The sequence below is a fragment of the Xiphophorus maculatus genome, chromosome 13 (assembly GCF_002775205.1).
Source record: "Xiphophorus maculatus strain JP 163 A chromosome 13, X_maculatus-5.0-male, whole genome shotgun sequence".
NCBI lineage: Eukaryota > Metazoa > Chordata > Actinopteri > Cyprinodontiformes > Poeciliidae > Xiphophorus > Xiphophorus maculatus.
The window spans coordinates 22,897,330-23,113,292 of NC_036455.1; the positions used below are offsets into that span (position 1 = coordinate 22,897,330).

Consider the following 215,963-nt stretch of genomic DNA (forward strand, 5'->3'; position numbering starts at 1 on the left):
CTCATGCATGCACAGCACAAGCCAAAAGTGCTTCCCTTTTTGCACAGAAGAGCCCAGCAGTTTCCCATTTTCACGAGAGACAAATTAAATAGTCAGAATTGTTTGCTTTGTTGTGGTTTCAAACTAAGAGCAGCAATTAGGATGAAAATTGTAAGGCTGCTACGTGAGCGTTGGTTGAACCGTGATACAAACGAAGCTTGATTTTCTCTGTGTTCTTTAAAGCAGCAGCGCAGCCCTTTCACTCCAGTCTGGACTCTGGCCAGGGGACTCTGGACTCCTGAGGTTTCAAAATGGAGACGCCTGCAAACAAAACCCCCTTTTATTGGCCGTCCATCACACCTTCCACCCTCTCCGTGAATCCGATAGCCACACCGGGAAGCTTTCTGTAAGAGAGCAGCAGGATGCAGCTTTAATCCTGACTCTTTTTTTTTTTTTTTTTTTTTTGATTTTGTTAAAAAGGTCAGAAAACCGGATAGACATGCGTTAACATTTGCACTCGTTTCCACCGATGACAGAAATTGAAGGCCTTGATTTTGGATTTTACAACATGACATTATAGGAAATCCCCACCACACACACACACACACACACACACAAACACACACACACAGCTTTTCCTAGTTAGCCTGGAATGAACAGTATGTGTGGCACATGAAATGTCTATGGCTCATTTATCCTTCATCAGTCAAGAGGAGAAAGACAAACAGCTACAAAGGGCGTCATATCCATGCAGAAAAGCACCAGTGGAACAGGTTGCACGAGCAGCAGCTGACAGGAAGGCATGTGTCTCTCACACCCTGGCTGATCTTTTTCCTTTTCTTTCTTCTTTTTTTAAAGACTTTTGGAGAAGTGGATCACAGATTTTTTTTTTAGTTTTTGACAACATAAACAAGTCTGACCTGATTTCTTTCTGTCTTAATATCTTAAGACTATCAAACTCTAGTGAATAAATATGCTGAAAAAGTGACTCTTTTCTTAAAGAGATTAAAATAAACCGAAACAAAGAGGTGATACATAAATTCATTCATGGTAAGTACTCTTAATTTTCAGCCCAGCACCTATCTAATCATGCAATCACGCTCTTATTGTTTCTCGCTTATTTCTGCTACGTTGCAATAGATTAAAGGGGGATGTGGTAGTGGAAGAAGAGGAAGAGACAGACTAAACGATGAGACAGCAGTCCAGCTGCGGTCTCCACAAACAGCTCAGCAACAGGTCCAGAGATCTGTCAGACTAAATCACTGTTACGATCCCAATTTGTCTGAGTCACGGGGAGAAAAGTCGCGGGGAGAAAACTTTGACTGTTCGTTGCGTTTGCGATCATCGTCGCTGCAGATCTACAAAATCATCAGCCGAAGTGATGCGGAAGCGAAACGTTTCATCTAGAGTTTGCAAAATCCTTCAGGGCTATTTCCAATTATACTTAACTTCTTCCCTTACGCGTTTCCACTATAAAAACTTTATAACTTAGCGAAAGAAAAAAAGAAGAAAAAGTTTAACGACGTTAAGAGAGAAACCTGTAGCAAACTTAATAAAATGAAGGTGACAGTTGGGGGGGGGGGGGAGTGGTTTCTGTTCAAAGAAGACGGGCTCAGCTTACCTTCTCGGTTAGGTTACATTTCTCAGAGTGTCCCGAAGTCGCTAAGGTCGTTTTTCTGTCCGCCCGCCTGCGGTCGTCTTCCAGTTAAACCGCTGGCGTGCAGATGTCAGCATACCCACATCCTCTCCTCCGAACTGGGCTCTCTTGCTCTCCCTGACCTGCCTGTGGCGAAAGGCTCGCGAAGTCCACACAGGTTCCGATGTGACCTTTCAAAATAAAAGCCTAATTGTATTGACATTGACCCTGACCAGTAATTGATTTTTTTTACCATAAATATTAAGTAGTAAGATTACGGGGGTATTTATTATAATAATAATAATAATAATAATAATAATAATTATTATTATTATTATTATTATTATTATTATTATTATTATTATTATTATTATTATTATTATTATTATTGTTGTTGTTGTTGTTGTTGTTGTTGTTGTTTCAAAACTTTTTCATGTATATGTATTGGACATTTTCCTGTACAATTTAAGCGAGAAACACAACTTGCTAGGAGAAACAAAACATGTAATAACCTGGTGTGCACAAACTCATAAAGCAACTTCTACACATCCATATACATTCAATATGTACATGGATATAAATACACAAATATAACTTTACATGCTGATGTACACATGTTGCACACCTACATATGATGTAATCATATACAAGCAATAAAATGATTAAAAGTGGAATGGGTACTTTAAAAATAGGAAATATTTATAGGTTTATATTTATAATTTCAGATTCATCATGTTTACTGTAACTGATGTACTTGTGAACTGAAGGACACCGAAACCTCAAAGTCAATCCAAAGATGTTACAAAACATCTCTGATTATTTAGGAGAAGGAGAAAAGAAAGATAAAGTTAATTGAACATCTGAGAAAAAATTCTTTAGACTGTATCTTTTCCCAAAAGTAATCACTTAGACTACAGTAAGATAACTTTGTACAATGTTCCTTGGAGGACATTCAATGAAAGGTACATGACAGTTTTGATCAAACTCACATTCATTCTTTTGTAAGAAAGGAATGCTCCCAAGCAGGATTTACCAAGGGCTTTTTTAATTGTAGCCAATATTTCTGGCCTATCATTTATTATTTGAGTCTGCATCAATTTGTTGAATAATGTCTTACTTTTTAACAACTGTTTGTGTTTTTTTCCACTTTTCTGTGTTCTTGTTGTAACTGAGCTACTGATATTTGTTGTTTTAAGTCTCATAATTCAGACCATGTTGATAACATTTGCATTTAATTTGTTTAATGTGAGTGCATTGTATTGATCATCACCATGGTCAACCTTTATTTCTTGAGTTGTAATCCAGCCTGTACATGGTTTAGATCTGATAATTTTCTGTGCCTCTTCCTGTAAACATTTCAGAAATTTAAAAAAAAGGAAATCTCATAATACATTAACTAAAGTCATGAATGAAGTATTGCTATTTTTAAGCATTTTATAATTTTCCCCTCCTGCCATTTGTAAATGTTGTCTTTCCAAAAAAGCATTAAAGTAACATCTTTGTACCTCGCTTCCTGTGGTGCCAGCTTTAGTTAAGTTAACTTGACTGGAGGGGAACTACAGCCTCGTAGCTGTTGCCTTTGCTTTTAATTACAACTTCAAAGATCTTTCTGTATTTATTCAATCATTGAATTTATTTATTTTTATTGAGCTACAGAATTTTAAGCTCATTCCGATGGGATGGAGATAAACAAACAAAAAATTCCCTCTACATGCTCCAACCAGTTTAAACAGAACAAAAGTATCTATTTTTCAAAAACACACTGGAATGTCAACTGAATAAAAAAAATTGTTTAGCCAGTTTTGCAGTTATGTGGTTGTCAATTGTTTTCTATATTAACGGAGACCATCCAAGGCCATGATTACAATTAGTGCTGCATAATGCACTGCTGGTAGAAACAGGAGGGATGTGTACCTACGCATGTTTTATTCAGGCCAAAGACTACATCTCTATCTGCACACTCAGTAAGTTAGAATGTCATCAAAAAGTCTAAATATTTCACATGTGAAAATAAGTGAAAATAAGACTTAGGATTCATTATGTACAGGAAAATACATGGTTTTTCCACATGGATTTTATACATTCTCCCTGTGCATGTGTGGGTTCCCATAGTCCAAAAACATGCATGTTAGATTAATTGGTCTCTCTAAATTAGAATATGATTGAGTTCATTTTTGCATGGTTGTTTTGTCTCAATTTTTCCATGTGATGGGTTAAATTTAAGTGTCAGCTTCAGAGTTAAAGTATACAGTCGGATTCAGTAACTTTATTCAATTTCAAGCTACCTAACTCAGACTCATTTTTTCAAATTCTCCCTTGATATTTGCAGTATTACCGGCTTGTTATGTGCTTGGGGATTTTTTTGTTTGTTCGTTGTTTGTTCATTTGTTTGTTTTCTTGGTTCACTGTAAATGTAATAACACACATTACCGTGCACAGTCATCCCCTATATGTTTGCCGTTGTAGGCTGAGTTTGTTTTCCCATACTCCCTAGCTCCTGCTCAGACCGGACCGTGCTTGCAGATAGCGTGCCATGTGTCAGTGCAGGCTGTTGTTAGGCAAACACCTGTGTTGCTTGGTACCCTGCCAATATCTTGTATTCTTTCAACTCTTTCCTGCTCCTTTTTTTCTTCCCAAATTGAAACCAGTTTTAATTATTCTCTGTGAGATCATGTTGTCAGATCCACATGACGGGGAACTGCAGACGGACTTACTCTGGGTAGTTTAAATATATGCATATATAAAAATTGTTCACTGCCAGCACCGGTCATTTTTGAGTGTTTTGTAGACATTTCAAACATTTTGACTAGATCATAGCGTGAATAAGCTTCTTGTTGTGTTTTATTGTGCAAGTTAAGATCAAGCCTTTTATAACAAATCCAGAGATCTCAAGTTGAGCTGATCTGAAAAACAGCAACAGTCTGTGTTTGATCTCGTGCCATCATTGCTTAGGGGCCAGATGGAACAGTTCAAGCAAAGAGCGCCATCTAGTGAATATATAGCCTGTCCGATTGTTACTGCATATGAGTAATAGATTATCACATTAATGGAACTACGTCAAGTTGATTAGAGAAGTCGATAAATGGCAGCCTTAAGCATGCTGGTGGTTATATTTCCCCTGTGGACAATCAGAAAACTGATCTGCCAGACAGACACCAGTCATTGCCCTGAATCACTGCTCATCTACCCATCTGAAAATGGAATTATAATCTAAAACAGATAAGGCATATTTTCTGTTGCAGATGTCCAATTTATTTAACCGAGTGATTTAACTTGCTGAGATTAGACGCTGACATTCATCCTGGGTTTATTGAGTGCAGACTTGTGCTGAGTAATGGTGAAACAAGCGATGTGTGGATGAACTTAAGCTGTCCTCTGTGCCTCATGTTCATTTACTCTCTGCATGCAATAAATCAGTGAGAAAGGAGGAGGGGGTCACATTGATGGGACAGGCTCATTTTAATGTAATAGAGATGGATCTCTGGCTCTCACTCTTTTAGCTTATAAACTAGCCACAGTGCTGAATGACCCCACCGCTGGCGACGCTTATAGGTCTCTTTATGACCTTGGTGATGAGATGAGTAATTGTCATTATACAGGCCGGTCACTTATTCACATTTTTCGTGAAGTAGGTGGAGGAAATATCCATCATTATTACACTAAATTGCTACAGGACAGCTTAAGATATTGCAGCGTAAGTAGTGTGTTTAGCTTCTGTCTGTATTAATGAGAGGTTTAGGCTGAGGCACTCAGAGGAGGAGAGGAGGAGTGGAAAGTTAAAGGCAAGCAAGGAAATTGGATAACAAAACCTCAAGGCCAGAAGGGCATCATAGATAAGATGTACTGTTAAGAAGATGAATCTGTTCTCCTCAGATCCGGGTGTTGAGATGACCCTTTTATCTTTTGAGGGGTGTTGTGCAAACCTTTTTCAGATGAAGGTCTGCTTGTGCTCCTATTTCACTGTTTCGCTCCAGCTTCCCTTGTTTGGTATCTGATGAGGTGTTTTGGTCAGGTCAGCACTTGTTACATTAAAACCTTCGGCGTCTTATGCCAGGACTTATGTTAGGACTTTATTATTAATAGGCCAACCCAAGGTAGTGCATTATGGTGAAGTGGAAGGAAAATGACTCGTGGATTTCAATAATTTATTCACAAATAAACACAGCCACTTTTTGTCCGATACCCCTAAATAAAATTCAATAGAACCAAATACTACTCCTGTCTGTAACATAAGTTCAGTCAGATCCAGCTGTTCTTTGAACTTTCCGTCGGTTCGTCAGAGAATAATGGTGACTGATCAACATCATTAGGAGCAAGACACAGGACAGACAGGCCAAGGGTGAGGTTATTAAAATGCTTAAAGCAATTATGGCAATATCCCCAAGTCTTAAACATCTCACAGTTTGCTGGCAATGCATCGCCTTATTATTGGAAAGCATATGGCACCACTGCAAATCTACAGAGACATGACTGACCACCTAAGCTGACAGGTCAGGCAAGGCAGGGACTGTGGCAGCTCTGGAGAAACTGCACAGATTCCCAATTCAGGTGGAAATAATGTGTCTGTGTGTCCCGGAAATCTTGCCCTCACAGAAACGTGTCGAGAAGAAAGTTGCTATTGACAGAAAGCAATAAAAAAATCTTGTTTGCGGCTTACCAAAGCACACAGCTTGCACACAGCAAACACGTTGAAGGAGGTAATCTGGTTTAGCATAAACAATCTGAGATCCATTCACATCCAATTGATAACTACTTCAATAAAAGCTTTCTACATTTTGTATTCAATGATCTAAAACATTGTCATCTTCACTACACAGACAATGCAAACTTTGGAAAACAACAAAAACAAGCTTGTTACACTATGTTAGTGGAGAAAAACATTTCTTTTTGATCAGATGATATATCTATTGGATCAGAGAGTTGGTTGTCTGAAGTGGGAGCTATCGCTTTTGAATTCAGCTTGACGAAAATGTTTGGATAAGATTTGGGACTTTCAGTTTACACTGACCAGGCATGTATTCATCTTTTTGTTGCACTTTTCTATTTTGAATAATCAAAACAGGGCCCACTTGTTTATTCAGCTGTAGTAGAACCAGAAGAAACCCAGCGTTGGAGAGCAAGGAAGGAAGGAGGGAGGGTTGCAGGCAGATGAGCAGAGCAGGCGAGGGAGGGAGAGTTTGTCGGCGTGCCAATCAGCCCACTCAGCAGTCAGTCCTCGCCAGCCAGGGGTCCCAGCGGGAGCGTCTCAAAGGCAAACACACACCACAACCACCCCCTCAGTTTTCCCCAATCTCTCTCAGCCAGCGCCAGACTTCTCAGGTCTGTCCCTCTGTCACCTAGGCAACCCATCTCATTCAGGCCACTGTGCGTTGAACTTGTTTGTTTCACTTCTGCTTCACAGTCCGAGTCGATAGGGTGTCGGAAAGGAGACGGAGAGGGGAGGGAATAGGGGCAGAGAGGGGCGAGAGAAAAAACAGAAGCAGAAAAAAGCAGGAGACTGTGTGACATGCAAACTTAAAAAGCTGAGACAAAGTTCTGAGTGTCGGGAAGAATGCCTTGTCTATTTCTTTTAGAACAGGATAGTTGGTGCATCCCTGTTTTTCATTTGTAGACAAACAGTATTTGCAATTACAGTGCCCTGACAAAGTATCAATGCCCCTTAGGCCCCTTCCACATTTTGACACAAAATTTCCTTCGGATTCTTCATGATGCATCAACGCAAATAATTTTGAAAAGGATGTAAATTAATGCATCCTTTTCCATGTTTTTTTTTTTACTTATGGAAATTAGTGCCCTAATATCCATAAATTACATATAGTGCAAAAAATAATTTTCATAAGTCACGAGAGGAGCCTCAGTTTGAGCATTATTTGGTTTCAGTTGTGCCACAGCGGTATCTATACAGAAGAGGTAAACAACCCTTAGGCATTATGGTCAGATGAGACCAACATTAAACTTTCTGGCCTACATATAAAACTTTTTGTTAGGAAACTACCCGCACCTCAACTTTGACACACCATCCTCGTGGAAAAATTTTGTGGTGGCAGTATAATGATGTGGGGGTGCTACCAATGTAATTTAACTGATCTTGTGCTATTGGGAAAAGAAGAATGCCAAAAAATATTTCTTCCATGTAGCTGTAGATATGCAAAGCTGGCGGAGACATAACCAAGAAGATATGCAGCAAAAGAACAAACACAAATGCACACTACCATTTTTTAAATCACCCCTTCCATCTCAAAATTATCACTTTGAGTATATCTGTATAACTCTGTAGATAAAATCCAAATAAAGTGTTTTGAAATGTGCAGTTATTATAAAAAGCCCTGTATGCAATACAAAAGAGCATTAAATAATATTGAAATGAAGCTATTAAAGTGAGTTTTAATGTTAGTACTTGCTCCTTTCTCCCCTCAGTAACTCATGCTTCAGGTGATTCATCACTTTTTGTTCCAAGTATTTATACCAGCAAAAATGTGGCCATTAAATGTTGTCATATTTTTACATCTCAAGAAATTATTTTGTTTTACACAGTAGGATCCCCAAGTAAAGCAGAAAAGAGATTTTGTGTTGCTTTTGTTTGTTTTCCTTACAGAAATACAACTCCCTGCAGCTCAGCTGTGAGCACAGACACAGATGCACCTGTGGGTCAACGCAAACATCAGATATAATCAGTCCAGTTGTGTGAAACACATCCAGGCAGCATCGGGACCCATTCTCAGGGCCCCCGTTGAGCACCAGGCCCCGTTGTTTCCCTCTGTTTGTTCCTGATAACACTGCTGGAATTGTTCCTCAGCTGCATTTCCCATTAATCAAAAGCTCCCGGACAATAGAAACGTTCACCGCCAGGGTGAACGGGGATGCTTTCATGGCTGCTGCTCTTTAGAAACACCGAGCTTCATCCCAAACAAAAAATTTACACCAACGGTTGCTGACGCCCTGAAACTTTCATTACAGTGCATTGCAAAGGTATTCGCACACTTTGCAATGCATTTAGTCACATTTTAGTCATAAAATTTGATTAATTTTATAGGAACTATATGTGATTTGACAACACAAGGCTTTAAAGGGGGCGGGGGAGAACTTAACCAGTAAAAACATTAGGTATGACATGCATTTGTATTTAACCTCCTTTACTGTGTTTAAGATTTTTATTTATTGCAGATTTTTTTCAAAGACTGTCAAAAACTTTCTTACTTGTACTAAACAGCTGCCTCAGCTTTAATTGATGTCATATTATATAGTCCATTATCTATACAGTACAGTAATAAAAAGTCACATTTACCTTCATAAATAAGCACAAATATCGCAAATATTTCCATATTAGTACCACAAACATTTTGATTTTTATTACAAAATAATCAAAAAAATGACTCACAAAATTCTAGAGGGATTAAAAAGATGTTCAATAATATTATTTAAATTTAAGAATTCATTGATATTTCAACAGTTTGTGAACAGGTTTTATCAATACATTCTGGCACAACCGGCCCTTTAAGAGCATTCCTGTCTTGATTTGGCCTAAAACAAAAATGACTTTGACACCTCTGCTTTAGGACAACAACCTTAAAAATACAACCAAAGGTAAAATCAAGTGGTGTGGATGAAGAACAATTTTTATAGAAACTATTGATGTAGAGGAGGCAGAATAAATATGCATAGCAAACAATTTTGAATTACACTTGTAAAACAAATGTTAAAAACTATGTATGATTTTATTCCACTTTACAAAATGCTTTGTTTTGTTTTAGGCTCTAAGATGAAATGCTAATGAAATTTATTAAGGTTGTGGTTTCGATGTCAGAAAATGTGAAAAAATTGAAGGAATGAGACTATTTTTGTGGGGCACTGTATTTGCTTTACTTTCAGTCAGATGATGCCAAATTACGTTTTACAAGCAATAATCAAACAAAATGTCTTTTTAATGTCTTAGTCTTTAGAGTAAATTAGAGGGAAGGTCACATTAAATTCACATTTCATTTTATGCTGCCATCTTTACGAGCCTAAAAGAAGGTTGGATGTTCTTTTGTTCACACAGAAATGATCCCGTTATTCTCTATATTAACCCATCGGGACAACCGCTTTTAAAACTAAATTCTCTCACAACTGCTCTTCTGCCATTTTTGAGCGAATGTAATGAGCTGTCGAGATTCTCATTGTTTGCTCAGCGACGGCAGTGATGGGGGGGTTTTTTCTCGGTGAATGTACTTTGCGGCGCTCTCTACGACCCTGTGAGGATCACTGTAGGTGAAAGAACGCTTGATTCATGTCTGCCCTGAAGGGGACCTCCTTACCCTTTTAAAAGTTTGTGGGAATTCAGAGCGGATGAATAAACCATAATGAGAGAGCGCCGGTGGGAGCCGGGAGCTGAAAGTGAACACCTGTCACTGTCAGCATTCTGCGGCTCCCTGCCACCAGCTGGCTGATCAAAGAAGGTCACCTTGTCTGTGGGACCCGAGGAGAGGGATTGGCAGCTGATAACTCAGCAATGGACTATACTCCCTCTGAGGACAAAGAGAGGGACACTTATCATAAACTGACCTCTATCTGCCGTCAGCTGGAGATTCGTTTTTCATCTTCTGTAGATGAAATCACTCTTCCTGTCCTCTGCTTCTCCTCCAATGGCCTGTTTACTCTCTGTGTTTTTCACATCTGTCTCCTCAGCATCTTCCTTGCCTACACTAACATTTTTAAATCTTTTCTACAGCTTTTTCTTTTTTTTTTGTCTGTTGATACAACAGATTTACATCTGTAATTCTTTTGGGACTTTATTTGTTTTTTCTTAGTCTCTGTTTCCACTGTGCCTTACTGTGCACAAAACAACCACACGAAACACCCAACAATATCTAACCTTATCCCCAATGAAAGGGAAAATGTCTCTTATTACACACAAAAAGAAAACGTGATATACCTCCCACAATGGTTTAAAAAAAACACCTTTTAGAGAATTTAGCAGCAAAACATACCGTTAAACCAAATCCAATTATTTTTTTCTAATTTTCTAAGCCAGAACTAGACATTAAAACACATATCAGAAGTTATTAAGAAATAGAAAATAAAGATTAAAATAAAAAGAGAATAACAGAAGATTGGGTGTAAAATAGTAGAATTGACACAAAATCTGGTATTGTTTTGTTAGCTTGTTCAGTGGAAGTTTTCTTGTTTTTGTTGTTTTGTATGAACCAGTTAGGCTGTTTTAACTCTATGCTTAGAGTTTTACTGGAGTTCACCTTAAATGTGATTTGAGGGGGGTGGAAATGGAGATTATATTCCTCTCTATAGCAAAAAAGAATAAGAAGCTTTCTTTGTGTTCGGATAGCTTTCTCTGGAGAGTTAAGAAAATGTAAGCGAAACCTTTTGCCCTAAATCAGTTCAGTCTGCAAACTGAAGCTCAAGCGTATTTGTTCTCTGTTGCAACAAGACATCACCTTAGATGTGGAAAGGTTTTTAATCAGTTCATCAAATCCAAGAGGAGAGTTGAGTCAGATTTATCTGATGTATCAAATGCTGATGAAATACAAGATTTAAATAAAACCCCAAATTTTAACATTTAGCCCATCGAGGCTGATATTCATTCCTACCAGTGCTTTACTCTGGCACCTTACAATAGCTTTCAGATAAATCACTGAATATCTGGCTGTATCTGTGCCACAGAGAAGGGTATTTGCTGTGAAAAAACAGTGATCGAAATCTCTCCAACAAGTAAACCTTTCAAGGGCAGCCTCCACACACATACATACATAGTGAAGCAAAAACTGCTGTGGGATAATTACATAATGAAACAGTTTATCTCTGTGAACAGGTAATGAAACTCAAATATCATTGACAGTAGTTGACTATCCTTGGATTTTAAAAAGCTCCAGGTCGCCATTAGTTAGAAAGGTAACGTTTTATTTTTTTGGATTGCTTCCTTTTATTTATTGTCTCTGTGTTACAGGTTTGTCGTGTGCAAAACATCCTAAGTCCCAAGTCTGCCTCAAAGACAGATTTTCTTTCCAACAGAGAGGAATGAACTGTCTGAAATGCCTCTTTTGAAATATTTATGACTTGTATGAAGTCACAGAGAAACACAAACACATTTGAATAAAATCTGACACTTGACTTACAGGCACTCCTCACACAGTGATGTTCAAAACTATAAAACTCAAGAACATAAGTAAATCACACACATAGTAGCGACATAAAATTGTACTAAGCAGAAGCTGACATGCAAGAAAACTAAGCATGTTGCTATATCATCTTCTTGTTATAGTTTGTATCCCTGTTATTTTCTTTCTACCATGTTTTCTTTCCACTGATCTTTCCACATGTGCTTGAATACAAAACACTGTCTTTTACAATAACCTCTCGCATCTTACCCTCCTTGTGAAAAGGCATTAATGACTGTCTGCTTCACAAATGTCAAGCCAACAGTCTTCAGCGTTATTGTGTCGTCCGTAGAAAAACATTTCTGTCACTGAAATCTTTTTTATTAATTGATGTTACTTTTTTTTTTCATTACTAAATTTTGGGTTTCTAGTAGACGCAAACCACAATCATTAGAATTAATAAAATAGACACTTGTAACATATCAAAGTCTATAATGAAACCATATAAGATGAGTTTCACATTTTGCACATGTGCAGTTTCTTTCGGTCTCCTTGTAGCATCTGGAAAACCTCCAGGAGGAATCCTGATCAGCTGCCCAAACCACCTCGGCTGACTCATTTGAAAGCAGAGGAGCAGCTGCTCCACACCAATCTCCATCTAGGACCAGTAAATCGAATAGTTTGCTTTTTGGCTCCATTTTTTTCTTCACCATGTCCAGACACGAGTGATGCCCTGCCTCATCTTGTCTTGGGCCAGACATTTGAACTTCTGTGTTTCTGTTTGCAGTTGACATCCTTCAAATAAAAAACAATTCATGCTCAACCTCTGCTGTAGTATGTATGTAATATCTTCAAATTCCATGTTGGCATCATCCCTTTAACAGCCACTAAATTACTAAAAGTAGGTTTTATCCATAAAAAAAAAAATATTGCCAGAATGGGGGTGTGTTTCCTTTTTACTAATATTTAGGCATTTTTATGAAACATGGCCTGTACTCAGTAAATTCCTTAGTAAGCTGCATTAAAATCAACTTTTTTCTTCTTTAGAGAGCCCAGCACCGAGCACCTGTTGAAAGCTCATATTATGACACATATATTAGTTGTATTGCATGGTGCTGACACGGCAATGATTGAAAATGCTCCCTATTACTTCCCCTTGTCAAAGTGCTTATTCAGCTTCAAAACAACTGGTAGAGTATCTTTCTCGCATTGTGCGCCTTCGCTGCGCAGCAGTTGAATAAGCTGGCAAACTTGCATAATCACATCAGGGCTACCAAGAGTAGAAACAATGCCACTTGATTGAAACCTTGCTTCTCTTTTGTGTACTAAAATGGAGCAATTCCCTCGGGATGATTAAGGAGAGGGTTTGTGTTTTCAGGGTAAGTGCAACCTAAGAGACCTTCACATTCAAATGACTAAACCCTGTTCTGAACATTTCTGCTAAGCACTCAGTCTCAGTTTTCTATGTTATTGAAGGCAGTGCCAGCGCCACTCACAGCGCCGGAAAATTTGTCAAAATTGTCAGCTGTCACCGAGATGCTGCCTCTCCTAGTTTTAATAAATCATCCCCCAACACTCTTTTCTCCTCCTTCAGGGAGAAAGGGGAGACTCTTTCACGCCTTAACTTCCCTCCTTCAATCTAATGTACAATTCTTCTTCTCTCACTTTAGTTTGCTGCTGCATATCTATCTTAATCTTTCAAGGCTTCACTTAAACCCTCTTCTTTCCTGTCTTTTGGGTTTCTCAAGAACTTACCATTGCTAAATGAGTCCTCCTGTGAGTCCTGGCACATTGAGTATCTTACTACAGTATATGCTCAGGGTCTTTGGAAGGAGTCCAGGTGATTCAAATTCTACAAAGTCATGCAAGAGGTAGAGTATAGTTAATGCAGAATGTGCTCTTTTCCCCACTCTTTAACCTTCTTCTTCTGTCTCCCATGTGCTCCCCCTGTGGTCAAGCGACCCCTTGCAACTAAAATCTCATTATGACCTTGGGTGTGAGAATAGATCTACAGCTCCTGGAACAGGAGTAAGGAATTGATTACTTTCCCACCTGCATACTCTATTCTCAAAGTGAGCCTGATGTGTATTGGCGATCCTTCATCACAATGAGCAAGCTTGACTTTATGGGACCTACCTCTCCACTCTTTCATCTCTGAGTACATTTAAAATGCTGAAATCAATTTTGCGCATCCAGCCGATTATTATCCAGTCCACAGTGACAGTTTTCGGTCTAAAGTTTGAGCCACTGCGGAATATTATCATATGATCTGGTCACAAGCTGAAAGAAAATCTTTTCCTTACTTCAACCCTCAGGTTCAGGCTGTTTTCTATTTCTCAGAGCACAAAACTGAGTATATTTCTCCTTGTGTCATCATCAAACAAGCATCAGTGTTTTGACATATGCTGCGGAAATATCCAAAATAGCACAAAGTGACACCTCTGGCAAGTCCCTCCCTTGGCATACACTCCCTCAGTCTGCCTGCTGCTTTCCCTACTCTTAGCTAAAAGTAATTGCTTTACTTGACACAGTTGCAAAATGCAGACGTGTTTTGTGCACATAATCCAACCCTTTCAAATGTTTTTCTTTAACATATTTGTCAAAAAAGGAGTCTTTAAAGGTGAGGACGAACCAGAAGGTAGCATCTTGTGGCGTCTTGCTTTTATTTTCTTAACTCAGGACACGGGGATGTTACACTTGGAGAGACGCTGACATACAAAGTACCCAGACAAGAATCCCGCCCAGACAAGGATGCAACTCAAACTTAAATACTACGGGGAACACGTGAGGAGAATAACTAATCCTCAGACACAGGTGACACGCAAGGGCTAAATTAACAGAGAGAGAGAACTGGAGAACAACCTAGATCAAAATAAAACCTGACATTTGACAGGAAACTCATATGAAACAAAAATAAAACACACAACACCTCAATATACTGACATCATGACAATATAGTCAGGTCAAAACCTCAAATTTTTAACATTTATGGCTTCTCATTGGAAATGTATGCGATGTACCAACACAAAGTGTGTAACTGTGAAGTAGAAACCCCCTTGAGCCATACATTTTTAAAAACAACAGTAAAACTGCAAATCTATACCATCTTTCCAAATCTAAAGATCCATGCTTCCAATCAATCGGGATTACTGAAAACATACCTGAAGCTCTACTGCTGTGGTAACATTTCCACTGCATTGCTAGTAAACTCTCATTCACACTTATGAAAAAATATATACATTTTTCACGAAAAGTATGTTTAGAACATTGAACCTGCTATTTGGATCTGAGACTCAACGCAACAGTGCATTATGGACTAACATAAATAAAATTATTCCATATCAATGAGATTAGGTAAAGTTTTCCCAACTGTTTCAAAATGTTTATTTTAAAACATTTATTTTTATTATTAGTTTAGACAGTAAAATAAAATCAGTGATCTCTCATTTGAAACATTTGATGGGTTCTGGTACAAAGTTATTTCATAAACATCAAATAATATTTCTCACATTTTTTTTCTTCTTGTGTCATATTTATTCAAAGATATATATATATATATATATATATATATATATATATATATATATATATATATATATATATATATATATATTTATATTTATATTTATATTTATATATTTATTAAAAGATGCGAGTAATCACAACATCTTGTCATGTCCCAGACGCTGAGACAATCATTACTGTTTACACAGGAAGTCTCTGCTTACAGGCATTACACTCCACGGGAGCTTTAGTGACGCTGGTGGGTGGATCGTGCTAACCACTTGTGTCTGGGTTGTAAACAGTGAAACCAGCAGAAACAACTTGCGAAAAAGTGAAGAAAATTCCCCGGTGGTTGCTGTTAGCCCTGCTAGCACAACAAACCACAAATATTATTATTATAACAATGTCAGTTTAGTTCTAGATTAAGATCTACCTCAAGATAAAACAGGAGGTCTATGGCAAAACCTTATTAACTTCTGATTTATAAATAAGAGAGTGTGTTTCTGAGACATGAGCTCCAAGTCTCCCAATACTGGCTTTGCTCAGCCTCCTTTTTTTTAAAAAATTCTCATTGTAAACAATTTAAATTGAGCGAGACTGAAAGCAGGGTAATTTCACACGCAGATGTGTCTTCGAATCTAGTGACCGATTCACACACTGATGACAGCTTCATAATCTAAACTATGTGCACTCTCACACTCACTCCTTTATTACTGTGTAGTTGAACCGGTAAAGCAGGGACACCTGATGCGCGACAACTTTGTGATCTCTTCCACCCACAGATGCTCATAAAGAGGGATTTATCTCCAAGCATGAGGAACATGGCAACAGATTCTTTCACTTTGCCTTGTCTGTCCTTATATTACTCAGGAGAAAAGATTTTTTTTTAAACTGTCTTTCTGCAAAGTTTGTTGTTGTGATCAATGAGGCCTGGATTGCAATATTGTCCTATATGTCTACAACAGGTGACTTCTCCCCCTATAGCCTTTGGAGTGCAGTGTGTACGTTTTACAAGACCTTCATATTAAATGCTTTCCATTTTCCCTTTGGGTTGCAAGAAATTAATTCTGGCTTGAAGAAAACAACTTATTTTCTAGATTTCCTGAGGACTTTTGATGTATGTTTTGTGTTTGGTTGCTGAGGACGCAAACGTAAGGAAGAGAAAGGTGGTCTCATGGTGAAAATATGCTTTTATTGAATAACGAAAAAGTAAAGAAATTAATGAATTTAAGAAAAAAAAACTACAGAGTCCAAAGCATCAAGACAGCATGATACAATTAGATTTTTCAAAATGACTACAAGATCTTTTTTTGTTGTTTGTTTTAACAACCTTATATCTTTATGCCTAGTACCAAAAGGGACAGCAGCAATAAAATAAAAGACATATTTCAAATGAATCAAATTAAAATAATGAAAAGTTGGAAACATTTTTCATTGAAACATTAATTTTATTACAAAATGTTCTACATGTCGACTCATTTCATTTCTTTATCAGTATTGCCAATAGTTGTAGGGAGCATGTTTGATTTAAATTGCCAAAAACTAGAAGATCCCTCATAAATGAAAACAAATGTACTTTTAGGGCACTCTTATGAACAAAAATCCAACATATGATACTTTTATTACCTCTTTAGAGAAGGCCAGATTTTGATTAATAAAAATATATATATAATGTAATTTGACACAGGGGCAGCTGTAAAGTGAGGATTCTGGTCAGAAAGTCTGTGACTTGATAGGATTCCTATGTTCCAGAGACTCAATCCATCATCAGAAGGGCAGACAGAGTGGCAGACAGTCAAAGCAGGCAGTTCCACTGGCTGCAACACAAGACACGAGTGGTAGAAAGAGGCAGGACCCATGTCCTGTGTTGCAGCCTCTGGCCCAGCCAACGAGTCACCTTCAGACCTGGATAGCAGATCCACTGTGAAGAGGAAAACAGGGGGTCACAGAGGAAACAAATTTGAGGAGAGGGGAGCTGGAAGGGACACCAGATAAAGTCGGTTACAATGGATTCTGTATTAGAGAGACATGGGAAGAAGATGAGGAAATTTTGGAGGTGCAGAAAGAGAAAGAAATGACAATCCAATAAGGAGAGAAAATGAACACAGAGTACTAGAACATAAGGAAAATCCTAATGGAGAGTGAATGAAAGCAATGAAGAGAGGGCCAAATGGGGCACTGCACCTCCACAGACTCCACATTTATCACTTGGCGAATAAAAATAACCTTTTATCACCTTACAATGAGGGTTCTCGCATTCCTGGCTACATCTTATATTCACTGCGCTCGACAGCTGGAGAAAAACGTTCCTCTGGCCTAAATTGCTTTACTAGAAGGTTAATAACTACCAGTCACTCAGGCCCACAGAGATATGTCTGTTCAGAAGCCCTGGGGTGGAATTGGTGCATGTCATTGGAAAAAAGATTAAATTGTCGTGATAGGTATGCAATACGCATTGGAAAGAAACTGAAGGCTAATGTAAAAATTTGATATGTGGGCAAACCAAGCCAATGGATACACAATCCATTGGTCTCATGGATAAGTCAGTGTAGTGCCCAGAACACCTAAGATCTGACTTTCAATTCACCGCACAGGTTTTCACCAGGTCCCTTTAAAATATCCTTGACAAACCTTATAATTAATCACAGCTACTTTTTATTTCACATCCAAATCTGACTGTTTTTAGAACCTAAAAGAGCTGCAGTCAACAATGTTAGCCTGAAAAATCAGACATTGTTATTTTGGTGATTTGGAGTTTGTTTTTGTTTTTAAACGGGTCTGAATCCGAAGCATTTGGACATTCCCAATGGGACACAGACCAGAGTCATTCTCCCAGATATCTCCTCTGCTGAAACAAAACTTCTCTCCAGTTAAAACAGAGGAAAAGAAAGATATCTTGGAATCTCTATGGTTCAGAGAAAGTAAAACGTTATGCCTGATTTACCATGGGCACTTGCCAATTACAGTTCTGCAAAGTCAAATTTATTCTTTGGTTTTATTCACCTTTCTTTTCCTCCCAAACCTTACCTTGAGATTGCCATTAGGTATTAAAAGTTGAACATCTGTTAAACTTCTTTCTTTGTCTAACAAGAAACAAAAGAAACCATCCTTCTGACTGGACTTCAATCAGATTAGGAGACTGAGATATCTAAGACCATTAACATAGTTTGATCTAGCTATTAAATAACTAGAAGGTGAACATCTAGAACATCCCAAAGCCTCTTGTTACTCTGTGATAGTCTGTTGCTATCTCTAGGGGAGTTTGTAATGTAACTGTCATTAAAAGGTCAAAGCTTAGTGAACTCTAAGTTTATGTATCATTAACAAAGGTCAAAAAATGTCATGACTGCATGACATTCCTTTTGCAGATAGGCAAAGGGAATGTCAAAAGACCAAAACGATTTTCCCCCCTGACATTTCTTCAGAAATTACTGCTGTGGTGTGCTTTTTTGTCCCATCTTCCAGCCCTATCAAAGACGCTCTCATCAGCCTGACGGGTTAAAACCAGGCTTCTGATTTCACGACGCTGTACGGCGAAGCAATTACACGACTATTTTTCCTCCCGCCTAGTTCAGTGCATGAAAATGGCTCCAACCTAGATTTGAAACCACAGGGACATGAACTCAGAGGACAGATGAAAAGGAGATGAAGGACAGAGTGTCCAAAAAAAAAAAAAATAGCGAGACTAGAGAACCAAGGGCAAAATGCCATTCGTGCAACCCGTATTATTTTCTCAAAAATGCAAGAGGGAACATAATTTGGAAGAAAAATGTAGAGCTTAGATTGTGAGGCATGTGGATGTATGTGAGACTGTTTTGAATTTGATTTTAGATGCATTTGCAATGGTAAGACAAAATGAAAGAGGCTCGGAAAACATAGAGGTGACCAATAGCTCAAATCTAAAGGACATCAAATTTCACATTTCTGCAATCAAACTTTACAGAACAATCATCAAAAACAGAATTTTTGCAATAACAAAACAAATCTTCCATTCCTGAGGCAGTGCCTTTCAATCCCACTGGAAAAAGCAATTATTAAACGATTGATTATGATTAAAAATAACTAGAGCTTTTGCTCTGTGAGAAGGACAATGATCAGACAGTGAACTGCAGCAATTGTGAGCATTGTGCGTCCCCTTATAGAAGATCCCACTCTATTCAAAGATTCACACAAAAGGAAGCTGACAATGGTGCATTGTGCCAGTGGTAACAATGGCCTGGCTCCTCTGATTGCAATGAGATACAGAGGCAGAATTCATGCATGCAGATGAGGAAATTCAGCCTGCACAGTATGATTCCAACATACATGAGGAAATATTCTAAGAGAGAGAAGCAAACTCAATTTTCCAAATTTACATAACGCCTGTGCCCCTGTCTTGCTCCTGTTCAGTCCAAGATTCATGTTCATTCACAAAATAACAGGATTAACTTGGTGGAGCAAAGACAGAAGAAAACAAATACAAACTGCAAGATAAATGGCAAACAGTTATCTGCAACGGATAACAGCATTAATCTTTATAGGCAGTGGTGATTTCTCCTGATCTTACAGTCTGGTTCAAAAGTACTTTCACCGCTTGAATGTTTCAGAATTTCCACAGTGCAGCCACAAATCTTTGTATATTTTATTGGGATTGTACTTTATGTGATAGACCAACATAAAGTAGTGCAGAATTGAGAAGAGGAAGGACAATGATTCATGGCTTTGTTTATTTTTTTATTACTCTTATAAATAAAAGTGTAAAAAATTGTAATGTGCATTATTTCCAGCATTTTTCCTTGTACACCAGTTTTGTTGTTTTTATGTTATTTTCTATCCGCTGAGTCTGTTGTGTCATTCGGAGACCAAGAAGATACAATAAATATATACAATATATCGCAACTACACGTTCTTTATCCTGTTGCAACTCAACTGCATTATCTACTATAAGTATTACTTTCATAAATTTTACACATAAAAAGATTGATTTTAGTCTTCACAAGAATGGCATTTGCACACAACTTTATATACAATATTTTTCTTCTATCTGATTGTATCACTTTCAAATATTAAGTCAGATGTTATGATTAGTCATGCAGTCTTGTACCGATTACTGTTTTACTTCAGTCATTTCTTGAATACCTACTTTTTACTTTAATTTTAGTAAAAATATGTTGAAGTAGTGCTCTTACTTAAGTACAATTTTTGGCTACTCTACTCTGATGACTGTGCATAGACGTTGATCTCGGTTAAGTCCTACGTTATCTAGTCTCCTTTTTGTTGATGTCTGAGTAATAATGTAGGTTAAATGATTACAAATCATCATTGGATATTTTGATGTTCTGTTTGTTGCTCGTCTGACAGCTCACTGAGATATTTTTTTACATGTAAAGCAGCCAAGAATGATCTGATCACTCACAGTGAATTTTAATACAAGGATAAAATTGTAGATTTTAACCGTTTCAACTTGCGTCCTAATCAGGCAATGCTGATGTTGATACAAAGTAAGGGAAGGGCCATTATTGCTGGTTTACGTGCTGTTTTTGTACTTGCAGCTGTAAAAAAATCCAACATGTTGTCTAGGGAATTAATATTATTGGCAGAAAGTTGTGCCTGGCTGAAGGATCTGCCATCCTGTCTCTATCTCCAAGCAAACCTGTCCTCACTCAGCCAACTGGACCAACCTTTAAGACAAAAATCCTCCATCAGTCATTCAGTATTTTCAACACGTGATCCTTAGCTCCATCAAAAATTTAAAATTACTCCATTATAGTGCAAGCTATTTTAATAAACACTATACCTGGATCTAGAAAGACGTAGGCAAAGTTGCGTGCCACAATTGCTCCCCTCTGTCCCTTGTCTTGGCTCTCCTGTGAATGCCTCACCATTGTGTTAGGTTATTTGTGCTGGGACTATCCTATTTGAGGAACCACTCTTTGTAGAGTACCTTTGTTTTTCTTAATACAGTATTTTGAATGGAAAACATACTCTGTACCAGCAACTCAACCTCGTGCAAACTGATGCATCAGCCAGTGCACAGATCAAAGAGTGATGTACACACAGGCACATACCTTGTTCAGAAAGACAGAAACACTCATCCTCTTGTACCCAAAGTTGGTGTTCAATGGGAAAATATACTTTAAGGGAAATATGTAACAAGGCCAAACAACTGGAAAAACTTATGAAGTGTTCACATTTTTTCACAAAGAGAAAAAAAACCCACTGGACATAAAAATGAAATCTTTTAGGTTTTTATATGTGCAGCTTTCAGTAACACTTGAAGTGACTCGACCTTCTTCACAACTAATCTCCATGGGGTAATCACTTCAAATGTTGAATACAAAATGATACTTTTCTTGAAGATTGGCTTTGGAAAAAAGCTACTTAAAGGCCTCCAGCTATTGATTACAGTGGAAATCAGGCAGAACGTGAAAGATTATACTCTGGAAGTAACATCTGAATGTTGGATAATCATCAGTAAAGTATGGACTACTTCCAGGCTGCACATAGACAAGAATCATTCCCGATCAAGTAAAGCACTGACCTTGTCCCTCTCCTCTGTGATAATTACATCCCAAGTAGATTGCATCTGAAGAACTTGTGCTCTCAGACACTAAGTAAAAAATGAGAAACACTTCAATAAGTCGATTTCTAGAAAAATCTGATTATATGCACACAGCAAAAAAAAAGGAAAAGAAAAACACTGAACATTAGCTGTTGTTAATTTCTATACCAAGCTGCATAATTACACTCATTACTGAACAAACCCACCAGTGTTCCAGGCAATATACAGAAAGTTATAGCTCTGCAGAGGAATGACCTCAGACGGATGAATAACTGTGATTCGCATCAGTATGCAGGAGAAAACCGACTGAAGGGGACCCTCAGGTTGTAATAGCTGCATGACTGGCTGAGTGAGAAAAGTCATCACAAAGACACTGAGTGTACCCACACGAATGCATGCATTTAGGCACACTGACAGAGCAGCGCTGGGCCTTTTCTTCTGAGCTCTCTCAGCACAATCGGAGGCGGTGTTGCGTTTCAGAGGCGACAGCTGACTCTGTGGCTGCTGCTGCTGCAGCTAATAGTGACACTGGCATTTCCCTGCAAATGCTGACGCGACACTTTTGAGGGTGCCTCTTCTCTTTCTGCTGGTGAAAGAAGAGCCCTCTTAGTCCTGCCTTATCCGGGTTATGACCCTGTGTGTGTGTCAATAGCACGGTCACGGGTACAGCCTCCATCATCCACAAGGGACTTTAAAAATCCCCTTTCACCCATTTTAAACATACACACGTCAAAGATGTCCAGTTTTTTCTGGTTTTAAAAAAGTCAAAGTGCTCCAACTTTCATGGCAACCTGACAACCTGTTATGCTGCTCATCATAATTTCAGGGTAAGTGTGATGTTGAGCCATTTTTCGCAGAGAACAAAGCCACAAAATTCTGTTTATTTTTGTCAATGTCATATATGACAGACTAATACCAAATAGTGGCGCATTTGAGTGCCCTACAATCAATACTTTTTAGAACTACCTTGCACTGCAATTACAGCTGTAAGTCTTTTGGCATATGTCTCAAAGTGTCATGTATTGTGGCTGCTAAAGAACCCAAATAGAGGGAGGAGGAAGGCAAGATCATGTAGAAATAGTTTCTTGGATGATAATAGTGAAAAGGGTGCAGAAGAGACTCACAGTACTGAGTACAGAGCATAAAACCAATAAGGTGTAAACTGAAACAGGAGAGCCCCACTGTGACAGAGCAACCCAGAGAGAGAGAGAGAGAAAAAAACAGTGGAATACCAGGAAAATGAAGAGGCATTGCAGGTTAAGTGGCTATGGAACATCTGTGGATGAAATATCACACTGGGAGAGAAAGGGTCATGAAAGCTACAAAAAACACAGGAGCAGTACTAACATTGGAAAATATGGGCATAAGTTAAATGATAAACTGGTCTTTACTGAAAAAGATGCAATGTAAAAATGAAAGTGATCATTTGAAATTACATGATTAACTGAAAAAAGGTGGAAAGCAAAAGCGACAATGTGGAATCAGACTCTACTGATTATGGCATTTAAAGTGTTGCACAGCTAGAGATTTACTCATGATTCTTTGCAAAATAGCTCAATCTCAAGTAGATTGGATGAAGAAGTCTATGCAGAGAATTCCCAAGGATTCTCAACTAGATTTAAGTATGGACTTTGACTGGGTCATTCTATCTTGCTTTGATGTAAATGACTCAACTCTGGATGCAGCTGTATGTTTAATGTCATTTGTGGTTAGTGGACCTCCATCTCAGTCTGGAGTTCTTTGCAGCATCTAACAGAATTGCCCTGTATTTAGCTCCCTGCAGTTTTTCATGAACACAGACCACATTCGAGGTGCCTGTTGTAGAGAACTCCACTGGATTATACTGCCACCAACCCCAAGATGACAGATTAAGGGTCATGTGCAATGATAACTTTATTGCACTCACAGAGTTTTGAATGTAGACTAATAAGTTCAAAGTCTCCACTTACCAGAGCATCTTCTTTCACATGTTTCCATTTGTCCTTATTTAGATAAAAGTCAAACGTAGAGTGTACACAACTAAGAATTGTCCTGTCAACAAATTCTCCCACCTGAGATGAGAATCTTTGCAGCTCCTCCAGAGTAGCATGGATCTGTTCTGCTTCTTTGATTAATGCTATGGCTTTCAGTGTTTTAGGGGCTGGAATGCAAATGGACAAGACATTTCAGATTTCTATTTATTCTTCAAAAGTATACACTGCTTTGTTTCTGTCTATGGCATAATCAAAATAAAGCAAATTGAACTTTGTTGTTTCTTTTAAAAGGCACTGGGTGCCTTAACGACACGTCCGTGTCACTGAGAGGAAAGAAAACTACTTTCCGTCTCAAGTCCTGGAGCGATTTCCTTCTAGAGGCGCTTCACACTACACCGACTGGGGATGTGGTCACGCTCTGAACATCATTTCCAGCCTTCCTGCCTGGGTCTGTGTGTGTGCGTGTGTGTTTCCCTCCCCCAGTCTGACCCTCCTTTAGAGGCAATTTAAACCTGCAGTGAGGGCGAATCCCTTCATCCGCGAGCTACGCTCTATTTCAATCATTTGTGAGCGCTGACATTGCCTGATAAAGAGGATTTACTGGCCGACAAAGTGAAGAGCAATCCTTCACACTACCTTACTCCATCGGTTTCTGTAAGCACTATATGTTCCGATGATTTAATAGCTGGCCAGCGTCTGGTGACAGCTGCCATCTCCATCCATCCACTAATTCAAGAGCGCACGCATCCGGATAGAGATAGCTGAACTTGAGGGGAACAAATACATATCATGCTAATATAAATATGAAACCAGAAACTAGACTTACTATAATTCGGCTACAGACCACCAAAGTTGAAGTAAGTAAATAAAAAAAATGGGGAAAAAATAGTAGTTTAGAAATGATGTCATCAGACAGTTCTGCTTTACAATGAATTCCCAGTTAAATGCGAACAAACGCAACCTTGTTGAAATGCTGACATAAATCGTCTATTTTTTATATATATATATATTTATACGGTGTAAAAAGGACCTACCGTCTGAAAGATGTGAATAAAAGTCGCCGCTCATCTCTTTTGCACATTGGCGGTATTTGCTGTATATTGTTTCTGGCGTTAAGTCTGTCCAAACCCCTTTGTGTCGTCTCTCCTGTCCTCTCACGGTCCCTGCTCCTGTGTCTGCCTGGGTTCTTCTGGTACAGCCTATCCAAAGGTGCGCACTCGCACAGACACACAGCCTCTCTCTCCCTCCCCGATGCTTCTTCGAACTATCCAGTTTCACTCCAGCTCCTTCTTTCTGAATTCCCTCAAAATACACTCCGCAACAATTTCCAGCAGAAGCATAAGCGAGGGAGTTATACTCGCTGGGATAGCCAGTGCGTATGCAAACTCTTTAAAAAAAAAATTAATGCGCAGAGTGCGGATATAGGGATGTCAATACAGCTATTCCAATATTATCCAATGATAGTGATTCTCATTGTCCAATAAGATTTAAGAAGTGCTGTGACATCAAAGATCATTGTGCCAGAAAAGACTGCTGAGGAAACTTTGAAGTTGTCAATTAGGATGTTAATCTAATGTTGGTGTTGGGTTGTCTTGATGACAAATGAGAAGGTGATAATGTAATTTCTGATTGGTCTCAGCATTAGATAAAACTAATGCTGACTGAGGAATACGAGGAAAAGCAACCTTAAAACAACCCACTAATAAGCATGGTGAAGGTTGTGTCATAATGTGGGCCTTTCTCATTCCAGAAGCCCAGAGAAATTTGTCAGAACAAATAATAAACTCATAAAAAACAGGTGATTTTAAAAAGACAAGACTAGTAAAATTCTGCCATTACTGAGTATCAGCTGGTAAATGATACAACTAAATTAAAACAGAAATGGATTATTTGACACAAAATAGACCAAAATTGAAATGATATTCTGCTGAGACTCCTATGCGCACACAACCATCTCCAGGGTTTATAAAGAGTAGTCCTAAAAAGAGAAAACATCCAGTGGGCATCTGTTGTTTGGACCAAGATGCCTAGTTGATGTCAGGTCTCAGTTGAAAAGGAAAACAGTAAGTATGCAGAAAGCCATCTCCCAAAACACAACTTGTTTTGAAAGAAAGAAAGAATGACAGACTAACACCAAATAGTGGTGCACTTGAGCCAGACCACACAGGATGTTACTCTCATCCACTAAAAACAAAACACAGAGGCTACAGTTTACACAGGCTCACCAAAGTTGTACAATAACACACTGGAAAAACATTGCCTGCCCTGACATGTCTTCATTTCAGCTACCGCATCCAGATGTTTGGGTTAGAATTTGACTTAAAACACGTGAAAGGATGGATCCATCCTGTCTTATCGTGATATCAGCTGAGCAGTGTTTAAATGGCTTTGGCTAACTTGCGGATAATGTTGATCTCTTTCTGACCACAGTATGACCATCTTCTGATGGCCACATCTCAAACAATGAGTAATGGCATCCATGGCAACCAGATCTCAAATCAGATCTCACTGAGGGCCTGTATGGTGGAATGGAAGATTTACACCATAATTATTCAGCTGACAAATGTACAACAAGTTCATGGTGCTATAGACTAAAATCTCAGAATATTGCATTCAAAATATTGTAGAATTAAAGCCATGAATAATGGCAGTTCTGAAGGCAAAGCAGTACTAAGGTCTACCTAACAAAGTAGTTGGTGTGTGTATGTTATGGTGAAAAATTCCAATTCCTTCCTTTTGTGAGACTTATGTAAGGTTATTGTGCAGAAACTCTACCAAATATTGTATTTAATCATATATGTATAAAACATGTTTTCATCTTGTGGTTAGCAGGTGACCCTTTTCTAGTCACACTGACTACTCAGTCTGCTTTAAACTAGACCCACTTTCAACCAGTTCCACTTGGTAAGCATGTCTTGCTTGTCAGTTGAACTTACAGTTTTCTCAAGCTGACAGATCTGTCCACTGATCCACAGTTGCCATATACACACCTGGAGAAGAAGTGGGATAATCTCAGTGGGAATTCAAAAATACTGATTTTTCAACTTGAATGTTAAAAAGTTACTTTCAGTAACTCAATGCACTACATGATTAACTATACATAATCCTTTATTTCTGTTAATTATGGTGGTTTTTCAATTAAAGTTAATGAAAACATGACATCTAAGATTAGAGTTTCATATCCGACCAATAAAAAACACTTTTTAAATGTAAAAAAGTGATCTAAATGAACAGATTTAATGCCTGCATTAGGGTTACCTTCTAAATGTACTTTTACTCTGACCACCATAGTGAGACAGAGGAGAGAGAGAAAGAGACTATTTTACTCCGTTTCCCATGATGCAACGACGCTGACATCAGAGCCATGCGACGCGAAGTTCGTGTGGGATTGTCCGGTGATCCTTTTCACACTTTATATAGGACAACAGTGTTTACTTTCGCTTCTTTAAAGTCTCGGTTTTTACTACATGACTATTTCAGAGTTCAGGTTTTTTCTTTTTCTGGTTAAAGTTATTTCCGTTTAGTTTCGCCTCTTCAACAGTAACACGAGGAGACCTTCTTTTTTGGAAAGGCAGACACGACCTGATGAAATGTCTTCACGGTTTCTGCTGGAGGCGTCTCTAATGTATGAGGAGAAATGCCCGGAGCTGTCACGGTATCTCATGTAAGAATTGCTTCTTGTCAACGTTACGCGTAGCTTTACATTGGAGCCACACCGCTGTGTGCCGTGTCCCTGTAATGACACAATGGGTCCGCTAGGTGGAAGACCTTCATCAGTAACTGAGGGCAATTTAATTTTATTGGTTTAAAACTGGTAACTTTGTTGTCACCGGTATTTTAAAGCACACTAATAGCCCACCGAGCCAGAGTTGACTGATTCTAAATTAACATTGAATAATGCAGCCATAATAAACAAGCACTAATCAGGTGTTTCCTGGCTGATTTCCGGTTTTCTTGGAGGGCTTATCTGAGAGTTTCCTATTAGACCATTCTGCTTCTTTATAGTATTCTCTATAGTATTTTTTTAATTCAGAAGAAAATAAGCCAAGTGTAAGACTGTATCTACTGTTGTGTCAAAGAATATATCCCTCAACCTTATGCATTAAAGTTTATGCTGTCAGTTGATGTGTTTATAGTCCATGGGAACTATTAGTTTCGACTGATTTATTGATCAGCAAAAAAAAAAAACTTTCTGTACTTTAATATCCGATCAACTATATTAAATAGAGCTGATAAAAATAAAATATGGCAATTCAGATCAAATTATACTCTACCTTGTAAATGATAACTGACTCTTAATTGTGATATTGGGATTTGTTATAACCAATAATCTTTTTTAAAATAAAGTTTTATTTATTTATTATACTGTAAAATAACTTTCACTGGTTTAGATGCAGGTTAACACCAGGTTACTTTTAGTCCATAAACTTAATCTATTTTTTTGATTTGTTTTGTTTGATTTCATAATGTTTTAATAAACATGTAGAACATCACACATTCTTCAATTTTCTTTTTGATGATTGGCCAATTCTTGGTTCAGGATATTGCCATCTTCCAATTTACCACAGTAGTCACAGTTTGCTGCTTCATTAGTGTTGCTTTTTATTCTGCTTTGTATTCTTGGTCTTGACTGGACCGTTCAAACACACGAGTGTTGTTCTTTTGTAGCTTTGACTGTATGTTTAGGGTCATTGTTTTGCTGTAGGGCGAATTTCTGCTCCAGTTCCAACTTTTCTGCTGCCTCTAACAGGATTGTCTCGTCTTTAGCCCCATCCATCTTTCCTCGAGCTGGACTAGCTTCTCTGTCGCTGCTGAAAAAAAGCATTGCAATGGCGTGATGCTGTTTTCACAATGTTTCACATACGTCTGTATGTGGTTAGTTTTCACACTACACATGTAGCATTTTGCATGAAGGCCAACATTTTTATTTCATCTGACCAAACTATTCAGGCCTTTATAGAAATGCTTCATTCATATTGAAATTAAAAGAGACAGTGGTAGACTTTTACTGATCAAGTGGCTTCTGAAGGCAGTTTGTTGAAGTGAATTAATAACTTTAATCCTCTCAATCCACATTATGTTACTCCTTGACGATATCAAAGCTTTGCTATCATGCTCCGAACCTCTGTGGGAAATTTTTTTTCAAGAGCTTTAAAGCGACATGGATCCAAAGTGTCTAAATGTGTGCAAACATGCAAAAGCCATGTCCATATCCTACAGATTGTTTTGACTTTCACCATAGCCAAGAAATCTGTGGTCAAAACTAGGAATGGAAACAGAAACATGAGTTTTACTGTTTAACCCAAATCAGGGATATTTTACAGATGTATGTGTTGTCATTTTGTTACATTAATACTCTTGTCTAGTTCTCATATTTCCTGAGTATAATAACCTGTGATATTGCTGAACATTTTGACAGTTTTTAACAGCAACCGACTGTGCAGCAGGCATAATTCCGAGATGCATTTCCAGACGGCTATCAAAATCCATTTTTTATGCCAAAGTGCCTGGCAGGGAACACATAAACATCACCCAGAGCCAAAATTTTACACTTGACTTGATGAGCTAATTAAAGTGGCTTCAGCCAGGGCAAAAAATGAAAGACTGAATAATAGGTAGATGATTACTCCGATAAAAATCCCCATTTTAAGCATCTCTCTAGACGTGAAGAAGTCTGTGAAGGTTATTGTTGGCATCCATTAAAATACCCCAGTAATGCCTCTTTGTTTTTCTTTATGCTTCCACCATTTTCCCATTTGTATAGAGGGTCTCTCAACCATTATTTCACTAGAGTGTTAGTTTGTGGATGTGTAATTCTCATAAATTCTGCCAACTAAATGTGGTGCTAATACCTACTGCTGCTGTCTTCACCTTTTTTCAGTCTACGGATGACAGCAAGTGTCAGTATGCTTTGATTATATGTCTTTGTATATTTTTTTTAGAAAAGATACTTTTAGAGTTTGATAATACTGTTTGTGAAATTATGTTAAAAGTTTATCATAACTCAAGAGGCATGACCTGATGTACAGTGCCTATAAAAAGTATTCGCCCGCATAGATTTGCTTACGCTTTATTGCTTTTACAAAGCTATCTTGATTGACAACAAAAAATTATGTTAACAACATTACCATTTACCATTAATACCAAAATCAAAACTGATTTCTACAAAATAATGATCGTTAAATACAAATATGTAACGTAAGTGACTGCATAAACACCCTATATTTTGCTTCAATTATTTTTTTGGATCCATCCCCTGACATGTACTTTGTAATAAGCTTTTCTCTGATTTGCTTGAAGTGTTCTTCAGTCTTCGTGGTGTAATGGTAGCCATGAATATTAACCAGCTAGATATAGGTGTCTCTATAGTACAACCACTTGACAAAAACCACTGTGCTCAGGTGATCTATATTCCAGTTATTGTGAGACTACTAGAAACATTGCCTGGACCTCTGTTAGATTAGGTCATTTATATTCACTCAAGGGAGTAAATATAAATGCTGTCACGTCTCTTATGTTTCATATTTTTGTCATTGTTTTTATATCAAACAGTTTACTTTGAAATTAAAGTTTGTCAATGTTTTTTTTTTACCTTTACTTAAGCAGCTTTTGATTTTGCAAGAAAAACAAACACAAAAGAGTTATTACAGTAATACTTTTATTGAAGCTTGAATGAAAACCAGGTTATAATTTGTGAAAGTTTTGCTTAGTCTCTGAAAATAATTCTTAAAGTATTATCTAATTTTCTCTCTTGAGCTGAATGTGTAGTCACACCCTTTAATCACCACTTTGACTCTCTTAAGTAGGAGACAGCAGATAACGTATAATAAATCACCACAGATACTGTCTACCATCACAACGTTTGTTTAGATTAACATTGAGTGTCTATAAGAGTTAATATCAATATCAGTTACAGTTTTATTTTAAGTATGTGTCCCTTTTTTTTATGAACAACACATAAACAACACAGTCCTTTACAGATCGCATCTCCCTGGTGACCACAGTTCATGTTTACAGCACATATCTCCAGTCTCTATCACCACAGCGAAGTATGCACTTAAAAGGAGATGCATGACAAGTATGATAATGAGTTCCGTGCAGTGGGGTGTGTCGTTGTGGTCTGCAGATTCTGGGAGCCAGCTCATCTGAGAAAAAGGAAGAAGACTGAATTCCCAGAAGACCCCGGGTCTTTGCTTTGATTGCGTGCCGGAAAATTTCAGAATGAGGTTTTATGCAATCAGACGGTGTAGTAGTCGCTCTCCTTTAAGGTTAAATTAAGGCAGTTATTTGAGTTGTGGTTTTGCATCTGGATCTTAAGGGAATCAAATATTATATTGCCTAATTAGCAGAAAATGTTAGAATAAATAGCTTTCTGAAGAATTTAAGCATTTTTCTCAAACTGTTCAAGGTCCTCTGCAGAGGACTACAGCTTGTCTTTAATTACGCGTCTTCTGAAAAGGCTTCGATATAATCCGAAAATGTTTTCCAGTCCTTAATTCGTAGCATTAATGATTGGACTTAGTGTTTAAATCACAAATCTTTGTCCACCACAGAAAGCATCACATTCGTTAAACCCCATCTAGCTCTAATACAAACAGTGTTTCAGAGAGAATTAACATACATCGAAGTTTGTTTTTGTAAATGTGACAAAATGTGAAAAAGTCCGATCAACTGGCCCACAGTGGGATGCAGTATCTTCCCGCTGTGGGCCAGCTCCAGATTAAAAACAACCTGATATCTCCTCCATCTCTCTTCCATAAGCCTGACCCGGCCTCACGTGCAGCTGGATACCAAATGACCCCAGTCATTGATTCAGGCCCAGATCTAATTTTAGCAGGGCTTATCGGTGGCTTAGTTCAAATGTTTCTGCAAATATCTCATTGAGAATGCTCTAAAAGTAGACAAGGCCCTCTGGGAAGGTGAACTTGCCCTATATTGCTCGGGAGAGAACCCACTGGGTTTCCGGTTGGAGTTTTTCCACCACACATAACAGCAGAAGAGAAGTCGGTGTCAAACATTGATTTTTCCATCCTCTAATAGGTTGTTTCCGGAAATTCATTCATAGACAAGAAATAACAAAAGAAAAAGTTATATTTGTGGCCAACTTTTTTGTTATGCACCAATATCCTAGTAAAATGCACAAGAAAGCATACATATTTTTTACTGATTTAAATTGTTTACAATTTTATTAAAAGTCTAATCTGATCTCATGTTCCTCTTTCACAGGCATCTGCCATACCATCCTGAAAGTAAGTTGAATCCTTTTTATCTCTGATCTCTCCTTTCATTTGAAGTTCTCCTTTAAATTATTTCATGTTTTCATCAGTTATGGCCTAAAGTGTAAAAGCCAGAACTACAAAATGAAGTAGCGAGCAGGACCTTGTCACCAGCTTGTCAAGGTTGATGAAACTCACTAAATCCTCGGCCAAACATACCCCGCCATGCAGCTGTCTGCAGCAGACTGCGGGTTGGGATCAAACGCGCGCTCGCACATGCATGTTCGGACCCGTGCCAACATAAACCACATCAGGGCGCAGACAGCGATGCTACTTAACAAAGACAGCTAAGGTTTCACTCTGTAAATAGAACGGGTGCTGGTGCTTTAGGAAGAAACAACTGGCTTGTCTGGAGAACATACAGTATTGTTGCAAGAACAACTAATTGGACTGTGGAAATCTGAGGACTTAGACTATTTTCTGCAGATTTTTGGAACAAATGTACATACACCGTAACTGTTTTCAGTGCAGAAGGTGCAGTGTTGAAGACACGAAGAAATCAGAACGTTTTCCACACTCAATGGTACACTCCACCCAAAGTCCTTCCTTGTGACTAGTTTGAGCTGATGATGAATGTTTCATCCCAAAGATTGTGTCTATGCTGCTCTTAAAGTACTTCATAATGGTAAATTGTTTATTTGGACGTATATATAGATGACTAAATGTCAGATAATGCTTTTTAAAGTCATTAATTGTCTTCTGCTAGTGTTGAAATTGATAAGGTCTTGCGTCTGTTCCTGTTGTTTGAATATTTAAAGAGTCTAATTCAAGTTACGGAACTTGGCTTAAATTTGGTTCCAAAGTTATCAGTTTAACTTTTTGCTTTGTTGACCATATTGTTCTTATCGAGGTTTGTTTTGTTTTGCCTTCATGCATCTTCCCTAGGGATTCTGCAGCTGGACTCATCAGCGTGAGAATGAGTTTGCGTTTTGCAGAGAGAGAAAAAAAATTCTGAAGTTAAACCTGTGATCAATTCATGACACTCAATATAAATTAAATTTCTAGTTAAGTGACTATGTTGTATCACAACAGGGATACTTTGATTCTAAAAATAAATTTTTGGAAGATATTCATATTTGTTTCTCCAAGTATGGCATAAGGGCTTGCTGGTTAATTAACATAATTACAATTCTGATTGATTTTTAATAGATGAGACTGAGCCTAATGTGATTGGAGATACATAAATGTAATTAACTTTCTCAATTGCTGTTTGGTCTTTTCTCTTTTTTATCAAGGAAATATTAGCTGCTGTAATTTTTAAAGTTGCGGTACATTTGACTGATTTGTTCTTGTCATTTCAGGACAACAGAAGATAAACAAAGATCTGGTCTACTACTTGTTGCAGAACATGTCATTGTGTTCATACTGCTATCAGTGGCTGAAGCCCGATAATCACCGGGTGCGGCTGCGGCCGAAGCGGCGTCCGTCGGCGCGGGTGAAGCAAGTCCTACTTAGGAAAGCCAGAGGAAAATGGTTGAGCCTGGCGCAAAAAAAGCTCCTGATCCGCTTCCAAAAGTCGTCTTCAATGGTGGTGAGTTCAGAACTTCCCTTGGATCCAAAATCATAATTTTAAGGCAAAGGTTCTATGAAAATCTATGTAAACTCATCCCATAAAAATAAAGCTAAAAAACATATTTGAAAGAATAATTATTGGCTGCTGAAGTCACAGTTGACAAAAGCTAAGTACAAAAAACTGAATATAATGGTTACAGTTCTAAATAAAAAGCCTCAAGATGAACTTGTTTTAAATGAACTCAAATAACCTGGCGTGATGATCAGTTAGATGGTATGTTGGTAATGTATGTTTGCAGGTCGGGGTAGAAAGATAATTCTCCAGTCATACTATTGACTTCGAATATTAAGCCCCGCATGAACCCAAATTTGCTCATATGCATTTTAATCTACAATTTATTTTTATTGTTTTACAAATTATAAAATAATCCCTGTTGTAATACAAAATAATTATTTAATAATGTTTTGTTTATGCCTCTCCCCTTACCATGGCTTTTAGTTAAATATTTGGCATACCTGGAAGAGAATCGATGTCCTCCGGTGCTGGTCACACTGCTTCTTTTACCCCTGTCCTCCTAATGGATGGCCCCTACTAGTGACAAAATGAAAAGCATATTTTGGCTTTCACACTCCCACTCTCCTGGTTATCTCATTTAGAAGAGGGCACTAGTGATGGAGTGTGCAACCACGGGACCTTCTTTCCCTTCTATCCGTCAGCTGAAATTGGAGAGAAACACTGAAGAGCCCATCTGACATTCACCTCATGCTGCTTTAGTGAGAGCACCGCCTCAATAAATTCTGGCTGGGTTCATTTGCTTTGCAGAATCTTTGCCTCACAAGAAAGTCTGAAGCCTTTCCTTATTGTTTATGCAAATTATTTCCAGGGCAAATGGGTAGATAGAGATGGGAAGTAGCGAAAGGATGAGCACAGCAAAGGTCTAAACGTGAGACAGCAGTAGCAATAATTTTAATACCCATTGCTTGCTGTATGCTCTTCTTCTGCCTTTGTGGATTCCTGTGAGTGCTCCGTCAATATTACCATAATAAATTGTCTCGCACTGAAGTTGTCAACACCTTGACACTGATCAGAGAGGAGACAGCTACGTAATAGGCTGTCAGAATCATGAGCAAGCAGGAACTCCATCTGTGACAGCACTGAAAATAACAATCACATAACTTGGCATGTTTATACAGCGGTAGCAAGCATAGCTCTATAGATAGAAAGGCTTCTGAGTGTTTGAAGTCGTGTCTTCCATCAGTATTGATATGCCATGAACTGTTGAACTCCAATGTGTCTATTTGGATTTTTTTTATGTGCTAGACAATTGATGCAAAATGATAGAGATTTCATCATTTATTGTTTATTTATTTATTTTGAATATGCAAATAATACCTAGCTTCCCACTTGTTGCACAATACCATACATCTCACAACAGCAAAGAAGAATTGAAGGAAGCACAATATAACCAAGGAAAAGTTAGTTGTGAGTAGAAACAAAGCTTATTGTCCCTTTACAAGTAAAATTGTGCCGTAATCTGTTTATTTAAGCCATTTTTACTCTTGTATGTATAATATTGTGAAGAAAAATAACACCAAGAATGTTTATTAGTCTATAATCTATAAATAGTTGTTTTATAGCAAAGAGGTATTTTTAAAAAATTGCTTCATGATTTAGTGGCGTTTGATTCTGTGAGTTTTCAGGTGTTCGAAATTCATTGCAAGTAATCCCAGGAAACACAAGCATGTAAAACTTCTTTTTTTTTTAAGAACTACCAAGTCTCATTTTGCAAGGTTGTATTTATCTCATCACTTAGTGTTGTGTTTGCAATGGAAAAATACCTTTTAAATCAATTTATCAGCTAGAAAATATGTGTCTAAACTTTAATTGCACATTTCTTGAACTCTATTTGAAAGTGCCACTGTTATCACCGAGTATTTATAGTGCATCTGAACTCGTGAATAAAACACGCTCCAAAATATGCATCTACTACTTAAATTGGATTTAGAGATGGGAGCAAAGCTGTTAGTACAACAGAACATGTAATAAGTAACATTGTTTCTGGTTCAGCTTCAGCCTGTTAAACTACTCTGTCATCAAACCTCCTCTGTTTACTTTGGGCCTCACTCAGCTGTGACTGCGCAAATCTGCTCTTACTCACATGTCAGCTGTCATTACAATGAACAGTGTTTATGCAGAATGGTCACATGATTTCCTTGTAAACGTACAGTATCTGCTCCATGAATGTCACTCACAGATATTTTTATTCTCTGTTGTTTTTTTTTTGTTTTTTTCAAATGGTCGCTGCCCTGTCGTCTTCTGGAGTCAACTGGAATTGGCCTCCACCTGCCCTCAGTTGAGAGGCAATAGCAAGGTAGTTGTTGGATCGGTAAAGGTGAGAGGAGGAATGTGGAGTGATGCTCTTTCTTTAGCTCCTAGATTCCATGCAGATGAGCGGAGCATGGCAACAGCAAAGCGGCAGCAGCAAAATATTTTCTAGTGTTCTTTAAACATAGAAGATGGCAGTCATGGTTTCAAAATAGAAGCGGCAGAGGTGCTTCAAGGACTGAGAATTTTCCTTTCTTCTATTTTTACCTCACCTCCACTTAAACAGCATGCTTCCAAAAATATTCAGCTTGGATAATTAATTAAATGACCCTGTTTCATATACAGTATGTGTGTGAAAAAGATTCATCCCAGTGTGAGCTCTTGCTCACTCAAGAGCTGCTCGCTTTGGTTCCGTTTTAAGTTTCCCTGTAAGTTAAAAGTCAGAACGTTGCTTTGTTTTTCCACCTGTTATATTGTTAGTCATTCTCAGGAAGAGAACGGCTAATGTTTAAATTAAATATGTACATACATCCGGTGCGTTTTTTAAAGGCAGGTTACAGAAATGCAGAGATGCTTATTTGCTTTATTTTCACAGCAGAGTAGCTGACAACTCAGACTGTAAGGTGTTTGTCAATCTGAGAGCCGGTCTCTGTAGCTCTGACCTGGAGGTAAACGTATAAAATGTTTGAAATCCATTCTTTCATTATTGATAAAAAACAACCCTGGTTCAAAGGGCCCAAACCATAATACTCAGCATTTTACATTTGTTCTGCTTTTTATGTTTTTTTTAATGTATTTATGAAACACACTAAATGTCATAAATGCTTAATTGGGTAAACATAAGTTCCTTTTGTATCTTTAAAAAAAAAACATCTGCATTGGTGATTCTTAGTTCTTTTCATTTGAGCACTTTGTGGATGTTATTGTTTTTTTAATCCAGTTTTTAGCGGGACAGACATACAGTAGATGGTTGGTCATTTTGCAAAGGCATAAGTCAAAAATACTCTAAAAGCCTTTTCTAGGTTGTTGCTATGTGAATTTTTTATTGACTTGTATCTTCACAGTTTAGCTTTGAGTGAAAATACAGACACAAGAATACCTGACACCATCTATCTGCTTTTATTTAGACATAGACAGACTTTATTGTTACTCAACTGCTCACCTACAATGGGCATACTTATCATAATTTTGTTTAAAACCAAAAATCAGCAATAATCCCATAGCTGAGCCTTTTAAAGCTCCAACTGTGAGCTGCTGACAACCCAGTACAAAATATAAATACTTGTAGTTTCTTCCAAAGTCTTAACATCTTGTTCAGAAGTTTAATTGACTCTAATAGCCTGGATAAAGCAAGTAGACTGTAGTCTATTTATGTTCAATATTACATCTACATTAACAATAAAAGATTTTTCAATCCCTTAGCATTCCCTTTATCTTCCTTTCGGCTTGTTTAAACTCCTTTGCTAGTGCTTTACCACTGTGTCAACACAGAGCTTTATGACTGTGCTCACATTTGTCTGATCTTCGCGCTGTCAAATACAAAAAGTCGCTTTATCAGATATGAATCACAGCGCTCGGTTACTGTAACCGAGTCATGATTGTGTATGTGAGTGTGTAGCCCCTGACACGAGTTTATTTTAAACCAGGTATGAGTATTAGCAGATCTTGGTACCCATTGTTCTTGTTCTCTAGAAGTGTCAACATTTGTGCGGTCCTGTTTTAGACAGAAGGATGTTGTGAGTTACTTAAATTAGCTCGTGAACTATTTATTAATGCTTTACATTATTTGGTTTTGTTTTTAAATTCTTTTGAATGCCATTTTTTCCCATTTGGTTCCTAGAAGGTTGCTTGCAGCTTTGTCTCTAATGTTTGATGTTGGTTTAAGAAAAACACGTGCCCATTGTAAACACACTCATTCACTGAGATGCTTAGAATATTTATACTCTAGGCCAGGGGTGGGCAACTCCAGGCCTCGAGGGCCGGTCTCCTGCAACTTTTAGATGCATCTCTACTTCAACACACCTGAGTCAAATAATGAGGTCATTAGCAGGACTCTGGAGAACTTGACTGCACTTAGGAGGTGATTGAGTTATTGGATTCAAGTGTGTTGGACCAGGGAGACATCTAAGATTTGCAGGACACCGGCCCTCGAGGACCAGGATTGCCCACCCCTGCTCTAGGCTGTAAATCGCCCTCACCCTCCAATTTCACACCGTATTGCCTCCCTGACGGGTGTGTGTGTGTATGCATGTGTGTGCTGCCCTTGGGGTGGATGCCAGCACACAACAGGCTTTCCGCCACCCTGCGGAGCTGTGTCCTGCAGATATTATAAATCAGAAATGTTTATGCATGCTAGACAGGTTATCTCGCAGCGGATATGGAAATAAGTTGGATTGCAGCCCCCACAAGAGGGAGACGGACCGTAAATGGAGCGAAGAAGAACGGCGTATTCTCCTCTTCCATATTTCCCTCTGTCCTCCTTGAGAATAGATTTACACTTCTCGGGAGAATCGTTTATTACAGTAGAGACATATTCAGTTCAGTCGTTTGCCCCGCTAAATATACTCACAGTGTTTTGGGTAGTTAATGACTGAAGAGAACTTGGATTCACTAACAGTTGGTTTAGTTGTCCAGTTATAATCACTTTAAAAAAAATTTTTTACCTCACGAGCCCCTTGTTCTCTCCTGTCATGCCGTTTGTCTTCAAGCAAACATGTTCTGAAAAACAGGAAAAGTATTACATGGAAACTAAATAAATTAACCCTCAATAGAAGAAAAATGACAGTATTAAATTCTTGTACAGCTTTAAATAGACCTTTCATTTGAGCATAAAAGAATGCATAAGGTTATAGACATTTTATCATTTCTATTTCATATTTATATTTTTTAAAATTAGGATACACACTGTCCAGCTAAATAAGCGCTAAAAACAGTGTCTTACTACATCGTTGTGGCATGCCATCTATGTCGCTCTCTGCCTCACGTTATTTAATCTTTATGCTATTAATAATTCTGTGAACGTGTGATCCTTTTGTTGCTTTAATTGTAATGAATCATGTAGGTCCTTGTTTATGAGCCCCCAGTGAGCAACTTTTGGATGCCTTGACTCACCAGGATTTGCGGTTCTTCTCAGCTGTAACTGAATCCAGCAGCATGTCCTCACATTAATGACATTCATAGCATATCTGACATGAAGCCACCCAGGAACCATTCATCACGCCTAATGATAATCAGTGATTTCTAAATTCACATCTGTCTCCAAGCTGTTTTGTCCATATATCTGCATGTTAAACAACTTTGATGCAAAAAAAAAACATTGGAATTTTTTTTGAGTGTGTTTGCAAGACAAAGATCAATACTTTAATTTGATTTATTTTAGCTGTTCTTTTTGCTGTTTTTGTGATTGTACAGCTCAGTACTTGAATTATTTCTTTATTTATTTTTAAATAGGGGATAAGCGCATAGGTTTAAATTCATAGTGAATTTTTTTTACAATTAAAAAAAATATGTGGAAGCTTAACTATGCACATACATAAATTCACCTAAGTATTTCAGTAGGTACAGAAAGTTCTGGTTATACCATGGCGTACCATACCACTTTATTTCTAAAGCACTTAAAGTACAACATAGCAGCTGACCAAAGTGCTGTATAAAAATAAAAACAGAGAACAACAGTAAAACAAGGAATAAAAACAAACCCAAACACACACGAGTGCAACATCAAGACACAGATGCTAGCTCACTCTGGGCTAAAAACCAAAGAGAAAAAATGTTTTTAAACTAGCTTTAAAAACAGGAAGAGACGGGGCTGCCTGACCTTCAGCGGCATCTCATTCTACAATTTAGGAGCCAAGAGCTGCAAAGGCTCTGTCTCCTTTAGTTATGATTAGCTACTAATGATAAACTACTATTAGTTTATCATGTCATAAAATTATATATTTGATAGTCTTTGGTAAGGAACTCTGTAATAACATGTTCAGTATGATATAACTTTTTCACACAAACCAGGGAGGAAAAGGCATGAGCCACAGATTATAAAAGTTCAAGCATCACGATTAACATCACTGTCCAATCTGGCTGACTGGACATTATCACAACGCCACAGACTACCAATAATTCAGCAGAAGCTTCTCTGTCCTTTCTGTGGTGTAGTTTGACTTGTGTCAGATGAGTGGTGCAGGAAAGATTTTTACCTCTATTATGACCAGGAACTGACTGGAAGAGATAAATGCACATGACATTTTTTTTTCTTTTCTAAAATGGCACCATGTCACAGATTACACTTGGTTTTCTCTGCATTTATCGAGCTGTTGGCCTCCAAACGGTGGAACTGTGTCTAATGGCATCCGATCACAGTGACCAGCTGTTGTTATAGAAAAGCTTAGCAATGCTGAGACACGTATCGATCACCCCCAGCTGCCCTTCTTCCTTCAGGTTCATTGTGTTAAATCGATGTTCTCTGGGATGACTTTCACAGCACAGCAGATATTTGTCTACATCACCATCAACACATTGCACTTACAAACATTTGTGAGGGTGATTATCTGTGCTCAGGATCTCCACATGCCTTCAATTCAGTCAGTCGCCATGTCGGTCGGCTCATCTTCATCCTTTTGGGTATATCACAATGCTAAGGTCAGACTAATCAACCCAAGCCAACCTCTGGCACCAAGAGAGAAATACGGGAAGGGAAGGTATTTATGCAGCTGAGGCTAAATATAGAAGGAGTCCATCTGCAGAATTGATTTATATGGGTCTGTTTGGGCTTGTGTGTCTTTATAGGTTTAGCGTCTAAGCTTATTAAACCCTAAAGCTATTTCTTTTAGACGTATGCATAAGCCCCTGCTTAACGAGACTGTGGCTCACATTGCAGATGATGCTCCTGGTAAATTTGCTTTTAATTTAGAGAAACTACAAGTCAGAAGTTTATACGCACCGACTTGAAATTTGTTTTATTTAAACCATTCGGGATGAGATTGTACGTGCTGACTCAAATATATAAACACCCTCGCTAATGTTTGGTCGATTCTCTCTCCGGTCCAAGCAGGCAGCTGCACATTTCAGTCGAGCTTGAAGGTGTCGCTTTTGGAGCAAAGGCTGTTCTTCTTAATTGTCACCCTTTTCAGTTCTTGTTGATGTGAAAATGGGTCCACTGTGGACGGTGAGACCGGCGTTTCTGCAGCTTCCAGCCTATTGTTTTAAGTTGCCGGATTCATGATCAGTCCGACCCCAAAAGGATTAACATGTTCTTGCACAGTTTTATATAAAACAGTTTGTTCAGAGTTGCAATATGACATTGCCGTTTCTGCCCAGCCTGTGCATGCGTGAGAACCAATGTTCTTTAGTATCCCAGCATCATGCGACTTGACAGATGAATTAGTCCTGCCTTCATAGCAGCACCTGCCAACAGCATTAAACTTAATAGCAGCATCTGCAGTCGTGCATGAAATCCAAAGCTAAACAGCTATGATATATTTGTTTTGGGGTAAAGGTTAAGCATTTCTGTCATCTGTGTTGGCCATTGACAGAAAACACACACACGCACACAACCACACACACAAGCATGCAAGGCTGATAAGAAACTTTCTATATTTGTTTTGAAGGATAAAGGCTGAAAATACTTCTCTAAAAATACACAACATGGAGAGAATAATAGACTGATGAAAAAATCCTATGTACTTTTTTATCCGTCTGACCATATGGTCAACCTCCATTTATTTAACTTTCACCTATAGAAAATACTCTTAATATTCCTCCAGATGTACATAAATAGGTTCTTATCCCCTGTTCTGTGCTGAAGCATTTCACCTGTGCCATATGCTTGATTGACCACAGTGCTTATTTGTCTGCAGCCAGACTCGGAAGATGAAGAAATTAAATCTCTTCGTGGCAGCAGCTCACGTGTGCCCCTCCAAGTTGCATTTGCAACATGTCAAAGGATTAGTGTAAATTAAACAGGCGCACGTGGCACTGTGGCTTGGATTTCCTGTTATATCCATTTCATAAATCTAGTTCCCAAGCAAAAGAGCTACTGTTTCAAAGTTGTGTTCCAATACTGTAGTGCTGCAGGTCTTCTGGGTCTGCAGTGCAAAACGGAGCATAAACAGCATGATGTCACAGCAGCTGCAAACATCTGTAGCCAGCTGTCTGTCTGCATTTCATCCAGAACTCTGAGCAACACACCCTTCAGTACAAGCCACTCCATCAATCCCAGCAAACATCATGACTGGTCATCGAGTTCAAACCAGTGAAATCAAAGCGTTTGCATAAGTCTCTATGACCGTAATTCGTTCCAGTATGTGTTGATGAAGGCTGCAGTACCTAGAGCAAACCGTAGGTTTCAGTTTTCTGTTTGGGCTTAATTTGATGAAACTGTAATGATTTACCGGAAGGCAGAGGTTGTTGTTGCCGGAACACTGGTAGAATGTGATAGGAATCTTTCCTGCCTTACTGCTCATTTCTTCAGATCTCTCACCTCTCTGTGTATATTGTTTATCATTAGATATAACAGTCTTTAAACGTCATAGGATATTACATGCTGAACAATCTGACTTGAAATTACTTGTTACCAAGTAAGCATTAGCCTGTTTCTGGTAGGAAGGTATACCAATTCTTTAAGAAATTATACTTTAAAAAACCTACTAATATTGCATGTCATGCTTTTGCTACGTTTTAAATTATCTTGATAGCATAACAACCAAATGACTGGAGGTTTCTCTATGTGTAGCATAGACTTGCCTTACTATATCACTTACCTAGCTCTAGCTGTGGGTGGCACTGCCAGTCATTTGACTGAAAGACGCCTCATAAACGTTTTCCTTCATTTCAAGGCAGACAAATTTAGCTGGTACAAATACAGGCGATAATGTTGTTCAAACTATAAAAGCATTATGAGAGTAATGCTGCTTTAAAACTACAACAGGCAGATTTGGGGTGCCATGGCTTGGAAACAATTTGGAGACTTGGAGAAATTTCGCTAACTAAATATCTGTTTGTCTCCAAGTATTACTTTATAGACAACATTATGAGTAAAAAGCATATTTAATAAAATAATGACCAAGTGTATTGATGTTTAGTCCAAATTTGTGATTATTAAAATCACACACTAAACTTAGTGCTATCAAATAGTATTTGTCTGCTTACAGTCCTATGTTTTACTTTTTTTTTCTTGCTTAATGATTAAGTTCATCGTTAATATCTCACAAGAACAATCCAACTTAATATAAACATTTGTCTTCTGATTTTTTTTTTTTCTAAGGGAAAAACCAATATGACCCCGCATCATGTCAATTACCCACTTACATAAAGTCGGTCTGATGAAGATCTCAAAGGGCAACACATCAATCTAAACAACAAATAAACATTGTTTAGGCTGGCCTCCAAAAATTACTTCTAGACCGGATTGGTGATTCATCCAGGAAGCCTCAGTTAAAGTCAGTGTTTATGATACAACAGTAAAAACAAGCAAATATGACATTAATGGAAGAGTTTCTTGGTAAAAACCACATCTGACCAAAAGAAACCCAAAGACTCACGGCACCGAAAAATATTCTGATGATCTAAATGAAGACTTGGGTTGTGCAGGAGGTCAGTAATCCAAAGAACATGACTAACTCCTCCTCTGAATTAGGGTGCAATTACCTTTAGTGATGAAATGATCATTTGAAAATAAGTGCATTTTGCATTTAGTCAGTTTATGTTTCTGACAAATGTTGGAAAATATCATGCAATACCTTTCCAAAATAATGACTAAATCTAAAGCTTGGTTCTGTATATACTGTTAACTGAAATAATTACTTAGTTTATCACGTTGTTAATTAAATCATCAATAAATTAGCTTTTTGGTGCATGTTGCAGTTATATGAACCCTGCATTAGGTGCACATGTTCCTGATAAATCTAGACTGTGTTTCTGCAGAGCATTGGCTAGTCTGCTTTCTTTTAGCCACGCCTCTGTGTAACAGTGGGAGGGCCAGTGTGAGGGCCTTTATAAAGCTGGACATGCAGACTGGTGTAGTAAACATTTTCTGCTCAGTCAGTTGGAACTCCGGCGCCCTCAACTCCTCAACACATACCGCCTGTCAGACTCTTGAAATGGCTACGTTCGTTTCGGTGAGTTTTCCGCCTCCTCAGCATTTGTCAGCACCTCGACTCTGATTCGATTACCGATGCACCTCTAACCGGTTTTAAAACTTGGCCAACTCTACATGACTTGAGACAGACTAGATTTGCATTTAGTCATGTTAGGAATTAGTTGAATAATTAAAATCTATAGATCATTTTATACATTCAAAAACATCGCTTCAAAGAGAAAACTAATGGGTTGTTTTTGCTGTTAAAAAAGTAGTTTTCAGGTTTTTTGCTTTTTCCTCTTGGAAGCTTTGGCTCTTTTAATATGGTTTCAATTACTGTGTTTTTATCTGGTTCAGTTGCTTTAAATTAATGTTTTGAAAAGAAAAGCAAACTGTTGGAAAACTGCACATTTTACAAAAGGTTGTTGATCACCTCTGGACTCGCTCTCTTGATAAGTCAATGTGGTTAAAATTACCTATTTTGTAAGACTCCAATTTTCACTTATTTGATTATTGATGATCTAACTCTGTAAACAACAACACAATTGTATTTCTTCAAGCTTGACTCTAACCTAATGAGCTGCTAATGTTTACTGGAGGCAGGGATCTTGGACTTCCGTCTTGAATCATGAGGTTCTAATAATGTGTACATTGCACCTTCTGACGTTTAATGGTGTCTACTTGTTTTCCTTCGACAGAGCCAAATGTTTTGTTTCCATCTGTATTATATGTCAGATTTATTTTTTATTTCTCTGCTTTGAGATAGATCATGTGTAAGTGTATCGGAACTGTATACTTATGAAGAAATTCAGTCTAGAGAATTTAACTTTTAGAGCCAGCATCTGCTATTCAAATAGGCCAAACTGCACAGCAACAGCCCCATCATATCAATACCACTCCTGAAAAATACAATTATGTTTGATGAGGGTATAAAACATAAACTTGACTACTAAGTCTTAAATATTCTTCCAGGGATGTTTTGTGAACTAAAGAAAAACTTTGCTGGACCTTTTGATGAGCCTGCATCCACCTTGACCTGAAAACTTCATTTCGCATGAGAACTCAGGTCATGAAGTATTAATGAATATGTCCTGTTTCTCTCATTATTCCAGATGGCCACCTGCCACGCCTGCAGTAAGACATCCATACACAAAGGGGTGAACAGAGATTTCATATCCAGCTATGCTAAGACCCACAGCACACCAGGGAGCGCTGGCAAATACAAGACTCCCCAGTCCAGCAGCAGATCCAACACGACCACGCCCAAGACCCCTGGCAAAGATAAGACACCGTCTAATACACCGAGGTGCATTACCCAATCATACTGATGTTAATAATGAAATCACAACTTAAGTTTTTTTTTTTCAGCATAATAAGAATCTAAATTTATCTGAATTTTGTATCTTCTGTCTCATTCCTTTAGATCCTCCATTACTTCCACTACTTCAGGGTCAAGTTCTTCTTCATCCAAGTCTTCCTTTAGAACCAAAACCTGGATCGTTCAGCGTCTCAGCAAAATCCTCACACGAGAGGACAGCCAGGGCAAAAAGAAGGGAGGCTTGAAGGATTTCCTCTCCTCACTCTGAGGTTCTCGCTCACTTTTTGTCGCTACTCTCGTTCTTAAAAAACAAGGAGGAAGATCAATGTTCCAACTTGTTTACAGCACAGGCTTACGAGGAACTTAAATGACATAAGTTTCCGAGCTGGTGTGGGAAGGATCAGTGTTGCTGGGCTGATTGGGAGGGCGCTTCTGAACGTCCTAATATTCATAACAAGAAGCATTGAGCTTTCAATAAGTTCCCGCACCTTCTGCTGCGCCAGGTGAAGGGGAATGCTTCCTGAAAACTCCTAAACTGGAGTTGGTTCTCTTAATGTCTCTGCTATTTTTGAGGCATCTCCATCAAGCTTGTTTACACACCAATATTCTTTAGTTTTTCTGCATCCACACATTTATGACATAACCATAGAACAAGCAGATTTCATACAATGTGATGTAAAAAGTTTTGTAATAAATGTTTTTGGCTAACTCTTAGCCATTGATCCATTGTTAGGTATTTATAAAGGCATAGGGAGGCTAGTCATGTCTGTGTATATATTTTGCCAAAGCAATTTTGTATATGTATACACATTATTTTGAAGGTGTAAGTCAAATTTGACAATATTCACAACTTTAACAGAGAAAAAAGAAATCACACGTTTACAAATCTCACACACACACACCGCTTATAATCTGTATAGAAAAACTTTATTATTTTATTGTCTGAACATTGAATATCATCAAAACTCCTTGAGAGATTGTTTGATAACTCCTTTGGCTACATACAGTTACTTTTTTAAACAAATTCTTAAGCGCATTAGTATTAAATGAATCTAGTGGGTTTTTTGTACTGACTTATTTCTTGCTATCCTGTGGAAATGTTGTTCAGTGAATTGTATTCTGAAATACCTCACATTTATATTCAAACTGCTTCTGAAATTAAACTTTTTTCAATATTAAAAAAAACTGCTTTCACCATTCATGCTCTTTATGTGTTGTTTTATGTTTCTTATGCACCTAGCACGTCTGATTAAAGAGAAGGTCTTTATTAGAGGTATAATAAGATAGGATAATCAACAAATTTTATCCCCTAGAAGTTTAATGCATTTTGCAAAATGATGCATAATAATGATCAGGTTTCTTGGGTCCTTGTTAATAGCTAACAGGCAACTTTATGTGCAGTAAACAGCTACAAAACAAATTAAGATTATTTAGTTCCTTTCTGAAGTTTCTGTTCTTCTGAAAAATTTGTCACATATTCCCTCGCATGTGTTAATAGTTTGCAGAAACACATTTTGCTGTGAGTCTTTAGGTTCTGCGTGACCAGGGCCTCTTCTACGTTTGCTAAGTCAACCACATGCAAACAGAAACTTTACCAGCTTCCTTTCATAAATTGATTTCCTCTTTGGTTTCTTCCTTAAAAACCACTACTAAATCATATTTTTTATGATGAATGAAACAGAAGTGCATGAGATGTTCAAATCTTATGGGGTTTTTTTCCCCCCATTTATTTAGGCTTTAGATTTTAGTTTTAGACTTTCAGATTTCTATTTATAAACCATATTATTGTTCTTCCACCTTCCAAATATGTGATTTGCAGCATGTGTTGGTGTATTATAACACTACAACAAAATAGATTGCGATTTTTGGTTAGAAATGTGATCTATTCCAAAGAGAATGAATATTGTTTTTATGATACTGTTAGTTGAAATATGATCGCACATGGATTTATGACAATTACACAGGTAGCCAGAATAAATTTGATAGAAGTTACAATAGGAAATGTTAAATTCACTATCAAGTGTGAAGTTAGTTACACTGATTTTACACTTGTAATATGTAATGTTACATATTATATGTAATATGTCCATACCACGTGGACATATTGCATGTCCGTGTAATATGGACATTTATCCGAGTGTAAACATATTATTTTAGGTAAGGGTATCTTAAAACTTTGATCGTGTCGTTTTCGTTTTGCAGGGGAAAAAAATCACACCATGTCAAAAAGTTTTTCCACCCGTATCCTGCAGATGGCGCTGAACTTTCAATAACCAGCCCGACCTCACAGGAAGTAGAGAAACTGTAGCAATGCTGTGCAGTTAGCAAGCCGTTAGCCACCTAAAGGGACGAGTTTGCGTCAAAACTCTCAACTCGAAATGCTTTATAATGCACCATGAAGTGCAGTAAAGTTTCATTTAATTAGAAGAACTGCATGTTGTTGTTAAAAGCATGTCGGAAAGAAAACGAAGAAGAGATAGGGAGAGCGAGGACAGACGGGAGCACAAGAAACACAAGACATCCAAAAATGAACTGGAGAAACTGAAGACACAAACGAAGAAACTCAACCAGGAGGTACAAAAACTGAAACACATCGAGACTTTGTGAGTGACTTTCTTTAATTATCACATTAAAGAAAGATAATTTCTACGTGTTAAGTAAAAAAAAGCAATATTTTCTTTTTATTTCCTTCTGTGCAGTTATGAAAAGCCCCCACCAGGGTTCATTAAGGTACCGTTTTGAAATGCATATAAACTCACATAAAATGCTTTTCATTAAATATTTCCTTTAAATTTCTCCCGTATTTGTAACACTTTGTGTTTATAGGAGCACGAGGAAAAACCAGAAGACTGTATTCCGGCAGATCCTGGAAATGAAGACGCCAGGAACTTCCTGGCACACGCCCCCACCAGGGGGCTCTGGATGCCTCTGGGGAAGGAGGTGAAGGTGATGCAGTGTGAGTGCATTCAGATACCCTCTACCTGAATTTATTCTGATTAGAACAAAAATGTGCCCTACATTTGTCAAGCTTGATTTTTCACAAGCGTGTTGCAGTTCTGATTAGATAAACTCCCAATACAACATATGCGTATGTAAAAGTTGTTCATCAAGCATCTTAGTGACTGAAAAATAAAATAGAGAGAAAGGTGGAATCATTGTTGCAGTATTCAACAATCATATTACTACAACTCAATTAACTTAATGTCCTGCAGTCTGGTACAGAATGGAATTTCTGTTTTTCTTTCTCAGATCTGGATAACTGTCAATTAAAATAGATTATTGAAATGTATTTGGATTTCCAGACTTATTTCTATGTCTTATTGTCTGTTAATTGTGTACATTTATGTGTCGATTAATATATTCTTCGATCCATGTATAATTATCATAGATTCATTTGAAAACCTACCTACTTATCCCTTTACCTTGCAGTACATCTAGTTCTCTCTGGGGTTTTTTTTCATTCTATCAATCTATCTGACCATCTTCTCTAAAGAGCAAACATTTGCCCATTTGTTTATTGATCTATTCCTCTTTTTCCATTCATTAATGTTTAAAGACTAACCAGTGTAGAAAAATCTACCATAAATTCGTAGAACAGAACTTTCTGGTCTGTTGGGCTTTGTTATTGATTATATTTTATGAAAGCATAAAATCTCAGCACGGAATTATTGGTATGAACCATTCACTAATCAGCAAAATTTCCACTGAGTTCCTCAAAATCTAATATTTTGAGGATACGTCATATCTTTAAATATTCCGGCTTGAAAAGTATAAATATCACGAATCTGGATTTCTGTCCAAACATTTAAGTATGTGGTCTTAATTCTTTTCAGTAAGATCTCAGTGACACCAGCAGTATTTCATTTCTGATTATAATCATGTATTGTCCAGTTCAATGACAGCCTTTTTTAAAAATGTTTTGCCTTTCAGAGTAGCTTGTAAAAGACCCGTAACTACATGATTTTGCTATAAAGGTCATGCAGAAAGTTTTTATTTATTTGTGGGAAAACCAATGTTGAAATGAGAGGAACTGTAAGCCTTAAACTAAAATAATCATAAATTATTGTTTAGCTGTGTTGACATTTGAACAGGTTAAAAACCTATTTATAACATTGTCTATGTAATATTTTAGTTTATTACATAAATATCAAACTATGCAGTACCATTTACAGAAAGCCCTACTACATGTATTAAAGTACATTCAGTAAAAAATAAATTTGTTGTAAATGACAGTAGATCTAGTCCTTTTTGTAAATCGTACTTAGTTTTAAAGCATCAACATGACTTGACAGTAAATCCTCACCAGTGACTCTGCAGAAACCTTGGAAGATAATAAAACCTCATATAAACACTTGTGATGGATTTTCTGGCTAACAAGAGAGAGCCTCTTAATGGCGTTGTAGAGATGACATTCTGTTGTTGTGACACATTAAATAGTGTCATTATACTCTGTGTCCATTCATTCCTTCATCCCACACATTGTCATGCTGCTGGAACAGTCAGGGACTCTGAGAGCACACAGAAGGTCTCTCCACTAAACTGGCATTTGTTCAAAAGACTCTGAGCGTGACTCTCCGCTTTTAATCCTTAGTCAAAATGTTGAGCTATTTTTTTCTCCATCTCAGCCCAGTAAGTAAACAGAGACATTATTGTTCATGTTCTGCATAATCTGGTGTAGATTCTCAGTCATTGAGGACATGACAGGTAATGAAGTACAAGGGAATTCAACTTCTTGTGTCTCTGAAGACATTTCACCATTCATCTTAAGTTTTGAATATAGTTTGAAGTCGCAGACTTATAAGTCATTGATAGAATAATCACTAAGAGGGCCTTAAAAAATAGTTTAAGGGTTCTATTAGGAAGATACAATGTCTTTTTTTGGACAGAATTTAGCTGCAGATTCTGTCTGTCTTCTAAAGTTTTACTTTGAACCTAAATGTATTATTCACTAGTTAGTTTGGAGATCTTAACACTCAATTCTTTGAAGATCGGAACTGGACAGATTCCTTTCTTATCAGCTCAAAACAGGTGAAAAAATAAAAGTTTTATTCAATAAACTTGTTAAAATTTTTATGCACATGTACCAGCTGGTTAAACCTCAAAGAAAATCCCAAATTATGATTGGCCTGCAACTGTCTGGTTGGTGCACCTCTTGTTTGGTTCTCAAGAAGATGAATGATTTAATCATGCACTCGCTGTTGCAAGCAGCAAGTTGTTGTCTAAAGACAAAAGACAGTCCTTTTTGGGGGGGGGAGGGAGAGGCTGCCATAGGAGAGCATTGAAATGCCTCCTAAATGCCTCCTAGGCATTCCAAAGCAAGGCATTTAAATTCCTCCATACAATGCATGGAAGGCACCTATTATTCTACACCTCAAAATAACTGCCGCTTCCTTTCACATGCTGCGTGCCCCCTACTTAGTTGTGTCCGAATTCAGGGTCAGCATCCTTCGAAGGACACGTCTATGTAGGATGGGTCCTTCACAGGCCGCGAATAAACGTCGACCGGAAGGGAAAAGCTGTGAATTCGGACAGGTCTAGCCTTCACCAACTGTCCCCGCCCCCACCTCAGCGTAACTCATGTTGCGTAGCAACCATGACAGCGTGAAGCAGAGAGCGGTGAAGAAAAAAACAAGACAACGGAGCCGAAGTTTGTTTTTCAGTCATGTATTACTGATTTCTGTATTATTCTTCACTTTTTCTAGTAAAGGATGTTCCATAGTAAAAAATGAAATCTGTTAGTTTGATTCTAAAATGTTCAAATATGTATTGCACTTTTCTACAAGGAATAGACATAAACAAATGATTCATTTACAAATATAATACAGTACTCTCCAGATCTCATATAGGGCATTACAGTTAAATAAACCTATTATGTTTGAAGGCTTAACTTGAATCAATCAAACCGATTTGCTCTGCTTTGAAATACTTTAGTAAACCAAACATTTTTCAACCAAATATTATCTGTCTGAATAATATTGGTGTTTAACTTCCACTCATTGGGGAAAGCTATCGGGAGTTTTTATAACAATGTGCTGGGAGTTAGGCGTTCTCCTCCAGTATATCGAACCTGGAGCGCCCGGCCAGCTAACAGCTGGCGAGGGGAGCTGGCTGTTAACGCAGCGGGAACAGAAATGTCCTAAAATGTCAGAGCAATATTGCAATTAGGTGAAGTATTGATGAACCGAGCAGATATTTGAGACTTACACACTTACATTCTCGCCTAAAAACTTTGTACCAAATCACGTTGTCATTTAAAGTGTAATATAGCAAAATAATTTGTCGCTCTTCACCGGTTGGGACCCGCAATGAATTATGGGATATGGTGGGTCGTGAAGGACACACCGGACCCATCCTTCAAATTTGGGAGAAAGAAGGACGCATTTGAATGAGTCTTCAAATTCGGACAGGCCTTGTCGCCACACTATGACTTAATCTAATAGGCCTACAAATCCGTCCTTCGAAGGATGCAGACCCTGAATTCGGACGCAGCTAATGTATATATCAAAACATGCGGCTGGATCTCATCATGCGCGCTATTACTTCTATTGGCATTTTGAGTAGCCATGGCGACGTAATTAGCAAAAAAAAACGAGCTAAATTCAAATCAAAACAAATTCTAACTTGCACTGTTTGTGTCAGTTAGGCTCAAAACAGAGATAGAATGTTGTCTCCCCCTCTGTGTCTCACTCACACATGACAGTTTTCAGAGAGGCTCAATTACCATAGCAACAGAGCAGAGATGTAGAGAACTACAGAGATGGCGGAACACTCGGTTCCTACAGAGGAGGGCAGAGCTTCCAGTTAGAACTAGAGACTCCACCTTGGCGGAACTACAGGAAAGTATGTGTTTAATAATATATTTACCACCAATTTCAAAAGACAATATATTTTCACTTTTCTGCAAAATTTACCAACTGCACAATTCTTGTTAATTAATTTTATGTCAAGAGATGAGCTATTTTTCTTGTAATGAACTGACACGAAGTATAAATCAGATTTTTACTTTTGCGTTGAATATCTGTTTTATGATATATTCACCACCAATGACAAAAACATTTTCACTTTTATGAAAAAATCACCAACTGCACAGTTCTTGTTAAGTAGTATAAAATAAGTAGTATTTTAAAATAGCAGCATAAATCTTATGTTTTTTGAACAATAACAATATTTGTTGTTAATCTGATGAGCACATTTTCTGGAAACCAAGTACCACGAAGTAAACATCTGAGTTTTACTTTTGCGTTGAATGTCTGTTTTATAATATATTCACCACCAATGACAAAAAATGTATATATTTTCAGTTTTCTGAAAAATTCAACAACTGCACAGTTCTATTTGTTTTTAATTTTGCACACAAGAAATTTACCAACTATAAATTTCTTGTGTCTAAGCAGATGAACAGTATTTCAAAATAGCTTATGTTTTATAAACAATAATTAATTTGGCGTTAAGAGATGAGCGTTTTATTTTCTGGTAATGAACTGCCACGAAGTATAAATCAGATTTTTTACTTTTGTGTTTAATGTCTGTTTTATAATATATTTACCACCAATGACAAAAAAAACATTTTCACTTTTCTGCTAAATCCACCAACTGCACAATTATTGTTAAGTAGTAAGTAGTGTAAGATAAGTAGTATTTCAAAAGAGCAGAAGAAATCTTATGTTTTTTGAACAATAACAATATTTGTTGCTAAGAGATGAGAGTGTTTTCTGGTAACCAAGTGCCATGAAGTAAACATCTGATTTTTACTTGTGCAAAATTTACCATCTGTAAATTTCTTGTGTCTAAGCAGATAAGCATATGTCAAAAGAGCTTATGTTTTATAAACAATAATACTACTTGCTATTAATTTGGTGTTTAGAGATGAGTGTTTTTTTTCTAGTAACGAACTGACACGAAGTATAAATCAGATTTTTACTTTTGCGTTGAATGTTGAATGGCAGCATTTAGGCTAACATTAGCATTTTGGCTCATTTTAGTTTATACATTAATTTTAACATGAATGGAGTAAGTCCATGTTGCTCAACATGCTTGTGACTCTCCACATGCTATTGAGTACATTACTTTAGCCTTAATGCTAATTTTTAGCATTAGAACGCTAGGTTCCAACCAACAGGCACTTTGGCAGGCCCCATTTAAATTTCTTCAGTAATTTTCGAGTTTTAAATTAATATTGCTACTTGTCTTTCTGCAGGTTGGAGGTGCAAGCGCTATGGTCACAGGACAGGAGACAAGGAGTGTCCTTTCTTCATCAAAGGCAACCAGAAACTGGAGCAGTTCAGAGTTGTGAGTTTAACTCCTATTGATGTGAAACAAATTCACTAATGATTGCAGCAGACTGTAATGCAGCTTGGCTGCCTATTGCTCTTCTATAAAGAGAACTCTTTGTAGAAAAACCCAGCCTCTGCAATGATTACCATAAGTGCAGTTTTGTCTTGTTTTAATCTCTTTTATTGTCTTAGTCTTTCTAAAACTGCTTACCAAACATTGCTTGGAATTTGCAGGTGCAGCACTTTTCTATTATAGGAATGGTAGCAACTAATCTCTTGTTCTTCCTTTTAATCATACATTTTTAATTCTTAGGCTCATGAAGATCCCATGTATGACTTAATCCGAGAAAACAAAAGAAATGAAAAAGAGACCAGGTAAGGATTTTTTTTTTGTTGTTTTAACATGAGCATGATTCATATAGGTATGTGTTTTAAACAGGAAGAAAGCCTTTTCTCAGCCACCCTCAGGTAGCCAAGATCCCTGCACAGTTAAGACGTTGCCATTTATGTTTGTTGCTCCTCCTGCAGGTTTTGGTCAATTTCAGATGACCTGGAAATAATGTCACAGCGGATGGTTCTCTGTGCCCTCTGCTAACAAATAGGGTTTGACACCAGGATGTTTGAATGTGAGGTTAGTTCACCATGAAAACGCGCTGTGGGGGTGCCTGAGTTCATGCAGAGCAGCAGTAGCAGCACACTCACACGTGTGTGTCTCAGCTTGCATTACAAAAAAGGTTATTTAAAGGCCAGAAGCATTTTAAAGTTTAAGCTACGCAGCTCCCTGCCACATTCATGTTGGCCTTTTCTTTGAAGTGAAGGTGAGAACCTGAGCTGGTGTGTCTTGTACTTGCATGAGCGGCGTTGGATTTGGTCATTCAAATACCTTCTTCAGTGCTAATACAAAGATTCGTGCTTCTCCGAGGTGGTTACATTGTTTCTGTTGACACTTGTTTTTCCTAATCTCTGTCCTTGATTTTTTTTTGTCATGCTTAAGTTTAGTCTTCACCGTCCCTTTTTATTCATCTGGGTTTGGAGGGATGAGAGAACGTTAGAAAAAGCCTTAATTATATTTTTCCCAATTTTTATTTTCCATCCAGTCCATTATTAAAAACTTTAATTTAATTGTTTTAGTACATAAATTCCATCAGTTCCTTTTGTTTACTCAAGTTAAATTTATGACTTTTAGGATTTAAATTTAAGACTGACATGAATTAAAAAAATTCTTAAGGTAAAATTGCTAATAAACTGAAGTGTAATAAATATCTTAAACTTTGTAAAAACTATAAGGTGGCAGATGTAATTAAGTTAGTTACATTAAAAGAATAAAATCTAAACTTAGCTGAAGATTTGTATCTTTAATGATTCTGATTGTCTTGACAAAGATAATCTGTTCAAATGGTAAGGCACAATTTTCATTATATTAAAGAAAAAGTTTTTCTGTGTGCTCACTAATGGTAATCTAAACTGTTTCATTTTTATTTCCCTTGAAACAGTCCTCTTAACAAGTAGCCAAGGAATGGTATCTGCTGAGTAGAAGGTCGGCGAGGGTTCTGGCTTTTTATAGATTTTATGTTTATATTTGTAAACAAATCCCATTATTAAAACGATTCAACATCTTTACACCAAAACATTTTTACACCCAGAGGAAATGAAAGCACTGTGTGCAGAAACACATTTAAGAAAACCTAAATCATATTTAAAGGCTATTATGTAAGTGTGGACAAATAAATGATTACCGATTACCTCTGATGTTTGAAGAAAATCATCTCAATGTAGCTTCAGCTTTATTTCTCCTTTCTTAGTCAGTTGTCTGTCTCCTCTTTTTAAAAATTAATTACATGATTATCTTTTGGGAATTTACTGTTTACAGTAAGCATGGCATGTTCTTTTTTTTTTTAGTATAAAATATTTACAGGTTCAGGTCTAGGCCATTGTGTTGTTTTTGTGGTCTTCGTTGCAAGGACACTTATAACGCGTCGTTTTAACATTTCATGCGTTCTTTTTTTCACTGCTTTACGGCTTCCCATAGGATCACTTGTTGGTACCTTGGCAAGTTTTTCTTGCAGAATCTCTTGATACTGTGTATGCCGCTCGAGTCTGTCCCTCCCTAATTTCTGATGGATTGTTTCTTTGTAGTACTTCGTCCATCTTTTTATAAGATAGAAGTGGGTGGGGATGTTTGTTTGGTCTACAAGACCTAAAGCTGTCGATATCTCTCTGTATTTTTCGGTTGGCTGCAACATATACAACAAAAGTATTTCTCTGTTTTAGGTGTGGGGTACTGCATAGGGGCAGCATCATGCTGTAGGACTGAATGATTTGGCAATACTTCTTTTAAATGTTCATTCCACAAATCTGGCCTTAAAAGACAAGTTACATTAAGAAAGCCATTGTTGAGCAAAGGCCTGAAAGAATGACTTTTTGGTTAGATGAGACAAAAAAAAAAACAACAACTTTCTTTTGTATCTCAAATAGAAGCTGAAATTTTGCTCAGAGTGAGAGAAAGAAGGATGCATCCACACATGCTACTGAACGCATAAAATTGTTCAGTAGGATATTGAACAAAACATATTAGTGCTAAAAATGCTATTTCTCTTATGCCTAACTGAAGTGACTCTATTGGGGCAAAGGACTCTTTTTGGCTCACCGTCCTGAGGATCTGACTCGGCTGTATTTCCTCCCAGATCCGGCCGTAGTGCCCCCTCCTTTTATCCTCTCTTCTTTACAGGATTCAGCAACTGCAGCAGCTGCTCCAGGACACTACCTCTTCCTCCTCAGATTCAGACAGCTCTTCCTCGTCGTCTTCAGACCATCATCGCAAGAAGAGGAAAAAAAGGAAGGACAAGAAGAAGAAGGAGAAGAAAAGGAAGAAAAGGAAGCGAAAGCACAGATCGTCTAAAACCGACAACTCCGATTCAGACTGAAGCTAATGTAGGAAGGGCAAATGTAGATCTTGGATGTAAAATCCAGTTTGCCCTGCAGAGTGCTCTGGGGAGGCTCTTTTAAGCCTTTCTCAGAGGATTCACACTGTAAAACTGTAAATCCACAATGCATGACTTCTCTCAGCTGTTTGGTTCCCCTCTCCGTCATGACTTGGCCAGACCTGCATGATGATCTGAAGACAAAAAAGCAGCATTATTTATGATTGTATTTTTGCTTCTTTTATGTTAATCTGTTCATTTCATCTAAAAGTGATTGTAACGTGTTGAATTCAGAGAGGTGGAAAAACTCCTAATAAAAAGCTGCAGTTGGTTCATGTTTTCCACTGTAGCCAGAATGTTTGGATGCTTGTAAAGGCCCAGAAATGCTTGGAATGACTTGAGGTTGGACTATGCTCATTTGCTCTATAAAAAAAGACCACAGAAATGAGAAAAGATTGTATGTGAATAAATTGTCTGTGTCCAGAGGATAAAGAAGTCTCTTTTATTTTATTCTTTGTAGCTGTAAAAAAAAAAAAAAAAAAAATCTTTGGCCTCGATTTAATGTGCTTGACTTTTTTTTTTTGTGGGGGATGATATTTTGAACATAGTGTTGAGAAGCTGTGTGGAGCTCAGACCATTAAGAGAGAACTGGGCTGACCTTTCTGCAAGAGCCACAACATTTTTCCTCTGAACATCTCTGCTTTACTGAATACTGCAGTGTTTCTTAAATGCCCTTCCTTACTCCGCGATCCCAACAACATGGATTAGCCCACGATTAAGAATTTGTTACATTTTGTCAAAAAACTCACCAAAAGTATGTACTCCGCTTTTTAAATTTGTACTGCTATTGCCAGAAACTGTATTTTGTCTAGAAAATAAAATGCATTTGAAAGAAAAAATTAATAAGTTTAAATAGTGTGTTTATATAGCTTACAATTTAGTCCAGAGAGAGTAACTGTGTACAGTAATTTTTAAGCCTTGCCACAGATTCCCTTGGCTCTAGGTTTGGACTTTGGCTGGACCATTATTACTTGTGAATATGTTTTGATTTAAGCCATTTCCTTACTGTATTTTTTGGTTCTAAAAACATGAGTGTTGGGTATTATTTGAGTAGAACATCTTCCTCCACGTTTGTAGCGTTTCCCTTCATGACATGTGCCACGATTGAAAACAGAACAGCTTTGGCTTTGTGTGAACATCAACTTTCCTGTGGCCTCTCTTCCATTCATGTCTTGGCAGGGTTGTCGATGTACCATCCCTTTTTTTTTCATTTTTTAGGGATATGTATGGAACAGTTCTCTGTGACATGTTTAAAGTAGAGGTTATGCAGTGACAGTTCTTGTATGAATGTTGCCGTGGGCGCAGTCCTGCATAAAGCATTTCTCTCTACTCTCAGCAGTAAGAAAGGGAGATCTTCTCAACACACGGGGGCTCCAACTACCCACGGACAGCACATGTGTAAAAGCAATAGAAAACTTGTTCTTGAGCACACCGCTTGCTTATGTTTCCTGGGCGGCTGCTCATATGGCCCATAAAAAAATATATTTTTTTTAAAAACAGCAATGTGTGATGTGTATCATAAACTAAAACCTGATTTAACCATCTCCACAACTTTACCCCTGATCTAGCTGGTGTATTCTTTGGTCTTTTGTGATGCTGTTTGTTCATTAATGTTTTCAAATGTCTGAGGTCTTCACAGAACAACTTTAAAAATACTGAGATCAAATCACACTGGTCCATTGAAGGCAAGTAAAGTCGGTTTTATTTAGAGGGGTTTAAGACAAATGCTTTTTAGAGTGTTACTTGTACACATTTTCCGTCCACCTCAGAATTATACTTTGTGTTGGTGTGTTGGTCAAATAATGTTAAGGTTTGTGGTTGAAACATGACAAAATGTGAAAAAAAGGTTTAAGGCCCTGTCTGTGTTAAAACCAACAGAGGTAGGTATTTAGGAAAATTTGAGGAAGTCGGATACTTTCCTTCCCCATCAACATGTGTCCCTGTGGAAATAAACTGGAAACATTCCCTCTTCCTAATGGCCCTGATAGTGAGACAATTACAGCAGACCAACAGGGACCAGCCAAACCAGATTTCCATTTAGATTCGAGTCTGGAGCCTTGTGAGCCGTTCCAATGGCTGTCGGGAAAATACGTGTGTTTCTGTGAGAAATTGCAACAAAGCGTGACGGATCATACAGTCAGGAGAACCATTTTCACTGCTGATTCTGAGCAACACAGTTTTCATTTATCCTCTCATCTCACTCCCTGCTTTGCTCGTGCACCTTCTATGGCAGCTGTTCGGTTTCTTGTTTTAGTTTCTTTTTTTAATTCTTTTCTTGTGCTTTCATTGAAATGCTGAGATAAATCAGCATAAGTGAAACGGTCAAGTTTAGGACGATGAATCTCTCAGATGAGATCAGCTCACAGGGAGGTGTCGCCACATACAGAGCCTTTGGTCAGTGGAATCGTTTTATTAAAGCAGTTTGTCATTTTGGACAAGAGGCAGGTCAGACTCAATGTCCTGCTTGTGTTTGAGCTGAAACGCACAGCACACACTCAAGTTTGGGCTCTGCTTTTGAGCATAGATTTGATTACTCGTCCTAGAAATCACCTTTTTAAAGGTTACTGCGGACAATACCAGAAAAAAAGAGGATTTTACATAATTAAAAAAAGAAAACCTTTAGTGCTATTCATTTTTGACTAGAAAAGATGTGCTCATCTTTTCTAGTCAAAAATGAATAGAAGACGTGACCTGAACATTCCAGGAGTCCTCATATGATATTAATCCAAAATAAGTCTCAAAATTAGGGGGGAAAAAGTTAAAAATGAAACAGAAAGACTTCTCCAACAGCCTTATGTGAACTCATAAGACAAATGACAGGGAGAAGAACAACTCGCTCCCTAAAGCTCCTGCTTCATCTGTTAAACCTGGCGGTGCCTCTGTCGTGGCTTGAGCGAGTCTTTCTGGTAATGGAGCTGGCACGGTGGGGTTTATTGTTTCGCTCCAAATAGAATGCGAGCAGGATGGTATAGAAGAGCCTTCTGCGTGCTCAGCCTCAGCCAAGAGCATCCCAACTCTCCAGTCTTAGAAGAAAAGCATCAAAAAGCTGAAGCAACTGAGGAACTTTGCAGGGTGAAAAAAAGGAATGTTATGGTGACTAGTGGGCAAATAGCAACCCACAAACATTAAAGCATTTCTCTTTGGACTAGTTTATTTCAACTAGTTCGACTAAATGTGCAATAAAATATACATGACTTTGCTACTATTTTTTGTATTTTGTTACAATATAACCACAAAATTCAGTGTAATTTCATTTGGGGTTTTATCTGGGAGATCAACACAAGGTAGCACATAAATGCCCCAATCAAAGCCCAGATCTGAATCTAATAAAGAATCCATAAGAAGTGAATTTTCACAGATACTCTCTCAATCCAATCTGACTTTATTTGAGTTGTTTTACACAGAACAGGCACAAATGTCAGTCTCTAAATGCCGAAAGATTCATAGATAGAAGTAACTGCAGCAAAATGTGTTTCTATTGACTCAGAACAATAGGTTTGTTTTTTTCAGATTTTGAATGATATTTATTATTTTTCTTTCAACTTCACAGTCATAGGCCACATTGTGCTCGTCTCTCACATAAAACCCCAATAAAATATATTGAACTCTGTGGTTACATGACAAAAATGTTCAAAGGGAAATTATAACTTTTGTAAGGCACTGTTTTCAAATCGGAGGCTGGGGGAGGAGATATAAAAGATTTAAAATGGGTAACAATAGTGACTCTTACTGCTTTGTCTTCACTTTGCCAAATGCATTAGCTGGCTCTTTCAAACTTTATAGGTCGTCTTAAAAACTACTCATCTGCTTCTTTAAAATCGTAGATAGGACAACTTTGTCAGACCATAGATTTAGTTTCTTAAATTGTCACAAAAAGAAGAGGTTGCAATGTCTCACTTAAGTATAGAAATGGCTTTCCTTTATAAGGCAATTAATTCTTCTCTTTGAATTGTTTATGGCTGACCTGTGTTAGAGAACGCACATTCCCCCCTTTATCTTTGGATTGTTCCTTCTTTGGATGCCCAGTGTGCTCGGCCAAATGAACAGCTTAGCTGAGGACACAGACTGTCATTAAAATAAGCTCAGCTTTTTGCATCCTGTACTTTTCAGAAAGCAGAGCCCAGACAGCAAGAGAGGGGACTGGGAGCTCTCTGTTGGGTGTGTCGCTTCAGATTATTTAGCAGGAGGAACAGGGCTCCTGTATAATCCCCCTCCTGCTGCTCCTGCTGTGTGAAAGCAATGATAAGCACCCCTACTGTCTACAGCGATACACCACTTCTTTATCCCGCATACACACACATACACAAACACACACAGACCAAGGGTTCAATGTAGCAAACAGTAGGTAATTACCAAAATAAATAAATAAATTAAGGGCAAGTGGCCCCATCTGGCCCTGCAGTGCCGTTGCCTGTGATACACAGAGGCCCTCGGGTTTGTCCTCTGATGAAACTGCGAAAAAAAGAGGTGCATGTCCCTCAGTGAGCTGTACCAGGATTGCTCCCAACATAATGTAACATTAGAAGGTCATAAGCTCACCCTCTAAACGGCAGGCCAGAGAGCGCTCAATAATCATGAATTATTGAAGCCGTTGTCCCTGTTTACTTTTCCTCGCATGCAGGAGTGGACGTAGTTATGCCATTGTTTGATCCGTCAAAATGAAAAATAAACTCAGATGCCGCCCATAATGTGTTGACCTATTTCCCCTGGGGCAGTCCGAAGCATTTGTTGTGGGCAGGACGGTGTGTTGTTTGCATGGAAAACCTGTACATGTTAATTTATGCTACTGAAACTTTTGATTTAGTGAAATGTAGCTTAGAATTAATTACATTTATCAATCATTTTTGGTTTAATGTTACTCAAAGTGTAAGGAAGCTTTGTTAAAGGCTCATAAAAACTGTTCATAGTCTGTCTTGTTGTAGTTTTTATGGCAAGGCTAGTCTTTGCTAATAGCGTCATTTATCGTCTGTGGACCTTGTTGTCCTCACACCCTCTCATGTACAGTATGTGCAGGAAATAGGAAGGAAAGACATGCAGCAAATGACCCGAGACTGGAAATTGAATCCAGGACAAACGTGTCTACTACAAACGTGTGAACTACAGCATCTGCACAAGGTGCTCTACCAACGGAGCCATCGCCTGCTGGACTTTCGTATTGCTAAAGGGAAGTTGTCGTTTTCGCTATCGCCTTGCGACTGTTTGGGTTTTACTAGAAGATTGAAGGTAATCTCCATATGTCCTAGGATAAACTTTTTTTGTTGTTAATTTGCATTATCTGATCTATGCATGTATGCTTGTTTGTAATGGCAGTTTTTGAGTTTTCCTGGGATGGAGAGCGACTTGACAGATAAGCACCGGTCCATCTGTGACCATGCAGGATTAAAAGGATATTTCAAGACTTTTGGACAAACGCTCTGTGAATATGCTAAAAGCAGATAGTACCGTAACCAAGATAAATAACTCTTTATTCTGGTAAAATGGTTTTTAGGTTGATAGTAAAATGATCTACCAACAGAATTTATGTGATAACATTTAGAGCATTCTTGTATTCTGTATGGTCTCTGAACCCAACTGAGTGTAGTTGAGCACTGATCTTTATTGTTTCCTTTTTGGCATCAAAAACAATGATATCATATAAGTGAAGGTGATCAAATAAAAGAAGTGTCAATTTATGCCTATATGACACCCATTTTACTCCTGGGATGGGACACAAATCAGTGCAGTCCTGCACATACCATGTAAAACAGTTCCCCATTCCATCTTCCTGTATATGCATAAAAACAATAGAAAACTTGTTCCAAGAACAACCGACAGTTTTGGGTTTTTTATCTTTGATTTCTGGTGCATCTCCTTTCTCATGCCCCCCTGAGCAACTGCCCATTTACTCCACATGAACATTTTTAAAATATAAATATAATATGTTAAACGTGTTTTTTGTTGTTGTTGTTGTTGTTTTTAATCGTCTGATCCAGCTGGCTTTTTGTGTTTGTTTTGTGTCGCTGCAGCCTTCGTGAGTCCTGCGTGTCTGGCAGCACAGAGGCAGCCGGCAGACGGCAGAAGAAAGGAGGAAGTGGAAACATCAGCACTATCTCTTCGGGGTGGGAGGAAACACTAAAGAGTGGCACACAGACACACGCACGCAGAGTCGCAGCGGCACACACACAAACTCCGGACACCAGCGCTGTAGGGGAAGAAGTGTCCTCCTCGACTCGACAGGTTTGTTCAGTCACGTTTCCGTTTTTTTTTTTTTTTTAATATTTGCGGCTTACATTCAGCTTCACCTTGCTTTGCGTTGTGTGCTAATTGTTGATGAACCGCGATGTTTTGGTTCTGTTTTGCCTCACAGAGCCTTTTCTCCCCCGTGTGTGTTGGTTACATTGTAGCGGGATATTTCTGTGTTTCCTGTCGGATCTCTATCTCCCTCTCTTCCTCTGTCTCTCTCTCTCTCTCTCTCTCCGCGGCTTTCTCCTTCACCCGCTGCATGTCGCTTACTTTGTGAAGTGGCCTTTAGCGGCTTTTGGGCGCCGTGTTTCCCCCCCTTTTGTTTTTGTATTGACACGCATGCCTGTTGTTCTGTATGGAGAGCCGTGGCTCTAATTCACAGCAGCTTTCAGACCCAAACGCGTTTCAGCCGCGGCGGATGAATTAAAGTGGCGGTGGATTGGCTCCCTGCGCTTCTCTTAGTTCTGGTTTTGTGAAACAAGTGCGCAGCGTACGTGGAAGTTGCGCGTTTTGCAGGAACGTTATGCGCAGCGAGGAAGCTGATGTTCCCGCTGCCCTCCTCGGGCTTGTTTGCAGAACAAGTGCGCGTTTGTTGTTCTGGATTCAGAAAGTGCAAGCACCGTTAGATGCCTCATTGACGGTCTTTAACTCCAGCCCCCTCAGGCTGGCCGCGCCGTGGGCCAAGAGGAAAGCTGATGAGCATTAAAAGCCCCTCTGCTTTCTTTTACATCACACCGATCCACATGTGCGTCGCAGTTGCCTTTCATCGCATTTTCGTCTCCTTCGCACCTCTGCGTGAGACGTTTCCAAAGGCTTTGTCTTCTTTCCTATTATATGCGTCAGATTAAATTGTCAGAAACTTTTGAGAAGTATTGCGTTTTTACTGGTGCAAAGAAACACGATCACCGATATGCATGTTAGTTGATGACTTCTGTAACCCATGTATTAAATCTGATATGAGGGAAGCTTCCCCTGTTTGACCTGTGGTTTTTACTGAAAGTATTTTTTTTTTTCATTGCGTTTATTTAAGAGGATATATTTCCCAACATTGATTGATTTCAGGTGTGAAAGCTTGTTGGTATGAGTAAGCTATAATTGCAAAGCTATTTAATGACAACGTTCCTAATCCGTAAGGTTTACTATGACATGGTCCACACTTGAGAGTTATAACACCATCCCTTCTTGGGAGGCTGTCCACAAGGTTTAGGAAGGTGTTCATGGAAAAGTTTGACTATTTTTTAAGAATCTCATCTTGGAGATGAGACACAAATTTTTTACAAGAAGTGGTCTTTTGATTCCTTCCAAAAGGGTTCTGACGGACTGAGTTTCCAGTACCGGTAAGTTTCCGATGAGCTTCCAAAACGTTGGAATGATAAAAATGATGTGAACGGGGCGGAGACTTTTGCAACTATATGTTGTTAGGCAGTTTGATGTGCAGGCTATAACCAATGATTTCATCATACTTAAAATTCAACTTAAAAATGGACACAAGGTGACAAGCTTAAGACACCTTCATATCTGGGGTTCATAATGATACTATATAGTAAAAACACTCCAGTGTCAAAGCAAGTGGAGCTTTAGATGTCGTTCTTGGTTTATTCTGACCTCCTGGATGATGTGATTCTTTTTTACTTTTTCTTTTAAAGATATCTTAGCCTACTTCATGCTTTAGTCTACTTCATGTAGTCAGACAGGAATGATTTCTTGATGGTCCAGGTTTGGGAATAATCATGCTGTTTTCATTGTAGCTCCTTCCTATGATGGCTTCAGGACATAGCAATTCAACCAAGTAGTGCCCTTATGTTGTTTTTTAATTATCATCAGACGTTCTAAGGTGGAAAAACAAATAGTCTGATTTATGTCTTGATAGGTTTGAACTGAAAGTCAGTATGGTTGCCATGCACCTCGTCAAACCAGTAATTCACAATCATGTCTGTATGTAAACATGTGCCTTCCGTGTTTATAAAATATAAAATGTTTTCAACATCAATTTCTTCTCATATTGCTAAAGGTTAATTGCCTGGACGCAGAACAGGACATTAAGGAAATATTACTGGCTTCTTCTTGCTTTTACCTAGAAAGCATTCATTCAAATGGCAACTTAAAACCAGTAGAAACTGTACTTTTCTTTATGCAACTTCAAATGATGGACAAAGTTGGAAGTTGTTCTATTTCTGTTTGTTTCTCTTCTTGCATGTTTTGCATGTTGCACTTCGTTTTTTGTTGAATTCTCAGTAGTTTATGTACCAAAAAGAAATTACTATTGGGAGCATACTTGTTTTGATTTTTTTTTTTTCTTTAAATCTGGGTGACTCGCAGAATATGGAAAAAAGAAAGATGGGCTGCGTTTGTTTATATGGAATGAGTGAAATAAATTACTGGTGTGCGCTTTGTAAATATCTGTTTTAAATTTCAGATTTTGGATAAAATATCAAGTCTTTTCAATTAAACAGGTTCAAGTCTGATTCAAGTCCCAAGCCATTGTAAATGACCAAGTCACAAGTCAGGTGACTCAAGTCCCCACCTCTGAGATCTCCTAGTGCCGTTTCTGTTTTTGTTAGCTAGCAATAGCACTGTAGCACAGCCAGCTGTTCCAGGAAGTTAGGGCAAAAAAAGAATTTAAACCCTTTGAGTCTTTGCTTCATAGCTCATGGAGTCGTTTATGGTGTGCTAAATGAGTTTTGCACTTTGTGAACAATTTTGATCGATGGTGACTTTAATGAGTGTGTTCAGTAGCTTCCTGTAGTCGTTGCTGAGGACATTCCTTTTAATACTCTCGATGTTGCTGTGATACAAGTTCATCTGGTGCTGAGTCATCAGCTGGTGGCTCAGCTGTGAAAAACTGGAGATATTGCCCTTTGCTACAGACATATGCATCAAATATAATGCATTCAAGCTGTGGAGCATTAGTTCTGACTTTGAGCACCGTTCCTAGTGGGAACAAAAATGTGTTTCCCTTCTTTCCCGTTTTTATAGATACTATGTAATCTGATTCATTCTTCTGTTGGGCATCAAATGCAGATTGAGCCTCCAAGCCCCACGACATAATTTTCTTATAACAGCTGAATTTAAAACAAGATTCCTTGGTTTATTTAAAAGCTTACTTTTTCCAGCAGTGCATTATCACCTCTCATTCTTGAGAGTTGTCTTGTACATAATGTCTGTGTGCCATTGAAATGCAGCAGTGTCTTTTTTTTTTTCCTTTGTATGTTTGCAGACAAGAGACAACTTTACTTTAAATTAATTTGCTTTGTTTTTATGCTAATTGAAGGGTTTTCTGCACTAAACAGAAGCTACATGTACTCGACTAGCTAATCCTATTCCATCTTACGAGACATAAATCTATTTATTTGTCTATTAAGGTCAAAATAAGCATGCTAAAATAAATGATAAGCCATCACAACTGGAATCGCACCATTTCTCCCCTTCACACTTCATTCTCTTCTTTTTAGTTATCTAAGCAACTTCTGATATAGTCTATTTATATGTCATGTTAGATACTAATGAGGCTCTTACGTTGATAGCTCATCATGCATGTTTTCTGTATCAAACCAGTCTACCAACTAACACGAGTAAATGTAAGGACTACAAAGAAAACTATAGGACTGTGTGCAGTCACATCTTAGTTTCTTATGGGCTTGAATCTGTGGAAGATCTCATCACAGAAAGTTATTGCTCTCTCCTTCATTCAATTAGTACATCGGGTTAAAGTGTGAATTGCTGCTGCGACTTTCTATCAGGGACATGCTTGAATGATTAAACAGTGACCCTGAGGAGTGAACTACGGGGAGATTAATTGTAAGGTCAGCGTTGTGTGGGTAGTTCTCATTTCACCAAGCTCAATAACCTTTTGTTATACGTGATTGTAATTCTCTGTCGAGGTAGCATGATGAACTTGTAACTCGCATCTTTTCAAGCCGTTCCTTATGAATACTACTGAGGGAGCCTGTTGGGATACAGCATCACACACTGTATTAGTCTGAGAGGGTCTAAGGGTGGCTTATTGCCAAGAGTTCTGACTTTGCTTCCCAGCATTACAACTGACATTTCATTTAAACTAATATGAAGTTTAAATGTTTTGTTTTAAACATTAAAGATATTTTAAATGTACTATATTCAATCAAAGTAGTATTACATTTAGATTTTTTGACATGATAAACATTCAGTTTTGAACCTTACGACGGCGACTTATTTGTCATCTTTGCGTGTTAGTTGATTCATATAAAATAAAATGGTTAGTCTTCACGGCCTCTTGTTTTGACTCATATCAGAAAGTCCAGTGCGGAATTTGGAATATCATAAAATTGTTGTTTAGAGACTGGCTTATTATTTTAGAGAAAGGTGCTTGATTTTTGGCTAGTTTGGGCTTATTTTCCCCGACTCATAAAACTCGGCTGGTTAAATTGAGTTGGGCAGAAGATCGAGAAGTCTCTGGAGCTTAAAGGTCAAAAACCAAAGGTTCCCACCGTGTTACCGCCTCTGTGCTTCTATTACATTATACTCATGGCAGACATTAAGAGTTCACCGAGTCGTAAAATAAACCTTATCTTACAGATGTGCTCAATTAAGCACTCTTCCTGCCTTACTGACAGGTTTTACTTTGCCCACATAATTGTCTTTGAGATTCTTCACAGCTCTTTATTACATCAGAGAAATGCAAATGGTGCAGAAAACGCTCCGTTTACAGAGGAGCACATGCAGAGTTTGAAGAGGAAGGCTCGCCTCAGCAAAGAGCTGATAGCGTTGAAACTGAAAACACTGTAATACCTCATTAAGTATTTAAACATTTCAGGAAACAAACCTTTGTAAACTTTGTTTTTATTTCTCGTGTGTATTCTTGTAGCACTTTAGATATTTCAGTTTTCTGTTTTGTTGAGAGTATCACTTTTGTTGTTTCGTCTTTTTGTGTGGTGTGCATTTTTATTCAGCCATGCTGAATACCTTGGAGAATCACCTTTTCCTGCAATTTATGCATAACAAGTTTCTTGGCTTAGTGTCTTTTAACAGCTTTACAATTCGAGGGACAAAATGTCTTTCCAAAAATCAACTCTGACCAGCTTTACTATCCACAGCATGGTGCTGCCACCACCATGTTTCACAGTAGATATGATGGCTTTAGCATTAGTGTTCTGCATAACACTTTAACTTTGGTGTCATCTCACCAGATCACCTCCTTCCATGTGCGTCCTGTGTACTCTCTGCAACTTTTTCAGATTTACCATTTTATTTCATTTTATTAAAATATATTGGAACAAAGGGGGCTGATAACAAATGCACACTAATTTTAAAAAAAAGGATATTTTCACATGTAGAAGATATTGAATATCATACATCATTTTCCTTCAACTTAATTATGTGGATGTGTCACATAAAATTCACTGTAAAATGTGCTAATATTAGTTTTTTTATGAAATGTGGGAAAGTTTCAAAGAGCATAAATACTTTTTAAGGGACTGTGTATTAAAGTTTGCTCGTTTTAGCTCACTTTTCTACTGAACAGGTACATACAGTTTAGCTGTCTAGCTTTGCATGATTCAGCGTGCCAGAAGCATCACATTTCAGTTTAACAGCCACCTGGGGGACTTGTATGTCAAAAAGAATGCACACCCATGCAAAAAGCAGTTTTATTAGCCTCAGCGAAGCTCATTTTCTTGTTAGCTGGCTTTCCTAAATAAATATTTCTTTACCTCTACGCGGTGTTACACTTCCAACAACCGGAATGAACTGCCTGAGATTTAAAGAGCTAGGCAAAACACAACATCCTTGGCTTGCATCATGAATTAAAAGCCAAACAGATGCATAAAAAAAAACCTGAAATTGAGTGCTTTGTTCTCCTTGTTTTATATGTTCAGGTCTATTCCAGACAATCTGAATTATGGACAGAAACTGAGTGGCTTGGATGCGTTTTTGGGGAGTGATTGTTTGCTTTACTCCTTAAGCACTTGCAGCTAATGAGTAGTAACACATTAGATTTTATTGTGTATCTATCTGACTCATGACTCACTGTTTGGCATCCTCTCACCACCTTCCGAAGTGCAGTCTTGCCAATTTCTTCCAGTTCTCATCACATTCCCCGTCTTTGCAGGTTGTTATCGCTCTCTCATTAGCTTATTCTCCTTTGAGTGCATGGTTTCCATCAGTTTTAAAATTTTTCTCCCTCCATCTTTGGTGCCTCCCTCTCCTTTGCTATTGCACAGCGCTCCTTCTCCCCCTCCTTCTCCCCCAATCCCTTCATCCACTTTCTCCTTCTCAGTTGTCACTCCCCAGGGGAAGTGGAGGTATGTAAATTGTTTTCTCCTTCATTTATGCCCCACTTGCTATCTGTCCATCTTCGTGAACCACCCCCCGCCTCCTTTCTTTTTTCCCCACCTAAAAGCTTAGAATCGCACCATTAAATAACAGAAACGGGAAACTTCCCAAAGTCTTTTTCTGCAGCAATTAAAATCGTGTGTTAAATGATAAATCTTTGCAGTCTTGCGGTATCTTCTTGTCCTGAACGGATTGAAGCGCCTGTCGTTCTGTAGCTTGAAGGTTGACTCATTTGCAGTTCCAAATTGGATGAATGTTGCCTTGCATAATTGCTCCCTGTGGTATGAAGTTAATTAAAACAGCGTGTAGGTACTAAAGGTGCAATGGGACGGCGCTAGACAGCCGAGCAGACAAAGGTGGGTGAGAAGACATCTCAAAGGTAATGTTGTCATGTTCTGCTCTACATTTTGCCTCTGGTAATATTCATGTAAATCACTGCATAGCCAGAGTCCTGGGCCCTCTTTTATGTTCTCTTCCCCTTGTCTCACCACACAGGTTTTCTGTTGGAGATTGAAAGATATAAATACTTTATCTGGTGAATCATTTCCATCTTGATCATTATCCTGACCGAGTGATGACCCAGTATTAGAAGAAATACAACAATCAGGCCTTTTCTGGCCAATACCTTCTCTGAAGGTATTGGAAAAATGAACCTATTCCAACTTTTAGCTGATTGATTGGTGCATCTTTAGCTTTCACTTTTCTGGCAAATTACAGCATGTGTATATATATAAAATCTCCTGGTATTTATATTAGTTCATGATAGCATTCTGAAAGTTTCCCAGTGCAATTTGAAGCAAAACAGGCTCACAGCATATTATACTTAACAGTGGCCAAAAGATCTTTTCCCACATTTATACCGTAAGTCAAGATCTAACTGGATTGTATGTTGCCAAAGAGACCTCAAACCTGACCTTGTCTGACTAAAGCATAGTTTCAGTTTAAGTCCCAATTGACTTAGATTCTTCATGTTTACATTTGTGATTGTAAGGGACAGAAAGGCCTTTTCGTAGTATCCCTCTCAGTCGGGATGTAGCTTTGGCAATGTGGGCAATATGGACTTAAGATAATGTAATATTTTGTTGTATTAATAATATTTTGTTGATAATAATAAATGTGTAAGAAAAAAAGAATTCTTAAATCCATCACACTTTTTTTGTTCAGCACTCCATAATTACAGATACCGCTCTAAAAATAAAATTTACTAATTATCAACAGGCTTGCACCAGTTACACAAATTTGTGCAGTTGTATAACTCCCACAACTGCAAATACTGTAATATTTTGATCCCTTGGCACTTGGAGTTTCCAAACATCAGACTATGTCTATATGACGTTAAATTTCAGTTTCATTAAGGTAACGATGTTCCTCTTCAAGACTTGTCAGATTTCCAGATGCTTCAAGCTTTTTAATTTGTAAACTGAATGTAGACGTGGGTACGTTTACGTGAGTAGTGGCTGAGTAGCTACTTTCCTTGCACCATTTCCTGACTTACCAAGTTATGTATGGGTGATTGGGTTTCCAATTTTGAAGAGTGGCTTGGAGAAACTGATCTCAGTATTATGCTACATTTACACAAAAGGTAAACATGATTATATAAAAGTAATTAATTTTTTAAAGACTATTTAAAAAGAGTAATGCGGAATTTAAAAAAAGGTTTAAAGTTTGTCAAATGCTCTGTTTTTTAACAGACTATTTGATTTACTTTTCATTTTTTTCACATGCTAAAATATATATTTCAGTTGAACGGGAAAGCAAAACAAATTGTGGACAAAATGGTATCTAAATAAATAAAGTGTATTTCAGTGGGTCTTATTCCTACTATGATATTTTTTTCCACATTCAAATAAAATGTATTCAGATTAAAGGTTGGATTTTACACATATTTGCGTGCGTGGTTGTGCTTTTGCTATCAGAGTCTGCCACTGTAAGAATGGATTTCAACACGTAGAGCTGTGCATGCTCTTTGCCCAGGGCTTTCAGAATCTACTGTAAGTCAATCTGAGCACCCTGAGGTGGAATTTTTTGTCCCGACTTCATGCGGCGCGAAGACGGCCTAAAAGACCCAGAAACTGATACAGATGCCTTTGTGTGCTTGCTCTGGCCGCTGCATTCCAGCTGCGGAGCTTGGTAAACACAGAGGGAGAGCTTTTGAACAGTGTATCTCTATGTGGTATTTAGGCTTTCCCAGCTAAAAGCCTTTCAGCCTCAAACCCTACTGACCCACCATGATAAACGGTTACAGAAAGAGCCTCTCAGTCAAACGGGTGAAGTTCTCCCCTCACCCCCAAAAAACAGCGTGGGATGTTTGAGATGACATAGAATCCTGGAGTCTTTAAAGACAACCGAGTCTGTGAGGGTCGACTTGGTGTGTTCGTGATCTCTGTTTTCGGGTTGTTCTTATGTGATGATACTTGCACATTGTGTGATTTATAGCATTTGTGCACATGTGCTCCAGGAAGCAGAATTTTGCTGCTGTGTCAGTTTTTATGGGTTGCCTGCATCATTTTTACTTCATAGGTGCATGCTGGTGAGTTTGTAGGAGTTAATCGCAGGTTTTCTGCAGCAATAACCCACCGAGTGAGTCTCTCTGTGTGCGTTTTAGTAATAGATGCTTCTTCAAACCAGCTGAGCACTGTTCAGTAATACGGCTCCATGCTTGATTAGTCATTTTCCATAGATAGCTGTTTTTGTGGCAAGTTCAATAACTGTCCGTAATTTCTACTTTAAGTATCCATTCTCCTGTTTGCCCCGTTTTCGGTATCCATGACGATCGTAAATGCTCAGTTCCTCAGGCAGCTCATGAGTCCTGATTTCTGACACTTGACAGAGGTCTAAGAATTAAGCATGAATGTGTTTTTGTTAGAACATTGCCAAAGCGAAAACCCCAATAATTCTAGATCGAAACATTACAAACCTTTGCTTCTTCACACCGTTGAAGATGGTGTCTGTTCGCTAAATTGCATTTCGCAATGCAACTTGCAGACTGATATTACAGGGATGCAGCCTTTTGAGTACTTTTCTCACTGAGGTCATCAGACATTTGTCCCATTTCCCTCTTGTATTGTGTGTCTTCAGAATGGGCGATTAAAGGCTTAGATGGAAGCATAACAAAGTCCTTAAACATTCCCAAGGTTTAAAGGATTTCCCCTTGTAAGATCAGCAGGTGCTTGAATGCTCCCACTCACTTTAGGATCTTTTAACCCTTTGTTCAGACTTGAAGAATTGAAAAAATTCCATTTCCAATAGTAAAAACTGGAATCTTTTCCCTACAGGAGGATAACTGGTGGCGTAGCAAAGACCTGTTTTCTTTAAATGAGTTTGTAACCTACAACATTGGAACATCTTTGTAAAATACAAGAAAATAAAATTCTACTTTTTTTTATAAAAGATCGTTTGAAAGCTCCTAAATAAATTGTTTGCCAAGGATATTAAATAAACCTAAACTCTGAACAAACTCACTGGTGAAAGCACAGACAGTTGAGGAAGTCAGCAAATCACTGCTGCCATTGTTGACTGCTGTCGCGTCTTAAATGTGTCTGTGGTTTGCCAAATTGAAGTGAACATTTGTCTTTTGACCAGAAACTGTGAGCTTGAAGAAAAGCCTGGCAAGTTCTGAGTTGTTTTTGTTCAGAGTGAAATGGAAACCCTGCCATGAGAATGTTGACTGATTGGTCGAATTGTTAGGCATACCACAAACTAAAGGCTAGTGCAGCAGTGGGCTTATAAGGAAAAGTAAGAGTTGTATTTTTCATCGTCTCGCTCAAGCACAAGCTGTCTCAGTGTTTTCAGCTATGAAGTTCACCTCAGGACATTACTCCATTTTTCAGTGACCTGGCCAGGTAAAGCTAAAACTAGGAAAACTAAATTAAAAGAGAGAATAAGAACTTATAGATTTGCAAACCTTTTCAAGACAGTGAAGGTAAATTCCAATGAAATGAAATGTGGGTCAGGGCAGGAGACAAAGTGAGTTTTTCCTCAATGCTGTTTGCTTAATTAGCTGCTTATTTCTTTTCAGCAGTGCCTCAGTCAATGTGCATCTGGGATTAGGTTTGTATGATTTTTGCAACTTCACTTTTTTAAACGATGCCTGTTCCATCAGGCTAAGTGTCAACTTTCCATAGCATTAGCCTCTATGGTGCTGGAGGCAGTGGACAAACTTTTATGGGTTTTTTTTTTCTCCGTGTTGGGAGTAAAATGGTGTCAAAAAACCCTTCCCTGCGTCAACGTTTTGGTTTTGAGATTTTCTTGGTTTTCTGGTTGTTTTCAATTTTATAACTGTTGAATAAACAATGGAAAAGTACATCATGGGAATCTGCAACCATGATGTAGCCATTTTATTCCTAAGAGGAGAAACTATGATTTTACAATTTGTAAAATCATAGTTAATGTGGGGAACATTAATGACATAGTTAATGTCATTAATGTGAAACCTTAGTATTGATTTTTTTTTTTTACCACAGAGAAGCATGCTCAGGTTTGTAAATTGAAGCAATATTTCTGGAAAAATGAAATATTTTATTTGCTCAAACATATTTCATGAAAAAAAAAAGAATTACACCCAAGTAAATTTGACTCTGGATTTCTATAGAGGCGGATATTTACAAATTCCTACAGGCTCTTTTTGTCTCTTCTTTGCTTGGACTGATTCAGTCAGGGATGTAGTGTTTTTGCAAGGCTCTATAAACTTTTAAAGCTATATAGTAAATGTGGATTATAGGGGGACTAAAGTGAAATACTTGTAAATACACTTTTACCAAATTTTTCTAATCAACAGTATCATACGTTGGTTTAGTTCATATTTTCTTTACTGTTGCCATATAAATCATCTCAGTTTTTCTTTTATTTTCTCTCTATGTTATTGTAATAGTTAATCTGCGGAACAATGATAGCGATTTGTGCTTTGGATGAACGATGTCTCTGCTCAGATTTACTGCCCCACTTGCTGTGGCTGAAAGAGAACCTAAAGTCTAGTCTTCAGATAACTAATTACAAAGTTTTCTATTAACTTTTTGAGTAGAGTTCCCACCTTTATAAATCTGGCTTTTAATTACTGTATCGCCCAAGATAACGGATTTAAACCCATTCTGTCACTCTTCAAGGCTTGCCATGTGATTTAGCAGCAGTTTTTTTTTCTTCATTAAACTAGTCAAGGCTGCAGAGGAAGGGAGAGAGAGAGAGATTGAGGACGAGTGGAGCGCGCCTCACAACGTGCCAAGGTCACCATCTTGCCTGTTCCTTTTTGCTGGGAAACTGTAAGTCTTGGACTGAAGATGTGTTGCATTATGCTGGAGCTTCTTGAGAGTCTGAATAAATCAAAACATAGAAGGGCACCTAAAGCACTTTGATAAGAGTCTCTCTTTTTTTTGCTTTCACACCGTCTGTCTTTATGTCTTTCTTAACTTAACTTATTAAAAAAAAAAAAACTATTTTTTAATAATTTAGTGGAATGAAAAATCATCTACTCGTGTGCTTTTGCTTAGCTATATTGACTATATTGACTATTTCCTTAGCTATATTGACTATATTGACTGTACTTAAAGTAATGAAGTTTTGGTTAAAAAATATTTGTATGAAATTTCTATTTGCCTAATAAAAATGTCAGAGATGCAGCATGTGACAGTCTTTGTTCTGCAGTTTTTGTAAGCAAAATTGTTTATGCTTCAGTTTGAAATGGTGACACTGTTAAATTGTTAAAAAATTGTTATTTTTTAACAATCCTGAGCTCGGATTCAAACCCAGGACTTTCAGAGCGAAGGCAACTGAGCTGCAGTGAATGAAACTCACCCATTCTGCTGAATTCTTGCAACGTTTTCACTGTGCTTTGTCTGCGTTGTCTGATTACGAGTTTTTAACGCTGAAAAACATGTAAATATTCCCCAGTTTCTTATCCAGTGTGCCCACACATTGAGCATCCGCAGCAGCAGTATTAGTCAGGACATTTGGGATAGATCCACTTGCTTAAAGCTTCATGAGTTATCTTTCTTGCTCTTACTGTTAAGCTGAGTAGCAGCCTGAGGTGAGCTTCTGTTGTTGTTAAACAGGCCGTGAAGTGAAACTATGGTAATCCTCGTGCCCTGATGGTGCCTTGGTGGCAACAAAAAATGTTGATAAGCGTTTCATCTGCAAAACAGCCACAGCCTGGATTATTCTTCTATTAGCTTTGCCAACGATTTGCTAAAGGTCGTGTTGATCTTTGACCGATGTGGAACAACAAGTCAGAAAGTACAAATCTTTCAGAAGCTTAACCAATATGCTAATGGATGGATTTTTTTTCCTCAGGCAGGGTGAAGTCTTGGTTCATGTTTTCATTTGCTCCCATGTTTATTTTCTGTCTTCAGAGTTTGTGGTCATAAGAAAATGGATTTTAAATTTGTCACTGGATATTTCCCTTGTTGTTTTCCTTTTAAATTGAGTCCAAAATGCAAACAGTAACTATATAGTTAAGCTGTTATATGTTTGCTTTAATATTCTGCAAATAACACTGGTGTCAAAATCAGCGGTAAAATTTTGTTTGTGAGAGTAACCATTGAGGGCGCAGGTTTTTCTTCTGCCTGTTTGTACTAATCAGTGTTTGTGCTTTCTTATCGCTCCTGCCTGCTGCTGTTATGTGTAGAGCTACAGGTTTTTCCTAGCATCGGAGACTAAACATCAGTGATTGTTTTGGCTCTCTCAGACTCAGCTGAGACTCCGCCGTTTGTGGCCCGAGCAGATCCTCCATCTGTGAGCCACCTGCTTTACCTCGTGTCACCCTGGCTGCTCTGTGCTGTCCACGCATCAGACTTTCCTCTGTTTCCTGCAGATGTTGCGCACTGTCCACATGCCTGGGCCTCTTCTTGTACTTCACTGCTGTGCTGCACCGAAGGATAATGCGGCTGCATCTCGGCTCGCCGTGCTCGGCGCATCGAGAGCAGAGGTACAGTAACGGCAGACAAGCCGGGCTTAATGCTGCCTCCGGGGCACGCTAGTGTGTTTGTTCTTTTTGCTGTCTGAAGGAGCAGGCTTAGTTCCCAGTGTTTGTATTTTTATTCATGAGTGTCTGACTTGTTTGGCTGGAGTTTCTAGCATAGACAGCACTGCGACAAGAAAGGCTCAGCTACGAAAGGGAAGTTTTACAACAATAGTAGCAAGACCTGTTTTGAGGACTGTGTATATTTAGTACCTTTATAGCAGTGATTTTGCATTAAGGGTGTACTATGCTAGCAGTAATGGGCCTCTTCTGAACTGCGATTGGAAGGTTACCCACTTCCTGCCTCTGTCTGCATTAGTAGCCATTCATATCCTGTTGACAGAAAGGTTAAGAGGTACAGACACTGCCCAATGTTACAAAACAGTTGTTAATGGTTTTAGCAAGATTATAGTGAAAACACTTTTGATTTAACCCCATTAACAGAAAAATCTATATTGTACTGAAATTTTCAAAGAAATTTTCTTACTAGTGCAATTATTATTGCCTGTTACAGTTAGAATAAAGTTACAAATGAATAGATCCCAAGATTTTTAAAATTATAATCAGTTAAGGTCTCCATTTAGGTGACTCTCATGGCTGCTTTATTTACTGTAACTCAAGATTGGCTGGTAACAGATTCGAAACCTAACAGCCGGACTTCAATTTCAAACATTTCATAGCCGTTTATGCAACAATAGACAACTTTTTTTAAACCATTGCACATTTGAATTGTGCTGTTGTTTAGACAAAGGACAGTGATTACCCACGTAGCGAAGGAGGTGTTGCGCCGCCAGTTATCTTCCTGTAGGGAAAAACATACTGAGAATTGAGCATTCAGAGCACTTCTGGTCTGAGTAACCGTCTAATGTAAAAAGCAAAATAGTAAATAATAAAGGTAACAGAGTTTTAAGTGAACACTATCTTCTGCTTACTTTCTTTTAATTAGGTTGGTAGTCTGACACAAAAAAGGTTTATGTGTTTTATTTTCACGGCATTTCGGCCAGGAAGATCACTGGGGGCACATTACCTCTTACCTCTGCTTCTCCCACAAATAATCGTTGGCTGCAGAGTAAAGAACTACCCAATTTAAATATGACTACAATTTAAAGGTTCATAAAATAGTGTTCTAATGAACCGCTGACATTTTTGAAACTGCAGTTGGTTTAAGACTGTATAAACCCACTATGGTTTGGCCCCCTTTCAGGTTTTAACTACAGGGTCGGGGATAGACTAACCTGGATTTATACCAAATAGTTATCTACTGTTTAAAATATAGATTGTTCCATCAAACTCCTCATTATAGATCGTTCTTTCATCTATAAGCAAAATTCCACAGTCTGTTTTTTCAAATCGTTTTTGTTGTAAATTCTGACTAATTGGTGGGGAAATTACTCTTAAAACTAACTGCATTGTGTGAATGTGACTCAAATGGTCCCAGTAGTCTTAGTTTTTAGAGCAATGCAGAATGTGGCATTAACAAGTGACAAACTAATAAGAAAGTAGTTCAATGAAAACATTAAATGGCAATCTAAATAGAATTATTTAGAATTATTATCAGACTTGTGTAAGTCTGATAATAATTGTCATTGAATCTAACATTTATAAGAATTGTTTGTGATGGACTTGATTTTCTATGTGAAACTAAACACTGAGAATGAGGAGCAACAGGTGGAGGAGGGGCTGTTCTGCTTTACACTTTATTTGAAAACGTATTAAAATTACATCAAAACACTAACAACTGCTTCAACAACAAAAATGTAGCTGTTTTCAAACTGTGACTTTTTAAAACTTGATATTCAAAACCAGACGATGCCTCCCGCTTGCACAATTTTTTTGTTTTAGTTGGGGTCACATAATTTCAGTGACATCTTACCCGCAGAAATATAAAACCAGACTTGAGAAATGCCCAAGACTGCTCCTCGTTGCTCCCCTTTTCTTCCCTTCTCTTTCTCTGTTGCACATAAATGTGTATTACATGTAATTAACCCATAAAAGGCAAAAATAAGTTCTTTGAATCTTCAGCTCCTGCCCAAAAATAGTCAGCCTCCGGCCTCATTTCATTTCTCTGCCACAAGCAGAGCCCCCACCCACAGTCGTTCTCTTTAACTTGACAATAATAGACCAGCTACAAGCAGAGCTCAAACGAGTGGTTTTGAACTCGCTGCAGAAGGGATGAAAAGGTTTTCAGCAGTGGCCAGTCACCACACTGTTTGGGTGGAGGAGAGCTGGCACCTGCGTATGACTGACCACTTGGGTATGAAGCCTCTAAGTCGGCTGGTAAATACAGGGAAGGGAAAGTATGAGTGGTGGAAATGTTTTTTGTAAAAACAAAAAACAAAAAGAGAGAGAGAGAAAAGGAAAGTGGGAGACAAACAATTAATAGAAAAGCGACAGGGAGTTGAAAGTTGAGGGTTTGTAATTTAAAGGGCGAGGCCAGAGGTAGGGAATCTTTCAGGCCAAGGGAGGGCTGTGTGGTGAGCCTGTGCACCAGGCGGGACATGGAAGTTAGGAAAATAAAGCAAGCAGATGAGAGCAAGCATCTCTGAGACAGAATATAAAAAAATATATATAAAAAAGGAAAACAGCATGCATGGAAAATATTTAGAAAACCAGCTACACCATATTATTCAGAGAGCATGAGCTCATGTGTGGCTGTGTGTGTCTGAATGGTACTGATGAGCCGTTGGGAGCTGGTGAAAAAAGCGGCGTGCCTCCAACAGAGCAGGCAGGCAGGCATTCAGCGTGGCAGATATGCAAAGAGCGAGCACCGGCAGGGTGGGGAGCAGTGTTTTGGTGTGACCAGGTTCTGGAGCCACAGAGGGCAGGGCGGTTTGTGTGTGGACCCTGAATTAAGGAGTGGGGTGGGGGTTGTTTGATACACAACCGCAGCTGGGGTTGTGAGGAGGGGTGGCGAGGTGTGTGGACATGGAAGGGACAGAGAGACAGCTGGCAGGCCAAAGGGTACGTGTAACGAGGAGTGTGTGTGGCAGCCACAGTGACTCCTTTGTTCCCACTCACTTGTGCCAGTCACAGCGAGTGGATGGCCTATCTGTGAAGTGACTGAACCCTTTCATTGCACCTAGACCAGATACACAGTCTAGCTTCACGCTCAGCCTCTGCTCTGCTTGTATGAATAGGCGTGTGACACAACACATGCGACCTACCAGAGGAGACGAAATACGATGCAGAGTTTGGGAGAACTCATGAGATGAGGTTTTAGAATTATTTTTATGTTTTTTTGCTCAAAGGCTTTACAAATCACATACTACTGTGTTTTTAAAGCTTTGGATCCCAAACATATTAGCTTCTGACTCGCAAAATAATGTTGTAGGAGACTCATGACTCCCACCGCTTGAATGCTGAAAGCAAAACTGTAACATCATAGGTCTAATATACTTTTTCTTTCTTATTTCTTGCAGTGTTACTATACATATAAATGTACTGGTTACACATCATTATTGTTATGTAGCTTGTTTTGTTTAAAGATCCAACTGGTGTTGATTTGAAACCTGTGGGCTCTTGGACAATACTTTAAAAACCTCTGTTTCAAAAAAATCTGAAATCGGTGACGAATGGCAACATCTAGACTGAATGGTGCTGCAGCGACACAACTCAAAAGTTTTGGATTAAAACTATATTTTTAATATTTGAAAAATTCACAACAAAATACTGGATTCAGCAGGTGGCATTAACTACATCTACATTCAAAACAAGAAGATCCTAAGCACGGCTAAAGTACTGCTAAAATGATTGACGTTGATCACCCTTTGCTCTCAGTGATGAACTCTTCACATTAAAGGTTTACTTGCCTGGATCTGATTTTAAAAGCTTGGATTGTTGCACTTAAGATGTATCGTCCTCAAGTTTAGTCTGCTTTCACCTGCAGTGTGAACGTAGCCTAAGTTGAACGTTGCTTTGAAAAAGTGTGTAGTTGCTATCTGTAGCATCATTAGCCAGTAGTTGTATTTTGTCTGGGTAAGTGGAATGTTGCCATACAGATTGTTCAAAGGGGCATTTATGCTCCCATCATACAAATCAATTGGTCCGTTTGTTTCTAGCACTCCCCTCATGTTTTTAATATATTTATTAAGCTGGCATTGTTGTTGGAGGATGTCACCACTAGGCATTTTATGATTAGTGTCCAAAGCAAGTTTCAGTCAGTGGTGATTGTGGAGGAAGTGGCAGCTCTCTTTCTACATTCTCAGAAAGAGAGCTGATCTGTACAGCAATCAGATTTATCACGGCATGTGGACGGAGAAGTTCCTCCGTTTCTGTCACCGCCATTATCTTTTTCTTTTCCATTCTTTTTTTGTTGATCACATGTTAGCTTTACTGCACCACACAGCCCTCACAATTAGCAGTTGCTTCTGTAACACACCAGGACAAGAACTGCTTCCTTTCTTATTTCAAAATTACAGTATGTCGACAAAAATGTTTAGCAAGCGCAAAACACTCAATTCAGAGACACTTTCAGAGTGAGTGTTTTACTCTAAAACCATTGTATCTAAGCAATACAATAATTTTTTGGATGTTGTCCTCCAGGCAAAGTCACACTGATTACAAATTTTCTATGATGAGGCCACTCACCCTCCATGTTTGTCTTCTCACAAGGAGTTTGTTATGACAGATGTTTTTCACAATAGATCCAATAACTATGCAATCCATAATGTTAGTGCTCCCATATAACACTTATTACGCTCGCGATGATAGTTATCAGTGGTAACATAATTGCAGCACCAGTAGCCTGTGTCCTCAACTAATTTAATGAGTGCTGTTTGTGCAGCCTCTGGAGTTACGGTGTAATAAAGTCTTTTTCTCTCTCTTTTTTTTTTCTTGTGCACATGTGCACCATTTCTGTGCTGGTTTGGGAGAAAATATTGTCACTCCCTAGAATGAGTTCATCAGGGTGCAAAGTCACATGAGAGCCATTATTTGATCTCTCTTGTATTAAAACCCCCCAAAAAATTATGCAAGTGTGTGTGTTGATGTAGGCATTTATCTTTTGCTGCACAATAATGTTCTTCAGATTACCAGAAGTCTTTTAAAACCCCACGCTAATGGAGGGAGGATTTACTTAATAGCTTATTTTCCTCTCTTTATAAAAGTTTAACCCCACAGTACCCAGTTTGTCTCTACCAACTGCATATTATAACGATTCTAGATGTTCGGTAAGCTTTGGTGGTGCTTGACTTCCTCTTCTGAGAATCTGCTACATTAATTTCAAGTAGGACATGTAAAAATAGCAATGAATCTTTCCGCATCTCAATCTAGGCTAGCTCGAGCCAACAGGGGATAGAGCATTCAAAGCTGGGCAAAATGACGGTCAAACTGGCACTTAAGTGGAGGGAATGCTCTCAAAAATGTGCCGAGTGGCAGTTTAGGTCTTAACACATTTTAAAGCCACTGAAGTGGCAGTAACGGATTATAAATTGGTGAGTTATGATTATGGCATGACCTTTTGGTTATTACATGCTTCAGTGGAGATGGTAATCCTCTGAGCTATTGAATTTAGCTAAGTGGAGACCATGTTTCCATGTAGAGATGTATATAATGTCCACTGCAGTTAGCAGCTTGTGAGACTAAAATATGGCTTGCAAATGACACCAATTCTGCCTCACCTTTTTTTTTCCTGAGAAATGAAAATCGCACAACGCCCCAGACGACCTTGGAAAAGATGTGTATGGAAATGCGATGTATAAGTAAAATACATCGCATTTCACTTATGCGATGTATTTACTTATATGTTGCATAGGTAAAAGAAAAAAATGTAGATAAAACAAAGGTTTTCTCTCTCATGATCTTTTCTCTGCTGCTCACTTCATGTTTTCTGGAGGATTTAGGTTCAGGGACTGAGATGATTGATGGTAGAAGGTTGATGGGAAATTGGTATAACGGTTATCATCCATAACAATTTTTTAATTTATTGTGCCAGCAATAAACTTTACACCATAATGTTGACACACCTGTAAAACTACTTACTTGTTACTTTTAAAAAATTTTTTGAGAATAGCAATATGTATCAGTATTTTTGAAACCATGAATAAATGCAATTGCACTTATTAAAATAAGTGCAACTGTGTCCTGAAGTAGCCTATTCAGTAATAAAATTTTTTCATTTATAATTTTTTTTTTTTTTTAATAGCGGTGGTTGTGTTGTGTGGCTCTGGCCGTCAGAATATTCAGTCCCAGACATGCAATCTATCCCCCCCCCCAAAAATTGCTAAATTTCACAATGCTTTATTTCATCACTTATCATTTTTATAATAAACACCTCAAGTAACCTTTAAATCCACATCTTCCATCCCTAGTGTCCAATGTACTTTTCCTTCATTGATTTAACTCTATATTTTATAACAAGACCCAATTATAACTCATAACCATTTTCCTGACACAGGTAACAGAGTTTATTTAAATGTCCTGGTTTTTCTCGTGCTTTCTGACAAGCTTCCAAAGGGCCTTGGAAAGGGAAACAGGCCCACTGATACTTCACCATGCACTCTTGATACCCTTGAACCAAGTGCCTTTTTACAGTCTTGCATAAATAATTAAAATGTCTTTATAAGATTCATTGGCTTGAAGTACAGTATTTGAAGTGTATAATAGGGGGGAAAAAGCAAAGCAGCCACATTTGTAATTAGCAAACAGCAGAAATAGAAAAAAACATTCTTTGTCAGACATCTTGATTATCCAAATTCTCACAAAGGGCTTAAAACAGCAATAGCTGAACCAGTTATGGAAATTCTTGGCTTGCAAAATTATTAAAACCCATTTGAACTTTTGCAATTTCTTTTTACATCCCAACCACAATTTTCAGTTGGTTTTATAAGATATTTATGTAACAAACTAAAGGGTAATTGCAAAGTGGAGGAAAAAGGGTACCTGAATATGAACTTTTTAAACTAATATATGGTTTGCATTCTTTGTTACTTTCTCCCCTCAATACTTTGTAGACTCACTTTTGCTGCAATTACATATGTCACTTGAACTCCAACCAGTGGGGATGGTGAGCTGTGTTAGATTAAATTCAACACAGGAATCTATTTACTCTAGTTAATCATTAGATGACTTCTAAAGGTAGTTGCCCTAAATTTTATTTGGGGGTATCTGATTATAAGGGAATGTATAAATATGAATGTCCCAATTTTTTAAATACTTATTATACTCTGCTTTGATTGGTCCATCACATAAAATACCAACAAGATACAGCGAATCCATGGTGTAATATGACAAAAAAAAAGCAAGGCTGTGTTTCTTAACTTTTGTTGAGACTGTATGACACATGCCTCCAGCATAGAATATGATTTTTAAAAGTTGTTTTTGAGGTCATGTTGACCAACCACTAATTAGTTTCCTTTGCCACACTGCGCATGATGTCAGGGAGTATAGAGTTATTTTTTCTCTCTAAAATGAGTGAGACTAAGCCTTCAGTTCCAGCATTGTTCTTCCATAATCCCTGCATCTCTATTCTGAGACTTGCTGTCTGCTCAGAAGAGAGTGCACAGCTCATTTTCCAGCCTGGTTGATTTTTCCCGTAACGCCAGGGCTTTTTGTTTTCATTGATCAGCTGTGCCAACGCCGAGTACCTGATGTGCAACGATTATCTAGTTAAAGGAATATCCCTCAAGAGCAGTGTTGTTTGCTGGGATCAGAGATCTTTAGGTTGTGTGCATCTTTTCCTATTGTCTGGTATATTCTTCTTCTTCTGACATCTGAGTTATAATTTTAGCATATTTTGAGGAAGTGGAGCTTTAAGACTTTTTTCTTTTTGTAAACTTGGAAGAATGTTGCACTTGACCTTGCTGAAGTGAGCAATCCGTGCCAGTTAAAGCAGAGTGAATGGAAGTTTGTTTTTCAGGAATTCTGGCCTATTTTAAGAACCAACCAGAAAGCAATTTGATTACACAATCACTGCTTTTGTAGGGGAGATATTTTTGCTGCTGTGGGAGACTTTGTATGAGCCAGAGTACAGCCGGCATATGGAAGTGGAGAGGTATTGATTTGCCCGGCGGGAACATAGTTTGATTGGTCACACATGGTGGCGTGGGGCTGCAGCTCATCATGACTATTTAATGTCTGTCCTGATGTCTTTTTTTTTCTTATTCACTTCTCCCAGTTTCATAATCTGAACTACATAGTGATAAATAAAAAAAAGGGTCAGTTTATGTTTAAAAAGGTATTTCTGAAATGCGCCCACTTGGACTGAGAGGGGGTGTAACGGAGATGCTCTGATGCGCTGACTGCTCTGCCAAAGTAGTCAAGGTCACTCCATGATGGAGGCGTTTTTTTTTTGTTCTGGTTGTGAATGAACAATGCTTCGGTGGTCTTTCCTAAGGACTCATCACTCTCCACCTCCTCCAACACAGCCACACATACATTGACATGTACATACAGGCTCTCACAGAGACACAATGGCACTACAGACTTGTTTCCATGACTTTTTTCTCTAACCAACTGAAATGCGCCATCTATCCCCTCCTTAGTCACATGACCTGACAGGGCTTTTTTGTTTGGTTCCTACCATCCCCACCATATTTACCCCTGTTCACCCAAACATGCACAGATGAAGGGGTCCAGTGAACTTTTTCAGGATGACTTGTTCCTTGAAACGTGGCCCCAGAGGCTTTTATCACTATTGTCCATGGTGATCATCCAGAAAGGAGCCCCCCCATCCCCCTCTGCTCTCTGCTGCTTTTGAAGCACTTTAATGTTCTCTGCGACACAAGCTTCTACGTTTCTAAACAAGAGAGGTGTGCTTGAACCAAGTTCAAGTTTTTAAGGATAAATGAATTCAGAGTCCTGTACGGAGGGGAAAGTTGAGGCTGCAGTTTGAAGAGAAGTTTCTTGACTGCTTGGTGAAATACAAAGTTTTTAGTTGCTTAAATATTATCCTAGACAAGGCAAACAACTGGCAAACAAACCAACTGATTCGCAAAGATATACGAAAAAACTTTAAAGTTTAACTATTTTTCAGGTATACGATGATGATGTCATTGATGATGACTATACACTGATACAATGTGGCTGTTTTTTGGATTCCCTTCTGTTCCTTTAAGTATCCATGCTTTCTCATCCAGCCTCATTCCTTTGGATGAGCCAAGTAAGACCGCAGAGGCCTGCAGCCAGGCCCCAGCATCTGTGGCTCTGAGGAGATGTCACTGCATAGCTGACATGTTTATCTCCCAAACCTAAGTCTTTAGTTTGGGTAATTTAGAATTCCCTTCTAGGAAGAGTACAATTGCAGACTTCTCTATTTGCAAATGTAATTTATGTTCTCTTTCTGCTTAATTAGCCACTATTTGACTTCCCAAACCTAACTTTATGAGAGATATTGCTTTATCTTTGCTGATTGTATTCATTTTTATTGGTTGCAAAGCTACTGGTACCAGTTCTACACACTTTTAAACTCTTTTTCCAGACACAAACATAGTTCTTTTTTTAACCCAAAAGTTCGCTTTGAATTTATGAATCTGAATGGACAGATGGATGGATGAATGATGGAAGACGATGGATGATAGACAAACAGAATTGACAGGTGGACAAATAGATGCAATCGAGGATGGATGGACAAATAGTTGAATAAGAAACAGATGAATGGATTGATGGATGAGTTGATGGACTGATTAGATGATGGATAAATAGATGAATGATCAGATTGATTGACGGAGGATGAGTAAAGAAATGCAAGAATGACTGGTTAGACAGATACGTGGATAATGGATGAACAAAAATGAATGAATAGATATAAAGACAGACAAAAATGGATAAAAGTTGATGGATAGGTACATGGAAAATGGACAAACCAATGAATGGGCAAACATTGACTGAAGATGGACAAGTGGATGGATACATGGTCATATGGATTGGATGATTTTTTTTCCCCCACATTTATTTATTTTTCACCTGGAAAATGTCTAAATCAAACTCCAAAGTTTTCCGTTCACCTTCTGTGTGTGTCTGTGTTTCTTGCTGTTATAAAAGCTTCCTGCTCCAGATCAGCTTTCTTGGCCACTGATTCAAACATACCCCTAAGTCAGTCGTACTATATTCTCCTGTTTGACAGAAATACACTGTAGAGAGAGTGGGTGTTTGACCTGATTATGCTGCTTCCAAAAGGCCCAAGAGCACAGGGTCACATCGTCAGTGACTCAGTAACCCTGTGGGTTCTCCCACTATTTTACACTTGCGCTCATTCTCCCTCTTCCACACTGACAGTGAAAAGGCTTCCAGGGTAAACACCTAATTGCATGCCTCTTTTTGGTTTTAAAGCTCTCATTGCCGCCCTCGATGCTGACTGATATTGAGTTATGCAATGTGGGAGGATGGCATGTTATTTTTACATCCAAAGAGGAAAGACATTGGGTTTGAACAGAGCACATGGCCTATTGTTTTTCTGTTAGCAGGGGAATAGAGGAAAAACAACATGTATAATAGTTACCTTACGCAATGCTCTTGAATTATGCGCACTGGAAGTGGACAGGGATTTAAATATTCGCTTTTGGTACAATGTTGCGGATTATGTTTTATAAGCTCTTAAGATATCTGAAATGATCCTGCGCAGAGATGAATCAGTGATGGATAATGACACAGTTGGACATTGTTCATTCATGAGAAATGCTTTAGGATCTGTCCAGATGGTTGCATTTGGCCACTGCAATTGTCTAGCCGTTTACTCAAATAATATTTATTCTTTTAGACTTTATGGGTCAAACCTTACTCCTCAGTCTCAGCCCTAACCTTGGACATTAATGTTTCTATTATTTATCGTGAGGGTAAAGTAGGAAAGCTTTATAGATTTGGGGAGTTGAAAGTGGAGGTGCTTATATTTTTTTTTCTTTTTCTTTTGGGTTGGAAAACAAAATACCTGTTTGTAATCTCTTGCTTGAGGTTTGACATTAAAACCTTTGGGTTTAATTATTGGTTGTCAAAAAAACATTTTAAAAGTAGTCAAAATAGTATTAGATAATTTAAAGTAAAATATTGTATACAGCATAAAATAATGTGTAGCTTTGCTATGTGCTGATCATTTTCAGCAGAGGAAAAAGAAAACCTTTTATTCTTTTTTTTCTCCCCCTGTTAGAAATATTTGAATGTCGCAACAGTAGAAACACCAAAAACATTGTTTGGTTTACAAGGTCCGAGGTTTGGTGTTTGTGTGCTAATGTGTTTTCCTTATTTGGTTAACCATTCACATCACGTCATCGGCATGTTGAGGTTTCTTGACTTTTCATTTGAAGTCACAAAGGTGGTTAACATTTTCTGCTATGAAATGAGGCATTCCTTTTACAACATGACTGACCACCAGTTGTTGATTTCTTTCCACAATGCCCTATAACTAGTTGGAAAATCTGCTGCAGAGATTAGCATACAACATTGTTTTTCCTGCTCCATACGAAAGATTTGCATTGAAACCAATTGCAACACGGTAGGACAGGCTGGCGAAAGCACAGTTTTATGGTATTCACACAGTAGCCAAAGAAGTCAAACATCATCTAATTTATCCATTTTGAATAGAAAAGCAATTATTTGAAGTCCAAGTAATTATAAAACATTACAGGTATAATATGAGAAGTTGGTTGCAGCAACAAGTTGTTTTCATCTTTTTTTTTTTAAAGAAATATTACCATATATGTATGCAATACATTTAAATACAACCAAATAGGTAATATAATTATTGATATGACAGTAATTGTTTGTTTTTTTTTAACAGGGGAAGTACAGCTTGATATTTCCATCTTGCTCGCTCACTCGAGCGTGTGATTATAATTGATGTTAGTTAGTTTACGTTGACATTAATGACTCCCTCTCTGAATTATAGACATTGACTTCCATCATTTCCTTCTGCCTTCACATTTGCATAATTTCCATATTAGTTTTCAGCTTTTCCCTCATATTACAGACGCAGAATCAAGAAAATGAAAATGTCTAGGTGACTGAACTAAGTGAAGCTGACTGTGGCAGTGAGCATGTAATTTACAGGTAATTAACTCCCTTTGAAATGGCAAAACCAGGAAATGCAGGTATAAAGCACCCGGTGATGGTATCCAGTAGGTATTTAAAAGATCAAGCATTGCATCTATAAAAAAGTGACTGCATAACTGGTTGAGATCCTGGTTCTGGAAGGTGATGTTTTGCATTTTGTCTATTCCATTTGCACAATGTTAACGCATTTTTCATAAAACCTGTTTTCTGGTAATTGCACTGTTAGATAAGTTGGATGTCACCACCACACAAGCCCATGTGAACACATTCCAGTTATTATTTTAGGATAATAGGAGGACATTTAAACAAACGGTGGGCAGTAAGACTCTGGTAAAACATTGTGCCTGACATTTCATGCCGCATGGTACACCCAGGAGTGTTTGGTCCAATTAAGTAGGTGCTGAAGCTAGCAGTTTGGTGCCTGTTGTTACTGGCTCTTTGCTCTCCATTTCACACTCTGGCTGCTAACGTCAAATGAAAGGTAAAATTTGGAAAATGCTTTGCTCAACTTTTGTAAAGGAAATAAAGGAATAAAACTATGTTGCTAATGCTGACACTGTCTTAAATAGCATTGTATTTGGTGTAATTTGCCAGACCAGAGTAAGTTTTCGATGCCTGTCTAGGACAAGACCAGCTAGAGTGCCATGGAAGAAGCAAAGTATCCATACTCCTTAAATCTTTTCACTATTTGTTATTTTACAACACCAAATTTCTATTTATTTATTGGGATTTTATGTGATGCACCAAAAATCTGAGAAAAGAAAAAGGATTCATGGTTTTTAACATTTGTTCACGTGTACAAGTTCTGAGTTCAGTGGAGATGTGTATAGTTTAATGAGCAATTTGGAAACAAAAAGGGCTCCTTTCTTCTGTTTTTCTATATTTTTGCAGTTACCATATGAACTACAGTCATCTTATGTTTGTATGTTACTGAAATGGTGATTAAAGGTTAAATTCCTAAATAGAATACAATTAGTTATGTTAAATAATAGATAATCCCCTGAGGTCTTTTCCAGAAACCATATAATTTAAGCAAATTGTGCAAATGTACTGATTCATTTAATGTAAAAAGAAAAAGAAAAGAAAACTTGTAAATTAGGAAAATGCAGTTACAAAACCCAACCCATAATAAACCGGCTGATGTCAGTTTCTATTTGACATATTTTTTCAGACACGCTTTTATGTTTTCTTCTCTACGCTGCCACCGTCATCCAGAGCCATTTAGGGGTGAGTGCAACCATAAGCTTGCATTCCTGAAATACCAACATTACAAACGAGCTTCATAATGCAGGCTGCAGGCAGAGCCACAGCTCCCTGATAATGGCTTCTCGCCGGTGAGACAAACAAAAAATTACAGATAATTATTTTTGGTTCTTACTCGGGTTGTATTTTCCGGTCTGTGACGATAAATTGTTTATTATTATTATTATGCAGGCAACGTTTAAGGCTCAGGTGCTCTCAGTATGAGAAAAATTATTATTCAAGTCGCATTGCCTAATCGGCAGAAAATATGGCTAATCCTCATTGCATCCATGCAGAATTATGTTTGTTTGTTTTGTTTTTGCAGCTGCGCAAACATTGAATTTACAGTGATTGGGAACTAGACAGGTGGCATCAAAATCATGTAAGATGCACAATTCAAAAACTGAAATTCAATCATGCCAAATGATTTAGAATTTCTGAAATCTTATTTCCTAATAACTCCTTTGAGTCTTTGACTGCAAATTTCTGCGATTGAACGTTGCGCATGTTCATATAAATTTGGGAAAATCTGTATTAAATTCCCATTTCTTAAATCTTTAAATAACATTTTTACATATCTTCAGTCCACTACAACCTATTTTAATTTGCTATTTCTGTGGGATTCATTTTTTGTTTTTTACATTGTAGTTCTTAATTGCTTAATTTGAACAGGATTCCTGTCTAACATGTTCTAGCCAATCTCCATCGAAAGGATATTATATGTTAGGCAGGCTAAAGCTGTAGCTAAGGTAATTATTTAGGAGATTTTTTTCTTTGTTTCTATGCATGTCCAATGCTGACTTACCACAATATGACAAAACATCTACCTGCTTGAAGATACAGTATTAGGGTGTCATTTCTGCATTGTAGCCTTTGAGTAAAGGCAGGAAATTATATTAAATAATAGGCTTGGTTTCCTACAAAAAGCTTCTTTATGAAATTACCAAAATGCCACAAGTACCAAATAACACAGTTTTACAATTAATTTATTTATTGAAAACAATGTACAATAGACTTTAACTGCAAGAAGAGAGATGTGCTGTACCAGATTATAGCTCTAAATTTTCACCTGTAGTCCCCTGCTGGTAATTTTTTTTTAAGAAGAAAAAAAAACACATAGAGATGGATAATAAGTGACCAAAAATGACCAGCATCCCAAATGGACAGTTTTTTTTTCATTTTTGAACCTTTTTGAACAACGGTGAGGACTGTGTAAAAAAAACAAAACAACAAAAAACACCTAAACCCTGACTCAGCCTCCAGGAGTAAACGACGGCAAACAAACAAGGCACCGTTTAACTGAGGCTCCGATGACTAATGAATAGTCCTTGTGCTGTGACACTATTTTACACAGTAAAATAATGAGCCTTTATGAACAAAGCTATGACACACAGCACACCTACGAGGCTGAGTAGCTCGCATTAAATCCCAGACACATGGAGAGCGTTTGTGTTTTGTGACACTTTTAAGTCAGGCTTGAAACTCCTTCATCACTGTGAGGAACTAAGGGGAGGTGGGGGAGGGGGATGGGTGGTGCAAACTGCTCATATGTCTCCTAGCCATCAAAGGGAGGTATTAACATAGCCAAGAAGGTGTGAAATGATACCAGTTGAACTACCTTTTAGCCAAAGGGGCTGCTTCACCCTATTGAGAGGTTACGAGTTTGTTTACAGCCCCCTTCAATATATGGGAATGGGCAATTAACACCATCTTGCTTACAGTCATACGAGTGTAGAAATGTTTACAATTCTGTGTTTATCACTGAGTGAATGTGACTTTTTTTTTTAATTAATTTGTCTTTAAGTCCAGAAAATCACTATGTTTGTAAGTTAGTGGAAAGTGGACGAGTTGAGTGGTCAGCGTCTTAAAGAGGGGGTTCAGAGGGAAAACATTCTGGCTTTATGGCCACAATGTTGTCATGTGGCTTTTAAGGTAGATGATCCACTGGTCTCTTGGGTTGAATTCACAGGCTCAGGCTCTTTGTTCAGGTTGAATAAAGGGGCAGAATTAGACATGTATAGGTACCAGTCACCAGTAAGTGGTGAGACGTTAACGCCAAGGTGACATGTTTACGGGGCTGATTAAGGCAGTTCAGCACAGTAATTTAGAGTTTGACTGTGGTCAAAGCAGGGTGGGTGACAGCTTTGAGAGGGTTGGAACATCAATTTACTAGCAAATTGTTGTTGTTTTTTAAGGCAAATGAGAGTGAGGAGAGGTGTAGGCAGGATATTTAAAAGAAAATCAAAGACATTGGCCTAGTCTACACCATTGTTGAGTTTTGTTCCCAGTGGGAATTAATACCTCTGTGAAGATGAGAATGCATGTATAAAAAAGGTAGTTGCACAACTTAACACAAAGCAAGACAGTTCTGTCAAGGAATCATCCAAAACTACTGCAGTTTCACTTTTTTCCGTACGGTTTTCTTGCAATGCTAAACCCTCTCAACCTATACTGAGGTGCGACTTTGGTAAAAATATGCTTTCTAGTTCATGCTTGAATGGCAAAATCACAGCGAGACAATTAAATGAAATGGGTGCAATTTCATGAAACATTTTTGAACATCTCTTTTTTCCACTGTTTATATGTGGATGAGAAGTGAAACAGTGCAGAGAATATCCACTTTCCATAATGTTTGTGTTACCGTGGTCAGGACTTAAAGTGATTCTCACAACATAATACCCTTGGCTGAATGTTATCTACACAAAAAAATTAAGCAAACATTTATAACATAATCACTATGCTTCCCAGCTGTTGCAAATATAACTTGTTTAAATAAATGTGGTTAATTTGTTATCTTGCTATGTGCTGGGGTAGCTAGCCTTATTTTCTAAGGTCATAATAACATTTAAGTTTTCTTTTGCCTAAATTACTGACTGCACTGCAGCCATACACTCTGTACCCCCTGTTTGCTTTCTCATATTTTTTCACTTGACTCAAAACCTTAGAGGGGATATAATTTTCTTCCTCTGGCTTGTATGTTTTTACTGGTGTTGCTGGAGTGGAAGAAGAAAAGATTCTCTCTGGGAATGTAAGTTGGAAGCAAATATCTTGAATGTTTGCATTTTTGGGGCTTGCAGGAACCAAAGCTGACCTCATCCTGGGTGGAGTAAACATCTGTTTTTTTTCTCTTCATCTCGTTCACAGAGGAAAAGCTGGGCACTGAGTCTGAAATGGCTGTCAGTTTTGACTCGGAGTAAAAGTGACCACAGTGACAGAATACAACTATCTGTACGGAGGTATTTTTCTGCCATAATCCAAGAGCACACATTTTCACTCTGAAAGCAGGATTCCATGTCTTTTGTAAGCAAAAGTATTCAAAGTTTTGACAACAAAAGACATGAAATCTCGCTTTCAGACTCAAAATGTGTGCTCTCGGATTACGGCAGAAAAATTTCTCCATATATCTGAACCAGAAAGTTTTAAACTTCTCAGACTCTGGTGTGGTGGATGTGCGAACTGTGAACAATAATGCATGAACAAAATCTTCATAGAAAGGCGTGTTTTGCCAAAAAGACCTGCATGCACATTACATTTCACAAGGACTTAAATTTCTCTTTTCTTTTTCTTGAGATGTTGGTGTTTATTAATACACATGAAGAAGAACTTTGTCAGCATCTACTTTATGTCACTTCTTCTTTAAACTTTGGCGCCTTTTCACCAACAAACCTGTTTCCTCTTTCTCAACAAACGCCTACTTCCTCCTTCTGTGTCTCTCAGAACCCTCTCGGTTGCTCTTTTCCTCTACCCGAAGCACTGCACAAACCATTGTGGAGCTCTCGCCTTTGGCTTGTGATGCTGAAAGCTCTCCGTCCGTCTGAAGTTGCTTAGAGGAAGCAGCTTTTCTTTATTTTCTGTCGCAAAGCTGTCACATCTTTGAGAAGCAGGTTGAGTTTTGAGGAAGACTCACTGTCCTGTTGGCTGTCAAGTTTTTTTTGGGGGGGGTAAGTTTTCACATCTTCGCTGTGTGTTTTCTCCACGCAACACAGGATGCAGTAGGCCTCAGGGTGTGGTGGTTGTGTTTGATCTACTTTCTTCAACAGTGCTATCATTGGAAACAAATGTTACATTTGGATGCATATTCTGCAGTAGCTATAATCTCTAAGTGCAGTTTATATGCTCTTTGACTGACCCAGTTCAAATGTTATCTATATATTAAGTGTAGAAGCCTTTTGAATCAAAGAGACATGAGATTTTAGAGGTTTGAGCTTTTGAGGTATCATGATTTGAAGGACGGAAACACTCTGAATGTGGTTTGGGAGAAAAAGGCCATACTTATTGGAAAGTAATTACTAGGCAATATGAGGATCCCCACAAATGCTCTTTATGGATTGCATGTTTTCCTGTGGCCCTTATTTTTGCCCGACATTTTTTCCACTTTTGGCAAGTGTAGTCTTTTTTTCCTACCTCTTATTTTTTATAGCTTCCAATGTTGTGATTAACTGGGTTTTGCAGAACGTCATCCAAGGACCTCTAATTGATTCTGACTCACTTGTTTATCTCAATCTGCTTGCTTTCCCTGATCACATCAGAGCACTTAGGGTTTGCTTGTCCCTTGCTCAGCGGCTTGTTCCGTCTCTCTTTCACCTTACGTGTTGGAGGTATACCGTAGATTTAGCCCGGTGTGTTGCCCGCAGAGCAGCACTACAGCTGCTTTATGTCACCTCCTGTGGTCGAGATTTTAGCAAGAGCTCCACTGACTGCGTTGCTGGAGTTGCTACATGCTGGTGGAAGAGTCGTTTGACAGGATATCCTGGCTGTGGTGGTGTTGTGAGAATTGGGTTTGGTTTGTGACAAAGAGACTCAGCAGCAAAAGTCACCAAGATGTTGTAGTCTTTCTTGTTTAAACTCCAAATATTTGAAGATGTAATCCATCCGCTACAATGTTATTTGGGAGGAACTAGTCAAGCTCCAGTATTTTTAAAACTGTTGGCAGTCATATGTTTTTGTCTCGGAGGATTGTACTTCCTCTTTTGATTGAATGCCACACTCTTAAAGTATGACCCCAGACTTCACCTTTTTCCCCTTTGTCTTCTGTCTGTATTTATAGCTGTTTTTGCTGATCCTTTCCCCCCCATTTTTTTTATTGTAAATGTTAGCAGGGAAGAACTACAACTTTGAACCAAGTAGGAAAGACAATACCTCATTTATTTAAATGCTAACTAATTTATTTTACATTTTCAAGCAGCTGTTTTTTTTTTACTCTTAGCTCTCTGCTCTGCTTTGGCATTAATATTTTTGCAACAATGTCAGTTCTCACATGTCTCACTGCAGCCAGATGTTCAGACAGGATGACTGGCATACAGTGAACATTTTTTCACAATTAGTTAAAATTAGAAGTAAAATGTATGCAGTGACATACAGTCAGAACCCCACTAACCCAAATAGTTTGTTGTGGTTCACAAATGGTAAGAACTGGTTAATCGTTATCATAATAAATTACAACTCCTATCACAAGATTTTTTTTTTTGGATTAAAAAGCAAATATAATGGCTGGCAACCCCCGATTGAGAGTGGGAACAAAAGCAATTTTCTGTTTTCAAGCTAGCCTTCCTTGTTTCTCCTCGCTTCCTGTAACAATCTAACAAAACCTCCATCTCTAAAATGTTTTTGCTCACAGCACAAACCAAACACCTACCATGCATGTTGTGCTTTTTTTTAAAGACAAAATATCTCAGAAAGCGATGCAGACCAACTGAGTGCTAACTTTAAAACCCGCTGCCAGTTGTGATAAACTTCATTTATCCTGACTGTGATAAATGTGGCCAAATGTATCTTTGCTCTATGCTGTCACACAAAGTGCTACAATTACTATGTTGTGGGAGATTTTTTGACGTCATTGCTGGTTTGGGGGGATTTTTTCTGACTGCAGGCCTTGTGACAAGTCCTTCAGTGTTTTTGACCTCTGATAAATCCATCTATGTATAAATTTAAAACGTGTCCTTAAATATCATAGATAGTTACTGTATATTTTTAAATATTGGTAGTGTCCAAGCCCTAAACATTCAGAGTCAGCACCATCTCTTTGATTCAGTTATTATTTATGTAGCTAAATTCATCTGCAGTGTGTGTGTGTGTGACAAACATCCCTCCAGGATTAGGGGTGAAGCAGCAGCAAGGTGAGGATAGACTAATGAACTTGATTAACTGGTCATGAAGTGTGAGCAGATTTATGTCAGCAGAAGCTTCGGCTGTTAGCAGCCTGCACGACTTCAGGTGTGTGTTAGCAAGGAGGTAACACATCAATAATGACCTGGAAGAGGCAGCTGTTGCTTCTCTAAAGTCACTGCTGACATCTTCAGTATAGAAAGGGCTAAAAAAAATGTGCTAACAATCACATTAGCGATTGTCATTCTGTAGTGAAAGAAGCCATTTTTATGAAAGAAAACATTCAAAGTAGCATCTGGATAAACTATAACATTTCTTGAAAGTGTTTCTTTTGAAAAGTTGAATAATATCTTTCTGTGCTTGTTTGTGAATAGAGAAGCTTTAATAAGCATGAGGCCATCTGCCTGACAATCTGCAGAAAGTAGGCCCAGCAAAAGGACAGTAATCTCAAGTGTAGCACCGAATCTTAAAATGCAATCAAAAAGCAAAACCAAAGCATGTGTCTGTAAGCTTATAATGAAGAGAGGGCCAAAGTCTAAAGATATGTACATCATTATATGCAAGATACAGATTGCATTGGTGATGCACGATGGAACGAATTTTGTATTTTAATAAAACTGTTTCTTCATCTAGATCATTTTAAATCTAATTTTATGCCACGATCAGGAAAGCAAATGACTTTGTATTGCTTTGAGTGAGACCACGAAACTGTTTAGGCCTCTTCTGGTTCAAGTAATAACTCTTGCTCATGTAGAATCAAAATTACAATAACAAGTTGCAAACCTTTGTTCTGCCATACAGGAGCCAAAGGGTGTGTTATACAAACACACAAAGTGCAACATAATCACCCCATGTGTAATGTGTGTGTGCAGATGTTGTAAGGTGTCAAGATCAAAGCAAGTGTAGCTCTCAGCCCTCATGCACAGAGTCTGTGACCTTTTGTCTCAGTTTGCACATAAAGGATGGAGCAAACAAGCGCGGAGCCCTGCAGCAAGCTGGGCCCTTGCAGAGGCATCAGATGCAGAGCTAGAGGGCACTCTTTTGAAACCTACCCAGCTCAAAAACAGAGAGACTGTGCCCTACGTGAACATTAACAGTGTTTGTTCAAAAAAGAAAAAGAAAAAAAGAAACCTTTATTAAATAGACTGCATTAGACAGCTATGGTTTCTGCTGCTTTTATCTGCAGTTGTCATAAACAGCAGAATCATAATGATATTAATGTAAGAACTCAAGCAGTAAGAACAGGCTTTAGGCCATATTACCTTTGAAAGTCGAATACTTAAAGTATAAAACTTCTGTATAGAGTGTAAAACAGGCACATTTTAAATCTTTTTTTAATGTGCAGTATAATCTCACAACTGAACTGTTTTTTTCTTTTGTTTTTTAACTAAAATTAAGGGTATTTTTTGGAGGGCCTTTAATAAGGGGTGCACCAATTTATCGGTGCTGATTTCCTTAATTTTGGGAGATCGGCCGATTTTTACATATGAAGCCGATCTTATCCACCGATCTGATCTAGTTTGGCAAAGCTCTAAGAATCAACAACTGTCCTCCTTTGCTCTTCGGTGAGAAAGGTTTGACTGACAGACCGGCCCACCAAGTTTGCAGATTTTACAATTAACAATGGTGACCCCACTGTTGACAACTCAACAACTTTCTTGCTATATTGTGGTATCGGCCAAAATCGGAGTCGGCAGGTTAAGCTTTTTAAAAGATCACTAATCGGTGATCGGCCAGAAAATTGCAATTGGTGCACCCCAGTTTTTAATTAATTAGTAAAACCTGTGAAAATGTTACAATTATATAAAAACATGTCATTTATTTTATTTAAAATTTGCTTTTAATCTAGTTTAAATGTAATTTAGAAATGTTAGGCACTTTGAAATGGACTAAAATTTGTCAATACTTATCTACACCTTGTGTCATTAAAGAAAATCATTGACACTGAACATGTACATGTAGGCCTGTCGCGATAAACGGTAAATCAATTAATCGTGCGATAAATTAAAACTATCGACGTCATTTTAATTATCGGCATTATCGTCTCTTCCAGCCTTTTTCTCTTTCTGTTGATGACACCAAATGAAAAAAGGCTCAACTCCGGTGCTCTCAACTGACCCTCCTTCCTCATTTCCTCAGTGTAAAGCCCAGCGCACACTACACGATAGACCACACACTAGCCGACAGAAATCCTAGGTATGACGGTTCGATCGGGTTCGGTCCTGCCGTGTGGTGTCCAACAATGGGCACAAAATAATGGCTGCAAGTTCAGTGAACTAATTTTAAAACCAGGTATTAATCAATGCTTTACTACAATCTACTTGCAATGCATGTGGCTAGTGTCAGCGTAAAGTCCTGACTGAATGAAAATCATTAGAACCTATTTACGTCACGTTAACGAAGAACAGCTGAAAAGTTACCGGGTTTATCAACTGCGGTAGCAATTTCGCTCCAACTCCTCCCCTTGTCATTTCTATATTCTTTGCATGTTGAATAAACATTAATGTTGTTTCCACATATCATCTCCAATGTCCGCTGGACTTCGGGTTGCGCCGTTTCAGCTGTTTGGGATTCCCCTCCGTAATTTCCCCTCAGAAAGCGCGGAGGAGAATCCGCGCTTTCTGATTGGCTACCTGTCACATTCAACAGGCTGCGTTAAAGCTCCCAGTCGGGGAAAATCCCTGATTTAGATCGGTTGACGATCTACCGTAACACACCACACAATCTTAGAAAGACCAACGATCTAAGATTGTTGTAAAGGGAAAAATAGGAGCAAAAATCACGTAGTGTGAACTATTGCATCAGGTAGTCGATGTGCCCGTCTTCTCTATATAAATCTAATTATTACTGAAGGGTAACATAATATACAGACTTCATAATCTGCAGTCTTTAGGTTGAATGCAGTATTTATTTCCACTTTGGCTTTATGTTGTTTAGTTTTTTTTTTCCAAGTGTGTTTTTTGTTAATGGAGACTGAGAATCCATTTTATTTTTGTTTTTGGTTGTTTTGGTTGTTTTGTTTATTTTGTTTATCAGTTCCAGTGTTAAATATTCTTTTGAAAGCAAAGTGTATCTATCTTTGGCAGGAAATCACATGCATTATTACGTCATTTCCATTAAATCAGTGTAAAAAGGTCTTCAAACAATATTATCATTTATCACAATAATTTTTGAGACAATTAATCGTTGAGCAAAATTTGCTATCGTGACAGGCCTATGTACATGTCTTTATTTTTTAAATTGCAGATTAAAATGTAAACAAAACTTAAGACAGTTTAACAGTTATTTTGTTTTTTTTTAAATATTCTATTGTATAGTTAAAACAAGACCTTGAGTTTTTAATGGAGACTACATTTAAGCAGGAATCAGTGGTTTTGCCTGCATCCCGTCTCTCAGACCACGGTAGCTTAAATGTCAGAAATATTGCAGGTCAACCTCAGGTCATCTATAATTTCTACCTATTTCTACATAATCTGCATGGTGCATGGAAAAAAAAAAGGATGACACTTAATAAATGCCTGTTAACTGAGTCTTTCGGTTCTTCATCGAGACCAAGAGGCGGGTGGGGTGAAAGGTCAAACTGCTGCCCAATGTTCCCTCGCAGCATCACGGCTCCTCTTCAAAGACCATTGGATAAATTGGCAGCTCTCACACATTTTCTCTTCATTGTGAATTCCGTGGGAAAAAACTGCAGTAATTCTGTTATATAACATGAAAGATTTCAGTTTTTTTTAAAATCAAGTTTTGATATCCAAAATACGCATTCTAGTTTTTGCCCCATTAATGTTGGTGTTCTGTTTTCATATTCATTTTTCTTTGTGTGTTTTTGTTTTGCAATATCATTTGCTGCATTTCCACCTCTTGCATTGCAGCCTTTTGTTGTTTTACTTTCATTTACGCTGAATGCCGTGTTCTATCAGCGTCTACCTCCTTTAAGCTTTATTACCTCTTACTTTCATGTTTCTTTGAGTTTCTCAGCCATATCCTCTCTTTTTTTTTTCTTTCCTTCTCTACCCCTCTACAGATGAGGTGACCCTCACATAACACTGCATGAATTATTAAGGGGAAACCAAGTTCTGCCCAACCAGTCTGTGGTCATCTCTCATCTGTTCTTCCTTTTGCTCGTTCCCTTTCACTGCACTATTTATTGATGCTTGTGCTTTGAACCTCTTGATCCAATCACACTTTTTTCAACCATTTCAAATCACTTTTTAAATATTTTTGATTTTCTGAAAATCGGGAAGTTATGGCTAGGTGTAATATTCCACATTAATCTAAATAAACACTTAAAATATATCACTCTGTGTGCAGCTAATAATTCATGAGTTTTATTTTCTGAATTAAGTTTCTGAAATAACTTTCCAAGAATATTCTTTTGAGATATACATGTGCTATATATATATATATATATATATTTATTCTAGCACATTTCAATAGATGTACTCTTGTGGTACAATGAGACATTTTCAAAGGAAATGACATAGGAGAATCTAAACATCTTTTCTAATTCCTGGATAAAGTTCTGCATGGTCAAACTTTGCACAACAGTATCACTCAGAGAGAAATCCAGAGGAGGACGGTGGGACACAAGTCATCAAATGTGAGAAAACAAACTCAATGGACAAATGGGTGCAGGGAAGTTGAGCCGAGTCCTGACAGCCAGAGTTCTCTGCAGCAAATAAAAACAGGGAGATGTTTCTCTCTGGGAGCTTTTTTGACCTTCCGGCGGAGCAGAAAATAAATTTTCACTAGTTCAGGGTCGACTAAACGAGGTTGGAATAAATCAACCTGCTCAGACGTGATGAGCTCTGACAGCAGAGATAGCTCAGTATCAAACCTCCATTTACAATGAAGCGGCTGTGATGAGATGTCGGAGTGACACAATGGGAATTGACACACAGTTCCGTAGGCCTGTAAATACACGGTCAAACACGCAAAAAAAACCAACAAAATCCTGAATCTTGTTGCTTTGAAGTTGTTTTCAGGAGCGGTAGAGGGAAGGAAAAAAGAACATGCTAATCAGACGAGGCTTTCTTCTAAAGCTGCTCATGGTGTGGTGGTGTGTTGCACTGCTTTGTCTCTAAATTAGATTTAAGCCTGTTTTTTAAAGAGATGTGCCCCGACTGCCAGCACTGAGGTTGGTGTGTGTGTTCCTGCATGTTTGTGTGTCTTTCCAGCCAATAATTCCAGAGGGTAACCGTGTTTGCGTCATCTGAAGTCACTGTTAGATGACAAGATGCTTGAAATAATATACTCATACACACAAAGCATAACCTCAGTGTTTTTATTGGAGCCAGCCTTCAGGCTGCATTGCAGTACTCTTGTCAGGAGGAGAGCCTCTTATTTTGGAGAGAACAGACTAACAAACCTCCCCTCATCAGTTGCATGCAAATGATCAATTTCGATAAGATCCGAGGAGACCCACCGGTATTTAAATGACAGTTAAAAACGTCTGCTGTTAAATGGAACAAAGATAAAGAAAAAAAAAAACCATAATGCTGCACATCCATATATTTCTTGTTTTACTGTGATGTACATTTCTTTCTGGTTTGAACTGAAAAGTACAAATAGAAGTCATGTTTATTTCTGTGCCGCAGACAGCGGGGTCGTTCTCGACAGTTTATGCATCTGCCCACAATGCATTGCAGAGAAGAAGAAAAAAACTAGAGCGCTGCAGGTGAAAATATTTTTCTCTGATAAAGAAACAATGACCTTGCATCTTTTGATAATGTCTTATTTTCAGTCATTGCTGTTGATCAGTAAATAGCCGCAGGACATCATGTATTTCTCCATAAATTGATTACATTTTTTTTTTCATCTTCAAAAATTTCATTAAAAAATAGCTATATAAAAGGGTTCCAGTTTTAGTTCTGCATTTGTACTGACGTTCGTCATCCAAATGAGAACTACTGAGTGCACAGACAAAGTTTCCGTCCATTAGAGGGACTTGGTGAGAACTTGACTTTTTGTGGTTGCATAGAGGACAAGATGTACTCTGTGATGTTGTGGTAGGCAAAATACTCTTAGAAATCTGGGATCTCTGTTGTTTTTTTTCTGTAGCAGCTAAAATACACAGTATATAATCCTCACAGAATTGAATAAAGTTGCTTGGTTCTATATTTTTTATAAGTAGAAAAAAAGAACCGTTACTACTAGTGACTATTACATGAATAATAATCACATTTGTAACATGTGTGTGTTGTTATTTTAAGCTTGATAAACTGACTTAAACAAAAAAGAATACAGGCCAACTTAATTTTTTGTTTGTAGTTAAGATCTTATTGCACAAAACATAATATCTATTTGTCATTCTGGACAGGATAACAAGCTGATTTAGTTTGTTTATTGTTCAATCTGCTCAAGTGACTAGTTTATAGTCAGCTGCTTAGCAGATAATCTGAATTACCTTCACAGAGATGAATATCGCTACTTTTGTCTGCATGCAATGACTGCTTGTGTATCTGACAACTAGCAACAAACTCGATGGCCATTTTATTAGGTAATTTAATGGAATTGTGTTTTTACACAAATTGTGAATCATATCGCTGTAACTCTATGCATTTACTTATCTAAAAGTGATGAGCATGATATACTGAAGTTCAAATCGAGTATTAAAATGGGAATGAAAGAGGATTTAAGTGACTTTAAATTGGTGTGTTTATTGATGAGAGATGGGCTGGTATGAGAAACCTAACTTTCTAAAATCTTGCTGTATCTTTTTAATAGTAACCAGTCTATGCCGGCTTGTACAGTGTTGACAAATAGTAAGAAACTATGTAGTGTATAAGTGACTCTTGTTATAGATAACCACTAACATATAGAAATGCTATTCTGCTGTGATAACCATGTGAAAATCTTCAATTCATTAATTTTTCCATTACCTATCTTTGCAAGGTAGCTCCAGCTACACTAATATATTGAAGGAGACGCCACATGCAAAACTCCTGCAAATCTCTAGGGCTGGATTTTTTTTGTTTTTCTTTAATTGCTTGTTGGGTAGTAAAAAACTATTTTGTGTTCCTTGTTAAGTTTTAATGGGATAAAGAAACCAAAACTGGTTCATTCTTACAATGTAGCAATGCCGTGTTTCCTCTAATGCTGGCTTAGAATGTGAAACGTTGCTGCAAAATCCATTTACAACCCATCATTTAGTCTAGATGAATCCAGAAGCTATAGTTCTTCAACTATAGCTTTATTAACCTTTTTTTTCTATGAGAAGGTTTCCTTTGCTTTTCATTTGTTTTGATAGAAATCAAAACATTAACTCTTCGATGTGGCATGTAGTTGTGTTGAAGCAAAATGTGTTGTATTCTATACCTAATTTTTCATTCATACAATACAGTAGACACAGCTTGGACTGGGAGGAGCAGAAAAGTGTTTCTCCAGAAATTTCCAACTTGTCCAGGCGCTGTTAAGAGATACAATAACAATACTATTTGGTTACTTTGATTCATCTTCTCAAATGCCTTACAATCCCGAATACAGATTCCTAGCAGTCGATTCATTTCAGTGCGGCCCGTAGTGGTGACCCAAGCATCAGACCATCAGACCAACTCTGCTGCTGGTCTGCTGGCCTGTCATGGCTTAAGTCTCGACAGGCTGTGACGGGGGTTAGGTTTCAATCAGTGTCTTTACTCTTTCCTGACACAGACTGTCTGCATGTTGATGACTAACATGTTTCCGTCTGCCGAAGATGAGTTGGCAAATCACACGAGTGAATACATACAGTAACACAGGATGTACAGTGCTGTGAAAAGTATCTATTCTTTCTCTTCTGTTTTAGCTTTTTTGTAACTTATTTGTGTTTTTTTTTTCTTTTCCTTTTTTTTGGGACAGGATTAAAAAAAGCACAAGTAAACATAAAAATCAGATTACGTCCTCATTTGTTACTGGTCAAAAAAGCTATCTAAATCAACCTTACCCTATGTTATAAAGTAGCCACAACAAAAATGTAACATCTGTTTATGCTAATGAAGTTGCGCTTTTACGTCGTCGTGAAGGAATTTTGGTCCACTCTTCAGAATTGATTTATTTCAGCCACATTATCTTAAGCTGGAATTTTGACATGGCCAATCCAAGACTTGTTGTCTCAGCCAATATTTTTCAGTATTTAGCTGTTTGTTTTCATCATGCTGCAGTCAGCGCCTTGGTATTTACCATTAAACATTATTTATGTCAGCACAAGTTCATAGTAGAAAATAAAAAGGCAATCTTTCAAATTTCCCATACGCTGAGCGTCTCCGGAAGTATTTAACATATATTACAGAACCAGTCTGCTGTTGAATTAGTTTAACTCTTTCATATCTCTGTGGTGAGCCTTGAGCAGCAGATGTGACTTGCGTATGTCACCCGTTTTAGAAAGAAAATCACACCGAAAGCTCAAGCTATTGATGTAGCAGCTGCCATGACAACGGCCTCTTGAATTATGGTTATGTGGATTATTATGGGGTGACTCACACACAAAGCTAGGAAACTATTATTATGTATACTCTCTTTGAATTATTGTATATTTACACAGAGCTGTGTGTTTTGTTTTGTTGAATTGTGACTTCAGGTGCAGAGGTTTTCTCTGTTTTGTGTGTGATGAATGGACATATTCCCCCACTCATTCTGTGCATAACCATGCATCCATGATTTGTACATCAACATTCAAAATGTTCTGTTCAATGATGTTCTCCCAGGAATTTGTCCCAGACAGTTTTTATGCATAATGGATTAAGATTTTTTTTTAAAAAGTAAACCAAGTTCTTCATCAGAAACTTGGATGTTCCGAGCTTTCCAGTCAGGGATAAATAATAAATAATTGATGGTATATGCTGTATGAAACTTCCACTTTTCCACTTTATAGCTGTGAGCAGTAGTAGGTTTCATTAGATCTCCCCCTGCACACACACACAAAGCCCCACTTGTGTGCTTCAGAGTGGCTGTGATTTGGCCGGGTTTTTTTTCTTTTCTTTTTTTCTCGCCACTGGTCCTCTAACTGGCTTATCTTGGAAATCCACTGGGTTTTTCAGGTCAGTCTGGTTGCTGGCGCCTCCCTCACATATCGTGCTTCTTTATGCCCTCTCAAGAGTCCTAATTCAGGTTTTAGGAACCCTGGATTATGAGTTCAGCGTTGTGGTGTGTGCATTTATTACCTTCAGGAGCAGAGAGGCTTTTAGCTGGCTGTGAGTTTGAATCCAGTGAGCGCATCATTGTTTTTAAGTAAACGTGCAGATTTGGAGTACGTTCACACTTTGACTTGTTAAACACCTAGGTCATCTTTTATGTACTGTAACTAATTTGTGGTAAACACAGTAGTTGTCAAATTTCAGTTTGCAGGGTTTTCTTGATTTTCTTTTGTTCAGGAAATCCTTTTTATGCAAAGCCTTTGATCGCACTCTCCATATACTTTCACATATCAAAGAAAAATTACTGTCATCTTCAGATTGTCATAATGGGCAATGAGATTGAAACACATTTGTTTATTTGAATCTGTTTAAAATGTTATTTTTCAGAGTAGATGGACTGATAATACAGCATACAGGCTCAAAATATAGACATTCACGCACAAATTTAGATCTCTACTAATATTTAAATAAATGTCCGTTAGTGAGTTGCCATAGACTAAACACTTTGCATCTATTACCGAGCTTCCTGCATGAATCTAGTTCAGTTTTGTCACCCATTCTTATCATCAGGTGGATTTAATTTAAATTGTCTGGTTTCCTAGCGCAGAACTTTTACACTTGATTCATACATTTCTAATAGGTTTTGATGTCGGTGTCGATCCAAAGGTTTATTGATGGCTACTGTTCCGTCCATTTCAAACCCAGTTCAGATTTTCCTTTTTTTTAACCAAATTGTGTCCAACTTTCATGTTTTTTTTTGTTTCCTGTTAATATCAGGTTAATTTTGAAGAAGTTTCTCTCAATCTTCATTATGTGACCAACTGTTTGAACCTGTAATACTGACAACAAAACATCCCCGCAGTAAGACACTGCCAGCAAGACGTCTGCAATTTCTCACTGCTCAAAGAAAAGTCTTTGAACTGTGTCTTATATAACCACATACCTCTGGACCAACGTGCTGCTCTTTCTGTTTGCAGATTTGGATGAACCATCTCTAGAATTGTTTGACAGTGGTGTGAGGCAGCGAGACGCGCGCCAAACACTCTCCCGGCAGCCATGCCGCCGCCGGCAGACATCGTCAAGGTGGCCATCGAGTGGCCTGGGGCCTTCCCTAAGCTCATGGAGATAGACCAGGTGGGTGTCTTATAAAGCACTGTTATTCTTTATCTGTTACATCTACACATCACTAGAGTTAAACAGCTGATGATTTGTTAACACTGCATACAGAATACATATTTAGTGTGAACACACTGGTGCACAATAATCAGATTTTGTGTAAATAACAAAGACGCTCGGGGGCAACAGGGAGGTGGGATCCGGGCTTAAAGCAGCTTTTCCATTTTTCTCAATAATGAGTCTAATTGGCCCAAAGGTAGGGCTCTTAATTAAAGATGTCTAATGGAAAAACACAGCTAAACAAGCGCAGCTTCAAAGTTGTTACACTGACTGCGACAATCAAGCTTTCTTTATTAACCAAAGTCTTTTAAATCCGTTTTAATTCTTAAGTAGTTCTTCGAAGTCCTTGCACCAGTTTATTTGACAGTTGACTTGTGATTAAAAATATATATATTTTGGATCCCATATAAAGAGTTGTTTTCATACTCACTGTAAGTCCACACATACACCCAGCCAGCAAGACGGGTGTATGGTCTCACATGACTGAGACGGGAAGATTTCGAATAAATGTTTCATCACTCTCAAACTATTTTTTCAAAGATTTGTTTGTTGTAGCCTCATGCAGTCCCTGTTTGATCAATGTAAATGTTTAGAGTTTTGATTTAGAAATTCAGACTTCTGAAAAGATTTTACTAAAATGTAAATTTGATGCTCTACACCATATTCTTACCATAGCATCAACAGATATTCACACTCAACAGCAGCTTGTAAATGGGTTACATCTATATAGCAAATACAAAAATAATATTGATTGCTCATTTAGTGGGATTTAAAAAAAAACAAGTTTGGTTCTCTTTTTTATTTTTGTGGAAATTTCTCCCTCTAACACCCACTCAGAGACAGATGAGCGCATTATGGACATGTTGTAAGGTTCATATTATTGGCTGAGGACTCATTTTGATTTCGTGACTGGTGGAGGCTCAACGTTTGAGCTACAGTAACAGAATGAGCCTGTTGTGATGTTTTGTGATCCAACAAATCAAAAAGAGTGCCTCCTCTTAGGAAAAACAATTCATCTTTATGGTCAGTTTTGAGAGAATCTCTCAGTTATGCAATATTGCGCACTTCCTCTAATAGGCTCTTGTTGCTATTTAGAAGATCCATCAGACATCGACTGTTATGAGATTCTCAGTGTGATAATTATGAGTGAAAATAAATAGCATAATCAGTTTAAAAGAGCATTTGCTTTTATAATAGTGATGGAAAGTGCTCTTATAGTTTCCATACTTTACCTGTCAGAGCTTTTATTGACCAGAAATATTTTCCAAACTGCCATGTTGGTCTTTTGGTAAATAAGAAAAAGGCTCATCTGTGTGCAGGCAGCAACATGTGGAGGGAGAGTAACGTTCCCTTACTTTGTGCTCCACACAGAAAACACATTCACGTCCTCTGACAGCTTGTTAAAACGACTTCAAACAATGAAAACAGAAAGTTTCGTAAATGTCTGTATAGCTCTATCAATAAGTGGCCTACGTCTACTGGGAAATCTAACAGCACATATTTCAAATCTCACCATATTAAATCTACTTCACAAAGCACTAAGTTTCTCCTACATTTCTGCATTGTACTCGGCCTTCATGCTTTAGGTTCAGTGGTAACTATCAGGCAAATTTGACTGCTTGGTTTTATCTCCACTTAGTTGTATTTTTATCTAATTTATGAACATTTTATCGCATATCTGATCATAAAATGACTTTATATGTTACATCATTTTAGTTACTTAAATGAAATGTCAATTTGTGGTTTTGATTTGCTGCTGCAGTGGGAGCTGGACAAAATTTAAAAGAAAGAAAGAAAAACAAAGTGGCCTCTAACTTGAAAGTATGTAGTTAAACAAGAACTTATGTTTAATTTCTCATCATTAGATTCATTGAAAAGCTCATAACTGAACTGCTTTTAACAATTTGCTTAAGCGCACTGACTGCTAATTTAAGATGAATGTTAACCTTTTTTAAATTCTCATTATGGCCTGCTCTGAATGTCAACCTATGGTCGGTGTCTGACAAACGGTGACTAACTCAGTAATAAAATAATTAGCCCAAATAATGACTACCTCGCATAAAGAAGACATGTTTGCTGTTTAATTCCACATACAGTGTGTAATGTGGCCTTTTTCTCTGTGCCTGTGTGTTTGTGGGTGTGTGCGCAGGCGTGCGCATGTGTGTGAGACTCACAGATGGGTTAATTACTGTACAAGCTATGAGTCACTGAGGCAACTGGAGCTACAAATGCCCTTCTCATTGGATAATCCAATGAATGAAGCATTGAACTATGGAGTACTTGTGCTTCTGGTTTTGCTATGAGTCGTTTGGAAAAAATACAGAGTGTAGATTGAGGGGATGTGCTGAGATGTTTTATGAACTACTTATTTATCTTAATGTAGATTGGCTTTAGTATAGTTTTGCATCTTAATCTTGAATCCACCTGCCTCCATCGCTCGTTCCTCCGCTTTTCTCCAACTCTCTTATCTGTCATATCTCTCTTGTTCCACCTATTTCTTTTCTCCTCCTTGTCGCTCTTTGCCTCTCCCTCTCATTCATCCCCCCGCTCACTCCTCCTCCCTCCTTTGTGTTGTGACTGTGAAACTTGCGCTCTTCCTCTTCTTCTCTTGTCCTCCACCACCAGCCCTCCCCTCCCTTTCCTGCCTCTCCTCCTCCTCCTTCTCCTCTTGTATCTCCTCGGTACAATAGGCCCTGCAGTAGCATATGGCTGTCTGAGTCATGCGATGAGGAGTGGGCTTCTGCTGCTGCTTGAGTTGTCTGAACCCAGCAAAAGATTGTTCATTTATAAGCGGGGGTGTGCGTGAATGCAAATGTGTATGTCTGCTTTTGTTTTGTTGTTGTTCTGTTAATTGTTGATGTGGGTACAGCCCCTTCTTATGCGATTTCATTATGTAGATGTGTTTGTATGGGAGCTGTTTTAGTGCTGATGCTGATGTGTTTGCAGTCATTTGGGTTCCTATCCAGCTTCTGTCGGTTTTTGTGTTGTCTAATTATCTGGTTGAGGTTTGCAAGTTCACCCTTAACGAGTACTAGTTAAACATTCATGGGTTGAAACTTAATTAATTCATGTTCATAGCTCACCACCTAAAATTCAGAACTTCCACTCAACTTCTGATACTTGACCTTTGTCTCTATATAGGAATATAATCTCTAAAATGATGTTATAAGACAGCATGTAGGCTTTGTCTGCTTAATTTTACACTCATTCACGTTATTTTTCTGCCTAATTTGAATACTCCATTGTATTTGTTTTTAATTTCACTGGCATATGGGAAGATAGAAAAATAACAATCCAGCCTCTTTTTTACTACACAAACAGGAACAAAGATGCGCCAACAATGCAGATTTTATTACAACACCGTTGAATTCAAAGCATTCATTTATGCTTTGAATAAATGAATGCTTATGTTTTCTGGCAAAACATAAAGTTGGCCAGAAAATGGGTTTATATCAGGTTGCCTTTGAAAAACTGGAGGTTCGTTGCCTTGTCCTGCAGCATGCCAAAGTGTCCTTGAGAAAGACAATGTTCCCTGAGCTGCCCGCAAAGTCTTTTTTGGATATAAAAGTGAGAATAATTAAAGATTTGCATATAAAGTGTAATAATATGCACACACATCCAACAGGCAGCGCTCTGCGTGTCTGTATTACAAACTCCTTGTAAGACATTTGGCAAAATCCAGCAAAACAACAAAAAAAAGAAAGAAAAAAAAAACAAGTTTATTGTCAGTTATCATTGCAAAGGCGTCTCTCATGCTACTTTGTATTCTGAGACAAGGACAGTCATCCCAACAAATGGACTAGTCATTTCATATAGAAATATCTTTAATGTCTGACTCAAAACATTTGCATTTGCTCAAAAATGCTGATAAAAGTGCAAAGCAGTGTAGTGTTCACAAAAGGGTTTTGTTGGGAAAATGTTTTTCAACCAAAGGATGGGAAGTAGCTCTCTGCCCCTGCTGTTATTAAGAACTTGATAAAAACAATATTTGTAACCTATAAGAAAATGTGGACTTCAAGGAATAGGCTACTGATGGCCCAGTGAATAGTTTTGTTTTGAGGTTTACATGCACAAAAATGCTACAACTATTGATCTCATTTACAGGCTGCCCAGCAAATGTCATAGGATTAAACAGATTTACTTCACTGGAATGTTTGGGCTGCAGAGCACCGTTTACCTTTAAAAATAGCAATAGTTGACTTATTTGACCCAATACATATTTAATTTTTTTTTATCCTGCTTTCTCAGTTCTTAGTGCACTGTACTCTAGGGCGTACATCACAAAGCACAACCCTGCTGCATCGTGACAATTATAGGACAACAAAGTAGTGCAGCCAAAATACCAAACTGTACATGTATGCATAACGACACAGAGTCTGCAGTGATCCAAATCGCCTGATTCAATTATACCCTGCTCGGTATGCGACCTTATTTACTTTGTTTGTCAAAAAATGCTGTTTAGATTTAGAGGAATCTGAATGACTTGAATTATTTCAAAGTGGAACAAAATAGATTTGGCAAATTCTAATAAACAAAGAAATGAAAAGACTAATCCTTCATGCAAGGGATGCCCTTATCACGATCCAGGAATCTTTCAGGATCAGGAAATATATCTGACTTGACACATTCAGTCGAAACCAAATATTTCTGTCCACTGGAGGAAAAGATGCATAACTTTTTTTTTGTATTGAATCCTCCTAAACATTTTTTGTTTTAGGTGAGTTAAGATCACCAAAATAGTTTGCTAAATACCTGGATACTGAGATTTTTTGCAATAACTTTATTCAAACCCACAGGTTTACATTCACTACAATTAATGTCTTTTCTAAAATGTTTTTTAAAGACTAGAATTTATTACTTCATGACATCTGACCTACTCAAACACACTATTTCTAATTGTGACATAAAAATCTGAACCTCATATAAAAATATAAATATGTCAGTGACAAATGAACCAAATGGAAAGAGCTGAGGAAAATAACCGAAGCTGGTTCGAGAGTGCCATTATTCACAGTGTATTTAAACATAGTTTAAAAGGCAACTATTAGTATTCCAAAAGCAACAAAAGAATCTAGAGTAGTGTGCAAATGCATTCAGTGACAAAAACCATCATTACATTGTGGAGGAAAAAGGGCGAAACTTACAAATGTGAGAACACCGTCTTAATTATGAAACCTGGGAGTGACGACATCGTGTTATAGTGGTGCTTTGCTGCAGAAGGGACTTGTGCACTTAAAAAGAAATCGATAGTATCATGAGGAAATGCAATGTTGAAATATTGCAGCAACATATCAGGACATTAACCAGTCAGTTTTTTGGTTCTCATGCAGCTCTGAAGTCAATCTCAGAGAACAAACCTGACTTATTTACATCAGTTATATATGACAAAAAAAGTGCTTTATTTAGTCAATTTGCATATTTTTCTTCTTTTTTTTTAAATGATTTTGCAAGTATTGTTCATGACCAGTGTTATACTTCTATTGAGCCACTAAATCATCTCTAAACTTTGATTAGCGGATGAATCATTGGGCACCAAACAAATTAACACTAAGTGAAAAGTCTTCACATTTTGTTTTCAATAGAAAAATAGGTGTTATTTAAAAGAAACTAAATTGTTTATTAGCAGACTGAGCTCCCACATCCACATTGTAAACGCCTTCTAACATCAGAAGCTCTGAGTCTCTCTTGAACGCCTTCGAAAACATCCAATAAAGTGTTACTGTTATGAAAAGTTGTTGTCTCTCATTGCCTCGAAAGATTCGGTTTCTGAATCTGCTTTGGGTTTTGTTAGTTTGTGGCATTTCAAAATGGTTAAAGAATGCTTGTTTGTTTTCCATCTGGTAAAGGAAAATTGGAAAAATATTTGTGTTTACGGATGTTTACCCATCATATTGTATAAATGTTGTGTCTCTCTGTCTCTCCATTTGTGTCTGCTTCCTTTTTTTCCCTTCTTTGTTCCAAGTGTCTTTTGTGCTGTCCCTTTTTATTCCTCTTCCCTCTGGTTTCCATTCCAGCCAAAGTTTTTATTCTGGTATCCTTCATTTATTGTCTTTCCTCTATTTACCTCCTTTCTTTAATTTTTCTTTCTTTAGCTTTTCTCTTTAGTCCATTTATTTTGTCCTACTTACTTTGTTTTCCTATAGTTTGATATTTCTTTGTGACATTTGCACCTCCCTGCTTTTTTTTCTTTCCTTCCAAAACCTTTCCTGAGTCCTTTATTCTGTCATTCCTTCTTTATGTTCTTCTTTGCACATATTCTTCCTTGTGTTTTTCCTTCTCAGCTCTGTTTTATGCAGACCCCATATTTTAAAGTCTTTCCACTGTAGTTGAGTGTGGAATCTCTCCATAAAAAATTTTGAAACCGTGGGTTCGGTAACAAGCCGGCTGCCGTGTACAAATCAATACAAGTAAGGTTTACGTGGGATTTGATGAGAATTTATGAATGTAGCTTAGGCTATCGTCAATTCTGCATTATGATTCTGTACTTTAAAACTATCTGAAACTAAATTTTAAAGCTTAATCTTTTCTGTTCCCTCTTATTCTGCCCACATATGTTCCCTAATCTAAATCAAGTGACGCGTTTCACTTTCGATTGTTTTTTTTGTTTGTTCTTTTACTAAAGTTTTTTGAGGAATTGAGAATTTGTGGTGTGTTTCATTGTACTGCTAAGATGAACAAAAAGTTTTAAAATGCAATTAAGAATGTGCTCCTCAAATCTTCTAGAGGCAGAATCTCTCTGCTGTGGCCTCACAAGGTCTTTTAGCACAGCACGAAATGAAAGAAACGGAGCAATAGACTACACATGGTTGGCAAACTCAGAACAGCAGTAAGACAAATAAACAAGATGAACAGTGTCTCATTGTTCCAGCCCTGCTGTTTGAAATAATTGCAGCCCACTCTGGATTGAGTGGAACGTCAGTCTGGACTGTGAACCTAATGTAGCTTTGTCTTTATCCACAGAAAAAGCCTCTTTCAGCCATTATAAAGGAAGTGTGTGAGGGGTAAGTGTGCTGCATGCATTGGAAAGTGTTTATTCTTCATTATACATTTTTGAAATGCTGTTAGGTTCAAGATTTTCTTCACCTTTTAATATCAGCTAAAGTGTTTATGATTTTATTTTCTTTGTTTTCAGATGGTCTTTGGGGAGCCATGAAACCTATGCTCTGCAGATTGCTGATGCAACAAATTTCTACATCACAGAAAAGGTTTGGTTTTCAGATTTTTTTTTTTTTTTCACTATAGCCTCCATCTGGGACGAAAGAGAAGCTATGAGCGCATGCTAATTTGTGCTTGCGTGTTGGAAATCTTCCACAGAATCGCAATGACATCAAAAATGGCTCCATCCTGCGTCTAACCACTTCTCCCGTAAGTCTTAACTTCTCTAAACAACATTTAATAATAATAAAAAAAGAAAACTAAACAACATTCTAATTCACTATGAAATTTTGTCTTTTCTCATCTAGTACCAGACGGCCCTCCAGCTTCATGAACGGATCCAGTCATCCAGCATGGATGCAAAGCTGGAGTCACTGAAAGACCTGGCCAACGCTTCCAGGGACATCACCTTCGCGCAGGAGTTCATCAACCTGGACGGCATCTCGCTGCTCACTCAGATGGTGGAAAGTGGCACTGAGTAAGTTAAACTGTTTGCTCGTCTTACACAGTGTTTTCCTTTCTCTTAAGATAATTTTTCTCTCCTCTCATTTTCCCAAATGTGTTTTCATCTGAATTCGGAAAGAAACCATTGACATTTATTTACATTTCAAAAGTAAATACGCTCCAAGATTTTAAGGATGCCAACTCAAATTTAACCTCTGAACAGTTTTTGCATTTCTTGTTTTCATTTATTTATTTAAAACCGTGACACAGTGGTCCTCATTTATCAAGCACGCATGCAGATGAAAAACAGATTTTCTGTAGTCATTTCAGTGAACTGGACTTGTAAATATATATTTTAGAGAGAACTACAGCAGAAGAAATGCAGACTGATTAAAACTGGTGGTTTTCATTACCAATTCATAAGCTATACAAGTTGTCAGTGCAGTCGTCTACAGGTGTGTCCTCATGAAGTTAACATAGAACTAAATTTAAGGAAGAAAACCTGGCCCTCCAGAGCTATTGAAGTGCAGAGATTATTTTGGACAATAGCTATGAGGGTGTCGTGGATTTATTTGTTGTGGGGGACATATTAACACTTTCTGCCCTGGCCAATATTCACTCACCTCAGCATTCCAGATGCTTGAACTTCAGTCCTTGGTCACACTTTCAGAGTACTAAAATGCTGTAATCAGACATTTAGTTGACCCTTAAACATAAAACGCCCTCCAAATAACTAAATAGAAATTGTGACTGCACAGCAAAAGCAACACACTCAATCCTCTAAATTCAGCTCAGCAAATAAAATCACCTTTATTTCCTATGTAGCAGTTGTTTTTCAGTACACCAGCATACATGGCAAGGTAAAGTGTCACCCAGGTGTGAAAACAGAAAGTGCAGCGAAAAGGTCCTGTGAGTTTAATGGACGCTACAAGTTTTGAGATCTTTGAAGATTTGTGTTATGTCGAGGACGGGTGTCTCTTTAAACCATCTAGGGTGATGATTAATGTTCATTAGTTTCCTAAGGTGAAATCTATCAGCATTTTATGCTTGATGCAGTTTTCATTATTCAACTCTTTGGACTGTAAAGAGAAAGTTGATGAAATCGAGAACATCACACAATGTCAAACACGTCCTTAATATAGTGCTGTGAAAATCTGAACCTGCTGTGGAGAAGAAACACACGCTGTCAGGTTCTGTCACACTCCACGCAGTGAATGTTTAAAAGCAGTTTGTGCCGGTTTTTAAAATAGTGCTATTTAGTTTGTTTTGCAGGTACATGGAGGTTCAAATTGCCGCCAGAGAGTTAAACGTCTTCCTTTCTGCTGAAACACCATAATGCTCTCCCATTTCTGCCTACTAGCCTGTTTGGTTACGTGGAAAATCACTTCTTAATTTAAAATTCTGAAGTTCAAAATGAACAAATACTTGACTCTATTTAGTGTTACTGTCCAGAGATTTTACAGCACCACACTTGTTAGCTCTGCTCATGCTCCCGGCTCTTTGATTACATATATTTCTTATGTAAATGACTGCTTTAGTTATTCGGCTGGAGAGAGCTTGAGATAAATGTGTGTGTGGGTAAAGGAGGAGATGCAGAGCGAGTGTTTCTGCTGCACTTTCATATCAACAAAAGGAGCTTATTAGACCCAGAAATGTAGATGGATATCAGAAACAAACACTCACACACTCATTAGTGCGCCTGGCAGCCAACGTGGTGAACTGTAATTATTCAAGAGGCACAATGCTTGAGGCTCCTGAGGGCAGAGCTGCTGTTTGATCTGATGCTTCTCCCAAAAGCGTGAGGCCCTGCATTCATGTGGAAATCAGCTGGTGGGATGCTACTGCTGCTGTCCACCAGAGCTGTGTTACCTACAAAGCAGATGTCGCCCTCTACTGACAAAACATGGCGTAGCAAGTTACGTTTTTCTTTTTTCTTAGATTAGAACAAAAGATAAGAGAGCATACCTATTTATTTCATTTCATCTGTGTACAATGACAGCATCTTCTGCTGAACATCTGGAGGCCTGAGTTTGCTGGCTAGTCAGAGGAATATCAGTGCATTTTATTTCACCCCATTTCCGACTTTATTGCATGACTGACTTTTTATTTATTTATTTATTAAGGATAACTGCTACAATTATTCAAACTGCTTTCAGCTTAGAATAGCCATAGAAACTCCAAGAATAATTGTAAACTTGAATAGCAGATGTATTTCTTTATTAGGCATACTTTGTTAATTTATCAAAATTTTAATTGTAGTCATTCTGAAAAAGTTTGCTGGATCAAGAGGATTCCTGACAAAATCCACAGACTTCTAAACACTGCAAATGTACACTCAAAGCAGTAAAACTCTTGAATTAGTTGAATAAAATGAACCAGTTTACATCAAAGAAATGACGTAAAAATACATTTAATATCACAATCGTCATTAATTTGGGCAATTTAAATAGCAGAAACTTATCAAGCTTTATGAAGCTGTTCTTTTTCCATTGTCGGCTTATTATATTCTACACTTCAGTTATCTTTCAAAACAGAAACAATCTGTTAAAGATATGAAAACAAAAGGTTTTCAAAACTTTCGTATCTTTAGATTTGAAAACTTAGGTTGAATCCTCCAAACATTGTGGGCAAAAACCTCAATTTTTGCCTCCTCTGATTTAAAATGACTTTCTAAGTCATGTAGCTTGAGTTATTCCTCATACCTTAAAGAAATTTGCAATGATTTCAAACTTATCTTCACAATTCTTGGTTTTTGAAATTTTCGAAGTTATATGTTTTAAGATTATTCCATCCTGGATAAAGAATCATCCATGTGAGTCATTAATAACCCAAAATGAAAATAAAAACGTTGACTCATAATGAGTCGATGTAAACTTCTAAAGGGAACTTCATTTCTGTTCACAGGTAATTCTGTTATTGTCCTCTTTTCCATTTTTTAAAGCGTTTTTGCAGCACAATGTGGCTTTTAGGCTCGCTTAGAAAAAATAAACAATGTATTACTGTTAATGGATTCCTTCTTTTTTCCCTTTAAATGAACTTAACATAGCAAACATTCTAATTTAATTTAGCTTCTAGCAGATTCAGTGGCTTCCTTTAAAGACCAACTAAAAACATATTTTAAAGCATGTCTTTGCTTATATTTTGTGTATTTAATTTGTTTTTGTAAGTATTTGTCGTTTTTGTCTGTGATGGTGTGTTATATATTTGTCCTCTTTTCCATTTTTTAAGGCGTATTTGCAGCACAATGTGGCTTTTAGGCTCGCTTTGAAAAAATAAAGTTTGCCGCTGATTGCATTTTCATCTGATTTTGCTTTGCATGCTTTCAATGTCCCAGCAGATTCACAGAACAACGATGTGTTTAAGTATTAAAATTTGCATTGAAACACTTCACTTTATCTTCATAAGAAGAGTACATGAAGAGTATTGTCACCTGTTGTGTGCCAGCTCTAGGTTTTCTTATGTTGTTTCCCCTCTGTGACACCAAAGTTTCTCAAATCTTTGCAGGCGCTATCAGAAACTTCAGAAGATTATGAAGCCATGGTAAGCCCCCCTCCCTTTCCCGCTCCGTCTTTCGGTCGGGTAACACCGCTGGCGCTCTTCTCTTCCTAACCTCGCTGCTCGAGTCTGCATGATTAAGACTCTGGCCTCGGCGGGAATTTTAACACAGGCCTCCCTTTTTTTTAAAAAAAAAGAAAATGCTTAATTTTTTTTCCTGCATGTGGTTTGGGCAGCCAGTGACAAAACCATTCGCAAAAAAAGCAAAAGAAAACCAAGATTTTTTTTTTCTAAAATTGTACCACTTTTACCCAAATGTGTGGTTCAGCTGTCTGGTCTTATATATCTTATATTATATCTTGGTTCTCTTTATAAAATGGTGCTCAGGTTGAAGGGGTTGTCCATGCGCTCACATCAAGTCCTTCATTCAGCTTCTCTTTGACCTTGATGTTGTTGGTCAAAAGCTTTTACCATCACAGGACCATCCTCCATCTTTCTACAAGGATTGTCTCTGTATTTGCCTCAAGTAGTCTTTAGTTTCAGTATTTCCATCATTTCATATTTCTCTACATTTTTGTATAAGAAAAAGCTGTTTCGTTTTTCAGGTGTGAGTTACTAATTTTCCATAAAACTGTTTTCCAATTCTCTGCCGTGCAGCAATACTTACTAACCTACTATATTTACTTTTTAGAGTAGGAACGCTTATGACATCATTGACTGTGGTTTTAAGTCTCTAAACCGCAGAACAGATTTTATTGCCCATAAGGCCTAATAGTCAGGGTTGATAAAAATAGACACTCATATCGCTCCGTAATTTAATTACTGAGTTAAATGATCTTGACCGCTGAAGATGGACACCAGCCATCTGCGACCCTCCAAGGATAATGGCTGGATGGATAAAATAAATTAACCTTTGATGATATTTCATTTTGAGATCCATCTTTTGGCATTCTTTGCTTTATTTTCCGTTAATAAAATAAGAAGGTAAAGCCAGGTATAAACAGCAGAGGTCAGCATTGCTTCACTTTTGGTGAAACCAAATCATGTTTACAATGTTAAACCTTTTACTACAATTTTTCTTTACTTTGAGAAAAGCAATAACAAATACCCGGTTATTTAATTAGGTCATTCCTGCAGGTTCATGATAATCAGTTATCTAATAAGTTCTTGCTTTGGCTTTCTGTCGTGCTCTCAGCCTCATCTACTTAATTTATTTCTGCTTATATTTGTGTAACTGCATCTGTCCTGTGAAAGCAGCCCCTCTGGTCCTGAATGAACTCCATCCAGCTCCTGCTGACCTTCTGACAGTCCTGCTGTTTGCAGACAGCCATTCTGTCCGTGCTTGAGCTCAAAACTCTTTCCCATGTCTCCTGCTACGTTCGTTTCTGCTTCTCTGTCTTCAGCGAGCCATTTTGCAGCCTGGAGTTTTTTTCAAGTCGCACTCTGCTTCCTCTCCGCCACCTTTCTCTCTCTCTGCTGACCGCTTGCTTCTCGTTGCTTCCTGAGGCATTTGGACTTTGCTTCAAAATGCTGCTCTTTGCCAACTGGTGTAGAGAAGTTTTATATTGTTTATGTTTGTTTTTTATCCCGTAGTTTTGGTGACCTGCTGTCCTTTACTCTGACGGCCTTCGTAGAGTTGATGGACCATGGGATTGTCTCCTGGGATACGTTCTCTGTGGCCTTTATCAAAAAGGTCAGCCAGGAAAATGCCACATTAGCCAGGCTCTACATTTATTTGGGAGCCCGTGATTCTGTCTGTGTGTGCATATATATATATATATATATATATATATATATATAAAATGTTTTTTTTTTTATGAGGAGTTTAATATATTTCACAGAGTCAAATCTTACCATCTTTCCTGGTGAGGTCATAGTTAAATGGTATTAATGGTAAATAAAAATCTAGTGGCTTTTTTAATTAACTGTTATGAGTTAAAGGGTAAAATTGCAAGATTTTTCATTTATATTCACACATGCAGTACCCTTTTCACAGTTTGTCAGATTACAACAACCTGGAATGTATTAGAATGAACATAGTTATTTTTTTTTGATACATAGTTTTTCAAGATGTTATACAGCAAAAATCTTAGCAACTTTGCTTTCACTTCACAACAGATAACTACTCAGGTAGTGTATGACATAAAATCCTACAAAAACAAACATAATGTAGAAAAATGACAAAATGTAGAAAAAGTTCAGGAGGTCTAAATACTTCCTTCTACCGAGGTACATCAGAAAATGTTAAAAGTAGACTGACTACTTTGCATTGTTTAAAAACTCTGTGTTCTCTGATGATCTAAAGATTGCCAGCTTTGTGAACAAGACCGCCATGGACACGGCAGTGCTGCAGCGTTCCCTGGCCATCCTGGAGTCCATGGTGCTCAACAGTCAAGATCTTTACCACAAGGTGGCGCAAGAGATCACGATTGGACAGCTCATCCCACACCTTCAGGGGTATGAAATGTAACTGTTTTTGTTAATAACCCGGTTTTCATGAATCATTTTAAATAAAGCACATGTTTCCTTTGATTCCAGCACTGATCAAGACATCCAGACCTACACCATCGCTGTTATCAACGCTCTGTTCCTCAAAGCTCCAGAGGAGAAGAGACAGGTGAGGCTTCCAACTGCTCCACCTATTCTGTCGCAATCCCCAGCAGTTTGGTGATGTAACGGTGAAACGAACAAATGCGTGACTTTGTGTGTGTTTTGGTTTGCTCTGTGTTCGACGATAAAAGCATCTGTCTTTCCCTTTGTCATTGCCGAAGTGATGTTCATTCTCTCATCTCTCCCTCTCACCTGTAGCCAATTACACGCTCCCCGCGTCAGCACCACAGGGCCCAGTGATGCACTTTTCACATTAATTATGAATGACACTAACTCGAGGGCCCGTCTCGTGTTCAGCGCTCGGAGCTGAAGACGGCGAAAAAAGGACGCATACAGATTCTAGCGTTGCAATGAAGCCTTCTTTGTTACTTTTTTATTTTTGTTGTTTGCAGAAACTTTTTTTTCTGGGTCATCAGGCTCCATTTATAAACGCATATATAAAAATATGTGTCCACGTCTATATATATTTTTGCAGATAGGCAGTTTCCAAAATGCAGTGTTCTCTTGTTGCTTATTTTAAGAGTGTGAGCGTCAAACAGCATCTATTTGATTGTTCGTGTGCATTCAAAAGGACCTCAACCATCAGTGAAGCTATTATTATGGACTCCAACCCTCCTTCCTTCATCCCCAGCAGAACCACAAACTGCACCACTGACAGAAATTAGATTTCTTTTTGGTTTTGTTTTACTTCACGCCACATTCACTCACTCACTCACTCACTCACTCACTCACTCACTCACTCACTCACTCACTCACTCACTCACTCACTCACCCTCTCTGTCTCTGTTTCTGACTTTGCTTCCTCACTGCACACGACATGGTAGTTTGATGAGAACATTGTGGACATCCTAAATTGTCCCCTGACAGTAAGTGCACCCTTGATTAGCACACTTCGTAGTTTGCATTGTAGAAGACATCCGCTAGCGCATCTACTATCCCCTCTAAGTTTCTGTCTCGAGCTTCTTTTTCTTATTATTTTGCAGCCTGTCACTGCCATGAACTCTTTATTTTTTTCATTTTTGCATAGAAAATCTTAAGATCAGAGGTTTGCCTTGATATGTTGTCTCACTTTTATCACTCCCCACTTTCTCTTTTCTCTCTTCTTATGTTCTTTTTCTCTATTCCTTTTGTTCCTCTTTTTTCTTTTTTTCTAAATCCACAGGAGATGGCCCACATTCTAGCTCAGAAGCAGCTACGCTCCATCATTCTCACTGTAAGTTTTTCTGAAAGTTTATTCCCAATGTTTTCAGTTGATTTTCCCCGAGTCTTCTTTTTTGTTCACCCTCAAAATTCTGACTTTTTCTCACTTTGTTGTCATAAAACCTTCCATCTTTTTTTTTACATATTCTATTAATTACAACTCTTTTTCTATCTTGACGTCCTCATGCAGAGTGTAATCCGGAGCCCCACACCCATTAATGATGAGATGGCACATCAGCTGTATGTGATGCAGGTGCTCAACTTCAACCTGTGTGAGGATCGCATGATGACCAAGATGGATCCTCAGGACCAGGTTTGGATCCCGCTGAAAAAAATATTGAAATTAAGAGAATTAAAACGTTAAAAGTATAAAGTATAAAAGTATTTTTGTTAAAAATATATACATTTTGAGTTGAACACCATAAACTGAACCAATAGCTTTTACGGTCTTTAAAGAAAGTATATTAAAAAAAGGAAAAATATTATCCTGAAACTAAAGCTTTGCATTGTGTTCAGATAGATCCAGCACAAAATTTCTAAAAAAAAAAAAATTCAATAAATACTGCTTAGTTTGTCTCAGACTTGGCAGAAGAAACAATATTTTTGTAGCTAATTAACCAGAGTAGTATTGTGCAACGACTTCCAAAAATAATATTCGTTAAACTTCTTCACCTTTTAGTGATGGATTGAAATACGTTTGTTGCCAGTGTTTCCAGCACAGGGATTTTGTTATGTATTTATCGATTGAAAATTAAATAAAATGCCTTTATTCATCGTGACATGTTTGTTTTTATTGATTAGACATCAGTGCACTTTCCTAGCCATTTAACAGCAGCAAACTCTGTCTTGTCCAACTGGATTGTACCGTGTGGGATTATTAGAGGATAAGCACCCACCTCCGCCGGTCATTATGTAATCTAGCTGTCAAAATAGGTACCATAATTGCCTTTTACATTAAGAAAAACAGCTTCACATTTGACCTCAGATATTAAAAATGATGATGTAATAACAATTAACAATATTGATTTGGCCTCTTAATAAAACAGTGTGTGAAAATGGTTGTTGGCCCTCTTAATTTCACAAACTGCCAGACAACTCAGATGAGTCAGCAGGATTCTTACCTTATAAAGCTCTGAATGAAATAATCTGGTCTCTGGTTCTTGAGATGCACTTTAATATACCCCCCTCTGTGTGTTCAGGCTCAGAGGGACATCATCTTTGAGCTTCGAAGAATTGCCTTCGATGTGGAGAGCGAGCCCAACAACGGAGGCAGCATCGAAAAGCGCAAATCCATGTACACCAGAGACTACAAAAAGCTTGGCTTCATTGTAAGTTTGATGTATGTGTGTGTGTGTGAGGTCTTTTTTTAAGAGCTCTAGCAGAATAACTTAAGCTAACCCTACCTTTGCTTGACATAAGCCTGGAGCATTTTTGGGGGGGGGGGTGACCTCCATGCTTTTGCACTCATGTCCTCAGTAAAAATGAGGTCAATTTGACTGCCTCGTTCCTCTGCCTTAAAGCTTTTATGCTTCCATTCAGACACATACACTTGGACACAATAAAAATGGTCCTCCACTCATGTACTAAAACACCAAAAGAAGATCATAATACCATTGTATCAGTAACTTTTTCAAAAGACGAGAAGTAATTTTAAGAGTGAATTTTTACTGCACCATACTTTTAACTTTGACTTAAACTATATTATTTTAAGTAAAACTACTCTTGAGTAGAAGTTTTGTTTACTTCACTCACCTCTAGTAACTTATATATATATATATATATATATATATATATATATATATATATATATATAATGATGAAGACCAAACCTGATTTAAACAAAAATGCTACAGACAAAAACACACCTACAATTTATGATCTTGCAGATCAAGTAAACATACAGTAAACACTACATACATATGGTCACTGGAGGTACTTTATGCTGTTCTAACATATATATGTTACTTATTGTTATTGCTGTTATAAGTTTATTTTGAAAATATTTTATTAAAGTGTTCTTTCTCCCCCAGCAGCTGAAAACTGAACTAGTAATATTTTTGCACACTTTGTTTTTATTGATTCTTGGTTGGCTGAGCATAAAATGACAAAGGTTCACAATTAAGAGTCAGTTGTGTGTGTTGAGTGTCGCTCTGCATTTGTTTTCTTAGAATCATGTCAATCCAGCGGTGGATTTTACGCAAATTCCTCCAGGCATGATGGCTCTCGATAACATGCTTTACTTTGCCAAACACCACCAGGATGCTTACATCAGGGTAAGCGCACACGCCACGCACACACCACGCACACACACACACACACACACACACACACACACACACACACACACACACACACACACAAAGTGGAGTTGTGTTGATACATCCTGTGGATGGAGCTGTGAATGTTTTGTTTTTTTATATGTTTTTTCTTTTCTACTTCTATCAAACATTTTTTTTTCTTTATCTTGGCCATTTATTTGTAATTTTTTTCTCATTTTGAAAATTTCAAACCAATAAAATTACAATTAAATGTTGCTATAGAAATGTTACACTTGCTCAGTAGAACTTGATTTCAAAACCACCTTCTCCTCTGCAGAAAATCTGACTTATTCGAGAGTCTTTATTATTATTCTAACATGGGAGCAACCCCAACACCCCAATAATTTTCCTATTAAATCTGTCACTGCCTGAATAGGCTGAGACCTTCATGCCAATTTGCCATCACCCTAATGATACAAGTGTGGGCTTTTCATACATTTGCCACTGACAGCGTGACAAAAAAGTGCAGCATTGTACACTTATCCTCCTCCTCCATTGTTACAGCACTTCCAAAAAAGAAGTTCTTACATCCACAAACCTCAATGAATTTTGGGGGAATTTTCTGTGTTAATCCAACAATAAAGTGGAAAGTGGAAGAAAAAACTACATGATTTCAAAAATGTATCAGCTGTTTGTTTTGTTGTTTTTTTTTACTTCTGCCTTCTTTAGTTTAATACACTTAAATGAATTTCAATGCAACCAATTACCTTTGAAAGTCCCCTAATTGACAGCTGTTCAGATTTATTATCTCAGCATAAAACCAGCGGTTCTGTAAAGACGACGGACTTTTGTTTCTATATATTTTTTATATAAAATTCTAATTCATTTTCTTGTGGCATGTGTGAAGAGTCTGCCCTTTAAAATGACATGCTGAAGGAAGGGAACAGGAGCAAGAGCAAATGGGTGAAACACTTTGGGTCAAAGGGCCTTCAAATGTCATTTCACTTTAAGAAATTTCTTTCCCCTTTTTCCATCATGTGGATTTTCCAGATTGTCCTGGAGAACAGCAGCAGGGAAGACAAGCACGAATGCCCATTCGGCCGCAGCAGCATCGAGCTGACCAAGATGCTCTGCGAGATCCTGAAAGTCGGCGAACTTCGTAAGTCATCATCGGCAAAAACAGACGCTGTCCAGAGATCACATGTTCACACAAATTCCTCAATACAAACATTGGAACTCTCTGTCTAATGTACTGGAGAGCAAAACAAAATCTCTTTGCCTATTTTCACTCCACTTTACTTGTTTAAATGGGCAGCTTGTTCTCAGCTCTGCTCCAGACTGACCCCTGCTGCTCCCGGTGGGAATGGAGGAGGCAATTTTAGCTTCTGTTTTTAGGTTGACGTGCCCTTTTCCACAGCACTTGTTGTTCATTTTATTTTTATTTCTATTTTCCAAGGAAATGTGCTGCAGGATCCATTTGATGATTCTCTAAAACATGTCCCTCATTTATTTTTAAGTCCCGAGTGAATTTTGGCTCTAATGCACCTCTGGCTATATAGAAGATGAGAGAACGGCACCAATTATTATAAATCTACCAGCCTTAAGAGAATCAGTGGCTGAATAGAGTAGCAGGATACATTTTGTATGTCTTCATGTGCTTTGCAAATGTATTTTTTTGTGTTTTTCTCTTTCTGTCATCTGAGCTCCTTTTTTTCTAATATTTCATTTATTTATGCATGTTAGCCTTTTCTGCAGAGCTCTTATTTTTCTTTTTTTAATTCAGCTTCTTTTATCCATTCCATATTCAAAATGCCCCTGTGACTCTTTCTTCTTGCAGACTGAAATTTCTTTCCTTTAGTCTTAAATGATAATAATTCGAGAATTGCTTTGTCCTCATTCTTTCTATGAATTTTATGTTTTAAGAAAGCCTTATTTTTTAACAATTGTCCTGATTAAAACTAAAAATGCTGAGTGAAGTATATGCTTTTAGTTAAATGGAACAGGTATGTAACAGGTTATTGACATTTTGTTTGAAAATCTGAATATTGTTTTCTTCATATGCTATAATAAAACCTCAGCAGAATAACTGCCCTGACCTTGACTTGCTGTTCTAATGTTTCCCCTGGTGGTTGCGCTCTTTGCTGCGTCTGTTATTTGAGGGGGCTGAGTCCATAAATATTAATTAGAAGCTACAGCGTGTTTTACAATTGTTTAAACTGACAGTAGATATAGATACAGGAATAGGAACCCATGATCTTCAAAGAATTATTTGTATAAGTGCATCATTTGCTTAAAATGATAAAATATGCACTTTGAGTGGTGTGAAGTATGCCATGTGAAACAAAAAATGTCAATGCAGTAAGACATAAAAGAGAATAAAGTGAGTTTGTTTTATTGGATGCCAAATCGTTAGCGTTTGATCCATTTCTGTCTGGGTTTGAGTGAATATTTTCACAGAACTGGACTATATGAGCCTGTCCTACATGCTCTCCATAATTTTCTTTGCCAAAAGTTGAACATGTTCACATTTTGTCTCAGTGCATTCATACGCTACCTGGTATTTACTTGGGTTCAATGTTGCAGGTCATAGTACAAACTTGCAAAGTGGAATTAAAATGACACCTGTGTTTCAAGAAGGTATTTTTTTGTACAAATGAATATTTGAGAAATGTGGCATGAATTTGCATTCATCCTTAAAGTCAGTATTTTGAACATCCCTCAGTGCAATTACTGCCACAAATCTACCAATATTGTATATCCTAAGACAGAAATATTTCATTCTTTACAAAATTGCTCATCTTGTGAGACTGGATGGACAGTGTCTAAAAAACATCACTTTTTTTCCAAGTCTGGACTTTGTCTGGATCACTATAACATCAGTGTGTTTTGACCCAAACCCTGTAGTTCTGGCTGTATGTTGAAGGTTGTTGTTTCGTTGCATGGTGAGCCTCCAACAGGATTGACCTTGGTCCTGACTCCACCAGGTTTCCCTGTAGGTACATTGTGTTCAGCATGAACAAACACCATGAAGGGTAAATCCATCCTGCAGCTCCTCCAGAGTTACCGATCATTTGGGCTGCTTGTCTGATAAACATTCTTTCTTTGCCTGCTAGTTTAGTTTAAGTGGATCGCTAAGTTTGTGTCATACTCTTGATTTTTGGTGGATGGATTAAACGGTGCTCTGTGAAATACCCAACACCTGGCACCCTAGTTCAGACTTATCCACAGCTTCCTCCCCAACCTGTCTCCTGTGTTCCTTGATCTCCATGATGCTCTTTTTTCACTAATGTTCCCTAACAAACCCTAAAGGCTGAGATCCTGTCACATATGCATACATTAAAACATACTAATGAACCATGGAGTTGAATGGATGTAGCGTAGGCCAAGGGAGCAGGTGCGGAGGGAGTAACACCGGATCATTTATGGCTCTGCTCCTGTGTGTGTGTTTCTTTGTGAATATGCAGCATGTGTGTTTGTGCTTCATTGTGCTCTTCCCAGAGGGAAGATGACGAGGGGAATGAGTCCCAGCTCCACATTGAAACTGTCATCATTCAGTTGACCTTTCCGTGGGGAAACATAGAAACTCCTGACACTAATGAGGATGTTGGAGGCTGTGTCTGTCTCTCTGTAGTGTTTTATCAGTTTTGATAGTGTCCTATTTAAGTTGGCACTCTTTCTATACTAAGGCACAAGAATAACATTTTAAGGAAGTGACTTTTTTTTACTTTCAATGTTCACACTGCAGGGAATACATTTTCTATATTTCTTGATGATTATTTCATTCTGGTATTTTTTTTTTTGTTTTTTTTGGGGGGGCAAATCCGTTTAAATCATAAAAGTATTGACCCGTCTGTGAAAGGGTTTTAAAACCAGAAAATCAATATGAGAAAAAAGAAATCCAAGTAACTTACCAACAATTTGGTTTCCACATGTATTTATTTAGTGGGCAAAGACAAAAAAAAAAAAAAACAGTTTTACAAATCAAGATTTTGAAAATGTCTGCATTAATCTATTGCTTTTACAATGTGTTCCCCTATTACATGTCTGTTTTGTCTTTTGGTCCCAAACTACCTCCATTACTTAAGGGTAAACTATTATGTACCCAAGTACTCAAATATTTAGTACCATTTTTTGGGCTCCTTTTCGAGTTTTACCAACACATCAACATTTTATTTCTTCCTATTTCCTTTAAACCCTGCTATACAAACCTATTTTATATACATTCTTAATCCATGGAATTTTAAGTTTTAGTTCAATGAAAGTTAAATATTTTATGCATTTTGGAGATAAAATGCAGATGGTCACAAAAACGCTCATCTATAATCTAATTCAATTGTACAGGATATTAGAATCTAAAATCCTAATATACCCTTTATATACCCAAGCTGAAATCATCTGAAGTAGTTCATATTTATCAAAAGTATGAATTGTCCTCTAATCAAGTGGTAATTTAGACTGTAACTTCCCCATTGCTTAGCAGGAAAGAACATAATGTTGAGGAAGCTATCAAAGACGGGAACAGTAGCATATTTTTGTAATAAGTCTTTTATTACAATAGTTTAGTTTTTTTGTATTCTGCAGCAGAAACAAATGTCAAAACATTTTTAGTCATCATCTTAGTCATTTGTTATCTAATATCAGTAAATTAAAGTGAAATGTCCAAATTCTTCTATGAGTTAAGGTGAAGTTAGATGGACGGTTCAACTTATCACATAGATAAACAGTGACACAGAGTTTCTTAAAGACTTAATTTATGCACACAAAAAAACCTTGATTCTGTTATATTAAAAGTTTCTTATAAACAAACTAAATTCCAAACCCTATAAAGGTTCATTGGCATTGTTTCCTTGTACTTCATCGGTTGAGGATAAGGACAGAAGAAAGAGACAACAGATGAATGTTGACGGTGCTGACGTCTTTCTGGCTCGCTTCAAAAATGTTCGTATTTGACTCTGCTGCTCATGCAATCTGTTTTCATTCTCCGAAGAATCAAACTCGGAGGGGACTCTGGATGAACTGGAGCTCTTATAGCTGTCTTTCTTTTCCTCTTGCCTCTTCATGCCTGTTTTGTCGGTGTTTACTTTTTATTCCCACTTTCAGGGGTTTTAATTTCTTTTTAAGGAAATACAAAAATATGTTTCTTTAATGTTGATGCGTGTCCTACCAGTGCAGCATTCAAATTTCAAGATTCCCCGTGTTTATGTAATTAATTTTGGTGAAATGAGCTAAGCTTTTGCATTTGAATTGGATGTAAGTGCTCTGAGTCTCTAAATAATTCATAACACACTCCAGGTATCTCTCTCACCTCCCTCCATTAAATCATACTGTTTCCCCCTCACATTTGCTGATGCCCTGCCTCAGATCCTTGAAAGATTAATTGTGTCACCGTGTTTCTGCTGGAACACGGAGCTTAATGGAATCTGCGACTCACCGAACCACGTCTTCTCCGACTCCCCGGGTTTAAGTCGGCCTATGTAATATTTATAAAGTTATTTTGAAAGGGTCAGACGTGGTGAGTAATGGCCCTGCTTGGTGATTCACAGTGTGCCGCCTCAGCAACGGGGATAGAGAGCTGGGTTTGGTGAAGCACGGCAGGTCCAGGCATGGATAGAGACCCGTCCACAGACGTGTATATTCACATGCAGGCCAGAGATCCAGCAGATCCTGTTCGGAAGCTCACAAAAACAGTCGAATCTGACAGGATCGCTGGGAGAACCTTGATTAAGCTAGATTTTTACATATCAACTTCTTCAAAAAGCTACCCAACAATTTGCACTGTTTAATCCATCCAGAACAAATAACTAAATTATCCGTCCGCTTAAGCTGACAGGTAAAGAAACACCCCTGCAGTAAACCTAACATCAAAGCCCAAGATAGCCATTACAAAATATTTATCCATTAGTCCAGCTTCTTCATCATTCTAATTTTCTGATATTTGCAGTTTTGTATTATATTAGACCAGTATTCTTGATTTGGATCAATGCTTATTCCTGACAAGAACATTATTATGGATCTCTGGTTGGTGTACTTGTTAACTTGTGAGGATTAGGCATGAAGTAGAAATGGTTTTAGTTTTGATTAATTAGAATACCATAAAAAAAAAAAAAAAAATCAATGCCACGTCCCGATACAACCAGTTTTGCAAGCTTGTGTGTGTGTTTCTCAGAAATAAACGTGCGCTGCATCCAAAGCCATGAGATGACTCAGCTATCCAAACTTACCGAGCTGACAACTCTCTCTGTAATTAGATTTTTTCTTTTTCTCCGGCAACATCAAACCTTCGCTCACACACTCCTACACTCGCATAAATATAACCATTGAAAAGTGTCCAAGTGTGAGATGAAAATATTGTTTGGACTGGCCTGCTGTGTCAGATGCAAGATGTGTGGAGTTTTTCGAAACTCACCACAAACATGCCGTTCACGCAGACTTGGGGTCAAAATGGCATTTTATGTCTGGTCAGGGACTCATTCTTATTATTATTATAAATAATAATTATCCAATTCTTAATTTATATAAAATCATTATCATATAATCCTGAAAAACCACTTAACTGAATATTGGTTATTTTTTGTCGGTAGGATCTCTGTATTTGTAGTATATCTTTTTTTTGCAAGTAGTTTAAAAACTAGATTTTAAATCAGAAATTAAGATTTATTCATTTCTTTCGCTGAAGATTCAAAGTAAAAATTTTATAATCTTCCCATGACATTCATGTGCTGTTAGAAAATGTGACTCCTACATACCAGAATCAGCAGGGGTCATAATCTTTTGTATTTCACCACAGTTGAATGGCACAAGTGGGATCAGAGCCACACTTAGGTTAGAATATAAAACACAGAAAATAATACACAATATCAGTGACATTAAATCATATGTGAAATGTTAGTGTTTTATGATTATTTATCACTGTAATTCATCAAAATACTTGGCTAATGAGAAGACTAAATTCATATGCAATAGTTATTCTACATGGGAATGTTTTTTACATGTATGAAATTGAAGTACATTGAGATTAATAGTAATGGTTTAGGATGAAACTGGTTTATGAACTGATGAAGGGCGGATTTTACTCAAAGCCTTCTGTGACTCTCTAGGGGGGGGTTAGACAAAATGTTTGTCTAATATGTAAACATTAGTGGTCAGTGATGGCAACTGAGCATTAGCTTTGAAGCTGATCTCTTATGAAATGATTAGGTTAGAGCTGGGAGTCCTTGTTAGAAGTCTCCTTCGATTAATCACGAGCAGAGTGGCTGATGGCAAGTGGAGTGAAGGCCCAGCAAAGCACTGCCAAGTATCCTTCAAGCTGCAGCTTGACCATCATTTTGGCTCTCAGCAACCACTTCTCTTTGAGTCTGTTTGAGTTACAGCTGTCTACTCCGACTTTTTGTGGGTTGCTTCAGTTCAGACATACTAAATGGTAGTGATCCAAAACCAAACTGCACATAACTTGATTTAAATACTACGTCTATCAAAACGGGAGAAATATTGTGACTAGGCAAGAACTGTTATGAAATTATAACAGAATGATGATCTTAAGTAAAAAAAAAAAATCCCACTTACAGCACATTGGTATTTGCACCAAATATTTAAGGGGAAAAAATTGATATAATGGAATTACAATGGTTACCAAACTGTAATTGCAGTTTGGTAACCTGTAACTTTACAAAACTTTAGTGTACCATTTATACTGGAAACAGTATGAAGTTAACTTTTTAATGACATGTAGGGAATTAAGTCTTTTAAAAAATATGTATCATAAAATCAGCCCTGTGAGGCAAAGTACATAAGTATTCCCGTTTTCCCCAGCTTGAAAGGTTGGCTTGTGAATTTACTTTCTTCCTTTTGAGTGCAGACAACTCCGCTGTGATCAGATAACTTTTAGTCAAACTGCTTTTGTATTTCTGTGCCTCCTGGTGCCTCTTGTTCTGGTAGCTGAGCACATATCTGCATTTTAGTTGGAGAAGTCCTTGCTGTTTTGTGATGCTCAAACCATTCTGCATCTGCATTCGGGAAGACTGGGGACCGATTGTGTATGCATAACAATGAGTCACAACATCTGAAGTATTCTTGCAGATTTCACTGAAAGGAGATTTAATACAGAGCACACTGGAGCTGCATATCTGATTTATTAAAATGTGAGATGTGTCTTGTTTATTAAGTAGCCGTGACGTGTACGGGGACAAAACCACAAAGCTCAAAGCGACACAAGAATTTCTGTTTCTAAAAAAAGGAAAGTGTGCAGATTAATTTAATACTGGTGTCAGTTTAGAGACCTGACCTTTTCCCTTAATGATCCTCGTTGGATTTTACTTTCTCTCCATCTGTCACAACTATTCGCTGATTTTGCCCATTCCTAAATGAGTCTCATCATTTGTGAGGTGAACCTGCTTATCATATTTCATTAACCTAAATGGGAAAACGGAAAAGAGGAAGGGAAAAGTGTAGTTGAAAAACTATCCACTCAGTGACACAGAACTGTTGCCTCAAGAGGATTGCGAAGCTAAAGCTATTTAAGAGTTTGTTGGGGATTTACAAGGTGTGGACTGTAACTTTACTATTTACACACAGCACATGGCATCAACCGTCAAATTTATTCATTTTGTTAAATCACTCCTGAACCACAGACCAGTTCAGGACTGGACTACTGCTCAGTCCTCTGCTCAGACGTTTCATTAAGAAGTCAAGGCCCCGGTGTCAAGAGGAGGAGTGGTCAGGCACAGAATGAACGTTACTTGAGGTTCAGTGTGACGTTTCCACGGTCAGCAATGATTTAAGGAGCCATGTTATCTACTGATGTTGGTCGACTGTTTTTATCAAGGTTTAATGGTCAGCAAACTGTCCTGACTTATTCACCAGAGAGAATATGTGGTCCCGCCATACTGATGCAAGGCAAAAGAAAGTACAAATGTATAAGGTTTACAGCAAATGAACATAATTTAAAAATAATAATAATTTTTCATTGGTCTTATATCATTTTCAGATTTTTTAGAAGCAAAATTTTCAGTCTTTTTGGCTTTAAGCTATAAATAAATCCGTGTACCTCATCTTTTTTCGTCACCATTCTTGCCGAGAATGACTTTTGCTCTATATATTGTAATTCTTGGGACTCTTCTTGTACCGTCTCTTTTTGATCTCTTACTCTAAAGTCAAAACTGTCCACTGACTCCTTTCTGCCTTGTTTTATTAGCTTCACTGAAGAAATGCTCAGATTAAAAGGGCAAGTACAACACATCTGCCTCTCTGGGGAGGTATGTGTCTCATAAAATCTTTATCATTAGTCTTTCACACTTCACAGAGCTTATGCTTAAAAGCTCAGAGGTCTTTCATTTTTAAGTTATGCATCAATCTTCTGAGGTTGTGTGCATCATTAATAAGTTGAATTCTTATTTCAAGTTCAGTTTACACTCTGGATGAACGGATATTAGTTATTCGGTGTTGAATGCTTCTCTTGCGGATTTATTCAACGAGATATGTAGAATGCTCCAAAAACAGATTAAAGAGTAGAAAGAGCCTCAGAAGCCCTGTTCAGAGCTCATTTCAGTCATTATAACGCTGTGTATTAATATTTTATGCCTGCTTGGTGATGCTGCACTGTTTCTTGCTGCATCTTGATAAGCACTCAGCCAAGTTGCTAAGTCATGCAACCCTCTCCGCGTACCTGCTCCCTTGCCACCCATATCTACAGACACAATCGGAGTAAAAAACACGTCGCTGGTTCGGCTCTGCTGACACACAGAGAAACCGCTCTGGTAACAGTTGGACATGAAGACACGCTGGGATTGTAATTAGTGGAACGGCGGCGCTTTCTGCCATCTCTTCATCGTTTGGCGGGGCTGCAAGGTGACTCCGAGGGTTGATTTGCCCACTGTGTGCACACACCCACACGGTCGCAAATACACAGTGGGCCTTGACAGATGTCAGAGTGGCAATCAGCCCACATGTGCCTCTTATGTTCCTGTTTGATGCACAGTCACGCAACTGCTCAAGTGCTTAGTCACTTCGGTTTTGTCCTGGACCTCACTGTGTGGTCACCGGTTGAGTAATCCGTTGATGTCACAGAACCCTCAGAAGCTGGACTGTAAGGGGACTTTTACGACTGCTGCATTCACACACAAGGCACTAACTAGTTGGCCATTTTGTTTTAGCTGCATGCAAGTCAGCACTGGTCTTAATAGCCAAACAGGAGAGGAGAGGCGGAGGACCGGAAAGGACTCCCTTTGAAGCTGGAGATGCACCGAAAAGTAAACCAGAGATCAGAACTGCTCAGTTTTCCCTTGTTTATTTCTGACCACTGGAGGCACTCAGCTGCCAGCATTAGTACTTGTTTTGTCAGGTAAAACAAATAAAGGTTATGGGCCAGATGCTTTGACGATCTCAAGATTCCTTCATTGTTTGTTTTTCTCCTATTTGTTTTTCTCGATTATTAGGACTATTTTTTTGTAGTAGTTAGAAATAAAATTCTGTCAAAACCACATTTAGCAGATCCTGGCTATAAAAAATAACATATAAAGTGCATCTTTAGTTTAGATTAATTGTAAACTGTTTATAGTTTCTTCATAAGAATCACATGTTTTTGTTGAAACACAGCTGTAAATCTCAGCTTTACTTCAGCCCACATTTTCAAGGCAACAAAGCATTTTTTTAAATCTTTTGTCCCAAACTAAGAGAGCAGAACATTTGTTGAAAACTAGAAATAGAAGTTGCTCTGTTTTTATAACTGGAATGTGATGTGATTTTTATTTTGTCACCATAAAACAAATGAAAATTGGCAACAGCGTAAATATAGAATATACTGCACTGTGCTTGAACATGGACAAGTATTTTTCTTAAAACAATTTTCTTCCCATAGCATTGAAAAGAAACCATTTGCTATGACGTTAAAAACAATGTACTCCATGTCATTGCAGCGTCAGAGTCAGTCGAAAACAAATGCACTGCTCTGTCTTACTTTCCTGCTCGTGGAAATGTTGCTGCAAATCACCCACATGGTTCTCCAGGACCCAGTGGTGGAGATGTTTTATACTTAGTTGGCTGGTTGCTCTGTTGGTTACCCAGCCTCCATCAGCAAGCACACTGTATTATGTGTGACCCCACTCTGTACTCTATGTTCAGCTCCTACTATAACATCACTTTTTACATTTTCTATTATTGCTGCCAGATGGTTTTCTTAAGAGAAACCTTACCACAAGAGTAAATTGCAGAAATTGAATTATTAAAGTAATTCAACTAGCCAGAAACCACTTATTTCCCCTAATTCTGTTGTTGAAGTCAATCATTTGGTTGATTTGTTTGTTTATTTTAGCTCTGTCCTGTGGATTTTGGTTCTCTGTAATCTCACTTTTAGTGACAAAATCCCAAACTGACCTGATATTGTTGAGATTAGGGTAAATCTGCACCATCTGTTACAAAACTCATTATTTCTCTGAGTCTTATAAACCTAATCCCATTTCATCTCTTGCCCTCACTGCGCAAAAGGCAAGTAGCTTTTCAGCTAAGTGTGATATAGAGCATTATTTTAGTCATGAGACTTTAAGTTCTGCCGACCCAAATGAGCATATGGTTGAGACCAACCTAAACCGGCCATCATCGTGTCCAGTTACCCACTTTATGAGCGCGTTAACATCTGGCTATGCAGATGGATGAAACGATAGAGGACAAAGCAAACTCATTAGGGTTCATTAAGCATTCAACCAGACTGTGTGCTGCAGACCCATATGCGTTACCCAAAAGATTCATAAATTATGACTTTAAACAAGTCACAGTTCACACCTGCCCAGCTGAGCCGTTATCTGGTTACAGGGAGAGTTTAGAGTCCCTGTGGGGATATTTATCCCGACACATCCTGCTACGATCGTCCTACCCTTGCTTTAGTTTTAGATGCTTTGAACATTGTGTGTGTTTTTTTGTTTGTTTGCTTTTTTTTAATATATATTTTAACCGAAGAGTTTAATTTACTGAATTGTCAAGTGTTGCATTTTCTTACAAGATAGCAAGTTAACAAAAGCAAATAATAATGTCAAATAATTCCTTCAATTTATCGTCTGCGCTGCAAAAACTTTTCACTAAATTAAAACATACATCTTTTCCAGAAGGTTAAATTAAATATTTAGAATTTGATAGAAAAATAATTCCTACATTCAATACAAATGACTTTCAGCTGATTAATATGTGCATCCTGATAATAAATTATATAAAATACCACACATAATATAATAGTTTCCTTTGAAGGACACTGTGTTAACCCGTTTCTTGTCTCAGCCCTGCTGCTTGGACTCTTGCTTAGCCTCGCAAGAAGTATTAAAGCTGTCTGCGAGGGAGAATTTTCTGCAGAGTCGCTTGAGACGACTTGCTGTCTGTATCTTTCAAATGAGCCTTGACATGTCTTTCCCCTTCACCTTGCTGCCTCACTGCGCTGGCTCCGTCAGTAAACAGCCTTGTAAGCTCAGAGTTCAGCATGCCTAATCAGTTTTGCTAGTCTGCCAAAACAAGATAATTTATTAGAGATTGTTTCTGATCCTGTTTCCTTTTCCAATTTCTTTAGTGTTTTTATTTTTTTTTTTAGCCATGAGTGAAACTCTGTTGGCTAAGCAGGTTGTCGGCATCTCTTTTGATGGCTCCACTCCATTAGCTTTCCGATCGACTGCCGGCTTTGGTGGCACATCCCACCCCAATCTCCACCATGTCCTCCACTTAATCGTCCATCCATCACTTGAAATCAAGGCCCAGGTCTCTGTGCCTGTGGGCTGATGGCATCACTCATTATACTGTGAAGTTTCAATTGCTGCCCGACCCTTTCCATCCAATTTCATGGCTCCTCTTGGTGGCCGGTGCCCCTGCTGCTCCACTCTGAAGCTCTTTAAATGAACCAACCTTTGGCTCCGAGCCGCCACTCATCGCTGCAAGGCGAGAGCGCGGCGAATGCAGTTCGAATGAATGTCAAGGCTTGTTATTGTACCTTTGGGTTAATACAGTTTGGGTACTCAAGAGCCCAGTCTCTATTTTTTTCCCCCCCATTTTACACTCATGTCAAATCCACTCCCACACAAATCCTGGGATTAAAGTGGTTCACTGCTCTGCTAATGGAGAAAATAAACAGATTTTGGGTCTGGGGATAAGAAACGTATCTTGACTTAATTTAGCTGGAACTAGTTTTTGGACTGAATTTGCCACAAGGGGACATTTTGAATTTGATGAGTATGTTCGATTTCAGTTATGCTGTCATCTCAATTAAGTGGATTCTCTGTGGAGGTTCTTGGCTTTTTTGGATCAAATTTGTCTCCTTCTATAATTATAGTGAAAAAAATATATAATTCATAAACAGCATGCAATATTTCACACTATTAGAGAGTATGCATTTAAATGTGGATCATCAAAACACTTGAACCCAACTATTCATGCGTCAGGCTGAATTGAAGTGTTCATAAACATGGTCAATTTTGGTGTTTGAATAAATTGGAGTTGGATACCCCAGTTCAGGGAATCTTGGAATTAACAGAAACATGAATAATCATAACATGATTTATTTGGCGTAATTTAAAAATATAATGCCCTAATAAAGGAGGTAATTCTCCTCCAGTTTTTATCTAATTACCAAAGTATTGACTAAAAATAATAAGACCAAAACTATTTGTGGTTGTTGAAACCATAACTTTTAAACACTTGGCATGCTCATCAGTAATGTAAGCCCTCTCTCTGAACACAACTAAAGTTATAAATTTCAAACTCTATGATTCTAACACAAACCAAAAAAACCCTGTAATATTGCTGTGCTAACAACATATTGAATCATTTGCACCCTTTGCAAATACTTATCACTTGCCTCTTTAATTTCCACAGCCAGTGAAAACTGTCATGACTTCCACCCCATGTTCTTCACCCACGAACACTCCTTTGAGGAATTCTTCTGCATCTGCATCCAGCTGCTCAACAAGACCTGGAAGGAAATGCGAGCCACAAGCGAAGACTTCAACAAGGTAGGCCACATGGCTTTGCTACTGGGTTCAGGTTTGTGTTTCATGCTGATAAGAGTTTTGAGCCATGTGCTCTACTTATAGACTATTTACTGGACAGTCAGAGGAGAGACACATGTGGATGCCTCTTTTTTTTTCACCACCGTAGAAAGTGCTTTGTTTGAATACATATCATTTGTAAAATTCTTGTTTTTTTGTTCATGTATTTATATTTCCAGAATTTCTCAGTAGGCTTACAATTGATATTAAATCGCCATTAATTTAAAACACAGTGACTTTCATATCTTGTCCTTCTTTTTTTGTATTATTGGTATGTAGTACATTTATATTGGACTGAAAGTTTGAATTACACTTGACATTAAGATTTTTATTTCATATCAAGACTTCTACTTACAAACAAGTTGGACACAGTTAGCATTGCATTGATTCTTGATTTACTGATACATTTACTGGAACATTTTTCCTTTAGGTGTTGTGATAATTATTAATAGAGTTTTGCTTTTTAATTAATTAATGTCTTGCTAAATTAGTCATTAATTTTTTAACTTTATTGGCTGTATAAGGTCAAATTCAGTACAGTCACAATCTTTGATGCTTAATTACAGAGATCAACATATTTCTTCTTTTTCATAGTAGGTGTAACAAATGCACAAAAATGTCCACATTTTTTATATTTATTTCTACTTTTCCTCTTATAGATGTTACAGTTTTGTTTGTAGTTGTGTAAATTTCCCTTTGATCTCCTAAATCAGTTCTTTTGTCTTTACTTGAAGCTCAGAGGAGTTTGGATTAAGATAAACGTCCTGTAAACTGGCTAAGGTTGAGTCAGTTCACGCAGGAACTGTGTCTGTGTACACGGCCAGATGGTGATAGTAATGAGGTGTTCATGACCGATATTGTTCGTCGTGTAGTCAATTGGGCATCAGTTGTAGGAAGCAGCAGATGCTCTCTGCATTTTTCCTGATTTGTCAGACGAATTGGGTTTGTCTTGGACGAGCTTCAAACCACAGTCGGTTCGTTTTATTTCAGATCGATTTATGCTACGTGTTAATTCTTATGAAAAGTCCCTTCACTGCATTTTAAAAGAAGGTTTGGATCAATTAATTCCATTAACCACGGTGGGCATGATTGTGGTTATGAAAAGCTTGAATTGCAAAATATCATCCAGACAAAAAAGATTGTAAAAATTTTCAGTTTAATGTTTTTTACTCACCCTGAGCATGTGCAAGCCAACAGTGGAGTGCTATCTTTGAACAGAATCAACTGAAGTGAGAAGCTGTGTCTATATGCCTCGACTGGTTGGGGATGAGAGGACTAGACAGAGACAAAAACAAATAGAAACACGCCAGGGCAAAATACCTTATTTTAGAAATTAAAAGCACAAAAAAATCATTGAGAGAAATTACAGAAACATCAGTTAACTTTAAAATTGAACCCACTGGATGAAGAAAAAAGCATTTTTACAGTGCACTGTGCTGCTGGGTAGACTTGCATCCTGAAACTATGAATGTTGCCGTAACACTTCCACCTACATTATTATTTATTGTAGACAAATATCCACCTCTGAAGGACATAAAGTTGTGTTTAGAAATGGTTTAAAAAAGAATCACATCATCCGAGGTGTTTCTGCAGCTGCCAGGCTCCACAGAATACTAGTTTGTTTAAGGACAAAGTCCACTGTGTAATTTCTGGTTCAGACCTACTAGCTGTGATTGAAGTGAGCCGCTGCTTAGAGCTGCTCTCAAAATGTCACCCTGCAGAAAATTGCTCTGCTTCAGGGTGAAACTATTATTGCAGAGTCCAACTCCAAAATCTGGAAAATGCACTTCCAGGAGTTTGTGGTTCTTATTATAGAGTAGTAGGAAAGTGAACGTTGACAAAGACATACAGGTCTCAAGTTGCAGCATCTTTATTATGGATTTAAGGAGTCGTGACATCTTTCTTTAGTTTTTGCTTAAACAAGCATATTTATTGATCTTGAAAGGATTGCTATTAAAAATATGGCTCGTCTTTCTAAAGTTTGACCATCATCTTTTAAGATTGATCATAATAGTTTTGTTACTTTGTGCCATAGTTTTTTTGTTTTTAAGAACATTTGTATTTTAAAAATAAGCACTCAGAGGGAAAGTTAACAGTTTTGATTAGGGGTCTTCAGTGGTTATCTGGAAGTGGTCAGGACAAAGGATTCAGAGCTAAAAGAAAATCAAATAAATCTGCACTCAAATGACAAATTGATGCTGAGCGGAAAGCAGGAATCAAAGATTTTCAATAAAACGGTTAGATGCAGCATCCATCCACTAGATGGATGCTACAAAGCACTCTCTGTACCCGCATAAAGCTTTTAGTTGTTAGCTACCTCACCAGCATGGCTGCATTATTTGTTTTGTGAATTCACAACAGAAAAAAAGCTGTTTGTGGCTTTACTCATGGCATTTATTCCTTGTGTTTGTTTGTGTTACAGTTTATTGAGCACCTGATACGCAAGGAGAGAGTAGGCAGCTGGAATTTGTTTTAACTACCAGGACTTTGCTCACATCTTTGTCTCCTTATGCCACCTGGATTTCCCGCCTGTGTAGAAAAAAAATATTTTTCCATCTGATTGGTGTGACTTCACATACTTGTGCACCGTATTTTTTGTACCTGCTGTCAATACCTTAAAAGTTTGGATATTAGAAGTACCTTTTTGATATGAGGCTATTTAGTGTGAGGGCATTAGCTAAGTGATGTATGCAGAGCTTAATGCTAAGCATCACAATGGTTCAGTCTCAGATTATATTGACTGTGAAATTCAGATTAATTACTGCTTGGTGAAGGAAGCGAATGTGCTTCTTGGTGGAGGATTTTGCCCAGTAATGATCATTAATTTTACTTAAGTTTAACTGATGAAACTTGTTTAATTGTAATATTTCTGATGTTCTTCCCCCCAGCTATGTAGAAAGTTGCAGTCACCAAAAGAACTGTGATTTTCTTGCTATGAGGACTGAATTTGTGACTCGTGACAACTGTCAGCCTGAAACTGGAGTGCACAGTTGAATGCATTCTGCAATTTAAAATGTCATGTCAGCACATTATCAGAGGGAATATACTCTTTACAGAGTGTATGCATCCTAATGTGGGTGAATGATGAGGGGGATCAAGGATAATTCAGCGGGCATCCATTTTCTAATCTGTATGGCTTCCCTGCAGCTTCAACATTTGCTGCTGACAGCACTGATGTGTGGAATACTAAAGCACTTGAGTTTTTATCAGAGTCCTAATGTTCACGTTGCCGTGCACTACAAGTGTGTCTCCATTTCTTTAGCACTGATTGCCATTTCACTGCCTTGTTCTCTGTGGCTCGTTGATTTAGCATCACTCTGCACACATTACAATATGCTAATTCAGGGCACAGTCTAAAATAAAAATACACTGGCCTGCTGATTTTTCTTCTGTCTTAATGTGGTGCTCAGTACAAGACGAGGCAGGTGTGTGTTTGTATATGTGGTGTGTTTAATGGAGGCAAGTCTGATGCTCCCAGGGCACTGCTTTGTCCGTCAGCAGCCATTTCCCCTGTTTCCATAGCAACCCCGTCCAATTACGTCGGCGGCGGCGGCGGCGCACTGCCCTGCCTCTGTTTTAGCTAAAATGGAGCCACTCGCTCTGCGTGCGTACGCGCTTTTGTTTCGGCGTGAGCGCGCCTTTTGGTGACTCGTGAGGCTGCCTGTCGTCCCTTCATCCGAGCGTCCGCGCTCACAGTCCCTCTCGTCTTCCTCCTCCTCCTCCTTCTTCTCCCCACAGGAGGGAAAGAGGGAGCCTTCATCTCTCTCTTCTCGAGACCTTGGGAAAAAAAATAAAAAATCCCTCGGTGATGTAGCGGCTTGCAGCCGCTTGCATACCTCCTCCCCCTTCTCCTCTTCTCCCCTTCTCATCGCTCTCTCCCTCCACAACTAAACACACACACGTGCACACACACACACACACACACACACACCCCTGCACACACACAAACACCTATATTTATCATGTGATCCGCTTGCTGCATCACCATTGGTGTCTCTGATTATGGCGTGGGTCCAATCAGTGCATAAGCTCAGAGATCAACATAAGTGAAGCAGAGCAGCTTGGCTGATGCTCTTAGAGCCACAGAGGGAGAAAGGAAGGCAAATAGAAAAGGTAGAGGATATTATAATAGTAGCTAGATGATGGGGAGGGAAGCTTAATATATGAGGGGCGGGTTTAATTAAACAGAAAATGCTGAGGTAGAGAGGCAACCGCAGGAGCGAGAGCCAAAACAGGCAAAAAAAGAAGAAAAAAAAAAGGAGACGGCATTGACAGATGAGTTTTCTCTTATTGTGGCTAACGCTATAGCTAACTGTCCACAATCAGCCAGACTGCTCTTCTGAGGAACCATCTGCTCCCTCCATCTTTCCACCCATCCCTGCCTCCCTACCGCGAGCCGAAAAGTCGTTCTCCGCTAGCGGGTCGGGGGATTCATCAGTCACTGTGGAGAGTATCGCACACCACTCAGAGCCATGGAGGTGACATGTAAGTACAGAGATTGGAAATGTGGAGACAGAAAACACCAGAGGAGAGGAGGAGGAGGTGGTCCTAACAGGAGAAAGAGGACTGTTTGTGTTGTTGCCTGGATGCGGAGGAGGAGAGGGGGAAGCAAGGAGGAGGAAGGAGGAAAGAAAAGCCAGGGGAGAGATGGAGAAGATGAGGGAGGAGGGACAGATAGGGCAGTGTGGGCTCGGCCAGGCTTAAGCAGGAGAGAGCGGGACCCAGATTACAGCCTTTGTATTAACATGCACACACTTATGTGTTGGATTATAATTTCACTCTGCCTCTAGTTGCATGCATCCACTATGCACCCCAGGCATCATCAGTATTTATCTGTGTTATTGTGACGGGAGGGGGGTTGGGCTTTGTTGTTGTCAGTGGGATTACTCCAAATCACCAACACCCACTGTTTGTCAGCAGAGGAATCCAACACCTCTACTTCTGCTCCTCTGGACTCCACACCGCCTCTGGTAGCTTTGGATGAGCTTCAGCCAGTGTTTGAGCCAGAGGGGTTTGACACAGGATTAGAGTAAGGTCTGCTCCAGATTGTAGAACAGAAGCCTTTGAAATGCTGCCAGCACTGTATTTCATTTGTTGCTCTCGCTCTTTTTTTGGCGTATCTATATACCCATGCTGTGACCTGTTATGTTGTGATCTCAGGTGAAAGTGGGAAATAAATAGTTTGACTGCCTGAAGATTTATCGGGGGTCAGATTATGGTTTACGTGTTCAGGTTTTTGAATTACCTGATGGGATTCTGCGGTCGGTGTGCATGCTGCTTCTGATGTCACTTAACTTTCCTGGTGCAAATGAAATATCTGCATGTAAAGAATATTGGTCAGAGGATGGAGTGATCAAGCAGAGAAAAGATCCCTCTGTGTTGACATTATGGTGGATCGGTAATCTGTCCTCTGAGTATCATGTTTCCTTAAAATTATTCAAAGGTTTGTTATCTTTAGCATTTTCTACACACAATAATCAGAGATATTGGCCACCGATCAGATCTGTGGCTCATTTCTGATCTCTTTTTTTTTTTTGCCTAAAAAAAAGTAATAAAATTTTTTTAAAGGGCTGTGGTTTACAGTGTTCAGAATATTTCTCACAAGCCTTGTTACTCTTACTGTTAATTATTTATAAGTGTTCAAACCATAGGAAATGTTGCAGTGTGTGACAGTTACAAAAACTTTTACTAATTTAAAATAAAGACATTGAAAAAGAGGAGCTAAGCCCTCTTAGAATATACTAAAATCAACTCTGGACCAGTTAATTTGTTTTACCAGGTATGAAATGATGTCCCTTGGCAGATGGCTTTTTTTTCAATCTTGGCAAAGTCAACAGAGTTTATGAAATTACTAAAACTGAATAAGTACAAAATGTGAAAGGAGTAAAATGAGGACTAGTTCTTTGTAGTTTCAGCCTAAGTAAACTGCCAGCATGCCTCTGTAGAGAATTCCTTCTAAATAGTTTTTATGCCTTTTCTGCTTCCTGTGGCCTAATACTGAAAACAGCTAGCTTTTGGTTTTTCATCCTTTAGCATTTTCCACTCCAGAAAGTGTTGGTTTCCTCAACCTTGTATTGCTTGTTGTCCATTCGGAAAAAAACTTGTAGTCAGTGTTTGTGACCGGCCAGTCTCCTGTCAGGGCTGGTTGAGTTGAAAATTGACCGATTTCATTCACTAGTTGATTCTTCAGTGAATCTCTGTGGCATTTAAGGATCTTATTTTCACCTAATTTATCTGGGAAAATTAACGATTTACTAGCAATCTCTGTCTCTCATGTGTCTTTTATGACCTTGATTAAACTCATTCTGAACGTTGGAATGTATATTTTTAACCTAATCGTGCCCGATTTCTCCCTATAGAAAGTGTTTGGGTGCAGTTTATACAAAATTAATGCATTAGTCTGCATAGTAGCCAGATACATGCTCATCTAGCTCACTGTGTCGCCGTCTCCTATAAACCTACAAGATGTTTTCATTTATTGAAATGTTAGACTAAACCTTAGAAGTTTACACTTTTGTTTTCATATAACTCTTTTTGATAATTCAGCTCATAAGACATTCTAAGTAGTTTTAGTTAAATGTCTGGCAGAGCCTACTAACGTAAACAGAACAGAAGGACTGGGCTCTGCTAAGGTAGCAGATAAAACATGTTTCCAGATCCAGCTTAATTTTTTATTCCATAACAGCAAAATAATGCATTCAGGGCTTTTTTTAAGTTTTTTTTCTATTTTTTGTCTGCTTTGTAGTAAGAGTAGCAACAATTGTGTTGCTATGTCTTAAGAGCACCTTCTGCCATGAATCCAAATAAATGCAAATTGCACCCCAACCTCACTGTCGTCTTTAGACCATCGTAGATATGAAAAATGCAAAAAGCCTACATCACAGCCAGCCAGCTTGTTGTGATAATGGTTTGGCCTGCATTAGAGGAAACACAAGCTAAATGGAGGCTCTCTGCCCTGCATAAATGGCTTGTTAATTTTTTTTTTTTTTCCCCATAAGCTCTGGTAAAAAGCAGAATATAAAATACATTATGCTTCTGGCAATAGAAAATACATACTACATCAACTTTACATAACGAAATTATGTATTTGCATTTTCTACCATTAAAATAATAAATTAAATAAAAATAGCAAGCTGCGTATAGTCCTACAGAAGAATCCTATGGTTGCATGCTCTGTTTGTGAGCGTCAATTAAGGTTGGCCTTCGACTGGAGATCTTGAACTTGGTCCAAGTAGCACTTCAGCTGAACGAACCTAAAAGCCAGAGATAGATAATTAATCTAACTAGTATTTGGTCTGTATGTGTCCATGCTGGCGGGAAATAAGAGAGTGAATTAATGTAGAGTACTGCCTCCTTTCTGCCAGAACATTACATTTTATGACGCCATGTTGAAGAGTGACCCTGAAGGACTAATGAGCTTACATTATTCTTGTTTGGAAATCACAAGGTGCTTGGATGCTGTAAAAGATTAAAGTTGCAGTTAATAGGTGGTGTAAGATCTCAAGATGTCAAAAAAGCATAATTTTTTATAACAAGTGAAAAGCGATGTATTTATTATGAGCCTCAGACTTAGAGATGTACCTCCATGTTTCCTTTTTCTAATGAAATAAGAAAGGAAGTGGTTTTGGAGTTTGGCACTTAACACAAAAAGCCTGATGTAAAAAAAAATTGTAAGAGAATCATGCACATCGACGAAGTAAATGATTGATTAAATGAATTTGTCAAACAGTATCAACGTTTTGAAATTCTACACTACTATATGCACACATCTTTATGATAAATAACAATAAATATTCAAATGTATTTCCGTAGTATTATCTCTTAAGCCTAAATTAAGTTATAAATAATTACCCTTTTATTTTGTATTTTAAAAGTACAATTTAAATCAGCAATTCCACTAAAACAATTCATAGACTGACCCATAAATATAGCCAAATACCTAATATATTACATGTGGTACTCTCTTTTTTTTCTTCTTAGTATTTATTGATATCTACATTGGTATTTACTGTATCGCTATTAAACAATTTTTTTTTATAAAAATTAGTCCATATTGACAGAGCATTTGACAGTAAATGATTGATTTCTAAGCACTGTGTCAGTACAGTGACTGATTATTAGTCGCTGATGATTCTAAAACTAGCATCTGTGGTGCTTCCCATTGGCAGCGAACTAAAGAGCTTTTTCACAGTTGTTCATGAATCTGGACCACCTCTGATAGACTCTACAAACTATACTGAGCAGTGATTATTTAAAACATTGTTGAAAATGTATAAACCATTTGTTCTATTTGTAAAAACTCAATAACCAAGAATATCAGTTCATTTCTGACTACCTTAAAATAAGATTAGCCTTGAAGTTACAAAATATGGGCCAGTAATAATTGGACTGGAACGTTGGATGATTTGTGACGCCTTCACTTCATTTGTGATGAGAAAAATATTTAAATTCTTTCTTTGAAAAGATATTGCAAGAAATTCATCTCATTCCTGTATCATGTAACGTCTCGTTGCATGAGCTGAGTGTCCTTTAGTGGGGAATAAACTATTTCAGCTTTGTTTAGTTTTTAAAAAACCTCGATTTAGGTTCAGACTTTGGCCTGACTCTGATCCTACCTAAAGAGTTAGCATATATGCATATTTACATGAAAAGAGGAGTCTTGTAGATTGGATTAGATATGATATTAATGAAATGATTGCTTCTCTAAAATATTCATGACCGTTTATCTGAGTTCCAAGGAACAACTTGGGACGGTGGAGGACAGTGGAGGACACTGCTGTCATCCTTTGAAAGAAACCGTACCTGGATCACGCTTTGGAAAACCCGCCCCTCTCCCCGCTCCCCTTTCTCTCCTGCAATGAGACCTGCTGTCGTCTCATTTCATTACCGGTTTTATGTACCTCACTTCACCAGCTGTCTGTTTCCTATGCTCTTCTCTTCCTGCAGTTTCTTCTACTTGTTTTGTCTCATATTCTCTCTCTCTGTCTTATATGCCTCCTCTTTCTTGTCCCCCCCATTACTCCCCATCCCACCAGTGTCCTGCACCACCTCCACCACCACCTCTATTGTTGAATTTCAGACAGGCTATTTATATCTTTCTGCTTGGCTGCCTCGCCTCCCACTCTCTTAACAAGGTTTGCTTTATTGTTTTTGCACATGTGTAAGCACAATCCGAAGATGCGTGCATGCATGTGTGCTACAACAAATCTTTGAGTATGTCAGTGTGCTTTTGCTTTCTGCACAGTTTGCATGCGAGTGTGTATCAAGAGGAAAGCGTGACTGTTCTTCGTTTTTGCTCCGGTGGGACTTTTGTCAGTTATTTCTTCTTCTTCTTCTTCTTTTTGGTGCATTACTTTTTCATGATTGCGTGTTTGTGCGCCTAAGGGGGCGATCTTTCATCTCTGAGAGCATTGGCCCACTCACATGGAGAACAGCAAAGCTAAGCTCACTAATCGGACCAGAGAGATCATCCATCATTAGCATCAAACCATCAGAGCTGTAAGAACGGAGATGCCAGCATTTTGTTTTATGGTGAATCAAGATAATTAGGCTCACAAGAAATCAGCAAATGGACACACAAGCTTCAATTTTTATTCCTTGTGATTCAGTCATTTATCTTGCTTTTGACTTACTTGTGTGTCTGTGGTTGCAGTATTTAGTTATAGTTTGATTCCAAAAGCAAACACTCATATGGCTACCTGAGGTCTTGTTTATCATCAGATATTAATGTGGCACTGCTTAAATCTATAATAAATTTGAATTGTGTCAGTAATTATGAGTCTAAGCAAGGGAGACCAAAAGATTAGTCCTTTTTATTAGTGTTTATTATTGTTCCTCAAGGAGAAAACAAAATAAAAACTTGGCATTGGTAAATACAGTCTCAGATATGTGGTATAACGCAAAATAAATCATCTTCAAACCTTTTCACATTTTGACACTTTACAACCACAAGCTTTAATTTCATTTATGTGATAAATCAGTACAAAGAAGCAAATAATAATCAAAACTGAATCCAAGGCTAAGCCTAAATAGTCATGCTTTCAGATGCTCTCTGACCAATCTGACTGTCGTTGAGCTATTTTGCAAAGAAACCTGGGCAAAAGTCATAAACAAAAATTTAAACCATACGTCATGCATTACACAATTTAATGCTACTTTATCTAAAATCCCAATAAGATGCATCACATTGTGTGGCTGTAATGGAACATAGTATAAGAACGACTAATACGCAAGTTCATAAATAATTTGTTTGATCATGAATAAAATCAGCGAATAAGACAAGTTCAAAGAATAAAAGTTATTTGACCAAATCAGACAAAACTTCTAAGTAAGTGTTTGTGACCTTGATGTAATATTTTCTACTGAGAATCAGTTTTAGTAAAATAAGCTAGGGTAGCTTAATATTTCTTCTGTCTTCTGGAACCAAATTTCCATTTATGATTCATAAATTATATGTCTTGAACATCAAGGTTTTGGGGGAGGTTTTTCTTGTAATTTGCACATTTTCGTCTGAAAGCCTAATAACTGGCCTAAATGAATGAGTTTTGCATCATTCATGGGGAGGTTGCTTTAGTTTCTCCGAACAGCATTAGCGTGTGTGCCCTGCTGATGATGAGTCCTTGAATAGATGCTTAATCAAAACTAATTTGATCGTCCATCTGGACCAATTAATGCATTTTTTTCCTTTTTTTCCTGTAGCATAACTGTAGAAAATGCCTGAAAACCATTCAATGCTAATTAAGTCAAGGTCGACTCTCTGCTTTTGTTGTTGATTCTCTATGAGATTGCAGTAAGTGCTACATTCCCAGGTGAATTTTGTTTTTCATCTGATCCTTCATATGGACTGCACCACTCCTTGTGTAGCTGTTTCTTTCTGTTTCTCTCTCAAGAAAAATGCAGCTTCACTGTCAGCTTGACTTGATCCGCAGTGCTGGAACTCTAAATAAGTGTTATTTGGGATTATAGACAGAACCAGTGAGTTCTAAGTGTATAGCTTGTGGGTTTTCAAGTCTGCTGCAGATGTGAGTACTAAAAAAATCACAAGGAATGTCACAGGATCATTAGTCAACCTGTTGTGTTCGGGCTTATGTTGGATTTTCTCCAATTTTTTTATGTATTATAAGAGGACTAATGCAGCTTTATGTGCTTTACGTGTGTCAAGATTCTAAGTGTGCAGAACTATTATTCTTATGGCTATCTAAGTGCTGTCGAACAGAAATTTAAAGCATTCAGTAAAACGCAAGAGGCTTTTAACAGCACTTTAAAGTCACATCCAGCTGTTAACTTGATGTTTTTTACTTTAAACGTGCAGATACAATGACTGCGAACTAACTTGAGGCAGGAGGCAGCAAGTGTATTTAAAGGCTTAATGGATGGGAGTGTTACATTTCCACTTTTTTTCTTGCAAAGAAATATCTTGATTTCAAGTTAAATTGGAAGGAAATGACATAGAAGAATTTTATCCATGCAGGAAAATGTTTTGCCCTCTTTATTTTCCCACTTTCACTTTGCTATCAGTTGAAAAATATATTAGAATGACTTTGCATTCTTATGGGCATGTCTTCTTTCCCTCGTGCTGCATCCTGCATATGTTGCCTGCCGTAGTGACGCCCTCCAGTAACCGGGTTCAATTATCGCCAAGTGAGATTGGATATTTGATTGCTTTCAGGGACTTGTCAGGAAAGTCATTATTCCATGATTACAGCCTTGTTATTCGCCCCAACAAAGCGTCTCTCCAGGAAGATCTCCAGGATTTCTCCACGAAATGCTTGAGTGGCGTGCTCAGGTTTGACTGGCAGCTGCTAAATGATGTTATTAGCGAGCTCTTAGCTAAATGAAGCGGCCGTGCAGTTGATTGGTCGACGAGAAGTGGACGGTAATTTGTTGCAGCAGAGGAAGTGTGATGGATGGTGCGGAGCGGCTGCGAAAGGTCCTTCCCGCTGGAAGGACGATCTCAGAGGTGCAAGTGATGGACGAGTCGGCGTCTTCGTTACATGTGTTCGGTGGTTCTTGGAATGGCTTTTAATTACTCTGCTGACACTTGCCCTGGTATCTAACTTCCCTTGCGCTCTTGTAATCGAGGAAAGATAAGAAAATATGAAATGACAGATATAAAAAAGAAACACTTGCCAAAAAGGTTAAAAGAATAAATAAACCTTTTATCTGTGAATCTGACAGAACAGGGAGAAGAACACAAGGCGAAGTGAAAGTTTCTTTGAGCTCACCTTGCTTCTGTCAAGGTGCACCCTGCTGATAGAGGGTACAGATAAAATATTCATAATGCATTCCCGGCCCGGTGACAAAGGACCATGTGTTCGTATTAAATGTGATGAATATTCGCAGTGTTAATTAGGATGAGAGCAGCCACATGGGCCTGCAGAATTGTTTTCCTGTCGGAGACATGGCTGCAAACAAGGCATATTAATGACGTCTCTCCAGGGATGACGGCTGGAAAACCAGGTTGGCTAAAAAGCATGATGAGGCTTTAAAATACAGTTTCTCCCCTTTTTTAAATAAAATCTTAGGCTTTACAGTTATCTTTTCTTAATTGCAGTATGATATTTCATTTCTTGTATTGCATTTTTTGATATGGCCACTGATTAACATCCTCAGGAGAATAATAATTCATTTTGGCACGCAGATGCACCATTCACAATCTTAATGGGATAATGGATACATTTTGCACTTAATTATCTGAATGCTTTGATTTATAATTATAAAGTTGTGATTGAGAGTAAACCTCATGACTCTAACACTCCTCTTTGCATGGCTTCATTTATTGAGCAGTTCACTTTTTCACCTTAAACAGATGGATAGAGGGAGAAATTTAGGCCAAAAAAACAAATAAAAAAATATACTGACACCACAGGCTCAAATCGCAGCTCGGATTTTCTGAGCTCGACCCAAAGAAAGAAAAATGCAGGTTCTCTTATAACTGCCATTTACGATTTATTTTGGATTTTATGCTGGACCTCATCTTAATAGTGTCAATGAGTGGCTCTTAAAAGTTCCCATTCTCATCACATCGCAACCACCAAAACTGATCCCCATCAGTTTTTTTTAAGAACCGTAAAAAAAAATAAAAAAAAAAAGCTATCTCTTTGTGTGTGCAAAACAGATGGAAACATACCATAAATATTTGAAGCTATAGTTTGCAGAAAGCATTTTTGAAATTATTTCCCCTCCACTTTAGAAATCTACTCTGCTTTATGCATTTCCTTGTTGCAAAAAAACAAACCAAAAAAACAATGTCATAATGTGAAAAAGCCCAAGTGATGTGGCTACTTTAGCGAGGCACAATGGATATCATTTTAATTAAATCACGTGGAATAAACTCAGTTTTTATTCTGAATATCAGAATTGAATAAAACATTAAGCAACATTCGAAGTGACACACAGACTTCAGAGATGCTGAAGTCCTCCTCCTGTCTCATTAGATGTGCAGCATGATTCTTTCCCAAGTCTTGCTTGAGGGAGAAGGGCATGAAATTTTCTTTTATCTCTGCAAAAATGTCCGTGTCAGGGAGCCATTATTTAATTCCATTAGCATCATTTTGAAAATTATGTTGGTTAAGGTTAAGCTCAGCACACAGCGGCTTTGTCTCAACCTTGTCTGCCCTGTCAAAGGATATTTTACGGCTTGGCTTTGCAGTGCCACAGATGTTTTGCATCAGCTTCAGTAACAGATTTAGTGCCACACTGGAGAGGGAAGATGTGGTCATGTAGCCTGTGTTTTTGTAAATCAATCCAAAACGGAATTAAATGTGGTTAACGTCTACAGTGGAGTTTGCAGGGTCAATGTGATGTCACGTTGAGACTTGTGGCTAAAATTAGTGGCTCTTCTCGTGTTATTTTGTGGCTTAGTCATAGAGATGTGTTCTGATCCCTTCATTAAAGTTTAATTAGCAATAAGTTCAGGCTAAAAGCGTCCTACGAGCATTTTAACACCAGACTTTATCAGATGCTGAATAACAAATTGAATTAGCTTCTTTGTCTGTCCATATTGATTTGCAGCTTCATCTTAAGAGTCAGGACTTTGAGTCCAGATCTCTTCTTAATGCACACAGAGTCCTGATGGTGATTAAGGAGGATCACACTCTTTGGCTTGTGTGGCCTAAAATCTTTCAGTTTTTTTTCTTTCTTTCTTTTTTTTTTTTTTTGCTTGATTGAGGCTTATGCTTTACATGCATTTCCAGAGGCTCAATTTTTCTATTTTTAATAGCCTTACTGCTGGCTCAGTCTGAGTGGTGAGAGTCCAAAGGTTCCTCCAAATGATGAGTAATCGCCTTGCAGCAAAAAACAAGCATTGAAAACACTATTGCATAAGACTTGTTTGGGATTTTTGACGTGTTTAAGCCTTGTCGTTAAATTTGAGAGTACCCAGACCAGACCTAGCAGGTTAGTGCATCACAAGAAGAACATAGCAGTTATAGAGCAGAAAGGTTGTCATCCCCACTGAGCGTGTTCACTTTTCTTCTCATTAGAATCACAAATTCCAGTGTATTTTCTTAGGATTTTAAGTGCAAAAACGACAAAATGTGCAGCATAATTGAGAAGAAAAATTATACAGGGTTTTCAGATCTTCTGAACATTAAAACTAAAAAAATTAGTTATGCTTGTCTGTTGAGCCCCGGTCAGCTTGATACACTTTGATACCCCTAAATAAAATCCATTGCAACCAACTTAATGACTCTAGAAGTCATTAAGTTTTAAACCGACTCCACCCGAGTGAATTTAGTTACAGTATCAGTCCAGTGGAGATTCATCTTCAACAGCATCATGAAGACCAAGAAACAAGCGAGACACAAAATATTAATGCTGCACATCATTTTGAACATATATTCATGACGGTAGTCGCAGCATCATGCTGTGGGGATTAGTTGTTTTTTTTTTTCAAAAGGAAAAAACAAGTTGACGAAAGTATACAGGAGCTCTGAACAAAAAGGTGCATCTACAAAAGTATTGAATACGTATGGATAAGTATTTTTAAAAATACATGTTTCATATGTTGTTTTTGTCTCTTACAATACAAATAAAATACTCTGTAGTTTGTGGCTGTGGGGTGAAAAAACATGGCAAAAAAATCATGCCTGAATGTTACAAGCTTTGTACATTTGTACATAGTGTTTTAAACATCACCCTAAAATGGAATACAAGAAGTATTTGCAGTACCTCAAAATACATGCATGGAATATAACGTTTAAAGAATACACATGCACATCGAATAGAACAAAAGGAAAATCAGTTTTCCTTCCTGTCACTTGAAAGGGATTTGATCCAGTGATGATTCTGCTGCAGGCCCAGCAGCAGCAGCAGCAGCTAACAATGTTGATCCATTTTCTTCAGAGCTGCGTGTCACATCTGCTTCCACATCATCTGTAGTCTATAGAGCAACCATACTTGGCTACAGAAATGTTTGTTTTATTAAAGCCTCCAAGCTTTTACTGAGACCAAGAGTTCAACACAAGCAGAGAAACTCATGTTGAAAGTGAACTTCTCCACATGAGGACAAACATTCTCTGTCAAGAACTTTGGTTTGCTGGCTGAATGATTTCAGAAAAAGAAAGAAAACGGACCGTTGGGTTATATTATTGTTCAAATCATAATTATGCAGAATTAAAATTATTTGTTAGAGCGCAAAGCTAAATGAAAGGAGCTGCTTTTGAATGTTTTAGCTTTCAACTCGGCGTGCACATGCAGAAAAACGAAGAGGCTTTTATGCTCTAAAAAAAATAATCAAGCTTTAATAATGGTGTTAAGATAAGCCCCGTTCTGTCAAACTGCTAAAAACTTAATTTCTTTCTGTTGTAATAAGCTCAAAAACTCATAGAATAGTAGTCAGACTTACTGTCACTTAGTGCAGTAAAGTCACTTTCATAGTTGTCACTCAAGTTGCAGAATGATCACCTCAGAGGCTGGAGCACACGGATCGCTGCTCCCGTCTTCTGAATATACAGGCAATTAGCAAACTGAAACAATTTTGGCAATCCCTGCCGACTTTCACATTTTTTCAAATTTACACAGAGGTAAACAAAATTTTTCTCTTTTTTTTTTTTTTTTTTTTTTTTTAATTCAGTGTATGTAAGTTTCTGGTTTTATGTATCAGTGGGAACTCTGACCCATAAAAGAAGTGATAGCAACGAAAGCTGTTGTTCATCCTTTATATTAGAACCTGGTAATGCAAAACCACAAAGAAATTCACTCTCTACTGCACAGAAAGGTTTTACAGTTCTGTGTTTTTTGTGCTTCACATTTTTTGTTTTAATGGACATAAATCATTCCTTGGATGTTATTGTTATAATTCTCACCCACATTGTCCGTGAGAGCAGATGAAAAAAATAAAATAAAATCATTAACAAATGACGAGGACAAATAGACACAGCATGGTTTATTCAAATGACATCTGGTATGAGCTGCTTATGGAAATGTCGGTGTTTAACGATACACACATTGTTAGAAGGATGTAAGGTAATTGAAAAATATTTCTCTTAGTCATGGTGGCTAATTTTTTCCCCACTAAAGATCTGAAGAAAACCGTCCTCAGTGCGTTTGAGTGAATTCACACATGTAGTCGGTGCTATTTGGGAAAAAAAAACAAACACATTGCCAGATCCTGGCAAAAATTATCGGCTTCTTTTGCTCAAAACAAGCAAGCGGTTCCTTTCATTGTTAGTCGGATTAGACAGAAACCCGCAGAAATAAACGCGTCATTGATATTGCTGGAAAAGTTTATATGCTTTGCTGAACTCTAAAATCAAGAAGAAAAGTTATCCCGCAGAAACACATTTGGCATCTTTCTTCATCTCACCGGTCTCTCCTCTGCCTCTTTCCAGGTAATGCAGGTGGTGAGAGAGCAGATCATGCGAGCGCTCTCTGTGAAGCCTAATTCCTTGGACCAGTTCAAGAGTCGCCTGCAGAACCTGAGCTACACAGAGATCCTGAAGATACGTCAGTCCGAGAGAATGAATCAGGAAGATTTCCAGTCCCGGCCCATCTTGTAAGTCTTAAAGGGAAAAAATGGTCAATTCCATTTTTTTTTCTTTATTTGGGGGGGGGGCTGCCAGATTATAAAATCTTTCTAGTAAAAATTTATTTTATGCCGTTTAGAGTATACAGTATAGACGTGGAGTATCTGCCTAATCCTATTGGTATTAACTGTTGCAGTCCATTTTTTAACATAACTTAATCGGTATTTGAACCAAAATAGTGCAAATATTCAGATCATCATAATGCTTAATGTCTCTGGATATAGCTTTTACATTTTCTTTACATTTTTTATCTAAATGCCAAGCAAATGGCCTAAAACAGGCTGCACCAACTTGCTCATTTTTTTTTTGATGAATCTCTGCATTAAATTCTAAGTATCTGCAGGCGGCCTTTTTAGTCCTCGTTCAATTAATGGCCCTCTCAGAGAGCCGGTGTATCATTATTAATCCACATTCTGTATCGGAGAACATTGTTCTGTCCTTGTTTTTAATGGAGTAGGTAGCAGTTTCGAGAAATCGTTATGCTGAGAGAACTTGCCTCTTTCAGCGGTAATCAATGCTGCGCTAAGGGCTTATTGAATCGTCGTTGGACGGGGAGAGACCAAACCTTCACAGATGCTTAATCCCACCGGACACAATGCAATGACACAACGGCACACAAAGAGTGCCTTAATAAGTTAACGGTTCCAAATCAGACTGCTGCACAGCAGAACAGCATGAAGCTTCTGGAAATGAAAGGCCATGTTTTAAAATATTACCGCTGCCTCTGCAGTTGAGAACATCAGAACGATGACTCTGAAATATTTACTTTAACAAAAAAAGCATTTTTATTTGTTTTTTCATTTCTTTTCTTTTGCTGTTTAATTCATCTCTGAATGTCCTCTCCAGTTGAACTAATCAATGTTTTGCAGATGCTTCATGATAGATACTCCTCTTTTTTGACGATTTTTGCCTCGTTTCTTTATTCCATCACCTTACCAGGTGCCTTTCTTTGTTCTGCCCCTGCAATCCGGTGCCACAGATTTTCCGCATTCACTTGAATTAATCAATTTAAATTGAACCTGCTGCAACGTTGTAATAAGACAGAGTAGCCGAGGCCTTCAAAGGTGTGTGGCGGCAGCAGAAAAGTGCCACACGAGAGAGTAAAACAAGGACAATGTTCACTAAATTCTTCAAGATTTCTGACCACAGATCCACGTCTTGAGTGGGATGGTCAATGAACCAAGCAAGGTAAAGGTGATGAAGACGAAAGTTGAGATGATGAATGAAGGGTGTAGAAAAACAGAGATGCACTTATCAAGATGTTCTGGCCGATAATCTGATTTGGTAAAAACCCTGACCTGCTGATACTGGTGGATATTGATTCTTCAGAGGGATGGAACAAAATTCCCAGTTGATTGGCAGCCTGGACCAGCATCCAATATCCGGTAATAGGAATGCTGTTGCCTTTTTAAATAGCTTCTCGCTCGTTTTGTTTCCTCGGACTTCATTTGAGCAGCTCACACACACTGAAAACATCTAACTCTGAGTTTGGTTCCCCAGTCGGAAAAAGAGAAGAGCTTTGGGCTGGTTAAGTGTAAAATTGGCCAAATTGCGTCACCAACCAATTACTCTGAATCATTTTGTTATTATTATAATTTTTTGTCTATTTGCTTCAGAACTCGTCCAGATCTTGGACTGTTCCTACAATAATACAAAAATGTTTTTATTGTTGTAAATTTTAATTTCTATCTGTAAACTACTTTGGTCTCATTGATTTATTGCTGGTTTTTCTTCCGTGTCTCAGACTTGCCGAATTACAAACACTGGGATTGATTGTGCACGCGTATTTAATGTTTTCTAACACTTGTAATTTAGGAAATGTTTGGGGTTTTTTTAGATGGCTAATGTAATCTTCTAGATACACTTTGCAGATCAGTGCCACTTCTAGCAGACTGCAGATAATTCCACAAACGAGTAATCTGTGTTTATTTTCCCACAGGGAGCTGAGAGAAAAGATCCAGCCAGAGATCATGGAGCTGATCAAACAGCAGAGGCTCAACCGTTTGTGCGAGGGGACCTGCTTTAGGAAAATCAGCAGTCGCAGGAGGCAAGGTGAGGCGCTCTGGACCCACACGTCCTTTTTAATTCACACTCCTCCATCCGCAAGGACTCCTCGTCTGATTTCTTCCTCATATCCCTCCTTTTGATCTTCGTCACCGTCTCCTCGGTCCCTTTTCTTTGTGAAAACCAGGCACGACACATTTCATCAGCGGGAATCTTTGAGCCTCTGGACTGCCGCGAATCTGCGCTCATGATCACTTGCGCGAATTCTCTGGCTCTCTCTCTCAACCTTTGAAGTCGAGACACGCAGCGGCACAGGGTGTCTTTTAAGGCATAAAAAAAATGCATCGCGAGTCTTTTAAAAAGTGCAAGCACGACATCTTTCCTACTCCCATTTGCCCTTCACGACACACCTCCGCGGCATGCAAACACGGCCAGAGTTGGATTAATCCGCAGACCCCTAAAAACAAACATTTTGTAAAGTGAAAACATGACGGTCAGCGTAGTGATTTAACTGCAGATTCTGCTGCTGTAATAGCGATCCTTTTCCTCTGTGATGGAAAATAAAAATAAACCACCAAGAATCTACACGTCTGCTCAGGTTGGAGTGCATTAAAATCATCCATTCTGACATTTCATATTCTATCTACAAATTTAACAACTGTTGCCATAACCCCTCCAACTTCTGCTCTCTCAAATAACGTGTTTTTTTTTTTTTTTCTTTTTGGAGGGTTGTGAGGGTCTCGCTGAGTCGGTTCATTTCAGCACTTTACATCCTCGTTAGGATTTGTCTTGTCAGGTGTCATCTGGGTGCCATCAGAGTGGGATTACATAATCATAGACTTCAAAGGAAGACAAAAAAATGGCAAATCAGATTTGAGAGAGGATCCCGCATTAACAAGGAACGACCAGCTGTGATTTAAAACCCTCACCGTCTTTGGTGCTTTTGGTAGACTGATATGCGGTGATGAGGTTTTTCTTCTCTGTTTTATTACCCTTTCATGGTTCTTATCTCCATGAGGGAATCCAAATCTCACCTTGAAGTGTTTTGTGCAAAAAGGTTTGGAGCGGCTGTCGTTATTACATCCCACCTTTAAGCCGCAGAACCTGCTCATCCTTGCATGAGTCAAACTTTACGCCACCGTCGATACCTCGCCTCACGGCTCAGAGGCATAACAGATTATCTTTAACCCTGAATGTATTTATTGCAGCTTGGTTTGACTTCCTCTCTTAGATTACCATTTATCCTGTTCCTCCGGAGCGTTGCTATCTTGGTTCCGTTTTAAGTGCTTTGCTTTTGGGTGAATCTGCTCAGCCTTCAAATTGCTCCTCTCCTCTATCTGTCCTCCAACAATACACGTATCCATCTTCCTTCTCCTTTCTGAGCCTTTGTTCTCATGCCAGCTGGGCACACATGTAAATTTGGAGTGCACTTTTTTAGATGCCTTGAGTAAGCTGAATGACAATTAACGGTTTGTTTCGTCTCTCTGTCATTGATACGTTTAATTTTTTTTCTTTGCTGTTTCAAACCTGCCGCAGCTTCTCGTCTCACTGTTTAAAAATCCTCCATCCTGATCAGATGTATCCATAGCATTAAATATTAATTCACCTCAACTCCACTGTTGAATTATTCCCCTCTCTGTCCTGTGCTGTCCATTTAAAATGAATATTTCTCTCGGAAAGCTTCTGTTTTTGAAGTGCACGGGGAAAAAAGTGCAGCGTCTCCAGAACTTCTAACAGCAGTTTTATAGCTGGTAGCTGTATTTTCATCTCACTGAGGTGTACTTTATCAAAGGAAGAAAATCTTGACCAGAACTTTTTGAATCTCATCTTTCATGGCTGCATGTTGTTGAGTCAGTCGAAGCCAAGAGGAGAGAGCTCACGCTCCGGAGTGCAGACGGATCCATCAGCCTGACGGCGAAGCCGAACAGTCGATCCCGTCTCCTGGCTTTGCAGTAACCAAACGGATCTTTTTTTCTTTTTTTTTTTTATCAATCTGCTCCCTGTGGATCTGTACCACTCCACACCCGCCTGGAACCAGCCGGCTTGTTTTCAGCAATTAGGATATGGCAACTGTTCACACTCCAGCCAGAGCGCTGCTGTGTGTGTCTGCTCGCTGCCAGCGACAGTAAGCTTGATGCCCACTTTGGCAGAAAAAATAAACTAAAAGAATATCGGACTTGCTGCAGAGTAGTGGAGAATTGCATCAAGCAACACTTTGCAGTTATCACTATAGAGTATAGGCCCCAATTCTTTCGTCTTAAAACCACTTTATCTTCACTGTTTATCAACTTTGCACTCATTAAAATGTAGTCTGTGCCGGCAGATTTCCTTTTTTTAAATAGGATTTTCTTCTTACTCACCGGTTTTCTAATATTTTTTTGGTTTCATCATCCGGCTGTGTTTGCGTGGAGCTGCTGCTCCTCTGTGAAATAAACTATGTTTAAAGCACGATATTGTCACAACAATTTAGCTGTTGGTATCTGCTTGTAAACCCTCTCAATTATTTAAACGGAAAAACATTGTATCACGTAAAAGTTGCATTCTCCTGCATGAAAATTTTACCGTTTTTCCTGCTGGCAGGGCAGACGTTCTTGTTATGAATCTGATTCATCCTTGAATTCAGCCTCTTCAGGTTTCTCTGAGATTTTTTTTAACCTTTTCTGGGAAGAAAAGGCCCCTTGTCATTGGTTGACTTGAGGTTACTAGATATTGCTGCTGACTTGGTGAAAGCCAACTGTCTGTCGTCATGATCCCTCCCTTGTGGAGAGGATCTTCACCCATCTGCGGGTTTTCCTCAAGGCTGTTTTTTGGTTCTGATCTTTTGTTTGTCAGCTAATTTTCTCTCTCCTCTTGATGACTCATGCTTTTTTGCCAGCTGCTGTTTATTTCATAACTCATCTAAATCCATCTCTTTTGATTCTTCCAGATAAGTTCTGGTACTGCCGGCTGTCTCCGAATCATAAAGTCCTGCACTATGGAGATCTTGAGGAGAGCCCTCAGGGAGAAGTCCCCCACGACTCTTTACAGGACAAATGTGAGTTTCCATCAAATTTAGCTGAAGGTTTAATTATCGGTTTTCCAAAATGTTTATAAAGCTCTGACCTGCCAATGCTAGTTGAGTAGTTATAACTAAATGATTGCTTTTTCACAAATAACACCAGGTTAGAAAGCTGTCATTCTGGTTCATTTGTCAATAATTATTAAGCCCAAGTGTTTTTACCCAGTGCTGCAGAAAAGCAGGACTTCAATACTTTATTTTTTCTTTTAAGTTGCACTAATTGCAGATCTGATCTTTTCAGCATGCCTTGCATTGAAATCTATAATCACAGGATTCCAGGGCATTCTGGAAAAATTTGACATTTGATCAAAACATTTTCTGACAAAGATAAAGAAATAAGGATTTTTTTGTGGCTTGTTGAGAAAGATTTTCAACATCCCAGCTTTGCTTGAAGTAATATCCCTTCTACGTTGTCCTCTTGACGTTTGGGAGATGTCGGTCTCATTTCCTATCAGCAACAAGGTTCATGGCTGAAACATAATAATTTTATGTTTCATTCTTCCAGGAGTAGGAATAATTTTCCCCTTAACTGTCAGTGCAGATTGAACATGCTTTTCTTCTTTTAGCCTTAGTTTTTACTTGGATTTTAATTACTTGAATTCACCAAGCAGCCATCTGGGAGGGCAGAGTTCTGTGTTGTTGTTGTTGTCATTAACTGTCATCTGTCCTCTCTGCAGTGCCTGTAGCTGATATCAAAGCTGTTATCACTGGCAAAGACTGTCCTCACATGAAGGAAAAAGGAGCCCTCAAGCAAAACAAGGTGTGTTTCAGTGTTTGCGTGTGCGTGTGCACACACGCAAGTGCCTGGGTGGGTGTGTATCCAGCTAAGAAAACAGGGGTGTGTGTGCGTGTGTGAGTGAGTGAGAGAGAAAGAGAGAGGTTGCATAACATGATGTGAGTTACATAAATTCTGCTTTTGGAAATAACACAATAACTTACATCTCAGTGGCTTTCACGGAGGCAAACGCATTCATCAGCAGCGTTTTGTCCACCTAAATGACTAAATAGTTTGTTGTTGACTGGAATCAGTCAATTTCTTTCATCCCTGTTCTAATATGTCAGTAACATGAGCGTTCACTCTGGAGCTTTAACCAGAATGAAAACTCCGTCTTGTCTTCATCCATGTACACATCATTCAGTAATTTGCCCCTGCAGACCTTCGTCCCCCACCCACAGGACTCCCTTATGTTACGTCTTGTATAAACATCCTTGTAGACAAAGAAAGCAGCCTCCTCTGGAGCTTTCCGCCCGTTATATCCCTGTTAATAAGTGTAGGTCTAGGAGAGTGGGATTGGGGGGCCTGTTTTAGCTTCGTGAGTGAGAACGTGAGCACATTTTAGTGTTAATGTGTTAGACAGCCATTCAAAGTCATCTCCACAGGCTTTAGAAAAATAAGTGCTTCATTTCTAAGTTTTATTTTAAATATATGGAAATCTATACAAGACAAATCTATTTTACTGCATTGTCAGAAGTTGTCTGATTAATAAATAAAATGGAATTTCATATCAGGCATAAAGTTATTGAGAAATTAAAACTTGGGTGAGCTTTTAAAACAAAATAGCAAGGTCTAAAAAATCATCTGAGAATCAGTACAGCTGCTAGTTTTGCTTTTATGGAACAGTTTCAAAATTGAAAGCCATAAGGACCCTCATTCAAAGTTTGTCATTAACCCTGTTATACATAAAAAAGGTGCTGTACAGTCAGATGCATTCTGCGCTTTTCAGATTTTCTTTTTAAAAGTTTAACCAAAAAGTCATGCATGTTTTCCTTCCACTTCACACTTATGTTCATCTTTGTGTTCTATCCTTTCAAAACCCAGTAAAATACAGCAGTTATGATGATGATAAATGTGAAAAACGTCAAGGAGCGTGAATACTTTTGCAAGGCACTGTGTATAATGATGTGACTCAAATAAAATGTCAGAGTTTTAGATGTTTTATTGTCTTCCTGACTAAGAAAGGAAAATATGATGTACTTTCCCCCCCGACTAGCCTGCATGATTTTGTTTTTAGTAGCGCTAGCTGTACAGCTCTATGGGTTGCCGACTTCTTATCATTTCATCCATCAGCTAAATATATCTTCTACTGTGGATTGTTAAGTGCTTATAAAGAGAAATGCAAATGCAGTAATACAGCATTGTTTTGGTTTTACAATTCTTTAAAGCTATTGAGCCTAAACCCCCTTTGTTAATAAAACATGCCAGCTTGGGACAGTGACTATTAAACGTACGGAGCATTTATTCTCTCGCTCAAAAAGCAGAGCGTTTTCCCTCTGAAACAAATGAACTGAAGCTGCATTATTTATTATCTGCCCAGAAAATGTGGCTGAGCTGCAGCCCCAGACTAAATGTTTAATTATCTGCTGCTTGAATCCAGACTCAGAGTATACAGGTGAAATTGGTATTGTGTTCCTGCTCCAGTCCATGCTGCATGTCGTGTTCCTCTGAGTTTTGAAATCCTGGTGCCTTCAGACACAGCGGAGGTGAACGCTACATGGTTTTATGTCAGGATCTAAGACTCATCTGTTTTTCATCCGGTACAGCCTGTAATACGGGCAAATGTCATGTGCAACTAATATTTTTCTAGCTGGCACTCTGTATGTCAAATTCTTTTACTCATTTGAACGCTAAAAACAAGCTGCTGATTTTTTTCCTGCAGCATTTTTTTAAAGTCTGACATCAGATCTTTTCACTTTGATCTGTAACATTTGCTGGTATACTAGAAATCATGTCACATAGTTTTTCCACTACCCTCCTAAATTCACCCATGTGCAGATTTGTGCTACGACTCCCACCTACTATTTCGTTTTCCCTTCTTCCTCGCATATTCCATTTTTGTCGACGACTCCGGAGCTGTTTTTGCACAATTTCCCCACCGTTCATCCTCGTCCTCTTTCTACCCCATCCTCTCTGCAGGAGGTGTTGGAGCTGGCTTTCTCTGTCCTCTACGAGTCAGATGAATACTTGAACTTCATCGCTCCTGACAAGCATGAGGTAAGTCAGCAGAGGTCGACTTGGTGGTTGTTGGCTGCGTCAGACAGAATGAGCGTGTTTGATGAAGACAAGGGCAGGCAGGTTTCTAAATATAAATCCACCGAGTGTCATATCTAGTTGATATACAAGCGTTTAGGTGATAACAGGGACATATGACACTTGAGGCACTGATTTGTTTAGGTCCCACCTCTGTCTTTCTGTTTGAGCAAAGGCTTGTCTTCAGGATGTTTTCAAGCACTTTAAAACAGTTTTGAGTATAAAATTAATTTGAAGTGAATGTAAAAACTGAAGTCAAATTGCATGTACAATATTGCTATGAAAAAAAATATTAGCATCTTTTCAAATTTGTTTGCTATTTTTTTTGTCACAACTTACATTTGGAGAGTTGTACAGTGTGACTGGTCTGCTTAAGGTCACATCACAGAATTTTACATTGGATTTAGGTCCAAACTTTGACTGGACCACTACAAAACCTTCATGATTTTTTTTTTAGTTATTCAGTAATGAACCTGCAGGTGTCCTTTAGATCATTGGCCTGCTGCAAACACAAATGTCCCAAAGGTCACCAGAAATCCTCCATCAGGATTTTCTGGTAGAGAGAAGAATTGATGAGGATCGGGTGGAAAGCAGTGGTCAGGCTACTGGAGTCATAAGTCTTGGAAAGGGGTTTGTAACCCTTTGCATACGGATAGACATCAGCGACTTTGTTTCTCATCAGCTCTTGAATTTCTCTAAGTCTACTTCCTGGTTACCAGCAGGTTGTCTACGGCCAATTTCCTGATTCTGGAGGTTTCTCAGTAATCAGGCCTCGGGGAGTGACACTAAACTCCACTTCTGTGGTTCACAGCAGTTGTTTCATAATTCAACAGGGGAGATGTCTAATGTTAAAATTTGTCTTAGATCTGAAACATTTAGAAGAAAAAAAAAGCAAAAAGAGAGGAAATCTGTCTGGGTTGAAGAATTTTTTTTACGTCACCGTATGGTATTTGTCTCAATGCAGCATCTGTTTGTCGACAGGAGAGAAGTTGATTTTAGAACAGTGGAAAAGTCTGATTGTGTTATCAAGTCTAAACTGTAAGAAATGCGAACCGTAGTCTGTTGTAATGAGTTTTTCAGCGCAGCACTGAACTGAAATATATTTTACAGACATTATCTTTGTTTCTTGGATTAATTTTAATGTGATGCTTTGCCTCGGCCCATCTCTCTGCAGTACTGCGTATGGACGGACGGTCTCAATGCTCTCCTGGGAAAGGAGATGACCAGTGACTACACCAAAACAGACATGGACACCCTGCTCTCCATGGAGATGAAGCTTCGCCTACTGGATCTAGAAAACATCCAGATTCCTGAGGCGCCTCCCCCGATTCCCAAAGAACCTAGCAACTATGACTTTGTTTATGACTGTAACTAGACCTACACCCCACCCCAACCCGAAAAGCCTGAACCTCTCCGCCCCACCCCCCAAACCCACTCTGCACCGTCTGTATTCACTGGACCAACCCCCTCTTTTCTCAAATACTGGAAGAAGCGTAAAAAAAAAGTGAGTGATAATGATTAAAATGAACTCTAGGTGAGCTCTTGTTTCTTATTAGAGCTTTATCAGTGGAAAAATGGTAAATATTGATGTTAATATTTGCACTTGATGGACTGAGGGAGTCAGTGCAGAGTCATCAGGGTGGAGAAAAGAAGCCAGGGAGCGTTTGTTTGTTGCGTCTCCGCATCGCCGCCATCGCTTTCCTCCTGTGACCGATGTTTCCAAACTTTCTCTTTTTTTCTTCCTTCCTGCCCAGCCTCTTGCTGTCTTCTTGCTTCTGTAGACAAATGTGTTGAAATTTCATTCTCTTCACCTCCTTTATTGTTGTTTTTTTTAGGTTTTTGTTTTGTTCTTTTTTTTATTATTATTTTCCTCAGGGTTTTCTTGTGAGGGACAAAGATTGCAGAGATCAGGATGACAATTTTGTAAATGGAGGGATTTTGTGTCACCTCGTCAGAAGTATTTATATTTTGTCACATTTCCACTTACTTTGTGGCAGCTAAATGTTTTGCAGCTGGCTGGATCACGCCCAGCGGACCCATAGTTCATTAAAATACTTCTTTGTCTTGCCCCAGTCTCACTTAACACGCACTGAAGACTGTTCAAATAAGGTGATCCTCAAAATCCAACCACTTTACCACAGTATTTTTTTATATACACATTGATGTTATTGAAAACCACAGCTGCTCATTACTCATTGTACATACGTACACAGTGGCAGTGCCATCAGACAAGTGTAAGAGAGCTACCATTGTTAGACAACATACTCTCATATTTTTCCTAATTTGAGTCTTATTATTTTTGTTGTTGTTTTGATGACTGCTGTAAACAACATTCCTAAGCAATATCGGAGCTTTTGTTTTGATTTTTTTTTTGTGTAATATGGTCATCATTTAGTAATTTTTAAAATTGTGAACAGCCTGTTGTGGGTGTTTGGTAAAGGGAATTTGACTTTTTCCATTTCTCTCCACGTATTTTTCAAACTATGAAGGCCACAAAGTTAAGAATTTATGTATTTTTTTAATTTAAGACAAAAAAAGGAAGCATCATTTTTATTCCTAGTATGATTTATATATTTTTGTCCTTCCTATTTAATGCCTTCTTATCTTCATTAGATTTTTTTCAAAGCCCCTAAAACTGCTGTTTACATTAAAAAATAAAATTAAAAATCTTTGTCTTCTCTTTATTTATTAGCAGGTTTAGCACACAGTATGTTTAAATATGCTTAATTTAAACATATTTTAATAAAACATGGCATAAGTTGACTTATCACCTGCTCTGACCGTATCAGAGCTCATGAACTTATTGTAATTGTCCCTATTGCAATACAGGGTGGAAAATTCCTAGTGTTTTACAGTGAAGGGATGGAATAACTAACTTTTTGCCATGACATCATCACCCCGTTTTCTTTTGGCATACCTAATGATGGCATCATGTCTCAGAGGTCCCCAAGAGGCAAAATAATTATTAGTCGGAAAGTAGGTTGGGCTGCCATGACGTTGCAGCTAGTTGCAATCTTTACTTTTGCAACTAGGGGGGCGACTGTGGCTCTTTGGTAGAGTAGTCGTCTTGCGATCGAAAGGTTGTAGGTTCGATTCCAGCTTCCTCCTGCCACATGTCGATGTGCCTCTGGGCAAGGCACTTAACCCCAAATTGCCTACCGATCTGCGTATCGGTGTATAAATGTGTGCGTGTTTGTGAGTGCGACTGGGTGAATGTGACTCTAGTGTAAAGCGCTTTGAGTGGTCAAAAATGACTGGAAAAGCGCTATATACGTTCAGTCCATTTACCATTTACTTTGACACTTTAAGGATATCTTAAACTCACTTCACCTTCAATCACTATTGTCTATCATCAGACCTCCAGCTTTTCACAATCAATCACAAGCTAGAAGAAAAAAATCATATGTCAGCTGACAACACTTTCAAGATCTCCCGTGTTTGTGAATCAATATCATCCGTCATCTTTGCCAACTGCTGTATTTTTCTTTGGTGGGATTTGACTAAAAAGTACCCAGTCTGATTCTCTGTAGATCACTAAAACACCCTCTTCTATTTGATCAGAAAAGTTTTGATCTATTTTGGTAAAGGGAACACTTCTGGAAAAAAAAAGTCTGCTGTGCTTTCTGCTGGTCTGGAGCCAATTCTGGTGAAATTCCCTCGAAGTTTCTATGTTTGAAAGACGGTAGTTCATGAATCATTTGGGATGATTGATGAGGAGGAGGAAGTACTAATGCAAGAAAGGCCTTTTTTCTGATGGGAAATGAATATGTTCCCTTAATACACCTGAGACCTAAAAACATCTGAGGGAATTTAAAGATAAACTGACTCATTTCTGTATTTTTACAGTGCTCTTTGTGTAAACACGACTTTGTCTCATACCAGGTGCTTGAGACATTGATTAAGGAGATGGAGACTCTCACTGGACCATTGCTGTTGTCCTCCCTTGATGTGTGGGATTCAAGCGAGACGACTGCAAGCTAAAACCATGTTCCTCCTTCTATTTTTATATCTGCAGAACCTGCAAGTGCTTATTGGTGTTTGACAGTAATAGGAAAAATAAAGTCAAGTAAAATTTGAAGTCTTTCTCCAGAAGGGATATTTAGTTGCATTTTTGTCAAAATAATTCATATATTAATATTCAATGTTTTATCAGATTTTTGTCCATCCACCCATGATTAGCAGCAGAAGTAGCAGGTCCAAGAGGAAATTTCTGACGTCCGTCTTCCCTGGCAACATGATTAAACTCATCCCAGTGGATCAGGAGTAGGGATATATAATCCCTCCAGTGAGTTCTTGTTCTGTACCAAGGTTTCCTTCCAGCGTCTTACCTGGAAAACTTCCCAATCTTTGCATCCTGATCAGACACCCAAACCACCTGAGCTGATTTCTTTTATTTTAACAATCACAAAAACTACATCATCTATATATTGTATGAAACCAGAAAAAAAATAAATAAAAGTTCCTACACCAGATTAAAAGTTCTATTTTTTTGTACTTTCTGAACATTTAAGTACAAAATATCCATTTTGAACTACTTATGTAATTCTTATTAGCAGATACCGTGTGTATGTGTGTTTTTTGTTTTGTTTATAACACTGTCATTTTGAGAACTGAAGATGAGAAACGTCACAAAAATCAAGCATTGTTACATACTCCGTTTTCTTTTTCTATACTAATTCCGACATGGAAAATGGTCAAATAAAATTCCAAACAAAACCTTCATACAAAACCTGCACACTAAATAATGGGGATCAGATGTGGAAAATCATTTCAATCGTATTTTAATTAATTACATTTTAGAATCTCACAAGATCTGAAAATTTACATATGTGCACAATAATTACATATTAAATCTTTTATTTCGCCACATCGGTATACAAAATGTACAAACAATCTATAAATCAAATGTTTAAGACGTATTCTTGCCATCAGGCTAACGTGACACGTTGCCCTGGAGTAAACGTGGCATGAGGAGGCGATTTGTCGTTCGAACCCCCAAAACTTTCGTACCTAAAGAGGGAAATAGAGTTTAGGTGAGAAAAACTGAAAATAATGTAAGTGCAAACATTTCACTAGAGTTAAACTGTGATTAAGTGCACAATTTCTTCACAGCTACAATGAGCAATCATAAACTTTATTCATATTGCTCCATCGTCACTTTTATCACTATAATCATCCTGCAGGACAGACATTGCAGAACTCCTGAAGTGCCTGAAAAACTAGAACTATTTAAAGTTATTAGTGCAGTGATTTGTGTTTTAATCTGGTAGAGAGTCCTCTTGTTACCCAGTACTCACAGTTTGGTGTACTTGCCCCAGTCAGCCGGGCTGAGAGAGGGTCTGGTCACAGCTAAGGCAGAACTAATGTGAGCCTGAGACAGCAGGAGTCCTGGCTGGCTGGAGGCTGGACGCGTCCACACGAATTCATCCTATACAGAAAGAAACACAGACGTACACAGGCGCAAGCTTCAATCTGATGTTTCTTCTATTAGAAACAAGTAGATCAGTGCGGCGTTGACAACCGATGCTGAAATACATGCAGAATAATTCATCTGAAGTCAGAAGATTGGTGAGAATAGCTGATGACATGCAAGGACTGTTGGAAATAACAGCATTTACAGGGGGGGGTTTCATACGTGTTTTCACATACATTTCCTTTCCTATAGCTGTTCTTGATGATTTTGATGTCCTGTTGCAGCCGCTCCAGCTGCTCGGGGCCGAGCTCTTTATATCCGGTCTGGATGGAGGACATGTAAGCAGGAGAGAGTCCTCTGACTGGGTCTCTGGAGTTGGGTCCAGAGACACACAGGGATTCCTGTTAAACACACAGATGTTAAACAGAGACTATTTGCTCCGTTTTATAGCAACCAAAGTCCTGGACCAAGATTAAATGGATTTGTGGTAATTATTAATAGAGAGGCAACAGTGAAGAAAGGTTAGAGGTCTAGGGAGAAGATGCAGTGACATCTAGAGGCTACCTCTAAAAACCTTTCCTTCAGATTCAGTCGACTTTCTTTACAAACAAGTTCGGAAATGCTGCTCAGATGAAGCACCCACAACACCTTGCAGAAGTATGTGTATCTATTACAAGTTTGATAAATATGTTACATTAAAACTAAAACATCCAAATGTTACGTCACAGAAAGACACTCAGTGGAAATTTTACAGGTGAGTGAAAATATTTCAGGTTTTAAATTTTTCTGAAAACCATCATTTTAAAATCCCAATAAAATGTGGAAGCATTAAGTACTTTCACTTACACGTCCAATTTATGAACTGTGATCATATCTGAATTGCGACATGTGGAAACTAGCTCTTAAATGATCACCTGTTTTGAAACCGGTGAGTTTCCAGTCTCCGACTCAAAGGAACTTCCGAAGTAAAACCTCCAGACGTTACTGTGGCATTCCTCCTGTTCAGTGTGAAGCTCTGCGGGCTCAACAAGAACCAACGACTGGTCCAGCACCAAGCTTTGCTCTCCCTCTCCGACAGAGGAGTCTGAGCCGCTGCTGGTATTTGGGAAGATCATGGAAGACAGGCTCATGTCGGTGTCTGAGGCGGAGGTCAGCTCCTGTTAGTCATGGACAGACAAGTTTAAAGTTTCCAAGCAGATAAACACAAGGAGCTGAAATAATCTCCAACACTTTGCCTCTTGTTTTATCAGTCCAAAAGAACCTAGAACTGCATGCACATCGAGAACGAGCGTACATTTGACGTGCTGACGCCCGAGCTGTTGTGAACAGCCTCCAGCTGTGCATTGTAGAGCAGGGCCTTTAGGTCCGCCCCAGTGAACTGCTGCGTTACTGCTGCCAGCTGTTGTAGGTCAACATCTGGAGTCATAGAAAGGCCAGAACTTAGAGCCTTCAGGATCTCAATACGAGCCTCCTGGAAACAAGACACAAAGGAGATCATCTTTTAACAGCGTGACAAAAAAAGCAGCAATGCAACGTTGGTTATGCTATGTAATCTCTAGTGCAGTGATCTTCATTTATAAGCATGAATGAAGCAGATGAGTGATTTTTAAATCTACATACCTGGTCTGGAGGGGGGCAGTATAGACTCTTGTCCAGTCGTCCCGGTCTCAGCAGGGCGGGGTCTATTAGATCTGGACGACTAGTGGCTGCGAGCACGTACACCCCTAGACGCAACGGCAGAAAAAAAGATTATGTTACACCTAAAAGCCCACGTGGAAGAAAAAAAAAAAACACTTTTCAGTGCAATCCAGCTTAGTTACAATTAGAATATATAATATCATTACTAAACATGTCATCTTAAGGCACTTTATAAAAAGTAGACACAATTGTGATCATTACAGTTCATAACAAGCCGATCCAATCATTCAAAGGTAATTACCCATGCTGCAATTCAATCTTAATTGTAATTCAATGAATGGATGTTTTAGACAATTGCTAATAATAAGGTAATTCATGTTACCAATAGGAAAACAATTATTTGTTTTCTGTATTGCTCCTTACTGAATCAAATATGAAATTTTAGTCTATGAATTGGTTTAATAAACAAAAACTAAAACCTAAGTGTGATAAAACTCTACTGCCTTCTCAACAACACTTTATTAACTGATCAAATCTAGTCATTTCTCTAACAGTAGTTTTATCTGTTTAATGGTCTGCGGCACAATGCCAAGGAAGAAGGACATCAGCAATAATCTTCAATAAGCAACGGCTTATTCTTTTGAGATAGAGTTGTTTGCTGATTCATAGTTGATCCACCAAGAGTGGGACAGATGTCAAGACACCTGTCAATATTTTTAGGAGTAGGAATAGGGCCATACTTCCAAACAGACACAGCATAATAACATCCGCTTTAAGGGTTAAAGTTGCAGTGATGCTCAGGCCTACCCTGCAGCCCCTCCACCCCATCCAGCTCGGTGAGCAGCTGGTTGACCACACGGTCGGTTACTCCTGTGCTGTCGTGGCCTCGCCTTGGTGCCAGAGAGTCAAACTCATCGAAGAACAAGATGCAAGGTTTGGCAGCTTGTGCCCTGAAATGGAAACAGGAGGTAAAAAAACTGGTGGGAACATTTACAATCATTAGTACAGCTTCGAAGTATTGTCAAAACTCAAAAAAAAAAAAAAAAAAAAAAAAAAAAAAAAAAAGTTCACCTCAGGAAGACGTCACGAACTCCCTGCTCACTGGCTCCAATGTATTTACTCAGGAGTTCAGGTCCCTGCAGAATTGAAGGTTTATCTCAATAAATGAGACCTTGTTTTCCTCAAACACAAGACTAAAGTCCTGCAGACTATGAGAACCAAAGTCCGAGCTACCTTGATGCTGATGAAGTTCATTCCGCTGTCTTTGGCCACAGCCCTGATCAGAAGCGTCTTGCCGGTACCTGGAGCTCCATAGAGAAGGATTCCAGAGCAGTGCCGGATAGGAAGGTTGGAGAAGAGGACCGGATACTGCAAGGCACCAAAGAACATCAGCTTTTATATACATGTTGCTTTTTCTGTTGATCTATGATGAAAACTAAAATACACTCCTCAAAAAAATAAAGGGAACACTTAAACAGGTGTTTCACACTTAAAGTGTTCCCTTTATTTTTTTGAGCAGTATACAAAAACAGAAATGGTGGTCACTCTGAAACCAGTAAGACGCACTGAAGGCAAACAGTAATACTGACGTGCATCTGCAGAGCTTTGCACTAAGATGATATGAGTAGATTAGAAGCATGATGAAGTCCTGAGTCAGACAGGAAGGTGTGTTGCAGGGAGCAGCAGTGTGCTGACCTTAGCAGGGAGCAGGATGGTCTCCATCAGCTGCTCTCGCACTTCTTGCAGCCCTCCCACTCTTTCCAGTCCGACTCCACCCGGCGTGTGAAGGTCCACGCCCCACAGCGATGGAGGCGTGAACCCACTGAGAGCCTGCGCAAAATCCCTCCATGAAAGACAGACACCTGAGGAATGATGGGTAAAAATCAGGCTAAGCTGAACAGATCACCTAGGTGCATAATGAGATCAATTAGTCTTAATAAAGAATTTCAAAGCCAACATCTTTGCGCACCTTGATTGCTGTGTCCTCTGTGCATTGTGTTAGCGTGGATGGCTCGCTCCAGCAGCACAGTGAGATCCTGGGCTGCATATCCCTCCGTCTTCCTGGCAACGGCCTCCAGGTCCAGATCTTTCAAGCTCTCCTCAGAGAGGAAAGGCTTCCTCAGGATCAGATGGCGCAGGATATCAGCTCTCTGCGCCTGCAAAGCAACACCTCATTTTTAATATTGATAGAATTTTTTGGGTCTTCTCAGTGTGCGGGTGTGGATGTTGCCGCTAACTTGGTCCGGAGGCTGGATGTTTACAAATCCCTGGATGAGGTGGGACCCCTGGATCTCTGTGAGAGAAGGGTGGAGGGAGTGTTCGCTCTGGCTGGTGATGATCAGACATACCAGGCTGGAGTGGAGCACCGCCTCGTCGACCATGTCACACACACCTGCAGCCACAAACCTACAGCTTAACGTTTATACTCAAACCTTATATGGTATAAGTGAGTTTCTTAACTTACTTTGTGCAATGTGCTGCTGCAGGAGCGCCTCAGGGCCATGCTCGTGTTCAGGTGATGTGGCTCCACGGGTCAAATGATCCAGGTCGTCGAGAAGGACCACGGAGGGCTGTCTCCACACTGCCTGTTCAAACATGTCCTGTAGAATCTGCTTCACAGTGTCTGCCCTTTTGCCTACAAATAAAAAATAAATACATGAAGGTTCTGCTCGTCTCTGATCCATTCAAGTGTTAGAGGAACATTTCTTGACCTTGGAGCTTTTTGCAGTCCAACACCTCCACATGTGCATCCAAATCCTCTCTGCTTTTTCTGCAGAGGGCTCGGGCCAAAGAGCTCTTCCCACTACCCTGTGAGAGGAAATGAGGGAAAAACCTGAAGCCATACGCTTAATTAAATCTACAGTATTCAGTAAACATTACATTTTTATCATTTTAATTCTATTATTTTGCATATTAATCAGTTACCACCATCCACAGGGCGGACACAGCATCACGCTGTGAGGAATGTGTTGAAACGGTCCAGTCAAAGACCAGATCAAAATCCACTTTGGAATTAGGCTTGTCACGAAAGCAAATTTTTCTAGACGATAATTTGTCAAGGGAAATAATTGCGCTAAACGATGATATTGTTTTTTTCAGTCCCATGTCAAGTGATATAATGATAATGGCAAAATAGTGCAAGTTCGCCATCTGAAAGACCAATAAACTTTAATTTTGTTAAAAAAAAAAAAACTAATCTCTATATTTTAAAAATCCTAAATAAAACACAACAACCAGAAACAATAAATAAAACAAAAATAATAATAATAATAAAACACACACACACACACAACCAAAACCATAAATAAAATGGAAAATGAAGTCTCTAAACAAAACTGCCATTTCATTCAACATCACAATTACATGTCATTTTGCTTTAGTGAACCACAAAAGAAAAAGAAAACATACACTGTGGTTGTAATGTGAAAACATTCAGGGGGAATGAATATTTTTGCAAGGGATTTTGGATAGTAAAGATTTACCTTAGCACCAGTGATGAGCAGTGCTCCTCCCTTGAGTCCCTCTCCAGAGGTACAAAGTTCCCTTGAGAGGGGACTACCCAGCAGGGCATGGGAAATAAACTCAAATCCGGTCTTAATAAGATCATCAATCCCACTGGGGGAAAAACGCAGCAAGTGGAAGCATATTAGAGCATATTAAAGCCGAAAAGGGTGAATGTAGAATTCTTTCAAGAACTTACCCAAATAATTGTAAGGAGGGGAGCTCCATCTCAGGAGCCTCAGGAACAGCTATTGGAGCAGGTTGCGCTATCGTCTGCCTGTCCACCTGGAAGCAGCAACATCTTATTAATGTCAATATTTCTCACAGGCACTGGCAAAATCATTAAAAAAAAGTGTTTTGGGTGGGGAACTGTTTCCAAAGCTTAAACCTGTATGTTTTCCTTCTGGACGGTGGGTCCTAATAGAAACAGCTGGTCCGGCCGATCGTTGTCTGGTTTTGGTTTCAGCACTGTCAAAGATAACTCCAGCTTTGCTGTAAAAAGGGGAAAAAAATACATATTTCTATTGCAGCTGAGGGAAATATAGATTTTTAGTATCATAATTAGATTTTTCTTGACAGCAATCCTAACAGGTGGAGGTTTTTGTTTTGTAATCGCACTTCTTAAGCTTGTAGCAGAAGTGAAAGGAATGAATCACCATCGTTTAGATGTAGGAGGACGGTGCCGGAGCGAGGAGTCAGACACGCCAAAGGTTCGTGACTCTTTGAGTGAAGCCAGTTGAGGAAAGTCGTCTGGATCGCTTCATCATCGTCGTCCTCAGGCTGAGCAAAAAGACATATCGCAACATTACGCAGACATATATTAAAGTGTTACATCAGATTTGTACAAATGCAATAACACGGTGGCAGACGAACGCTCCAGCGCCTACCAGAGGTATTAGAGGCTGTAGGCGGACGCTGGAGGCTACTTTGATGACTGATTTCACGGGTTTAATTCTCACTGATGAATGTGGCAGGATGTTCAACTTGCTGGCCAGAGGCTCTGGGATCTGAGAGAATTGAAACAGAAATTAAAGAATACAGACGTGGTCTTACATAAGAATTTATATCTCTACGTTTTTTTTTTCTTTTAGATACATTACAGCTACAAATTTCTAATCAATGTGTTCCCATTGTAACTGGAATTATAAGCGATAGGCAACTACAAAGTAGTGAATATTACTCTTTTTTTTTTTTTCAAAAAAGATTGCGACCATAGAGAGAGAAATAGACTTTAAGCCCTTATAAGTTGATAAGCGGAGCGCAGTGGATGGATTTGAACATTTTCATTTTAAAAAATCTGAAAAGTGTGGCTTTCTTTCATCCAAGCAAATGTCATGGATATAAATACAGCTGCTCTGTGGAAATCCTGCAAGGAATGTACGATAGAAGAGCATACAAGAGTTTTGCTGTATTTGTGGCAGACCAGCAAAGACCCACAGCTCAGGTGGGGAAATCTACTGTCAGGAAAATTATTCGTTGTGAAGTCGTAAATTCAATTAGAAATTTGTTGTAAGACATGAAAATTGATCTTCTGAGTCTTGCGGAGCTTAAGACATGTTGCAAAGAAAAATAGGCAGAGAAAAACGCCCAAACGCTTGCAGGTTTAATAGCAACAGAAGTCGATTCTACTGTATAATATGTAATACTGGAAGTATTGCAAGGCACACTTTTCAGAATTTCATTTGCAACACATGTTTATTTTCCTCACCCATACTTTTCCACAGTGGATCTTGTTGTGACCTCTCTCCAGCATCTCACCATCGTGGCACATGACCCTGACTATTGTGGCTTCTTCCTCCTGTGCCTCCTCTGCATCCTTCCCTCCTTTCCTGCTGCTATCTTTGCTCCCTCCCCCATCCTTCCTTTTCTCCAAGGCCTGCTTGGCTTTGTCTTTTGCTTTTTTAGGGGATGATACCTTGAAAAGACAGCCATACGTCACTACAGACTGACCTCCTCTAGTTGCTGTGCTCAGACTAGAACTCCAAGAAAAAATGTGAATAACACCAGCAGCGATGTAACTTATGGTACAAAGACAGTCCGGAGGTACACCGCACACTCTGTAGATGGAGTCGGGAAAGACAACAGGGACGCTGGGCACAGGAGCATGATCGTAAGGGCCCCGTATTATATGATGGAGCAGGCTTTTCAGGTCAGCGATGCCTCCCCACTCCTGGCTGCGACCAGAGTGTGAGGTAATATCTGGCGATGGCTCTGACGTGGAAGGCAAAGTCGAGCCTCGCTGGAAGTGAAATTGCTCATCAAGGTTGGATCTCCTCACTGAATCACTGACTTTGCTCCTTCCAGTGCGGATCTTCTGAGACACCACAAGCTCTGTGAACTGCTCCAATCGACCGTAGGGAACAAGCGGGGAGACGGAAGCTGTGTTGAATTAAAAACAGATGACAGTGTGCTTGTGAATATTAAACACGGCTATAATCTGACCTCAGAGATTTTTAAAAAAAGGAAAAAAAGAGATCAAATTAACACAGACTTATTCTAATGTAGATTACTGTATGACTGTACACCCAAACAGGAAACACGCCATGCTGGAAAACCACTCTGATCTGATCCAGAAGCTTCTGCTCCAATGCAGAACTGTGAAGTTCCTGGGAGATGAGAAATAAATAATAGGGATGCGTGTGGCTTTAGATCAAAAGAGTAACATATAACATTTGGAGAAAAATTAAAGCTTCATGTACAGAGCCCAACAAATACTTTAGTACCACTTCAAGGTATTTCAACAAAAAGTAGAACAGCACACTTTTGGGATTTGACAGGGGTGAAAGGTGAAACTGTTCCAAAGGTGTGAATATTTTTGCAATGTGCTTTAGTCATTTTGGTGCCTTTTCAACCATGCATACAATATTACCATCACTCACCAAGATCTCCCAGTCATCAGATGACAAAGGCTCCACAAACACCTGATTTAAAGATGAGACTTGATGGCACGGTTTTAGAAAACCCTGAAAAAAACAAACAACGTCAATAAAACAACTGATCTGACCACACGTTGATGCAATAATGGACTTAGTTTTTTTTGTGTGTGTGTGTAACAATGTAAAAGCGAAACAACAAATCAAGGAAAAAGGTTTTACTTGTTCTCCGTCTTTCAAGCCCAGCTTCTCTCCCATTTGCCGACACAGCTCAACGTCGTTGCTGTGTGGGTCGGAGGACGCCCTGTTTTGGGTCCAGCTGAGGTACACTGGAGAGGCATTGTCCCAGGACAGCTCCAAGGTCTGGTTCTAAAAACAGACAAAAAACATGTTTGACCCAGCAACTAACAAAGACGATTCAAGCTATGCTTGTGTGTTTGCACCTCAGCTGTAGAGAAAGGTTTTATGAAAATCAAAAAAGAAAGAAAGAAAGAAATCAAAAAATTACAGGGGATTCTTTAAAATATATATTTTTTTCTCTTGTGCAATTACATGTCTGGACTGAGTTTATTAACCTGGTGGACAATAAAAAAAAAAAAGAGGGCAGCTAATTTAAAGCTGTATGCTGTACTCGTGAAAATAAGAAATAAACACAGTTTTTATCTAATGTCTGTTTCATTTAACAAGAAATAATATTTTAAAAATTTAGAGTTGGTAGAGTTAACTAAAATGTTTCAGCATGGTCTCCACAAGCTTTATCTAAGATATCTAGAAACTGATATTTTTGCTCTTTATTCTTTAAACACCAATCCAACACACATTTTTTCAGATTTCTGTTTGGGGGAAATATATGTAAGTGTTCCCACTTATATATCGGAAGTATATATATTTTAATGAAGGATAGAGATTCTTGTCTATAAAAAAGTATCAATCATACTCCAGATTTTGAAAACACTGACATGAGGCAGCTTTTGTCCTGTATTCTAGAAAATAAATAAGCGTACATGCAGACATAAAAAAAAAATACACGACCCCATTAAATAAAGCATAAAAAGACACATAAATAAAACAACAAGCGTCAAATAAGGAACTTATTGCAACTCTGACAACACACTGCAGAGTAGGTCTCGCTAGGCTAACCTACCTCCTGTAATGAAAGGTGCGATATCATCTTCGACGGGAGGTGAAGGAAGCAGTTTTTAGCGTTGTTAAAAACAACTCTGATAGGTTGAATGCCCTGACTACTAAACATTCTCATCACATTGCCAAATTAGCTCTGAGAACTCCAAACAGGTTCCTCCGCTGCTGTTGGAAAAGCAACAACTCCTGAATCGATCGATGTCCTCTGCCAACGGCAAACTAGACCAAAGTAACCAATACTCGATGTTCCTTTCAAAGTAAGACGTTTTGGAACGAGTCTTCAATCGAAGCAGTACCGTTCAGAACGGCATCTGGCATTTATTTTGAAGGGCGTCGACCGGAAATTAATTTTCTCACAAACATGGCGGTCCCTGTCAGCAATAGATCGGCTTGTTGGAGCGCCCCAGAAGTCTACAAACATCACGAACAGCAAAGAGTGTGCATTTCTCGACCGAAATACCGAGAAGGGAGAAAGGCCAAAGCAGTTAAGGTAAATTTAGTTTGAAAATGAAAGTGTACCCTAATTTATGGAACACATGAAAAGCTGAGCGAGACTTTGCTTAACCACAAACATCATAGAAATAACTTATTTACTCAGTTTTGGCGTGATACATTTGGGTTTTATTATGAATCTGCCCGAGCTTAGTGCCGTGTTTAAATTGTGCAAACAATTCACTTGCATTTAGTGTTTGGTTTTTTTCATATCGTGCCATTTTGTAACAACTCTGTCAATGACTATTTTCTAAAAAAAAAAAAACAACTGTAACTGCTATGCACAAAATTACTGTCAGGAGTAACCCCTCTGTGAAACATAAACAAAGTGAATACACAAAGTTAACGGCAGGAATACCTCTGTCAATTGTTTTTTCCCAGGAAGGAGAGACAAAGCCAAACCCAGAATCAGTAGCCAGTGTGTTCTATAGAAAATTGGAACAAAGAGAGTACAGGACATGTACAGCAAAGGAATTGGCAGCAATTGCTCCAACGACGCCACACAAAAAGTCTCAAAATGTTATTCCCTAAACAAATGCCACAGATGGACTCACCTTAATGGCAGTAATATTTGTTAAACTATGACTTATTCTTTTATTCATGACTAAAATATGTTCAGAACTACCAATCTGAGCATATTTGTTTTCTTTTATCAGGTGTACACCATAAATCTAGAGTCCCGTTATCTGATGGTTCAAGGGGTTCCAGCCATCGGCGTAATGACGGAGCTGATCCAGCTGTGTGCGCTGTATGGCGTCGTGGAGGAGTACCGACCCCTGGACGAGTATCCAGCTGAGGAATTCACTGAGGTTTACCTCGTCAAGTTTCAGAAATTAACAAGCGCCAGGTGCAGTGTGTATGAATTACTTTGGTCATAGGGCTGCTGTAATAAAGTCAAGTACACCCGCTGAATGATCTATTTATTTAAAAGAAAATAACAAAAAATTTTGTTTAAATTGTCTGGTTTCAGGGCAGCAAAACGCAACATGGATGAGAAGAGTTTCTACGGTGGTGTGCTGCATGTGTGCTATGTCCCAGAGTATGAGACAGTGGAGGACACCAGGCTGAAGTTGCAAGACAGAAGAAGTTATATTGCGAGAGCAGCTCGGAGTAGAGGTATGATAACATTAATAGGTATATTTTCATCTGTAGATTTAAAGATATGATTTAAAATATTTTAATGTTTGACTTTTGTTTGTTTAAAAAATTTTTTCTTTCTTATTCCAAAGCAAAACAAAGAGAAAAGACAGAAGCAGCACAAGAGAGTTCGGTATCATCAGAAGCACCAACCTCATCAGACAAAATTCCCGCCAGTCGTGATGTAACATCTAAAATTGAAAGTACAGGAGAGGCTTTAAGCCTGAGCCACTATTCAGAGTTTCCTCCGCTGCCATTGCCACCTCGAGAACAGTGTTCATTCAGACAAAAAAGTCATCGCAGACTTGTACCAACAGAGGATAAAATGGGGACTTTGCATAATGCCTTCTTTAATGTAGAACAGTGGCAAGCGGACAGTTTGAGCTCCAACCCAACAACCTCTAACAGGAAGCAAGGCACAGAGGGCAGACTGGGTCCAAATCCTGGTTCTGGAGTGAGATTTATTCCAAGGAACACTAACTTGGAGAGCAGAAAGCGCAAAGTAGAAGAGTCTGGAGAGCCTGCTGCAAACGTTTCTGGAGAAAACGAGCCGCTGATTGGACCTAAACTACCAGAACCGGCAAAACTGGACATGGAAGATGAGTCATTAAACACAACTGTCGGCCTAATCAGGAGCACAATGAAGCAGGTAATTATTCAGTGATTATTTTTATTTTGCATAACAACAAATATAGTGTCACTATGTACTGTATGTCTGTCTAATTCTTAGGTGGGATCAGTTCCAGACCTTAAAAGAGTTGAGAAAAAAGCAAAACCACGTCGTCGGATATAAACCGGACCGATGTCTACCACTGCTTTGGAAGTTGGATGTCTCTCTTTTCAGATTGCATTTATTTATGTATTGCAAGTAGATACTAAGATTTTTATTAAAGACACAGTTGAAAGTTTGCACTGATATGAAATGTTTCATTGCTCTGGTTCCTTAAACACAACCTCCTCAAACTTCTCAATAGTCTGAAAGAAGAAAAAAACAGTTTATGGGATTAAGAACAATGACAGAAATACAAACTTTATGCAATTTGTAATTTGTGTGATTACCGTGTCCTCAGGGAGGCAGGGTCCAAATGCCTGAAGGAAAAGGTTCTCATCTAGCACTGATTTTTCAAAGTCCTCATAAGACAGCAGGCCATCGTGATCCAGGTCCTAAAAGAGTGGAAGGACGCAACTGGTAAATCATCTACAAATCAACATTTAAATTTTTTTTTTTTTTTCTGAGACGATTAGACCAAAACCTCATCTCTAGCCTTGATGAAAAAGATTAGAGTTCCAAACAGACCGTTACATTTTGAACCGTGATCTCCTCACCATCTTCTTCATTGTGATCTCAACCACATCTTTAATTCCTTCGTCTGGATCCTCCTCACTAGGCCACTTGATGAAGCTGTGCTTCAGCATGTGAAAAATCTCATCTTTGGAGATGTACTTGTCATTATTTAAGTCATACACTCGAAAGGAGTCTGATTAAGGCAAACAAAAAAGAAAAGGTTAACAGGTGGAAAAATGTGGAGAACCAAAAGTGCCACAGCTTTTAGAAAAAGTTCTAATTTAATTTTAATTCTAAATACTTATAGATTCTAGTTCTAATTATTTACATGTCTAATGTAGGCATAAATACATATTAAAATAATGTCATATTTATTCAAACTGGAAGTCATGCTAAAGATCATGTGTTCCAATGTATCATGAATAATTTAAAATGTGATTGGTACTTCCAATACATGCTAAAGTTCGGGGTTCTTTAGTAGTCTTCAAACCTAAAGACATCTGGAATTTGTTTCTATTTTATTTTTTTTTTCAGTTTGGAAAAATACCATGGAAAAATATTTGATTTGTCAGACTTTTTCTGCTTGCTGAGTGATAGAATTCTAGAATTAATTGCCTCAATGGTTTTACACTAATCGAATTAAGTTTACAATACGTTTAACAAATTGTTTCCAGGTCAGATTAATGGCAATAACAGTAAATAAGGATTTAAAAACTGATTTTGTTGGTTGACTAGTGGCATCTTTGGACTTCCATAAAGCACATGTCACTTTGGACAGGGAGACAGAGGAAGATGAGTTTAAGAACACAGAGCTGAGAACTTGCGCTTTATTTTTTCTTCAAGAGTCCCACGAAGTAAAACAGAAAGTCCTCTGATCCACTCTTCCAGAATAATGACACCGTCACCATCTTTGTCAAAACTTCTGAAAACTTCAGAACAGAAAAACTGTTACAAACCTATCTGAAAACCTAAGATGTTAATAAATTTCATGGGAATGTTTACATGTCTTTTAAACCGTTCATTTCTATCAAAAGCAGTGCTTTACAGGCTTCAGCTCTGTAAAGGCAAGAAAATATCTTACGTTTAAAACGAAAGGGTTTGTTTTTTTTGCACACATTCAATATGTTTATTATCAAAAGACAAGTTTAAGATTTCTAAATGTTGAATTTAAGAAAAAATAAGCCCAGAAAAATCTGATGTTTATCCATGTTCCAATTATCCTGCCAAAAGAATCAGTACCTCCGTCCATCATCACGGCATTGGTCATCTCAAAAGTGCCCTGCAGTACGCCTCTAAACTTCCCTCTTTTCAGGCCATTTGCTGGTCGCCCTCGGCTGACCTGCTCCGCCATAAGGGTGTTAAACATCAGGATCAGATTCTCGATCTCTGTTTTATTGACTAGAAAAACAAATATATATAATTTCATACACTGTGACGTCTTGACAGTTGGAACTCTGTGATTGTTAGGGAAATGTTAGCCAAATCTGAGCAGACAGAGAAGAAAAACGGTGTATTAAACGAGGCGGGTTGAAACTCACAATGTTCCACTTTTCTCAAGAGTGCTTCAACCTGGGCATGTAGCAGCTTTTTGCTCTTAGCCGTCATTTCCATCATTTTTGAACAGCTTCGTGGTTGGTTTTGACGCCGCTTACCGAGAACTCTGTATTGGTTTAGGGAGGAAGGAGGGTTGTTGACTGTGCGTATCCATGGCAACAGCGGGAAACGGCAGCTCACGTTTCGGAAATGGACTGCAATTGAAAAGCCTTTAGCATGGCAGTGTGGTATGTTTGGGGTATAGCTGTGATTTTTAGTGAATATACATTCCTTTTTTTGTTCTTACAATAAAAAATAAAAAAAAAAAAAAAAAAAAAAAGCACGACACAGCTCACGTGGGGTACACTCAAAGAAATATCCCCAGGTCGATGCTTTGTAAAACATTTTTGGTGTAACGATAGCGTTAGCATTTTTAGGGTATGTCTGCAGCTGCTTTTCACATCTACAATTGATGTCTCTCATTTGCAAACTAGCTCAAGCTCTGTTCTCTGGCAGAATATTGAGGATTAGCTTTTGCCACAGGTTCTCTCTTGGATTGAGGTCTGCACTTTGACTCTGGCTGAAGGTTTTTGGTTGATGGAAGATGGTGAGAAGTGAGACACTATGACCAGTCAAAACACATAAAAACAAAAAGGTTTCACCTCACACATTTTGTTTACAAACTGTAGAACATATAAGACATAGTTGTCATACAAGATGCAATTATGTTCTTTATTTTATTCTTTAACCAACGATAGTCATAAGGTTACTAACTATCTAATGACAGTTTCTGGCAAATCACAGCATGTAATAGTTAAATATGTGATACTGAATAGAAAAACTCGGTCAAAAAGCCAGTATGTCATCAGTTGTCACCATCTTATTTTACACAAACACAAGCAGTATTACTATACCCATTTTTAAAAAATCACTAGGCTTATTCCTTTATGAAAAAAGGTAACACATACTACATGTAAAAAGATCAGGATGTGTTTAATGGTTTCAAGATTAAAGATGAGGGTAAACTAGTTCAAATAAACTAATACCAATACTTTTCTCCAAATATGCTTTTCTGGTGGATCACCATATTTTAATGCAGCAAAATAGGATTAAAACTAAACTGATTTTGTAACAAAATATGTTAGCATATTGTGTTACAAAACCAAACCCTGTAAATGTGAGACATGGTTCTGTTTTAAAACCTGACATGAGATTTATTGCACCCAGTTAAAAACCCAGCTACTTTTACAGAGTAGTCCTTTTAAAGCTATTTTTTTTATTCTCATATCATCTCAGATGACAGCAAAAAACCTGTCATTGCCATCTGCTGGACGACACCTGTATAGGTTCAGACTGCGATTCTGCCATCAACTGTCTCTTTGATAAGGAAAGAATAGAGAAATTAGGGTTGACATTTGAACACCTTCTTTTGTAAAAGTGTAACATTACAGGACCTTATCTTCTGCTTAGGCTATTAACCATGTAGTCATTTAAATCGTTTCGTTATAAAGAGTGTAGTTGTGAGGTTCAAACACAAGATGGCGATGAGAATCATTCAAATGTATTTACAAATGAGTCATTAATAAAATAATATAAAACTTATTTTTACTAACAGAGTCAAAGATGATTGAAAAGAATGTAACAGCCCTAATACAAACAGGAGAATAATATTAACATTGGGTGTCTGCTGTTATCCAGTAAAAACCATATTTTTATTTTTATGCTTCCGGCTATAAGTGTCAACAAGAACAATCATTAATTTATAGATTACATTTAATATTAAATGAATAAACTGCAATTGATTATAAATGGGGTTTTTTTTCACCAGATTAAATACAGAGTGAACAAAGTGAATTTTAAAATGCAGACATCTGCAGACACCTGACTTATTCCTATACTTTAAGAATATTGCACAACTACTGACTTCATTTTCTGTGTGAGTGTCTGTGTACATCATAACAGAGAGGTTACATGTGCCAATAGCAAGGGGTTTCTCCCATCAGTCCAACAGATGGAACATGAATGAGCGTTTGAGTGCAAGATGCTATGGTCACACAGGCCGCTGTGTCAGGTTAGTTCTGATCGGCAGTGTCATGTCGATCCAGCGGTTTGGGTTTTCGATCATGGAGGTCCACACGGTGACTTCGTCTTCCGTGGAGTCCATCCAGCTAACGACTTCGCCGTAGCTCTGACCTGGCGTTAGAAAATGACACAAAGAAATTTTGCTGTGGACATCATCACAAGCATGCAGCCATGACACGTGACCACACACACACAAAAAAAACAACAACAAAAAACATACTGCATGCATATTTTTGCCTTCTGTCTGTTTTGTATGAAATGATTCATAAAGAAACAAATTGAGCATCATCTCAGGACACTTTGAAAAACAAAAGTACAATTTGCAAAATTCCACCGTTTGCGATATTTCTGTGCATATCCTCAGAAGGTAAATCATGACGTTTACACACAACTGATTCTTTCAGACGACAGTTATGCAATACAGGAAAAAACAGAAGCAATCCAAGATGTACAGCAAGTCATCTAGAAGTCATCTGAAGCAGGAAGTGTCCCCAGACCATCATACTACCACCACCACCACCACACCATTTCACTATTTGTATGAGCTTTTCTTTTTCCTCTCATATCTCATCAGTTCAACAAATATTTTTTTAACATACAGAAAACCTCGCCAATGCAACGTATGGAACAGAAGGAACCTACATTTTTGTATACAATCAGCTTTATTGGTGTTATTAACACTAACCAGTTTATGACTTAATTTGTCATATTTACAGTTGAAACAGAATACCTGCTGGCCTGGTAACTGCATTATATCATTAAGATTATTTTACATGGACAAAAGATGAGGGAGGAAATTTTCAAAACCATTCCTAGATGCTAAACTTAGGTCTTTTTATGAGCGTTTTTTTTTTTTTTTTTTAACCTTTTTACCTTTTAGCAATACATAATCCAGCTACAATATCCCAACTGCAAAATGAAAGTTTTTTTTTTCCTTTGTGAATACCAGAACCTTTGCTAGAAGCAACTGTTTGGTTTAATCGAAAGCCAACAGCTAAACTAATAAAAGCATAAAGATTCTCACCAGTTCCACAGCTCAGACGAACCCCTCCCAGATTGTCCGTCTTCAGTCCGTCTCTGTGCCAGACAGTGAGCTCAGCACAGGCCTCCCTCAAGTCGCTGCTTTGAAAGCCGTCATAGACCATGGTGTGGTTGTATGTCGGACTGACGGAGTGCTTCACCACCCGCGTCTTCTGACCGCTCTGTCGACTGACATCTGGAAGGATGTAGCTTGGTTTTGAAGGGAAGAGAGAGACAATCGAGACTTGATTTTAGTATATATTTCAACCAACTACAATGGGATTACAAAGTACAGGCAAAAGAAATTATTTAATGCACTACTCTTATAAAAACCAGACTGTGCTGATGTGTAGGAAAAGCATTACACAATTCCTTATGGCTTTAATCTGCATTTAAAAGTTCATGCAGAATTTAAAATGCAACATATTTTGATAGCACAATCACTTCATACATAAGGATTTTTCTTTTCAGTATTTCAATTTGTTGTGAAAATAGTATAAAGTTGCTATTCTATACCAGAGTTGCCAGTGGTCTGTGCTGTATTGTGTACTATTGATTAGAAATAAATCAAAAAGAAGAACAGCCGTACCTTTTCACAAAGGAGTCAATGGCGCCTCCTTTCTTAGACAGGAGACCTTGAGCTTCTCTGAGCCAGATGTGAACCTCTCCTGTCAAAGGCAGACCGCCACCTGAACACAAACACCCAAACTTTTATGTCCACACAGAATGTTACAGTATTCATGCATCTGTGGCGTGGATGCAGCTCAGGTTTATTCTCCTCACCCTCAGATCCCTCAGGAGAAAATTTAATAGACAACATGATATTCCCTCTAATGCTGATAGACTCTGGACTCAGGTGAACCTGTGTGTAAAAAAAGAAAGAAAACATCAAAGGATAAGAACAAAGTAATGGATGAAATTGCAGACTTGTGAAGGCTGGGACAGACCAAGGTTATGTAAAACCTTACTTAAAATTCACAGCATGTCTTCCTCTTCCTTCAGCTCTCCCAGACACAAGACACACTCCTCCCCTTTTATCTCCAACAGAGCTGCTAAAATGTCTGTTTCACATTCCCTCAGATACCAAATAAATGCAGATGCAGGTGGCAATACTTTTATGACAATTCATTTCATAACCAAACACAATTTCAGTTCCACTTTTGAAACAGTCTCTCATCACGTTCTCTTACTGATTAGAATAAGTTGGCATTATTACACACCTTATATTGTACCTTTCAGCTCATGTAAAGTTAAAACATTTTAGAAAACACGTTTCACCGGTTACCAGTGGTGTTCTTCTACCTCTTTTGGAGATTCATAGGAAATGCATGTTCATTCTGGTTGAGACCAGAACCATATGTACACTACAAAAATAAACCTTTTCCTCACTCTCTGACAAGAAATCAAGCAAATGCTTCTCATTCTGGGTCCGTTCAGATTACAAAAAGAATATTTCTCTTTGCTTAATGCTAAACAAATAACCCCAAAAAATTATGTTATTTTTTTATTATTATTATTATTTTACTTACTTCAAATTCTTATTTTTAATAAACTGCCCTTACTATTTGGTAAAATTGCCTTTTAAGTTTGATCAAGCCTGCGTCAAGTGCTTCAACACAAAAGCTGTCTCCTTCTTTGGGCTGTACTACTGTTACTGTACATTTTCTGGCTACATGTTGAAATGCTTTTAGTGAATCTTTTCTGTCTAATTTATCACATGAACTTTTGCACAGGCTTTGACCGACACAAAACAGCCGCCTGGGTCATTACTCCTTGTTGAACAAATTACTCTGGTCTTCTTTTTTACTTCCTAGTCTCTCTCTGATCTTTTACACCCACATCACTCTGATTTTCTGCACATTATCGTTTTTTCACAGTCTAAGATCCACCTCCTCCATCTCCCTCCTTGTAACCCCTGCAGTCCTGGTTGTTACTGACTGCTGTGCTCTCAGTCAAGTGGCCAAGCATCTTAAAATCCCTCTTATCACATTTTCAACTTTGATTCTCTCCCTACAACCAAAGCTGCTCTTAAAATATCTTTTAAAGTCGTTTACATTTTAGATTTTCTACTGTTGATATTTATATGTCATGTTGTGTTGACTCTTTTGTCTTTGGCCCTTTTAACAACCGTTTTCTCCATATTGCAGATCGGTATTTTCACTGCTGCATGGTGTTTTTCAGGGTCCAGACAGGAACCTTTCAATAAAATCCCTATTATTTTTATTGCCCACAATATTGCAGAATAGTTTAATTTGCTTGAAACTCTTTCAGGATGAGGCATTGCCTACCCTGGGCTGCAGATCTTGCCACAGGGGTTCAGTGCAGGTCCAGTCCCAGAGCCTCAGGGCCACCTCCACCTCCCCTAGAAACACATTTCTTCCCAGAGGTTCAGCGTGCCACACAGAGAGGTTCAGAGTCCGACTGCGCAGCTCCCCGATGCGAACTTTATACTGAAACAACATAATCAGAATAAATCTGTGAACGGTTTTGAAAGACACTGATTACAGTTGCCACTTAATACAATGTGCACTTGAGAGAGCATCTCACTCTGAGTGTCTGATCATAGACTGGGTTTAATGTTTTCTTCTTGACCGACGTTTTCTTCTTGCTGTGATGTGACTTGTCTGGCAAAAGATAGCTCTTTACATATCTGTGAAGTACACGCACACACACACACATGCACACACACATACATTTGCTTATTGATTCGGAGCTTGACATTACCGTTTTGAAGCTAGTCACATGAAAACACAATTGCTTACGGGTCGGAGCGGTTCTTGCGTGCTGAAGCAATGTCCTCACAGCGATACACTTTCACCTGGAGCTCCTCCCTGTGATTGTCGTAAACCAGTGAGTACTGGATACGGCCCCTCACCTCCACCGCTCCGAAATCCCCCGAGCTGAACAGACTCATCATGCTTCCACCGAGCTGCAACAAACACACAGAGACCAGCTCCTGCGTCACTGTCCTGAGCTGAGTCATCTTTGCGTCGCCCTGATAGTCAGCTGATCAATTGTGTGTGTTCAGTGAGTACGAGGGTGTGTGTGTGTGTGTGTGTGTGTGGGAAGGTGCGTGTGTGTGTGTGTGTATACCGTGTAGCTTGATTGAAGGCTACCGTTGGAGATGCTGGTTTTCACAAAAGCCGGATCTGGCTCTGTCAGGCTGCCGTTAAGAGAGTCTGAGTCCCCGTTGACACCCACAATGAAGTCTTCCTAGTTGGAAACATTCACAGGAGGATTTAGTACTCGTGCAAAGCAACATATTTCGTCAAGATGCACATACGATTCCATTAGTGGGTACACAATTTCAGTCAAACTGTTCAGATGCCAGGACTCTCTGAACATGGTGCCTGAAATTTAGTTTAAACGTTACAAAGAAATTCATACCCTGACTTGAAAAGAGTTGAATTGTGGGACTTTAATAGCACCCACCACATTTATTGGGGATTTAAAAAACTAAACTAAACTAAAGCAATTATTTTTTAAATTAAGCATTGTTGTCTACACATAATTTACTTTTTACAATTTGATCCATGAATTAATTCCTGAATTTCTTTTTACCTCCTCTTCAACATTGGAAAAACAGAGAATATGCTATCACAGTAGGGCTAGTGTGTGTTCTCTTGATCTGTTGATAAGTCAGGAAAAGGATATGAGAAAATTTGCACAGTGATATAATAATATAACATTGAAACAACTGGAACTGTGACAAACTAGACTGGATGAGGGTCCATATTTATCTTCTTTTCAAAAAAACATGGAGGATGGCAAGTCAGGTTAAAATAAAAAGGTTTATCAAGCAGCAGGATTGGTCATTTGGAATCATGAAGTACCTAAAACAAAAAAACTGGTTGTTTGGAAGTAAATAAGTGCCATCGCAGACATAAATATGTGGGATTTGTTAATTGCTCCGGCAATGATATGTGAAACTGAGGCAAAGATTCCGTTTTCTGTGGCCGCAATAATTTCAGTATTAAGCAATTTCATTCTGACTCACTAAATGAATGTAGCCAAATAAAATTTTTATGAGTTTTTTTTTTTTTTAGCGGCCAACTGCGTACAGGTAAACTTAGGCGGAGTACAAATGTTAACACATATAAAAACTACTAGCAGCAAGACTGTTTTGTGCTGAAACCTTTTCCGAAGAATATATTTAAGCCCAAATACTTCATATTGTCACTGTATAAATATCATCCTCCAAACAATTGAAAAGTTTTGGAAGGGAACATATTTGACTTATTCTTTCACGCAATGTCAAATATTGACTCAGTGTCAGTGGATGGAAGATAGAAACAGGCTAGCTGGACACTGTTTACCGAAGCAGTTACTCATAGTAATGTGTGAGTGTAGGCGGGCGATGTAATCACCTCAGGTTCTTCTGAGTGGCCATTACTTCTTGTTTCGCACTCTGTGAGCAAAACAGTGTGTGAATATTGTTACTCAGAAGCATCCAGTGACGAACAAAGGATTTTTGAGATTTTTTTCATACCTTTGTATGGAGAACTGTTCACATGATTCAAAACCTGTAATTGGAAGAAATTTGGCATTTAATTTAATATTAAAATGTGTAGCTCATAAATAATTTATAGTAGAGGATTAAAAAATCCAAACACACACATTGTCTGCTGTTGTTTCAGGTCTCAGTAAGTCAGGTTTCAGATGTTCCTCACCTCTGAAAGCGAAGTTAGAAATCAAAAATTGTTCCGATAATATTTACTGCAAGTAGAGCTTTTAATTTGGAAGGTCCTCTGACTGACCTTCCACTTTCCTCTTCGGTTTTGTCCTGCTGTTGTCCTTCTGCCTCAGGAAGGATGCCGTTCACCGGCGTTTCCTCCTTCTCTCCGATGAACAGCTTATTCAAGTTCACATCTGTTACCATCACAACCACCAGGGAACATTCACAGAGATAAATAGCCCTGCAGCAGCACAAAAGAACAGCCCCTCTCATTTAAGTGGTGAGAACTCACCTCTGCTCTTTGTCTTTCTGTGGCGTATGGAGGCCCGAATGAGGTCAGAGCCTGAAGTCCATCTGCAATGGCGTTTACTGTACTCCTCACTGAACCATTCTCCAGAAAGGAGCCGCAGACGAGACAGATTTTTTTCTGTCTGCTCAAGGTTCCTGCACCATCGACAGAGATCCAGAAACTGATGAAACTGAAACCTAAGGAACTGCTCCTTCACAAGAAAACTGATATCAGGTTACGTTAACCTCTTAACTGTTGACGCTTGCACGCAAGTCAATGACAACTAAGGAGGAATGTCACTGTTGACACTTTGACCTCAGTTAGCAGTTAATTTTTTTTCAAGATAAAGCGTTAATTTTCAAAGTTAAGCAAAAAATGGTCGGTCAGTAAAATATCACATCTGTCTGTAGAAAATGTTGATATTTCACATGCAAATGGGATAATAGCAGAAGGAATTCAAATATTTTATTTTTCTATTAAAAAAGGAAATATTAGGACTAAAAATAAACTTCCCAATTAAGTATTTGATCTAGGCTAACACAAGCACAATTGACATTTCATTTTGAAGGAAAAAAAAGATTTTTATGCCAATATATTTTCAGATTGGAAATTTACAAAGTTTCAAAATATGATTATATATATAAAACATTTTTTTATAATCTTTATGTTTTAGACAAAATGCAGTTCCACACCCAAAAACATTGAACAAACAAACTAATAGGTAGCTTGGCTATGACCTTTACTAATAACAAGACCTTAGTCCAACACTTAGAGATTATGGAGAAACAGTTCCCCCCTCCACTACCAGGGCCATTGATCCCTTGGATAATAATCCATATAAATGTGCAAATTTGCTTTCAAATGTGACCCCTTGGAAAATAATCACCTCTGACTGACCTTACTCGACCTTCATCGAGATGACGCAACTCCAAATCTCTCTGTAGGACCTGCAGGATGGAGGACTGCTCCTCCTCCGTCAGGTGGCTCAGGTCGAGAGTTGAGTCAACCCGCTGCCCAGCCATACTGGGAAGGAGAAGATGTTATCTTAAAGCAAATAAGCGCTACCTGTTAGGAATGGTATTATGTCCTGTTTGGATTTTATAGGGGTTGTTCAAGAAATCAAACAGATTTTTAAAAGTACACAAACTTAAGCTATCCATGTGAAACAGAGCATTGTTCGGTAGCACCAAGATGAAGGTCCTTATGTATTTATTCAACTGCAAACTGTATGCAGTCCCTATTTCCAGTAAAAGAGACGTACAGGGATTTTTATCAGACTATATAAAGCATATATATGTTAATAAAAATATTGGTGTAGATCGTTTTTCAGGTTTTCATTTCACCCTGGATGTGTGATGGGAGCATAAGATGGTCATTAATCTGTACAACCGGTTGTTGTTCTCCTCCTATTAAAGGCTATTAAAGAGAACAACACATAACAATGATGTGGCATGACCACATCATTGTGGCCGTTAACCCAGAGTTTAAAGAATGGTCATCTGAACTTGGGCATGTTAAAAACCAGACTGCAATTTGTAAAGGAAAATAATATGGGAGAAAACTGTTGCCAATACTAATCCAGGTTTCTCTCTGTGGCAGCTCACAAAGCTGGATTATCCTTGTTTTTGCAAAAGGCTATGAGTAGCATTCAATAACAATATTGAAACTGAGTGAAATAACATATATAACCACTTAATATTTACTGCAAAAACCTGCAACCCAATTGCTCATGCCACATCAAAATACAAGTCTTTGAAGTTGTTTCCCCTTCATGTGCTTTATGGGCACCAGTGGGCGAGTGGACATGCTGTGTCTTCAACCTGCAATGGCTTTCATCCTGATCACGTTTTACAATATATTTTATCTGCTGGTAAGTAACACTTTGCAACATAAAATTAGAAGACATTGCATCAGCAGAGCTCGTGTAGTCCTGCCCTCGAGTTAACTTATGCTGAAAAGTTTAGTAACTTATGTTGTGCAAAACGTTTAATCTTAATTGTGCGTGGGTGTTTTGGTAGGTGTGTTACCTGTGTTTAATTTGCGCAAGCGCAAACTGTTTGTCTGGAAAACAAATAGGCAACAAAAATAGGTTCCGCAAACACCCACTATTTCCATTATGTTTAACAGCCTGTGCTCTTTTGATTATTCTCGTCTAGTATCTCCCTTCAAATTATTTAAATGTTTTTAACAGTATATAAACAATAAAATATTAAGTGTATAGCCATCTTTACTGTTTCAGTAAAAAAAAAAAAAAAGATAGCTCCAGCAGGATTTTCATCCTCATAAAAAGGACATGAGTGGAGACACCTGTCGCCTCGTTCTCACATTTAATTTCTTTCCTCACCAACTTCTTTTAGAAACAGCACATCCATACGCATAAAATACAGTGGAAATATGTTTTACCTTATCTGACAGCTTCCACCTGTTCCATTTGGGAGAAATGCGGGGAAAAGTTTTCCAGAGTGCGCTTTGCGTCTGTCTGTTTGTGTGCTGAGCAAACGCAGTGAACACGCCCTCGGGATCAATCCGCACAGGGGCAGCCCTCTGCTTGGAGCTCAGCGTGAGAACAAACACGAAACAGGGCCACGCACACAAGCAGAGACTGTGTGTGTGCGGGCGCGTGTGCCGGTGCGGGGGCTTGGGGGGAGCGTGTGTGTGTGCTTGCGTAGAGCAGAGGCCGCCAAAGTGGAGGGTCTAAATTTAATTTATATGAATCAAATGTAGTTCAGAAGGGATTAAATGAACTGAAAATAAATGCTAGAGTCGCCCTAATTTTAAATAATATTACACGCATGCAGGCTATTCCCCGTAGTATGTAATGATTTGAAATAAAATGACCTGGTAGGACTACAACAATCTTAATTTTTTTTTTTTACCTTTGTCTATCACATTTTTAAAATACTTATGTTTCTTATGATTAACTTTTGTTCTAAATAGTAAATGTCGATCAGGGTAAAGTTTGAGGAATTCACAATGTTCAACTGCATCAAGATATATCTTGATGTGCTATCAGTTTTCCATTGAATTTTTTAATTTTTGTATTTTTTTCCATTTTAAATGATAATCTGAACATCTGGTAATAAAGTTTCAATGCTCTGTGAAGTCTCCAGGTAACTCAAAAGTATTAGCAGATTGAATCAGAAATTAGGCCAAGCCACCAGTTTCACTTTTTTCATCCTGAAATAAACGAAACTTCATCAAAACAGAGTGTTTGCATGTTATTGAATTAAATCAAACATGCTGCAACATTTCAGCAGCGATTTTACAAATTCTGTAGCTGTACAGGAAATAAATTTTATATATTCTGTGGTATGAGCATCATAATGTTTCAAGTACACTGCCCACATGAAGAAGTGTGACCTCAGAAACTGCATCAGTCACCCAGTCATAGCAGTACTTTCCTATGGGGTGGAACTTGTTATTTATGTTGCATTAAAGTTGGATTGCAAGTTTTAGGTTGGATCTGGGAATGATTTCTCATCAAAGCTGAGCTTGTTTTTGCTGTTAGAAAACCCACAGGATTTGCTAATTGCTGTGTTTTCCTCAGCACTACTGTTGCAGTATATGCCAATAATGATGATTTTTGTGTGTGTGTGTGTGTGTGGGTGAGTGTTTTATAAATTTGAACAACAAAGTAACATGTTTACAAATCAGGGTTTACAGTACTAAAGACATTTAAATCTGCTAACAAAAGCAGTACTAAAGACATTTAAATCTGCTAACAAAAGCTAATGCCTCCAACTTTCCCTATGCTCAATATGCATTGGGATGCTCTGTCCATACTAGATGTTGAGTTCAGAGTTGTTTGGGGACTTCCAATTTTTTAAATCTGGAACTGTAGCTTTAGGTTATATTTTTGTTGCATTTCCAACCAAGAATCCTCAAATACCAACTTCCAAAAACAAAAAAATCTGTACCTGAAAGATATGATGACTTATGGGTACTTATAGTAGGTGTATAGCCCATCAAGGTTCTCAAAGCCCAAAATTAGTCAAGTGATCATTAAAAACAAAGAAGGAAATGAGACGGTTAACTCATTACAAAAGTACCTGCGATAGTGGAGAATACTGTTAATGTAAGGTCTTTCATCCCAATATATTTTAGTTTTCCACATGTAGTCACAAGTAAAACATTTTTGAATTGGCCAACCTATGTGAAAGAATATTATCATATAGACCACTGACAGATGTAATGGTGCCTACTCCTAAACTCCCTGTAAATGTTTTAATGTGTTAGAGGCTGGAGAAACGGGCACGCTTACTCCTTCTGGGTGTGACACATATAACCCACAAAAGCATTGTTTCAGACCCTTTTATGGAAACAACTATCTCTGATGGATGTGGCCTCTTTCAGAAGGGATAAAGTTTCCTATCCCAAAGCAAATATGATTCAGGAATTGCCAACATCTAGGTGCTACATACCACAGGAGTCGAGTGCAATACATGCCTGGAGTGCCCTAAGGGCAGCACAATTGGGAGTAAACATAGGCAGGGGATCTATATGCATAATCAAAGTACCAATTAAAGGAATTTGATGGGTTTCATTGTGAACATGCGTGAAGTGGTTATTCAAGGTAGTTGCATAAATGTCAGGGGTACTCCAAGTCTGGCTATTTTTCAATTGTACTTGACTTTGTGTACATTGTTTTTGCCAGTGTGTGTATTTTGGGTATGGCTGTTGTTATGTTGCCTTGTGTTCCTGTTTTGATATGCTTATAATACTTTTACGGTTTACTCAACGACAGCACAGGTCACAAATAGAAAACAGGAAGATGCAGCTGGATGCAACTACAGATATTATCTTTTGCTTAATAAAGTTTTGCATAATGTTCTTCCCGTTCAACAGTATAACACAGCAGCTTTAGCTGTCACAGCCTTACAAACCTTTGGTTGGTGTAATGAATGGAGAAATTACAAATAGAGATGGATTTATTGTAAGTAGTTTTTCACTGATTTTTTTGAGGCAATTTTTTTCTAACACTAGTATTAAAATTATTTACTTATACCATTACAATAGTTATCTGCTTAAACGTTCCCTATATGTCAAAAACTAGAAAATGGATAATAAACAACCCCATCACTGCTACTTTCCTGTTGTAGCCAGCTATGCTACATTGCTAATGCTAGTTTGTATATGAACAGGAACTGATGGAGATTTGGTTTCAGGTTTTAATTTTTTTTGTTTATTTGCCACAGATAGTTTTTGCCCTCTTTGGCACTTGACTTGTGAAATAATAATAATAATAATAATAATAATAATAATAATAATAATAATAATAATAATAATAATAATAATAATAATAATAATAATAATAATAATGTTTGTTTAAAAATTTTGGCTTAAATGTTAAAGAACTCCTTTTAAATAAGTTATTCTGAAACCGGATATTTGGCAGGGTGACATGACACACTCACACATACACACACACACCCCCACACAAGGATGTTTTGCCAAATGGTAGGGTGGAGGTGGGATTTAACTCGTCTCCCTGCAGTTTTCCACACCTATTAAGCAAATAGTGAGTTAGCACACACGTACACACCTGCTCATACGAGTGATTCCTCATGTTTTACGAAAGGAGGAAAGACTGGTCGGTTGTACATTAACTATTGGTGTTTGTTGGACTTCCCTTTCACGCAGTAGAAAAGTGTTTGTGTGTGTAGGGGGAGGGCAGATTAGGAGTGAGAAAGGCTTGTGTTCAGTCCTGTTCTTTGTCAACAGTCTTGGAAAAGAGCCATCGTCTGCTCAGTTGGGAAAACCTTTTTGTGTGGGTTTATTCAAGCCTGTAAAGCTTTGGCACACCGGCCTCACCATTCCTCCCCTTCAGGCCTCCACCAGTTCTGTGCCTGCGCTACACACTCACCCTGACTTAGAGACGCTCTACACAGGGACACCACAATTGTTATTCATCCCTTTATCATATCATCATGAAGTTACAGATCTCTAAAATGTACCTGATGTTCACACCTAAGCACCTCTCAGTCTTATAAGAGACTGAGGTGATCCCTCAGAGTCGATTGAAGCAATAAGAACAACACAGAAAGACGAGACATGTATTTGTCCCCAGAATCAGCATTAACATGTGAAAACATCACCAAGTGATAAGAACGGTCAATGGGAAGTATGAAGTCTTACTTTTTCCCCCCACAACTTTTAAAAAATACATTGAAAAATAGACAGTCAGTACAAAGATGGTTTCTTGACATTAATTAGATAGAAGTAAGCGTTTTTAAATGGTAATGTATAGACAAGTAAGAGGAATGTGAGGTGAAAAAGATCAGAATGAGAGTGATGTTTGTTAAAAAAAAAAAAACAGCATTTCAGCATGGCGGTGGTAGTATCAAGGTTTGGTGTTTTATTGTGCTGCATTGGAAACAGGAAGAGTGTGTCACTGTTACGAAAACAAGAAAAATAGTGAAATTAACAATGTAATACAATTCTAAATAAAATGAACGATTTGATAATTGTTAAGTTTTAACAAGAATGACAAAACTTAAGTCATTGTTGAGAGCCTAACTTTATTTCCAATTAGTTTCTTTGGGGCAGGAAACTAGATTCAAAGGAGCTTGCAAAGGCCTGTGAATGTCCTGTCTTCTAACGCACAACTGATTATCATCATGTGGTGCAAGATGATAAATTATAAATAAATAAAACAAACAAATAAATAAAAACCAGTTCACAAACATTAAAACTCCACTGTAAAGCAAGATAATATTTATTGCAATGCTTCTTAGTCGCACATGAAACTGTCTCTTTTATGAACAAGAGTATGTGTGAAGCTTTTTTTTCTGACCTACTGTCTGCACAGTTGTGTAACCCGTTCTCAATAGCTGTGTATTATTCACAGCATACGTCTCAAAGCCACTGATGAACTGTAAATACAAGCATAAATATAGTCAAAATATAGGGGAAAAAATGTTTCTCATAAACATAGCCATCCCACAGGGGTTTATGAAGGGCACCAAACCAAAAATGACAGGGGCTCAAAAAACAACAACACAAAAATATCTTGTCGTTACTCGATGAGTCACGCTCTGCTGCTGCTGCTGCTGCTGCTGCTGCTGCTGCTGTCCTCCATCCTGTCTGCCCTTCAAACATCTTGTCCTCACTGTGGCTGCTCTCTGTGCAAAGACAGAACAATTTGTAAGCAGACTGATAAGAGTTTGTCACCAGACTCGTTACACAATGAAGGTCTGAGAGGCTGAAGAGTGATTTCTGGTGCCTTGCAAAAGTGTTCCTAAGCCTTGAGCTTTTCCACATTCTGCCTGGTTACAATCACAAATTTCAAGGAATTTTATGTCATGGACTGACCCAAGTTAGTGCATAACTGTGAAATGGAAGAAATGAAATACATGAATATGTCCCAATATCCTTTGATCTAAGCCATCCCCTTTTGCATGTTGTCCAATTTTCCTCTGGCCATAGCACCTTTCCTCTGCACATCTGCTGTCTACTATTCACTAATTGTGGCAAATTTTACACAGCACTTATGATGACTTTCTTTTAACAATTTCTTTCCACTTTTCCAGGAGAGCCACTATTGTGGAGTGTGGAAATAACATTTTCCTGTGAACAGATTATGAGCTTCGAATGCTGTATGTGCCTGCTGGACTCGTGCCACAATCATGTTTGCTGTTGTGCCATTTTCTTGCCTTTTTCTGATTATGGATAGCGCAGAGCTTGAGATGTTCCAAACTTCTGGTATTCTAATCCTGCTAAAAATTTCTTCACATCTTTATCCCTAATATATCTTCTTTGTTCCTTGGTCTCTCTGATACATTTTATTGACGAATGTTTTCTGCCTTTTCCGTCCACTTATCAAACATGCTCCATGTTGGTCTAACACATGAAATCCTAAGAAAAGTGCATTACATTGTAAAATGTTAAAACAAAGTCCAGGGATGCACTGTGCCTTGAATGATTTTAAAAGGCACAGTGCATATTGTAAATTATTCTTGCCACCAGGGGCTGCTGGTGCCTCACTTCAACTGGTGACTCAGACATGAATAGGTGCCGGATCTCTTACACCTACATGCTCATACTCACATGGGGTCATAGTTGCTCTGCTCTTTGGATTTGAGGAAGCGCATGGCGAGAAAGCCGCCACCCTGCAGGCACAGAACCAGTATGATCCCACCTATGAAGCTGGCCATGTCAAACTTGGCCTGGGAAAACTCAGAAGTTGAGTCGGAGCTGCTGTCACCACCTGTACGAGAACAAAGTTCACAGAGTTCCCGTTGCCATCGCATCAACACGACTGGGTGCAAAGAATTGTGTTTGACGCAAGAAAGAAAGGAGAGGGGTAGAAGTGGCAGCTGAGACACAGCTGATTCAATTTACCTGAGTCTCCACCGGCAGCAGCACTCTCTACAGCTGGGTAATGAAATATGTGATAGAGTTAGAGAAGCGTCTTAAATATACTTAATGGATTTGTGTTTTTAAGTACCTGTGCACAGTTCAGAAACTCTGGTCCAGCTGCAGTTCATGCCATTGTCAGCAGAATCCCCCTGATCAGTGACACACATGCCTGTGTCGTTACCTGAGAGAAAACAGAAGCAGCTTTTCACTGTGTGTCACCGTGCGTTCGTGGGATGCTAAATAATTCAGCCTTCTGGTTCAAACGACCAGAGCTTGTGTTACAGCAGCTGTGATGATTGAATTACTATCAGAGGTCAGTTGTGTGTGGGGAGCGGAGGGGTGTGTGCGTGTGCATGTGTGGGCGTGTGTGGGGGTGTGCATGTGTGTGTGTGCTCTTACCAGTTGGACAAAGCCTCCAGACGCAGCCTGTCAGGTTAAGCATGGAGTCTCCAACACACAGGTCACATGACTCAGCCTGGGAGCAATCTGGAGAATAAAACTGTGCCATCAGTCATAATCATCATACGATTCGGGAATTTTAACATTTTCAATGATTAAGATATGAGATAAAGAGGGGGAAAAATTTACAAATTAATCTCACTGAGTTTGTGAGAAACATTACAAAAATGTAGGACAGCCAGTAACCATCTTTATTTCTGAACCAAATAAAGATGGTTCAGAAAGACTAAGCCAACAAGGTTGGGGTAAAATGTACAGAACAAAATTTGTTCTTACATGAAAAAATAAATACGAACCATCAAACGATTCCTACCTGACTGTGAGTGTGCAAAAGGAACCGCTGCTAGAAGCAGCACAGACAGAAAAAGGAGCCTTTGTGCTAAATGTTCCATTGTGATAAACAATAATGTCTGGAGTTCACACCCTAAAACTTCAGCAAATTCTCAGCAAAAAGTGAACTATCTTCAGCCAGTCCTTAAAAGAGAATCCAAAGTTTCCAAAAGAGATATGGTTCCCAGCGAGGACGCACCGAGAAAGAGACCAGGAGAACCTGGTAACATGAGCAAGACCAAACTTGGTTCCCCTGGCAACCAGGTGTCCCACCTCAACCCTCCTGAAACAAACACCGGTTTGAACAGACTGACACCTGTTTACCGCAGCAGTCCTCGCATGAGCAGAGACACGTGCATTTCCTCACGTCTTCACAAAAAGCAGGAGCTTGAATAACTTCGTCCAAATCAGGATCGATCAGGTCGATACATTGGTTTCCAGTTTTCCTTTCACAGCCCGTTTCAAGACTGCAGTTTTCTGAAATCTACTTTGAGCATCTAAACACCAATTTCTGCTTAAAGATTAATGTGGTGAGATACAGTGCTGTTAATATTAACCCTATTACTGAAAAGTGAGAATACAGTGTCACTTTAACTAAGAGAAAATACAAAACATTCTGTACATCTAAAGTAAAACAAAACCTGCACATGGATGGATGGATGGATGGATGGATGGATGGATGGATGGATGGATGGATGGATGGATGGATGGATGGATGGATGGATGGATGGATGGACGGACAGACAGACAGAGACAGATAAACAGATAGACAGATAGATAGATAGATAGATAGATAGATAGATAGATAGATAGATAGATAGATAGATAGATAGATAGATAGATAGATAGATAGATAGATAGATAGATAGATAGATAGATAGATAGATAGATAGATAGATAGATAGATAGATAGATAGATAGATAGATAGATAGATAGATAGATAGATAGATAGATAGATAGATAGATAGATAGATAGATAGATAGATAGATAGATAGATAGATAGATAGATAGATAGATAGATAGATAGATAGATAGATAGATAGATAGATAGATAGATAGATAGATAGATAGATAGATAGATAGATAGATAGATACCCTTGCAGCTGTCTCATTGAGATACACTGAGTCACAGCGACCAACCAGACCATTCAGTAGAGTCACGACACACTTTGCATGTTAATACAATTAACCCCACAATCACCACCTCTTTCTCTCACAGTCATGTTGCTTACATGATACAACGTGGCATTGACTCCCAACTTGTCTGGGTGGAAACAATCTGACAAGTCAGTAGAGAGAAAGAGGGAACAATCCTTACAAGCAATTTTTCCCCTCCCACTCGTAGCACAATTAAACATACACAAAAACATCTATATGTCGAGGATATGCATCTCACTTAAAGACTGGAGTATCAGAATCAGACAGTTTGCAAAAATATTGATGATGTCCCTGACATCTACTTTGAGGAAATTATTCACGCAGGACAGATGATCTTGGAAAAAAAAAACAAAACAAAACAAAAAAAACAGCTGTGATGTTGCAGAAATGTGGAGAAGCTCGCGATATTTTTATTTATTTATTTATTTTTTTAAGGTAACGAGCGTTGTAGCTACTCCAGAGCGTCTCTGTGGCGTAGGTGGCATTTATGTGCAGGAAGCGCGACCATATAAGGCTCGGTCAGAACGAGATTCCCTCCAGTTAGATCACTGCTCTGCGTCCACTCACAGACATCTATCCTGCATCACCCACGCTCATTGTCAGACAGGGGAAAGCCACGTTTTCGTCCCCCACCGACGCCCCCCTGCAGGGATGGATTTTCTCTGTTAACTGACGAGAAAATGCATCAGAAAGCAGCAAACTAAATGTGCTAAATTATCCCTAGTTAACAGGAAATGTAATCGTTACTGCAAATCAAATTAGCTATAATAAATGCTCGGAATACAGAAAAATGAAAAACTCTCCCTTTTTCACTCTAATTTGATGAAGAAGAAAAGAAAACCCTTGAAAAATAGGAAACAATCTGATTGTTGCTTCTCGGTGGTTTAACTTCACATTTTAAAACATAACGCAACTGGATTAAACCAATAATAAAGGTGACACAGATCATTTTAAAATTGCCTGTTTTCTCGTGTTTCGTTATGCAACCTAAAATCTGTGTTTCTGTGATGTCTGAGGGTGTGGAAATAAACTATCTCTACCAGTACAACCTATTTTCCTTGCATATTTTGTAACATCGGCTTTGCTTCATAATGTAAAGTTCTTCAAGGAGAATGAGGGTGGGGGGGAAAGAGCTAATATCCCTGAATCATATTCAGTTGCTTCTATTGATGCCATTGCTTATGTTGATATCTCAGTTAAATTACATTTAAAAACAGAAAAAAACTCCTCTCCTGCGTATCAAAATTATTCTCATTTGTTTATAACATAACTACAAGAAACAGTGATAGTTGTAGTAGCCTAATAGATTAGAAAGAAAAAAAGAGGATAGCGCAAATCTTCAAAATCCAAGATCGATAACTGACACGCATAATAAATTGCACAAATTTGTGGGTTTTTGACGCTCACGGTTCTTTATCTGCTGATGTAACTGGATGTTTTTCATGTACAGCCCCTACAGGGGTTCGTTGCACGCAGATTCGCGTCGCTCTGCAGGACGTCGCCCCATGAGTCATCCCCCGGTGCTGCTGCGTTTCAGCACCACGGACAGCTCCGGCGCCGACTCCCCCAAAACAGCTGAGGACTTTTATTGGCCGAAACAAAGCAAGCCCCATCTCATCCTCTCTGGGTCACATTGATGAATGTGTTGTAGTAAAGAGAGAGAGAGGGGCGGGAGAGGTGGACGGTGAGAGCGGGTACGTCTGTTGATAGTCATCATTTACCATAAATGAGATCTACATGGAGCCGCAGTGGGAGGGGCGACAGGGATGCCGCATTTTTCTGAATGAAATTACTCCACGTACACCGCCCCCCCCCCCCCCCCCCTACCCCTCCACGTCCTCCTTCATCGTTCTCGCCGCATACCAAATGCGTGCCTCTGATTGGCCGAGGCTCCCAGTCACTGACGTCAGCCAAGCTCTCTTGTGGACGAGTCCCGCGGAAAAGCGTCCATTCTGCCCACCGTAAGCGCTCCGGAGAGATTGAAGAAGAAAGGCAAAAAGGAGGTGGGGATGCGAACCGAGCTAAGAGACAGACAGAAGCTCGGGGACTGAAGTTTTTCTAAAACCCGCGCAGCATCACCTCGTCTTCATCCGTTTTTCTCCTGGATCTGATCAGAGGAGAGTACGGATTATATTCAGCTACTGCGAACCACTTTTCTAAAAGGTAAGGGGTATCATTTGGCGCATCAATAGTCATGCTGTTTTGGATGCACGTTTTTTTTTTTCTTTTTTTTTTTTCTTTTTTTTTTCGTGTGTGCGTGAATGTGGTGCAGTGAACCTGCAAGCATGACTGTTACACAACAAGGTTCTCCGCACAAGGAGGTGGGAAATACCTCCTCCTTGCTCTGGGATTGGAGAGCAGGGAGGATGAAAGACTCCTGCGTGCCGCAGATCCAACTTAAAATAGAAACGAGAAGGTCTGAAAAATAAACTAACGGGAACTTCTATCTGGTATGATTGTTTTTTTTTTTTTTTTTTGGAAGAAAATATGGACTGTAAATTATAAAATCATGTCAATCCCGGATTTACAGTGACGCGGTTTTATGTTGTATGCATTAATAATGAATTTGCTGCATTAAGAAGGCCTGTCGATCTTTCAAGTCCTCAAAACTTACCAACAGAATTTGATGTCACTGAAACTGTTGACCAAGAAGTTAACATTTACAAAATCTGATCCTGATTAGCAGAAATTAACTGACTTATTTCACATTTTGTACACGTTATGCACTTCAGAATTTTTTATTAGGATTTTAGCTAATAGACCAACACAAAGTATCACAAATATTTGAGAAGTAGAAAGAAAAGGACACATGCTGTGTTGATTTTTCTTTTCTTTTTTTAAAAGGGTGAGAGAGTACAAAAACCCCGAAAAACATGCCGTGAATTTCTCTAAATACTTCACGATTTGTAGAGAAACATATTTGCTGGAAGTACAGCTGGAAGTCTTTTGAGGGTAAAATTACATCAGGTAGAGATTAGCTGGATGTGAACACCAATTTTTAAAGTTTTGACACAGATTGCCAGCTAGAGGTCCAGACTTTGATTGAGCTCCTTCGACAACTAAAATGTTTTGATCTAAGCAATTCCGTTGCAGCTCTGACCGCATGTTTAAGAACATTCTTCTGGTAGAAGACGAACTTCTGCCCAGGTTTTCTACAGGAATGGCCTTTATCTTTCTCCAATCGTTTTCCCATCATCTCAGACTAACTGCTGTGTTCCTGCTGGGGGGAGGGGGGAGGGGACCTTTGTACAACATGATTCTGCCAAAACAATGTATTGTTTCTTTTCCAGATGACAGTTATGTGTGACATTGTGTTGGTCTGTAACATATTTTTACAATAAAACACTTTGACAAAATGTGAAGATCCAGGGGCGTGAATGTCAGGCAGTGTAGGAATACATAAACAACTACAGTAGTGGCCTTTAGAAATCAGTTTACCTAAGATGACAGTTTCTAGATGTATTGTTTTGGAGGATACATTTCAGAACAAACATATGATTCTCTACCCAGAACTAGGATTTCCATAGAGACTAAATGAGTGTAACAGCTGAGGTTTTCCATAATTGCATTAAGTACACAATTTCCACGCAACTGCCTAAGAGGCTCAAAACTACACAATGTTCCCTGGAAATTCCAGCTTAATGGACACAGAGAGATGCAATAATGAATCATTAAAGGTAATCTCATTTTCTTCTGTCTTTCTTTCTTTTAGGTTTTACTGGTGCTACTGTTGAACCAGCCATGATCCTCAACGCCTCAGAGCTGCCCTGGGATGAGTCCTCAGGTCTGGAACCCTTCTTCCCGCTGGACCAGCAGGAAAGCTCCACTCAACCCGAGCTCCCACCCCTCACCATCTGGGGCGTGGCCCTCTGCATTTCAGGGACTCTCATTGCCACTGAGAATGCCATTGTGGTGACCACCATCTTGGCCACCCCATCTCTCCGCGCCCCGGTCTTCCTGCTGCTGGCTAGCCTCGGCCTGGCGGACCTCCTGGCAGGCGTGGCCCTCCTTCTGCACTTCCTCTTCCGGTTCTGCGTGGAGCCCAGTGATTGGTCTGACCTGCTGACCTCTGGGCTGCTGGTGACCTCCCTGACCGCCTCCCTTTGCAGCCTCATGGGCGTCGCCCTGGACAGATACCTGTCGCTGAGCCACGCCCTCACCTACGGCTCGGGCCAGTCTCGGTGCAGGGCCGCCACCCTTCTTCTGCTGGTGTGGTTGGGTGCTTGTGTCATTGGCGCAGGACCTGCCATGGGATGGCACTGCCTTCAAGAGCCAAACTCCTGTTCTGTAGCACGACCTCTGACCCGCACCTATCTATCCCTGCTATGTGGTGGCTTCCTAATGATTGTAGTTGTAACACTGCAGCTGTACGCAGGGATCTGCCGCGTTGCAAGGCGGCACGCACACGCCATTGCAACCCAGAGGCACTTCCTACCCACCAACCAGCCGTACCCAAGCAGACACAGCAGTGGGAAAGGTTTCTCTCGCCTGATCCTGGTCCTGAGTGTGTTTGTGGGCTGCTGGATGCCCTTTTCCCTCTGGGGGCTGCTTGGAGACGCGTCCAGCCCTCCCCTGTACACCTACGCCACCTTGGTGCCGGCGGCCGGCAGCTCCCTGCTCAACCCCATCCTCTACAGCCTGAGAAACAAAGACATTCGGAAGGTGCTGCTCCACGCCTGCTGCCCACACAGATCCTCAAACACCACGCGCACTCACTACCCAGTCGATGTGTGAGATCAGTCAAAGCAGGACTCAATCTATGCCAGACATATCGTTGTGCATGTGCCAAAACTCTCAGTGTCGTAAACGTTCAAAAAGTGAAAAACTTTTCCCTCCCCCACTGAGTGAAACACGCCTACACGCCCAAGCAGCATTTTTTCAGAGCTGAAGGCTTCCAAATCAGAATGCACTGAAAAGTGCTGGCCGGCAGCCGGCTTGGGACTAAATGTACTGTCCGGTGTCTACTTTGTGCCTCAGACGACTGTAGCTCCGCTGGATCTCCAGAACTAAACAATCATAGGGACGTTACAAGTTTGGACTACATCAGTGTGAGCACTTTAAGAGGAGAGCGCTGGGTTTTTAGCACCTCGTGGTGTGAAAACGTGTGATCCAAAGCCCAGTTTTAATTACTTGAATTGTGTGAGAAACAAGCGAGAATATATTTTGCACATGCTGATAAAAGCACTTTGAGATGTACTGACCGTGTGGTTTTTTTTTTTGTTGTTGTTTTTTTTTGTTGCACAACCTTTTGGAGATGGATGAATGTTTTATACTGATGAATAATAAATAAGTCTTTTTTTCTACTGTATGATGTCGGCACCGTTCTTTTTCTTTCTTTTTTTTTACTGCAGCAGGAAGCTTTTAGTGAATTTGTGTCTCTTTCTCTTGCTCGTTAACTCACTTCTGGATAAACTGATGCTCAAGCATTCCGAATAATTTGGCTGCCAATGCAATCTGCAACCTCATTACAGTCTTTCTGAATCTCACACATCCCTTTAAAATCTACAAAGCAGCCACGGCTTGAGGGAAAAGCGATTATGCAAGAGGGTTTTCTCACTTTCCACTCGTTTTCTGATTTTTAAACACCCCCGCACGTTTAGATCCAGGCGCAGTCGAAAGGTGTCCACTGCTGATAAAAAAAAAAAATAACAGTGAGTCATGGATAAAGCTTGTGGATTGTTTTTAAAGGTTTATCTCTTAGGAACTTTTCATAATGCGCTGCATAATGCTTAAAGTTCATTTTTCACATTATATCATGTTACAGCCACAGATTTTGGTGTTTTTTACTTGACAAACCATAGCAGAACTTCATTGTGAAGTGGAAGGGAAAAGCCACAGTTGGAATAAAACATGAAAAATCCTATCTGCAGTTTGCCACAACAGACAGCAAGCGAGTGAAGGAAGATGTTTTAGTCAAATGAGCCCAAAGCTGAACTACTTGGGATACATGCAAACCCCAATAGATAGCAGAAATCTGCACATCATCCCCAGTGTGAGACGTGGTGATAGCAGCATCATGCTGTGGGGATGCGCTTCATTCATCAGAGACAGAGAAGCTGCTCAGAGCTGTTGAACGAAGCTAAATGCAGTCCTGGGACAAAACCTTAGAGAAGGTAACATACTTAAAGTGGAGCAGAAGCTCAACTTCCAGTAAATCTAAACATAATAATGACTTAAATTAAAACGCCTGGTGCTATAATGACCCAGTCAAAGCCCAGACCTAAAGTAAGGCTTTCATAAGTTCTACTATGTTAAATTTAAAGGCGTTAGAGCAGAGTATGTTTTAAACGCTAAATCTTTCTGAATTGTGGAAATAAACCTAGTTTAATTCAGCTAGCTCCTCATAACTCGTGTAACTTTTAAAAAAGAAAAGCTTATTAAATTGCATTTATAATTTTCTGCTCCGAGATGTGATCTCAGGGCCTGAATTGAAAGCCTTATAACACAAAACACAATGAGCTTTATAAATGCTATACTCACAAAATGCCTGTTTTCAAGCCAAACTTTGTTAAACATAGACTTTCCACCAAGAAGAACCTGCAGATAAGGGAACATAGACATTTTCTGCCTTAAAACCAGATATTAAATACAAGGTTTTGCAGAGACAAAATTTTAAATGTTGTGCTAGTCAAGAGTTTAACTCCTTTTGTAGTGGACAGTGGTCCAGTCTTAAGTTTATAAATACTATTACAGCCTAATACAGTGGACACCTACTAATCTATTTGCAGATTTTTCTGTGGAATGCAACTTCAAATTATTTTCTGGAAATTTGCCTACTGGCTGACTTCTCATTTCTAAAATATTTTATAAAAAAGAGTGGAAGGCCAAAATACTACTTAGCACACTATAGGCTGGTATTTACAAAGCAGTCAATCCAGGGGTGGCATTCATCGTACCTCCAAGAGCAGGTCCGTTATGCCAAGATGGTTTTTACTGTGTATTAATACATATTAAGGCAAATGTGGATCTCAAGTACACACAGGTTTTAGCTACTGAGGTTACGCTGCATAGAACATATGGATATATTTAAAGTCTTTTAAAAATTGCAATTAAAAATATCCAATTTAAGACTGTGAATCCAGCAGACTCTTTGAAAAGACTAGAAAATTACTTTTATATCCAATCAGACTGAGCCAGAGTCATTTTGCAAATAATGGGCAAAGCTTTTAGTCCCTGAGCTGAAGAGGTAGACTTTGAGCTGTAACAGCAGAGAAAGATTTTTATAAAATATTGATTCAGGGGCGCTGAATACATATGCATAACGTTGTTCAGAAAACCAACAATCTCACAGAAATCTAGACCAGAATTTAAATTCAAATAATATTTATTCAATCAAATCATTTGGAACTTATGGGAGGAAAAGCATCAATTTGGCAAGACATGCTGTGCAACTGTGCAGCAGAACTGATGCACTTTACATAAAAGGCACTTTAAATTTGATTAATCAGTTAAACCTGCTATTAAATAGGCTGAAAAAAATTAAAGCGTAGACACTAAACTGCCAGTAGAAAGGCACTGGATGAGGCAAACAAATGCCTCATTTGATCAGCGATTATAGCAACAGAGTTTGATTCATCCCCCCCAAGAAAAAGAAATAAAGATAGTCTCAGGAAAAAACATAATAAAAATAAAATTCAATACAAATACCTCATATTTATCTCCATGTGTTCAATATGGCAATATCTTACAACCATTTATGGTTAGTTAATTTATCCGGTTGTTTACCAGTTATTTGTTCCACAGAGAAAAGGAATTAATATAGAAAGATGGGATATAAAAAATGGCAAAGATGTGCCTGAGAGGGGATTTAAAATTACAGCAATAATTTGACTTCATGATGGAATAGAAACACACATCTCTGGCATAAAATTACTTTAAAGTCAATATTTCATGTCTCTTTGGAGGGCACACAGCAACCGTGAATTGAGGATGTTATGCGCGTATGTGCAAACCTGTTCTATTAGTTTTGTCATACAGTGAATGAAACGAGGCATGAAATTCTGAGTAACAAAATAAAAATCAGAAGTGATTCGTTTATGCAGAGGATCAGGAGGGAGACGAGTTTCACGTCACACAATACTGTTACATCAACCACTATGAGTTGCTTTAAGAAGGCTTTGGCAAACTGGGATACAAGCAACCAGTCACACTTTCGTTCTCCACACAGGGCCTCGGAAAGTTTGAATAATTGGAATAAACCGGTAAAGGAATGTGATTATAAAAGCGTCATGGTGCCTGCACAGAGTGGCTTAGAAAAACAAACTGATACTGGAAGAATGTAATACAGATGTTGATCAAGGCTAATAAGGTAAGATGGTGGTAGTGAAGCTGAGAAGAGACGTCATCATTCAGACCACTCTTCGTCGTCGAACTCTGAGGAGTCGTCCTCGCTGTCGCTGCACTCCACGGCGATACGGCGCGACAAGATGGCGGCCACGTCGTTGCCAAAGTGATCACTCTTCTCCTGCTCCCGCTGAGCCTCCACCTTACGCAGGTTGAAACCTAGAAAAAGAAGTTAGTCGATGTTTAGTTTGTAATGGGCTGCAAGGAGCCCCTGCAGAACCAGGAAGATAAAACCTGGTCTGCTGAAAAACTGCATGACCATCAGCAAATGTGAACATTTTGGCAAATTTGTGTTGCTATGCAATCCTAAAGAAAACAATATTCCAGTGACTTCATCCTGGAGTCTGGCTGTTGTAGGCTCAGAGAAGTTAAAAAAAAGCCCAGACATACATTGCCTAAGAAATAAAGCTTGCTTAGCTGCTTGCCTAAAATTGATTGTCTATAAAAATGAATCTGACTTCAACAAACTGCAAGGTTTCAATCCTGAAGAAATGCGAAAAGCACACCCGAACAATAACTTTAAAATGAATGATCTCTGAAGCATGGTGGTGGAGGCCTGATGATTGGGGATTGTTTTCAGGCTGCAGAAAAACTTTTCATTTCCACTTAAGTTTAATTTCTCACTAAGGTAAGAAAACTTAATGTTTATGCATTTATCTTATATCTAAGGTTCAGGACCTGAGTGAAGTTGCCAACCCAACTACTTTAGGTTAAACAAAATTGGTGTTTGTGCAGCAAAAAATAAATAAATGTTTGTTCCGCTGCCATTTTTAAAGATGTAAATAAATGTTGCAGGAGGTCATCAAAAGTCAACCAGCCGGCCAACATTTACAAAATCAAACGAAATAAGGTGTCAATTTTTAAGATTAGATAAAAAGGGGGTCAGAGATCAACCTGTTCCCTGATTCAGATCAAACAAAACTGATATGAATTAATTTTGCTGTTTGTGCAGATAAAAAATTGGAGCACAGTTTATTGACCCAAAATTGTTTGATTTTGTAAAAGTTTGGTTGACCTTTGATGACCACTAGAAACATTTATTAATATCTTTAAAATGACAGCAGCACAAGCAAAAATGTTCCTGCACAAACGTTTGACACCAACTTCGTTTAATAATAAGAAGCAAGTACACTCCCCTACCAACAGAAATAAAGAGTTTGAGTTAAATGTCAGCCTTTCAGCTGTACATGATGTCACTTAACACTGGTTATACCAAAACATTAAAATGACTAATTCAATAAAAATTATTGCTCACTGCTCTCAGTGAGTCGGAACCTGCTGGAAGCAGACTCATGTTTCCATTGACGTGTTTCTGCTACGTCTTACCTTGTCGGATGGCCTGCAGCAGGTCACTGCGACCATCGCTGACAGGAGCCGGCTGAGGTTTTGGAGCAGAGCTAGGGGCCGAGAGAGGTGGAGGAGCACTGTAGTCAGAGGGTGGAGGAGGAGGCCCGGGGGGTGGAGGAGGCGGCGGCGGGGGTGGAGGTCCTCCACCTGTAGGGATTGGCGGTGGAGGAGGAGCCATTCCCATATCGGGCGGTGGAGGCGGAGCGGGTGGAGATGGAAAGGAGGGTGGAGGTGGGGAGGGAATGCCATTGAAGCCAGTTGGAGGAGGAGGAGGAGGTGGAGCAAAACCAGAGGGTGGGGGTGGGGGAGGAGGTGCAGGGGGTGGGGAAATGTTTGGGCGGGAGTTCGGTGGGGGAGACATAGAAGGAGGCGCTGGAGGAGGATGGGTTGGACTCAGCATGCTGATTCTCTGCTGAGCTGCTGTTCCATCATTAAACCTGCAGAGAAGAAGTCGCTATTAGACATTAACAGACCTTAATGGAGACTTCACTTCCCTCCATTAACAATTTATATCTGTGCTGAGGTTCACCACGGCTGCTTATGTTCAAGTTAACAAAAAGATGAGCGCAAGGCCACAGCAAACGTGGCTTCGCTTTCACCACATGCTGCCAAGGGCGACCATGTGCCGACAACATGTGTGGGCAGAGTGCATGATGCTACAAGTACGTACGCCATGTCTGGGGGTGGAGGAGGCAGGATGTCGTCAGGGCCAGGCGGAGGCAGAGGCGAGCCAGGCTCACAGTAAGAGTCCGTGCTTTGCTCAAGGACATCTGAGTTGAAGTCCTCCCCGGATCCGATGCTGCCAGGCCGTCCCTCTGAGGAATTTCTGAACGCAAACAAAACAACTTCGCTATCAGCGTCAAATCAAGCACATCAGCTGCACCGACCGAGTGGAGGAAAAGATCAGAGCAATAGAACAAATTAGCAACTTCTGCTAATTAGAGATGAATTTAAAGGAGCAGATAAAAATAATCTCCTGAACATTTAAGGAACACAAAGTCTAACCTGGAAATATGGAAATCTTATGTAATTTTGATTTTGATTTTTTTTTTTCTTAATTAAATCCCAAATTAATAGGAAACTCTTCAATCAGATCTTGTTTCACATGGCATGAATAATGCTCACCATCGTCACGTATTCTGGGAAGATCCGGTCATAACATGTTTTTGGCAAGACACAAACAATAACTGGGCAAAATACTAAGATATAATTTGCTTTTGAATGTCTATGTTATATACTAGAAAGTTAAATACCTGGTTGGAATTCTGAAAGACAGCAATGACAACAAAATGTAATGTAATACAATCGCTATTAACATCAAAAGAAGTAATGGAAAAAAACTGACACATATAGTAAGACTGCAGAAAACACAAAGAATAGAAAAATGTAACAAATGGACAAGACCCAGGAGGAAAACTGGTGACTCAGAGTACTGAAAAATAAAATTGTAGAATATTCAATGAAGAGCATCTCATATAGTCATATATATATATATATTCATATAGTCTACAGATTGCTGCGCAGAAATACAAATATTGTTCTTCAAAAGGTTTTTTATATCTGTTGTCGATAGAACTGCAGTCCCATTCTTACTTAGCGACACATTTTATTTTACAGTCTAATATATTTTGCATTAATACAATCATTTTTACATCCAACGGAAAAGACAAACAATCAAAAATAAGAACAAAATGGTGGAGGCACATTTTTGGTGTTTACTGGAGAGATTTTGTGACCATCAGCTCTACACCCTTCCCCCTGAGAACATTCCCAGACAGCACATGCCGCCCCATCAGTGTGTACAGATCCGTTGATAAGCAGGGGAAAAGGGGATGAATCACATGAGCAGCTAATGTGAATTTTGCTTTGAAAGCCAAATCTGAGGCAATAGATTCAGAAAGTCAATATTTTCACTCCTTAAATCTTTACCATTCATAAGTGATGTATCCCTGCCCTCAGCATCTAAAAAAAACTTAAACACTGCAAAATCTGCATGGAAATAAACACCTCTAGTGGTTCATTACTAAAACTCCCTTCTATTGATCTAGTGACATGTCTGGATCAATATGTCCAATTTTGAATGCCATCAACTTCAGGGAATTTCTTTGTACATCTGAGCAGTTCTTTTTATCTTGCATCTGGTCTACCTCAGTCACAGTCTCGCCTCTTTTTCAGTCTGTAACAGTGTTTCTTTGAGGATTTCCCCTCTATTTAGCTCCATCTATCTTCCTATCAAACCTGAACAGCTTCCCTGTATCCTGCTGAGGGATCTCCAGAGCATGATGCTGCCGTCAACATGTCACTGCACGCATGATAGCAGGTAGGAGAACCTTTACAACATTCTTTAGTCCAAAAGTCCAAAACAAATTTTAAAAAATACAACAGCTGTTGGTGAAGGAGTGAAATGACTAGCGTCCACTGCCATTTATTCTCTGTTCGATAATAAAGGCTTTAGTTGCTTCTCCCAATAATAAAAAAGGTTAGAGAAAATGTGATGCATTTAAGCTCCTCAAATGCATAACAGCCATTTAAAAAAACAAAAAAAACCACACGGATGTCATATTAAAAAAAAATGGTTACACTTTTTTCTTCCTTGAAAAGCTGACAAAAATCAATTGGATACCAACTGAAAACCATGGCAACCCAGCACGTCCACTTTAGGTAACCACCAAAAAAAGTATGAGCTAAAAGAACTGAACACAGAAATTGTATTTTTTTATAAATCTGTCACATCTATGGCTTACTACAAATACTACAGTTGCTATAATCCAAACGATCAATAAAAATGTAATAAATCAGGATTAAAATGAAAGGTTTAAAGTTGTTATGCGTGCCGTATCTGCTTGTTACAGTTTCTATTAAAAAAGCCGAAAGCAAACAGAAACTTAAATCATTTGTTCCAATTACTCCTCTTTCTATTTATAGCAATTCAGTGTACACCGAGTTCTAAAAACGGCATCAAACTCCCTGAAAAAGGAAATGAAATTCGTAATCAGCTGAAAGTTCATGACTGAAACAGCCCATTATGCTCCAGCCTGCCGGGTTCATGAACACACAGTACAGACTTCAAAAAGCTGCACAAGTGAGTAATTCTTTACTCACGTTTCATTCTTTGGTACGACAAACTCCTGTCCCATCTTCAGCCGCTCCCATTCGTCCTTCCTGGTCTTGATCTTCCGAGGATGAAGCGTCCTCGGGTTCACGTTGTCTTTCTTCTCTCTCTGCTCAAAAAACACAGAGTTAAATAAAATGGTGGACGCTGTAACATGTTACTCTAACTTTGGGAGTGTGTCTCACTCTGTGCTTGCGCTTCTCCTTCATGATGTCTTTGGTGTCCTGCAACATCTTCTCCTTCCACAGGTCAAAGAAGTAGGACGGATCCGTGTAAAACTTCAGAGCCTCTTTACCATCCTCCCTGCAAACAATATTTATAGGCATTATTAGCAACAGTCACACTTTGTTGTGAGCTGTGAGATTATAATCTTTTTAAAGAGTAGAAGTATATATAAGCCATTTAACTTTGGTAATAAGATTTCCTCACTTATCTTTCTGCATGTTTAAAATAAACTAATGGTGTCTAATCTAAGTTGACACGTTCCTTACATTGCTGACTTCTTGTTATACAAGTTTTTTTTCATGTTTTGTGGGGTAGATGAACTTCATTAAATTAAACCATCAAAAATTGCAGCTCTTCTCCTAGTGTAAGTTATGCCCCAGAAACATTGAAAACCTTAAGTTTTAGCTGCTAAAATATGTCCATAATTTAAGTTTTGATGCATGTTTGGGAGGTGTTCTTCATATTTGCATGTGCTGCTCCTGCCTACTCCATCCTACCTGTACTGGCTGAGCTGGTTGAGGGGTGGCGGAGGATTACAGGTGGTGTAAGTATCCTGTACAGGGACAGGCAGAGACGGCCTGGTGAACAGCTGCTGATCCTGGGTCAGGCTGCTGCGGAAGGCTTTCCTGGTAGTGATGGCCTGCAGAGAAACTAGGAGAAACAAACGAGAAGTTGCATAAACAACTTAGATCATCTTGCTCAAGAAAGAGGGAACTTGGAGATAGTTTCTGGAGGAACTTCCAGGACGAAGAACTTACCCTCTTCTTCTTTGGGGTCCAGTTGGGTGACTTTAACCTGTAGGCGATCAACTCTTTCGCCCAGCGTGTTGACTCTGGTAGCAAAGGCTCCAGCCTGGATAAAAAGCTCCCCAAACACATCCTCTGCATATTTACCTAAATAACAAACAAAAAAAACACACCACAACTTTCTTTAGCCTGTTAAATGTTATACAAGTACATTCAACCGGTAGGTAGGAGCAACAATAAACTAAACCTGGCTGGTACTCACTGAGGCTGCCGAGCTGCCGGATGATGTTGGCCAGACTGATGTTGGTCACACATTCCAGTTCGCTGCGGATGTTTGAAGGGATGGTCTGACGGCTCACGTGCCGTGGCTCTATATTCCGAGTCACCAAAGGCATGATGGGAGGTGGCAGGCAGGGTGGCCCAACCCTGACACAAAGGAAGAGAGAGGATCGTTTACTGATCTGTGGAGCTGGGTAAGATGTTGTCCAAACTCAGAATTACTTCCTTATCGATATGTATAGCTACTGATAATACAGTTCTAAAGGTATTCATATCTATCAAACTTTTTCACATTCGCTTTACAACCACAAACATTTTATAATTTATGTCGTAAACATTAATTGTGAAGTCATAATTTGTAGTGTAACTCCATTATTAGTAAACTATACTATGACAGGTTTTCTTTCAAGACTTTTTTATTTCTTCCAAAAGAACTGACGAGCTTTCCTGTCCATGTTGAATGAACGCAACACCACAGCATGATGCTGGCACCACCGTGTTCCACTGTGGGGTGAGTGTTTTTGTGATCAAGTTCACGACACACAGCGCTCACATGACAGCCTCTGAGGTTTCAAATGCCCACATTGCGCTTTCTGGGTTTGACGTGACAAAATGTGCAAAGGTACAAGGGTGCCGAATATTTTCACAAGGCAATGTACATTTATATATTTTACACACTTATCGTATCTGTAATATAACTGACATTCAATTTATTTAAAAATCTTTCTAACATTTAAATGAGGAACTGAAAAAGAAGAAGAAAGAAGAGCAAAATGTAAAGATGTTTCTCTTTGGCATTCTGGCCTTAAAAGGGCATAGTACATGCATTTTATATTGGCTGCTATTTCACAAATTTTCAAATAAAACACTAATTTGTCAAAAGTCTTGTATATGACCATCAGCAAATTAATATTTCATGTTTCACCAAATGCTTAGTGCTAAGATATGAATAATTGAAGCTTTTAAAGAGGAATGTTAACTGACAATTTTATTACAAGCAGTCTGTCTGTTTCTTTAGCTCACATTGAAAAATTGCCACACTCAAGAATTTCCAGTCCAAATTTTTTACTTTTTAATGACCCGAAGACTAAATACATTTCTTGCCAGCTACTAAAGCGTTTTTGCACGTCTAAATAAGTCAAGAGGCTCATGACTAAGCAAGCACTGCACACACATATAAATAACACAGAACTAAAGCAGAAGCAAAACTGCAGCTTAGCTCAGATCAGCATCTACTATGCAGCAGCTGAGTGAACCAAACTGAAAGGTTAAAATCAGGGGTGGGCACTCCTGGTCCTCGAGGGCCGGTGTCCTGCAACTTTTAGATGCATCTCTACTTCAACACACCTGAGTCAAATAATGAGGTCGTTAACAAGACTCTGGAGAACTTGACTGCACTTAGGAGGAGATTCAGCTGTTGGATTCAGGTGTGTTGGACCAGGGAGACATCTAAGAGTTGCAGGACACCGGCCCTCGAGGACCAGGAGTGCCCACCCCTGGGTTAAAATAGAGAAGAGATTGCTGAGGATAGCTAGTTCCCTTCGATTATGTTTGCAGCTGTGTAAATATATGAAGTGATATGGAGCTGACCTGTGAACCTAATATCAGCTGCAGACAGTAACAGGAGAATATGGTTGACAGCTCAGTGACTTCAGTGGCTCCTTGTTGGGCCCATTTTGGTTGCCTAATTACAAGTTTGTCCAGTTAAATGATGTACTCAACTGAAGAGATGATTCATAGCGTAAGCATTACAAAGAGAGCTGTTTGTGTTGCACTTTTTCCTCCACTTGGTAAACTTGTTGCTATGCTCCAAAACCCCAAAATGAAGCACTGACACTGATGGGAAAACTTCAAAAACATAAAAGCCCGGGGACTGCCTGCCCTGTGCTCGGCAGTGACAGTGAGCCAGCCTGTGGATTTGAATAACTGAGTTTTGCTTCATTGCTTAACGTCAACACAGCTTCAGTACGGTCTAATACTACACTTTTATAAATCAAATCGGTAAAAAAAAAAAAAAAAAAAACCAGCGAACGCTTTCACGCCCAAACATTAGCTAAAACAGGCTAAATGTAAGTTGGGATCTCGGCCTTGTCGGAGCAGGAAGTAAACTTGTAAGCGCTCCTTATCGCGAAGAAACCCTCAAACAAGGGTGCTTTTTGTACCCGTCACCATATATAAACAACACTGAATCAATTTTACTCCCTTACCGTTAAAACGCGCACCTGTAGGTTCACTCTGTTTTATCTGTTGGCTGTTAGATCGGGAGGTTTTCTCAAGAAATGTTGAGAGATACGGCACAGCGAGTCGAGCCTGAACGGCTCGCGCGAGTCCCGGAATTGGTAACTTCTGATTGGTTGACGGACAATATTTCTCGACGGTGATTGGCTATGGAGGATGTCTTGCGCTTTCGAGCTGAAGAACAGGATGTGGAAATTTCAACGTAAAGAGCGCAACTCCACCCAAGCTAGTGGCAAACATCTGTCCGTAATTTTCGTAAGGGAGGGCAGAGGCAACGCCGCATTCCAGAGTGCGCTCCCAGCGAGCTGGAACGCGTCCGAGGAATGACTGGCACTGGAGCTTTCTGCGTAGGGAAACACGTAAACGTTCATGGTGGTGAAGTGCATCCTTCCTCTCAGCGGCGGTATTTTAAACGGGAAGTGCTGAG

At 38.6% G+C, this 215,963-nt stretch overlaps 11 protein-coding genes and 1 long non-coding RNA gene across 19 annotated transcripts in view; 5 read left to right on the forward strand and 7 right to left on the reverse strand.

Moving 5' to 3' along the window:
* LOC102236136 (polypeptide N-acetylgalactosaminyltransferase 4-like) overlaps nt 1-1,852 on the reverse strand; it is an 18,167-nt gene extending 16,315 nt beyond the window's left edge. The window contains exon 1 of the mRNA XM_005797311.2: nt 1,601-1,852. The gene's annotated coding sequence lies outside the window, so the exon portion shown is untranslated. The remainder of the gene's footprint in view (nt 1-1,600) is intronic.
* Nucleotides 1,853-27,083: 25,231 nt separating this feature from the next.
* c13h18orf21 (chromosome 13 C18orf21 homolog) lies at nt 27,084-46,423 on the forward strand. The gene is made up of 5 exons (XM_005797407.3): nt 27,084-27,385; nt 31,948-31,970; nt 33,299-33,528; nt 45,019-45,212; nt 45,330-46,423. Exons 1-5 carry the CDS (start codon nt 27,312-27,314, stop codon nt 45,490-45,492), a joined length of 684 nt encoding a protein of 227 aa, XP_005797464.1. The 5' UTR covers nt 27,084-27,311; the 3' UTR covers nt 45,493-46,423.
* LOC111610661 lies at nt 28,299-35,875 on the reverse strand. The gene is made up of 2 exons (XR_002753755.1): nt 34,026-35,875; nt 28,299-28,532 (listed from the first exon to the last, which is right to left on the reverse strand). It is a non-coding gene; the product is annotated as an uncharacterized LOC111610661 (long non-coding RNA).
* Nucleotides 46,424-47,515: 1,092 nt separating the features above from the next.
* Nucleotides 47,516-56,906, forward strand: rp9 (RP9, pre-mRNA splicing factor). Its single transcript, XM_005797312.3, has 6 exons — nt 47,516-47,827; nt 47,924-47,954; nt 48,051-48,180; nt 53,422-53,513; nt 53,811-53,872; nt 56,226-56,906. The coding sequence occupies exons 1-6, from the start codon at nt 47,676-47,678 to the stop codon at nt 56,419-56,421; spliced, it is 663 nt and encodes a 220-aa protein (XP_005797369.1). The 5' UTR covers nt 47,516-47,675; the 3' UTR covers nt 56,422-56,906.
* A 5,627-nt stretch (nt 56,907-62,533) lies between these two features.
* Nucleotides 62,534-164,528, forward strand: elmo1 (engulfment and cell motility 1). 8 transcript variants are annotated; one of them, XM_023345016.1, is made up of 23 exons: nt 62,534-62,694; nt 105,372-105,528; nt 112,531-112,571; nt 112,703-112,775; nt 112,885-112,935; nt 113,034-113,203; nt 116,674-116,709; nt 118,258-118,357; nt 118,970-119,121; nt 119,203-119,281; nt 120,099-120,140; nt 120,437-120,487; nt 120,665-120,787; nt 121,674-121,802; nt 122,643-122,747; nt 123,783-123,891; nt 136,572-136,708; nt 153,577-153,740; nt 155,711-155,823; nt 158,702-158,809; nt 159,511-159,593; nt 161,748-161,825; nt 163,036-163,236. In XM_023345016.1, the coding sequence occupies exons 2-23, from the start codon at nt 105,451-105,453 to the stop codon at nt 163,234-163,236; spliced, it is 2,223 nt and encodes a 740-aa protein (XP_023200784.1). In that variant the 5' UTR covers nt 62,534-62,694; nt 105,372-105,450. The 8 variants fall into 8 exon arrangements, with proteins under 8 accessions (XP_023200784.1, XP_023200788.1, XP_005797370.1 ...); XM_023345018.1 differs by lacking the exon at nt 62,534-62,694 and adding an exon at nt 75,904-75,925; XM_023345017.1 differs by lacking the exon at nt 62,534-62,694 and adding an exon at nt 92,919-93,120.
* A 1,791-nt stretch (nt 164,529-166,319) lies between these two features.
* On the reverse strand, nt 166,320-176,633 carry pex1 (peroxisomal biogenesis factor 1). Its single transcript, XM_005797408.3, has 24 exons — nt 176,431-176,633; nt 175,509-175,655; nt 175,293-175,376; nt 174,905-175,019; nt 174,122-174,792; nt 173,301-173,420; nt 173,070-173,193; nt 172,802-172,905; nt 172,613-172,698; nt 172,395-172,527; nt 171,624-171,720; nt 171,377-171,547; nt 171,150-171,304; nt 170,882-171,068; nt 170,608-170,774; nt 170,146-170,280; nt 169,984-170,048; nt 169,720-169,862; nt 168,895-168,998; nt 168,569-168,745; nt 168,189-168,431; nt 167,511-167,675; nt 167,159-167,289; nt 166,320-166,871 (listed from the first exon to the last, which is right to left on the reverse strand). Exons 1-24 carry the CDS (start codon nt 176,542-176,544, stop codon nt 166,790-166,792), a joined length of 3,720 nt encoding a protein of 1,239 aa, XP_005797465.2. The 5' UTR covers nt 176,545-176,633; the 3' UTR covers nt 166,320-166,789.
* rbm48 (RNA binding motif protein 48) lies at nt 176,625-178,963 on the forward strand. Its single transcript, XM_014476064.2, has 6 exons — nt 176,625-176,655; nt 176,756-176,916; nt 177,575-177,765; nt 177,889-178,034; nt 178,148-178,704; nt 178,786-178,963. The coding sequence occupies exons 1-6, from the start codon at nt 176,625-176,627 to the stop codon at nt 178,846-178,848; spliced, it is 1,149 nt and encodes a 382-aa protein (XP_014331550.1). The 3' UTR covers nt 178,849-178,963.
* On the reverse strand, nt 178,947-181,034 carry efcab1 (EF-hand calcium binding domain 1). Its single transcript, XM_005797410.3, has 6 exons — nt 180,879-181,034; nt 180,580-180,738; nt 180,165-180,269; nt 179,382-179,533; nt 179,115-179,219; nt 178,947-179,030 (listed from the first exon to the last, which is right to left on the reverse strand). The coding sequence occupies exons 1-6, from the start codon at nt 180,952-180,954 to the stop codon at nt 178,983-178,985; spliced, it is 645 nt and encodes a 214-aa protein (XP_005797467.1). The 5' UTR covers nt 180,955-181,034; the 3' UTR covers nt 178,947-178,982.
* An 813-nt stretch (nt 181,035-181,847) lies between these two features.
* sytl1 (synaptotagmin like 1) lies at nt 181,848-191,450 on the reverse strand. The gene is made up of 15 exons (XM_005797411.2): nt 191,343-191,450; nt 189,837-189,962; nt 188,943-189,094; nt 188,733-188,844; nt 188,593-188,647; nt 188,465-188,498; nt 188,343-188,383; nt 187,069-187,188; nt 186,738-186,904; nt 186,523-186,625; nt 186,264-186,425; nt 184,759-184,837; nt 184,565-184,664; nt 183,980-184,185; nt 181,848-183,066 (listed from the first exon to the last, which is right to left on the reverse strand). The coding sequence occupies exons 2-15, from the start codon at nt 189,959-189,961 to the stop codon at nt 182,924-182,926; spliced, it is 1,599 nt and encodes a 532-aa protein (XP_005797468.1). The 5' UTR covers nt 189,962; nt 191,343-191,450; the 3' UTR covers nt 181,848-182,923.
* A 3,821-nt stretch (nt 191,451-195,271) lies between these two features.
* Nucleotides 195,272-198,720, reverse strand: cd164l2 (CD164 molecule like 2). The gene is made up of 6 exons (XM_005797412.3): nt 198,070-198,720; nt 197,697-197,783; nt 197,386-197,478; nt 197,280-197,312; nt 196,986-197,145; nt 195,272-196,060 (listed from the first exon to the last, which is right to left on the reverse strand). Exons 1-6 carry the CDS (start codon nt 198,146-198,148, stop codon nt 196,045-196,047), a joined length of 468 nt encoding a protein of 155 aa, XP_005797469.3. The 5' UTR covers nt 198,149-198,720; the 3' UTR covers nt 195,272-196,044.
* Nucleotides 198,721-201,148: 2,428 nt separating this feature from the next.
* On the forward strand, nt 201,149-204,554 carry LOC102217662 (G-protein coupled receptor 3). The gene is made up of 2 exons (XM_014476100.2): nt 201,149-201,409; nt 202,959-204,554. The coding sequence occupies exon 2, from the start codon at nt 202,988-202,990 to the stop codon at nt 203,978-203,980; it is 993 nt and encodes a 330-aa protein (XP_014331586.1). The 5' UTR covers nt 201,149-201,409; nt 202,959-202,987; the 3' UTR covers nt 203,981-204,554.
* Nucleotides 204,555-206,555: 2,001 nt separating this feature from the next.
* Nucleotides 206,556-215,647, reverse strand: wasf2 (WAS protein family member 2). Its single transcript, XM_005797414.3, has 9 exons — nt 215,506-215,647; nt 213,282-213,445; nt 213,032-213,166; nt 212,771-212,924; nt 212,234-212,351; nt 212,039-212,157; nt 209,607-209,762; nt 208,916-209,373; nt 206,556-207,748 (listed from the first exon to the last, which is right to left on the reverse strand). The coding sequence occupies exons 2-9, from the start codon at nt 213,412-213,414 to the stop codon at nt 207,591-207,593; spliced, it is 1,431 nt and encodes a 476-aa protein (XP_005797471.1). The 5' UTR covers nt 213,415-213,445; nt 215,506-215,647; the 3' UTR covers nt 206,556-207,590.
* Nucleotides 215,648-215,963: the final 316 nt, after the last annotated feature.

Excerpts from the sequence above, each read along its gene's own strand:
- c13h18orf21 (XM_005797407.3), top strand. The coding sequence starts at position 27,312 with ATGTCTTCACGGTTTCTGCTGGAGGCGTCTCTAATGTATGAGGAGAAA. Across the intron at positions 27,386-31,947 it reads GAGCTGTCACGGTATCTCAT|GCATCTGCCATACCATCCTG; the intron begins GTAAGAATTGCT and ends CCTCTTTCACAG. Across the intron at positions 33,529-45,018 it reads AAAAGTCGTCTTCAATGGTG|ATGGCCACCTGCCACGCCTG; the intron begins GTGAGTTCAGAA and ends TCATTATTCCAG.
- LOC102217662 (XM_014476100.2), top strand. The coding sequence starts at position 202,988 with ATGATCCTCAACGCCTCAGAGCTGCCCTGGGATGAGTCCTCAGGTCTG.
- elmo1 (XM_023345016.1), top strand. The coding sequence starts at position 105,451 with ATGCCGCCGCCGGCAGACATCGTCAAGGTGGCCATCGAGTGGCCTGGG. Across the intron at positions 113,204-116,673 it reads ATGGTGGAAAGTGGCACTGA|GCGCTATCAGAAACTTCAGA; the intron begins GTAAGTTAAACT and ends AAATCTTTGCAG. Across the intron at positions 119,282-120,098 it reads CTCCAGAGGAGAAGAGACAG|TTTGATGAGAACATTGTGGA; the intron begins GTGAGGCTTCCA and ends ACGACATGGTAG.
- rbm48 (XM_014476064.2), top strand. The coding sequence starts at position 176,625 with ATGTCCTCTGCCAACGGCAAACTAGACCAAA. Across the intron at positions 176,656-176,755 it reads CAACGGCAAACTAGACCAAA|GGCGTCGACCGGAAATTAAT; the intron begins GTAACCAATACT and ends TTTATTTTGAAG. Across the intron at positions 176,917-177,574 it reads GAAAGGCCAAAGCAGTTAAG|GTGTACACCATAAATCTAGA; the intron begins GTAAATTTAGTT and ends TTCTTTTATCAG.
- pex1 (XM_005797408.3), bottom strand. The coding sequence starts at position 176,544 with ATGAGAATGTTTAGTAGTCAGGGCATTCAACCTATCAGAGTTGTTTTT. Across the intron at positions 170,049-170,145 it reads TGAACTTCATCAGCATCAAG|GGACCTGAACTCCTGAGTAA; the intron begins GTAGCTCGGACT and ends TCAATTCTGCAG. Across the intron at positions 168,999-169,719 it reads TGGGGTGGAGGGGCTGCAGG|GGGTGTACGTGCTCGCAGCC; the intron begins GTAGGCCTGAGC and ends CGTTGCGTCTAG.
- sytl1 (XM_005797411.2), bottom strand. The coding sequence starts at position 189,961 with ATGGCTGGGCAGCGGGTTGACTCAACTCTCGACCTGAGCCACCTGACG. Across the intron at positions 184,838-186,263 it reads GGCAAGATCTGCAGCCCAGG|GTTCACCTGAGTCCAGAGTC; the intron begins GTAGGCAATGCC and ends TTTTACACACAG. Across the intron at positions 183,067-183,979 it reads TCGTCTGAGCTGTGGAACTG|GTCAGAGCTACGGCGAAGTC; the intron begins GTGAGAATCTTT and ends TTCTAACGCCAG.
- efcab1 (XM_005797410.3), bottom strand. The coding sequence starts at position 180,954 with ATGATGGAAATGACGGCTAAGAGCAAAAAGCTGCTACATGCCCAGGTT. Across the intron at positions 179,534-180,164 it reads TCTTGAAGAAAAAATAAAGC|ACTCCTTTCGAGTGTATGAC; the intron begins GCAAGTTCTCAG and ends TGCCTTAATCAG. Across the intron at positions 179,220-179,381 it reads AGATCACAATGAAGAAGATG|GACCTGGATCACGATGGCCT; the intron begins GTGAGGAGATCA and ends CCACTCTTTTAG.
- cd164l2 (XM_005797412.3), bottom strand. The coding sequence starts at position 198,148 with ATGGAACATTTAGCACAAAGGCTCCTTTTTCTGTCTGTGCTGCTTCTA. Across the intron at positions 197,784-198,069 it reads TTTTGCACACTCACAGTCAG|ATTGCTCCCAGGCTGAGTCA; the intron begins GTAGGAATCGTT and ends TTTATTCTCCAG. Across the intron at positions 197,146-197,279 it reads TGCTGCCGGTGGAGACTCAG|GTGGTGACAGCAGCTCCGAC; the intron begins GTAAATTGAATC and ends GTTCTCGTACAG.
- wasf2 (XM_005797414.3), bottom strand. The coding sequence starts at position 213,414 with ATGCCTTTGGTGACTCGGAATATAGAGCCACGGCACGTGAGCCGTCAG. Across the intron at positions 209,763-212,038 it reads GTCGTACCAAAGAATGAAAC|AAATTCCTCAGAGGGACGGC; the intron begins GTGAGTAAAGAA and ends GTTTGCGTTCAG. Across the intron at positions 207,749-208,915 it reads GCTGCAGGCCATCCGACAAG|GTTTCAACCTGCGTAAGGTG; the intron begins GTAAGACGTAGC and ends TTCTTTTTCTAG.
- rp9 (XM_005797312.3), top strand. The coding sequence starts at position 47,676 with ATGTCGGAAAGAAAACGAAGAAGAGATAGGGAGAGCGAGGACAGACGG. Across the intron at positions 47,828-47,923 it reads CTGAAACACATCGAGACTTT|TTATGAAAAGCCCCCACCAG; the intron begins GTGAGTGACTTT and ends CCTTCTGTGCAG. Across the intron at positions 47,955-48,050 it reads CCCCACCAGGGTTCATTAAG|GAGCACGAGGAAAAACCAGA; the intron begins GTACCGTTTTGA and ends TTGTGTTTATAG.